The sequence below is a fragment of the Alnus glutinosa genome, chromosome 5 (genome assembly GCF_958979055.1).
Source record: "Alnus glutinosa chromosome 5, dhAlnGlut1.1, whole genome shotgun sequence".
Lineage (NCBI taxonomy): Eukaryota > Viridiplantae > Streptophyta > Magnoliopsida > Fagales > Betulaceae > Alnus > Alnus glutinosa.
Window position 1 is genome coordinate 20,031,224 of NC_084890.1, and position 288,358 is coordinate 20,319,581.

Here is a 288,358-nt window from a genome sequence, read left to right on the forward strand (position 1 = left end):
AGAAATTCAGAAGACTTATGAGAGATGACCGATTTAAAAAGAACTTTTTCTGAAAAGGTGAAGAAAGCTCCCAGAGAAGCTGAACCTGAGGAAGAAGAAAAGAAGGATCCCAGAGGGCCCAGATGTTTTGAATGCTCAGGTTTTGGGCATATCCGAGCCGATTGTGGGAATCTGAAGAAGGGCAAGGGGAAGGCGTATAATGTGACTCTCAGTGATGAGTCAGAAGAAGAAGCTCCAGAGTCTGAGAAATTTCTAGCCTTTGTAGCCCCACATGTTGAGGAGGAAGACTCTTATTATTTGGAGCATAGTGATGATGGGGAAGAGCTCAAGGAGGCTTACAAGACACTCTACATAGAGTATGAGAAGCTGAGGGAAGGTCGTAAGCAGTATCTTCATGATCTGAACAGCTTGCAAACTGAGAAGAGTACATTGCTGCATAGAATTCAAGAGCTCGAGGAAAAGCTACTAGAGACGCAGCTCCAGTTAGAAAGAGTCACTGATGAGAAGTTGACTCGTATGCTGTCTATCCAGAAGAGCTCAACTGACAAGACCGGTCTCGAGTATGTAGCTCCCTCTTCTGATGCTCCCTCTACTTCAAAGACTGTATTTGTGAAACGTACAGTCCTAGAGCCTCCTCACACTGCTGAAGATAAAGGGAAGGACAAGATCAATGATGATGTTCCAAGCATTCAGAAGCCTCATTCCATCAGAAGATCTCCCATATGCCATCATTGCGGTCTAAGTGGGCATGTTCCTCCTCAGTGCTACCTCCTGAAGGCTCAGAAAGCCAAGGCCAACAAAGAAGTGCCCCGACTGGCTAATCATGGCACTAGACCTGCGGCCCAGTTTCAGACTCCATGGTATCAGGCTCCCTATTATCAAGCACCAAGATATCAAGCTCATTGGTCTCATGCACCACGATACCAGGCATCTCAGCATCAGCGGCCTCAGCAGAGATTTGTACCAGCCAATCACAGTGGCAACTCCAAGAACAAATCCAAGCAGTTTAGAAGGCCTCAGAAGGTGAAAGAAGATCAATATCACAGTGAGCCACCTATCTGGATGCAAAGCATGATGGAGTGGATCATGTCCTGCCAGCAACCACCCTCAGGAAGGCAGGCTTGGGTCAAGAAGGATGGTCACCCCATGAGGGGGAACAGACGCACCTAGCAGGTTCAGGTGTTCATGCCTAGGATTGGTTCCTAATCCTATGGCATCATGTTTTATTGCGTATCTCACTTGCTATATTTTATATGCAATCTAGGAACCAGTTGTGCTTTTGCCCCTTATTTCTCTTGGGAGAATCTTGCAGGTACTTTTGGGGGAAGACAGAAAAAGCAGGTCGAGCATCATCAAGTTTGATCTTGCCTTGCATGTGACATCATTTCCATATTGCATTATTTTTATTATAAAAAAAAAATTGGGAGAATTTGTAAGATATTTTTTTCTCTTGGCATATCAGATATTGCATGTGTTTTCACATGATATCTCAATTATTTATGTATTAATCTACTTTGCTTAGATATAATTGAGATTTTATGACTATAATCTACCAAGTGTTTTCCTGTATATGCAAAAGTAGGATAGCTTTTTTTCTCATGCGATAAAAAATGTGCACTTTCCACGACTCCCCTAAAGGTACATATTTCCTTCTCTGACTTTTTGTTTCTAGAAATTTGGATAGGAGAAGAGGTCCTTGATAAGATGGCCAAATTGACCACATGCTAGTTGAACCTAGAACCTAAAAGCTCTGGCATTCTCTCTAGGTTGCAGCACCATAAGAATCAAGCAGTAAATCATTTGCATTATGCGCTTTAAATTGTATATTCACTGCTTATGTGCTGAATTTGTTATATGTCTTGCCCTCTACGTGCAAGTAAAATTATTTACTTTATCCTTCATGGTACAAGTAAAACAATTAGGTGCTGCATCTCAGGGTGAGTGTATCAGATGAGGGTGGCTAGGCCTTAGTAAGTTATAAGGTATGACTTTTGACTAATCTTTCACTAATTTTCTCTCTTGTCTAGAAAATTTAGTTTCCATTTGTCATGTCATTGAAAGTCATACCTTGTGGGTTAAGTCTTCACACACACACGCATTGCATAAGTTGAGTTATCTATTTAAATTTTCTATGTCCAAGAAAATATTTGTGCTAATTGTACTCTCAACTCTCTTTTATATCTCTGCCTAGTTTTGAGATGCTCTCTAATTGTGTTATCAGTAGATTATACATGCGTGTTCTGAAACTAACTTGAGAAAAATTGATTTATGTAAATTTTCCTCAGTTTTATGATGTTTCAGTGTGGAGCGTCCGGACGGTCACTCTTGGCGTCCGGACAGGTGGAGCTTAGTCGTCCGGACGGGATCAGGTTACTTCCGGACAGGCACGGCAACCAACGGCCGAACGGTAAGGATACTCATCCGGACGCTGGTGACCTGTCCGCATGGTTCCGAGGTAGTGCGCGCCCGGACGGCATTAATACACCGTCCGGAAGGGGACCCCATAGACCCTATAAATAGCTGGTCGTCACATATTCTCTCTACCCCACCACAAAGTTTCCTTTTGGCATCTTTCAGTTCCCAGCGCAGGGTCCGCCAGAGGACAGAGGAAGATAGGAGTGCACTACAAGACAAAATCATGGACCGCACAGTCATTGCCGAGTGTAATGTGATTCGCTCTAACATCATGGGCCTCCTCTGGATAGTATTTATGACACTATCCAGACTTATCATTGGGGATATCTTTACACCTGTGCCTATGTTGTCCTCACCAACCTTGTCAGACTCTTCTATGCCAACCTAGAGATGGCGCAGGATGATGACCGTGGGTTGGTACTTCAGTCCACTGTTGACGGGCATATCATCACTATTGATCCCTAGATCATTAGTCACTTCATCGGAGTACCAGTCCTTGAGTTGCTCAACAGTCCTTATAATGAGGTAGTGCTTCCTCCCTCTATGGACGATCTCCGAGAGTTCTTCCATGCAGTTCCATAGGGAGAAGAGCATGCTACCACCATCTGGATTGGCGCATTGTCTCCTTCTCATCGCTTGCTGGCCAAAATAGTTCAGCACAACCTATGGCCAGTTGTCAAGCGCAGTGACCTGATTCTGAAGAAGGCCCAGTTCGTTTATGCCATCCATCTCCGCTTGCCTTTCTACCTATGCAAGCATATTTTGGGCGTTATGTTGGAAGCCCGTGATGAGGGTAATAATGGTCTCCCCTTTGGCTGCCTACTCACTCAGATCATTCTTCAGTCGGGAATCAACATTACTGGAGAACCTAAGATGAAGATTCAACAGCCCATCAGCAAGCAGACTTTAATGAAGTCTAATGCGCAGCTACGGAGAGATGACTCCGATGATGAGGTGCCCATACCTGCTGCTATGCCAGTTGGCTTTCCAAACATGGCTTCATCCTCTTAGACAGTCCCAACCTCTGAGCCGGAAGTCAATTATTCTCAGATAATGGAGGCCTTAGCTGCCATTCAGGGAGGCATGAGCACCATGCAGCTCTCTTTGACCTCCATGCAGCAATCCATCACTTCTATGCAGCAGGAGGTGCACTCCATCAACAAGTATGTGGAGCAGAATCAGTTGGACCTCAAGGAGTGCCTCAAGTATCGTCATCCTGACAGTAGTGATGATGAGGATGATGCGCCTAGGACTGCACCCATGGCAGAGGATGCTTGAGTTTTCCTTTGTTTTGTTGTCTTTTTGTTGTTTGATACATTTGGTTTATATTTTGCTATGTTTTGTTAAACTTGTGGACTAATATTACTCTGTTTACCCTGGTCCTTCTGAGACCGTTAGGGGGAGTAATTTTTATTGCAATTTATTTTTTTTATTACTCTGTTTTACCCTTTGCCCCTTTGTGACAAAAAAGGGGAGTAATTTTTATTGGACCGGGAATGTATTTCCAAACCGGTCAAGTGATTTTTGTCCCAGAATTGCCAAATGGCGAGTTTGCTAGTTTGTAATTGGCCTCACTCTGATTGGACAAAATCACTTGTATGTAAAGATGCTTTTTAACAGGGATTCCGCTATTCAGAAGTGTTCCAGAGTTTCTGCAGTGTTTGCAAGTCAAGAAAAATCGGCTACAGTTCCAGCCGTCCGGACGACGTACCATACTGTCCGGACGCCCGACAGACCAAGCATCATTCGTCCAGACGATGTGGATTTCCGTCCGGACCCTCCACTGTAACGTGAAGCTTCGGTTCCAGCTTGCATCCATCCAGATGTCTCAGTAGCCCGTCCGGACAACGTCCAGTGATCGATTAGCTTCAGATTTTCTTTTCAAGTTCAAATAAGGGAAGATTGATGCAACCGTCCAGACGCGCTCATACATAAGGCAAGAATCGCAATTCAAATACAACCGTCCGAACGTCAGTCAGCTTGGTCCGGACGCGCGTTCAACAGATATGGAAATTGGGTATTCAACTTCAACCATCCGGACGCCTGCCTATCATGGTCGGACACGTGCTAAACAGATATGGAAATTGCGTGTTGAAGATCAATCGTCCGGACGGCCATCCCCCTTGGTCCGGACGCGCGAAGCCTTATATGGAAATTACTTGCAGCGGACGTGCGACTGTCCGGACGACAGTGCCTCACCATTCGGACGCGGCTCTCAAACATGAAAGATTTTCAGCGAAAATCTCAAAGTTTTCTGTCACACAGTTGTCCGTCAGGACGACTCAGGTTCACCGTCTAGACGGCGTCCGTACATATTACTGCAGTCACCCATTTGAACCCTCAGCCTATAAATAGAGGTCCCTGGGCATTGAGAACGACAAGAATTCGGTATTTAATTCCTTCAGACCTTTGAGAGTTATTTTGTGAAGTTATCGGAGCTGATTCGTTCACTCTCAAGCCATTGCAAGTGTGCTGTTGCTGTGCTACAACTGAAGTCTATCTTAGGGGACGACCTTAAGATAAAGGATTCCATTGAAGACCCCTTCAGGTAGGAGACTTGGTTGGAAAGCGTTCGTGTTGGGTTACACGTTAGAAAGGAAGGTACGACCATATCAGGGGTATGTGAGTGTTACTGCTGTGTATCTAGCTTTGTCTTCTGAATAGTGGATATCCTGGGTTTGGCTGCCCCGGAGTGGTTTTTCTCATCTTGAGTTTCCACTTCGTTAACAAAAATCCTTGTGTCATTTATTTTCCGCATTGTTATTTTTGTTGACACTTTGTGCACACACTTGCCTTTTACTTTTAGGAGTCAATTTTATTGTTCAAGTTAGAATAATGTTATACACTTAGTTAATACATTGTATAATTATAATTAATATACATTAATATATATATATATATATATATATATATATATATATATATATATATATATATATATATATATATATATATATATATATATATATATATTAACCAACTTTCTAACTTCTTATAACTTTTGTAACTTATGTTAATTAAATTACTCACTACAAAAAAAATAAGTATTTTGAGCCATTTTTTTGGAGCTGTTTTAACGCTTTAAAACTGCTCAAAACGGTTTGATACTTTTTTTTAGCCGTTTTGAAAACGGCTCCACATATCAAATATTTTAGTCTAGGTTTGAGCCGTTTTAGTCCAAAACGGCTCTAATTCTGTTGGACAAAATCACTTCTTTTGTAATGATGCTTTTTAATAGGGATTCTGCTATTCAAAGTACTTCTAGAAGATTCTATACTGTCTACAAGTTAGAAAAATCGGATCCCTTGTAGCCGTCCGGATAAGGTGATATACCTTCCAGACGCCCAACTGTTCAAAACATCATCCGTCCGGACAACGAGAACTTTCCATCCGGACCTTCCTTTGTGTCAAGAAGCTTCTAACTGCTCCAGCTTGCATCCGTCTGGACGTTTCAGCGGTACGTCTGGACGACACTCAGTGTTCGACCAGCTATGGGATTTCTTTCCAAAACATAGATATGGGAAGATCGCTGCAACCATCCGAACAATGTGGATTCCCGTTCGGACGTGCTCATCCATAAGGCAAGTCGCGCATTCAAAATCCAGACGTCTGGACGCCAGTCTTCATGGTCCGGACGCGCGAGCTACTTATGTTAGTTTGTAATTGGCCACATTCTGTTGAACAAAATCACTTCTTTGTAAAGATGCTTTTTAACAGGAATTCCGCTATTCAGAAGTGCTTCCAGAGAATTCTGCATAGTTTACAATTTAGAAAATTTCGTTCCTTGCCAGCCGTCCGAACAACGTGTCATACCGTCCGAACACCCATCTATCCAAAGCATCATCCGTTCGGACGAGGAGAACTTTCCGTTCGGACCTTCCTCTGTGTCGAGAAGATTCAAACTGCTCCAGCTTGCATCCGTCCGGACGTTTCAGCAGCATGTTCGGACGATTCTTAGTGTTCGACAAGCTTTAGAATTTCTTTCCAAAACACAGTTATGGGAAGATCGCTGCAACCGTTCGGACGACGTGGATTCCCGTTCGGACGCGCTTATCCATAAGACAAGTATCGCATTTCAAATCCAGATGTCTGGACGACGGTCCTTATAGTCCGAACACGCGTGCATTAGATATGGAAATTGTGTGCATTAGATCAACCGTCCGGGCGACCATCCCCTTGGTCTGGACGCGTGAAGCCTTAGTATGGAAATTACTTGCAGCGGAAGTGCGACCGTTCGAATGACTAGGAATCACCGTCCGGATGAGGCTCAAAACAGGAAAGAATTTCAGCGAAATTTTTGGAAAGTCAATCGTACAGTTATCCGTCCGGATGTCCTTTGACCACCGTCTGGACGACGCCTAGGTTTTATCAAGCCAGACGCTCATTTGAACCCTTGTAATGCCCGGAAATAATATATATATATATATATATATATATATATATATATATTAGTTAAATTGTCTTTGATTTTTAGCAAAAAAAAAAATCATCATTTTTCTATTAATGATTTTTTTTTAGTTATGTGGGGACTCATCATACGTAACTCCAAAATAAATGAGTTATTTTTGTTCAATTATTTGAGACACACGGACCTGGGCTAGTTAACATTATGACTTTTTTTCACACTTTTATTCCTGGCCCAGTCCACTCCAAATGCAGATCAAGCTATCAATAGCTTGATTTTCTCCCATGGTTCCGTACGTGCGAAAGCCCAATCCATTAGCAACCGAAGTAAGACAAAACAAAACTTAGTTAGTAAAAGAATTAGAGCTGCGTTAGATAGTAAAAAACTAGTTAGATAGTGATAAGGATTTGCCGATTCAGCAAGATTTTATTCCATTTTATGATACTTTGAACCAGGTCTTTGAACACCTGTGAACGCCTCAGCAATCGATCAGAAGACTTTTGGGTTAAATCCAACCCTTGATAATCCTTTAAATATGGAGCTCACACCAACGTTTGCTAAAAAAAAAAAAAACTGCAGTTTTCTTCCCCTATTAAGTTTTGTGAAATCCTTGTTTTCCCATTTCTGTTTCCAGCAATAGACTATACAAATTCTCACTCACATAGAACCGGAAATAGGAGAAGAAATTCCTTTCTTCTCTTTTTTTTTTTTTTTTTTTTTTTTTTTTTTTTTCTGCATCACCGAATTCTGCTGTGTTTAAAAAAAAAAAAAAAAAAAAAAAAAAAAAAAAAAAAAAAAAACAGAGCAGGAGTAAATCGGACTACATAATAATTAGTTTTAGAAAATACCTCATCTTGACTCACACATCATTCACGGTAGCAGCTTATCCTTCCCAGTAGCAGTGAACTTGTGTCCCTCACTTCTTTTGGTAAGTCTCTGTAGTAGTATCTCTTTCCTTTTCTTTGGGAGTAATCGGCTAATGTATAGAAGAGAGGGAGTTTTTGGGAAGAGGGATGGTAGCACCGGTTTTCCAAAGAGACAAAAGAGAATTCTAGAAGAAAAAAATCCACCTCTTTTGTCTCTAGGAATATTTGTTGCCTTTTATAGAAGAAAAGACAAAAAGTCTCACTTATCTCTTTATTGATTTCTTTTGGTCAACAGGTTGTTTCTTTTGGTTTTGACCTCTTCTAGACTACTTCAACTGGTGGAGGACAAAAATCCTCTAGGAGCTTCTAACCTTTACGGTAAAACAAAAGTAGAAGAAGAAAAAAATTGATTTATATTCTGTATTCTTAAATCATTAAAGTTAAAATATGTGCACAAAAGGTATAATTAGGAATATATATATATATATATATATATATATATATATATATATATATATATATATGTTGTTTGATAAGTAATCTGTACTTATAAACTGATACGTGTATGTGTGTGATGCAAACGGGTGTAGGTGTGTGTTAAAGACATGGGTTAAATGCTATATGCATGTGTGAATGAAATGAGAACATGTGTGTGTGTGCTGTGACGTGAGAGAGTGTGTGTTGGATAGTGGATCTGTGAGTGTTATACATATATATATATATGTGTGTGTGTGTGTGTGTGGTCGGGTTAATTTGTAATAAAGTGAAAATATTTTCAAAACGCCGTTATGCTGCCCAACTATTTTTATTAGGAATTTGATATAATAATGCCGTTACCCTGCTCATTTATTTATATAACTTAATGTTTGAAATAAAAGTAAAATAGTATAGTAAATTAAAGGATTAAAATGGAGATATCTGTAGTTTATATGTTGATCATTATGTAAATTTGACTATGCAGTTACCTTCTTGTGGAGTCTCTTTTTGGAAGCAAAAGTAGTAAGTATCTCTATACTTACTAAGGACGAAGCTGGTGGACTTTTCCATAATATTGTGTTTACTGCCTTATTTATTTGTTTGCGCATGTGATTTTACATATTCTTTATTTTTAATTAAATTGCTTAATAACAAAGCTGGTATGCACCCGGGGGGGGGGGGGGGGGGGGGGTTGATGGCTGCCAGTGGAACCTTTGGCTTCCGTGACACTTAATAAATAAACGGGTTATGACCTTTGGCTCATAGTCTGCTGGGACCTTTGGATTCCAGTAACAAACAAATAAGTTTTAAGTGAGAGTTGGCTAATACAGCGGGGAGGTGATGGTATTGCCAGCTGGGACCGTTGGCTCCCACAACACGCTAATTCCGGACCGTTGGTTCCATCACGATAGGAGTGTAAAAACAATGATAATAAAACTTTGCATTTAAATTTATCATATTACTGCTTCATAATTATGTTTATATTCAATCTATGTCTATGATTCGCGACCGTAGACTATATATTGCGTATACATGTGATTATGAAATTATATTTCATTATGTTGCATTTCATAAATAAATTAGCATTCATATTATATTATGGGAAACAGTGGACTCACTTAGGTATTTTGTATTGTTGTTTTCTCTCTGTGTTATTTATTAATACAGGTTATGAAGAGGAAGAATATCAGGATTATCCAGACCCTTAGATGGATCCTGATATTAGTAGCTGAGGCTAGACTGCCTCCTTTTGTGAACTATTACAACATAGTTCATTAACTTAGTTTCAGAGACAGTATTTATATTTCTGCTACTATGAGATAACTAAACTCTAGATATTTTGACCTGTATAATTATACGTACCCTGTGCGGCGCAACTACTATCTTATGTATAATTATGATGACCTACTTTATATATATATTTTGAGGTATTTCAGTTAGAAGCTCTGCTGTGTTATTTAAATTCAAGTTTGTTGGATAATTATATTTTCCGCTACCAATTTCACGTGAATAAAAAAAAAAAAAATTGACTTACGCCTTTTTGTAAAAGGCGGGGCGTTACAGTTTGGTATCAGAGCAGTTTGCTCTGAGGACCCTGGACTTGACCTTAGTATAGAAATAAAACACGAAAGAGCTATAGGAATACAAAGATATTTTTTAGTTGGTATATATGTATATACTAAGTAAAATATAGAATTCTATTAAAGTGAGAATAAAACTTCTAACATATTTCATTGGATGTATGCATTTATGCACTTTCAATGTATTGTGTATAATGATTATTTACTTGGGTAATTTTAACTGTTATAATAATTGTATTTGTCATTAGTATATATGTATATACTAAGTAAAATATAGAATTCTATTAAAGTGAGAATAAAACTTCTAACATATTTCATTGGATGTATGCATTTATGCACTTTCAATGTATTGTGTATAATGATTATTTACTTGGGTAATTTTAACTGTTATAATAATTGTATTTGTCATTAGTATTGATGGATTCTTGTTAATGATTGATTACAAAATGATTAGTTTCTGTTGATTTTTAAGTGTTACAAAGTCTTTTTAAAAGAGATTAATTTTTAGTCTACGAAATGTGGGATAACTTTTCCTTTAAATACAGAATCATGCCTCCTAGACGCTGTCCTCTCCGCATTGATATTATTTTGTTAACACTTTGTGCACACACACACTTGCTTTATATTAGAAGTCATTTTAATTTTTCATTTGGTATCAGAGCTTGGTACACTCTGTTTAGATTTAATTCTTGAGTGTTATTTTTTTTTTACTTCTATTCGAAATGTCTCAAAGTCTAAATATTGTTCCTGCCTTTGATGGTATGAACTATGGCTGTTGGAAAGCTCGTATGCGATTCTTTTTAAAATCCATTGACTGTTGGAGTATTGTTGAAACTAGTTGGACTAAGCCAGCCGATGCAACGCTCGAACTAGTCACTGAGAAAAATGCGCGACTTTCCAATGATAAAGCCCTCCATGATCTTTGTCAAGCACTCTCACCATCTAAATTCGCAAGAATTTCAAATAGTGAGTCCGCTAAAGAAGCGTCGCAAATTCTGGAAACAACATATGAAGGCACTAAACTTGTTAAATTTGCCAAACTTCGAATGTTGATTTCCAAATTTGAAGAAATTAAGATGTTGGGGGATGGGACGTTTGGAGAGTTTTACTCCAAGATAAGCGACCTAAGAAACCAAATGGTGAGTCTTTGGAAAACCGTCTCGGATGTAAAACTCGTCCGCAAAATTCTAAGATCTCTGCCAAAGCGTTTTAGGATCAAGGTAACCACAATTGAAGAGAGCAAAGATTTGGAAGAAATGAAGATTGGAGAGTTGGTGGGATCTCTTCAAACTTATGAGCTGTTCTTGCCCCTAGTTAAGAAGCTAAAAACCATTGCTCTGAAAGCTTCCAAGAAGAAGGTCGAAGTCTCATCTGGGGATGACTCTGAGGATGAAGAAAAAGCTGTGGCTATGCAGGCCAAGAACTTCAGAAGATTAATGAGAAATGAGCTGTTCAAAAAGAATTTTTTCGAAAAAATGAAGAAGGTCCACAGAGAAGCTGAACCTGAGGAAGCCAAGATGAAAGATCCCAAGGGCCCAAGATGTTATGAATGCTCAGGGTTTCGGCATATCCGGGCCGATTGTGGGAATCTCAAGCGAGGTAAGGGGAAGGCTTATAACGCGACTCTCAGTGATGAGTCCGAAGAAGAAAAAGCTCCTGAGCAAGAGAAATTTCTAGCCTTTGTGGCTCCACATGTCGAAGAAGAAGATTCTTACTCAGAGCATAGTGATGATGGGGAAGAACTCAAGGAGGCTTATAAAACTCTCTATGTGGAGTTCGAAAAGCTGAAGGAAGGGCGCAAGTAGTACATTCATGATCTGAATAGTTTACAAACTGAAAAGAGTTCATTACTGGGCAAAATACAGGAGCTAGAGGAGAAGCTACTAGACACACAGCTTCAATTAGAGAGTCACTGATGAAAAGCTGACTCACATGCAATCTATCCAGAAGAGCCCAACCGACAAGACTGGTCTCCGGTATGTAGCTCCTCCTTCTAATACTCCCTCTACTTCCAGGACTGTCTTTGTTAAGCCTGCAGTCCCAGAGCCTCCCCTTACTATTGAAGATAAAGGGAAGGACAAAATTAATGGAGATGTTCTGGGCACTCAGAAGCCTCATTCCATCAGAAAATCTCCTATATGCCATCATTGCGGTCTAAGTGGGAATGTCTGACTCCAGTGCTCCCCTCTTAAAGCACAAAAAGCAAAGGTCAAGAAAGAAGTGCCCAGACAAGCAAATTATGGCACAAGACCTCTGGCCCATCATCAGACTCCATGGTATCAGGCTCCTTATCATGCTCCATGGAATCAAGCACCAAGGCATCAGGCTTCTCAATATCAAGCCCCTTGGTCTCATACACCACGGCACCAGGCATCTCAACATCACCGGCCTTAGCAGTGATTTGTACCTACCAATCATAGTGGCAAATCTAAGACCAAATCCAAGCACTTTAAAAGGCCACAGAAGGTGGAAGATGATCAATATTGCAGGGAGCCACCTATTTGGATGCAAAACATGATGGAGTGGATGGGTCAACAGATGAAGTCCTGCCAGCAACCACCCACATGAAGGCAAGCTTGGGTCAGAAAGAAGGAAGACATTCACCCCATGAGAGGGAATAGACTCACCTAGGTGATGAAGGTACTCATGCCTAGGATTTGGTTCCTAATCCTAAGGCATCAGGTTTGATTGCTTGATTTTTACTTGATATATTCTGTGTTTTCTGTGCAATCTGGGAACCATCTTTTTGCCCCTTATTTCTCTTGAGAGAATATTGCAGGTACTATCTGGGGAAGACAGAAAAAGTAGGTCGAGTGACTGTTTTTCTGTATTGGCAACATCGAGCTTACACAGGTTTGATCATGCCTTGCATGTTATATGATGTCATTTCCATATAGCATTTTGTTTAATAAAAAAAAAAAAAAAAATTGGGGGAGAAATTGCAGGATGTTAGTATTTTGGCCTCATTCTGTGTTTGGACAAAATCACTTATGTGTAAAGATGCTGTAAACAGGGATTCCACTATTCAGAGTGATGTCAGACGATTCTGCCTGCAAGTCAGAAGAATTTAAAGTTCCCTGTCAGCTGTTCGGACGATCGAGCCATCCCGTCCGGACGACCATCTGTCACTATTCCATACGTCCGGACGACATGCCATACCGTCCGGACTCCAGACAGACCAAGCATCATCCTTTCGGACGACGTGTCTTTCCGTCCCGACCTTCCACTGTGTCGAGAAAGTTCTATCCAGCTTGCTTCCGTCTGGACGTTTCAGCAGCACGTCCAGACGCCTCTCAGTTTTTGATCAATTTCAGATTTCTTTCCAAGTTCCAAGAAAGGAAAGATCGATCAACCATCCGGACGATGTGGTATCCCGTCCAGACGCGCGTCTCCTTAAGGCAAGAATCGCAATTCAAATATCACCGTCCGGACGTCTGACAGCTGTGGTCCGGACGTGCGTTCATCAAAGAAGGAAATTGCCGATTCAACTTCAACCGTCCGGACGACTGCCTATCATGGTCCGGACGCGCGCATTGCAGATATGGAAATTGCGTGTTGAAGAATTGCCGTCCGGACGCTTCTCCCCCATGGTCCGGATGAGTGAAGCCTTTTAAGGAAATTACTTGCAGCAGACGTGCGACCGTCCGGACGATGTGCCATCCCGTCCGGACGAGGCTCTCAAACAGGAAAGATTTCCTCGCGAAATTTTCGAAAAATCTTGTCGCACAGTTGTCCGTCCGGACAGCGCCCAGGTATATTTTGCCTAATGCTCATTTGAGCCCCTAGCCTATAAATAGAGGCCCCTGGGCATTGAGAGCTAGAAGAATTCATATTTAGATATTTAGACAATAAATAAAAAGCCTAATGATGAGTGCCAAATATTACATATTTAGATTCCTTTATTTTTATTTGCTAAACCTTTAGCTTTGTTATTTTCTGAATTTTTTTTGTTAGTTTTAGTGTTTTAGTGTTTTGAAGGTCTTTAAGAGAAAATGGCGCCCTTTAAGTGGAATTGCAAAGAAGCAGGAGAAAGTGAAAATATGGATTGTGCGCTTGAGCCTATGCAAGCACGCTCGAGTGCACACCCGCATATGACTAAGCAAGCAGCGTGCATGCGCTACGCCGCAGATGCATTTTAGAAGTCCTGAGTACGCTCGAACGAACCTAGTGTGTGATCAAGCGCACTAGGTCTGACCTGGCTAAGCGAAAATCCTAGATTTTTATTATTTATATAAGTGTTTTCTCTTGTAAACACATGTTGGGAGGCGCAGTTAAGAGCACTTTTTTCGACCTAGAGCCGTTCTTGAGCTCTTTGAACATTTTCCTTTGTAAGTTAGTGATTTTTATGTTTTTAATTCAATTTAGTTTGTTGAATTTAGTCATGGGAGGCTAAAATCTTCAACTAAGATTGAAGATGAAACCTTGCCATTGATTAACACTCGCATTCGTGTTGTTTTATTTATACAATTTTGATGTTTCATCAAATTTTTGTTCAATTTCAATTCAATTAATTGATTTATTTCATTTAATTGAATATGATGATGATTATTTAAGAAAAGTTGGATATTCGATGTATTTCGACCAAAGGATACAACGAATTATTCGATTGAATCGGATATCCATTGTGATTTGTTTATCAAACGGATATATTGGATGATTTAATTTCAATTGGATATTCGTTGTAATGTGTTGAATGGTTGGATTCATTGAATGATTTAATATACATTTTTACGAAACTTGAACAATGTATAAGGCTTATTTGTTTATCGGTTTTATGAATAAAATACACGGATATGGTGTTTGATTTGGCAAGGTGAATTCTAAAAACCTTAGTGCTTTCTATTAATTGTTTTTAATAAGTTTTAATTTAGTTTATTATTTTCCATGACAAAAACCCTCAACAACTCGGAATTAGGTTAAAATAGGATTAGTTTAAATATAAATTAATTTTTACAATGCAATTCCCTGTGGATTCGACATCGCACTTGTACACACACTATATTGCATACGATTTGTGCACTTGCGAGTACTTTAAAACTCATAACACCTAACTTGTTTAAATTACATCAGCATGGTGAGGGACTAGAAAGAAAAAACTAAAAAACTAGCTTAATAGGCCTGTGACCCAGTTAACTACGTAATTGTCACAAGGCTCATATTTAATTACATTTAATTCATCTAAAGAAATGTAATTGACTCTAGTATTTATTTTTTATCAAATCAATTAATACCTTAAACTTACTTAATATTGAATTTCGATTCCTTCATGAAATCTTCCATTGCAAAATTAGAGCCAAGATACTACCGTTTAATTCTCTACCTCTTCATCCTTGAGTCACTGATTTTGTCCATTATTCTCGTAATCGTGAAAGACTTATCACATGTACATTATATTTTGGTATCTCATACCAAATTGCTCTGGCCAAAGACTGAGAATAATGCAATCCATAAAATTTATCTTAAAGAGAAATTTATTGGCTACATTCTGTTGACAAAATCACTACCATCTACTGAAATAGGGACACCGTAATTACTCAGAGTCTTACAAAATATTCAGGGCATAATTTCTCAACTATGGAAAGGCCTTAATATGACAAATATCAGTGTCACAAGCATAAAGAAGGTAATTTTTGGATTCCATAAAGATTTTGTGCAGTTTTCAACTCAGCAAAAGTCGGCTCATATTTAATTACATTTAATTCAACTAAAGAAATGTAATTGACTCTAGTATTTATTTTTTATCAAATCAATTAATACCTTAAACTTACTTAATATTGAATTTCGATTCCTTCATGAAATCTTCCATTGCAAAATTAGAGCCAAGATACTACCGTTTAATTCTCTACCTCTTTATCCTTGAGTCACTGATTTTATCCATTATTCTCATAATCGTGAAAAGACTTATCACATGTACATTATATTTTGGTATCTCATACCAAATTGCTCTGGCCAAAGACTGAGAATAATGCAATCCATAAAATTTATCTTAAAGAGAAATTTATTGGCTACATTCTATTGACAAAATCACTACCATCTACTGAAATAGGGACACCGTAATTACTCATAGTCTTACAAAATATTCAGGGTATATTTTCTCAACTATGGAAAGGCCTTAATATGACAAGTATCAGTGTCACAAGCATAAAGAAGGTAATTTTTGGATTCCATAAAGATTTTGTGTAGTTTTCAACTCAGCAAAAGTCGGTTCCCTAGTTGCCGTTCGGATGGCCCAGAGAAACGTCCGGACGCCCATCAGTGTTCGAGAGGATTTTGAAAAGCTCAGCAAACACGGTTGATGAAGACAGCATGTAACCATTCAGACGCTAGGGCAACATTGTCCAAACGCGGAGACTGAAGTTCAATGAAGAAACGCGTGAAGCGCGTTATAGAAGTCGGTTGCTGCTTGCCGTCCGGACGCCCACTGTCTAGGTTCGGACGCCTCCTAGAGAACTCTTAATCAGTTTTGTAATAGGTCTTCTAAAGCCTATAAATAGAAGTCTCTAGGCTTGTATTATTTATAGAATTCAATATTGAATTTCATTGTGCTTAGAGAGGGTGTTTAGGTAGAAATTGTGAGATTTGCTAGCTCTCTAAGAGTTTTTCTTTATGTGATTTGATCATTTGAAATCTAGCTTAGGGAGAAGTCCTAAGCTAAAGGAGTCCATTGAAGACCCCTTGAGGTAGGAGACCTGGTTGCGAGGTGTTCACGTATAGGTACGTGTCAGAGTTAGAGGTACGACTACTACATCGGGTTATGTGAGTATTACTTCCTTGTAACTAGCTTTGATTTATGAATAGTGAATTTCTTGGGTTTGGCTACCTCGGAGTGGTTTTTCTCTTAATTGTGTTTCCACTTTGTTAACAAAATATCTGTTTTCTTTTAAATTCTGCATTTAGATATTTTGTTACACACACTCTCTTAATTTTGTTCCTACCTTTGATGGCACTAATTATGGTTATTGGAAAGCCCGTATGCACTTCTTTTTATAATCTATTGATGTTTGGAAGATTGTAAAATCTGATTGGATTAAACTAGAGGATACAATTGACGAACTCACAATTGCTCAAACCAGCGCACAACTTTCCAATGATAAAGCCCTTCGTGCTCTATGTCAATCTCTTTCACCGTCTGAATTCGCAAGAATTTCAAACTAGGAATTTGCTCAAGAAGAGTGGCAAATTTTTGAAACAACATATGACGGCACAAAAATTGTTAAATCTACCAAGCGCCAAATGCTGATTTCAAAATTTGAAGAAATTAATATGTTGGAAGATGAGACATTCAATGAGTTTTACACCGAAATCGGCGACCTGAGAAACTCGATGGTGAGTCTCAGGAAGAATGTCTCTGATGTAAAACTCATCAAAAAGATTCTAAGGTCTTTGCTAGAGCATTTCAGGATCAAAGTTACCACCATTGAAGAAAGCAAGGACCTGGATTCTATGAAAATTGAAGAGTTGGTGGGATCTCTTTAAACTTATGAGTATTCCCTACCTCTAGTCAAAAAGGCGAAGGTGATCACTCTTAAGTAGGGTTGGCAATTTTTGACACGACCTGCGAACTTGGCACGAACAAGACACTAAAATACAGGGTTTGGGTATGGGCTAGTCGGGTTCGGGTCATAATCGGGTCAAACTCGATTAGAATCGTGTATGGTAGGTCAACCTGTGGGTTGACCGCCAACAAGATTGTGACCCGATTAAAAAAAATTCCCGACCTACCAACCCGTTAACGACACATTTAAGACCCGTTTTTTAATAAATTTTTTTTTTTTAAAAAAAAAAATTATAATCGGGTTTACATGCCAACCCGACGGGTTGACCCGTCCCAACCTGATTATTAATCGGGTTGTATTCAGGTTGCTAATTGGGTCGTACTCTAACCCACCAACCCGAATTACCAAACCTACTCTCAAGGCATCCAAAAAAAAGGCCAGAGTCTCCTCTGAGGAAGACTTTTGTTAGTTTGTGATTGGTTGTATTTTGTTGGACAAAATCACTTCTATGTAATTTTGCTTTTTTCAGGGATGCCGTTTATATTCAAAGTCTACATTTCAGTTATGTGCTTCAAGAAGATTATGTGCGAATTTCAAGATAGTGAAGATCAAGCTCCTTGCATCCGTCCGGACGATGAGATCTTTCCGTCCAGACTCCTATCTATGTCCAAAAGCTTCGAATTGTTCCAGGTTGCATCCGTTCAGACGTCTCAACAACACGTTTGGACGACTTTCAGTGTTCAACAAGTAAAAGGATTTCCTTTCCAAACACAGATATGGGAAAATAGCTGTAATCGTCCGGACGACGTGGTTATTCCGTCCAGACGTTACCCTTGATAAGGCAAGACGTGCAGATGAGTTGGAACCATCCGGACGTCAGTCTACATTGTCCTGACGCTCAGTCCTTATTATGGAAATTGCTGCAGCAGAAGTGCAACTGTCCGAACGCTAGGGCAACATTGTCCAGACGCAGCTCTATTCAGGAAAGAATTTTAGCAAATTTGGAAAGATGGTTGCGCAGTTGGCCGTCTGGACACTCTTAGCTATGGTTTAGACGCCGCCTAGAGAAAATCAATTCAAACTCGATTTAGGTCTTCTGTAGCCTATAAATAGAGGCATCTAGGCATGTAATTTGTAAGAATTTCGTATTGAATTCCTTAGTGCTTAGAGAGTATATTTTAGGAGTTGTTGTGCTGATCCGCTTACTCTCCAACCGTTGCCAAAGTGCTGTTGTTGTGTTCGTGTGAAGTCTATCTTAGGGAGGAGCCCTAAGGTAAAGGATTCAATTGAAGACCCCTTCAAGTAAGTGACTTGATTGGGAGGTGTTCGCATTGGGTTATGCATCAGAGTCCAAGGTACGACCAGTGCATCAGGGGTATGTGAGTGCTACTGCTTTGTAACTAGCTTTGTCTTCTAAATAGTGGATATCCTGGGTTTGGCTGCCCCGAAGTAATTTTTCTCTTAATTGAGTTTCCACTTCGTTAACAAAATATATGTCTCTTTTAAATTTTGCATTTTGATATTTTGTTACAAGTTGCACACACGCACGTTAAATTAGAAGTCACTTTATTTTTCAACTTTGATAATGAAGAAGAAGATGCAGTGGCAATGCTGGCCAAGAATTTTGGGAGACTAATGAAGAACAAGAAATTCAAAAAGAAGTTCACTGAAATATTGAAGAAGGGCCCTAGAGAAACTAAGCCAGAAGAAGCTGAGAAGAAGGATTCAAGAGGTCCTAGATGTTTTGAGTGCTCAGGCTTTGGGCATGTGTGGGTAGACTGTGGGAATCTCAAGCAGGCCAAGGGGAATGCCTACAACGCTACTCTCAGCGAATCTAAAGAAGAGGAGACTCCAGAAAAAGATCAGAAGTTTCATGCCTTTGTTGCTCCACACGAAGAATCAGAAGGGTCAAAATCCTACTACTCAGAGAGCAGCAATGAAGACGGGGAAGAACTTAAGGAAGCCTATAAAGTCCTCTATGTTAAGTTCTTGAAGTTGAAGGAGACGCACCAACAGTACATGCAGGAACTAAACAACTTGAAGACTGAAAGAAGCACGATGCTCATAAAGATCATAGATCTATAGGAGAAGCTGTTAGAGGTGCAGCTGCAGATAAAAAGGCTGACTGATGAGAAGTTGACCTATATGCTATCAGTCCAGAAAAGCCCAACAAACGAGACAAGAATCGGGTATGTAGCCTCTACCTCAGAGATTCCCTCTACTTCAAAGACTGTGTTCGTCAAGCCCATAGTCCCCTAGCCTCCTCACGCTTGCATAGATAAAGGAAAGGCTGTCATTGGAGGAGAAGATCCGGTTGTTGCATAACTCATTCAAAAGCCTCTTACCAAAAAAAGCCCTCCCATATGCCACCACTGTGGCGAAAGCGGTCACATCCGACCCAGGTGTCCTCAGCGTCAGGCTCATAAGGAGCAGTCAAGACAAGTTACATCCAGCACTAGACCTTCGGCAGGATATCAGGCTCTACAACATCTGTGGCAACAGTAGCGATTTGTTCCTGCCAATCATAGTGGCAAACTAAAGAAGAATAAATCAAGGCACTACAAGGAGAAGCTGCAAAAGCCCGAAAGCGACCAATCTTATGAGGGGCTACCTATTTTGATGTGAAACTTGCTGAGATGGATGGACAACTAGTTGAATGCCTCTCAACAACCACCAAAGGTAAGGCAGGTTTGGGTCATAAAGGATGAGGGCACTCAACCCTTAAGGGGAAGTGGACCCACCTAGTTGGTAAGGTCACACATGCCTAGGATTTTGGTTCATAATCCTAGAGCGTGTCAGGTTTGCTTACATTGCATTAGTTTCTCTCTATCATATCTTTACATATGCTTTACATTCTAGGAACCATATTTGTTTTATCCCCATATTTTCTTTTGATGCCTTGAGGAAGATTTTTGCAGGTCTTTGATGGGGATGATGGAAAAAACACGTCAGGTGGCTGCTTTTCTGTCTTGGTATTTTCAAACCACTCTATAAGGAATAGGTTTGCTCTTACCCTACATGCTAGGATTAGATTTTTATCTATTTTCGACATAGCATGTCTTTGTTGTTTTTCAATTTTACACATCAAAAAAAAAAAAAAAATGGGGGAGAAGATGCAGAATTTTTATAGCTTTTCAGATATTGCATGTATTTTTACCTGATATCTCAATCGTTGTGTTTCGATGACATATGCTTATATATGATTGAGAGTTTATGCTTGATATCTGCCAAAGTGTCTTTGTTGCAACTTGAAAATAAAATAGACTCCTAATTAACCGTATGTGTGTGATCAATTTGTAACAAAATATCTAAATGCGGAATTTAAAGAAGACATATATTTTCTTAACAAAGTGGAAACTCAACAAAAAAAAAAAACCACTTCGGGGTAGTTAAACCCAGGATATCCACTATTCAGAAGACAAAGCTAGTTACAAAGCAGTAGCACTCACATACCCCTGATGCAGTGGTCGTACCTTGAATTTTGACACGTAACCCATCGTGAACGCCTCCCAACCAAGTCTCTTATTTGAAGGGATCTTCAATGGAATCCTTTAGCTTAGGGCTCCTCCCTAAGCTAAACTTCACACGATCAAATCACAAAACGGACAACTCTTAGAAAGCTAGCATATCTTTATAGTTTCTACCTAAACACCCTCTCTAAGCTCAAAGGAATTCACTACCGAATTTTTTAAATAATGCAAGCCTAGAAACCTTTCTTTATAGGCTTTTGAAAACCTAATTCAACACTGATTTGGAGTTCTCTGAGCGGTGTCCAAACATTGGCATAGAGCGTCCAGATGGTAAGTTGCAACCGGCTTCCATAACGCGCTTCATGCATTGCCTTATTAAGGACCGCATCCAAACAGTGTTGCCCTAGCATCCAGACGGTTGCTAGCTGTCTTCACCAAACATGTCTGCTGCGTAGTTTGGAATCTTCTCGAACACTGAGTAGCATCTAGACGATGTAGCCCTATCGTCTGGATGGTTCGTACTGTCTATATTGAGCTGTTCAGAATCTTCTCGAACACTGATGGGCGTCCGGATGCTTCCACTAGGCTGTCCGAACAATCAACTGAGGATCTGACTTTTGCTGAGTTATAAACTGTGCAGAATCTTCCAAGAGTTTGGAAATTGCCTTCTTGATGCTTGTGACACTGATACCTGTCATATTAAGGCCTTTCCATAGTTGAGAATTAAACTCTGATTATTCTGGAAAACTCTGGATAAATACAGCATCCCTGTTTCAGCAGAACACTTACATGGCATTGATTTTGTCAACAAAATGTAGCCAATAAAACTAACAGACTTCCCCTTTGGCCATTCTAGGACAAAAATCACTTCACCAATTAAAAATACAATCCCAGTCTAAGATAACAAATACTCCCTCTTTTTGTCTCAAAAGGACAAAGGATAAACAGAGTATCTAAACCACAGACAAAAAGTTCTAAAATCCAAAAATAATAAGGATAATAGAGAAGTGTCTGCAAGTAGCCCAAAAAACCATAAGTTTGTAAAACAATTGATAGAGGAAGGAACAAAAATCCTCCATGTACCAAATCTTGCCGATCCACTGAAAGCAAGTGATGGAGAGAGATCCGTACAATAAGCTAGATTTGTGCTACTTTGGCTTCTAGCTCTTGAAGCCGGGTACCATAGAATGAAAACCTTCAGTCGCTTGAGTTTTAAAGATTGAAATCCTCTAGTCAAATGGTTTGCAAGATAAATGAGAAGATTCACCACTGAACCTCTAACTGGTACAGATTTGAAGAAAGATGTTACGAAAGGCTCTGCATGAGCTAGGGAAAAAAGGTCATCTAAATCCTGAGACATTTGGAATTTGACCATATAACTTCAACAACAGTGTGTTTTCCAAAGGATCCATCTGTCGGACGTTGTGCTGGGAGACATTGGCTGTCATATTCCTAAAAAGATTTAAACAGAAATATTTTCAAAAATACCACCACAAAGAAAGATTAGATCCTGTTAGTTCCAAAAAAAGAAATGTGGTATTATGATTGCTGTCAATTGGATGCCAAGATTACATAAGCAAATATAACAATCCAAATGGCACAGATATATCAATATCAACCAAACACATAGACAAAATAGGATTTTCATGCACAATATCTCAAGAAAATATTCCAATCAACAAATATTCCAATATTTTAAAAAGCACAAAAACTTAAAAGAATAAAGGAAGACAAAGAGAATACCACAGAATGAGAAGAGATGTAGAGAATGCCAAAATCTCAGGAGAAAACCGCGAGAAAAACACACACAACATGACATGATAAATCAATAAAAATGCAGTGGTGTGCAGCTGGCCGAGAAAGAAAGCGACAGATAAATACCTATAAGGATAGCATCCGGACGTGTTACAAACTCGATCAGACTGTCCACTGCCAGATTAACAATTGGTAGGAACGCTTGCGTCCGGACTATAAGCCAAGTCTGTCCGGACACTTCACACTAAAAAGCTGAAAATCAGAGAAAAATTGCAAAAAAAATAATTTTCCCTAAAGTTAGCTTCATAACACGTATGTATAAATAACTGATAAAACAATCAAATAGCAATTCAAAAACCTGCAAAGATATAGTTGAGAGTTAAGTATTCAATAAGCACAAATTTTCCTACAGATAGAAATTTTAAATAGATACTTAACTCATGCTATGCATGTGTGTGTGTGTGTGAAAGCTTTCTCAATAAGGTATGATATTCGCTAATATGATTTACAACAACTGAATTTTATAAAAATAGAGAAATTCAATGTTAGATCAGTTAAAAGTCAAACCTTATCTTACTAGGGCCTAGTCAGCCTCATATGATACACTCCCCCTAAGAAGCAGCACTTTTCTTTTACTTAATCCATTAGTGACCGTCTGTTTCTGCAATAAATTGGTCACTAACTGTTTCTATAAGGACATTTTTAAGCACATTCAGCAATGGATCTTTTGAATCCAAATTTTATGATTTTTTTTTAATGCTTTATTTATTGTTTGTGCTGCAACCGAGAGAATGTCAGAATTTATGAGTTCTTTGTTCAACTTGTGAGTTGGTCAATTTGAACATCTTAGCAAAAAAAAATAATAAAAAATCTCTCACTAGAATTTTTAGAAGCTAAAAATCAGAGAGTAAAAAAATGTACATTAGGGGAGCTTTGGATAGTGCACAATTTTTTCATTACATGGGAAAAGCAACTATCTAGCATTAAGATGCAACAGGAAAACTTAGCAGATATCAAGTATAAACTCTCAATTATATATAAGCATATTCAATCAATGCACAATGAACTGAGATATCAAGCAAAAATACATACAATATTTAAAAAAAATATCAAAAGAAAAAAATAAAATTCTGCATCTTCTCCCCCAATTTGTTCGGTAAGAGCAAACCTGACCTCAGGGAGAGAGGTTTGGAATTACCAAGACAGAAAAGCAGCCGTTCGACGTGCTTTTTCTGTCATCCCTATTAAATACCTGCATAAATTTTTCTCAAGGCTAACAAGAGAAAATATGGGGATTGAAAAATAAAGAGAATTCTAATTTACCGTGGGTGTATGCAACATGTAACAAAATATCAAAAGTGCGGAATTAAAAGAGACAGATATTTTGTTAACGAAGTGGAAACTCAATTAAGAGAAAAGCCACTCTGGGGCAGCCAAACCCAGGATATCCACTATTCAGAAGACAAAGCTAGTTACAAAGCAGTAGCACTCACAAACCCCTATGCAATGGTCGTACCTTGAACTCTGACGTGTAACCCAACATGAACGCTTCCCAACCAAGTCACCTACTTGAAAGGGTCTTCAATGAAATCCTTTACCTTAGGGCCAACCCCTGAGATAGACTTCACACGAACAAATTACCACACACCGGAAATAGCTAGAGAGCTAGCAGATCTTCAATATCTCCCTAAACACCATCTCTAAGCTACAAGGAATTCACTATCCAATTCTGCACATAATACATGCCTAGAGCCCTCTTTATATAAGCTTTACAAATCCTGTTTCAACTCAAATTTGGAGTCTCTGGCATGCGCGTCCAGACGGTCAACTGTTTCCGTGTCTGAAAAGCAATTCTGAAACTTCTCGAATTCTGGCAGGCCGTCCAGATGCTACTCTTTTTCCATCCGGAAGGTGGGCCTTCCAGACGTTTCTATTCACTTTTCGGACAGTAAAGTTGTACCATTTTTTGTTAGCTTTCCAATGACACCAATTTCGTCCCAATCCGATATTTGAGCAGAAAGTTATGATCCAAACACTAGAGGGTGTACGAACAGTGTTACCCTTGCGTTCGGACGGTTGCACTTCTGCTACACGCAATTTTCATAATAAGATCTGAGCATCCGAACCATGGAGTCTGACGTCCGGATGGTTGAACTTCTTCTGCACGACTTGCCTTATGAAGGATAGCGTCCGAATGAGAACAACACATCATTCGGGCAGTTGCAGCTGTCTTCCCATATCTGTGTCTGAGACGAAAACCTTATTACTTGTTGAACACTAAATGGCGTCCAGACGGTATTGTCACGTCATCCAAATGGATGCACTTGAATGCTGGACTATTCTTGAACTCTGAATAGCAGCAGGACAATTTACCATTATGTCCAGACGGATGCAATCTTGAACAGTTCGAAATTTCTAGACACTAATGGGTGTCCAGACGGTATTGCCACCTCGTCTGGACGTAAGTTGCTGACTGATGAGCATACGGACGCTTAGACTGGGTCGTCCGGATGAAATCATGGGATATGATTTCTCTAAATTGGAGTCTACAAAGAATCTTCCTTGGATACTCAAAATAGCCTTGAACACGGAAGTAGCCTTCTTGTAGCTTGTGACACTCAAACTTTGTCATAAAAGGCTCTTTCTATATCAGAGAAATAAACTCTGAATATCTGAAGACTCTGAAATGAACGGCATCCCTGTGAAAGCAGCAACATTACATAGAAGTGATTTTGTCCAACAGAATGCAGCCAACACAAAAATTAACAAACTCCCCCTTTGGCCATTCTGGGACAAAAATCACTTAACCGAGTTAAAAATACATTCCCGATCCAAAACTACCATATACTCTCCCTTTTTGTCTCAAAGGGATAAAGGGTAAACAGAGTATAAAAAGACCACAGTAATAAAATACTCCCCCTTCATGTCTCAACAGGACAAGGGTAAACAGAGTATATAAAATCCACAGACAAAAAACGTTCTAAAATCCTAAACAATAGGAAAATAGAGAAGAGTCTACAAGTGGCTCAAAAGAGAGGAACAAAAATCCTCCAAGTACCAAATCCTGCCGATCTACTAAAATCAAGTAACGAAGAGAAAACTGTATAAAAAGCTAGATTTGCACTACTTTGGCTTCTAGCTCTGGAAGATGAGAACCATGAACTAAAAAACCTTCAGTCGCTTGATTTTGCAAAGCCTGAACCTGGTTATCCATAGATTGACATCCTCTAAGCAACTAGTCTGCAAGATAAAATAGGAGATTCACCACTGAACCTCTAACTGATACAGATCTGAGGGAGATGCTACGAAAGGCTCTGCATGAGCTAGGGGAAAAAGCTCATCTTAATCCTGAGACCTTTGGAATTTGAACATCCGACTTCAACAACAGTCAGTTTTTCAAAGGATCCATCTATCAGATATTGTGCTGGGAGCTGCTAGACGACATATTCCTGAAAAGATTTAAACAGAAATATTTCCAAAAATAATATCACAAAGAAATATTAGATCTTGTTAGTCCCAAAAAGAAAGTGGTATTATGACATGTGTCAATTGGATGCCCAAGTATTACAAAAGCAAAGATCGCAGTCTAAATGACCCAGATATATCAATATGAACCCAACGCACAGACATAATAGGATTTTCATGCACAATATCTCAAAAAAATATTCCAATCACCAAATATTTCAATATTCTAAAAAACACAAAAACTTAAAAGAACAAAGGAAGATACAGCAAATACCATGGAATGAGAAGAAATGTGCAGAGAATACCAAAATCTCAGGAGAAATCCGCGAGAAAAACACACAACATGACATGATAAATCAATAAAATACAGATATGTGTGTATGGCAAAGAAAGATACGCAAGTCTTAAACTTGTAGAGATCCTGTCCGGACGTGTTATTTAACCGTCTGGATGGTTACTGCAAGGTCAACGTACGGCAAGACTGCACTCTTCTGAACGTAAGAATAGGTCCATCCGGACGCTTCACACTGAAAATTTGAAACTGGAGAAAAATTTGCAGGAAAATATTTTTCCCTAAAGTTAGCTTCAGAATACGTATATATAATCAACTGATAAAGCAGTCAACTTGCATTGCAAAAATAAAGCAATCAAATACGCATATATAAGAATAGGTCCGTCCGAATGCTACTCTCTTTCCGTCTGGACGGTGGGCTGTTCGGACGTTTCTATTGGCTGTCTAGAAGTCAAGTTGTATCATTTTTTGTTAGCTTTCCAATGACACCAATTTCGTCCCAATCCGATATTTGAGTAGAAATTATGGTCAAAATACTGAAGGGTATCCGGACGATGTTGCCCTAGCGTCCGGATAGTTGCACTTCTGCTGCACGCAATTTCCATAATAAGATCTGAGCATCCGGACCATAGAGTCTGACGTCCAGACAAATGAACTTCTTCTGCATGACTTGCCTTATCAAGGATTGCGTCCAAACGGGAACACCACATCGTCCAAACGGTTGCAGCTGTCTTCCCATATTTGTGTCTGAGACAGAAACCCTATTATTTGTCGAACACTGAATGGCGTCTGGATAGTATTGCCACATCATTCAGGCAGATGCAATTGAACAGTTCAAAGTTTCTAGACACTGATGGGCTTCCGGACGGTATTGCCACCTCGTCCAGACATAAGTTGCTGACTGATGAGCGTCCAGACGACTGGGTCATCGAGACATAATCATGGGATCTGATTTCTCTGAATTGGAATCTGCTCAAAATCTTCCTTGGATACTCAAAATAACCTTGAACACTGAAGTAGCCTTCTTGCAGCTTGTGACACTCAAACTTTGTCATAAAAGGCTCTTTCCATATCAGAGAAATAAACTCTGAATATCTGAAGACTCTAAAATAAACGGCTTCCCTGTAAAGGCAGCAACATTACATAGAAATGATTTTGTCCAACAGAATGCAGCCAACACAAAAACTAACAAGGATAGAAAATATATGGTTCTTTAAACAGAATGTAAAGCATGAATAAGATATGACATGATAAACAATGCAATGCAAACATATCTGACATGCACTAGGATTTAGGAACCAAAATCCTAGGCATGGTGTGACTTCACCTTTACTAGCTGAGTCCACTACCCCTTAAGGGGTGAATGATGTCATCATTCCTGTCCCATACCTGCTTGACCCGTGGAGGTGGTTTGCAGGTCTTGTCCATGTTGTCTATTCTTCTTAGCATACCTTGTATCAGGCTCAGCAACCCCTCGCCATGGTTGCTATTGGACTTCTGTGGCTTTCTTTCGTTTGCCACTCTGATTGGCAGGAACAAACTTATGCTGTTGCCGCTAATGCCGTGGAGCCTGATGTGTTGTCGGAGGTAGAGTGCCTGATGTAGCTTTTGTTGGCAGGTTCCTCTGAACCTTCGACTTATGAGCCTAGAGTTGTGGACATTTGGATCAGATGTGACCGATGATGCCACAGTGATGACAGATGGGCATGCTTCTTTTGTTTGAATGCTTTTTGACAGTCACTGCAGAGTTAAGGTTAGCATTCTTACAAATAACAAAGTCCTTACCTCTTTGAGATATATGTCTCCTATGGAGAGGGACATATTTATCTAAAGATGGTTTCTCACCACTGGCCTTTTTGGGAGCATCCTGCTTATTCCAAGGTTTCTGAGATTTTAACAAATAACAGTTTTGTTTAATGTGACCAATAATCCCACAGTGATGACAAGTAGGAACAAACTTACCTTGTGTTCTTGATTCCTTGGACTTAGGCTTCACACAGTCATTTAAGCAAGAATTTTCAAAATTATCTAAACAAGTTGGATCTACTATCATAGGCTTAGTAAAAAGAGAATTTAATTCAAAATCATATGCATGTGAAGTAGAAGCATCTAAATCAGCAACAATTATGCCAGGCTTGTTAGAATTATCTGTATGAATACAAAGCATGCTTTTTAAATTATCACTAGAGAATTTTTTCACGAGATCTTCAAATTCTTTTGATTTATTCGCAAGTGTATCAATAGTGTTAAACATCATGGTATTCTCAAATTTCAAAGAGTCAATCAAAGCATGTGATTCATACAATTTAATGATTAAAAACTCTTTTTCTTGCTTAACCTTTTTGAGCTCTTTATTGGAATGTTTAGATTATTTACTTAATTTAAGAGATAGCTGAGAATAATTCATGATAAAAGGAGTCAATAAAAATATGGATCACACTCAGGAAATTAATCCAAACACGAGTGTACCTGCTTTGATACCAATTAAAAATTAAATATACTCCTAATTAACCGTGTGTGTGTGGTCAATTTGTAACAAAATATCTAAATGCGGAATTTAAAGAAGACAGATATTTTGTTAACGAAGTGAAAACTCAATTAAGAGAAAAACCACTCTGGGGCAGCCAAACCCAGGATATCTACTATTCAAAAGACACAACTACTTACAAAGCAGTAGCACTCATATGCCCCTGATGCAATGGTCGTACACTGAACTCTAACACGTAACCCAACGTGAACGCCTCCCAACCAGGTCTCCTACATAAAGGGGTCTTCAATGGAATCCTTTAGCTTAGGGCTCCTCCATATGCTAGACTTCAGACCATCAAATCACAAAACGAACAACTCTTAGAGAGCTAGCAGATCTTCACAGTTTCTACCTAAACACCCTCTTTAAGCTCAAAGGAATTCACTACCGAATTCTGTAAATAATACAAGCCTAGAGACCTCTATTTATAGGCTTTTGAAAACCTAATTCAACACTGATTCGGAGTTCTCTTGGCGGCGTTTGGACGTAGGCATAGAGAGTCTGGACGGCAAGCTGCAACCGACTTCCATAACGCACTTCATGCGTTGCCTTATTAAGAACCGCGTCTGGACAATTGCTAGCTGTCTTCAGCAAACGTGTCTGCTACATAGTTTAGAATCTTCTCAAACACTGAGTAGCGTCCGGACGGTGTTGCACTATTGTCCGGACGGTTCATGCTGTCTATGCTGAGCTGTTCAGAATCTTCTCGATGACTGATGGGCGTCCAGACATTTCCACTAGGCCGTCCGAACGGTTAACTGAGGATTCAACTTTTGCTGAGTTGTAAACTGCACAGAATCTTTCAAGATTCTGGAAATTGCCTTCTTGATGCTTGTGACACTGATACTTGTCATATTAAGGCCTTTCCATAGTTGAGAATTAAACTTTAATTGTTCTGGAAAACTCTGGATAAATATGGCATCCTTGTTTCAGCAGCACACTCACATGGCAGTGATTTTGTCAATAGAATGTAACCAATAAAACTAACACATCTTAATGATAGATAGTTACTTTTCTCATGCGATGAAAAATTGTGCACTATCCATAGCTCCCCTGAGGTACATTTTTTTCTCTCTAATTTTTAGCTTCTGAAACTTCTAATGAGGGAGATTTTTTTTTTTTCTTTTGCAAACATGGTCAAGTTAACCAACTCGCTAGTTGAACTTAGAACCTATAAACTCTGGCATGCTCTCTAAGTTGCAGCACCAAGTAATAAAAAGCTTTTATCTTTCAATATATATGGATTAACAAAAAGATCCACTGTTTATTGTGTTGTTGAATCTATTCTTGAACTTGTCCTTATAGAAATAGTCAGTTACCAATTCATTGCGAAAATAGACGGATACTAATGGACTAAGTAAAAGAAAAGTGATGCATCTTAGGGGGAGTGCATTAGATGAGGGTGGCTGGGCCTTAGTAAGATAAGGTTTGACTTTTGACTGATCTAACATTAATTTTCTCTCTTGTTTAGAAAATTCAGTTGCTTTAAATCATATCAATAAACATCATACCTTAGTGAGAAGTCTTTTACACACACATGCATGGCATGAGTTGGGTAAATTCTTTAAAATTTCTATCTACAAAGAAATTTATGCTCATTAATTACTTGACTCTCCATTATATGTTTGCATATTTTTGAATTGCTATTTGACTGTTTTATCAGTTTTCAATACATGCGTGTTCTGAAGCTAATCTTAGGGAAAATTATTTTTCTGCAAATTTTTCTTTAATTTAAGCATTTCAGTGTGGAGCGTCCAAACGTACTTGGCCTAAAGTCCGAACACGTGCGGCTCTGCCGATTGCTGATCTGGCAGTGGACCGTCCGGACGGGTATAAAACGTCCGGATGCGATCCTTACATGTATATATCCGTCACTTTCTCCTCGCCGAGCCTCACCTTTTCTTTTCTTTTTTTCTCATATTTCTTGCGGTTTCTCTTGGATTTCTCCCAAGTTTTCGACCATTTTTGTTAGTTTCTGCATACTTTGTCTCATACCAAGTACTCTTATTGTTTCCTTTTGTTCTTTGAAGTATTTTTGCTTTTTAAGAATAATGTTAGGACATTTATTTTGGAATATTATTGAGATATTATGCATGAAATATTTTTTTGTCTGTGTGCTTGTATTGGTCTAATATATCTATGATATTTGGGCTACTGATTTTTGCATTGTGTACATTTTTGGGCATCCAAATTACAACTGTTATAATGCCAAAAAATTTCTAGAACTAACAAAATATAATTTTTTTTGGTATTATTTTTTTTGGAATATTTGTGTGTAAATTTTTTTCAAGACAATGTCTTCCAACAGCTCCCAACGCAGAGTCCACTAGAGGACTGAGGCAGGGCTTGAGGCTACCAAAGCCAGGGTGGAACACATACAAATGATTATTGAGAGAAACGTCGTTAGAGCCGACGTTATGGTACCTCCATTCTCCTTCACTGATCAAATGATCCAAGAGAATCACTGGCAGTTTCTCTACATCTGCTCCAGCATCGTCTATCCCAGATTGGTCCGAGGATTTTATGGATACATGGAGGTAGTCCAGGATGAGCAAAGCGGTCTCATGTTGTAGACCATAGTCAGAGGAGTGACTTTCAGAATAGATGCTGCTCTTATTGGCACTTTGATTGGGACTGATCCAATGCCACTTGAGGGTGGCCAAACCAAGGAAATAAACTATCAGAAGACATTCATACTCACAATACCTTTGCAATAGCCATACCTTGAACTCTAATAAGTACCTATACTTGAACGCCTCTCCCCTAAACCTGTCTGAAGAGTTCTTCAATTGATCCCTTAACTAGAGCTCCTCTTTAGTTAGACTTCAAACGGTTGAGCGGTTACAACTCAATAAACAGAGACTCTAAGAGAGTTACAAAAAACGTTTATGTCTAAAAAGCTTATCTTAGCACAATGAAATTTTACTATGGAATTCTTAAAGAAACAATGCCTAGAAGCTCCTTTAAATAGGCTTCAGAAATAAGCGTCCGAGCTGGCAAGAACAACTTCATGTTTTGCTGAAAGGCGTCTGGACGGCTTGACCTAGCATCTAGATGGTTGCAGAGAAAATATTCTCCGTCAGCAGTCTTCACTTTTGCGTCCGAATATCCTTGCAAACGGATGCTCTCTGTGGTTCGTGTCCACTAGGCCGTTCGGACAGGTTGTGAACAGGAGCTCTCTGTGGTTCACGTCCGCTGGGCCATCCGGACAGGTATCAAACACTGACTTTCTGTTACTGGTGTCCCAACGCTGCTTTTGGCCATTCGGACGGTCTGCAGGGAAACCAACTTTGCTGAACTGTAAAGTCTTCAGAATTTATTCTATCTTTCTCTAAAAGATACATTGTCTTATTCAACCCTTTCATTTCTTGATCAATTTCATTGTTAATCACTTTCCATTCTTGATTAAATATTCTACAATACGGTCTTCTGGAATTTATGGTGTCCCTTATAAGATAGTGTTTTTGTCGACAGAATGTAGCCAATAAAATAAACCAACAAATTACGATCACCCAACGCACCGAGAATGTTGACCATAATTTTGGTCTCACTCATAAATGCATCAAAGTGATCTACACATCACATCTGAGTACACAATCATCTCATGATTTAGAATCAATATCATAATAAGTCTTGGGAATATGAGTTTTTCTCATCGACAATATTTTAGTGGAAAAACAACTCTCATGGTCCGTTGAGTGCATAACACCTACGTACACATCAAACCAAAGCCTCCAACTTCGTCTTATCAAGATAAATCACAAAGATTCGATGTGTAATTGTCTTCCCAAATGGAATGCCTAATTTTATTGCCAACTGTGAACTATAGAAAGTTTAAGACTACAAGGACTATGGATTAAGACCTTGTGTGATAACCCTGTTACTCACACCATAGGCCATATTCAATGTAATCCAAGGGCCTTTCACATGCAAAATATACATAATCATTATCAAGCATGTAAAATATCATATGTCTTATGCTCAAAAATATATCAATGAATAACAACATTTATTCATAATAAACTTATATATCAATAGTACATTGGGATTTAGGGCATAAACCCCAACAAATGAGATGTCACAAATGCAGAAGATGCTCGAAGCTATTATGGCAAATACAGGAACAAGCAAGCCATTTGCTCCGCTAGACACGAAGTCTCTCGGTCTTACGAGGCCAAGATCATCAGTTGCCCGTCGACCAAGTAACGTTTGATGCTAGTTACATTCCTATAACCACAAAATATATTGTTACATTATCATGATTGAAAATGTTGCATAGACTTGTACTTTTTTCTAAAATAATGTATTACATTTGTAACGACATATATGTAGGTGATCATCTCATCACGTCCCAAGATGATGTTCCGATTGATGAAATATGCGATCTCAGGCGACAAGCTTGATGTAATTCTTATGGATCGCAATTTATGTATAGATCCTCCTCTTTATGGTACTAGCTTGTAGTTTAACATAATCCCATGTTCTCTAAGCTCGATCTTATTCACATATATTAAATTAAATTTATTTGGTTTTGTCTATAGTTTTACCCTTATTTAATTTAGGATACTATTTTTTCTCTTCTCATTTGCAGTTGTTCACCTCATTGAAGAGCATTAGGTTGGGTATTATTGAGAAGTCATGTTGGGGTTTGGAAGGCTAAATGGTTCTTTGATCTATGTATGTTATTGTTAATGAAACAAAGCAACATTTTCTTTTATTACTTCTCTAGTTTAAGTTATGTATATGTATGGACTTTAAAATTGTATTTAACATTATAATTGTGACTGTGTAAATATAGATATAGTGACGATGTATTTTATGAGTAATGCTGCATATCATCCCTTTGTCCTCCTTTTATCCTCCCAAAATTGATGTGACTCTTGAAATCACCATTGAATTTATGATAGATCATTATTGGATTTTATCCAATGGTGATTTTAAGAACCACATCAATTTTGGAGGGACAAAAAGATGATATGCAGCATTACTCGTCTTTTATTCTATTATTAGTGTGGATGCATGGTTATGCCGGTGACCATGATTGAAGTTTGTATTATGAACTTTGACTGTTCATATACACGGTAGAATTTGTTGGACTTGAGTTTGTATCATGTTTGGACTTGATTTTGAACTTTAGTTGGACTTGATTATGAGTTTTGGATTTGGTTTGCATTTGATTATGAGTTTTGGACTTGATTATGAGTTTTGGACTTATGTCTATCAGGTTTTGCAGAAAATAAAATAAAATAATTTTATTATTATTATTGTTATAATTATTTAGTGTCGTTTATCCCCCTAAACGACACTAAATATTTAGTATCTTTTGAATAGTAAAACGACACTAACAGTATAATATCATTTGAACAGTAAACGACGCTACCACAAATTCTCGACATGTTAAGTGTCGTTTAGCAAACGACACTATTCAAACATAATTAAACAGTTAGTGTCGTTTTTTGGGCACTAAACAGCACTTGTTACACGTCACTAAAAAGCCCTTTCTTTCCCTTTTTCTTTTTCTTTTTTTGTAGTGTGAGGATCCATTGCTGTTCCAAAGACAATGACTTGTTGAGAATTTAATGACTTTGAATCCAAAACCAGGAAAGAAGTTGGAACTTCATTGACAACTACATCCACTTGAAGGCCAGATGAGCTAGGAGTGGTGTATGACAATAAGAAGAGGATTAGAAGGTGAGAGTGCTACAAACGGTGTATAAATGGTCGGTTGGCGGACAATGACATGGGCTATGTATATGTATATACATATATATATATATGCATGCATTTGATCGATGAGAAGGACAAAAGATGGGACTATATATATATATATATATATATATATATATATATATATATATGAGACTCCATGAGTAAATGTGATCAACTTAATTAGTTAATGTGGAAAAATCCATGTTTCCTTTTATGAAGGAAGGCATATTATGTGATAAAATTATTCCTGTACGCTGACAATTCAACACCAGGGTATGAGTGATCATCTTTCGGTGCATGTACAGCTTGGTGTTTTTGCCCCACAGTAGGCATATATGCCCAAAGATAGTACCCCTTAAGATATAGATTGACTTGACGTTACTACACAGAAATTTTCGTTTTGACAGTCAGCTTTAGATATATTTGTTGAATTAGATTGTTTTTCTTCTGTCAATTAAACGACAGATATACATTTACATATTCTGACAAATTAATACAAACGAGCATGTTTGGCTAATGTCTATTAATTGATGCCAGAATTTTATTTATTTATTTATTTTCTCATTTTGTTTGTGTATATGAAAAAACACTATATAATTGGATTAAAGCATTCCTAACCCCACATTACAAGTATAAATCCGACAACGTCCCACGCCTTGTGTGGGGCAAGGACACCAAGCAACATCTTTTCCAAATGCTACTACTCTTGCTTCTCTTTATTCTTTCCCATTCACCAAATACAAAGAAAAATTTCGGTTAGCCAGAAAGAGAGATGGGTGCCAATTCTTTCACTCTTTCATTTTTTTTCTTTCAATATTTAAATTAGAAAAAATACAAAATCAGTCTATGTGGTTAACCTAAATTACAAATCGTTCCATATCGTATCAAAGTGAATTCAAAAGTCATTGAGATATGCCAAAAAAATAATTCAGTCCTTATAGTCAATTTCTGTTAAAACATTTGACATATTCTATTAGATGCTACGTCAACGCCAATAAAAATATGGCATATGTCCCTCTTAATAAAAAAATATAAATATATAAGATTTAAATGAAAAAAATGAAATGAGTGGTCGTCAGTTGGGCAGGCCACCCCAGCTTGATCTAGGGGTGGCCAAAGGCAACTTCCACATCTAGGGTGGCTAGCTGCACGCCACCCCCAAAAGGAGCTAGGTTTTTGGGGGTGGCGCCCAATTACCCCTTTAGGCTAGGGGTGGCATGCAGGCCACCCCCAAAGGGATAGCTGCCACCCCTTTCCTTTTTCTTTTAAAATAAATTAATTTTTTTAATTTTATATATTTATATTTTTTATTAAAAGTGACACGTGTCGTCCTTTTATTGACACTGCCATAGCACCTAACGAAATTTATCAAATGTTTTAACAGAATTTTATTCCAAGAAACTTTTTTTTTTTTTTTTTTGGCATACCCGACTCAAAAACCTTTAAATTTACTTTGATATGATAAGGAGAGATTTGTAATTTAGGCCATTTACATAGACCGATTTTACATTGCTAGTACTTAAAACAATCAAAACATAAACAAAACACTCAGAAAAAAAAAAAAAATAAATAAATAAATAAAAAATCAGCTCTTTTTACTCTATTGCTATATCAAAATACTTTTTTCAACCAAATCACAAAAATAAAAATAAAAACAACTCATAAAATGGGTCATCGTTTTGGCATTACTTGTGCACCAGGAACTTTTACAATCAGAATTCAGAGGCCAAGCTATCATTTAATGATAAAAAGAAAAATTATATTATTGAGTGTTGTCAGACGCTTCAATAAGGCTACATGTGTAAAGTTCGGAATTTTTTTAAATATTCAAAGTGTCAATAGGGATTAATTATTATGACTTGATGTGACCAATCATGGTACATTTATTGCTCCCACGTTTACATGTATATAATATATTACAGAGATCGAGCATATGGAAGATTAAAGTTCAACATCTATGATTATCACCAAAACTTTCAAGCTTATTCTTCTGCAAATTTAGAACTGAGCTGGCATATATGAAGTCTGCTTATATGAATTAAAATTACAAGTGTCATATTTATATATATACTTAAAACACAGTAGGAATGAATTTAATTATTTAATTTATATTCTAACATTCTTTTTCATATGTAGACTCAAATTTTTTCTTAATAAATAAAGTCTAACATATGAAATATTTAATTGAAATAAAGGTGAATGACGAGATAATTATTTAATTTATATTCTAACATTTTTTTTATCTATAAACTCAAACTTCTTATTAATAAATAAAGTTTAACACATGAAATATTTAATTTAAATAAAAGTGAATGACGAGACATATGAAATATCCCAGAATCTTATGTTTATAAGAAGGCCAGGATGACTAACAATATAAAATGTGCGTGGTAAATTAGTAAAGAATAGCATATATTACTCCATATATAATTATGAAACAAGGAATAATTTAATTGATGTGAATGGGAGAGCTCTATTCTCCACGATAGTTTGCTACAGTTGAATATATATTATGCCTACAGTGAGACCATGATTGTGGTAAGTTACCATTCTTTTTTGATTGAATAGGGGGAAGGGGAAATGGGATGAAGTCACACACATCGGAAATGAATTAAGAGAAAAAGGTAGACGCAGACAGTCTTACAAGCGGAATCCAACACATCTCTTCAAAATGGTATATCTCTTGAAGAGAGGAATGAGCTTATAAGGCCGCCTCACTCTACTTTCCTCACCGATGTGGGACAACACGTACACACACTTCTCTTTTTCTTTTTTTGATTGAATAAGAAAAAGGAGAAATAAGATGAAGTCACACACATCGAAAGTGAATTAAGTTACTTTTGAAATAAAAGTAGTTAGAATTAATATGTAATGTTGCTTACTTTGTTTGTGCTTCTGCTAATTAATTAATGAGAGGACTTGTGGTATTATTAATGATGTAAACATTAGACTTTAACTAATTATTGACCAAACATCAAATGATGTCTCATGCGCATATGATTTTAGGACTAATTTCAGATAAGAAAGCTCAATCAATGCACATAGAGGAGTGGGAATTATCACCAAACGTTTCAAAAAAGAGTAAAATGGTGATGGAGCTTTATGTATGTCATCAATTATAACTCCCATTCTTTCTTTTCAAAATCATTACAACAGTCACTCCCATAAACCCAATTGCACCCAAAATTCCTTCAAATACATAATGACTCATACGCCATGATCAATCAAGAATGAGGAAAGAAGAGAAAAGCTCCATTTGAGAAGAACTTTAATTTGGACTGTTATTTTCCTTCCCTGAAGTGACTTCAATTGAAAGGGTATGAAATTTTTTTATTAAAGTTGATGGATTTGACAGAACTTAGGGTCACTATTTCCCATTATTTTAAGTTAGGGCTGCTTGCGTTACCAAGAGGGCTACAGGATTCCAATGTTACAAGGGCAAAATTTTGACAAGTGTTCATATGCAAACCTACTGCTACTCCACTAGCTACTATTAATCATTTTTTCTTTTCTAAGTACTACTATTTTAATCAGTTAAAACTTCTTTGAAGATACTAATCCAAAAAAAATAAAAAAATAAAATAAAAATCATATATATATATAGAAGATCATAAAAAATGATTTATTTTTCCGCACATGCAGAATATGACTTCAAAGTCCAAATCGAACTCAAATGTGTTATGGTATTTCTTGAGCTTAATTCTAAAAAAGAAGATTTTGAAAATATGATGTTACCAAAAGATTAGACCAATGATATCTAAAGATTAATTTTTCATATATATATATATATATATATATATATATGATGTTACCAAAGGTTTGAACAGTGATATCTAAGGATTAGAACTCTTTCGAATATTATTTACATTGTCAATTAGCTAGAGTAGTGTACACTCTCCTTTGAAAAATAGCGTATAAAATATTAAAATTCAAACTATTAATACAAATTAATTAAAGGTGGGTGTTGAATTTTACTCACTCATGATCTTATCATGATATTACTGGCACTTTTCTCCTTTAATTTACAGAGTCTGAACATGAAAAATCGTTTACGAGTAGGGATATATTTATAGAATCAAAGGCTATTTTATTCCAATATAATTTCACTCAGTCCACGGGTTACGTATATTAGTGTATATATATATATATATATATATATGCCAGTAGAAGTAAAAATCAAAGGCTAGTTTACACTCTACCTCTTTTTTATTTTAAAAATGTTATCTTCATTTCTACACCTTTTTTTTTCCTTATTTAAAATTTTCATTGTATGACCAGTTTTTTAAAACATAGATCGATCTTTTTATAAAAAAAATACTTCACAAAGACATTAATAAATATAATCTTAAACTCTGACATATGTTTAAACAGTTAATAGGGTAAGTAGTCAATCTCCTGCAGCTTGCATATTGCTGTTCTAGGTCAAGTGAATTTCCCTTATTAACTGATTTTAGGCAGGGAATTGTAGTACATTTTTTAACGGTACTTACAGTTGTTGTAATGAAAAATCTTTTCCATAAATGTAGTTTTAATTTATTTAATTAATTCTTAGCTTTGCAGCTGATAGGAAACCAGAAGATATTTGTCTACGTACAATAGAATACATGCACAGGTAACCCATCCACATGCACGATTATTGAATGCCAACCTCGATTAGTGGAATATGTTATTTTAAAAAAATATATAGAAAATAAGTCTAATAGTAAAAATTAAAAACTACAAATACACTCGAAGTAAAAATAAAAAACAAACACAAGTTGGATTGGATAATATAAGAAACAGAAAGCTGAGGAACCCGAAGCATGTACTTTCTCTTTTATACATCCCTAGAGAAGATTGATAAGAAAAGTCAAGCTTTCCTAATAATTTTTTTTTTTTTTTCTATTCTTTTGTCATCTTTCGTTTATTTCCTCTCAGAAAGCAATTAAAAAGCATGGTTGTTTTTAAGACAGCCCACCCACATGAGAAGAGGGTGGGCTTGCATAATTTTTCCCACTCAAAAAGATGAAAGGCAAGTCCCATCTTTATGTCAATCTCCTCACTGAGCTTTCCAGTCATGTCTTTGATGGACGTACTTATTTTAACTGTAGAAACCTTCTGTTCCTCAGCTTTCTGTCCCATCCACCAATATTCCAAAAGGAATGTGGGACTCATGAGTTTGCTCCCAGTGAACCAGCACTGTCTTTTTACTCTTTTTTCCTAATCTCCTGACTGTTCTGGTAAATAACAAGAAAAACAAAAACAAAAGGTTGAAAGTAGAAATCTCCCTGACGTGAAATATTCAAACAGCAGGAGTAGGTTTATAGCAGGACCTTGTCAAATAGCTAGCATTACTATGGGGAATTGAATTTGCTTTGCTTTCAAGGTCTTGTTATAAACCCCTCTTAGCCTCTCCAAAAGAGTTGGTGGTGTTGCTGCTGTGATGATCACCTGACCAATCAAAGAGACTGAATGGATCCATTGCCTTGCTCTCTTTCTGCACGTGATCCCCTGAAAACCCTTGGGTGAACAAGAGATCTAAAGGGTCAGCCTCAATTTCTCCTAAATCAGCAAAGAAGTCCTGATCAGACTGGCTTGACGACCCTGGCATTGCTGGCCTGTAAGGATACCCTTCTGTAGTACTGAATTCTGCATCATCCATCTCCAGCTGCTTCTCAATGTCCTCAATCTCTTCCTTAACACATGCACTTGTTGTTACAGTCGGAGACACATTGCCCTCATTGCTGCTCTCCTTCTGTTCTTCCTTTGGGCTTGTTGGCTTCTTTGTAGCTGTGGCGTTGTTCTTTGATGGCTGGGAACGGGTTGAGCCAGCAAGAGCATTTCTCTGTGTTGGCCATGGATGGTTGTGCTCAGATGTGTAGGTAATTACCAACATGTTCGGATCAGCCCGGCTCCGCTCCACTTGTTTCCTTGCCGAGCATCCCTTTGAGCTGCTGCATCTATAGTAGCCCCTATATATATGACATTCAGTGTAATTCGTGAATCATGTTATGTTACAATATGTCGTAGAATTGGTACAGATATAAAGTTGATAATAAAAATAAGAATAATCCTATTTAGGAGACTATTATACAATTGTTATAAAATTGGAATGAGTGAAAAATTAGCCTTAAGATCAACTACAGCTTGTGAAAAAGAAAAATTAATCGTTGATATTCACTTTACATGAGTCCAATTTTATAATAATCGTATAACAATCTACTAAATAAAATTTTTCAAAAAATAATAATAACTCACTGTAGTGCAGATTACCGTTTCAGATTGTGTATATATATATAAACAAATATTCAATAAAAAAATGCTGCACACATTTTCATTCTCACACTTGGAAGTGCAGGTTATCTTTGATTAGTAAAATTCTTTCCATAATAATTCATCTTATATTTAATGCTGATTTTCAATGTCGTCACATCAGAAAATATGTGTTTAGAAGTGCGGAAGTGACAATTGGTCTATCATTTCTCTACTGGATATAGTTGAACATTGCTGCACCAATTAAATTGGTTTGCTTAAACTGTCGAACACCATTAGTAATAGTCAATATATTAGATGATCGAGGTCAGTTTCTAAGGAAACTTTTGTGGGCTCAGAAGGATCTTTCCAGTCTATTTGTGGCATCACTTTAATTATATAAATGCTGAGGATATGATTAAGAAAGAAGCAAAAGCAAACCTGTCTGTCAGTGAGAGATACAAATTGCAGCCTTGGCACAAGTTTTTATCTTAAATGACTTCCTCTAATCGAGGATGAATATCTGAAACTTGCTCACCTTGGATACGGCGAACCTTTAATGGGTTTCTGACCGTACTTTCTCCATGCCCACAGATCAGATGGAACTACTTCTCCGGTAGGCCTGCTGTTTGCAGCCGCCGGCGCTGGAATACACACCACCTTCTTTGCCTGGCTCTTCCTGCATATACATATACAATTTTCAACAAACTTAAATGATTAATTCTCTTTTCCGGGTGCAAAAAATTTGATGTTTTTCATTAATTCCTTATAGAGAGCTGAAAAGGGATTGATGCAAAAAAAACACTGCTATCGTTTCAGGTGTTGTAGGGAAGAAAAGTCGTTTGAGATAGGTAGATGAAAGTTAAGTCTGTGACTCCAGTTAGCTAGCTAGTCCAACTTTTCAGGTTGATTAGTACCCGTGAAAGATATCATGTAATTTAGTGGTAAGGTTGACACTGATCAGATATCTCATCTGAAAATCATAGTGATGCTATGATCGATCTGCCCAAATCATAGCTCCTCAAGCAAAACCATCTAATCAACCCAAAAAATGACCATATGGACAGTAAAAACATCTAATCCCTATTTCTTAGATTTTTGTCTTAGACTTTATGACGAGCCAAATTCTTATCAAAAAAAAAAAAAAAAAAAAAACTATCGGTCCTTGCATGTGAATTCATGTAGCTAGAGCTAGATAAAAAAATTTGAAATGTTTAAGACAAAATTAAATACTGACCTTCGCTTAATTCCCGGATTCCTTGGGGGCGAGATCTGCACGCCGGCGGTGTGGTCGACAAAGCAATCTTTGGAAGTGTTGTTAGCATTAATCATGTGAGAAATTGCCCTCGGCGAAGAAGCAGCCATCACCGGCGGCGAATGACGTGGGGAGACAGGCAACTTTGCATTAGGAGAGATCTGAAGCATGCGAGAAAATATATTGCAAGGCCTTTTCATTTCATGGTCAAGATAATTCTTTTGAGCAAGAACAGTAGTAGTAGTACTAGTAGCAGCACCACCACCACAAAAACCACCCTTGTCGTCCACGCTGGCAGTACCAGTACCCATCATTTCGGCAGAACTGGGGCTGCTAAAGAAGCCGGAACTGGATACATCAAGCTCGTGAAGAAGCGGATCTCGGATGTAGCCGAATGGATCGCCGAAATTGTCTCTGGGCTCTTCGATGGCGGGCGAGAAATTCATGGGATCGGAAGGGAACTGCCAATCGGGAATTGGTTCGGAAGCGCCAGGGCCGCTGCCGCAGCCGTATGCTCCTCCGCTGGCTCGGACTATGTCGGTTAAATCACCTTGGTAATTGTCCATCCTTGGCATAAACAAGCTACACATACTGTTAATGCAAAAGCAAGAGCATGTGTAAGAGGAAGAGTGTCATTTGGAGGGTTGTCAGGGATTTTTCTTCTTCTTGATCTTTTTGCACCCAACAGACGTAAAACACATGCAAGTTTTAGGTTTTCTTATTTGGGTGTTTGATTAAGCAATGAAAAAACAAAAACTAGGCGTTCTGGGAAGATGGGTTTTGGTTATTAGGAAGCAGAAAAGCAAAGGAACAAGTTTTTTGAAGATTGAAACTGATTGTTCTTCTCAAAAACAAAAGAGAGAATGGTTTTGAAGAGAGAGAGAGACAGAGAGAGTCGCTGACTTTTCACACAAAACAGCTCTTCTCCATACGCAACAGAGAGAGAGAGAGAGAGAGAGAGAGAGAAGAGAGTTAGTTTAAAACTAAAAATGATAGTAATAAACAAATGGGTCTTGAGCTGGGAGATTTATTATAAAGTATCAAAGAGTCAAATTTATGCAACTGGTTTTTTCGTTAATTTCAATTTATTTTTGTTCTCTTTCTCTCTCTCAGGAACTTTACAAAAAGTCGTTTTTCGAAAACCAGTAATGGGAAAGTAAAGAAGGCGGCAAGTAGCCGCATTTCTCGGAAACGTTTCGAGAACATATAATTCAAGCTCCCCCGTTTCGTTTCATTCCCCGTTTCGTTTTTCTGAAGCAAGAGGAGGATTTGAACAAGGAGGCACAACAGTCTCTGTCTCATCAATGAGCACCACCCTTCGTGATGCCCTTTGTCGTTTACTTAACTCTTTTTTTTTCTTTTTTTTTTTCTTTTTTTTCCTTTTTTTGTTCTGAGCATTGTCTTTTATTTGAGTAGCAGGAAATTAAATACATCCCGCTCTCCACTCCCAAAACCCTCAAACATTCTCACTTAAAAAAAATAAATAAATTATCTCATAGCTTCCCCAATAAATAGGCTTTCTAATTATTGCCTTCATATCCATTGTTTTGACACAAATATTTATTTTAATTTGAGAGAATTCGGACAGGTGATTAATTTGTGAGAGATCACTTATGAGATTTACATGTCCAACCACTTATTCGGTTAGCTAGCCGGGTCCTATAAATGATATTTCACAATCACATGTCGAAATTCTCTCACTTCTTTATAACTTTCATATCTACTATTTTGACACAAAATATTTCTCTTCACTCGCATCACTCATCTCTTTGCTTTTATTGGCCGGGGACAATGTTGAGATTTTGTAAAAATGTGAAGGTAGTAAGGAATTTATATTTTGCAAAGAAATGATATTTAAGTGGTATATCAAAAGATAGTGGAAGTTATTGTGAAGTGTATTTGAATAGAGAATAAAAAGTAGTTTGTTCTCCTAAATTTAGAGAAAATTAAAAGAAAAATGTTATGAGTGCTTTAAAAAAAAAATTAAAATAAAAAATCTAACATGAAGATCGAGTGCACAAACTTCCTTCTTCTTTTTCTAAAAAAAAAAAAGAATTTTCCTTGCTTTTTTTTTTTTTTTTTTTAAGGGAATTTTCCTTGTTAATTAAGAATCAAAGACATCGCATTCACGAAGTTAATAAAATTATCAATTACCAAATGTCAGATTCAGGCATATGTAAGCTAGAATTATATGTGGTCTATAACCACACGTAAACGAAAAGTTAGGCCAAATTGTTCCATTTCTTTCAAAGTTGGATAGGAAAATTATACGTCATAGATGGTTTCTAACAGCTTTCTATCTGAAATAAATGTATTTATTTAGGCCACTATCTATATCCCATATATATAACATCACCATATATATGATATTAATAAAAAATTATCAGAAATTTAGAAAACAAAAAATGCTTTAGAGAAATTAAACAGTAACAATTAATAATTCACTCGATCTATGGTAACTTTATATACATCCACGGGTGAAATTGTGTATTCAGGGTTTTATCCGATTGGGATGAATTCCAAAAAGACCCTGCATTGAAGGGGTTCTTTGTCACAAATATATATACCCACACTTTCCCTGCACGTACGATATTGCGTCAATTTGCCAACTCAAACCTAGAAAATTGCTAATGGACACCGTACTATCTTATGTACAATTGTTCTTCGATCCTTAAAGTTGTTTGTTTTAACAAGAGTCGAGATAAAAGCTTATCAGCACTGTCAGTCTGTCATATCAATTCAGTAAAACAAAATTTAATGCATAACATTACTCATCGAAATAACCTCCTTTCACAATAACCATCCTAAGTCATGCACGTAACTGCTGGGAGGCACACACCTTCTTGTCAATTAACCAATAGAATTAGTCTGTTAGTGTATATATATTACAGTCTCAGAAATATATATATATATATATAACTAAGATATTTTCGTCATTTTAATGGGATTGACCAAATCCAATTACAAATTAATGGGACCAACTTATATCCATCTTTTCCTACCCCTCCTAATAATTCCAAGTCTAGGCAAATCAGTTAATTAAGATGGATGTCACATTCAAATTGAAATTCAGTATGCTTGACTGGTCTTGGACCAAAAGAAAAGGACAGTGTGTAACTATTTTGGGGATTATTTTATCCCAAAAGCCTAGTTTAAACCATTCTAAAAATTCTTTGCTATAACAAAATTAAGCAATAGTACTACTGATCTCAATTAAAGTTTTATTTTCGATTATTGTTCACAAAATATTATTAGCAAGAAAATTAATGCTATTCACTTTCAACCTTTTGAAGCCATTTATATTAGGTATAATGATAATTAATCATATATATATATATATATATATAATTTGAGAAAACAACAACAATAGTTAAATAAATAATCATGAATGTAATTAACAATAATAAATTATTGTAGTTATTGTTATTCAATCACTAAAAGATGACCCAGCCTTTGCTTCAATAGAATATATAATTTTTTCTAGATAAATTGAAGGACAAATTTGAATCAGTCAATTACTTGCTAATATTTTATATGTTTATAAATTCCGAAAAACAAAGAGCGTGTCGGTAGAAACTTAATAACAAAAATATAAAATTATTAAAACTGATCATGGAACAAAATTAAGTAACTGTCGCGCGCTGCTGTTTGAAAGTTTGAAAAACCTAATTAATTAAAGATGAATATATAAATGAATACATTGTTCTTCATGAGGAAGACGATGATCAATATAAAACCCTAGAACTCGTAATATCTAGAGAGAGAATTAGTGCCTGATTTAGGACTTTTAGAATTTCGATTAAGGAAGATTAGATTTTGCACTAATAATTAAAAGAGAATTTATAACATCGTAATTTTATTTTTTATTGGTGAGGAATATTCAAAACTGGTAACTAATTAAATTCGAAAGAGAGGGGGTACAAATTGGGACAGATTTTTTGGTGGGTACGTTGGAGTACTGGGCATCCTTGTTCCCTTTCATGCCAAAGATATCTTTGCAGGTTTAACTAGGGTGCACTTAATAATTGTCTCAATTTAATGGACATGCACTTTGAAGTGGGGTCTTTATGGTTTGTGATATATATATAAATTAATGGACCCTTCTTCTTCGATGATCTTCTTCTTCTTCTTCTTTTTAGCAGGCTTGTAATGTTGTTGTTTACAATATGCATGATATATTCTTGGACATTGAGGGTACGTAGAGGTTGACTTATTGAATTGTAAATTGTTAGAAGAGCAAGTTGATGAGTGCCAAAAAGTGTATATTTGGACCTCTTAATTTACATTAGTTAAACCTTTAGCTTTGTTACTTTCTGATGTTTTGGTTAGTTTTAGTGTTTTTGCATTTTGCAGGGCAATAATAGAAAAATGACAATTTTCAAGGCAAAAAATACATAGAAAAGCTGGATTTTCGGAAGTGCTGAAAAATAGATCAATCGAATATTAAGTAGATTGATCGATTTTAAAATCGATCGATCGAATTTATGCGGAGCTGGAATTTCAGAAATCCTAGCTAACTCTATAAATACCATTCTTTTCTCTTTTGTTCGAGGAGGAGGCCGCTTAGGAGTGCCCTAGGGGCCGATTTCACTGTATCTTAGAGTTTTTGGGTCGATTTTGACCTAGAACTTCAATCTTTTGTAAGTTTATTCATTTTTAATGCATTCTTGTAGTTTATTTATGCTTTCTTTGTTCATGTCTAGCTAATACTTTCATCTAGGGTTGAGGATGAAACCTCACCAGTGAATAGAAACTGAGTTTCATGCTTGTTTATGCTATTTGAGTTTATGGGCTTGATTTCTCATTGTTCTATTTCGGTTTTTCAGATTATTTTTTGATATCTCTTGTGATTTCCCGATACAAGTGATGATTTGAAATAGTTTCATTAAATTGATGGCTTGGGTTATTTCTCAAAATGTTTGATATTCGGTGTGTTTCATTCTACGGATACATTTGATGATTTAGTAAAAACTAGATATCTTTTGTGATTTGTGCAAAAAATAGATTCATTGAATGATTTAAACAGTTTTTGAAGCAAAAGTAGAACAAACATAAGATTTGTATGATGAGAACTTCAAATGGTGTAGATGAGCATGAGATTAGGTTGCTATGATTTGGTGGGTGTGGATTCCAAAACCTTGAACCTTTTATTTTCATTAATTTTGTTTATGTTTTATTTTATCAAAAACCCCTAAATTTGGAACTAGGTTAAAATATGATTAGTTTGAATAGAGATTAATTTTCACAACACAATTTCTCGTGGGATCGACCTCGCACTTGCATAACGCTATATTGCAAACGATTCGTGCACTTGCGAGTACTCATTAAAACACACAACATAAGTCTAAATACTCGATCAATTTTTATTTTGCTCCTATCTTTTTAGACTATTGTGGCTGTGTTTATTTGTCTTCAAATTTTGTTCTGTTTTTAATAGAGGCTGATCCAATGGTTGATGGGTACTGTCACATCAGTCCAATACTGAAATAGGAGTTAAATATATAACATTACTTTTGTTAGAAACGTAAGACCTATATTATAAAAGAAGGCCACTTTAAATTGATTCATTTCGGTAATTTTGTTGAAAAACTAATTTTTGTATGGATTATGCATTCCCATAAAAATTGTTAAAGAAAAGGTAAGCCCTTACTGATGTTTGGATATTAGTCGTCATATGGTGTATATATATAAAGAAAATGAGATTTGATTCCTCCACTACATCATCACAACAAGTGCACAACAACCCCTCACATGAGAATGGACCCCAGTGTATGGGGTCCACCCTCATGTGAGGGGTTGTTGTCCAGTTGTTGTGTTTGTGTTATAAATCTAACATTTTTCAAAGAAAATTAGAGCGATATAATCATTCGGTTATACACGCATATGATTATCAATGATTATGTCAAGTAATGGTTTGTATCCGTTAGTTTTGTGCCCCACGTACCTTTATTTTATTTTTTTAAGTGATGATTTATTATAATAGAACAAAAATCTAATATAATGGATTGGGGCAAATCCCAAAAGACAAACAGATATATACGTACGTGATTGGACATATAGATATATCCTTCTCTAGTCCTTCTCTTATCCTTCTTTGTTGACATGACATCACTAAAATAAAAAAATAAAAAAAAATTACTATTTAGTGTCGCTTGAATAATGTCACTTTTGAAGCGTTTCTAAATATAGGGTTGAGACTCCAGATTATAGTCACTTTACTATTCAAGCGACACTAATTAGAGTCGCTTTTGTTCAAGTGACACTAAACAGTTAGTGTCACTTGAACAATGAAGCGACACTATTCAAGCGACACTAACTGTTTAGTGTCAGCGAAGAAGGATGTAAGAAGAAAATAAGAATACAAAGTAACATTTCTCAGTGAATAATAACATGAAATTGTCGTAAATTGTAACAATACATTCGGTCTTTCAATCCAGCAGCTGAGAGAAATATTTAGAGAGCTCGTCACTTTCTTCGTCGACCTCCGAATGTCATGACTTCCTCCGCTGAGTGCCAAATGGAAAGGAGAGAGAGGAGAGCATGCTCCTTCTTCCATCGTCCATGAACTTGAAAGATAGATTGATTTTTCGCACCTCCTTCTATTGCCCAAGAACCACCCTTTCACCTTCATTGGCCACCACTACAACCGTCATCCGTCACGCTAGCACACCATGTGTCTCCCTTCACCACCATCGGCGTTGCCCTTTTTTGGTTCATAAGACAAATCCATAGCTTTCCCTCTCCATCCCCATTGGATCTCCATAGATGGTACTCTTTTTTTTACTATAAAAACCCTCAAATCCAATTGCAAGATCTAAATGCAGTGTCCACTAAGCTTACTTCGCCATGTCCCTCCCTCATTAGAGATCTTGGTGAAGTTCCTCTTTGGCGGCTCTAGTCTAGCTACTTCTAATGCTCCCCTTGCTATGGTTTCTTGTTGCTGCAAAAGTGTTGTTTCAGTCAAATCCACCTTTTGACTACCCTTACAAATCGCCATTTCAAGCAACTCCTTTCTTGGCTAGTGAGCCAAAATTCAATAGGTCAGCCCATTCCCAGTAGAATTTAGGTTTTTCGCCTTTGTATTAGTTGTATTGGAGCCTTTGTTGGGCTGTCCCATCCATTTTTAATTTTTTATTTGATGTACTCTTCTCCTTTAACTTTTCCCTTGTACTTGCCTTTTTCTTTTTTCTTTTTTTTTTTTTTAAAAAAAAAAATGAAGAAACTTTACAAAACACCTAAACTTTCACGCGATTTCAATTAATCCTCCAAAGTTCAAAAAGTCTCAATTTAAGCTATTGAATTTCTAATTTTTTGCAATGTCTCTCATCTGTTAGTATTTGGCGTTAAATCCTAATAGAGGCCTTAGAAATTACCAAAATACCCTCAAATTTTTTTTTTTTTTCCTTAAAATAAAAATTTAATTTTTTTTGAAAATTTTGATTTGTAATTAAGGATATTTGGAATGTTATAAAATTTTTAAGGGTATAAAGGTTATTTCACCCATTTTACAGTCTTATTTAACGTCAAATCCTAATAGAGGTGGGACATTGCAAAAAATTGAAAGTTCAATAGCCTAAATTGATAGTTTTTTAACTTAGGTGGGGGTTGGGGGTTGGGGGGGGGGGGTGTAATTTCAAAACGCATGGAAGTTCAGGGAAGTTTTGTGAAGTTTCCAAAAACAAAAAACCAAAAAAGCCCAAGAATAATAACATGAGACTATAACTCTTTTGTAGTAAACTTATAAAACCCAAGTATTTCTCAATCAAATAAAGATTATTCGTAAAATTAAAAATAAACAACTACTTATTGATTTTTTATCACAGTTTATAATAATAATAATAAAACAAGCACTAAATAGTTCCCGATCAGCAAGTTTACAAAGAACGTCTAGTTTGATATAGAGCCTTATTATGTTCTACTATGGGTATTTATTAGAAAATCTATAATAGCACATACTTATAATGCCCGACTTAAATAATAAATCGATAAGCGGAATAATCACATATTCCACGTGGTGCTACAACAAACTTATGATTCATGCAATGAAAATTGTTTATGATCATTTCTTCTTCTTCTTCTTTTTGAAATCACAAACGTACTTATAAAAATTGAAGTGAGCACTAGAACTTAATTAACTAAACCGATAACTTTATATATATAATCAAGAGTCATAACTCATTACCCTAATAGTGTACACACTATTACAAAAGTACCATTTGATGGCAACCAACACACTCGTTAAAACTCTTCAAAAAAGTATACAACTTCAAATGGTGAGATCACCTGCGAATCTCTCGGAAAGTAGTCTAAGCTCAAATAAAGCTTCTCCTCGCTTGTTGTGCATATATCTGTAAAATCTCACAATTTTATAAGTAGAAACAATGAATCACAAATATTAACCAACTAGATACAATGTGTGACATGAGTCATTCTTTCCAAAATTTCTCTCTATTTATCTTTTTCAAGACAAATGTTTTCTTTAAATTGATGCAATTTTTTTTAAAAGATTGCTAAAATGTGTTTTTATCAATGTAAGTGCATTTTAACACTCAGAAAACTTTTCATACTATGTTCCAAATAATAGATATTCTAATTAGCTTTTTATTTCTAGAACAAATCACCAGTGTATATCTATACATTAGTTAAATTAAGTTGATACATATGATAATGATAAAAGTAGTTTAACCCCCCACTCAATTATGGGTCAAATTCGATAAGTATTTAACCCCCGTTCATAATTGGATCAGAATTAATAAGAATTTAACTCATACTTATTACTAGATTAACATCGATAAGTATTTAGCCCCCACTCATCACTAGATTAAAATTGATAAGTGTTTAAACCCCACTCCTCAGTGGATCAAAATTAATAAGCATTTAACCTCCATCCATCCATGTGTCAAAGTCAGACTAAAACATTTTTTTGAAATTCTTAAACCTTCTATTTTTTTTATGTAAAAATTCGGACTTCCTTTAAAAACCGATTTTTTTACAACTATTTTCTATGAAATTCTTCTTTCCATAGTGTAAAACTCAATCTAACATATAGTGCATATATAAACCTAATTTAAATCATAGGGTTCATAGTTAGTAAATATTCATAGCAGATCATGACATTTAAAACATTTCAGTATTGTTGGATAGTTGTACTTACAATTTTTGTTTAAATCCTAGCTATATCCTTTTGACAGGTGTTCAGATTTTTTTACAATCCATGTTATAACTGCATGTTAGAGTCTAAATTTATCTAATAATCCTAACAGACTTACAAACTCTTAATTAATGTCCACTCCCCTTGAAAAGCCTTAACTTTTCAACTTTGGATAGTCCCAATTAATGAACAGCATGCGACTGTAGTGCGACTATGGTTCCTTGGTTTTAATCTCTGTTCGACCAAACTTTGACTGAATATCTTGGATGCATCTCTAATTAATTCTTAGCTTCATCGATCGAAGTTCGACCAGACTTCAATCGTAGCTCTCGGATACTATCCCGGTTGTTAGGCGGTTTGAACATTGACGTGCAGAAATCACAAGTCGATGTGAAAATCACACCTACGACCGATTCTCAACATTCCAATACCTTTATTTACATCATACAGCCTTCCACAACTCAGCAGGTGTTAAAATCTTCCTTTTTGCATGAAAACTCTATTGTTCCTTAGTTTTCTCTAATAATCATGCATTTACAAGAATAACACTTCATAACTTCTATTTACTATCATAACAACTTCCCTATATCCCTCAATGCATTCATTATATTCCCTTTTTGGGCTTGAACAATAACTCTCACACCCATCATCTTTTTAGATTTGTCGATCGCTGTATTCCAATTCACTTTAAATACGCCATAAGGCGGAGCCATCCACTAAAAGACCCTATAGCTATTTAAAGAGTAATGATTCACTACCACCTAAACATACAACTTTTCACCACCTTGTCTATGTGGCAAGGTGGTCCCCCACCTTAATTTATTTTTAAAAAATAAAAAAAAAACTCAAAAAGTAGTAGGGGACCACCTTGCCACATAGGCAAGGTGGTGAAAAGTTGTATATTTGGGTGGCATTGAATCATTATTCCTATTTAAAACCCTAGTAACTAGTAAGAGAACTCATAACTGAACAACCTATTTTCACAGTCAAGCATAATTAATTTAATTTACACATGACTTGGATATATATAAGGAAAAAAAGGAAAGAAAAATATGCCTAAATACGTGGATTGAGTCTAAGGGTTTGTTTGGAAGCGTTATTATGAGTAGGTAGCCTAAGTTTATATTCGTTTTTTTATAAGGTAGCTGGCTGCCATATGTAATCCTTGGTTTGTTGTTGGGGGCCTCGAGAACGGCCCCTCTCCCACGGTATATTAATTTAAGTTATTTTTTTCACAAAATTCTTATTCATTAAAAAAAATAAAAATTACATTCATATATATATAAAGAAAGAGAGAGAAATAAAAAACTGGTCATTGGATTTTAACGCGTTTAATAATTAGTCTTTAGGTTTCTTATATATATATATATATAAGAAAAAAAGAAAACCCAAAAAGAATCACTCCACTTAATTTCTAGGTTTTTATCACTCTAAAAAATACTTGCTTAGCCAAATTCTTTTTATTGATGGAATTTCTGCTAGCTATATTAGTCAGTCGCCTGGTCAGCTGTAGCCATTAATAAATTGGACACGTCATACCATCACTCATATATATAATTATGTCTTTAAAATAATAAAGTTACAAAAGCAAAATTGTATACGACAGGTGTGGCCGGTGGAGGCTCGCCTCCAACTCCTATAGGAGGCTCCTTTTTTAAAAAATAAAAAAATAAAAGAAATAAATATATTTTATAGGGTATAATTATATTTTATTGAGGAATGAAAGGTACGTACGTATAACATGTCCATTTTATTACGTGGTTGCTGGTGATTTTTTTTTTTTTTTTTTTTTTTTTTTTTTTTTTTTATATATATATAGGTACGATTGAAATACAACAAAAGGAAAATTTACAACTAATTATTAGGAAACAGGAAAATTATGCCCAGGATCTAAAATAACACTGACAATCTGAGTAGTAGCGGAAGAGATGACTGATAAGGATGTGGGAATGCTGCTTGGTTGCTGGTGATTAATTTGGCAGACTTGCTAACCTCATACAAATTTCGTCAATAATTTGAACAGAAAAACTAACTGGATGAGTTTTTTTAAAAAAATAAAATAAAATCTAGGAACAGATTTTTAAACTCCTAAAAACACAGAAATATTTATTTTTTTCCCATTTAAAAAGCATTAAACAATGATAAGAAGATAAAATCAACCAGTTTAAGTACAACCGTCTCACTTTTTTTTGTAATTTTTTTAGTCAAACTTAGATGTAACGAGAATGTATTGCTCTTTTTTATGTAGTAAAATATTAATTAAGGAAGCAAGTAATTTTGTTATTAGTATTATATTTTATTATTCTTTACTATATTTAAAATTACAAATACTGAAAAATTTATTTTTTGAAATTATATTTAGATGGTTTAATTTAAAAAACATGAGACAATTTTTTTTTTTTTTTTTTTAAAAAAAAAAAAATAGAAAAAAACAATAAAAAAATAAAATGCTACTTAAACATACGTACCCTATTTTAAGTGGAGCCAAACCAATTCACAGGAAGAAATACAAAAGGAACATGTTAGCTAGCTAGCCAGCAGTTGGGCGCCAATCAAACTGTAATTATAATTACGGTGGGATAGATTAAGGCAAGAGTTTGTTTTGGTGTAAAATATTTATTATTGAAAAATGTTTTCAGTTTTTTTTTTTTTTGGAAAAAAGTAGTTATTTCTTGTTGTTCATTTACAATCTTAAAAATGATTCGAAAAATATTTTTTGTTGTTTGGCTCGTATAGGAAATCGTTAAATAATTCTTATATATTTTCATATAATATGAGGAGATACGAGAAAGAGAAAGACAACAAAGAGGATCTACGATAGAATAAAATTTGTGAGAATACAAGGCCTTCCAATGTGAGATTGACATCCAGTGCAATTATTTGTTCATATTGCTCACAATTTGGATAGGCAATTGTGAGAAGGCCCTAGCTTATTGAACCCACTTATCCAGGCAAGTGTTCGGGTATCCTGAGACCTGCTTTAACAAATAGGCCCTATAAAGGACCTTCTCACAATTGATTGCCTGAGAATGTGGGAGAGTGGCGTAAAATGATTTACAAAAATGAGAAGTATAAATCATTTTATGTCTAATGAAGATTATTTTCCTTAGTCAATTAAAAACATTTTCAGGTTGACTCATATTTTATATACGTCAAGTCAAATACTAAAAAATTAAAAACTTTTTTCAAAAAATATTTTAGGTCGAAAAAAATAGGACCAATTTAGATATGTTGGTAATTAGATAAGTAGCATGGGATATTTGTGTCCAATAAATATTTCGTCATTGTTGGTGTTTCTATATACAGTATACATTAATTATTAAAGAAAAAAAAATAAAAATAAAATAAAAATAAAATAAAGCCTAGTTTACATACAGATCAGATATTGGGTTCAACTTGCGTCGTGTACTGTATGCGCACAGGACACTGATCGGGTCGCCATCACCTCAGCATTTTAGGCTGCTGAAATTAACTTATATGCAGGCACAAAATATAAGATAAGACTTAGATATACCATATCAAAATCTTATAATTATATTTTTAGTATCATTTATTCATCACGATGATATAAGTTTTGGGTATAATTCATTTAAAAATCGGTTTGTAGAGAGAGAATTTTCAAGAGAGATTTTATATATATATATATATATATATATATATATATATATAAAAGAATGTATTTAAGCCATATAAGACATTTAAGATATCGTAGGATACCATCATGCATGCTCTATCTATATCCAACGTCTAGGGTGACCTACTCTATATATAAACACTAACTCGATGGTAAGCATTTTTTTTTTTATGGCCATACTCATCTATCAGTATTCAATGACTTAATACTATACCAATACAATATAGTACCGAAACAATTTAATCCGGTCTATAAGTTGTCCCTTCAGTGACTTGACTACAAAGCCGCAATCTTGCTATTCAATGAATTGTGTTCGATTCTATACTTGACGTGGTGCATGGATGACTTTGATACCAAATGATATAAACCTTATATATAATTCATCCTTAAAAAAACATGATTAAAAGTGTAGTTAAGCCAAGTAGAGCACTTACTATATATTGTAACAAATGACTTTCAAAATTTACCTACAAATAAAAGATTTGGTGACGCTTATTTTGAATGTTCAATATTGAGAGAGAGAGGGGATGTTTGCTAGTGCCACACGATGTATTCAAAGTCAACAGGGGTTGACTTCTTGGCAATGGGACTGATTTAATTGCTATTAAGTGTTTCAGAGTCTATTTCTGCATTTAACCCATGATGAGAGAAGCCACTTAATTTAATGGTAACCACTTTTCAGGATGCATAGAGGGTAGCTTTTATATAAAAGCTCCCCTGTTGTTGAATTGGCCGGCTTTTTTACAATATTTCCAACACATAAAGTGAGCCTGAATAGGACAAAGAAAAATATAAATTAAGCCAGCCCTCGAGGACAAAATAATTAGTTATAGCTAGGGCTAGCTTTAAGGATGATTAAGGTTTAAAAGTTGATTATAATGAGATTGATGCATAAACTCGGGTCTAAGAAAGTATAATGTCGGGATGATGACGGACAAAGAAGATGGATTAGAAGTCTAAACCTAAATCTATAAAAAAAAATAAAAAAGTTGAATTGTTTCTACTAGTGTAAAAGGTCAGATAAACATCTATATATATATATATATATATATATATATATATATATGCTTTGTTGGTTCGGTCCAACAGTTGGACCCTTGTGACCTGTTCAAACATGGTGCTGAAGAGTACTGCAAGATTTAATTGATCAATTTCACGTTTAACAATACTTTTTTGAGGTGGAGGGCTTTCATGATATTGTACGCGCGCGGTTTCTTCTTTCCAGAAAATTAGCTAGTTTCGAAACGTTTCTCTCTCTCTCTCTCTCTCTCTCTCTCTATATATATATATATATATATGTGCGTGTGAAATAATAATTATGTGGGAAAATGGCTTTTGTTAGTATTTAAAGGATTGAATGTTTCAATGGGCCAATGATCAGTGAAGGACTCACCGACCTTGTGGTTGATGAGACATTTTGGGAATCTACCATACCAAATTAACATCTCTCTTAATTACTGCACACACAACATGTTATTTACATTACTTTTTAACGTGATACTGAAATTTGCTTTTGAATTTAAAATTAAAGAGTGAACGATTCAGAATTTAATGGTGATGCACGTCAAAGGGTACGTGTACACTTGAAGTGCAAGACAAATAGTGATTTTTAATGGATAAATATTGAATTTGAAATTCAATGGTAATTTTTGTTAGGGATTTGATTCTTACACTACACCATCACAACAACTGCACAACAACTCCTCACATGAGGGTGGGCCTCAGTGTGTGGGGTCCACCCTCATGTAAGGGGTTGTTGTGCAGTTGTTGTATTGGTGTTGTAAATCTAACATTTTTCTTTTTGTTATCACGTCAGGGAGTGTATATACACTTTGAGAGTGAGAGTGTATTTACTCTGTATAAGTCTCTTCTTAGGAAGACCGTTGTTGCCGATATACCTTCGATTTTTAGTTCTTGCTACTTTCTTACAACTATATGTGCATCCCTTGCAATTACACAATTTGTTAATTCTGTTGGGGATAAAGTTTTTCTGTAAATTGGGTTTTTTAAATTATGTGATTTTTATTAATAAACCTGTTTAAAATAGTTTCCTTTAACTCTTCTTTTTTTTTTCTTTTTTTTCTTTTTTTTAATTTTTTTTTAAAAAAACTATATAATCCTTCTTTAGAAGTCCCCCTCTCTCCATATTTGTTTACGATTATAAATCTAGCAATTGTAAACTCTCTCAATTTCTTTGAAAGTCTCCCTCTTTTCCTATCCTCTCGTTTCATGTTGGCGATTTTATGGGAAATTATGAGTAGAAAAAAAAAAAAAGAACATTATGAATAATATATTTAAGGAGGATATTACATATATCATGTAATGAGTTACCGTTACACTTGCACTTACGGTTGTAAGCGAGTAGAGTTATTCGTGAATATGCTCGGGCTCGGCTCAAATTAGTTTTGCTTGAGATCGGTTCGTTTATTAAACGAATAGAGCTTGAACAAAAAATTCAAGCTCGTATAAATTTAGGCTCGGCTCGACTCGTATAAGCTCGTATAACTTTATTTAATTGTATTGTTTTTATAATATTATTTTTTAACTTTGTAATGAGAACATATTAAGTATTTAAAAAAAAAAAAAAATTGTTCTTCGTAATGTAATATATATATATATATATATATATATATAAGTTGAATTATTGTAATTGTGAGTATATATTGATATAGATATAAGTGCATTCGTGTGTATATGAATGTATAAATATACTAAAAGATAAACATATAAAATTAATATTAGATTATTTATATAAGATTTGAGTTAATTTCTTTAATTACTCAAATAATAAATATTAACCATAATTAAGAAACTAATAATTAGTATCAATTTTCTTTTAAAATATTAAACAATCGCGATATTTACTTTATATATAGAATGACTAAATAAATTGAGTAACTCGTGAACAAGTTCGAGTTCGTTAAAAAAAATAAATGAACAGAGTTTGAACAGATTATCTGGTTTGGTGATAAGTTCGAGCTCGGCTCGTGTTTAAAAAAATTAAACTAACCGAGCTTAAACATTCAATACTCAGCTCGGCTCGGTCCAGTTCAATTACAACCCTACTTCCACTATCATTCATGTGGTAAATCGATATTACAGGATTGAATAATATATACTCATTTGATGTATCTCATAAAAGATAATGTGTTTTCTTTTTGCCCTCTTCTTAAAATATATGAAATTATTATATATCTATATCCTATCAAATTTGAACCCGCTTTTTTTTTTTTTCCTCAAAATTTCTACTAACATTTTTTTTTTCCATAATTGAACACATGCATCTCTTCTTGTCCCATTTAAGATTTTTTTGTCTCTTTATTTTACAAAAATATGTGTTAATTAATTATAAATTTCCGTCTATTATAAGATGACGAGAAAATATATAGTCAATCCAGAGTTCTAAACTTCTAATGAATTCTTCTCCCAAATTTAAGTCGGAAATTTAACTGCCACTGGCCTAAGGATAGAGTTCAAACATGTTACGTTAATTGAAAAAAACAGTTAATTAAGTGCCCAGCTATCCTCACCTGTAATCCTTTCCCTTATTTAATTAGAAAAAAAAAAAAGAAAAGAAGAAAAAAAGGGCCTAGCTAGTATTAAAGGGGCTAGGGCTACAGGCCTAATTATGTACAAGTAATTATGCTCAAAAAAAAATTATGTACAAGTAATTGTAATTGATATAAGGGAAATGTGATTTGAGGTTTTGACAAATAGCTAGCTTTCTGAGTTTTAAAAAGTAATTAATCACATCATGTGGTAAGCTTAAAAGAACAAATTAGTTTATGTTGATAGAAAAGTTGACAGAATCGGTTAATATGTAGCATCAACAAAAATTAGGCCGGTCAAGAGAGGTGGCCAAACCACCAAATGGTCATTGTGGGTGGTTCAATCATCCCTCAATTTTATTTTATTTTTGCCATTTGTGGGTGGCCGAACTACCCTAATGTGGTGGTTCAGCGTGATATCAGTGCAATGGCTCCGCGTACATAATATCATATAGATAGCATATTAACGGATTCTGTCAACTTTTCTTACGGCATAGATTAATTTATTCTTTTTCGCTTACCCCAGGGAGTGAATAATCACTTTTTTTAAAATTCAAAGAGTTATTTGTCAAAATTCTAAACAACATGGACCAAAAAAGCATTCATCCTCGTTTGTTATTTATTTATTTATTTCTGTTTTTAAAACAAAAATCTTAACAAACATTCAAAGCCGTTGTTACCTTTACATGATATTAAAAGTTTTTAATTTTTTTTATCTTTAAAAAAAAAACACATTAACACAACAAAAAAATAAAAAAATAAAAAAAATTTACATGCATGATAGATGACAGCAGGAGAATATATATACATATATAAATATACATGTGGGATATTATTATATCGGCCTAATAAATTCTCCACATGAAGTTGGGAAGTTGGGAATGGTGCAAATGGCTAGTGGCCTAAATATATATCATCAGCCTAATATATATATATACGTTGATTAACATTGCAGCCGAGGACAAAAAAAACAAAAATCACCTAGTTGGTCACGATGGAGTTTTTTTTTTTTTTATCAGTCACTCTCATTAATAAAGAAAGACTCCCTGGGCTTCTCATAAATAAGAAACTTAGAAAGGACAGTGGGATTTTTGGTGGTCCTTGGATCGATCCCCTAAAAACCCTAGTTTTAATTAGTGATAATTGAATGGGGTTTGGATGAGACAGACAGTTGCCCCACGTTGGTGCATGACAAGCCTATGGCACTCCCCAGAAGAGAACAAAATTAAACTGGGATTCTCCCAGCAATATTTTGTCTTCCCAGTACAGAAGAATCCATATATGGATACCATCCATCCTGCCATGTGAAGCAGGAGTTATTTAATATATTAATTAACCTAATCATATTCATTCATATGCCGACCCTTTGTCCATGTCCGCCCATTAAACAAATTAAACAACACACAGGATGTTCATAGTCGTGTTTTGTTTTTATATTTGTCTTAGTCTTAATATATATATATGCCTAGCTCATGCCTGTTGAGGCCAGGTTGATCTGCACGCGGTGACACTTGCCCAACCATCTGACGCCTCTCAACGTCAGCCGTCCACCGGCAACTTCACCGGTTACGCTCAACTACATGGACGGCTATGATCACCATGCCACCTGTCTCTAGCTTGTACGTCCTAATTAAATTATCCCATAAACAAAGTCAAATTGGAGCTAGCTAGGGTCCCACACGAAAACGAGTAATTTATATATCTCGATCTCTGCCCTCGAGTTTCCCAATTTTTAAGGTTTGGCGCTAGATGTGGATGGAGAACTCTCTGATCATTGAAGAATTGCTGCAGAACTTCATATATATATATGCTAATTAAGGAACCAGTCAATGATCTCCATGGCCTAATTTCATTGGCTTAGACATCCATTTGCAAGCGACTTTAGTGTGCATATATATATATATATATATAGCTCCTCCACTAAGAGGAAATTTCAACATAAATTTGCATGCATGTGTGTGTGTATATATATATATATATATATATATATATAGTGTGTGTGTGTGTTTCAGAAAAGGGAAAATTTTGGAGGGAGATGTGAAAATGATGACCTTGAAAACACGATCGTCATAATATATATACTCTATTAATTTGATTATTTGATTATTGGAAACTGAGCAAATAAATTAAATTAATAAAGGATCTTGAAGGATTGGCTTAATATATTAAGCCCTTGAAATGTGTGTTACGTGGCCCTTTCCCATGTGACACATAAATGACTTTGCTTCAAATGAGAAGCTGTTGAAGAAGCATTTTTGCCTTATTTGCGGGATCGCTTAGAGATCCCAACGCTGGCCGGCCCCTTTATGTGTATTTCAAGTTCAACAAAACCACCTTAATTAATTTGTCTTTACACACGTACGGTACGTATAACGTATCTCTTTTGTGCTTGTAAATCTTTTCTGCTTAATTAATCCTAAACTTCTTCCCTTTTGATTATTTGAAGAACAAAAAATTAAAAATTGCCAGGATTTATCATACAGCATATATATATATATATATATATATATATATATATATAGCTGGGTATCAATTGACAAGATTCGATCTCTGTTGGAGTTTATGTAAGTTTGTTACGTTTTTTGGCCGTAAATTATATGAATCTCTTCAAGGTGTAGGAAGCTAGATGTTAAGAACCTACCTTTTATTTGAACAGAAATTACACTTATTTATTTATTTTATCATATATCAATCTGGTTCATAGCCATTACTATTTGAGAATATCTGGTTCATATATAGCAGAACAAAAATATAATGAGAAGATAATATTTTTTGTTATCTTCGTATACTATGTTTATTTTTTTCAAGTATATTATGATAATCACATGCAATTCAAAATAGAAATGAAGTGTTGTTGTTATCGCCTGATCTCCATGTCAAATGACTTCAAAGTAAAATAACCTACCTATTTATAAGAGCAATTCAATCATTTTTAGCCTTTTCTGTAGGGCTCAATAAAGTAAATCACGCGAAATATTATTAAAATGGCGATTAAATATCTAAAACGCCCCTTTAAATTAAGTACTTTAAGATGAAGTACGGAAATACCCGTGTAATATAGGATTGAACGGATCACGAAACAGGTCAACAAGAAGGACTTAGAGTTTTTGTGAACAGAGCTCGATTGACCAAGGGGTAAGCTCAATTGACCAAGATATTGGACACGTGGCAACAAAATTTTGAAACTTGGGGTTGGAGACTAGTGACACGTGGCAAAGTAAGATATTTTGGACCTAGGTCGATTAAGACACATGTCCATCGACCGAGATCAAGTTAGATCGAACTTATCCAAACTTTGATTTGACTAGGACACATGGCAAAAGAGATCAAGCTACATCATGAAGGCTCGGTTGAACGAGCTTAGAATCCCGATCGACCGAGCATTGTAGCTGCTTGAAATCTTTTGTAAATCGAGCCAAATTTTAGTTGAAAAATTCACTCATCTCTCTCTACCTAGAATCTCCAAAATACTTGTGTGAGCAGTGGGGAAAGTGTTCTCAAGGATTGAAATCCTGTAGAAGTGGATTCCCAATGTAAAAGTGCCAACATGCTTGGGAAAGCAGAGTTTTTGAGATATAAATTCTAAACTCTAGATTTGCTTTCGGTGTAAATTGTTAGGGCACCATTGTAATGCCCGTATAAAGTTATATGTGCTTGAACAACGTGGTTATAACGCAGTTGTAATGCATAGATAAATTAATGTAAGGATCACCATGCACCAAATATGTGTAGTACATAGTTCATTATACATAACTCTTTTTAGTTTATCCTATTTATTAGTGAACAAAGAAATATATTATCTAGATGGGTGAATAGATTAAACTTAAAACAACGAGTGTTCTTTTCAATAACTAAAGATGACCAAAAAGTGTGGGCTATTCAAGATAATGAAAACAAATTCTCTAGTGTGATGATGGTAAATACTGCAAGTTGTATTAATTGCAAGAAGTGAATATTACTCTCATAGGCTCCTCTATTTATAGAGTTTGGACTACTTGGAGATGTGGGAAAACTATTCCGACTACAACTCCTATGGTGCATGGTCAAAGGGGTTGGAGGCTAGGCTTAAAATCCTAGCCTCCTTACTCCAGTAGTGGCATGGGAGCTAGGGTTTTAACCATAGCCCATGCGCCCCATACATGCTCCTTGGGCTTGGGTTTTTATCCTAGCCAAGTCTCCTTTTTCTGCACTTAGATTGTGTCTCACACAAGCACTTACACTGTCTTATAGTGGTCCATATTTTTTAAAAGTAAAAGCATGTTACCATAGTCAAATTACATCAGCTTGAAGGCTGACCCCAAGGGAAAAATATTATTAGCTCCATTATGCATATTAAATCTCCTGCCTTGTCAAATGTTACTATTAATTACAATTAGTTCCACTAAATAATTGTAATTGAACTCTAGGTGATATTTTGAAATTAATCAATCAATCCTTTAGACAATTCTTATTGTAATAATTTGGCTCTTATCTCATAAAGACTTGCCGGGGGGGTGGGAACAAGCATACTTGGAGAGCGTAGTACAACAAAGAGTTGTATTCTGCATTCGGAAAGAATGAATCGCTCCAAAAAAAAAAAGGCATTCTAAATCCATCTATATAGTCATCAACACTTTCCATTTGATTCATTGAGGAGATTCATTCATTAAGAAAGACCAATGAGTTTGCGCAATAATTACATTTTTCCATTGGTTGATGTTGCATATCGCACACATGTTATATTTTTTTATATAGTTATAACACTAAGTGACTATCAATTAGTTCCAAGAAAGCATTCAATCAGTGACAGTGTGCCCTGTCTTTGTCAATGTCCGAAAATGTAGCCATTTGTAACCTTCACCATCATCACAGTTCCTACATTGAAACATTTTGTAGTCAAATTAATGTCAATCAGAATGTTATTTTAATTCACTACCTCTTGTTTTTGAGTACCCAATTTAATCACATAATTATGCCCTCACTTGTGAAATATTATTCCATTAAGTAAATAAATATTTTAGTAACTCTTACTAAAATGTTCTGGCCATAAACTGATAAGAATAATTATTCCATTAAGGGCTAGTTTGGTTTGCGGAATAGGTCCCAGAAATAAAATAATTATTTTTTTATTTTGTTACACATCATTCCCAGGAATAGCTATTCCCATGGGAATAACTAGCCATTCCCATGAGAATAATTATTCCCTTATGAAGGGGAATAACAATTCCTTGAAGAATGGAAAGAGTTTTCCAAGAAACCCATTTTTTTTTATGTAACCTAAAAAATAAATGAAAAAAAAAATGAAAATCACAAAATCATAAAATGGGTGGCCGACCACTCTAGCAGAACCCCTCTCAGTAACCCTCTATCCCATGTTATTTTTCTTGTTCTGCAATATGGTGGAATTTGTTCTTATTAATTTTTTTTTGTCTTCTTCTCAATGTTCTTTCTTTTTGGTTTTTTTTTTTTTTTTTTGTTTACTTGGTTCAGTATCTACGGATAAGAAAGATGAACTAGCATCTTCATAAAAAACCATGGAACCCCAATCCAAATCCGAGTAAACGAAAAGCAATAACCACAATAAAACTCACCCATCAAACAAGTTGCTCTCACTGTACCAACAGATGACCCGTCCCTTCTAATCCTTGCTTTTCGAATGTGGGTCTTGGGAACCCTCTCGTGTATCCTTTCCTATTCTTCATGAACTAGTTCTTTTGAATGTGGGTCAAGACCACCGATTCTGCCATGGTGGCCGCCACCAAAAATTTTGTCTAGTTTTTTTTTTTTTTTTTTTTTTTAATATATATATTTTAAATATTGGATATTTTAGAAATTCTATTTTACAATTTCAATAAGAGAAAATGTGTTGTCACAAAACTAAAGAATAGAAATAGCTATTTCATTCTACCTTCTTTCATTTCCTATAATAGATATTCATTTTTCTAATGGAATAATCATTCCACATACCAAACAGGACCTAAATCTATCTCAAAGGGAATTTCTTATCTTTCTAATCTAGTCAAAGGATTTGGATTCATTCTTGAGAATAGAGTTCCCATAATGCTACATATGATCACCCAATGCACCGAGAGTTTTTGTTGAGGTTTATGCCCTAAATCTCAATGCACTATTGACATATAAGTTTATTATGAATAAAGTTGTTATTCACTGAACTATCTTTGAGCATAAGATATATGTTATTTTACATGCTTAATATTGTTCTATGTATATGTTGCATGTGAAATGCCATCGGACTACATTGAATATGGTCTATGGTGTTAGTTAAGAGTTATCACACAAGATCTTAGTCCATAATCCTTGTAGTCTTAAACTTTGGATAGTTCGTAGTCGGTAACAGAATTGGGCATTCCATTTGCGAAGACTATTACACATCGAATCTTTCTGATTTATCTTGATCATGCGAAGTTGAAGGTTTTGGGTTGATGTGTAGATGTTATGCACTGAACGGACCTTGGAAGTGTTTTTCATGAAAATATTGTCAAAGGAAAAACTCATACTCCCAATATTAGTTATGATATTGATTCTAAATCCAGAGAGAATTCTGTACTCAGATGTGAAGTATATATCACTTTGATGCATTTATGGGTGAGATCAAATTGATGGTCAACATACTCGATGCGTTGGGTGATCGCAATTAACATTGTGAAATAGTTTTTCTCAAGAAGGAATTCACGTCGATCATTTATTAAAAAGATAAGAAATTTCCCTTTAGGATTGGTTTTATGGACTGGATAATTCTAAGTCTCTGGCTGGAGCATTTTGGTATGAGATACTGAAATACAAAGTACATGTGATAAGTTTTTCACGAATACGAAAATAATATATAAAATCAAGGGACTCAATGAAAAAGAGCTAGAGAATTAAATGGCAGTATATTGGCTTTAATTCTGTTACGAAAGATTTCATTGAGGATTCAAAAGTTAAAATTAAGTAAATTTAAAGGATTAAATGTTTTAATTAAAAAATATAAACTAGAATGCAATTACAATTGTTTGGTAGAATCAATTGTAATTGAATAGTGACTGAAAGAGTCGGAACTATTTTGGATAGATTTTATTTTTCCTTTAGGTCCCTTACCAAACAAATTTAATTTAATCAGGTTAGGCTTTTTATTTACTGGATTAGTTGTTTTTATTATTTAAAAACATGGGTTAGAGAGAAACTGTGCATCAGATGCAAGGGGTAGATTGGGCTTTGGGATAAAATCCAAGCCCACTAGCAATGCAGTTGACGCATGGGCCAGGGAATTTTTTCTAGCCCAATGCGTCAACTACAAGGGTGGAAGGCTAGGGTTTTTCCTAGCCCTAGCCGTTCACCAGAAGGGCAGTTCTAGTTAATCTAGAACTGCTTCTACAGCTTGTCCCACATTGCTTAATTAAATCTCACAGTCTCCTAGTATTATGAACCTATAAATAGACATGCATGTAGCTCTTCAAAACATATGTTATTTTGTTATAGTTCTTAAGTTTTTACTTAGACCTAATATTCTTAGTGAACTCTCAAGAATAAGTTTAAATTTTGAAGAACAAGTTGAAAGCCCACTCTCTTAGTTATCATCAGTCATTGGTGAGAAGATCTTAAGGTTCATCACACGTTCTTCGTCAATGAGCAATGAGCTTAATCTTGCCATAGAGCCAAGGAGTGGCCATTTATTTTTTAACACGTTCAAGTAAGTGTTTCTGATTTTTAGTTTATTTTTAAAATAGCATTGTTCTTCGCCTGTTCTTCATAAAGTTCATTCTTGGATTTGGAAATTTTATTTTTCGCTGTGCAATATCATTTTGGCAGATCAATTCTCAACAAGTTGTATCAGAGCCAACTTTAAAGAAAACATGATGAAGAAAATAGTTCATAGAAATCTGTTTGGTTGTTTTTCTTTTGTGAAATTCTGATTTTTTTTTTCCTGTGGATCTCCAAAGACTATAAAATTGTTCCAAGACCTGGAAGATGTTCTTTAACATGTTAGGATCTATATTGGAAAATTTCAAGTCGTTTGGAGGTAGTTTGCTATTTTAATTGTTTTTTGTATTTGAAACATTTGTTGTTGCATTTTACAACCAGCCTTTGTGGATTTTGATTTTTGATAGATTCTTATAGAAAAATGCTAAAAAAGTTTTGACACTTGTTTTTACATGTAAAAACCGTGGTTGACATTTTGGTCTGAACGGATTTGCGGTTTGATTTTTATCGAAATAATTATGATTCGTTCACCATTAGTTGACGGATCTGGAATTCAAAAATCTTGCATGTAACGATCCCGGCATTCTTTTAGGGAGATTTATGTAATTTCATTAGCCATGGACAATTATTTTATTTCTTAGAGAACAAAATTTTAAATTTCATTAATTCCTCAAAATATTAACCACTGATTAATTAAATGACAAAGGAAAATTTTAGAAGTTGCATTTAAAGAATTTTAATACGGTATTACAATTTAATATTTTTCTCAAAATCTATAAAAGAGACAATATTTGTTTTAAATAGAAATTCCGGACATTTATGAAATTTTACCCATTATTATTATTTTAGTTTGAGTATATTAAAATACCCCCTTTTTGCATCTAAACCCTAATTGTCAAAACCCTAACCTTATAAATATTCCCCATAGCCGTCGGCCTCTCTTATTCCCTCATAAATTTCTCAACCGTCTCTCTCTCTCGCAAGAAATTTTTGTAACCTTTGTCTCCCTCAAAAACACTGCAGGTATGTCAGCATCTCACCATGTATTAATGTCCTTTTGTTTCTTTTTTTTTTTTCTCTGTGTACCGTAGCCTTCACATCGTGATTAGCCTTGATTATTTTCTTCTTTTCTTTTGGTTATTTCCTTTGGACAGCATGGTTTCCACGTCTGTGCCTTACTTTCTCTTTTATTTTTGTTTGTTTTCCTTCAGTTTAGTACAATGTAGCAGATTTTTAGTACTACAGCCGAATGCCATCTTGAAGTTATGGGATGGTGTTTTGTTTTGTTTTGTTTTTTTTCTCCTGCCAGCCCTACAGTCGTCACAATTGTTTGTATTATTTTATATTTTTGGTTATCTTGTTCCTCCCCTGGAAACAGCCATATCACCATAGCAACTTGCTTTTATTTTTATTTTTTTTATTCTTTTCTTTTGTTCCTACTTTCTTGATAGCAAGTCAATGGATTGAATTTTTTCTTGATCCTTTCCTTTCTTTTCTAAGCCATAGTACCGTAGCAGGTATTGTAATTGCCTTATGTCATCAAGTCTTGTACCTTTTGGCTTCCATGCCCTGCCTCTGTGGCTAGCCGTATCAAGCTTACCAGGACCTATTTGTTTCCCTTTTGTTTCTGTCTCTGAGTAGCCGTAGTAACTCATAAGAGTTATTTGTTTTCCTTTCATTACTCTTCTAACCCCAAGCTCCATAGCAGATCTATGTAATTTGTTTTCCTTTCTTTTGGGTTCTTTTCTCTTATCTGTAGCCGGCATATGATATTTGTCCATTTTTCCCTTCCCTTGTAACTGCTACAGCCGAGAGACATACATAAATATTCCTTATTTATTTTTCAGCTTCTATATCCTAACCATAGCAAGTCAATGGATGGATAATTTTGTTATTTCTTTTCCTTTTTGTCTCTCTCCTTCCTTCCTCTTACATGTAATTGATAATTTCCTATTGTAATTTTATGGAGCTACTTTAAAGTATATTAATTTTAACATCTCTTCTCTTGATTTTAATTTGAACTAATAATATTTCTAAGAACATATTTTTTTAAAGTGAACAAATATCATGTTTTATGAATACAATATAAGAATTTGCATGAAACCTAAAACACACACTCAAATATCGTTTAATAAATTTCTAATAATAATAAAACGCCTATAATCATGATATAGGTAGAGACCAGGAAGCCGGGATGTGTTAGATCCAATTCTATTTAGGAGGTGTATTCTAGCCTAAGGCTGACATAGTTAAGTTTTATCAATTCAGGTAATTGTTATTTCAGAGCAGTCTTTTTAGTAGCAGTATCGAGGTAAGGGATCCTCTACCCTTTTTCAAATTGTTTTATGTCATATTACTTTATCTTTCTTTTTTAAACATATTTGCAATTAATTGTTCTTGTTCTATATTTCAAATTATATTGATGCATGAAGGACTGTTTTAAAAATAGTTTTGAGATAAAAATTGTCGGTATAAATGTTAATCTTGAAATCACTGTTTTAAAAGAAGCTTTGGTTATAAAGGATTTTCTAATTATTCGTAAATTGTGTAGTTGGTTCCCGAGACGGGAAGTTACAGCTTTTTGAAATTAATGAGAAAAAGATAGTAAAAACCCTCACACACGTTGCCTCAAGAGTTATCAAAGGAATAAGAATAATTTGTGAGAATGAGATTTTTATAAATGAGGCACGTTTGTGGAGGAGACTATTATTTTGGCCCCAGATATATTCACAGAGATTTGCAGAGTTTAAGCTCGGTACCGTTGCTTGGATGGAAGCGCAACCGCTCAAGGACTTTGAGAAAGCGGATCCATCCCTATGTCATGCTAAGTGCACTTCAATTAATTAGCTGACGGGGCAGGGCCTGTGGCCACAGTTTACCTGCCTGAGGTCGCAGTAGACCGCGCAACCCTAGTACACAGGGCGTAATAGTGTACATGGGCCCTACATATGAGAAATTTATTTATCAACCAGTAATTTTATGTGTTAAGTAAAATGCCGAATTTTTTATTTGTATTCTAAAAATTTAGATTTCAAGTATATTTTAATAATTGTTTTAAAGAAAATGAAGTTAACTCAACCGTTTTATGGTTGAGGGTTACCTTACTGAGCATTTCTCGCTCACCCCTTATTTTGTTTTGTTTTCAGGATATGAACAGAGAGACCTAGGCGGCCGGGATGGGATCTAGGCTAGCAGTAGGATATTATCTTTCTGTTACCTTAATAAGTGCACTTGTACAATAAATCCAATTCCTTTGCATTTCAATTATTGTATTAAACGTTATTACTCTTTTCGAAACAATCGTTTTCGCACTTATTGAAGCTCTCTGTTTTAAAATTATTTTCTAGTAATTTACTTAATTCAACATATTAGCTAGGTTACCTAGTAGACCTTATGAATCTTTACGGTTTGGTGTTTGAAAATGGACGAACCTAACCCTTAGCGGTTTGGGGGCGTTACATTGCAGCATGTTTAAAGTTGTACAATTTTGTTTTGTGTCATAATCAAAGATTTTAAAAGGTTTGATTATGGAATATGTTGTAAAGAAGTACAACATATTGATAAATACAAAAGAAAGATTTTACAAGATAAATTTCATGAAGTTTTGCTATTATTGAATACGGTTTTCAAGTTTAGGCATAAAAGCATGAAATTATGCCAAGTATTATTTTTTTTTCTTTTGTTAGTATAAATGACCTTAACATTTTATTTTGATCACTAATACAAAAGAAAGGTTAATTTTGTGTTGGACACATAATTAAGGTACTTTCGGCATATCAACCATGAATTTGATTCATGGATGGATTGTTGTCTTATTTGTTAGTTTATTGGCTACATTCTATTGACAAAATCACTATATTGTAAGTGTGCTGCTATAACAGGGATATCGGAATTAATTCTGAGTCTTCAAGATATTCAGAGATTATTTCTCCAACATGGAAAGCCTTAATATGACAAGTTTCAGTATCACCAGCTTGAGAAAGGCAATTTCTTGAAGTCAAAGAAAATGCTGCACGTAGTACAGCTTAGCAAAGGCAGTTCCCTTGTTACTGTTCGGATGGCCCAGAGGAAGCGTCCGAATGCCCACCAGTGTTCGAAGAAGTGTCTAAACACCTTAGCAAACACCAACCACAGGGAACCCATGTTTGCATAGATGTCCAGACAGCCCAGCAGACAGCAACTCTCGAGAGCACCTGTTTGCACAGGTGTCCGAACAGCAAACTGAAGGCTGGGAACAGTGAAGACAGCATGCAACCGTCCGAATGCTAGGGCGAAGCCGTCTAGACGTGATGACTAAAGATTGATGAAGAAACACGTGAGATCGCGTGAAAAGAAGTCAGTTGTTGCTTACCGTCCGGACGCCCACTGTCTTGGTCCAGAAGCCGCCCATAGAACTCCGAATCAGAGTTGTATTAGGTCTTCTAAAGAATATAGAAGTCTCTAGGCATGTATTCTTTAGTGAATTCGGTATTGAATTGCTGCGTACTAAGAGAGAGTATTTAGGCAGAAACAGAGATATTTGCTAGCTCTTTTAGGGTGTTTATTGTGTGATTTGATTAACCCATTGAATTCTAGTTTAGGGAGGAGCCCTAAGTTAAAGGAGTCCATTGAAGACCCCTTCAGGTAGTAGACCTGGTTAGGAGGCGTTCATGTATAGGTACGTGTCAAAGTTAAAGGTATGATTACTGCATCATAGGTATATGAGTACGAGTGCTTTGTAATTAGCTTTGTCTTCTGAATAATGGATTTCCTGGGTTTGGCTACCCCAGAGTGGTTTTTCTATTGATAAGAGTTCCCACTTCGTCAACGAAATATTTGTCTCTTTTAAATTCCACATTTAAATATTTTGTTACACAATTGATCACACACACACACATTAAATTAGAAGTCTTTATTTTTCAATTGGTATCAGAGTAGGTTCACTTTTTTTTTTTTATTACCACATTTTTTTTTTTGAGTCTTTTTTTTTTTTTTTTTTTCTGTCTTGGCAGCTCCTTCTTGACCTTCGATCTCTGAGCTTTGAGAAGTGGACACTTGGGTTGGATGTGACCACTCAAGCAATAGTGGTAGCATATGGGAGGCCCTTTCTTGGTAGGAGGCTTTTGAGTGGGCTCTGCAACAATCGAAACATCTCCACCAATGATAGCCTTCCTTTATCCACACAGGCAGGTGGAGGCTCGGGGACTGTGGGCTTGACAAACACGGTCTTGGAGGTAGAAGGGATATCAGAAGTAGAGGCTACGTACCCGAGTCCTGTCTTGTCTGTTAGGCTCTTCTGGGTTGATAGCATGTGGGTCAGCTTCTCATCAGTTAGCCTCTCTATCTGCAATTGTGCCTCTAACAACTTTTCTTCTAAATCTGTGATCTTGATAAGCATTGTGCTTCTCTCAGTCTTCAGCCTGTTCAGCTCCTGCACATGCTATTGGGGCGTCTCCCTCAGCTTCAAGAACTTTACATAGAGGACTTTGTAAGCCTCTTTTAGTTCTTCCCCGTCTTCATCACTACTCTCTGTGAAAAATGAAATTGACTTCTAAACAAATAACAAGTGTGTGCACAAAGTGTCAACAAAAATAATAATGCGGAAAATAAATGACACAGATATTTTGTTGACGAAGTGGAACTCAATTAAGAGAAAAACCACTCTGGGGCAGCCAAATCCAGGATATCCACTATTCAGAAGACAAATCTAGATACAAGATAGTAACACTCACATACACCCGAGGCAGTGGTCATACCTTGCTCTCTAACATGTAACCCAACACGAACGCTTCCCAACCAGGTCTCCTACCTGAATGGGTCTTCAATGGTATCCTTTACCTTAGGGATGACCCCTAAGATAGAACAACACACTTGCAAAGGCTTCAGAGAGGATGAATCAGCACCAATAATCTTCACAAAATACTCTTTGAGCTCTAGAGGAATTCAATACTGAATTCTTGCAGTTCTTAATGCCCAGGGGCCTCTATTTATAAGCTGAGGGTTCAAATGGGTGACTGCAGTAATATGTACGGACGCTGTCCGGACGGTGAACCTGAGCCGTCTGGACGGACAACTGTACGACCAGAATTTTTGAGATTTTCGCTGAAAATCTTTCCTGTTTGAGAGCTGCGTCCGGACGGTGAGGCACTGTCGTCCAGACGGTCGCATGTCCGTTGCAAGTAATTTCCATATAAGGCTTCGCTCGTCCGGACCAAGGGGGATGGCCGTCCGGACGGTTGATCTTCAACATGCAATTTCCATATTTACTGTGCGCGCATCTGGACCATGAAAGGCAGGCGTCCGGACGGTTGAAGTCGAATCCGCAATTTCCATATCTGTTAAACGCGCGTCCGGACCATGCTGACTGGCATTCGGACGGTTGAATTTGAATTACAATTCTTGCCTTAAACAGAAGCGCGTCCGGACGGGAATCCATGTCGTCCGGACGGTTGCATCAATCTTCCCATAAATGAACTTGGAAAGAATCTGAAGCTTGGTCGAATACTGAGAGGTGTCCAGACGGGCTGTTGAGACGTCCGGACAGATGCAAGCTGGAACAGAAGCTTCTCGATACAGTGGAGGGTCCGGACGGAAGTGCATGTCGTCTGGACAGATGATGCTTGGTCTGTCTGGTGTCCGGACGGTATGGCACGTCGTTCAGACGGCTGGAGCAGTGGACAGATGAGCGTTCGGACGGGATGACGCGTCATCCGGACGGCTGACAGGGAACCGACTTTTCTGACTGTAGAATCTTCTGAAACACTTCTGAACAGCGGAATCCCTTATAACACAGCATCTTTACATACAAGTGATTTTGTCCAAACAGAATGAGACCAATCACAACCTAACACTCTGAGTAGTATTACTGCGTCCCCTCAAATTCTTCATAAGGTGCTATAAAGGCCAGAAACTTCTGATCCTTGTCTAGGGTCTCCTCTTCTTCAGATTCGCTGAGAGTAGCGTTGTAGGCCTTCCCCTTGGCCTACTTGAGATTCCGTAATCTACCCGCAAGTGCCCAAAGCCAGAGCACTCAAAGCATTGGGGACCCCTAGGATCCTTCTTCTCAGCTTCCTCTGGCTCGGCTTCCTTGGGGACTTTCCTTAGTCTTTCGGTAAACTTCTTCTTGAATTTGCCATTCTTCATTAGTCTACTGAAGTTCTTGGCGAGCATAGCAACTGCATCCTCTTCTTCATTGTTGGAGACTTCATCAGAGGAGACTCTGCTTTTCTTCTTAAATGCCTTAAGGGCAATTGCCTTCACCTTTTTGACTGGGGGCAGGGAATACTCATGAGTTTGAAGAAATCCCACCAACTCTTCAATCTTCATCGACTCCAGGTCCTTAATTTCTTCAATAGTTGTTACCTTGATTCTAAAACGCTCAGGTAAAGACTTTAGAATCTTTTTGATGAGTTTTACATCAGAGACCTTCTTCCCAAGACTCACCATTGAGTTTCTCAGGTCGTTAATCCTAGTGTAAAACTCATTGAATGTCTCATCTTCCAACATCTTGATTTCTTTAAATTTTGAAATCAATATTTGAAGCCTAGCAGATTTAATAATTTTCGTGCCATCATATGTTGTTTCCAAAATTTGCCACGCTTCTTGAGCAGATTCACAGTTTGAAATTCTTGTGAATTCAGACGATGAAAGAGCTTGACATAGAGCATGGAGGGCTTTATTGTTGGAAAGTCGTGCGCTAGTTTGAACAACTATGAGTTCAATAGTTGTAGCCTCTGGTAGTCTAACCAGATTCTACTATCTGCCAAAACATCAATAGATTTTAAAAAGAAGTGCATATGGGCTTTCCAATAGCCATAATTCATGCCATCAAAGGTAGGAACAAAATTAAGATTTTGAGACATTATAAAAAAAAAAAAAAAAAAAAAAAAAAAAAAAAAAAAAAGAGTCAAAAAAATATGGATCAGGAAATTAATCCAAAAAAAGTGTACCTGCTCTGATACCAATTGAAAAATATAAAGACTCCTAATCAACGTGAGTGTGTGATCAATTGTGCAATAAAATATTAAATGTGGAATTTAAAAAAAGACAAATATTTTGTTGACGAAGTTGAAACTCTTATCAAGAGAAAAACTACTTAAGGGCAGCCAAACCCAGGAAATCTACTATTCAGAAGACAAAACTAGGTACAAGGCAGTAGTACTCACATACCTATATGTGAACGCTTCCCAACCAGACTCTGACACGTACCTATACGTGAACGCTTCAATGGACTCCTTTAACTTAGGGCTTCTTCCTAAACTAGACTTCAACTGATCAAATCACACAACATAAAAACACTTTAAGAGAGCTAGCAAATCTAACAATCTCTGCCTAAATACCATCTCTTAGCACAATGGAATTTAGTACTGAATTCTTAAAGAATACATGCCTAGAGACCTCTATATATAGGCTTTGTAAGACCTAATACAATTTTGATTCAGAGTTCTCTAGGTGGCATTCTGATTAAACTAGTGGGCGTCTGGACGGCAAGCAGCAATTGACTTCTTTTCAAGTGGTCTCACGCGTTGCTTCATTAATCTTTTGTCATCGCGTCCGGATGGCCTTAACCTAGCGTCCGGACGGTTGCATGCTGTCTTAACTATTTGCAGCCTTCAGTTTGTTGTTCGGACACCTGTGCGAATAGGTGCTCTCGGGAGTTGATGTCTGCTGGGCTGTTCGAACATCTGTGTGAACATGAGTTCCCTGTAGTTGGTGTCTGCTGAGGTGTTTGGACACTTCTTCGAACACTGGTGGGCGTCCAGACGCTTCCTCTGGCCTTCCGGATGGTCACAATAGAAACTACCTTTACTAAGCTGTAAGTGCGTCAAAAGCTTCCTTGACTTCCATAAATTGTCTTTCTTGATATTTGTGACACCGAACTTGTCATATTAAGCCCTTTCCATATTGGAGAAAATATTTTGAATATCTCTAGAAAATTCTCTAAATTACGGTGTTCCTGTTTCAGTAGTCCCCTAATATGGTAGTGATTTTGTCAACAAAATGTAGCCAATAAGCTAACATTGTTGTTCGATGCATTGTTTGCTTGTCCTTTCTGCTACTCATGTCACCATTTTTTTTCGCATTGAAGCATGAGATCACTGCTCTCTATGATACCTTCTTGTCGTCCATTGATGTTTCCAATGTTACAACCGATGAAGCGATTGTCAAGTCTTCTTCACTTTTGCTTCCATGGCTGGCACTCCAGAACGTTTAGGAACACCATATCCATGCAATCTTCATATTTTCTCCTCCAAATTTGTTCCAACAAGATGCATGCATGTGCATTGAAAAATTTAATTCTCACTTCAGACTACCTTAGTGCTTCCTGACGTCCCCACGATCCATCATGTGAACGACACGCGTTTAACAAAGCCTTCAAAATGATGAAGGCTGTGTTTTTTTTTTTTTTTTAATTACTAATTTTTACATTACATTCATTTTCTTTTACAAACAACGTAATATTTGTATGTCGTTTGCATAGTAACGAAGAAAATTAACTTCGTTTGTACAACAATAAACAAAGTTCAAAAAACAACCTTATGTATGACGTCGTTTATCAAATGACGTTAATCAATTATCGTTGCTTATTCCACTGTTCACATATTTTTATTTTATTTTTTTTCAAATGACGCTAAGCAACCAAATTTTTGTAGTAATTAAGTTATTAGGATTAGAATTACCAATTTGTTAATTACAATTATAAATTAAGTATTATAATTAGAATTTAGATCAAATGATTATACAACTATATGTATTATCATTAAAATTTAGATTACATGATCATGTGGTCTAACATTGTGTCATATAATCATTAATTCATATGATCATATGATTTAAGTATTATCATTAAATATATAGATCCATATGATTATAATAATCATTGTTAATGTTATTAACTTAATATATGTTAGTTAATATTTATATTGACTATTGTTACAATTTTCTACCAATAGATACTTATGAATCGTTAAATCACATTTTAAGATCCAAGATCAAATGATAATAATTTTTTATTCGAGATTATATGATAATACTTAGACTATATGATACGATCATTATATCTATATTAAGTATGTAAGTATATTTTTTATGTTAAATATTATTTATCCCACTGAACTTACAACATTTGTGATGTAGCACCATGAACTGACATCTCTCATGATATGATCCTCTAAACTTCCAATTTGATATGATTTAGCCCACTCCATCAGTCTTGACCATTATCTTAGATGGAAAATCACATTTGACCAAAATGTTTTGAAAATACCATTATTTTGACAATTGAAAAATGAAAATTATCCTTTGTAGAAAAGGACTTTTTTTAAAAATAAAAAAATAAAAAAATCTAAGGATAAATGCAAAATCTTTCTTTGTGGCTAGCTGAAATTACAAATCGCTCGTAGTGAAATAAAAAATGAGAAATCCTTGGGATATGCTAAAAAAACAATTTAGTCTCTGCAGTCAAATTCCGTTAAAACATTTGACGTATTCCATAAGTGTACCACGTGTCATCACTAATAGAATGAAGACACATGTCACTCTTTTTTAAAAATATATGAATAAATTAAATATATATAAAAAAATTAAAAACTTAAGAATTTAATTTTTGGGATAAATGAAAAATCAATATTTGTGGTTGGCCTAAATTGCAAATCACTTATTAATAAAAAATAATTCAAATGTCATCGGGGTGGACCAAAATAACAATTCAGTCCCTATAGTCAAATTTCGTCAAAACACTTGACGGATTCTGTTAGTGTTCCACGTTATTACCAATAGAATTATAACATGTGTCACGTTTAATAAAAAAAAATTAACAAATTAAAAATATAATATATAAAATCTACAAATTAAAAAAATTAAAAATTATTTTTTAAAAAAAGAAATCGAAAAAAAAATTGAAAAAGCAAATGCGTGAGGGGTGGCCTGCGAGCCACCCCCAGAGCTCGCCGCCAACCCAGTTGCATGAGGGTGGCTTGTGCGCCACCCTCGACCCCAATTGGCTGGTGGTAGCCACCCTGTAGCCTTTTTTATATATATTTTTTTTTAAAAAATAATAATATATTTTTGTTTATCGCCATAAGGGTAAAATGGGTCAAATTAGGTCAAATTGGTCACATGCCACACAAGTGACTAGTTTACCGTCCAAGAAGATGCAATCTCCTAACGAAGTATCTACATTATATTAAATTGGTAGTTTAAATGTAACGCCCAGCAAATTCAAGCTCATAAGAAATCATTGATGTTGTTGAGGAAACAATATCCATAAGTTTTTATAGGCAAACGTAAAGTTGTTTTGAAAACTTAAAGATCAAACCTTAAAACCTTAAAACCTAAAAGTAACATTTAAGCTTTAAACTTTGACTGAATCGAAAATAAGTCAAACGATCTCAAATTTAGTTGATTCAAAGACCGTTGTGCCTACAAAAGAAAGATCTATCATATAGAAAAAGTTTGTAAAAAGTCCACCGGTTGACTTTTGACTTTAAGAATTGACTATTTAGTGACTTTAAGAACTTAGATTTAGTTGTGTGTGTGTGTATATATATAGGCTTCATGTTTAAGTATTATGTCACCATGTTTTGGTGCTTAAACATGAATCATTATAGTACTTATATTCTTGTTATTTATATATAAATATCTATTAGGGTTCATGTTTAAGTGTCATGTCACCATGTTTCAGTGCTTAAACATGAATCGTAGTAGCATTTATATTCTCATATTATTCTCTTGTTTTATACTTATAATTCTTGTGGATAATCATAAAGCTTAAACTCAAAAGAATTATAAGTAATCATCTTTTAATATTGATGACTTAAATGGATGTAAAAATAAACAGATTTATTATTAGGAAGAGGATTGATGAATATATTATCTTTTTTGTATATATTTATTACAGAAAATGAGCTAAGAAATTGCACCAAAGAGAATAAGTATGGAAGTACTTACTGGGATGAATCTATGTTTCATTGTTAAATATTAAATGGCATATCTGTTTATTGTTTGGATGAATGTTCATAAAATACACGTTGAGTCCAAATAATAAAATGGCAGAAAAGATCACTAACAACAAAGCTGGTTAGTAGCAAGGGGAAGAAAGGCTAATCAGTGGACAAAAAGGGTGTCCAAAGTCCTAATTTATAATTAATGTTGGGACCAGTAGGATTCCGATAAAAACAGGAAAACTTCAAAGTGGGAGGTTCAAAGGGCGTTAACCAGGTTAAATTTGCAACCTAAGAACGAGAGGTCTGAAGTAAGATGGTTATAAAATACAAACTAAACGGTCACTACGATCCATATTCATACAATCATTGCATTTGTTATCTTTATAAACTATTTCTAATCTGATGGTAATTTATGTTATGAAAATGGATGACTCACTTGTTTGTGTCTATGTAAATATGATGACATCATATTTGCATAGTTAATAATGCAGATCAGGAGGTTGAAGGCATGGATCCCTATGCCAATTTTGATGGTTTTTAGAACCATTATCAGATTATTATGTGCTAGCTTTTAATAACTAGATGTATCTATTTATGTTTATTTCTTTTGTGGCATGTAAAATATTTAGAAGGATACTTTTACTGATGTAGTAATGTCACGTGGAAACCGGAGGTTTCTGCTTACAAATTTGTAGGCTTGAATTTGGGGCATTACATTAGAGGACCATATCATGTGAGTTGTTAGTTCATGGTGTTGTATCACAAACAGTTTTTAATTCAGGGGGCTAAATAACATTTAACCCATTTTTTTTTTTTCTGGGTCAATAAGTTAATTTTTTCTTGTTAAGTTAATAATTTAATTTCATATCTTAAGTATAATTTATAGCCAATTAATAATTTTTTTCCGGTTCAATAAGTTAATTATTTTAATAAGTTGCCCTCAATTTTTTTTTTTTCAAAGTGTGTTTTATGATTAAATGTATATTGGGTTAAAATTAAATGAACTAACGGTGGGTGATGGTTTGATTAAATGTGAACATATAGAACATTGAACCGTTCGATTTGTTTTATTAGATGTGGCAGATTTTCTTGTATATTTTAGATTGTCCGATTTGTTTGATTAAATGTGAATCGTTCGATGCGTGATGGTGGGTTACAGTTGTAAGGCATAAACTCACATGGAAATAATCTTGTGCTCTACACGTCCATTAGCGCACCAAGATCCAATGATTTTCATTTAATCATCAAATAAGATCTTTTATTCTACATTCTGGATCAATCATTTGGCGAAGTGGAGCCTAATTGCGCATGGAGAAACTCAAATAGTCACAGTTTTCTCCGAGCTTAATTTTTTGACGCTTACACTTACTGATGCCAAAAATTGCGCCTTTCATTTTTAGTCTAGGTCATTTGATTATTTGTTGTTGAATCCGAACTGTTCGTGAAGGGAAAATAGGATACAGCTATAATGCACTCCATGCTTCGAAAGTTATATGGTGTTTGACATGACCATAAGCTCACTCTTATAGATACGATCCAACGACGTAAGTTGAATCATGAAATTTATGATAATGATTAATGCTCAATATCACACATTGCATAGATTTCAACTATATACGACCATACTGATACAAGCATAGCCTAAGGAAAAGAATTACACAAATTTAATTTTTGAAACTGAAATTTGAAACTTGAAGTTGAAACATTGAAAGGCATGCCACAGGTAGGGAAAACAAATGCAAAAGAAAAAACTCATTTTTTGGTAATTTCTTCCTTAATTCTCACGCAATAATTTATGATCGATTAGCATGGTGGTTTAGAAAACTAAAGCTTGCATTTAATGTTGTTCCCTTCTCAACTACCCATCCCTCTTGTTGGAAATTCAGCCTTTGATTTCCATTCAACCATTTGTTCGAATGGCTTCTAACCTTCTACAAGGTATTTGATGTGGTGTTTTTAAGCAAAAATATATCAATAATAATTTACCACTTCCAATAGAATGAATCCTTGTAGAATAAGACAATAGAAAGGGTGTCAAACCTCAAAGACTGCAGGGTATTGTTATTAAGTTTTTGAAGATTAAAAATAACTAAAAAAAAGATTTCTTGATTTTGATTTTAACTAATGTGCATAAAATAAATGTAAAAGATAATTGAAATGTAAGAGAGAGAGAGAGAGAGAGAGAGAGAGAGAGAGAGAGAGAGAGAGAGAGAGAGAGAGAGAGAGAAATAGTAGAGTATTGACTTCACCGCTATCCACACATCAATGGTTAATCATATTTAATTAGAGAAATTCATTCTATGGATGTTATAAATAAACAAAAAATTACCTCTAAAGAATAAGTATAATCTATTTTCGGTTGGCACAGACCGTCCACCTAACCACTAAGATGCAGTACGGCCCGTCTTCCCTAGGTATGGATTAGCTTTGTCTCTAATAGGATACAGATAATTAATGGGATAGTTTAACTCATCTTCTGTTGACATGGATCGTCTACCTAAATTACACTAAACTAGAGTGTAGTACGATCCGTCTTCCCTAGGCATGGCCTATTTAATCCTCTCGATCACATGTCAATTAAACCTATTGTATGATCATCATTCTTATAATCACATAAAATAAGAATAATTTGAGTTCAATAAAGGTAAAAGGCTTTCTAAGACAATAGAAGAATTCTACCAATATTGATTATGAACTTGAAGAACAATTGCATTAAAAGATTAAGAGCAATATCAAATTGTAGCAATTCTCATAATTATACAACCAACATACATAAACTAAAATTCTCTAAATTAAATTACAATCAAACCATTGTACTTGGATAGGGCTACATCTAGGGCTGGCAAAACGGGTACTCGACACGACCTGTTTACGACCTGCGACCCGTTTAAACTAGACATAGACACGACACGGCTATTTCACGGGTCACCCGACAAGACCCGTTTAGCATAACTGGTCGACACGACCCGTTTAGCTTAAAAACGTGCTTTTTTCTTTTTCTTTTTTTTTTTTAAAAAAAATATATATATATATTTTAGGGGGGGTGTTTTGGGTATTTAAATGAAACAATAATAGTTTTAGCAATTCATCTCTAAACTCCTAGTAAGCTAGCACCAAATCACTTAATATGCTTAATTGTCTAAAAAAAAAAAAAAAACTACATAATTATTACAAATTTACAAATACAAAAAACTACATCATAATTGTCCACTCTTGAGTGTTGATCCCTTGAATGAATATGTTCATTGTCCATCAGATTAGGTCCAACGCAGTTTAGTTTGTCATTTCCATCTTTGTCATTCAACTCCAATACCTAAAGGAAAAAAACAAAATAATTACATTGGGATGTGAAAAAGTTTGACCATTCTACCTCAAATGCTAAAACACAAACAATAACATAAGAACAAAAGAAAGAACATGGGATCTCACAAGAACTGCTACTATCCAATGTCAACACATCCTCTTCTTCGTTATCCACATTCATTGAAGTTTGTTCTATATCAAAAGATAAAAGAAATTAATGTCATTAAAGTAAGATAAAAAAAATACAAGTAAATGAAGAAATTAAATATGCAAATAACTAATATTACCTTGCTCTCCATATAACCAATCTCTAGTGCAAACCAATGCCTCAACAATATCAGGCTTGAATGAACTCCTATACTGATCAATCACACGTCCACCAATACTAAAAGTGGATTCTGAAGCAACAATAGAAATAGGAATACTCAAAACATCACGAGCCATGGCAGCTACTTTAGAATAACGAAATTCATTTCCTTTCCAAAATGAAAGGATGTCAAATGTTGTATTCTTCTCCAAATACTTGGGTTCATCCAAATAAAGTTCCAATTGAGTCTTTTGTGTATCAGGATCAACTCCATCAAATGCTAGAAAATCCTACATAAAAAGAGAATATAAACATAAAATTAATAAGTGATTATGAGTATATATACTAAGTTACTACTTACTAACAAGCTAAGAAACTTGTAATATTATTTACCTTTTCCCAATCTGAGCCTTCTTGGGGTTGAACAACTATGGAGCTTGAAGTTGCAGGAGCACTAGCCGCACTATACTCCATAAAAAGTTTGGTTAACGTTTTGGTCACATTCTCATACTCTTGAGATTCAGCTCCATAAATCTTAGTATAGTAGTACTTTACAAGGCGCAGCTTGTAACGAGGATCTAAGACAACTGCAATGGCCAACACTAAACTGAATTCTGACCAATATTTCTCAAATTTAGAGATCATTTGACCTGCCATTAATCTCTTATATCCATCTTCACTCACAAGCTCTTGCTTCAAATTCACATAAATCAATGCTACCATGGGAAAATATAGATTGGCTGTGGGATATTTGGTATCAGAAAAAGCACATGTAGCACGATAAAAGCATCCTAAGAAACTACTAATATCAATCACCTTTTCCCACTCAAGTGCATTAGGACAAAATGTATAATTTTTATCATCTCCAAATAAGCAAAAGCACGCCTATAATGAATTGCACTCTCAAGCATAAGATATGTCGAATTCCATCTAGTTGGCACATCTTGTTTTAATCCCTTGTTACTATCCAATGACATTTGATTGACAGCTTAAAGAAAACTTTGTTTTCTCATTTGTGATCCTCTAAAATACTTAACACTATCTCGAATCTTTTGGATAGCACCAGTAATCTCTTTCAATCCATCTTGCACAATCAAATTAAGAATATGGGCACAACAACGCATATGAAACAACTCACCATCACAAGGAAGGGCTTTCTTCATGTTTAATTTTGGTTTGAGATTCACAACACACAAATCATTCGCAGAAGCATTATCTAATGTTATAGAGAAAACCTTTTAATCAATTCCCCACTCTTCTAGCAAACTACATATCTTTTCAGCCAAAGATACACCATTATGTGGTGGGGGCATAAATGAAAAGTTTAACACCATTTTAGATAATACCCAATTCTTGTCAATAAAATGTGTTGTAAGGCAAATATACCCATCGGTTGTCAAAGAAGTCCACAAATCTGATGTCAAACTAATCCTCCCATGACAAACATTTAACAAAGACTTAACCTTTTGTTTCTCCAACATATGCATCTAAATCAAATCAGCCTTAGCAGTATTCTCTATATCTTTTAGGACAAAATTTTGAGGCACTTACAGACAGAGTTCCTTGATCTCTAGATAGGAGCATCTGCTGAACATCATGATAAGTTTTCCCTCCACAAACCTTCATATGCTTCTGTAGATTTCCAGTTCCATGTGAACTGTTAGCTATATACTTATGGTCACAGAACTTGCATTTTGCCCATATCCTTGTGTCATTTGGATCTGTAGAAGGAACTTCATCAAAATGGGTCCAAACAGTTGAGGTCTTCCTATGCTTCTTCTGGACCTTTTTTGTCGTTATTGGATTTGTATGAATAGAAGGATCCTCCCTTGTATCTATTTCAACCACATCTTCATCGAATATAACCGAATCTTCGTTAATCACCTACACACATATCGTTAGTAAATTAGAATGAAAAAAAAAAAAAAAAAAAAAAAAAAAAAAAAAAAAAAAACCTTTTAACCAAACTGAGATTAAGATATAGGCAGTTAAAAATAAAAGGGGGGAAAAGTGGAAAACAAGATGAACTTAATTACAATTTACAAGACAATGGAAAAAAGAATCCCAAACTCAGTATAGCAATAGAAAGAAGATATTCAAATGTAGACACTCACTTCAACAGTGACAATCATTTCCAAAAAAAAAAAAAAGGTTCCTTTCAAATTGAAACAAAAATAACTTATAAAGAGCCTACTTTTTAAAATTTGTACTTGTCACAAACCAGCTTAAACTAGAGTGCTAATCCAAATTCAGATTTTTAGAATTGCTTATATGTGACTAGGGATGTAAACAAACCAGTCCGTTCGACAACCTGCTCGATACCCGCTCAGTTTAGCCCGATCCGAACTCGAGCTCGATACTGTAGGAACTCAATCGTTACTGTAGAAACCCGCTCGATTAATAAGTGATACATACCCAACTCGCTCGACAAAACTTGATAGGGGCTCGCGAGCTCAGCTTGTTTAAAGCTCGACCGGATCGCTCGCCCGGCTCGTTAGTCCGACTCGTTCATATCTTATATATATATTAGTAAAAATAGTAAATATAGTATAATATATATAGTATTACATATTAATTATAATACTTTGATAACAATATTTAGTATTTTAAATTAACATATTAAGTTATTAATAATTAATATATAACAATATTAAATAGTTAGCATATATATATATATATATAAACACATATATCACATCACACATGGTTAACAATAGTTATATATTATACTTATATTATAGTTACTTAGTTTTATAGAATATATTAGACTTACTATTTGTTCACATTATACATATACCATAGTTTATACTCTCTAGTTATATATAATAACATATTGTTAATTTGTTACTTATAAACTATAGTTATGTACTATATTTTATAATATGCCTTATATAATTACATATTATATATTTATGTTATTAATACATGCATAGAGGTTGTTCATAAACTTGGGCTTGAATTCTGTTTTGATCACTCATGGAAAAATTTAATAATCTACCTTGAGCTTTAGTTGAGCCGAGCTTGTCGAGTAACCCGACTCGGCTCGAATGTCATTTTCAACGAACTCGAGCTTGAGCTCGAGCTCGCCCGAATTTTAAATGATTCGAGCTTGAACATGCAATTTATAGCTCGGCTCGAATTCGAGCTAGACTATTTAGGCTCAACTCATAAACGAGTCAGTCTTGAAATCTTCAAACTCGACTCGGCTCGGCTCGATTACATCCCTATATGTGACAAGCACATTGATTGCAGAACTATGATCCCAAGTTCTTAGAATTCTTAGAAGTGTATCTCTTAGAACATGTCCTCCTCACGACATTCTACAAATAATCAAAACGGATAAAGCCACAAATCTAATCTAAAACTCATATTTAAACATGAAAATGCTAAAGACTGTTCAAATGGTAAGAACATATCTCAAGTATTTAACCATGCGTTAATTATTTAACTTCTGTCCAAACTATCAATCACAATTGAAACTAAAATAAAAATCATCACAGATTCACAAGCATTTAACTTTTGTCCAAACTATCAATCACAATTGAAACTAAAATAAACGTCATCACAATTTAACTTGTGTCCAAACTTCCAGCCATTGAGAGTTTTTCCTCATTCCTTCAGTTCATCCATTAATTACAAAGCATTTACACTAACAAGTAACAACACCACTGAGAATCTGAGATGACAATCCAAACAAATCAAAATGCTCTAAAAATGGAAATCAAATATTAACATACCGGCGGTACCGGATGCGACATCGGCGGAAGAGAGAGAGAGAGAGAGACGGGGAGAGCTTTGGCAGTCAGCAGTGAGCTTCGAGCGTTGGTCGTCGGCAGTCGGTAGTGAGCGGAGAGCCGGAGATCAGAGACTAGAGAGACTGAGAGAGAGAGCGTCGACGGTCCACAACCCCATAGCAAAGACTCAAAGAGTAAAAATCATGCTCCGAAGGACCGAAACCCATAACCCACAAAAGTCATGCTCTAAAACCACAAAGAAAATATTAGACTTGACGGTGATGGATTTGATGAAAATCTGAAAATTGTTTGAAATCTGAACAAATTTTGGACTCTTGCCATGATGGATTTTGTCGGCAGGTGGAGAGCGACGTTGCTTAACTTGCTTGGACTTGGAAATCTGTTGGAGTCTTGGAGAGAGTCAGAGAGGGGCAATATAGTGGAGAGACAGAGATGGCGTGAGAGGAGAAACTCGACACGGCAGGACTACGGGAGAAAGAAGGAGTGGCGGCACAATGCGAAGCTGAAGAAGAAGAGAAAGGGCTAAAGGGCGGTGGAAGTGGAAGACTGTGGAACTGTGGAACATTCAGCTGAAAGAAAAGGTTAGGGTTTTGAATTTGATAGCTTTAGTCGTCTTTTGAAATTTGATTTTTGAACTATTGTCTTTTCTCTGTTTTGTGATTTTTGAACATTTGTTTTCGTGTTAAAGCTTAAAAGTTAAAACATAAAATATTAAAATCAGCCAATCAGGATTCAGAAATAAGTTAAATAACTAAATTACTAATAAGCTATAAGCCCATTCTCGAATTTACCAGAAAAAAAAAAAAAAAAAAAAAAAAAAAAAAAAAAAAGAGGAGGGGGGGTTAATTGTGTCTGGCGGGTCACCCACGGGTGACTCGCCACCCGACCCGCCAGACTAAGTTAAACGGGTCGACCCATTTATGATCCAAACCCGTTTAAAGTAGACCAAACTGGCTAATTTCGTGTCTTGTTCGTGTCGAGTTGTCGGGTCGTGTCAAAATTGCCAGCCCTAGCCTACATCAATATCCTACAAAGGTTTTTAGCCGCTCATGACGCTGTTGCGATGGCCTCCTGCCATGATTACTTCTCTTCAACTCTTCAAGCTTTCAAGAAGTATTTCTCTGAATTTGCTCTAGGTAGCAGTGTGTCTTTCTTCAATGTCTAGAGGCCTATGTATAGAGATTAGGAGAGGCCTAAAAGCCCTAGAAATCCTAGGAAAATCAAAACTTAGTCTCTTATTCCAAGTAAGAGACTAAAAATTCAATCTAAGTAGGAATAAGATTTCAAATTCGTCCAGATTTGCCGTCTTTTATTGTGGAGCGATTGTGGCATAGTAAACATCCGAATTAGGAAAAACCTATTTCTAACATATTTTTTATTAGCTTTCCAATGCTACCAATTTCATTATAATCCGATACTTGAGCAGAACGTTATAATTAAAATACAGAGACATGCTCATTCTGGATTCTTTCCAATAATAACAGATTTTGCCAACTTATCTTTTCTTAAATTCAAAATTGATTTGGAGTTGAATATTTTCAAAAGTGAGTTTGCCGACTTCATTCTAATCTAGAAATTTGATGGATTTTCTTCCAAAACCTATACAACACCAGAAAACATAAAAACAATAAAAAGCATTAAACTAAAACAAAACTAAGAGATTAACATATGTGAATAAAGGGGCTTGAATGTGTAACATTCAACACTTATCACACCCTCAAACTTACATATTGCTTGTCCCTTAGCAATACAAAATAGAAAATAAACTGAAAAACAATAAGAGAAATCATTCTTTTGTGGGATGTACGATTGCATTTAATGTATGCAACAAGCCTTTTAAACCCCTAGGACTCCCTAGTGAACGAGTGAAGTCTCGTGAGGTTTGTCATATATGATACCCACAAATATTATGCAAGATCATGTTATTCATAAGATTGAAGTGTCACAAAAACAATGATTCTCATTCATTAGGAAGCTTAACAAAACAAACTCCATCTTCACAATTTCAGGGAATTAAAAATTAAGCTACTAACATGGCATTATGAGATATCACAAGATTCAATTAGTGTAAAGTAAACTTAACACATAGTCACGAGATTTCAAAAACTAATCTCAATTATGAATGGTTCAACACTTAAAATTTGCTGGACTCCCCATTAGATAAAACAACCAAGTCATATTTTCTTCTTTTTATTATTATTATTATATGTAGGTTGTGCAGTGCTTAGCTCCCTTAAGGTTTCTAATTGATTCATGTATCAAGTGTTAGATTAATAACTCCCAAACCACATGGTTTAAGAGCATTAGATGTAAAGACATCTCAAAGGGCTTACTAACTCGAGTCAAAAAGGGTACGAAGCTAAACTTAGTCATTTTATCAAGCAATCCAGATTCCACACCTTTTGACGTGAACACTCGATGCTTAATGAGGCAACAGGTCCAGTTACTCAGTGAAAAATTCAATTATTTAATTTTTTTATTATTATTAATTTTTTTTTTTATTTTTTATTTATATGCCAAGGTTATTTCTCCCATAAGTTGCCCAATTGCATCCAAGATATTTATAACAGACATACTTGATTTCAGATTTCATACCCTACATACTACGTCCTAGTGTGCTTGTGAGAATCAAACTGAAACAGGTAATATCTCATGCTGCCAAAGAAGATAACAAAACTCTAAATTCCATAGTCAAGTGATCATGTATTCATCATGTTATGCTCACCAATGAAATACAAATCAGAATTAAATTTCAACCCAATTCTTAGAAATACATGATCATCCAGTCATAATATCTCCAATAGGACAGCAAAATGTTTTTCCCACCCCCAAACTTAAATGATACATTGTCCCCATCGTATAGATAGAGATACAATACCGTGTGGAAGGAAAAAATGGGGCTGGTTGTACTCCCCCAAACTTCAACGCAAGAATGCCTGTCCTGAAAAACAAAGCACTACTCCAGCTATGTGTAATAAAAATAAGCATTATGAAAATCAACAGGAGAAGTGTCAGTAAGAAAAACTAAAAAGAAAAATAAACAAAAAGAAAAAGACAGAAATAAAGTGGGATACCTCCTATAAGCGCTAAGTTTAACGTGTTCAGCCAAACAAACCAAATCCATAAAGAAATAAAAAAACAACATAGAGGAAGGATGAGAAAGACTCTTGGGACCCGTCAAGTAGATGGAAGCAGCATCTCCATTTTGTGGAATGCCCTCTATGTAGGGCTATAATCATTTCCCTTGGTAACTCTGTTGTTTACTTTCTTGGACCACTGGAGGGAATGTTACCTAGAAGCAGTAATTGAGACGTTCTTGGTATGGCCAATGGATGAACGTCGAGTTTGGCAGTAGTAGGAAGCTAGGAATTTGCTTGGTCTATGGTTTGCCCTGTATCACCACTATCCTCCTGGATGTATGTCGTACCGGCCTTAAAGGAATATTTAGTAGAAGTGGAAGGAGGGGGCTCTGCAACCAAGTCCTTTACGGAGTCTAGAAAGAAGCACTCAGCTTTATCCGGTGGTTGCTGGAAGGTATGGAAGATGTTCAATTTTACCTTCAGATTCCCAAAATTGATCTTCATAATTTCGGTCCTACAGTTTACGTTTGCATTAGTCGTAGCTAAGAAAGTGCGATCGAGGATTACAGGGATCATCTTTGTGAGATTAGCCACCGGTTCAATATCAAGAACGATGAAGTCTACGAAGAAGTAAAAATTGTCGACTTGGATGATAACATCTTCAATGATTCCTCGCGGTTTCTTGGGGATTTATCAACCAATTGCAAGATAATTGGTGTGGGCTTTAATTCCCCTAAACCGAGTTGTAAATAGATTGAGTACGTCAATAGATTCACTCCAGCCCCTAAATCAAGGAGGGCTTTATCAATCTTGTAGTCTCCAATTATACAGGAGATGGTGGGAGCACCTGTAACGCCCTGCTTTTGCAAAAAGTGTAAGTGAAATTTTTTAAATTTTCACGTGACATTTCGATCTTATCAGAGTTAAATATTGGTAACAGAATATATATATATAACATACATGGGATTAATTAACACTTCAGAGTTTCTAATACCTCAAAATAGATAATTAAAGTATGTCAGCATAATTATACAAAAGGTAGTAGTTATGCCTCACAAGGCGCATATAATTATACAAGTCAAAATAACTAGAGTTTAATGATTACATAATAGCAGAAATATAAATATTGTCTCTGAAACTAAGTTAATGAATTACGTCATAGTAGTTCGCAAAAAGGAGGCAGTCTAGCCTCGAGTACTAGTATAAGGATCCATCTAAGGGTCTGGATAATCCTGATATTCTTCTTCTTCATAACCTGTATTATCACACAATACAGAGAGAAAAACAACAATACAAAATACCTAAGTGAGTCTGCTATTTCCCATAATAATATGAGTGTTGTTTTATTTAATAATGCACCATAATGTAACAGAGCTTTATAATCACATGTATATGCAATATATGATCTATGGTCGCGAATCATAATAGATTGAATATAAACATAATCATAAGGCAGAAATATGACAGTTTTAAATGAAAAGTTTTAGGTATTTCCATTTTTCCACTCCTCTGTTGGCCTAGGCACGGTAAGTGTCTTATTTGAAGCCTGTGCTTTCTCACTTCAAATTTTAATTATATTCTTTGGAAGCCTAGGCTCTTGGAAACCTAAGTCTTCCATGATGACCTAGGTACACCAGTTTTTGTATTTATTATTCTCTTTTTCGGTACTTCTACATTCATTGCACCTAGGCAACTAGTGAATCGTCATGTACCACTGTGAATCTAGATCCACAGCTTGTTGTTAAACAGATTATTAAAATAATAAAATATGCAAAGTCACATGCATAAACAAGTAAATAAAGCAATAGACACAATATTATAGGAAAAATCAACGAGTTTCGTCCTCAGTAAGTATAGAGATACTTACTATTTCTGCTCCAAAGGTTACTCTCAGGAACTGTATAATTGTAATCATGTAATAATACTAAATTAGTGAAAAGGCACTACGAAAATATTTACTATTATTACTATACTTATTTTCAAGAAATTATTTTCCATTACAACGACTACAGATTTAAATATAATAAATATGACCTTATATTCATTTTATTCCGATTTAGTTCTATTTTATGTAAATACATGGCATGATGGTATAAAATATCGATATCCTGTTCTTTTAATTAGTATCGTGAATGCTATTTACTAACTTAAAGTATTTGGGTAGTGTATTAACACCCTGTAACTAAAATTACTCTTTATACAATATATATATATATATAAAATAATTCACACATTTACATTTCATTTTCTTTGAAATCACCCACATACGTTCACCATACACACACTCACTATCTCTCCTTTTGAAGCACACATACACATATCTCTTTCTCCTTCACCCTACCTCTTCACGTACACACCCAACCTTTATTACCCGCATCATACATATGCACTTACTTGTTTTTACTCAAACACAACTCACTTACATCATGCAATAAACACACACACACACACACATATATATCACAAGTTAATAAACCCACAATCTCCTCAACACACTCATGACTTGAACAAGCTTCATCTTACTGTTTTGCTTTTAGTGTTGGCCAGAAGTCCTCCTCTGTTCACAAAGAAAAAAGAAGTTTATATTGTGTGTATTTGGTGTCTCTTTTTTAAGAGAGAAAAGTGAACAACATAAGAATTAAGAAGGAGAAGGGAAACTGATTTTAGAAGAGTAGAAGATGAGATTACCCTCTAAAGCTTGCTCCAAGGTAAATCAAATGAACAAAAGAGGTTGTTGTCCAGAAAAGAAACACCATTAAATTATGCTCTATTTTTGGATGTAAAACAGGGACAGTTTCTGTTCTAAATTCCCTACTGTTTTTGTGATGGAATGGGGGTAATTAAGGCTTTAGTTTTGTTCACTAGGTGCTGAAAATCATAGAGAAACAAAGAAGTTTCCCATGCTTAAGTTTCTGCTCTTGGAAGAAGGAAGGACAGCAGGTTTTGATGTGAGAAGGTAAGTTTGCTAAAATTTTGATCTTTGGTGGTGATTTTGATCGTTCATGCATGCTATATATAATAATCCTGAATGATTGAGATCAAGCTAGCAACCAAGTGCTCCAACGGCCAGATTTAAAACACATCAGTTGGAGAGAATAGTACCTAGATCACCAGTATCTTCTAAAATAGGATTTTCATATCTCATTGGTTTTGAACCAAACCAGCTAACTAAAATAACTAGATGAGTTTTTAATCTCCTAAGACCGATGACACGAAATGGGTTCAAGAATCAAAGGTAGAAAAATTGACACTTGTAGCTTACATGTAAATTGTATCGGACTGGATAAATAAGTCGCTCGATCGACTATGGTTAGTAATATCTTTACTTATCCGATTACTATATATATATATATATATATAACTAAATATAATTAAGTCTTATTCCTATGTACACACATGCAAATATTAATATCTATACCTGACTATCCTAAGCATGGTATTTTTCGAGTATTACAGCACCAAGGTCCTTCAACTTGGGAGGGAGACTATGCTGAAGGATAGAATTGACCTGCTCAGTGAGAAATACCTTCTTCAGAGTGATGGCCCTTGTTCGTCGCTTGTGAGTACACAGATCTTTGAGGAATTTGGCATAAGTAGGCACTTGCTTGATGGCATCAAGGTGTGGGAGGTTGATTTTTACCTGTTTGAAGACCTCCATCATATCTTGTAGTTTCTCCCCTTGTTTTCCAAAGTGAGAAGGTGCCTTGAGACGCTCTGGAAATGGGACCCGGGGTTCATATGGTATCTCAGGAGTAGGAGTAGATAAAGAAAAAGCCTCAGTGCTTACTTGCTTACCCTTTTCCTTCTGCAGATTCTGTGGGGTCTCTGTTTGCTTATCCTCCTTTTCTTGCACATGATTGTCGACCCTTCTTCCACTTCGCAATGTGGTGATGGCTAGCACTTACTGATGATATGAAGTACTTGCTTCTTCCATGTAGTGTCCCTTCGGGTTAGCCAGCAGCTGACTTGAAAGTTTCCCTTTGTTAGTTTTATTGGCTACATTACGTTGACAAAATCGCTGCCATGTAAGTGTGCTGCTATAACAGGGATGACGTAATATTTTAGAGTCTTCAGAATATTCAGAGATTATTCCTCTAATATGGAAAGAGCCTTATTGTAACGTCCAAGATATTTTGCAGTAATTAAAATACAAAATTTAGGTAAATAATTGGAAGTTAATTTAATGTTAGAAAAGAAAATAGAAATAGAAAAAGAAAAAGAAATGAATAAAAGGAAGAATAAAGGGCCACACGACCCTTCATTTGAAACAGGTGTGGGGCGCACACCTACGTCCCACATGCGCCCCAAAATGGAGAGCGTCAAAGAAAAAAAAAAGAAAAAGAAAGAAGGGCCATGCGGCCCTTCTCAAAATAAAAAAATAATAAAAATAAAAAAGAAGAAGAAGAAAGTGAGGCACATGCTAGCGCCTCACTTAAAGAAAAGAAGAGTGAAGGGTCGTACAACCATTCACTCTAAGAAAAGAAGAAGGGCCAAGAGCCCTTCTTAGAAGAAGAAAACCATAAGAAAAAAAAGAAAAGAAAGAGAAAAGAGAGAAGGAAAGTCTTTTAGGGTTTTCCAAATCTACGAAGATCTAAGCCCTTAATCTCAAATTTAACCTCGGAAACGTAATCTACGGGACCCGATCTACGTTTCTACTGATTAGTTTGATGTAAATTTGAAATCTCTACTCTTTCTATGTTTTAAGCAAATTCCTTAGGGTTTAAGTTTAATATCCAAAAAGTCCTTAGGGTTGGTGCCTTTTAGAGCTCTCTAATTACTTTCCAAGCATTGGATAGCATTCGGGTGAGATTTGGTAAGTCTCTTATAAACCCTAGCTTTTGGGTTTATACTTTATAGTGTGGTTTTAAGTATTTAATCGGTAGATTTCGTTTTGGGTTAGTAATTGTAGATAGTACAATGTTGAATGGAACCTTAAAATTTTATGGGCTCAACTTTTAAACATGTATTAAGGGAAGCATGAGTTTAGGAGTATGAGTGCTAATGTAAGGTGCAATTTAATGCAACTCTACATTGCGTAACCTTGGGTGAGGATAATCCCACAAAGCCACGGATCTTGCAAGGAAGTGAGTATTCTACTCATTGAAGAACCCTAGGAACTTTAGGTTTAAATATTGCTTTGTTTGGTTGCACTTATGCTCATGAAGAATATTGATGAAAATATATTTATGATTGAATTGTAAATTGTTGAAATGAGAATTAAGAACATGAAAATATACTTATGATTGAATTGTGAAATGTTGAATTGAGAATTAGGAACATGAAAATATATTTGTGATTGAATTGTGAATTGTTGAATTGAGAATTAGGAATATGAAAATACATTTATGATTGAATTGTGCAATGTTGAATCAAGAATTATGATGATAGGTTAATGCCGAGATGTATGTGGTGGAATTGCGGTATGAGTTGAATGGAGGATGATTGAGAATAATGTGATTAAGTTGTAGTTGTTGAAATTTGAATATGTGTCTTGTGATAATGATTGTTATGAACACTTACTATACAAGGCAAGTCTAGAGTTGTTGCTTCTAGCACTTATGTGTTATATGCCTTGCGGGTATGTGGCTTTACGGGAGCTGTTAAAGGTAAGTCTAAGGTATGTGGTTCTAGCACTTATGTATTTGTTTTCCCTGCAGGTATGTGGCTTTACGGGCAGTGTTAAAGGTAAGTCTAGGGTATGTGGCTCTAGCACTTGTGTATTTGTTTACCCTGCGGGTATGTGGCTTTACGGACGGTATTAAAGGTAAGTCTAGGGTATGTGGGTTTAGCACTTATGTATTTGATTGCCCTGTGGGTATGTGGCTTTACGGGTAGTGTTAAAGGTAAGCCTAGGGTATGTGGCTTTAACACTTGTGTGTTGTTTGCCCTGCGGGTATGTGGCTTTATGGGCGGTACATGTTGATGTTCTTGAGTTTTATGCGTAAGTCTAAGGTTGTTGCTCCTAACTAAGATGTTGGTAAGTTTGGGGTATTGCTTATGGTTTGTGTAGTATATTGCTAATGGAAATTGTGATAATATATAAGAGTGTAACGAATGGTTTAACTTATACTTGATGATGTGTTGTTGTGTGGACTTGAGGATTTGTGAATAACACTATTGAACCGTGCATGCATATATGTTTATGTACATTGTTTCCTTAGTAAGTTTTATACTACTGAGGCCTCGGCACTTCTATTGAGGCGGTGAACTCACACTTTCACCTATACGGATGTGGTTAACACCACAACCATATAGATAGAGTTTATTTGGATGCAGGTACTGGTGATGTGGAGGATGACTCTGTTACAAACTATTTGGAGTACTACGACTAAGCACATCGCTTGAGTCGTAGGGGTGTCGGACTTGGATGGTCCCTTTTGTATATTTTGTATATGGCTAGTGTGACTTGTAACACAAATATGATAGCCATTCTTTTGTATGTATGACTTATGTTTTAAGCCTTAAACAGATAAACATTAATTGGCTCTTTCGTATAATTGACAAGTTTATGATTATGATGTTGACTTCCACAGTTAGACTTGGTATTCCGCTGCTTGAATTCTATTACTCTGATATATCAGGTACATGTTAAGGAATGTGTACTATGGGTTGGCTCAGTGGCACGTAGTCATGCCACTGTGATGACTCAATTGTATGTTTCCCAAAAAAAAAAAAAGAGGTCGTCACACTTATTATGACAAGTATCAGTGTCACAAACATCAAGAAAGCAATTTTCAGATTCCAGGAAGATTCTGAGAAGTTTACAACTCAGCAAAAGTTGGTTACCTAGTTTCCGTCCGGATAGCCCAGTGACACGTTCAGATGCCCTTCAGTGTTCAGGAAGATTCTGCACATGTTTCAGTATTTTTATCATAAAATTTTTGCTCAAGTATTGGATTGAGATGAAATTAGTGTAATTGGAAATCTAATAAAAAATACTACAACTTGACCATCCGGACAGCCTAGAGAAACGTCTGGCTGGACAAGCAGACACATCCGAACGCCCATCAGTGTTCAAGAAGATTCTGAACAGCACAGCACACGCATGTTAGTGAAAATTGCTTGCAACCGTCCAGACACTAGGGCATTTCCATCTGGATGCGGAAGACTGATCCTTAATAAAGAAACACATGAAGTGCATTATGGAAGTCAGTTGCAATTTGTCGTCCGGACGCCCTATGTCTAGGTCCGACCTCCGCTTAGAGAACTCCGAATTGGACTTGTATTAGGTCTTCTAAACCTATAAATAGAGGTCTCTAAGCTTGTATCATTTACAAAATTCGATACTGAATTCCTTTGTACTAAGAGAGGGTGTTTAGGCAAATATTGTGAGATTAGCTAGCTTTCTAAGGGTGGTTTGTGTGTGATTTGATCAGCTTTGAAGTTTAGCTTAGGGAGGAGCCCTAAGCTAAAGGATTCCATTGAAGACCCCTTCAGGTAGGAGACTTGGTTGGGAAGCGTTCACGTATAAGTACGTGTTAGAGTGCAAGGTACAATCGCTGCATTGATGTATGTGAATGTTACTGCTTTGTTATTAGCTTTATTTTTTGAATAATGGATATCCTGGGTTTGGCTACCCTGGAGTGGTTTTTCTCTTAATTGAGTTTCTACTTCGTCAACAAAATATTTGAACCTTTTAAATTCGGCATTTAATATTTTGTTGCACAATTGATCACACACACATGTTAATTAGGAGTCTATTATTTTTCAATTGGTATCAAAGTGGGTACACTCGTGTTTGGATTAATTTTCTGAGTGTGATCCATATTTTTGTTGACTCATTTTATCATGAATTCTTCTCAGCTATCTGAAGAGAATTTTGATAATGAGCTCTTTGAGGATTTTCTTATATTGTGTAAAAACTCTAAAAATTCCAATAAAGAGCTCAAAAAGGTTAAGCAAGAAAAAGAGTCTGTGATCATTCAATTGTCTGAATCACATGCTTTGATTGACTCTTTGAAATCTGAGAATACCATACTGTTTAACATTGTTGATACACTTGAGTATAAATTAAAAGAATCTGAAGATCTCTTGAAAAAATTCTCTAGTGATAATTTAAAAAGCACGCTTTGTATTCATACAGATTATTCTAACAAGCCTATCATAATTGTTGATGATTTGGGTGCTTCTACTTCACATGCTTCTGATTCTGAATTAGATTATCTTTTTATTAAGCCTATGATGGTAGATACAGCTTGTTTAGATAACTCTGAAAATTCTTGCTTAAATAATTGTGTGAAGCCTAAGTCCAAGGAATCAAGAACACAAGGTAAGTTTGTTCCTACTTGTCATCACTGTGGGATTACTGGTCACGTTAGACCAAACTGCTATTTGTTAAAATCTCAGAAACCTTGGAATAAGTAGTATGCTTCCAAAAAAGGCAGTGTTGAGAAACCCTTTTCAGATAAATATGTCCCTCCCCACAAGAGACATATATCTCAAACAGGTAAGGAAGGACTTTGTTATCTGTAAGAATGCTAACCTTAATTCAGCAGAGATTGTTAAAAAGCATTCAAACAAAAGAAGCTTGCCCACATGTCATCATTGCGGCATCACCAGTCACATCCAACCCAAATGTCCATAGCTCCAGGCTCAGGAGTTGAAGGTTCAGAGGAAGCTGCCAACAAAAGCTATATCATGCCCTCTATCTCCGACAGCACATTAGGCTCCACGGCATCAGCGGTAACAACAGAAGTTTGTTCCTGCCAATCAGAGTTGCAAACCAAAGAAGAGCAAATCAAGGTGCTTCAAGAGAAAGCTGCAAAAGCTCAATAGTAACCATGGCTGTGAGGGGTTGCTGAGCCTAATGCAAAGTATGCTAAAGAGAATGGACAAGACCCGCAAACCACCTCCACGGGTCAAGCAGGTATGGGTCAGGAATGATGAGACCATTCACCCCTTGAGGGGGAGTGGACTCACCAAGTAAAGGTGAAGTCACACCATGCCTAGGATTTTTGTTCCTAAATCCTAGTGCATGTCAGGTATGTTTACATTATTTTAGTTTATGTTTGCTGCATTTTGTTTGACAAAATCACTATCTTGTAATGTTGCTGTCTTAATCAGGAATGTCGTATTTTTCAGAGTATTCATTACAAAAAAGTGTTTCAAGATGTTCAAAGAAGATTCTATGCAGATTCCAACGCAGAGAAGTCAAATCCTAAAGTTCCTTCCAGACGGCCAAGTCATGCATTCGGACGCCCATCAGAGTCAAGAAGCCGAACAGTTCAAGGTTGCATCCGTCCAGACGTTATGGCAACACGTCCATATGCACTTCAGGGTTCGAAAAGATTCCAACTTTCCTTCATAGACACGGAGTGGGAAGACAGCTTGCACTCGTTTGAACGCTAAGGCAACACCGTCCGGACGCTGTCCTGTTATGGCAATTACGTGTAGAAAAAGTGCAACCGTCTGGACTCTAGGCCAACACCGTCCGAACACGACCTTAATATGGAAACGCATGGAGTGCGTTATGGAAAGCCGATTGCACAGAAGACCGTCCGGATACTCAATGTTTTCGTCCAAATGCCACCTATAAAATTTAGAGACAGACTCATTTTAGGTCTTCTTAGCCTATAAATAGAGGCCTCTAGGCATGTATTCTTTACAGAATTTGGTATTGAATTTTTTATAGCTTAGAGAGGGTGTTTAGGGAGACATTGTGAAGATCCACTAGCTCTCAAGCTGTTGTCGGTGTGCTGTTGTTGTGCTCGTGTTTGAAGTCAATCTTAGGGAGGAGCCCTAAGATAAAAGAATCCATAGAAGACCCCTTCAAGTAGGTGGCTTGGTTGGGAGGCATTCACGTTGGGTTACGTGTCATAGTGCAAGTTACGATCGCTGTATCGGGTATGTGAGTGTTACTGTCTTTGTATTAGCTTTGTCTTCCAATAGTGGATTTCCTGGATTTGGCTGCCCCGGAGTGATTTTTCTCTTAATTGAGTTTCCACTTTGTTAACAAAATATTTGTCTCTTTTAATTCCACCCTTTTGATATTTTGTTACACGTTGTGCACATACACGATAAATTAGAAAATGCAGAATTTTATTCTTTTGATAGCTTTTCAGATATTGCATGCGTTTTTGCCTAATATTTTAGTTCATTGTGCATTGCTTGAATATGCTTATATATGATTGAGAGTTTATGTCTGATATCTACTAAGTTTTCATGTGCATCTTAATGATAGATAATTACTTTCCTCATGTGATGAAAAATTGTGCACTATCTAAAGCTCCCCTAGGATACATTTTTTTTCTCTCTCTGATTTTTAGCTTCTAGAACTTCTTATGAGAGTTTTTTTTTTGCTAAGATGGTCAAATTGACCAACTCGCTAATTGAACCTAGGACCTATAAATTCTGGCATTCTTTCTAGGTTGTAGCACCAAGTGATAAAAATCATTTAAATTTCAGTACATGGATATTTGAAAAGATCTATTACTTTTGTGCTATAAATCTGTTCTTAAACTTGTCCCTCAAGAAATAGTCAGTGACCAAATCATTAAGGAAATAGACAGTCACTAAAGGACTAAGTAAGAGAAAAGTGCTGCAGCTTAGGGAAGTGTATCAGATGAGGGTGGTTAGTGACACGTCCGGACGCGCGTGGTCCTACCGAGTGTTGATATGGCAGTGGCCATCCGGACGGATACTCTACAGGTTAAGACCCGTATTCTTTTCCCCTGCGTCGCACAAGCCTCTCATTTTACTATTATTCTCTTGAGTTTTCTTGCCTTTTTAGTGCATTTTCTCGTGCTTTCTCACAAGTTCTCATCCTCTTTTATTCTTTTATGCAATTTTCTCTCAATTCCAGGTATTATGCTCTATCTTTTATATTCTTCTTAGTTTATTTTTTAAACTGTTAGAATTTTAGGACTATTTTGGAATATTTTGTTGAGATAAATAATGCATGGATTTGCTTATATTTTCTGTTGTTGGGGTTAGTTTAATTTTATTTATATTGTTGGATTGTTATTCTTCCATTTGTAATTTTTTGGGCATCCAGTTCAAGGTTGCATTCGTCCAGACGTCATGGCAACACGTCTGGATGCACTTCAGGGTTCGAGAAGATTTCAGCTTTCCTTCACAGACACGGAGTGGGAAGACAGCTTGCACCCGTCTGAACGCTAGGGCAATAACATCTGGACGTGGTCCTGTTATCGTAATTATGTGCAGACAAAGTACAACCGTCCAGACTCTAGGGCAATGTTGTGAGTTTTAAAAGTACTCACAAGCGCATGAATCGTTTGCAATATGGTGTATGTGCAAGTGCGAGGTCGATCCCACTGGGAATTGTGTTGTGAAAATTAATCTCTATTTAAACTAATCCTATTTTAACCTAGTTCCGAATTTTTGGATTTTTTTTAGAATCAAAACACAAAAGAAAAGATGATTAACTAAACAAAAAGAAAAGCACTAAGGTTTTAGAATCCACCAAACCAAATTAAACACCACATTCTTGCATGCTAATTATAAATCTGATTGAAATGAGTTGGCTATTCAAGTTCTTTAATGAATCGTAAATCATTTGATGAATCCAACTTTAAGATAAATCACAACGATTATCCCTTTGAGATCAAATCATCCATTGTATCCGTTTGTCAGACAAATCACAATGGATATCCATTCTCAACGAAATCAATCGATGTATCCATCGGTTGAAACACATCAAATATCCACTAGAAAATAAAATATTCAATTCAAAGACAACAATTAATAAACTGAATTAGAACTTGAATTTTATAAAATATCGAATTTATAAATTTCATGACAAGAATGTTGGTGTTATCATTGATGAGGTTTCATCATCAACCTTAGTTGAGGATTTTAGCCTCTCATGACTAAAAACACCGAACAAACTTGTAATGAAACATGAAATAAAATGAAGACAAAAAATAAACGAAATGGAGAAGGTAGAATAACAAAAATTAAACTAAATTAAACATAAAATAAAAGAAACTAAAGATATGGAAAAGATAAAAGAAAGAAATTAAACTAAAGTACAAAAGAAAGAAAATAACTTGTAATGCAAACATAAAAATAAAAGAAAGGTAGAATAGAGAAGACAGAAATAAAGAATTAATCTAAATTAAAAAAGAGAAAAGAGCTAAAAACAATGCTCTAAAAAGAAAATGTGTATATACAATATTGATGAATAAGTGCTGCCTATCATGGGGTTTTTGTAGCAAAATATTAGGTTAAACCCCATATTTTCAAAATGGTACCTCTACCCCTCAAAACTCAAATAAGAGAAAAGAATGTTAGGGTTTGGAGCCATATTTTCAAAATGATATCTCTACCCCTCAAAACCCTAATAAGAGAAAAAAAATGTTAAGGTTTGGAGTTTCTGCAGCCCCCAGGAGTAAGGAAATTCACGTTTTTATATTGTAGGGGCACTTATAACATAGAAGATGTTCGAATTAGGAAAATCTTATTTCACAATGATTTGTATTATTTTGAATTAGCTTTTCACTGCCTCTAATTTAACCTTAATCCAATACATGAGCTGAAAGTTATGGTCAAAATTGTATGACTTGTGCAGAACATGAAATTCAATCCAATCCGATTTTGACTCTAATTAGAGAAATTTCAATTTATTCCTTTCATTGATTTGGTTAAACATAACCATATCATCTAGGTCTTCTCAAAGTGTGCTTTCTTCCAAACTTTGCATTTTTCATTTTAAAACTGTCATTTTCTCTCAATGATCTGCAAAATACCAAAATACAAGAACTAACCAAAAATATTAAAAAATAAAAAAGCTAAAGGTTTAACAAATGTGAATTAAGGGGTCTAAATATACAATATTTGGCACTCATCGGGCAACACCGTTCGAACACGGCCTTAATATAGAAACGCGTGGAGCGCGTTATAGAAAGCCAGTTGCACAGAAGATCGTCTGGACACTCAATACTTCCGTCCGGATGCCACCTAGAGAATTCAGAGACAGACTCACTTTATGTCTTCTTAGGTAATAAATAGAGGTCTCTAGGTATGTATTCTTTACAGAATTCGGTATTGAATTCTTTATAGCTTAGAGAGGGTGTTTAGGAAGATATTGTGAAGATCCGCTAGGGTCCATAACAATACCCCCTTTTGCAAATTCACTTTTGTAGGAATAATATTATGACAAGCCCTCCATAAAAACATTTTAACGGAATTTGGTACCTTCATGTTCCATAATATCTTCCAGAAATTGCTCATTGCTGAAGATGTAGATCCCACCCCTCTGTGCCTTTCAGTTCGATCTTTTTCCATGTGATTAACACTCATTACAGTGAAATGCCTATTGTGGTGCCCCTCCAAATCAAAACATCTTGTTGACGATACTTGCTCAATGGAATCTGGAGGATAATTTTTCAGCCTCTTCTGCCCAAAAATTATGTTTTAACATCGATGCATTCCACCCCTTGGCAATTGGGTCTTTGAGTTCTACCACTTTGGCATGTGCGGAAAAAACCTCTTCGACAATTGTATAGCAAACGTCGTAGGGGTTGGTAGCCATTTATCACCCAAAATGTTGACTGTTTCTACACTCCCGATTCTCCACAGAATCCCTTCGTTCAGTAGCTCCCTAGTTGGGGAAATGCTCCTCCACACAAACAATGGCCTTTTACATAGTGTTACCTCCCTAAGGGACCCATGTGGGTAGTATTTTGCCTTCGTGATTCGGGCCACCAAATTGTGGGGATTTTGTAGTAGTCGCCAACACTGTTTTGCTAAAAGAGATTTGTTGAAACACTGTAGCTCCCGAAACCCATGCCACCTTGTGCGTTGGAGTACTGATAAGAGTCGAATGTTGCACATTCAAACTCCTTAACTTGCATATGTTAATTCCTTAGCATTGTTATTTGTTTAATTTTATGTTGTTTTATTGTTTTCAGGTTTTAAATAAACATGCAATTAATTCCATTGATTTTGGGTTTAAAACACACTTTTAGAAGACCTAGAAGATATGGTTAAGCTTAACCAATCATAATAGAAGACCTAGAAGATGTGGTTAAGTTTAATCAAATCAAGGAAAGGATTAAATTGGAATTTCTCCAATTGGAGTCAAACTCAGATTGGATTTTGCATATGTATCAGTATTTTGATTATAACTTTCTGCTTAGATATCGGATTGTAATAAAATTAGTGGTGTTGGAAATCTAATACAAAATTCAACAAATATGTCAGAAATAGATTTTTCCTAATTCAGATGTTTACTATGCCAAAATCGCCCCTCAATAAAATATTGCAAATTTGGACGAATCCTATTCCGATTTGCACCAGGATTGCTTCATAATTGGACTAAGAGACTAAGTTTCGATTTTTCTTGGATTCCTAGAGCTTTTAGGGCTCTCCTAGTCTCTATAAATAGACTTCTAAGCTTCAAGAGAATGTGTGCTTAGCTTTAGACAGAAAATTCTTCTTGGAGGCTTGACAAGTTGAAAAGGAGAAGAACATGGGAGGAGACCATCCCAACACCACGATGAGCAGCTAAATTCGTAATAAGATATTAATGTAGCCCTTTCCAAGTAACAATGGTTTAATTGTATTTTAATTTGGGATTTTCTATATGCATGATGGTCGTATAACTGTAAGAATTGATCTTAATGTTTATACTTAATCATTATAAATTTCTTATCTTGTCTTAGAAAGTCTTTTATATTGATTGAACTCAATCCTTCATATTTTCTGTGATTATGTGAATGATTGTTATACAACGATTTTAATTGACATATGATCAAGAGGGTTAGATAGGTCATGCCTAGGAAAGACAGATCGTACTACACCCTACTTTAGTATAATTTAGGTAGATAGTTTGTACCAATCGAAGATGGGTTATACTATTCCATTGATTGTGTGTATCTTATTAAAGACGTAGTTAATCCATACCTAGGGAAGACGGGTCGTATCGCATCTTAGTAGTTTGGTGGACGGTCCATGCCAACCGAAAATTGATTATACTTATTCTTTAGAGGTAATTTCTTGACAAAGATGCGATACGACCATTATTATGCGGTGAGTGGTGAAATCAATCCCCTATTCTTTCTCTGATCACTACTCTTTTTACATTTATGTCTTTTACTTTTATGTATTTATTTTTAGAAAACAAAAATCAAATCAAACATATTTTTTATTAAGTTATATTTAATATTGAAAAACTTGATAGCAATTCCTACGCAGTCCTTGAGGTTCGACACCCTCAATATAGTCCTATCCTACACAGATTCATACTATTGCAAGTGGTAATTTTATTATTGATATTTTTATACACAAAACGACCACATCAAAAACAATGTGGGTAGTATTTACCTCTATGTCCATCTGCCCCGTTCTGAAAAAATTAGTCGCTGCTTTGCATACCTCATCGCCAATAAGTGCCCAATTTTCTTGATAAAAACACTTAGAAAAGCCATCTAGGCTTGGAGCTTTTAGCGGAGCCATATTACCAAGGGCGTTGCTTTCTTCCTCTGCACTAAAGGGCTACATTAACTGAATGTTCATCTCCCTTGTAATTGTGTGTGGCATATTGTAGAGGCATTCATCCATGCCCGTTGGTGATTCAGATGTAAACAAAGTCTGGAAATATGAAATGAAAGCCTTCTCAACTGCATCCGATGATGAGCAGACTACTCCCTCCACATCTCTGATCTTAGTAATCTAATTCATCCGCCTCCGTTGCTTCACACAAGCATGGAAATATTTGAAATTTTCATCCCCATGTTTGAGCTAGTTTTCCTTAGCCCATTGACTCCATTTTAGCTCGTCCACCTTCATCAACTCATTGACTTCCTGTTGAAGGCTATTAATTGTCTCCATATTGGTAGCGATCCAACCAATGATTAAAAATAAAGAATTTTGGTTTTGAAACTTAATCGGTTTTCACAACTACATAGATTTTAATATTTGTAACCACTCGCAATAGTACGAGACTTTGCAGCATAGGACTAAGGAGGGTATCGTACCACAAGGATTAGGGGTTGTTTGATTATGAAATACTTAAGACGTTCTCCAATTCAATTTGAGAAAAAAGATATTTTTTTTATTTTTTATTTTTATCACTAAGCTAACATGAACAAAAAACAACTCAAAGTTGAGAGATTTAAGAAAATGAAATGTATAGGGAATTGATTTCACTCAATCATCATACACATGGCATATTACATCTATCTCGGATTTCCTCAACAAGTATAATACGAGCGCGTAATGATTGTCAATCACACAACGACCTCAACATGAAATTACTTTAGTTAAAAGGTAATGATAATCCATCTACTTATACAATAGTCATCCAACTAATATTTATTCATGAATGATTAATGCTCCCTAGTATGGACTATAAGACCTCTCAATAAGCATACACATCTATGGAAAAAGCATAAACCATCTTAGTTTAGCACATAACCTCCACATAAAATTACACTATAATTGAAAAGCATCTAAACAATAACTAAACTAAAAGGATGTGGAGTAATACATGTTCCCTAGCATGATTCATCAAATTCACATAAATTATGTCACAAGCACCATTACATAACCATCATTCCCTTACTCAAAGAAAAAGGAAATGTTGAGTTCGATCAAGAATCAAAGGATTCTCATAGACAAGAGATCTTTCTTTTCAAGATTGATTTTGTTTTGAAGAATATTCACAAGAGTTTTGCAAACCTCTAGGCTATGTAATCATCACACATGTATAGAAATCCAAGAATAGCACAATCAAACCATGACAATTGGAAGGAGTTCCATCAATACCCTATAACTAATTTAGCTAATCATGGAGATATGAGATTCTCTTATAGAAGAAGAAGAACCCATTTCTTTAAGATGATTTAGAGACTATAAATCAAGCCAACAATATGTGAACAACTTATTTTAATAAAAGAAACTAAACTAACATCTAAGAACAATGAAGAACAAGAATTAAGGAAAGGAAAATATAAAGAAAAGCATTAAAGGATCTAGCTAATCTCTCTGGAATTTTTGGATTCCAGGGTAGTAATTAAACATAAAATGAAACAAACAAGAAAGGAAGAAGAGAGAAGTTGCTGGAAAATATAAAGGAAAATTGCATTAAACTAATTTCAAACTTTACTTGAATAAAAACGGATCTAAAGTGAATTACAGAACTAAGTTATACTATGTTAGTTTTTGTGTTGGCTGCATTCTGTTGGACAAAATCACTTCTATGTAATGTTGCTGCTTTCACAGGGATGCTGCTTTATCCAGAGTCTACTCTTCAGCTATGTTTTTCAAGAAGATTCTGTGAAGTTTTCAAGGATTTATTTTAGTTCCCTGTCAGCCGTCCGGACGACGAGATCTTTCCGTTCGGACGCCCATCAATGTCTAGAAGCTTTGAACAGTTCAAGGTTTCATCCGTCCGGACGTAATGGCAAATCGTTCGGACGCTCTTCAGAGTTCGAGAAGATCCAGTGTTCCAGTGCATCCGTCCGGACGACGTGGCTATACCGTCCAGACGCCATTCAGTGTTTGACAAGCATTAGGGTTTCTGCCTCAAGACACAGTTATGGGAAGACGGCTGCTACCGTCCGGACGATGTGTGATCCCGTCCGGACGATGTCCTCTATAAGAAAAGAACGTGCATACCAAGTTCAACCTTCCGGATGTCAGCCTTCATGGTCCGGACGATCAAGCTTCATATATGGAAATTGCGTTCACCAGCTCAACAGTCCGGACGTTAGCCTTAAAGGTTTGGACGCTCCAAGCCTTATTATGGTAATTTCTTGCAGCCGAAGTGCAACCGTCCGGACGCTAGGGCAACACCGTCCGGACGTGGCCTCAAAAAGCACCAAAATCAGTCACTCACAAAATGTTAAAAGAAAGGATTTGTGGGGTATGGGAGAGAGAGCAACAATCTGGGCTATTTATAGCCTCTGTGGGGTCCCCGTCCGGACGGTGTTTTGATGACATCTAGACAAGCGCTGCCTGGGAAAGGAGCAAAACGGTTATGCGCGTCCGGATGAATTAAATTACCCGTCCGCCCGAAGGTGACAGCACATGTTCGGACGTGGAACAGATTCCGTTCAGACTCTAAAAAAAATGCACCGTCCGAACTGCTGAACTCCACCCGTCCGGACGCTCCACATTGAAACACCAAAAAGAGAAAAAAAAAAAAAAAAAAAAAAAAAAAAAAAAAAAACAACAACAACAACAACAACAACAACTGAGGAAAATTTGACAGAGATCAAATTTTTTCAAGTCAATGTCAGAACATGCATGTATAATCAACTGATAACACAATCATATAGCATCTCAAAACTAAACAGAGATATAAAAGAGAGTTGAGATTTCAATTAGCACAAATATTTTTTCTGGTCATAGAAAATTCAAATAGACAACTCAACTCACTCAATGCATGTGTGTGTGTGTGAAGACTCTTTTCCCACAAGGTATGACTTTCGATGACATGACATAGAGCAACTAGATTTTCTAGACAAGAGAGAAAATCAGTGACAGAATAGCCAAAAGTCAAACCTTAAAACTTGCTAGGGCCTAGCCGCCCTCATCTGATATACTTCCCCTGAGATGCAGCACCTAAGTGATTTACTTGTACCATGAAGGACAACGTAAATGTTTTACTTGCACGTAGAGGGCAAGGCATAAAGCAAATGTAGCACATAAGCAGTGAATATATATTTTAAAAGCATAGATTTCATACGATTAACTGCTTGTTTCTTATGGTGCTGCAAACTGTAAGGAGTGCCAGAGTTTTTAGGCTCTAGGTTTAACTAGCATGAGGCCAATTTGGTCATCTTATCAAGGACTTCTTCTCTTATCCAAAATTTCTAAAAGCAAAAGGTCAGAGAAGGAAAGATGTACCTTTAGGGGAGCCCGGGATAGTGCACTTTTTCATCGCATGAGGAAAGAAGCTATCCTACTTTTGCAAAAACAGGAAAAACACTTGGCCAATATAGTCATAAACTCTCAATTATATCTAAGCAGAGTAGATTAATGCTTACAGAATTGAGATATCAGGCAAAAATACATGCAATATCTAATAAGCCAAGAGAAAAAATATCCTGCAAACACTCCCCATATATATATATATATATATATTTATTATTATTATTTAAACAAAAACAACAAGCAATATGGAAATGACATCATATGCAAACGCAAGATCAAACCTGTGTACGCTCAATGATGCCAATACAGAAAAAACAGTTGCTCGACCTATTTTTTTCTGTCTTCCCCAAAAGGTACCTGCAAAGTTCTCTCAAGAACCATAGGGGACAAACACAGCTGGTTCCTAGATTGCATATAATAATATGTCAAGTAAAATAAGCAATCAAACCTGATGCCATAGGATTAGGAACCAAATCCTAGGCATGAACACCCGAATCTGCTAGGTGCGTCTGTACCCCCTCATGGGGTAGCTGTCCTTCTCGACCCAAGCCTGCCTTTCAGTGGGTGGTTGCTGGCATGACTGCATCATCCACTCCATCATGTTCTGCATCCAGATAGGAGGCTCACTGGAGTATTGCTCTTCTTTCATCTTCTGAGGCCTTCTAAACTGCTTGGGTTTGCTCTTGTAGGTGCCACTGTGATTGGCTGGTACAAACTGCTGCTTAGGCCGCTGATGCTGAGAAGCATGAGACCAAGGGGCTTGATACTGATGCCTTGGTGCTTGTCCCCATGGTGCTTGGTAAGACGCCTGATGCCATGGAGTCTGATGCTGGACTATAGGTCTAGTGTCATAATGAGCTTGTCTGGGCACTTCTTTCTTGGCTTTAGCCTTTTGTGCTTTCAGGAGGGAGCACTGAGGGCAAACATGCCCACTGAGACCGCAGTGATGGAAAATGGGAGGTCTTCTGATGGAATGAGGCTCCTGAGTGCCTGGAACATCATCGTTGACCTTTTCTTTCTTTTTATCTTCAACAATGGGAGGAGGCTTTGGGACTGTAGGTTTCACAAACACAGTCTTTGAGGAAGAAGGAACATCAGAAGAGGGAGATACATACCCGAGGCTAGTCTTCTCATTTGGGCTCTTCTGGATAGACAGCATACGAGTCAACTTCTCATCAGTGACTCTCTCTAGCTGGAGCTACGTCTCTAGTAGCTTTTCCTCGAGCTCTTGTACTTTGAGCCGCAATGAACTCTTCTTGGTCTGCAAACTATTCAGATCATTAAGGTGCTGCTTTCGGCCTTCCCTCAGCTTCTCATACTCTATGTAGAGTGTCTTGTAGTCCTCTTTGAGCTCTTCCTCATTATCACTATGCTCAGAGTAATACGAGTCTTCTTCTTCAACATGTGGGGCTACAAAGGCCAAAAAATTTTCAGACTCTGGAGCTTCTTCTTCTGACTCATCACTGAGAGTCACATTGTATGCTTTCCTTTTGCCCTTTTTAAGATTCCCGCAATCAGCCCAAATATGCCCAAAGCCTGAGCATTCAAAACATCGGGGTCCTCTAGGATCTTTCTTATCTTCTTCCTCAGGTTCAGCTTCTCTGGGAGATTTCTTTACTCTTTCAGAAAACTTCTTCTTGAACCGATCATTATTCATTAGTCTTCTAAAATTTTTGGCTAACATAGCCACAGCGTTTTCTTCATCCTCAGAGTCATCTTCAGATGATGCTTCTACCTTTTTCTTGGAAGCCTTTAGAGCAATGGTCTTCAATTTCTTGACCGGGGGCAGAGACAGCTCATATGTTTGAAGAGATCCCACCAACTCTTCAATCTTCATCTCCTCAAGATCCGTGCTTTCTTCAATGGTGGTCACCTTGATTCTGAAACGCTCAGGCAAAGATCTTAGAATCTTTCGGATGAGTTTTACATCCGAGATAGGTTTCCCAAGACTCACCATGGAGTTCCTCAGGTCACTCATCTTGGAGTAAAACTCTCCAAAGGTCTCTTCTTCCAACATCTTAATTTCTTCAAATCTTGAAATCAACATTTGAAGTTTGGCAGATTTAACAAGTTTCGTGCCTTCATATGTTGTTTCCAAGATTTTCCATGCTTCTTTGGCTGATTCGCAGTTTGAAATTTTGGCGAATTCAGAAGGAGAAAGTGCTTGGCATAGAGCATGGAGGGCTTTACCATTGGAAAGTCGGGCGTTTTTCAGAGGGACTGTCTCGAGGGTTGTATCCTCTGGTTTAGTCCAACCAGTTTTAACAATACTCCAACAGTCAATAGATTTTAAAAAGAACCGCATCTGAGCTTTCCAATAGCCATAGTTCGTACCATCGAAGGTAGGAACAGAATTAAGAGTTTGAGACATAGTAGCAAATAGAAGTAAAAAAAAAATGACACTCAAGAATTTAAAATTGAAAATTGAAATTGACTTCTAAAAATAAAGTGTGTGCAACAAGTGTCAACAAAAATTAAACACAGCGGAACATAAAAGACACACAGTTTTTTGTTGACGAAGTGGAAACTCAATCAAGAGAAAAACCACTCCGGGGCAGCCAAACCCAGGAATTCCACTATTCAGAGGACAAAGCTAGATACAAGGTAGTAACACTCACATTCACCCGATGCAGTGGTCGTACCTTGCTCTCTGACGTGTAACCCAACACGAACGCTTCCCAACCAGGTCTCCTACCTGAAGGGGTCTTCAATGGAATTCTTTATCTTAGAGCCGACCTCTAAGATAGACTTCAGATGTAGCACAGCACACTTGTAACGGCTTCAGAGGGATCTTGAACTTCTCTGAGCTCTTGTGGAATTCAATACCGAATTCTTGCAGTTCTCAATGCCAAGGGCCTCTATTTATAGGCTGAGGTGCAGAATGGGCGACTGCTGCAATATGTACGGACGCCGTCCGGACGGTGAACTTGAGCCGTCCGGAAGGGACAACTGTGCGACAGGATTTTTCAAAAATTTTGCTGAAAATCTTTCCTATTTAAGAGCCCCTTCCGGACGGTGAGACACTGACGTCCAGACGGTCGCATGTCTGCTGCAAGTAATTTCCATATAAGGCTTCGCGCGTCCGGACCAAGGGGGAAGAACGTCCGGACGGCAATTCTTCAACACGCAATTTCCATATCTGCTATGCGTGCATCCGGACCATGATAGTTAGACGTCCGGACGGTTGACGTAGAATCGGCAATTTACTTAACTGATGAGCGCGTGTCCGGACCAATGCTGACTGACGTCCGGACGGTATTATTTGAATTGCGATTCTTGCCTTATTTATGAGTGCGTCCGGACGGGAAACCAAGTCGTTCGGACAGTGTATCAATCTTCCTATATCTGAACTTGGAAAGAATCTGAAGCTGATCGATCACTGATGGACGTTCGGACGGGCTGCTGAGATGTCCGGACGGATGTAAGCTGGAACAAAAGCTTCTCGATATAGTGGAGGGTCCAGACGGAAGGGCACGTCGTCCGGACGGAACAGTAGACAGATGGGCATCTGGACGAGATGACTCTTCGTCCGGACGGCTGACAGGGAATCTGAATTCTTCTATCTTCAGTGCAGAGTCTTCTGAACATGCTCTGACATGTGGAAACCCTATTTACAGCATCTTTACACATAAGTGATTTTGTCCAAACACAGAATGAGGCCAAAATACTAACACCTTTAATCCACTAAAACTTGACCCAACGCTTGGAAATTGCTTAGGATGCTCCTAAGTGCACAAAACCTAAAGGAAAATGGAAAGTTAAACTCAATCTCTCAAGGATCAACCCAAAATCTAGAGAGACATGGGTTTTTGAATTTACCTCAAATCGAACGGTGAAAACGTAGATCTTGCTTTGAGAATCATGTTTCTGAAGTCGGATTTGAGATTGAAGGCTTGAATCTACCGGGATCTAAGGTTTTGTGGGAAAAACCCTAAGTGAGAGAGAGTATTTGTGAGAGAAAGAGAGAAAATCGAAAAAATAAGCTGAAGGCTTGCTTCAGCGTTTTTAACACAAGCCCGTCCAGACACACCATTAGCCTATCCGGACACACGTTTTGTGAGTCGCAGACGGGAACTTTTTGTAAGTCCCGTCCGGACACATGTTTTTGCCTGTCTGGACACGATTCACAGAAAAGTCACTACTGACTTTCTGCCAAGTCCGTCAAGACACCAAAATGGGTCTGTCTGGACACACTACACAAAAACTCACTAATGAACATTTTCTAAGTGTCCTAATCATATTTTTTCTTAATTTATGATGCAGGGGGATCCGAATCAGATGATGCTGAGTTGTCAGATTGCACATTGATGGCGCTGAATTACCTGGAGCAGGCAGATCAGCGCAAGATTGGAAAGAAATCGTGATCTAGCCTAATTGGGGCAATTTTTAAGTGCGCTGCAGTATTTTGGTCATAACTTTGGCTACAAGTATCCAATTCGCGCATATGACCCCAATTCGGAAAGCTCTCTTCGGCACGCACGTCGTGGCTATCCATAGTTCCCAGCCGTTCGGACGACGTGTCATACCATCCGGACGTCCTTCAAACTAAAGCATCATCCGTTCGGACGATGTGGATTTCCGTCCGGACACTCCTCTGTATCGAGAAGCTTCTGCTCCAGCTTGCATCCATCTGGACAATTCAGCAGCCCATTCGGACGACTCTCAGTGTTCAACCAAGCTTCAGATTTTCTTTCCAAAATCAAATATAGCAAGATTGCTGCAACCGTCTGAACGACGTGGATTCCGGTCCGGACGCGCTACTCCTTAAGGCAAGTTCGCAATTCAAACTCAACCATCCGGACGCCGGTCTACTATGGTCCGGACGCGCGTACAACAGATATGGAAATTGCGTGTAGAAGATCAACCGTCTAGACGGTCATCCCCATGGTCCGGACGCACGAAGCCTTAGTAAGGAAATTACTTGCAGCGGACATGCGACCGTCCGGACGACAATGCCTCACAGTCTGGACGCGGCTCTCAAACAGGAAAGATTTTCAGCAAAAATATCAAAATTTTGGTCGCACAGTTGTTTGTCCGGACGGCTCATGACCACCGTCTGGACGGCGCCCAGCTTTATCAAGCCAGACGCTCATTTGAGTCCTCAGACTATAAATAGAGACCTCTGTGCTTGAGAACTGCAAGAATTCGGTACTGAATTCCATTAGAGCTTAGAGAGTTATTTTGTGAGGTTATTGAGCTGAATTGTTCTCTCTAGAGCCGTTGTTGTGTGTGTTGTTGCTGCGCTTAAACTGAAGTCTATCTTAGGGGTCGGCCCTAAGGTAAAGGATTCCATTGAAGACCCCTTCAGGTAGGAGACCTGGTTGGGAGGCGTTCATGTTGGGTTACACGTTAAAGAGCAAGGTACGACCACTGCATCAGAGCTATGTGAGTGTTACTATCTTGTTTCTAGTATTGTCTTCTGAATAGTAGATATCTTGGGTTTGGCTGCCCCGGAGTGGTTTTTCTCATCTTGAGTTTCCATTTCGTTAACAAAAATTCTTGTGTTATTTATTTTCCGCATTGTTAATACTTTGTGCACACACTTGCCTTTATTTTAGAAGTCAATTTCATTTTTCACACCCAAACATAATCATAAACTTAACACCACAGTAACCACCTTATAATCATCTTATCCACTCAATCGACCAAACATCAAATAGCCAAGAATCCTCCCACCATCTATTATCAAATATATCACATGGCCAAAACACTATCCAACAACTAGGAACACTAATATCCATTCAAGTATGTCTAAACCAAATCATCATTTACACACACACCTAAAATCATCAATAATTCTTAACTTTCAAAATCTAGCCAACAATAGGTGAATCAGTCCAACCACAAAACAGGGGAAATTCTTGCTAAACACAAGTAATAGGAATCCAAACTCAAAATCATCAATACACTCAAAACAGGAAACATCATGCTATACACAAATCCAGTTAGCACAGTAAACAGACCTGAAACATATCTCGACCAAAACATCCAAATTCCATCACAGATCCGAAACACCCAACAATATTATCTAAGCATCACAGCAACCACTACCATAGCCCAACAAGAACAGGGACTCCTAAACCATGCGGCCATAACAAGAACCCAAATCCAGAAAACACAAGCATCACCCACTGCCGATCAAGAACACAAAACAAGGAGATCAACAACCACAATAATTTTCCCAAATCAGCCAAAAATAGTGAACCCCTAAAAAATCAAACCATAAATCATTACCCAAAATAAATCATCATAGGTTATAAGAAATTACCCCAAAGGTTTTCTCCACAAATCCACCAGAAAACATCACTAGCAGTCACCGGAAATCACATCAGTAACCGTCGAAAAATGCCCATGGAGAACCGGGTCTCCTCTCGGGTTCGGCTCACGGGTCGCGGGTCCAAGCTCCTGGGTTTGGCGGTTGCTCGGGTCACCGGGTCTACTGGCTCCTCCATCGCCGAATTTCGCGTCTCAGGCCGCCGATTCGTCTCTGGTTCCCCAAAGTTCGTTAATGGAGGATCGGGTCCTCACGGGTTCACGAACCGCCCGGGTTCTCTCTCTCGGTCTCTGTCTCTCCTTCTCTCCCGATCTCTCGGTCTCATCTCTCTGTTTCATCTCTCACTCTCCCGATCTCATCTCTCTCTCTCTCATTCTCTCCCATCTCAACTCTCTCTCTTTGTCTCGCATCTCTCAATCTCTCTGTCGGTGGGTCTGGCGAGAAGAAGAACAGAGGAGGAAAGAAGAAAGAAGAAGAAAGAAGTGAAGAGAAGTAAGAAAGAAGAAGAGTAGTGCATCGGTTCTATAGGCAGGGGGGACAGTGAGTCATGCGGATGAGTCACCGAGCAATCATGACAGTGATGAGTCATGATGCTAAGTCATCAAATGAAATGATGACTTTATAAAATATTAGTAGATATTATGATTAACCTATGGTTAAGTTCTATCTTAGTTAATTTAACCTGAGTTAATCCATAGATATTTATTTAAAACTTACTAACTACATTTTTACCATAGATATTTATGGATATTTTTAGAACGGATCTTTACCATTTTAATCTAACTCATTAAATTACAATCTAAGCCCGTTTTGAATCTAGTTAGTTTCATTGTTAATATTATTATCTCAATAATATTATAACACCATATATATATATATATATATATATATATATATATATATATATATATATATATATATATATATATTACACAATAATATTACACACAGTGAATATTGCACATTAATATTATTCAATAATATAATCGTATCAATTAGTCCACTGAATAATTCAGTCTGCTATTAGATAGTCCTATAATATTATTAGAGTCTAATAATATTATTCTTTATTTATAAAATTACAGTTTATAAATAATAAGACCAAGGAATACTTATTTTCATAAATATTCGTGTATTCCTTATTATTTATCGGGGATTAAAATACCGTTTTAAAGCCACGTATTTTATTAACTACTAGATGTGAACATTGTTTCTTACAATATTAAGCCGTTCGAATGTCGAGTCTTGAGAATCGGTCGTCAATTCTAGACTTGTCTATTTTATTAAGTCTTAAATTCTAATTTAAGACATTTTATTTAATTACTTAAAATCTGGGGCGCTACACCCACATTGCCTAGTTATTAAATGAAACTGGGCTTTATAAGAAATTCAAGGGAAACTCCAAATTAACTAGTCCTTTTGGGGTGATAGCGCATATGTGGATAGTGCTTTTCTTTGGTGTTAGTATTTTATGTTGGCTACATTCTGGATAACAAAAAACACTTTTATGTAATGGTTGCAAATTAACAGGATGATCGGTTCTTATTCAGAGTCTTCATGTGTTCAGACAGTGTTCATTTCAAGCCATGTGACTGGCCACAAGTTTCTAGAAGATGTCCATAAAAATTCCCAGCAAATTCCAAGCCAAATCAACCGGTTCTTGTGCAACCGTCTGGACGAGCCTTTTAAGGCGTCCAGACGCCCCTTAGTGTCCAGTAGATTGAGTTGAAGACGTCCGGCCGATAGAGCAACACCGTCCGGACGCTAGGTCAATCATTATTCTACACTGAGTTGGATTTCAGAAGTCGACACTGTTAGGGAAGTCTCTGCAAGTCGTCCAGACGACGTGGCAACACGTCCGGACGCTATCCAGCATTTCAGAATATTCCAATGTTCCGTTCAAACGCAGAAATGAGTTATAGCGAAGACTGTCTGAACGCTCGACCAAGCAGTCCGGACGTGGACCTGATAAGGATAGAATTGCGCTGTTTTTGAAAGGCAATCGCAGAAGACCGTCCGGACGTAGCTATCTTCCGTCTGGACGCTCGACAGCCAGAATATGATTTTTAGCAGTTTTAGGTTTTCTTTAAGCCTATAAATAGAGGGCTCTAGGCTTGTAAATTGTATGAATTCTATATCGAATTCCATAGTGCTTTGAGAGGGTGTTTAGGGAGAATCGAAGATTCGCTAGCTCTCAAGTCGTTGCCGGTGTGTGCTCAACACTTCATATGAAGTCTGTCTTAGGGGTCAACCCTAAGGTAAAGGGATCCATTAAAGACCCCTTCAAGTATGAGACTTGGTTGGGAAGCGTTCACGATAGGCTTCGTGTTAGAGTTAAATGTATGACTACTGCATAAGAGTATGTGAGTACGAGTGTCTTGTAACTAGCTTTGTTTTCAGTATAGTAGATACCTTGGGTTTAGCTACCCCGGAGTGGTTTTTCTCTTCACAGAGTTTCCACTTCATAACAAATATCTTGTCTTCTTTATATTCCGCATTTAAGATATTTTGTTGCACACAAACACACACACTTGGTAGATAGAAGTCAATATTTATTTTTCACTTGGGTCGTTACAAAGGCAACCCAGACAGCTTTGCCCTTTAACTTCAAAACTCTGCCGCGGGAGAGGGGCTTAGATAGATCTAGTTTTATTTGCACTTGCAGAAATTCTCCCCAACTCACTCCTACCTCATCTGTATCCATCACCTCTACACGTCCCACCAAGGAGCCAATTTGATAACCTATGTCTTTGCCCATACAAGCTAGCGGTAAGTTGTACATGCGTACCCAAAACGCTAGGAGTGGGCTAAACCAACCCATACCCACACTACCTGACCCGTCCGCCCCGCCTCACAAAATCGGATTATCTGTGTAGGGCGGGTCATCGGTACAACATTTTTAAAATCTCAGGTACCCGCCCCGCCCCACACATCTAACACTAAGGCCTAAAAAACCCATAAAATACCCACTCTTAAAACAAACCCTAAACTTCCTCTACTTCGTCAGTCGTCTCATCTCTGCACTGTTCCCTTTTAGTATTGTGAAGCGTCTTATGTTTTCTTCCAGGATAAGGATATTACTTTAGACGGTGAATATGTAAGGGAAGGATTAACATATGTTGTCTCGGTCAAGGTTCCAAATCTAGAGTTCGAAGGACAAACAAAGGTACTGGCTATTTTATAATTATCTAATCTAAGTACTGGACAAGCTCAGGATACCCTTCCCAATTGTATTTGAGCGGCCCATCTTTCCCCACCAACCCCCACCAAGTGTCAACCATAACTCCTTCCAATCTGGCGCTCTTCAACGCCATCAAGCTGACATTCATGGCTCACGGCTTGTTTAGATTCCCTTTGTGCGTCAATGTGTCGAGCGGCAGCATCACAAACACAAGGACCCTTGAATCATTATTGGTGATGTGGCCGCCTACCTCGCTTTGCCCAACCCCGTTCAATTCGCCTCTCCACAACCCACCCCTTCCAACCTTAGACCTGACAGATACTGCTTACCGTAGTTGGGCCACGGGTTGGGTTTTTACAACTCGCAGTGTGCGGGTCCGGGTGCCAAAATGGCTAATACCCGGTCCGCCCTGACCCGTTCCCACCCTTACAAAATGTTGCTTTGTCAAATTCAATCTGGGTCGGTGGTGTTAAACCATCAAAATCCTCTACAGAAAATAGACTTCCCTCAAACACCCATGGTCTACCCTCCAATGCACGAGTTTTATCCCATACATATTCGAATTCAACATGAAACAGATTCTCCCCCAGCATTTTAAAAGAGGTTGTTCCTGTAGGTTGCCACCCCCGTATCAGGGTAGATTTAATGATTTCCTTGCTAACCATCCGATCTGCAAGCAATTTCCCCACCAAGCAAGCTTGGCCACGAACCACAATCTCTTCTAGTGCCTGATCTTGGACCTCCACTCCCAAACTTTCTTCCTCCGATAACAAGAAATTGCCCCATAATTTGGTGAGTTTTGTCGCCATGTTACACCACACAAAAAGTTCAGTGCTAGTTCTAGGTTCTTTCATGGTCTATGAATAGACCATAAAGCAGGTTCCTTCTCCTCTAGGGTTTCAATCCTAGAGAGAAAAATAAAGATTACAAGATTACCTTATTAGAGCACTAGTAGCAGTTACCCTATAATGGTTATCTTCCCCATATTTAGGGAAAATTTTAGAAAAAATCACAAAATAGCTCCCACAACAGATTCCCTAAATATACATAAAGGAATTGGGTAGCTACAGTAATTTCTTATGTATTGGGTAGCACTGTAGCTACCCCATACATTATTTTACTAAAAAAAACAAACATCTCTCTCCTCTCTCCTTCGGGTACAAACCTCTCTCACCCTTTCAGCCCCGCCGAACTCGTTCTCCCACCGTTCTCCGTCGAGTAAATGCCAGTGCCCGACCGATTCAAAAAGAACTCGTTCTCCCACCATTTGCATAGTAGCTTCAAGAAGAAGAGCTGCAGTTCTAGCAGGAATTTGTAGGAAAATGGCATTTGGGCTTCTGCAGGGGCTTTTAGTCGGAGACGAAAAATTGAAGAGTGGGGACTTTCAAGGTTTGGGGAGTCTTGGAAAGAGAAAAAGCAAGCATTTTTACATAAGTTTCCAGGAAAGCTTGGGGTTTCAGAGATGAGTTTTCGCTTTTTGACTTGTAAATGAGTCTTGAATGAAGGCCTTTTGAGAGAGACGGAGAAGACGCAGATGAGAGAGAGAGAGAGAGAGAGGACGGTTAAGAGGAGAAGACGGCAAGACGCAGAGACAAGTTGAGAGAAAGAAGAAAGACGGAGAAGAGAGAGTTGAGAGACGATCATTTTTTTGGAATTAAAAAAAAATTATTAAAAGTAAAAAAAATTATTTTAATGATATAGGGAAAATTAAGAGAATCTATTGTGGACTGTATTTAGATAGGGAACTAAAAAGTAGTTTTGTTCTCTAAATTTAAGAATAATGATTCGGTGTCTACTGCTAATGCTCTTAGCTTGTGGTTTCGTGTTGGGATAATTGTCTTCTTATAATAGTTGAATTATAAGACTCTTAACAATAATGCAAGAAACTATTTTTTTATTTCATAATGTTACGTAGTAGTTTAATCAATTTTTAGATTAGTTATTATTAAAAAAAATTAATTGAAATTGTTACGTTAACATTATAAAATAAATGTGGAATAAAAATGTGAAATATAATGATAAAAAAAAAAAAAACCATGAAAGAATTTCTTTATTCTCCCCGTCCTCTCTTCCCTCTTAGTGGAATTTGTTTCGTTTCCCTCCAACCTTCGAAGCTAAGGCCGCCGCTACAAACCACAGTCCACAGAATGGAGTTCGGAGGGTCAGATTCCAGTGGCCGCGAGTTCAAGAACGCCGACGAAATGTGGAGGGATCAGGCCGGTGATCCCAGCAAGAAGACTGAGTGGTACCGCCAAGGCGTCGGCTATTGGCAAGTATGTACACTTTTTTTTCTTCCTAATATATAAACCCTCTAATTCTCTGTTTTGCTTTTTTGCTTTTCGTGTTAAGTTATGGTTCTTGGAACATTTTGGGTGTGTTTCAAATGGGTTTGTATTTTTGTGTAAAAAAAAGGGCGTGGAGGCATCGGTGGATGGGGTCTTGGGAGGGTATGGGCATGTGAATGAGGCGGATATTCAGGGTAGCGAAGCTTTTCTCAATACCCTCTTGTCTGAAAGATTCCCCAATGCTGGCACAGACTCCCACCTCGTTGCTCTTGGTACATACTCCCTCTCTCTCTCTCTCTCCGTGTATGTGTGTGTTTCAAGTTTGATAATTTCGGTTCATTGCTAAGTTTGTTTAGTCAAATTTTATTGTGAACTCGAATGTTGGTATGTTATAATTTCAAGCAAGCAAGCCAAATGACAATACATAGAGATAAATGTTGGAAAATGTTTTGATAATTGGTAAATGAAACTTGTGCTTGCCGATTGTCATGGTTACTAATTGTTGAGATGGTAAAATTATTAAGCCACTTGTAAAAAGTTTACTTAGTACATCTGAATATAGCTGATTTTTCCTGCCATTTTCCAGAAAGATAGCATCCTGAACTTGTTCCGCTCTCTCTCTCTCTCTCTCAAGAAGTCAGTCTCACTTTTATGAAGAGGGGCAGAATTGTTGTAGGATTGTGTATCAATATCATTGTGGTGAGATGGAGAGCTATGGAGGGTTTCCAACATGTATTATGATATGCATTTACCAAATGTGTACTTAAGCTCAATTTCTTAGTCTAGATTCTTATTGCAGTGACAGTAAATAAATTATGTTTTGACTGAAGAGGCCTTGATATTAATATTGATAGGGACCTGGATTCTGGCAATCATATAAGGTGGATCTAGACTGATTTTTAGAAGAATCTTAAAATTATACGTGCAAAGATTTTCAAATGTCCTTCTTGATTTGACTGTGAGCGAGCTGATATGTGATTTATCTAAAGTTTTGGTAAAAATTCTTGCATTCATGTTGGTGGATCAAAGATTACTTTTGACGTCACTGAATGTTAGTGTCCATGGTTCTTGATCTCTAGACAAAAAAGATCTATTTTTGTTCGCAAAGGACCAAACAAAGGAAAAAAGTAACAAAAAAAGGAAAAAAGAAAAAGTAGTGTGGCCTACTAATCAAATTAGCTGAATGAAGAGCTGAGTGTCTTCCATTGAATTACTGACAAAGACAGACAAAACAGAGGATGCTGCCATGGGAGACGTGATAGGCTTGGCCTCCATCATGTTGGTTTTCTTTAATAAGTCCAGAATATACCTGCGTTGTGAGAGGAGAAGACCTGACTTGGCTGGCAACACTTCCACACCAAGAAAGTAATGAAGATCACCTAAGTCTTTAACTACAAAATCAACACTTAGAAGCTGATGTAGTTCGGCAATTGCAGCAGGGGCAGAGGCTGTGATAATGACGTCATCTACATATATGAGTAGATACATGGTGACAGATTTGTTGCGGTAGATAAAAAATGAAGAATCTGCCTTGGAGCTCGTGAATCCAAGTTGGATTAATTTTTCACTAAGACGCGAAAACCAGGTGGGAGGGGGGGGGGGTGTTTTAAACTGTATAATGCTTTATGCAGCTTGCAGACATGGTCGGGGTAGCTTGGGTGAACGAAACCCGGTGGTTGAGACATGTATACCTCTTCGGATAGGAAGCCATGAAGAAAGGCATTCTAAATGTCTATTTGCTTGAGATACCAACCTGTAGAGTAAGCAATAGATATGACAGTTCTTATAGTCGTGGGTTTAACAATTGGGCTATAGGTTTCACCATAGTTAATGCCAGCTTGATGAAATCCTTTTGCAACTAGACGAGCTTTGTGGCATTCAACAGAACCATCGGCCTTCTTTTTTATTTTAAAGACCCATTTGCAGCCCACAATATTCTTGGCTGCCATGGGAGGAACAAGTGACCAAGTCTGGTTTTGTAGTAAGGCATTGAACTCTATCTGCAATGGCATTTCTCCACTCAGTGATTGGTGCAGCATTCGAGAAACATGTAGGCTCTACCAGTGTTGATGTAGACATGGACAACAGGGCGTGAGACACAGGATATCTGATGGTACCATCCGTAAGTTTCCGAGTCTAAACAATGTTATTTTGAGCTCTTGTCCTCATAGGTTGAGTGTGAGGAGGAGGATCCATGGATTGAGAATTAGTCATACTTGGTTTTGTAGTAGGAGATGGAGGGATATTGGAGGTTGTTGATGTAGATGGAGGACTGGAGGGATGGACAAACGAAGGAGTTGGATATGCTGGTGTGTGGAGAAGTGGAATAAAAGGAGTAGGCGTGGATGCATGTGGAACTGAAAGTGGGGATGGAGTGGCAAAGGGAAACACAATTTCATGAAACACCACATCCCGTGATATATACATCCGACCTAACTCAGTATGATAGAACTTATAAACTTTGTGGTTTGGGCTGTAGCTTAGGAAGACACATTGTTTAGAACTAAGAGAAAATTTATGAGTTATATGGTCTAAGATTAGGAAAGCATGCACACCCAAATTTTTTAAGAAATTTGTAGTCAGGGTTGCGAGAAAAGAATTTTTCAAATGGTGATTTATTTTTAAGTAATGGAGTAGGCAACCGATTGATGAGGTAGCAAGAAGTGAGCCACGCCTCATCCCAAAAGGATGTGGGAAGATGATTGTCGGCGAGGAGAGCCAACGTGGTGTCTATGAGATGCCTATGTTTTTGTTCAGCACATCCTTGTTGTCGATGCGTATGAGGACATGAGACATGATGAAGGATGCCAATTGATTGAAAATAGGTATGGAGGTTGCGGTATTCGCCACCCCCAGTCAGGTTGTACCATTTTAATTTTAGAGTTTAGTAGGCGTTCAATCATTGTTTGATATTTTGATAATGACAGGTATAACATCAGATTTAGATTGAATGGGCAAGTAAAGCGACTAAAAGCATCTATAAATGAAACATAATATTGGTTTCCATTGATAGAAAGAGTTGAGGAGGGCCCCCATATATCTGAAAAAATTAAATCTAAAGGCTTACACGTTATTGAAGTAGAATATAAAAATAGCAATTGATGTCCTTTGGCCTGAGGGCAGGTAGCTTAAGGAATTGATGCCTCATGAGAGAAAACTGGAAGATGAAACTTGGATAGGATTCAATTGACAGTGTGAAGAGCGAGATGACCTAAGCGCTTGTGTTAGTGATCAGTGGATATCCGCTCACCTACAAGGGCTTGTTTTATTGAAGAGGAAGTAGCAGACAAAGGATTGAGTTGGTAGAGACCATCCTTAATTGGTCCTTGATGAAGAGGGATCCCGGTTTGACAATTCTTAATCACAAAATAAGATGAACGAAATTCAAAAAATACTGAGTTATAATGAGCAAATTTATGAATTGAAAGACGATTATTGCAAATTAAAGAGACATGAAGAAGTTCTTTAAGCAGATATTGACGACCGGTAAGAGGAAGAATAACAGAACCAATATGAGTAATAGGCAAACCTGTTTTGTTTCCTACACGAATTTGATCCTGACTGGTGTAGTCCTCAGAGGAGAGATTGAGGTTCTGGAGATCACTAGCGATGTGATGTGTTGCCCCAGTGTCGGAATACTAGTTGTCGTCAGTGGACAATCTTGGAGAGGAGTAGAGTGCATGTAGGCTGTGTTGAGTCTCAGATGAAGAGGCTGAGTCATGCCTCTGATAGCACTGTAGTGCAGTGTGGCCCAGTTTGCCAAAAATTTGATATGTAGGCTGAGACAAAGTAGAATTCTCAGTGGAGAAGTAAGAACCACGACCTTGGTTTGCTGATGAAGAGCCACGGCCACGATAAGAGTTCTGTCTAGCAGACGAGTATGACGAGCCACGGCCGTGGTAGCCTCGGCCTCTAGACATGGTAGACCGAGCAGAGAGATAAGCAAGGGGTTGAGACGGCTCACTGAGGGGAAGCTGCTGTTCAACATGCATCTCATGGGCAAGGAGATGACCATAAAGTTCATCGATAGAGAGGGGATCCACACGCCTTGTTACGGAGGTAACACACGGGTTATACTCGGATTCGAAACCTTTGAGAAGAAAGGAAACATTCTCAAGGTCGTTCAATGGCTGTCCTGCAGCAGCTAGAGTGTCGCCCAAAGTTTTGATAGTTTAAAAATACTCTGTAATGGAAGAGTTCCCTTTCTTGACCATGGCTAGCTGAAAGTAAATTTGCATGACACGGGATTGAGCTTCAGAGCCTAATGGTGACCAATGTGCTCAATAAATCTTGCGCAGTAGCACACCCTACGGAATGAACAACGTAGGGCTCAGTGAGCATGGAAATCAGCATGCTAAGGATCATTTGATTTCTTTGGCACCAGGCGAGATACGCTGGATTGACCATGGTGCTAGAAGCATCCGCTTCGGTGCTGGTATTGGGGATGATTTGGGCAGGAGGCAGAGATGAGCCATCCAAGAACCCAAACGCATCTTGTCCTTAGATGTAGGCATGAAGCTGTGTTCTCCAAGTTATGAAATTTCCTTTGGAGAGCTTGATATTTAGAGAGTGATTCATTTTGGGGACGGTGAAGACGACAGACACGGGATTGGTTGGGTGGTGCGGTGAAGCCATGTAAGACATGGTAGAGGCAGAATCAGCCATGAAGATGAAAGACGTTAGTCTATGGTAGGCTCTGATACCATATGAAGATACAATAATATTCAGCAATAATCTGAATTGCCTTGTTCATCTACGTGAGCTTTCATAGATTTATATACAGACTACAATATACAACATTAACTATAACTCTACCTCTTCCATATCTACACAAGGAACTATACTAGAACTATAACTCTTCCTCATCTATACATTGAGTTCAAGTTATATTAGGATTCAAAGTATTCCTATCTCTATCTCTAGTCTTACAGATTGAATGATTTTGTTCTTGACTAGATGAGTCCTGTGATGATAAGGTATGTGCGTTAATAAGCTGCTCCTTACCTTTTTCAAATTGGTCATTTGCAGCAATAATAATGGTGGAAAAACTATCTGAAAGCTTGGGTTAGAAGGTGTCAAACTGCTAGTCTGAAGCGTATTGTTTTATTCTTCTTTAAAACTTCTAAACAGATCAAAGGATATATCATACATATTCTCGATATTCAGTTTAAACATTACACATATTTGGCACATATGCTATTGCATATGCGTGCTGGATTAGCGTTTCTGTTGGTTATGCAAATTTTTACCAAAGCTCAAACTGCTGCAGATTGTGGTTCTGGCATTGGGAGAGTTACCAAAAATCTTCTCATAAGATATTTCAATGAGGTAAGGTCCGTTTTTCTCCCTTATGTAATTTTTTCAGTGTAACTTTTAAAATTGCTATATAAGCATTTCTCTGATAATCTGGTCTTAACAAAAGTTTTGACTAATAGTGCATGTTGTAATTGTATATGGTATGATCGGATTAGAATGGATGCAATACATTGCTGCAATGTGCTGTGCATCTCTACTTTTTTTTTTTATTAGTCCAAAAAAATCCTGTTATTTTTTAAATAATAAATCATTGATAAGTGAGAGCGACAACCTAATTACACGGGAGACTATACAAATAAAGCCCTTCGAAAAGAGAAAAGGAAAAAGAAAATAATGTAAGAGGAAGACAAATAGGATGGGTTGCTTGAGAAAATAGAAAGAAGATTGGCTACTCGGAAGAAGATTTACTTGTCTCGGGGTAGTCGTCTTACCCTAATCAAGAGCACGTTATCTAGCTTACCTACTTATTGTCTCTTTTTCCTTTACCAGCCGGTGTAGCTAGGTGGTTGGAATGCCTTCAAAGGGATTTTCTTTGGGATGGACTAGGCAATGAACTAGAAGATTATCTATTCCTCAATTCCCAGGGGAGCGTTGGGTATTAAAAAACTCATGTTATTCAATAAAGCTTTACTTGGTAAATGGTGGATATTTGTGCAAGAGGAGACTTCTCCATGGAGATAAGTGATTGTTGAGAAGTATGGGGTCCTGAGTGGGGGTTATTGTTCATAGGCAGCCCAAGGGCCCAATAGGATATGTCTTTGGAAGAATATTAGGATGGTTGGGGAATCTTCACCAAATTTGGCATTGTTTGTTTCAGTGTAAAATCTTTTCCCACTTTGGGGTGTTTGGAGTGGTTAAATTTTTTATTTTTTGTTTGACCAAGGAAAATAAAGCCAATTAGGCGTAAAATGATTTACGCTTCTCACCTTCATAAACCATTTTTCGCCCTCTCTCCCTCATTGCAAGCCATCTTATTCTTGCACTCTCTCTGATGTAGAATGAAGAAAGAATATTAGTTTAAGTTTTATTTAATTTTTAAGAGTTGGTATTATTTTGTAATGGTTAGTAGTATTTAATTTATGTTTTAAGAGTCAACATTTAATAATGAGCTTGGCCCAAAAGTCAGTCAATTTAGGGTTAGGGTTTCTGTTAGAGTCTATTTAAAGTCTTTTGTAACCCTATGATTTAGACTATGAGACATATTATGATTTATGAAAACATATGTTTTGTTTGAGATGTGATTTTCTTCTCTTTTAGTGAATGAGACTCTGCCAAGACCAGTGAGACTCTGGTTCAACCGCTTCTTATCGTTATTTTGGTGATACTCTAAATTAACGTAAGAATTATCTTTATTAATGTTGTTCTTGACCTCTTTTGTGAAAAATCCTTTCCGTCTTGCATCAATTTTGGTATCAGAGCAAACACAGTTGTTTTCCATAACAATCGTCTGATCCCCTGCCTTAATCCCCAACAAATTCCACACCCACAAGTCCAACACCATGACAAGAGTCATGACTGCCACTGTCCACCATCACAAACGTCCTTATTGCCGCCCACAGTACACCGTGAAACCCCGCCAACCGCTTCCATACTGCCCAAACCATGGCTGGTTCAAAAAAAAAAGAAAAAAGAAAAAAAGCGCTAGCGCTGCATCACCTAGTTCCCTTGTGTTGCCGTATAGGTGTCTTGGATGTTGAATCAGTGAAGGTAGCTTATTGAAATTGTTGATTTTGCTGTAATCGGTTGAAATCATGGGTGAGTTGGTGTGGGTTTTTGTTTGGTTGTCTTAGGGCAAATCTGGACGGTTGCGTGGAAGCCAATTGACATGGATTTGGGTTATGGGTGCTTTGATGTTGTACTGGTGCCGTAGATTGTCAATTGCTTGAGAAAGCAATCTAGTCTTAAGCTCTTGTACCAAAATTGACGCAGGATGGAAATGATTTTTCACAAAAGAGGTAAAGAACAACAAAAAATAAAGATAATTCTTATGTTAATTTACAGTCTCACCAAAATAACGATAAGGAGTTGAACTAAAGTCTCACTGGTCTTGGCAGAGTCTCACCACCAAAAGAGAAGATAAATCACATCTCAAACAAAACATATGTTTTTATAAATCATAATCTGTCTCATAGTCTGTCTCATAGGCTTACAAAAGACTGTTTAAATAGATTTTGACAGAAACTTTAACCCTAAATTGACTGACTTTTGGGCCAAGCCCATTATTAAATGCTAACTCTTATAAATTAAATGGTACTTAAACTAACATTCTTTCTTCATTCTGCATCACTCTCTCCCTCACGCACGCCCATCCTTGCACTCTCTCTCTCTCTGAGCCCCATCCCATTCAGACCTCTTTGCACGTACGAACTCCCCGATGCCCAACCCGTAAGTCTATTGCTGCTGCCGTGGTGGGGCCTCTTACTGCCAAAGTGCCAGCACTCGGTCCAACACTTGGTACAAATCCCGTCCTGATCCTTCACAAAGCAACAAGGAGAGCCACTCGAATGAGCGAGAAATGAACAATGGTCAGCTGAACAATGAAAATGGCAGCGGACCATTGCGCGTGACCAACCAAATTTTGATTTTATAAGTTTGTGTGGGGAGGGTGAGGTTGAAGAGGTTGTGGAGCATATGGGTTGAGGTGTTGGTGCTGATTATAGTGTTTTCTATGCGTTGTTGGATTCGTGTGGGAATTCTGGCCCCCTTGGAATCAATGTACTTACCATTTCTTACCATTGCGTCTTTAGGGACGACTCTGTTGACTATGACATTCATAATTAGAGAAACACAAAAAAGTCTTCTTTTGTGTACTTCTTGGTCCTGCCATCACTCTTTGTAGACGCAAAAGGTTGTGCTCAGCTAGTAAGGCTTCTAGTATTTTGGGGGTGCTGAATTAGGGGAGTTTGCAGATTTGCTCCTTTCCACCCAGGCCCACCGCACCCCTTCTCTCTTTTTCTTCTTGGAAGAAAATAAACTTCAGTGACTTGTTTCATCTTTTTTATTTATTGTTTTTCTGGCTTCACTTTCTATCTACTTCATACATTCACCTTAGGGCCTATTATTTATTCACAGTTACATCTACAAAGATTAACATAAAAAATCCTGGTTGACTGAAGCCATATAGATTCCTACATCTTGTGTCCTTTTGAGGGTTGTCTTTTGTTCGAGACAGGCCGTCATTACCTATTTAACATGGACACTCCTACATTTTCTATTTTCATGTTTGGATATTAAGATCTCTGCCCATGCTTGGTAACGGCTGCACCTTATTTCATGTTTATGGAGGTTTCAGCAGATGCCGAGGCTCCTGCTTGTGTCTCACTTACATGGTGCCTATCATTGTTATATAACATTAATAGGGATTATTACCTGAAGTAACCTGTTCATGATTTGAAACATGTGATTTAGCTCATTTATTATATTTGATTGTATATGTTTTTTTTCCCCTGAGATCCAGGTCGATCTTCTTGAACCTGTATCACATTTCTTACAGGCTGCCCGTGAAAGTTTGGCTCCTGAAAATCATATGTTCTCAGATATACACAAAGCCACTAATTTTTTTTGCATGCCTCTCCAGGTAATGAACTTGGATATCTAATATCCATATAAATGAGCATAAAGGATTATTATTATTATTATTATTATTATTTTTAATTTATAGATATATATATATATATATTTTTTTTTTTTTAAAAAAAACAAGTAATCAAAATATCATAAAAAGCGAATAGCGCTAACTCAGGTACACGAGGAGTATACAAGAGAAACACCTAGGTAGGAGAAAAAGAATAAGAAAATCATGAAAACTAAGCACAAAAAGAGTTGCAAACGCCGCAGTCCAAAGATAAAGAGTGAAAAAGAAAAGCGACTCAAGCTCTACCAACGTCCTCTTGCAGTCCAACGAAGACACCATATTTGATAATGAAGAAAAAATTGCCAGAAAACATAACCTAATATCTAGGCATGTAAACCCTTAAGTTACTTACGTTCTTGTTGTTGTTTCTTCTTCTTCCCCACTTCCCCCCCTTTCTCAAAGGTGTTATCAAATTTTTTAGTAGGCAAATTGTGGAGCATTTGGTTGTCACATGGAACTAAAATGATTCATTTTATTTGAATGAAAAACTTGGTCTTGTGTAATGGATCTTTTTCTTTCGATAAGTCAAATCATTAAACAGTGCCAAGGGGACACCACCTGAGTACATCAGCATTATACAAAAAGAAGATAACTAGAAGACAAAGAAAATACAAATTAGTCATGTAACAAATCAATGAATACTAGAAAATGTTCTAATTTAGAGGGAGATAAGTGCATCATTCAAGCATAAAGTGTTCAAAGAAAGAAGTTTTTGATGTCTTGGATGGATCTTTCAACACCATCAAAAGACGCCCACTCCTCTGTAACCAAAAACACCATAGTAAACATGAAAGAGCGACTTTCCAAACGACTTACCCAAAAAATGAAAAAAACGAAATTTTTCTAAATTGATCAAGTCTTTTTGTACAATGCATCTCTAAATTTACCATGATAATTATGACTTAAAATAGATTTCTTTTAATGTAAATAGTAAATACTAGACATAATTTTATGCCCCTTACTTTTTTGGGCGATTAACTTTTGTATGAGAAAATTAATGGAAGAAGTTTAGTAGAGATGCTATTGCTCCTATCTAAAAGAAGTTCTGTGAATAAATAATTGAACCATTGAAGTTCTACAATCAATGAAATGACATCATTTCGAAGATATGTGAAATACGTAAAATAGTTTTTTTTTTTTTATTTTTTTTTTATTTTTTTAAGCATCCGTTGGCTATCAATAGAAATTATAACAACTCATTCTTTTAATGTCATATTGAAAGTAAGTTACACAAAGTGGTGATAACTTTCATTTGATTTTCATAGCTTCCAGTAATTTTTCTGAACATGTACACCCTCTTATGGCATGAATCTTTTGCAAATTTGATGAAAGTTTCTTGCCTTGATCTTAGGAATTCACGCCCGATGAAGGAAGATATGATGTTATATGGGTGCAGTGGTGTATCGGGCATCTCACAGATGATGATTTTGTGACATTCTTTAACAGAGCTAAGGTAATTTCATTCTTTAAGATGGCACCTCCTTTCCCTGTGAGAAACAGTGGAGGGTAAAGTTGTGGGTTTTAGAGACAACGAGTGGCAAGTGCATATATAACTTATCAGTGAAAAAAGTGTAAACTGTGAACATGTTGAGTTATTTACTTATCAATTAAAAAAGAAGAGTGAACAATGAACATCTTAGTTATTTGTTCGGACTCATTAGAAGGCAAAACATTTACAAGTGTTTAGCTTGAGATGGTGGAAGGTTCAGTAATAAGAATGAAGTGTGAACTAAAAGATTGTTGGCTATTATCAATTGACTACTTCAATTCTCAGATTTATGCAATTCTGTGACTATGATACCCTGCAGTGTCCAACACCTTTGAATTTTCTTTTACATCCTTCAGCTTTTCGTTTTTCTTTGTCTCTAATCTTTCTCCTAATACTTGACTGGCCTTTTTTTTGGACACGATTGCCTTTGTGGCCATATTGCCACACAAGGGACTAAATGCTAAGTTATATATCTTTTTGTTACACTAACTTTCCTGCAATTGATACTAGTTTTTTTTTCGATAAGTAATCCAATCTCATTAAGAAGCACAGGTGTAACAAAAAGATATATAACTTAGCAAGAGAAACATTCAAAGGAAAAGAAGAACATAAAAACAAGAAATTCCAAGAAATTAGAAAAAGCGAACAGTTGCGAGCAACCATTCAAACATAAAGAGATTTGAACATAATGGCTTTCAACTTTATCACCGTCTTCTCACAATCTTCTTCGTTTTGTGCATTGCGTTCTCTCCAAATACGCCATATTAAGCACAAAGGAATCATTTTCCAAACTTCTCTACTATAGTGTCCTCCAAATTGACCTCTACAACAAGCCAACAACTCCACCACCCTCTGGGGCATGACCCACTCTATCCTAAAAATACAAGATCAATTCCCACAAATCCTTCAGTACATCATAGTGGAGTAAAAGATGATCAATGGTTTTCACGCTCTTCTTACACAAGCAACACCAATCTACCATTATGATGTGCCTCTTTCTCAAGTTATCCATAGTCAGAATCTTCCCTAAAGTTGTCTGTCCACACAAAGAGCGCCATTTTCGAAAAAGCCTTATTTATCTAAATGCTCTTCTAAGGAAAGGAAGAGCAATCAAGAGCGCACTATAATAAGATTTGATCTAAAAAACCCGCATTTTGAAAGGAATCCAACAAATCTTATCCTCACCACTTCGTCTCAACCTGAGAGAATACAAATGATTAAAGAACGAGGTAATCGACTCCACCTCCCAATCATGCACTGATCTTATAAAGGTGATGTTCCACTGAATGGCGTCGTCAGAAAATTGCAAAAAATCTACCATCGAAGCCTCTTTAAAGCGAGAAATACCAAACAAGTCTGGTAGGACAACCTTGGAAGTCTGATCCCCACACTACACACTATGCCAAAATATGATAATAGAACAATCACTCGCCTTAAATCCAATAAATTGAGAGATATCCCCCCACCCCCTCCTTATATTTTTCCACACCCCCACCTTGAACGACTCACTAATCGAATTAGAATGCCTCCCTCCCCACATGCTGTCATATTTAACTTGCACAACTGTTCTCCACAGAGCCTCTCTTTCTGTGGTGTAACGCCATAACTACTTCCTCATTGGCAATAAGGTTAGCGTCTAGAATTTGTCTCCCCTTGATGAAATTATTTTGGGTCTTGGAAATAACCTTCTCTAATACCATTTTCAACTTGTTAGCTAGGACTTTGGAAATAATTTTATCGACGCCGCCCACTAGGCTAATAGGATGTAAATCCTTAATATCCACCGCCCCTGCTTTCTTAGGAATGAGGGCAAAAAAGGTTGTATTCAGGCTTCTTTCAAACTTACCTTTAACATGGAACTCATGGAGAACATTCATGATATCTTATTTGAGAACCTCCCAACAAGTCTAAAAGAAAGCCAAAGAAAAACCGTCATGGCCCCAGTTATCATCGTTCATAGCTTCCACCACCGCAAAATTCTCACTCTTCTCAAAAGCTCTCTCCATCCAACTAGCCTCCTCATTACGAATAGAATCAAAATGAACACTGTGCAAATTAGGTTGCCAACTGAACTGTTCAGAATAAAAACGATTGTAAAACCACAAAATATGTTCTCTAATTTCTATAACATCAAAAGAAACCGTGCCATTAACATCTAAAGATTTAAAGGAATTGTTATGTCTGTTTGAATTAGCTAGTTGATGTAAAAGTTTTGTATTCTTATGACCCTCTCTCAACCAAAGTATCCTCAATTTCTGTTTCCAACTCACTTCTTCCGATGGAGTAGTCCTCTCCAAGTCACTAATAACTTCAGCCTTTCTCAAATTATTGTAATCAAATAAAGTTCTTCCTTCTACAATAGCATCAAGACCCTAGAGTTTGTCCAAGTGAGCCTTTTTTCCTTCTCAAGTACCTCCTCAACCCAATTTTTTTTTTTTGATAAGTAGATTTAGTCTTATTGAAAGCGTAAGGCGCCCCTGAGTACACTGGAAGTATACAAAAGGAAACACCTAACTAGGAAAAGAAAAATGGAGAAGAATAGGGAGTCTATTGATCATTTGTTGCTTCACTGCGAAGTCGCCTGTGATCTTTGGAGTTACATTCTCGTCCTATTTGGGGTAGAGTGGGTGATGCCACGGACAGTGTTGGAGTTGTTGACTAGTTGGTTGCGTCGATTGGGTATGGTCATGCTAAAGAAGCTTGGCGGTTAGCTCTATTGTGTTTATTGTGGTGTATTTGGCGGGAACGGAATGTGCGGTTCTTTGAAGATGTAGAGACATCAATGGTAGAGCTACAGAAGCATTTGCTTAATATGTTGTATATTTGGATAGCGCCCCATCATTGCTTGAATGCTTTTACTTTTGTAGACTTTTTAAATTTATTCTCTTCTCGTCTCATTTAGGAGCTCTCTTGTATACTTTCCGTGTATAGGGTTGCACTTCTTTACGCTTTTAATGAACTGAATTTCAATTACTTATCAAAAAAAAAAAAATGGACAAGGAAATCTACAAAACTAATCGATAGTGGGGGCAAAAAAGCCATCGTCCAAATATACAAAGTATGAAAAAACGAAGTTAAAATATCCTTAATCCATTTTTTCAAGTCAATTTTCAAAGCTTTCAATTTATGCGCCATGATAAAATTAGAGGAACCTTGAAAGTTTTAAGACATCCACCATTGTTTCACCTTTTCCACAAAGCCATATGATTTTTTTTTTTGATAAGTAATTGCAATTATATAAAAAAACGCAAAAGGGCGCAACCCTTATACACGGGAAGTATACAAGAGACCCCTAACAGGGACGAACAAAGAATAAATTTAAAAATTTTACATAAGTAAAAGCACTCAAACTAAGATAGGGCGCTATCCAAAAATATAAAGTATTGAGCAACTGCTTCCGTAGCTCCACCATGGATGTCTCTACATCTTCAAACAGCCGAGCATTCCGCTCCCTCCAAATACACCACAGCAAGCATAAAGGAGCTAACCGCCAAGCCTCTATAGCATGACCACCCCCAAGCGCCGCCCCCCAACAATTCAGCAACTCCAACACCGTACGTGGCATAACCCACTCAACCCCAAATAAAATAAGGACGTAGCTCCAAAGAGCCTGCGCGACCTCGCAGTGAAGCAACAAGTGATCAATAGACTCCCCACTCTTCTTACATAAACAACACCACTCAATTACTATCACCTTCCTCTTACGCAAGTTATCATGCATCAATATTTTGCCCAAAGCAGCTGACCAAACGAAGAAGGCCACCCTTGTTGGAGCCTTAACACGCCATATGATTTTAACCACATATTCTTAAACTTGAAATGCTGCATACTCCATTAAACTTCTCCATAATCAAGCAAAATAGAAAAATGATCCGATAATAATCTAGGGAGCCTCCTCTAAGAAACATTTGGAAATTGGGCTTCCCAATCAAGAGAGAAGAAACTTATCAATTTTGGACCACGAGGGAGGATCATAGTTATTAGACCATGTAAAATTTCTACCTACAAGAGGGATATCCATAAGACCCTGTTAAAAAATGAACTCAGAAAACACCATAGTTGGGGAAGAATTAGTATCACTTGATCTCGCACTCGGATAGTGGATGATGTTGAAATCACCCCAATAAATTCCACCAACTAAGCAACCCTGCCAGTTCATCCCATAACAACCTTCTATCAACGTTGACATTATGACCATAAACACCCATAAAAAGCCAAATAAAATTATCAACTACATTTCGAAAGGAACAAGTAATAGTAAATTCCCCCACACAATTTTTTCCATTACCCTCCTATCCAACACAAGCAAAATCCCACTAGAAGTTGCTCTAGGCCCCAAGTAACACCAATCCACATGTTGATAGCTCCCAAAAACTACGCATAACAACCCTTAACAGATGCTCCATTTTAGTTTCTTGTAAACAAACAATGTCAGTGTTCCATCCTTTGAGTTGATTCCTAATCCTTAGACGTTTATCTCTCTCATTCAACCCTCTAACATCCAAGACAAAATTTTTGGGCTTAAAGAGCAAGATGAAACCCTCCCTTACCTTTGCCCTGACTAGAGTAACCTCTTGTAAGGTCCTAATTGATAGAATATGATAATCTTTTTAATTCACAGTTTCTTCTATTCATTGACTTAGAAAAAGAAATGGGGGATCTAATCGGATTTTTCTAGTTGCGACTCTCCTCGATGGCAGTGAGCAAAGCCACTTTAATAATTCTGTTTCGAAAACCCTTGAATTTTTGTAATACCCACTGGCAATTCTGGTGCGGAGGAACCTAGCACTTCATTTACATTTAGGAAATAGATTCAAAGGCTGACAAACGCCTGAACTGTTTGTTATGCCCACCCATAGAAGGAACCTCAACCAAGCCTGCATTATTATTCCAACTGCCACCATACCAAATAAGAAGAAACTGGTTAGGAACAACGTGAGTATTGCCCCCGAGCAACACTTTCCTCCACCTGAAATGACCCCACTTGCTCCTCCTCCTAACCCCCACTTCTCTGTTTGCTTATTTGGGGCAATGAGTTTTCTCTTCCCAAATTGTTATTTTCTCTTTTTGAATTCCCTTTTCTATCTTCAATTCATAGTTTTTGTTGCCATCATACGCTGTCAGAACAATCTTAGTTCTGTCCCACGTCAGTTTCCCAGTTGACCTAACTCTAGCCCCATTGTCTTGTAAATAGTGGAACAATTCTAGAACGCAACTCGAAGGCAAAAGCTCTACAACCCTTTCCATCTCTTCCTTCCGGTATGACAATATATCCTCTCCGACTGTCCCCACGATACTCCGCCATAGCTAGGGAACACCCAATGCTTATTAGAACAACGCTGGGCGAGGGAGGCTTGTGTTTCCAACCCTGGAAGATTTCACAAATTCCTTCATCCCCAACAGTTGAAACAGAACCTCCATGGTGGCTAGCATCCATGATAGACTGACTTTATGCAAAAAGATTGAAGGGTAAAAAAGTTTGACCAAAGGTTACCCTTCTTTCATAAATCCGTAAAATTGAAGTCCCCTCCTCCACCGCGAACTCGAAGGACTAGGATTCAATGAAGCACCATCTCAAGTTCCCCCATCACACGATATCTCTGTTTTGAATGTATAGTTGATTTCAAGTAGTATATCCTAGTTCCATAGAATTTCGATCTTCAGAACCATGCATTAAAGCACCCTTCTCTTCTCAGCATATCTATATGCTGTAACATAAAATCACATATAACCCTTTCCTGCAATTGTTACTAGTTGCATAGAATTTCCATCTTCAGAACCATGCATTAAAGCATCCCTCTCAGCATATCTATGCTGTAATATAAAATAACAAATAACCCTTCCCTGCAATTGTTACTAGTATTGCAACTTATCAAAAAAAAATTGTTACTAGTATTGCAACTAGAACACTCTCTTCTTCAAACTGTCAAGGTAACCAAGAACTTTGATTTGCTATACCAATGACCTGATTACTTAAGCAATGTTCTCATGCTTTCCATGTTTTAAACTTTCTTCTGAAACTTCTATTTTCACTAACATAATGTACTGCATAGGATGCAATACAATATACTATTGGGGGTTTCTTTTGGGGGTTTCTTTTGTTTTGTGAAGGTTTCTATTATGCTTTTTAGGGGTTTTCTTGTGGGTTCCTTGTGGTTTTATTGGGTTTTTTATGTGGGCTAGCTGAGTTGCTTATGTGTATACATCCTGTGTACTTAGGGGCGCCTTACGCTTTTTTAATGAAATTCTCTTACTTATCAAAAAAAAAAATTCCCCCCCCCATGTATATATGCTGCAACCTATACCTTTATAGTTTATACAATTTGTTTTTCACATAGTTGGACTTCAATATTCATTAAAAAAAAAACATAGTTTGGCTTCATAAATATTCTAATGAACATCAGTAACTGCTGCACTTTAGTGGCACTAACTTATAAGTTACTTCTAGGCTGGCCTTAAACCTGGTGGCTTTATCGTCCTGAAAGAGAATATAGCAAGAACTGGTATGCTTCCTATTTGTTTTCTATTACTCTATTTATGCTGAAATTTTCGTTAAGGGTACTTTATGATGCAGTAACTTACGTTTGCACCCTACAAGCTCTAAGTGGATGCCATTTTCTTTCATCTGTATAGCTTCTGTGGTTCTTAAAAGCTGAGTGTCTTATGGTATTCAAGTGATTCATAGAGGGTTCATTTATTACATTTCTAACTAAATTCTCAAATATGTGTCCAGGATATAATACTTTAAGAGAGAAAAAAATGTAATATATCATTGCCAAAATATAGCTTCAACTCATGCACTTTCAAGCAAGTCTAAGAAGGTACAAACTTAACTATTAAAAGTACATAACCAAACTTAGTAACAATTCTCTAGTCTGATTCAATAGTTTTCATTCATATTTCTAGCATTTTCAAAACTTTAATATACATCCAGAGTGTAGGATGGAGTTTGAGATTTCAAAGGCCAAGTATATTTACTGAGATATTAGGATTGAATGTGAGTATTATGCAACTTTTTTTGATATATTTTATTCTTATATGCTATCAAAATAATTTAATGTTAGAAAAACCCTAGAAGATTGATTGATGCATATAGAAGAAAGGTGCACTGAATTGCATGGAATTATGAAGTGGGATTTGTAAAGTCTTTGAAAGGATATAAGGCGGTGAGGGCATCTGATTATGGTGTTTTTTTTTTTTTTTTTTTTTTTTTTTAATAACTAAAGTATATTACAAAAAAAGCATAGAGGTGCGCAACCCAAAGTACATAGGATGTAGACGTGATACCCCTAATCCAAAGAGAAAGAACACAAAAACTCTTCTATTTGACGAAATGAACTGGAGACGGAAATCACAAGCTTTGTGGTTGAAGGAGGGGGACAAGAACACAAAATTTTTTCACAGGGTGGCCAACTCACATTGTAAATTCAATCATGTTGACTCTTTGAATATATATGGTGCAACGTCCAAGAATCCTGTGGAGATCCAAGAGCATATAGTCCAGTATTACAACAAACTGTATTTTGAGCGATGTTCTTGGAGGCCAAGGGTGAATGGTCTATCTTTCCTATCCATTAATGCGGATGAAAGTATTAGGTTAGAAAGATAGTTTGAGGAGAAGGAGGTGTGGGATGTAGTCAAGGATTTGAATGGAGATAAGGCTTCGGAACCAGACGGCTTCACAATGGCTTTCTTTCAGAAGTGTTGGGAAATTGTAAAAGATGATCTTATGGCTGTTTTTGCAGAATTTCATAATCGAGGTCAGTTTGAAAAGAGTCTAAATGCTACTTTTGTTTCTCTAATTCCAAAGAAGACTTGTGCTATGGATGTGAAAGATTTTCACCCTATTAGTTTGGTGAGGGGGATGTATAAGATTATTTCCAAAGTTCTATCGAACAGGGTTAAGTTAGTATTGGGAAAAATTATCTCAAACACACAGAATGCATTTATTGGCGGTCGACAAATTTTGGATTTAGTGCTTATTGCTAATGAATGCTTGGATAGTCAAATTTGTTCGGGGGAATTTGGGCTGCTGTGTAAGCTGGATTTGGAAAAGGCATATGATCATGTGAATTGGGGACTTCTTGCTCTATTTGCTGCATCGGTGTGGTTTTGGGAAGAAATGGAGGGCTTGGATGCGATTTTGTATTTCTACGGTGAGATTTTCTATTCTTAAGAATGGAACCCCGTCGGGTTTTTTTAATAGCACTCGTGGGTTGCGACAAGGGGATCCACTTTCACCTTTATTGTTTGTTGTGGTTATGGAGGCTTTGAGCCGGATGTTGATTGCTGCAATGGATCAGGGTCATTTGACAGGGTTTTCAATGGGACATAGGGATTCTGAAGCTTTAATTTTGAATCATTTACTGTTTGCCAATGACACGTTAATTTTTTGTGGTGCGCAAGAACAAATTTGACATCTGCGGTGTATCTTCTTATGTTGTAAGGCAGCTTCAAGATTGAGGATTAATTTAGAAAAATCAGAAATTGTTCCTATTGGAGAGGTAGAGGATGTCGAAGGGTTGGCACAACTCCTTGGATGTCGGGTCGCATCTTTGCCTATGAAGTACTTGGGTTTGCCGTTGGGTGCTTCTTATAAAGCTGTGTCTATTTGGAATGGTGTCATTGAGAAAATGGAACGAAAGTTGGTTGGATGGAAGCGAATGTATTTGTTGAAGGGTGGTCGGTTGACTCTTCTTAAAAGTACTCTTTCCAACCTTCCAATGTATTACTTGTCGTTTCCTATTCCAATGGGTGTGCCTAATCGTCTTAATAAACTTCAAAGGGATTTTCTTTGGGGTGGCATTGGAGATGAGGCCAAATTTCATTTAGTGAATTGGAACAAGATATGTACTTCATTGCATTCAAGTGGGTTGGGAGTTCACAATTTCGTCCAGTTTAATCAAGCTCTTCTTGGGAAATGGTTGTGGCGGTATGGTAGGGAGAGAGAAGCATTATGGCGTTTGGTGATTGACGTCAAATTTGAGTGTCTAAAGGGTGGGTGGTGTTCAAAAGAGGTGTTGGGTACTTTTGGAGTGGGTGTGTGGAAACATATTAGGAGGGGATGAGATAAGTTTAGCAATTTTGTTTGTTTTGAGGTTGGGGATGGGTCTCATGTAAGTTTTTGGCATGATTGGTGGTGTGGGGAGAGATCTTTGAAGCAATGTTTTCCAGATTTGTTTAGTATTGTGAGGAATAAAGATGTGATGGTGGCAGAAAACTTGGTTGCTCAAAATGGATTTATTTAGTGGAATGTTATTTTTACGTGTCTAGTTTAGGATTGGGAGATGGAGATGGTACTTTCTTTCTTCGCTTGGCTTTATTCTATTTCGGTTCGACATAGAGAGGATGACAGGTTAATTTGGAACCTCTCCAAAAGGGGTTTATTTGAAGTGAAGTCCTATTATCAAGTGTTAAATATAGGAAAGATGGCCCTTCATATCCGTGGAAGAGTATATGGCGTGTTAAGGCTCTGGCAAGGATGGCTTTCTTTGTATGAACAACAGCTTTAGGTAAAATTTTGACACATGACAATTTGCGAAAGCGGAATGTCGTGGTGATAAAGTGGTGCTGTATGTGTAAAAACAATGGGGAGTCAATAGAACATTTGTTACTTTATTGCGAAGTTGCTTGAGATCTATGGAGTTACATTTTTACTTTATTTGGGGTAGAGTGGGTTATGCCACGAATAGTGTTGGAATTGTTGATTAGTTGGGGTGCGTCGTTTGGGTAATGGTCCAACAAAGGAAGTTTGGCTATTAGTTCCTTTGTGTTTAATGTGGTGTATTTGGCAGGAGCGGAATGCGTGACGTTTTGAAGAAGTAGAGACATCGATGGTGGAACTAAGGAAGCATTTGCTCAACACGTTGTATATTTGGATAGCATCTCAGCATAGCTTGAATGTTTTTACTTATGCAGATTTTTTACATTTATTTTCTGTTCGTTCCTATTGTTAAAGTATTGATTAAGTGATTAAATTTACCTCTTCCTATCAGCTTAAGCTTTTGGGATAAGTGGTGATTTAATATGGTATCAGAGCTAAAGGTCCTGAGTTCGAATCTTGACTCCGTTATTTACCTTCCATTTTAATTAAAATATTCCACGTGTTGGGCCTCACCTATTAAAAGGAAGTCTAAGCCCACACGTGAGGGGGAGTGTTAAAGTATTGATTAAGTGATTAAATTTACCTCTTCCTATCAATTTAAGCTTTTGGGATAAGTGGTGATTTAACACCTATTAGGGGCACTCTTGTATACTTCTTGTGTATTACAGTTGGGCCCCTCTGCGCTTTATTAATGAATTGACATTACTTATCAAAAAACAAAAATAATCTAAAAAATCAGAATAACAATCAGACATAGACTATATCATTACTCTACGCATGAACAATGTTTGTATTACCAACTTCTTCAAATTAAGTGAACCAGTCTTATAATCTTCAAAATTGCATGCAGCATGCATTCCATTCCTTCCATAAACACCACATCAAACACTACAGAGCCATTCTCCAAATCGGCACCAACAACCTGTTGCGCCTTTGCCCTCTCCAACTCCCCAACATCCCTATCACCGATCTAGGCATAACCCACACAACACCAAGTAGCTACATTATCGTACTCCACAATTCTGGAGCAACCATACAGTTATGAACAAATGATCAATGGACTATCCACAAGTCTTACACATAGAACCACTCCATCACAATAATATTCCTCTTGCGTAAATTATCTAAAGTTAAAATTTCTTTAAAGTCGCCGTTCATACAAAGAAAGCCACTCTCGGAGGAACCATAACTTTCCAAATACTATTCCAAGGAAAAGAAGAATGTATAGGAATAGATATTACCTTATAGTAAGACTTCACTTCAAATGATTTCTTTCTCGAAGGAATCCAACAAATTTTATCCTCTCCTTCATACCTTCCTTTAAGAGAATACATCATCTCAAAAAATCTAGAGACCACTTCCACATCCCAATCATGTACACAGGTTGAGTAAACAAAATATTCCACAGAATGTTACCATTTTGTCTCTGCATATTCTCCGCCACCCATGTATTCTTACCACACACAATAGTAAATAGTTCTGGAAAAAGAATCTTCAAAGGTAAATCCCCACACCACACATCATGCCAAAACAAGACTCTAGAACCATCTCCAATCTCATATCTCACAAGCTGCAAAAGCATCCCAACCCCTCCGAATACATTTCCACACTCTCACTCCAAAAGGACCCCCAACCTTAGAACACCAACCACCCCTCATACTACCATATTTAATATCCACCACCTTTCTCCAAATAGCATCCATTTCCATAGCAAACCGCAATAGCCACTTACCCAGCAAAACTCTATTAAACTGAATCATATTTGTCACTCCTAACCCCTCCGAAACCTTCGGTGAACAAATCGTAGACCAATTAACCAGATGGAATTTAAACTCATCTCCAATACCTCCCAAAGGAAATTCTTCTGAAGTTTTACCAAACAATTAGCCACTCCCACTGGAATAGGGAAGTGGGACAAAAAATATGTTAGCAAACTCGAAAGAGTACTATTGATCAATGTTAACCTCCCATCATTTGATAAAAACAACCTCTTCCACCCCGCCAATCTATTTTCCATCTTCTCAATAATGAATCCTTATACTTAGCTTCCAAAGGAAGACCCAAATACTTTATACGAATTGAAGCCACACCGCATCCAAGAATGCTAGCCAACCACTCCGCATCCCCTACTTCACCTACAGGAACAATCTCGGACTTAGACAAGTTGATTTTCAGCCTCGAAACTGCTTCAAAACATAGCAGCAAGGATCTCAAATGTCGGAATTGTTCAATGAGGCTCACAAAAGATCAAGATATCATCTGCAAATAACAAATGGGACATAATCATAGCTTCCTGATATCTCGAGCCTACGGAGAACCCACAGAGTCGCTCGCTTTCCACCATTTTAGACAACATCCGGCTTAAAGCCTCTTGTGGTAGTCCTTGTTAACTACTAAAAACCCTGAAGGCGACCCATTAATGATGATAGAGAAACGGACAGTTGAGATACAATAAGCAATCCAACCTCGCCATCTCTCCCCAAAATCACATCTCTTGAACAAATAAAGCAAAAACTCCCAATTTACATGGTCATAGGCCTTCTCCAAATCCAATTTACAAATAATACCTGGTGCTCTAGAGCGAAGCCAGCTATCCAAGCATTCATTAGCCACCAATGCAGAGTCTAGGATTTGTCTCCCCTTGATAAATGCAATCTGAGAGTGAGAAACAATCTTCACCAACGTTGGACTTCAACCTGTTTGTCAGTACCTTCAAAATGATTTTGTACATTCCACCTATTAAATTCATTGGTAGAAAATCCTTGATTTCCATTACTTCGGCTTTCTTCGGAATAAGTGAAATAAAAGTAGCGTTTAGACTTTTCTCGAATTTTCCACTGTTATGAAATTCCTTAAGAACCACAATAATATCAACCTTTAAAACCTACCAATACTTTTGAAAAAATTCCATTGTAAATCCATCAGGACCCGGGGCCTTATCGCCTATGAAATTCCTCACTACCTCCCAAACTTCACATTCCTCGAACTCTTGTTCCATTCATAGTCTTTCCCTATCATCAATGGAAAGAAAAGATAAATCATTTTCCCTTGGTCTACATTGATATTGCTCACACTACAACTTTTTGTAGAAATCCACAATGTGATCCTAAATAACTGTTAACTCATCAGTCAGATGCCCATCAACCACTAGTGACTCAATCGAATTGTGTCTCGTGTGCGAATTTGCCAAACGATGGAAGAACTTCATATTATTATCACCCTCTTTTAACCACAAGGCCCTTGATTTTTGTCGCCAACTAACTTCTTCAAGATAAATACTCCACTCTAAACTTCTAGAGTATTCTTCTCTCTTAATATTTTCATCTTCGGATAATAGTCTCTCCTTTGCAATCATATCCAGCTCTTTGCAGATGATACCTTGATCTTTTGTGACCTTAATGTTGAACAATTTCGAGATCTAAGATGTTTGCTGCTATGTTTTGAAGTGGTTTCGGGGCTGAAAATCAACTTGTCTAAATCCGAGATAGTTCCTGTAGGTGAGGTAGGGGATGTGGAGGAGTTGGCTAGCATTCTTGGGTACGGTGTGGCTTTGCTTCCTATAAAGTATTTGGGTCTTCCTTTGTGTGCTAAGTATAAGGATTCTAATATTTGAAATAGCATTATTGAGAAGATGGAAAATAGATTAGCGGGGTGGAAGAGATTGTATTTATCTAAGGGTGGGAGGTGAACATTAATTAATAGTACTCTTTCAAATTTACCAACATTTTGTCTCTCTTTCCTATTCCAGTGGGAGTGGCTAATTGTTTGGAAAAACTTCAGAGGGACTTCCTTCGAGAGGTATTGGAGATGAGTTTAAATTCCACTTGGTTAATTGGTCTACGATTTGTTCATCAAAGTTTTTTTTTTTTTTTTAGGGGGGGGGGGGGTTAGGAGTGAAAAATATGATTCGGTTTAACAAAGCTTTGCTGGGTAAGTGGCTATGGTGGTTTGCTATGGAAAGGGATGCTCTTTGGAGAAAGGTGGCGGATATTAAATATGAGAGTATGAGGGGTGGTTGGTGCTCAAAGGAGGTTGGAGTTTCTTTTGGAGTAGGAGTATGGAAATGTATTCGGAGGGGATGGGATGCTTTTGCAGCTCATGTGAGATATGAGGTCGGAGATGGTTCTAAATCTTGTTTTGGCATGATGTGTGGTGTGGGGATTACCTTTGAGACTCTTTTTCCAGAGCTATTTATTATTGCATGTGGTAAGGATGCATGGGTGGAGGAGAATATGTAGATACAAAATGATACAATTATGTGGAATATTTTGTTTATGTGACCTGTACATGATTGGGAGGTGGAAGTGGTTTCTAGATTTTTTGAGATGTATTCTCTTAAAGTAAGGTGTGAAGGGGAGGATAAATTTGTTGGATTCTAGCAAAAAGAAAATCATTTGAAGTGAAGTCTTACTATAAGGTATTATCTAGTCCTATACAGTCTTCTTTTCCGTGGAAGAGTATTTGGAAAGTTAAGGTTCCCCCGAGAGTGGCTTTCTTTGTGTGGACGGTGACTTTAGGAAAAATTTGAACTTTGGATAATTTACGCAAGAGGAATATTATTTTGATGGAGTGGTGCTATATGTGTAACACTTGTGGAGAGTCCATTGATCATTTGTTCCTGCATTGTATAGTTGCAACAGAATTGTGTAGTGCAATCTTGTAGTTGTTTGGTGTTGTGTGGGTAATGTCGCGATCGGTAAAAGAGATGTTGCGGAGTTGGAGGGGGCAAAAGGGCAACCGGTTGTTCATACTAATTTGGCGAATGGCTCCATTGTGTTTGATGTGGTGTCTATTGAAGGAATGGAATGCACACAGTTTTGAAGATTGTGAGATTGGTTTGATTAATTTGAAGAAGTTGGTGATACAAACCTTGTTTATGTGGAGAGTGAAGATACAACCTATGTCTGAGTGTTCTTATTCTGATTTTCTAGATGTGCTCTCATTTATCTTTGAATTAGGGGTATCATGTATACATCATGTGTACTTTGGGTTGCGTCAATCTGTGCTTTTTTATAATATAATTCACTTATATAAAAAAAAAAATTAATTAGAGGATTTGAATTGTAACCTCTTAGTGGGGAAGAAGACATCAAAGCCAAAAAAAAAAAAATTAAGAATTAATAGTAGGATTCCATTACTCTTCCTTCTTCACTAGAATCAAATGGCATTTTGTAGATTGCCACAAGTTAAGTCCATACAAAGCATCCAGCAGCAACTTTGCCCTTTATCACATGCCACCTCCATGCAGGCAGCAATAGTAGCATCTTGCAACAACAACTCTGATGAGTTACTGCTACACCCAAGAAGCCCTCTTGCACGCCCAATTCCTGTAGAAGGCTTGCATCTCCATGATCACGGCAGGTCCATGACAGTAACTTGCATGCTTCCACGATGATCTCATAGCATGCTGACAGGCCAGTGTTGCCAATTGTACACTGCTTGCTAGTTCACTAAATCTTGCTTTCCAGCAAGCCGAGCCTTCTATGTGGTCCAAGATTGTCGAGGTAGTACATGACCAACCTATTCTTAGATTTACTGTTGCTCTTGGCTTGAACAGGTGTGGGGGAGCTTATCGCATGCCATGCCGTCACCAAAATTTCTTTGATTTAGCTCACAGGGTCATCACACCCGCACAACTAAGCCCCAGCCTAGTTCTCGTGTTCATGGTTAGCTAGCCAACATTGAGCTCCATTCGTAGACCTTCTCTTGCACAATTGTACCTGCAACTTGCTAAGGCTTCGCTCTAGCAACCTGTGAGTGGAAGAGTTATAACCATTCAATAAGAGGTAGTAGCATCACTTGCCGCTTGATTCGAGCACCAACTTGTAGTGACTATTGGGCCCACGGTGTGCCTCCCTCATGTCCAAGGCCTTGTGACTAGAAGTGCCACCTATGCTGCAACCAAGGCAGTCAACTCATGGTTGCGACAAACCGCCCCTACCAAAAGGATTTGGCGTTCTTGTCGGAAGAGTGGCTAGGCAGATGGTCACTTGTTCTTCGAGCTGCTAGAGGGTCATATCTCTCTCTCACATTGCCTTGACTTCGAGAGATCCTTTAACTTTTATTGGAGATGAGGCCAAATTTCATTTAGCGAAATGGAACAGGATTTGTACTCCTTTGCATTCGGGTGGGTTGGGAGTTCACAACTTCCCAGTTTAATCAAGCTCTTCTGGATAAATGGTTGTGGAGATATGGTAGGGAGAGAGGTTTTATGGCGATTGGTGATTGACGCAAAATTTGAGAGTCTAAAGGGTGGGTGGTGTTCGAAAGAGGTGTCGGGTTCCTTTGGAATGGGTGTGTAGAAACATATTTTTTTTGATAAGTAATAAACTGACTTTATTAAAAGCGTCAGGTGCCCCTTAGTACACCGGTAGTATACAAGAGAAAACGCAAAGCTGGAAATCGAAAAAAAACAGCCCAAAAAAAGAAAGAAAGAAGCCCACCAAACAAACCCACGAGAACCTAAACCTACAAGAACAAAGAACCCCAACCCAACCCTCAAGGAACACACAAGAAACCCACCCAAAAACCCACAGGAACCAACACCCTAAAACACAACACCCGTAGTCCACAAACAACCCACAAACTACAGAACCTGAGCCTTTCCTCTTCTACTCCTAGAAGGCACACTCGGAGCTCTTCAGATTCTGCAGTTCTCTCTTTCCTTTGATCTTATCCCGCTTCCCCTTACTACCCCGATGAAAATCTTCCTCAATGGCATCCAACAAAGTCAGGGCCAAATCTTCATCCTCAGCACCATCCAACTCCCACTCCAAATGTAAGTCGGGAGGAATAACGCCCAATGGGTGAGGAAAGTCACCTTCCTCTCCCTGATCCCACAAAACAATCTCCCCAGATGGGCTAAACCCTACCGGCCACTCCTGAGATTGGATCAAGCCATTCGAGTTGGGAGTCTCACCCTTGTCAATGGTCATCGATTTGCAGCCGCTCAAGGGGGAGGGAACTCTCGAGAGAAGGAACCCACGCCGTAGCCCCACTCCCCCACTTGGCATCGGCAGATTCTGAACCACAGACCAGTCCGAAGCCTGAGAAGAAGTACCCAAACACTGCGTCATCGGCGAACTCAAAGCTGTCACTGCCTCATCAATCAGGGAAATATCCAACTTAATCGCTTTGGCCTTCGATTTCCGCTGATACCTCATGACTGATTTTGTTTCGGACGGGTAAATGGGAGCCCCACTGTCCGCCATCACCGGAAGAGACAAATGAATCCTCTCTCCCAACGCATCCGCCTCCAAAGAGGGAAACTCAAATCCTTTAGAGTCCGAATCCAGCCCCCCAAGCAGACACAGGGTTAAGTCACAAACAGACACTTCCGATCGCAGGTTGGGCTTCGCTGCACACACTGAGGCAAAAGGATCTTCAACCACCGCCGTGCACAAGCTAGGACTTGCGCTGGAGAACTCGCCAGTATCCGACAGCCCTCCACCCATGCCAGTTGTCGTCTTCACCTCCGACCTAGACCCATCTTGCCGGGCCAAAACAGGTTGAGCGGAGAAAGCCGGATTCTCCACCGGAGAAGAACCCCCCATCCACGACGAGCCTAACTTGAACATCGGAAGAGTAGAAGTCAACCTGTCCAAGGCTTCCGGCGCCGAAGAGCCCAAACCCGACATTCCAGAGTCCAACCTCGCTTCGTCGAGACCAAAAACCTGATTCGGGAAAAACCTCTTAGCCTTCTTGGGGTTGGGCTTAAAGCCCAACTTCCTAGAACCATCCCTACAACGTGGCCTTCTAAGCACAGCTGAAGAGATCCTGCATCGGCCCAGTTTCAGCCCAACAGAAGAAATCCTGCTCCAGCCCACGTTAGACCCACTCACCCAATCCAGCCAAACTCCAACCTGTTTGAGGATCTTTCTGTAGACTGAGACATTGCAGTCCCTTGTACTGCACTCTCTGCCTTTTCGAACATTAGAGCCATCGCCACAGAGGTCTTTACCCACCGGATCCAAAAGGCTTTTCTCCCAGGCGGAACAGTCCACCGACTGCCGGACAATCGCGCAAGACCACTCCTTTATCGGGAACTGCTCCTCCTCGCACCAGGCCACCTCCTCCTGCGAAACCAGATTCTGGCCACCAAAAGCAGGAACATATTAGGAGGGGATGGGAGAAGTTTTGTAATTTTGTTCGTTTTGAGGTGGGGGATGGGTCACATATTAGTTTCTGGCATGATTGGTGGTGTGGTGATAGATCTTTGAAGCAGTGCTTTCTAGTTCTGTTTATGCAATGGTGGTGGATAACTTGGTCGTTCATAACAGAGTTATTCAATGGAATGTTCTTTTTACGAGGCAAATCTAGGATTGGGAGATAGAGATGGCTCTTTCTTTCTTCGAGCGGCTTTACTCCACTTCGATTCGACATGGAGAGGGCGACAAGTTAGTTTGGAACCCCTCTAAAAGGGGTTTTTTTGAAGTGAAATCCAATTATGGAGTGCTTATTAGGAAAAATGGCCCATCATTTCCGTAGAAGAGTATTTGGCGTATTAAGGCTTTGACTAGGGTGGCTTTTTCTGTATGGTTAGCAGTTTTGGTTAAAATTTTGACGCATAATAACTTGCGGAAGAGGAATGTCGTAGTGATTGAGTGGTATTGTATGTGTAAGAAGAATGGAGAGTCTATTGATCATCTGTTGCTTCACTGTGAAGTCGCTCGTGATCTTTGGAGTTACATCCTTATCTTATTTGGGGTAGAGTGGGTTATGCCACGAACGGTGTTGGAGTTGTTGACTAGTTGGGGTGCGTCGGTTGGGTATGGTCATGCTAAAGAAGTTTGGCGGTTAGCTCCATTATGTTTATTGTGGTGTATTTGGCGGGAACGGAATGCGCGGCTCTTTGAAGATGTAGAGATATCAATGGTGGAGTTACGGAAGTGTTTGCTTAATATGTTATATATTTGGATAGCGTCGCTTGAATGATTTTACTTATGTAGACTTTTTAAATTTATTCTTTTCTCATCCCATTTAGGGGTTCTCTTGTATATTTCCTGTATATAAGAGTTGCGCCTCTCTGCGCTTTTAATGAATTGAATTGCAATTACTTATAAAAAAAAAAGTATACTCCCCAATTATTCTTTTGGCGACACTCATTTATGGGCCAAAATTCTTTCTACTTCTTATGGTGCACGTTTTGGTTTATTCCAAGCAGGATCAACCATATCCCCATGATAAGGGCTTGAGGATGTTTACATGAAAAATGTGGGTTGCACCTTCAACTTTTCGGGCAGCTTAAGCCGATAAGTTATCTTTTGCCATGCGTTTCACCATTTCGAAAGGTCTCTCAGAATTTTGTGAGGAAGTTTCAGCATAAATTTATCTCTCACATTAAACACTAAGGGTCTTTTGTCTCGATCAATAGGGATTCCTTCGAGAAACTTCGACAAATAGGGTCTATGAGAGAATGAAACAATTTAACTCCTTGATGCTTGACATAGAGGACATGTTGGAGGCAGACAAACTCTACAAGTTTATGTCGAGCTTGCAAATTTAGGCTCAACTGGGCTGCAAAGGCAAGGGTTTGAGATCTTCCATCTACCATGGCTACAGTAGATAGCTTGGTCAACTTCAGACAAGCTAATTCCACGAAAGGAGAATCCAAGGGTAAGGGCTAGCAAAAACCGGACGATGATAAGAAAATCCAAAGGCCAGAGCAAAATGGATACAAACAAGGAAAATGCTAAAGATGTGGAAAAACAAGTCAAGTCCAACCTTGGCTGCTTTATTCAAAATGGTTCTCATCCGGCAATAGAATGCCCAAAACAAGAGAGGCGTAATGCTCTTGTTACTGAAGAAGGACAAGATCATTTGGATGCTGAAATTCTAACAAGGGTAAATGCTCTTCAACTTAGGTTGAATTGTTCAAGTTGAGTTATTAATGGACGTGCTCATGAAATCAAATTCTATGAAGTCCTTAATCATGTCAGATACTGTTAGTGACTCTAGGACTCTCGGCTGCTCAACTAAAGATAAAGATAGATCTTGTGCATCTAATCTTTAAGTCATATACTTAGACTCAAACACCAAGAGATAAGTCTTATCTTAGTCAACTATCTCTTGTTAGATAGATAGGTTTAAATAGTTTGAATTTTAAACGGTATACTGATCATCTATCTTCTGCTACATGATGCAGAAGTTGTATTGCATTATACTTGTAATTCCTTTATTATAAATACACAAGCCTATGCTCTATTCAAGCAAGGAAAACAACCTGCAAATCAGTCTCTTTTTATGGTATCAGAGCCAATACCGACTAAGGTCATTTTTTTTCTTCCGCTACTCCCACTCAAATGGCTGTCAACCAAACTGGAGTTCCTCCCCTAGTTCCTAACCCACAACCGGTTGCCAACCCACTCCTAGCTGCAAACCCACCTACTCTCCCAACCCTTATCACCTTCAACCATTTCAATCCTCTCAAACTCACACCTGGCAACTACAATCATTGGCTTCCGCAGATTGTTCCCCATCTCAAAGGGGGTAATTTATTCGGATATGTGGATGGAACTCATCGTTCTCCACCTCTAACCCTGGTCACTACGACAGATGGTGTTGTCTCTGTCAGTCCCAACTTGGAATTCCTCCACTGGCAGATGCAAGACCAGCTGATCCTCGGTGCCATCAATTCTTCTCTCTCTGAGAAGATGCTCTCTTATGTCACTCGTTGTTCCACCTCCCAAGAGGCTTGGCTGACTCTAGAGACGTTATTGGCTTCCCAATCACATGCACGAACCATGAACATGCATTTCCAACTTGCCACTCTCAAGAAGGGCAGCTCCTCTATCACGGATTATTATCAACACTTCCAGCAACTTGCTGATGCGTTGGCTGCCGTGAACAAACTACTCAGTAATTTTGAGATGGTTTCTTTTCTCCATGCTGGACTCGGATCTGAATACGATCCGTTTGTCACCTCGGTTCAAACACGAGTTGAACCTCTCCCTGTTGAGGAACTTTATGGTCATCTACTAGCACATGAACTGCGCTTGGAATCCCACAATAAGACCATCGACCTTGCTGTTTCAGGTGCCAATGTTGCATCTCAGGGATCATCTTCCTTCCGAAGCTACCGTGGTGGACGTAGCCAATCCCACAACTCCTCTGGTCGTGGCTCTCCTCCTCGCCACTCGCCCAGGTTCAATCGTGGCAGGGGACGTGGTTTTCCCTATACTGGCCGTGGCTCATCCGGTCCCAGACACTCCAGCAATCGCCCACTGTGCCAGATATGCAATAAACTTGGTCATCTAGCCATCACCTGCTACTCCTGCTTTGATAACTCCTATTCCAATGATACTTCATCTCCAATGCAGGCCTATCTCTCCACACCAGGATCCACTTCTGATTCAGCTTGGTATCCTGACTCGGGTGCCACTCATCATCTCACCTCAGACTTAGCCAACCTCAACATCTCAGCTGCTGACTAGTCCGGATCTGATCGTATCCAAATTGGCAATGGTAAGGGCTTGCCTATACATCACATTGGCAAAGGCTGTCTTTTTTCCCCTCCTCTTCATTTTGATCTCTCCAATATTTTGCATGTTCCTATGATTACAAAGAATTTGTTATCAGTCCATCAATTTACAAAAGATACTAATACTTTCTTTGAGTTCCATCCTCACTATTTTTTCTTGAAGGATCGTCGATCGGGGAAGGTGTTGCTTCGCGGCCCGAATAACCATGGTCTCTACCAGATTCCTCCAACATTGAATAAACCGTGCTCCTCTGCTCTCATTGGTGAGCGCGTATCTCCCTCAATGGCACCTTAGGCTAGGCCATCCGGCCTTTAAGCTAGTTCGCCAAGTCATTTCGTCCTTTAATCTACCAGTCAGTTCCACAAAGCATTTTGAGCTGTGTCCTGCTTGTCTCGGCTCCAAAAGCAAGCAATTATCCTTCTCTTTGTCTCAGTCTCAAGCTCCGTGTCCCTTGGAACTCATTTACACGGATGTATGGGGTCCCTCTCCAGCTTGCTCCACAAATGGTTCTAAGTACTATGTTTCATTTCTAAATGCTTTTAGTTGCTACATGTGGTTATATCCACTTTCTTGTAAAGCTGATGTAACTACAGTTTTTATCAAATTTCAATCTTATGTTGAACGCTTCTTTGAATCCAAAATTAAATCTGTTCAGTCTAATTGGGGGGGGGGGGGGGGGGGGGGGGAGGGGGCGAATATCGTCCTCTCAACAAATTATTAATTTCTCTTGGCATTTCTCATCGTATCTCTTGTCCTCACACGCACCAACAAAATGGTGCGGTTGAGCGCAAGCATCGCCATATTGTAGAAACAGGTCTTGCTATTCTCTCCCATGCACACGTTCCTACTCAATATTGGAATGATGCTTTTTCCACTGCATGCTATTTAATAAATCATATGCCCACTCCGTTACTCAAAAATCGATCCCCATTTTAACTTCTCTTCAACTGCAAACCTGATTACCTGTTTTTACGTACTTTTGGATGCGCTTGTTGGCCAAATTTGCGCCCCTACAACTCTAATAAACTTCAACCACGGTCCTTACAGTGCTTATTCTTAGGGTACAGCACTAATCATAAAGGGTATAAATGTTTTCATCTCCCCACTAAACTTCTATACATCTCACGGGATGTTGTCTTTGATGAAAATGTTTTTCCACTAAAACTCATGTCTCCCAATCCCTCGGATCAATCTCATAATCCTCTGCAGGTACACGGTCAATCTCCTCTCCAGGTGCATGGTATTTCTCCTCCTGCAACATTACAACCGATTGTGATCTCTTCTACTCATCAAGCTGCTCCTAGCCCACAGCCTTCAAGTCCCAGTTCTGCTCCTGCACCTTCCATTCAGGTATATTCTCCAATTTCCTCACCAATTAATTCCACCTCACCGGTTTCACCTCCTATTTCTACTTCACACCCGGAACCCCCTGTTTCTACTCACCCCATGGTATCCCGAGCCAAGAACAATATTATCAAAGTGAGACAACGCACTGATGGCACTGTTCGCTATCCTGTTCCCCATGCTCTTCTTGCTGAAACTAATAAACAGGATATGGAGCCAACCTGTTACACTTCGGCTATGAAGGATCCAAATTGGAGACGTGCCATGAATGTAGAATTTAATGCACTTCTACAAAATCAGACCTGGACTCTTGTACCACCATCATCAAATCAGAATATTATTGGCTGCAAGTGGGTATTCCGGTTGAAGAGGAAGGCTGATGGTACGATTGATCGCTACAAGGCACGCCTTGTCGCAAAGGGATTTCACCAACAGCCAGGTATTGATTATGGTGAGACCTACAGCCCAGTTGTCAAACCTACAACGGTACGATTAATTCTATCTCTTGCAATTTCAAGTGGCTGGCCTATCCATCAAATAGACATCCAAAATGCATTCCTGCATGGCAATCTCTCCAAAGATGTCTACATGATCCAACCACCCGGGTTTGCTCATCCACAATACCCAACTCACACTTGCAATTTGAAAAAGGCCTTGTACGGTTTGAAACAGGCTCCAAGGGCGTGGTATTCCCGCCTAAGCACTGCTTTGATCCAGCTTGGTTTTAGCATCTCTCGATCAGATACTTCTCTCTTTATTCTTCGAAGGGACAACTATACCATGCTAGTACTCATTTATGTTGATGATATACTTATTACATGCTTTAACCATGCTGCTATTCGTGATCTTCTTGCTGCTCTTCACTGTGACTTTGCAGTAAAAGACTTGGGGTCTTTTCATTTCTTCTTGGGGATAGAGGTGCTGCCCTACTCTCGTGGGGTATTATTATCTCAACAGCGATATATCTTGGACATTCTCAAACGTACCAAGATGCTTGAGGCCAAATCGGTCAACTCACCCATGGCTTCTTCCACACATCTCTCTGCCTTTGAAGGAGGCTTATTTAATGATCCTACATTATACAGAAGCACAATAGGAGCCCTCCAATACTTATGCATCACTCAACCAGACATATCCTATTGTGTTAATAAACTCTCACAGTTTATGCAGAAACCTACTGATCTCCATTGGCAATCGGTCAAAAGGCTTCTAAGATATCTCAAGCAAACCATTTAGCATGGTCTTTGTTTCCGAAAATCCACTGTCAACTCCATTCAAGCCTACTCCGATGCTGACTGGGCTGGAAGTCGCGATGATCGACGCTCGACTGGTGGTTATTGTATTTTTTTTTGTGATAATCTTATGTCTTGGAGTTGCAGGAAACAACAAACTGTTGCTAGGTCAAGCACCGAAGCCGAATACAAGGCCCTAGCCAATACAACTGCAGAATTATCATGGATACTCTCCCTTTGTTCAGAAATTGGTATTCAGTTCTCTCAACCTCCAACATTGTGGTGTGATAATATTGGAGCGACTTACCTTACTTCAAATCCGGTATTCCATGCTCGAACAAAACATGTTGAAATCGATTTTCACTTTGTTCGGGACATGGTTGCTAGGAAATCTCTCTTCATCAAGTTTATTTCCAGCAAAGACCAGCTTGCCGACATTTTTACCAAACTGCTCTCATCCTCATGATTCAGTCTACTTCGAAGCAAGCTCAACGTTACTACTGTACCGTTTAGCTTGAGGGGGCGTGTTAGTGACTCTAGGACACTCGGCTGCTCAACTAAAGATAAAGATAGATCTTGTGCTTCTGATCTTTAAGTCATATACTTAGACTCAAACACTAAGAGATAAGTCTTATCTTAGTTGACTATCTCTTGTTAGCTAGATAGGTTTAAATAGTTTGAATTTTAAACTGTATACTGATCATCTATCTTCTGCTACATGATGCAGAAGTTGTATTGCATTATACTTGTAATTCCTTTATTATAAATACAAGCCTATGCTCTATTCAAGCAAGGAAAACAACCTGCAAATCAATCTCTTTTTAGAAACGGTTGCCACTCAATTTTGTGGCAGCACTGATGGTGGAAGCACTAGGCTCAAGATGAGCATCTGAGTCGAATCAAAGTATTGATTCTGAAAGCTTAGCATGTACTATGTGTTGCAAATTCTGTCCTTGTTAAGGTTGGGGAGGGGGCTAGGAGGGTTGACTTCCTTGTTATGCTTTTGGACGATTTTGACCTAATCCTTGGCAACTATTATTTTGTGTCAGCAAAAGTAGCTTTCTGCTATTTTTGGGTGGGATCCTGATTATGGATGACAAGCAAACCTGTTTTATACATGCAGTGACAAGCATATCAAGTAGAATGGGGAAAGAAGTCCTTTCAATCATCTGAGTATAGAATGAGCTGAAGAAAGGTGCGTACCTTGCGGCTTTGTGGAAAATTCAGATAGATCGACTTGAAGAAATCTCTCCCGAGGTGGTGGAAGTTTTGTTAGAGTATGGGGATGTCACGCCGCCCGAACTATTGAAGACACTTCCTCTGAGGCTGGCAGTTGACTACAAAACCAAACTGCTTCCCGATTCCACACTTCTTGCTCATGCTCCAAATCGTATGTCAACAAAAAAATTGGTTGAATTGTGGAAACTAGTCATTGAGCTGTTGGAAGCAAGCATCATCCAGATCTCCAAAGCCCTATATGGTGCCTCCATTTGGTTCCAGAAGAAGGATGGCTTGATATGCATCTATATTGATTATATGGCCCTGAATAAGGTCATGGTTTAAAAAAATATCCCATGCCTTTGATTTTTGACATTTTCAATCAATTAAGTAAAGTGGTGTACTTCACGAAATTTAACTTATGGTTAGGCTATTGGCAAGCCCAAATGGTTGAGGGCGACGAATCAAAATCTACGTGTGTGACATGGTATGGTTATTAAGAATTTCTAGTGATAACTTTTGGGCTCACTTGTATGTAGCAATGGTCTCTTGCCTCTCTCGTTTTCCCATCTCACTCGCCCTAGTGGTGATGCGTGTAGGTGCGTCTCACTAGGGTTCAATTCTCTCTCGCAACTTAGAAGCTTGGATGGCGTTGGGTTTTTGCATAGTTCGCATGGATGGATCATGCCCTAGGTGCCCATGCAGTCATGCGAAAGGGAGCCATCTATGGTCAAGATTGAAAGAAGAGATTGGTGGGGTTGTGATTGGCACTGCTGTAGATGGTTACGGTGGTCATCAACAACTTTGAATTCGGATGATTTGATGGAATTGATGTAGAAGAGATGGCATTGGCTTGGCAGAGTTGTGATATGGTGTAGACAATGTGTCTGTGCAGTTCTTCTGGCAGAGTTGGGGAGTGATGGTCTATAGTAAGTTTCTAAAATACCCAGTTAGAATATGCTGCTAGCCTCAGTTCATTCTAGTTTGTATGGATTTTACCTACCAACTCAAAACCCGATTAGTTTTGCAACGTCCCAGGATGAAACTGATTGAAAAATATCCCAAAAATAAAACTAGACCCACCAAATCATTAGGGTTAGGTCGGTTTCGTTGGGCATAAGGTGTTGGTAAAAGCCCCTATGAGTTTTTCAAAGCCTTGAGTTAAAACAAGTTTGATAGGAGGTTTCCAACTCAAATTCCTCAGCATTTTTTTAAGAGAATAAGTTCTCTTAAATATTTAAAAGAAAGAGGACAAGTTATATAGGTGGAACTTTCTATTAGAGAAAGGTGATGCTATAGGTCATGTTCATATGAGAACGAGTCATACAAACTTAGTCCTGATAAAGGCAATAAACAGCCATGAGTACTCCTCCTGCTCCTCCCACTCCCCCTCCCCTTCTCCTTTTGTTCTTTCTTCTTCGTTCTTTGAGGGTACCCAAAGGGGAGATCTCAAGCGGCCCAACTTAAGTGAAAATAAAGAGATATAAAGAAGGTGAATTGAATTATTTACAAAAGCTGTCTCATCTGTGACACTGAAGAAGAAATGGAATTTTAGAGAAGCTAAAGGAAGCTCTAATTGATGCGGGACAAACAATAATCAACAAATACACGGTAAAATTAGGGCAAAGAAAGGCTTCGCGTTTCTTCGGGGGCGGCCGCTTTGGGTGAAAGGCTCCACTTTTCTCTTCCGGGTATGTTGGAGTGTGGGGCTTCTATCTACTCGTCAGAGTCCAAATCGGTGCTGAGATACTACTGAAGATCAAAGGTAGGCAGAGGAGTTCAGTTGGACACTTCTCTGATTGATGAGGCTTTGACCGCGATTAGTGCTACGATGGTACCGCCTTTTGGTGCCTTCGATTAGCCTTCTTCGGCGTGGCTTCCTTCTCTAGAGTGGTGTGGCCCTTCCTTCGACTGGAGTGCGTGGGTCTCCTCCCTCTTCGGCCCAGTTTATGGGTGTGAAGATGATGGCCGTTGGTGTCCCACCGAGGCTTGTGGTCTCTCCAGTGGTTGGGTGCCCTCCTTTGTTGTCGTCTTCCTTAGAGGTGGGTGAATCTTCGAGGGAAGATGTTTTTGAAGGGGTTGGTGGTTCTCTCGGGGCTGCGATAGATGTTAGGTTATGTTTCCATACTCTGGGGGTCTCTCATGATGGGAATGTGAAGGGCTTTTTGGAATTATTGGCTCATGTTGACGAGGAGCAGCGTCAAGAGGTTTCAATCTCCACTCCTAAGTTTAAAGGGAGTAAAGAGGTAAAAAACTTAGATTGCTCGATTAATTATGATGCTAGGGGTTTTGGTTCTAGTTGGGCCAAACGCAAGAGTGCCATTGCTGTGATGTAATGGTCTCTGGGTTTTGTGGGTTGGTTCCTGTTGGGGTGTTCAGGTTTCCTTCTTTTCTTTTCTTTTTTTTCCCTGTTTTGGTGTTCTTTTTGTATACTTACTGTATTCTTATGGGTGCCTTTACGCTTTTTATAAATTTTTCTACTTACCTATCAAAAACAAATTATGGCAAAGAAAGGAGAAAGAAACTGAAGAGGAGAGAGAAAGAAGCTAGAAAGAGAGAGGCCGGGGTAAGAGAAAGGGGAAGAAGAGAGAAAGAGGGAAGATGCTAGGGGAAAGAGAGAGAAAGAAGAGGGGGAAGAAATAGAGAGAAGAGAATCAATTTCTCTTAATTTTATTTCATCAAAGTTTGCCTCCAAATGGAGTAGAAATTACACTTAAATAGACTCACTTACTAAACCCTAGGACAAGGCCCATTTATTGACTTACCTAACGTAACCTAGGGCAATGCTCATTTATTGAATTCCCTAAAATAATTTAGGGTAACGATCATTTATTGAATTACAAAATACCATTGCCTCTTGAAATTAAATATTAATAACCCCATACATATATATATGCCTAGACGTGTAGTCGACCTGTATAGCAAGGAGGACAAAGCTTGTTTTCTCTTTGATACAATGGCTGGGCTCTCACTTTTTTTGGGAAGTAACTATCTCCCTGCTATGACTACTCGCTACAAGACCAGCCAAGAAAGAGCCACCTTACACCAAGGTGGAGCAGGCGAAAATGGAGAAGAAAGTATTTCGTGCAGTGGGTAAAGTGTGCCCTTTACTTTTTTGTGCTTAGCAAGTTTGCAAGTTTGCTCATTACTTGAAAATGACATAAATGAGCTGAGTACAGTGGGTCACGTATTTGGGGTAACAGGATCGATTGGCGCCTCTTGAAATATTGATGTTTGGACTGCTAAGGGACTTATTTGCAAATTTTAATTTTCAGACCTTGTGGAAAAGAGGAGTTTGTTATGAGCCTCATGTTTGGAGGCCTTGAGTTTTATTGGCTTGGGTTCGTGAGTATCAGCCACATGGACGGGTCAATTACTTGACTGCAGGCTATTGTGCTATTCAAGGCTTTTGCGTGGATCAAAGAGTAGCGTGTGAATTGTGATAATGTCTTGCACTAGTCAAGGAGCAGTGAAAGTGTCTTTTAGTTCACTTAAAGGTTTGTTGTGTCAGCGTGGATCCTGGAACCATTTAGAATGGTTTTGGGTCATGGTTGGATTGTGTCATGTCCTAGTTAGTGGAGCCAGTTGTGTCGCCTAGTAGTAGTGGGGCTGGGTCAGTAGTTATTCTTAGTGTTAGTGGGTCTAGCAGTTAAGTCATTTAGTTTATATTTAAGTTCAAGTACTTTCATGAATAGAGTATCGAAGTTTCTACATCAAACAACTGTGAGCTAGAGGAGGGATTGGCCCCTTGAAGTGCCAAAGTGTTTTTTTTATTGTTTTTTATTTACAAATTATTATTCTCAAATATCCAGGCTCATAACAAACAATGGGGACATGGGATGGAAACTGAAGATGGCTTAAAAGGTGTTAGTGGTGGAAGGGTGCAACTGGCTTAGGGCGTAGAGGATCATGCGATTGTTGATAGAAAACAATCACACTTTTGCTCTGATAACAATTTGATGCGGGACAAACAATAATCACAAAAATACACGGTAAATTTAGGACAAAAAAGGAGAAAGAAACTAGAAAGAGAGAAGCCAGAGGAAGAGAAAGGGGAAGAAGGGAGAAAGAGTGAAGAAGCTAGGGGAAAGGGAGAGAGAAGAGAATCAATTTCTCATAATTTTGTTTCGTCAAAGTTTCTCCAAATGGAGTACAAATTACACATAAATAGTCACTAAACTCTAGGGCAACGCCCATTGATTGACTTACCTAACATAATCTAAGGTGACACCCATTTATTGAATTGCCTAAAATAATTGAAGTTTCAATGTTGATTTACTGAATTTAAAAATACCCCTGACTCTTGAAAATTAAATATTAATAACCCCATAAACCAATATTTTATGCTTCACCTTTTGCATCACTAATTTCCTCAGCTTCCATCGAATTTTTCCTTTAGGTCATGTTTGGTACGCAGGAATAGACCTAGGAATGGGATAACTATTCCTTAGGAAATAGAGATCCCCCTAAAATGAGGAATGGCTATTCATTTTGAAAATGTAAGTAATAGGTATTCCCCTAAGAATGAAATAACTCTAAAAATAATATCCCCAAAAAATACTAACCCACATTTGAATTCGTCGTCTTTTCCATGGGTGGCAGACACATTACCTGATTCTGTCAATTTTTCTAACGGCAGTGACAAATTTGTTCTTTTTTGCTTACCCCTGGCAGTGATTGATCACTTGTTAAAACTTAGGAAGCTATTTATCAAAACTTCAAACCACAAGGACCAGGAATGCATTTATCTCTTTTTATTCACCAAAACTTGTTACCTCTGTGACATCACTATTTGATCCTCTATGTGGGTTTATTTCTAGCCATAAGCACCCTTAAAGGACCCAAATCGATACGCCCATATTGGTAGGACATATTATAGCCTCTAAAGACCTAATTTTTAATTTTGAGAATTTGAATCTAACCTGAATGGGAAACTTAAAAAGTGAAATTTCCACGAGAAATTGTTCCCATAAAATAAAAAATGATTTAACTTTTTAAAAGATCCTGAAATAAAATATCCTTCGAATGTGATAAGATTAGTAAATCTTCTGCATCTTCTTCCTTTCTATTCCAGAAAGTGATTGGTGTAGCATCGGAGTGCCATAAATAATGACCAAAATTGAACTGCCCTGTAAAGTCCAGCACTCCTAACTAGTATGATAGTGCTACTTCGTGAACTGCACAATTTACAGATGTGTATGAGCCTTCTACACAATTGATTAAGCCTTCATCTGATTGAAGAACCTTCTTAACTAAATCTTAACATGTGTGAGACAGATGACAAATTAAATTCCATTTTTGCACCAATTAACTATGTTATAGTTCATTTGTTCATCTTTCAATTTGAAATATACCTGGCTGTTGGCTTGGGCCTATGAGGTAGAAATTTGTTGCAGTGGCAAAATGGATACCTCTAAACTAATTGTACCTGGTTTGTAGGATTTGTGCTGGACAATGAAGATCGAAGCATAACCAGGTCTGATTTATACTACAAGGAGCTCTTTAGTCATTGTGGACTGCATATTTACAAATCAAAGGTAGTCTTCAATTGTTGCAAAAGCAAGCTTAAATGGAATGTCGAAACTTGTTTGAAGTAGAACTACTCACTAATTTGTTTTTTCTACTTTTTGAAAATAGTTTAAAAGCAAGAGACGTATATGACATGCTTTTTTTCCACAACTTTTCAACATCATCTCTCTCTCTCTCTCTCTGTCTGTCTCTGTAACGACTCATCCCCAATGACACAATATTGCCCGTTTTTGGCTCCTCCGAACCAAGCTTCCCAGGAGATCACCCATCCCAGTACTACTCTAGCAGAAGTACGCTTAATTGTGAAGTTTTGATAGATTTATAGCCATCACGGCTTTAAAACGCGTTGTGTCATGAAGGATGGGTCGTTACAAATGGTATTAGAGCCATTTTCCAGCCTGAGATGGGGGGACCGTGCACAAGCCCATGAGAGTCGCCAGCGGAGACGCTGGGTTCCAAGAGGGGATAATTGTGACGTCCCACATCGCCTGGGAATGAGGATGTGCTTACATGTATAAACACTCAATTATTGACACAACGCGTTTTAAAGCCGTGATAGCCATGAACCTATTAGAACTCCGCGGTTAAGCCTGCTTCTGCGAGAGTAGTACCGGGATGGATGACCTTCTGGGAAGCCTGGTTCAGGAGAGCCAAAAGCGGACAATATTGTGTTATTGGGGTTGGGTCGTTACACTCTCTCTCTCTCCCTCCAATGAGTTAATGTCTTTATAATCTTTGATTTGTAGAAGTGCCTAATTCTGTTTTATATTATTTTTGCTTTGGTCACGTTTGAACTTATACCTATTCTGACCTCATCCCACCCCTTTGCCACTTGAGTCAAGACCCAAGGGTAGACTGTCTAATATGATACACGACGTGTTATACTTTTGGCTGTAGAGCCCTCAGATTAGTTCTTTTGTTCTCTCTGATTAGGGACACTTTTGTATACTTCCTGTGTACTAGTATTGCGACCCTCTGCACTTTTTAATGAGATTTTATTACTTATAAAAAGAAAATAAGATAAATGAATAGTATAAAAAAAGTTATGCAGCTAGTACCATATTTAAGGGTTTTTCTTTGAAGCATGCCTTGCCCGAATTTTGAAAGAATGATTTATATAGGGTGTTCAAGAATATTGTCAATTGGTACCATAACCACTCAAGAACAGCTGAATTGAAACTCAGTGACTGAGAAGTCAGTTTTGTACCTAAATGGGAGAAAAATGATAGAAATGTTAAGGAGGATATAATAGTCAACTCACATCACATACCAGCAGCCGCATCTACTATCTCAAGCTCACTCATGGACAGCACACAAACCCTAGCAGCCGCCACACAAACCCTAGATCAATTAGCCGTGAATCAAGGCAAACTTCCCCAACAATCACACACTCGGATACTCTCTCCATATAAAACCTACAGCTAGCATTATTCTCTCGCAACTTTCTTCTTGTACCTCAACAGCTATATTGCCATATTTACCTTCCTAGAATAGAATAATTCTTACCTTATGTAATCTATGACAGTGTACACGGCATATTATACTCTTGTAAATCCTTATAAATACAGATCAATACTAAACCCTAAGCATCAAGTGCTTAAGGCCTTTTACCCTAGTTTTGTATGAAGTTTACATGGTATCAAAGCCTACCAACAGCCAACGCTCTTCCATGGCCACTGTCACTCCTCCTACCGCTGCCTCTACTACTTCAGATCTCATGCCCAATGTCACCCAACTTGGAAGCATAAAATTGGAAGGTCCTAACTATCTCGGATGGGTTGCTCAATTTCAACCTATTTTGTGTGGTTATGACCTCCAAGGCCTACTGGATGGATCAGACCCATGCCCTCCTAATCTCATTGCCAATGTAGCTGGTAATGGTGAAATTCCGAATCCATCTATGTTTCATGGCTGCGAAGAGATCAGCAATTGCTGAATCTTATTATCTGCTCTCTTGCTCCCTCATTGGTGCCTTCGATGTACGGTTTAAAAACATCGCAGCTTGCCTGGAGCAGTTTGGCAACACGGTTTGCAGCACAATCAAAGTCCAGAATTTCCCATCTCAAGCGACAGTTACAACGCTTGCAGGAAGGGAACAAAACTTGCACTGAATACCTCAGCCAAGCCAAAACTTGGGCTGATGAACTCTCAGCCGTGGGAAAACCTGTTGAAGATGATGATCTCATCTCCTATGCTATTAATGGTATTAATCCTATCTACAACTCTTTTGTTACTGCTTTCACTTTGCGTGACCATGAAACCACCTTTCATGACTTCCAATCTGAATTGTTGAGCCATGAAATTCTCCTTCAAAATCAGCAGCAAACCCTTAACCCTGAAGCAGGATCCTTTGCCCTTCATATCAACCGTTTTAAACCACCTCATCAACCCAACAACAACAATTTCCATAGTCCTACCAACTTTCGTCCAAACCCTAACAACTTCAGGAAACCAAAACCCTTCCCACGTCCCCCTGGTCAATTCCGCCAGTCAGCCCCTCATAATTCCTACTCCCCAAGACATCCAACTCCACCCTCACCAAATACTTCCTTTGGCACTCACCCCACCAATGGTGCTGCTCTGCCCCCTCGTCAGTACTCTCCTTGCCAAATCTGTGGCAAAACCAGTCACCGTGCCCTAGACTGTTATCATCGCATGGACTATGCCTACCAAGGCCGTCACCCACCAATGCAACTTGCTGCCATGACTGCTCAAACCAATGAAGAATTCACTCATCAAGAATGGCTTGTTGACTCCGGTGCCAACACACGTCACAGCCGACTCATCTATCCTCACCGAATCTCAACCGTTTGATGGCTCAGAAACTGTTGGTGTCGGTAATGGAACAGGTTTGCTTATTCACAACACCGGTTCTTCCATTGTTCAATCCCCTCATTCTGCATCCTGTAAACTTCTCCTCTCACAAATTTTACATTGCCCGGATGCTTCTGCAAACTTACTTTCTATTAATAAATTCTGTAAAGACAACAAATGTTGGTTTGCTCTAATTGATATTGATTTCACTGTGAAGGACAATCTGACAGGGAAAATTCTGCTCCACGGACCCAGTGAAAATGGGTTGTACCCCATCCGGTTGCATCCTCACTCCTTGAATAAGACACCCGGGCTCACTGCTCTCCTTGGTGTCAAAACCACTGACATGGTTTGGCATCAGCGATTGGGACACCTTTCTATCTCTATTTTACAGCATCTGTTTCGTCATCAGCACCTTCCCCTTCTCGGTTCAGTCAGTCAGTCCACTGTGTGTGAATGTTGTCAACTTGGCAAGTCCAAACAACTTCCGTTTTCAGAGTCCATTAGAAGTTCCTTGAGTCCTTTAGAATTAATCCACTCCGATGTATGGACCTCTCTGGTTCCATCACTGAGTGGATGCAAATTTTATGTTTTGTTTATGATGAATACAGCCGGTTTACTTGGTTGTACCCTATTATGAATAAAAGTGAAGTTTTTCAGTGCTTTATTAAGTTTAAATTACTTGTTGAAAATCTATTCTCCACTACTATTAAATACTTTCAAACTGATAATGGTGGAGAATACACCTCCACCACCTTCAAACAATTTTTGAACCAAAATGGCATTTTTCACAGACTTACATGCTCACACACCTCTCAGCAAAATGGTATTACTGAGAGAAAACATAGACACATAGTTGAAACCAGCTTGACCCTCCTTGCTCAATCCGGTTTACCCCCTAAATACTGGGTAGACTCCTTCCTTACCTCCATTTTTCTTATCAATCGCCTGCCCTCACCAGTCACAAACAACACTTCCCCTTTCTTCAAACTTTTCAAGAAAGAACCTGACTACACACTGCTCCGTGCCTTTGATTGCCTCTGTTACCCCCTTTTTTGTCCCTATGTTGCTCATAAGCTCTCCTTCCGAAGTAAGCCCTGCATATTTATCGGCTATGGTGCCAACCAACGTGGCTACTGATGTCTTGATCCTCACTCTCACAAAATATACCTTTCCCGCAATGTTGTCTTCGATGAAACCAAATTTCCAGCCAAAACACCATCTCTCTCCCAAAGATCGTGTAAAATCACTACAGCCCCCAATACTCTCGTCTTCTTCCAACTTGCCACTCTTCTCCCCCTACCCTCTCCCCAACTTTCGTCCCCTGTCTCCTCCTCTCCAAATTCCTCCTCATTTCCACCTCTCTCCCTCATCCTACATCCTCACCTCCTGACCCTACCGACTCCACTTCCACTCCACTGCCTCCCTTTGCCTCTCCATCCCCAGTACCCACTGTATCCCCTACATCTCTGCCGATACCTTCTTCCCCCACCCCTTCCTCTCTCCCCTCCCCTACCTTTCCTCCTCCCCTCCCTACCCACCTAGTAGCCCCTAGCAACCGTCCTATCACACGATCCCAAACCGGGTCCTCCAAACCTAGAACTTATCCTAACTTCACCACCTTTCATGCTTCCAAACATCCCCTAGTCACCTAAAACTCTGTAGTTATTCCACCTGAACCTTCCACATACTGTCAGGTTGCATCCCAACCCGAATGGGTTGCTTCTATGACTGCTGAATTCCAAGCACTACTCTCCAACAACACTTGGTCTCTTTGTCCCCGCCCTTCCCACCAACATGTCCGCAACAAATGGGTCTACAAGCTCAAACAGAAACCAGATGGCAGCATTGACCGTTACAAAGCCCGTCTAGTCGCCAAAGGCTTTGATCAATTCTCTGGAATTGACTACCATGACACCTTTAGCCCAGTCATTAAACCTCCCACCATTCGGTTGCTCATTGCCTTAGCCATTCAATTTGATTGGAACTTCAAACAACTGGATGTCTCCAATGCTTTCCTTCACTGTTTCCTTGATGAAGATGTTTATATGGAACAGCCTTAAGGGTTTTTAGACCCTCAGTTCCCCACTTATGTATGCAAATTGCATAAAGCTCTCTGTGGGCTCAAACAAGCTCCCCGGACTTGGTTCACCCGGCTCTCTACTTCCCTATTAGAACTTCGATTTTCTAGTTCTCAAGTTGATCCTTCTCTTTTTACTTTTCACACTAACGGATCTCACATCTTTCTCTTAGTGTATGTCGATGACATTATTGTCACAGGTAAATATGACGCCTCCATGCAATCGGTTATTGGCAAACTCCAACTTGACTTTGCCATGAAGGACCTTGGCTCCCTTTCCTACTTCCTTGGCATTCAAACCACCCGGGACTCTACTGGCATTCACCTCCGGCAATCCAAATACATTCAAGATCTTCTCAACCGTGCTGGCATGATTGACTCCAAGCCATACCGCAGCCCCTGCATTTCTGGTTCCAAGATGTCCAAGCATGATGGTGACCTCCTTCCCAACCCTTTTGATTTTCGACAACTCGTTGGGGCCCTCCAATATGCCACTCTCACGCACCCGGACATTGCCTATTCAGTGAATCAACTCTACCAGCACATGCAAGCTCCCACCTCAGTGCATTGGACAGCAGCTAAAAGGGTTCTTCGTTACCTCAAAGGCACCCTCGATTTTGGCCTTCATTATACCAAAGGCTCCTTCACCCTCCACGGCTTCTGGGACTCCGATTGGGCCGGCAACCCTGACGATCGCCGCTCCACCACTAGATATGGTATCTTTTTCGGTTCCAACCTCATCTCTTGGTCAGCTAAGAAACAAACTGTCGTCTCCAGATCCAGCACCAAAGCCGAGTATCGTGCCATGGCTATCACTACTGCTGACCTCTACTGGCTCTGCATGCTCTTCAAAGAATTACAGCTTCCCTTGCCCTCTCCTCCTACAATTTGGTGTGATAACTCCGGCGCTCTTGCCATTGCCTCCAATCCGTTCTCTCATGCCCGCACCAAGCACATCGAAGTTGATGTCCACTTTATCCGGGAAAAGGTTCTCAACAAAGATATTCAGCTTCGCTACCTCTCCACCATCGACCAACTTGCCGACATCTTCACCAAAGGCCTCGCTGCCGATCGCTTCTCCTTCTTGCGTGACAAACTTCCGGTCGTCCCTCCCCTCAGTTTGCGGGGGGGTGTTAAGGATATAATAGTCAACTCACACACATACCAGCAGCCGCATCTACTATCTCAAGCTCACTCATGGACAGCACACAAACCCTAGATCAATCAGCCGTGAATCAAGGCAAACTTCCCCAACAATCACACACTCGGATACTCTCTCCATATAAAACCTACAGCTAGCATTATTCTCTCGCAACTTTCCTCTTGTACCTCAACGGCTATATTGCCATATTTACCTTCCTAGAATAGAATAATTCTTACCTTATGTAATCTATGACAGTGTACACGGCATATTATACTCTTGTAAATCCTTATAAATAGAGATCAATACTAAACCCTAAGCATCAAGTGCTTAAGGCCTTTTACCCTAGTTTTGTATTAAGTTACAAGAAAGTGATGCCTCGGTGAGAAACACCCTCAACCAAATAGTAACAAGTCAATATCTTCTGTTTTTTAATAGTTTGAAGTTTTTCTGTGCAATGTTTTGAATCTCAAAATACTCCATAATTTGGCTTATCAAAAAAAAAAAAAAAAACTTCATAATTTGGAAAACTGAATTTAAGTTTATTGAGTGGCCAAGCTAGGACCATAGAGTATAAGAATAGGTGGAAAAAGTAAATATTATTTTAACCTCAAGGGGTTGGCTCAAATAGTAAGGGCCTTGGTTTTTGTGGTAGTATCATGTGGTCTAGGGTTCAAATCTCCTTGGGTGCAAACAATTTATTGGGGCTAGCCCGCCGGTGAAGCCGGATTATTACCCGATCTGTGTGGAGGGGGCGCTTTACATAGATTCGACGTTTACCTAATAGGGGTAGGAAACAAAGTGGTCCTACTTTGGAGGGGTTCCTCTGTAAAAGTTCATGGGCCTTACTTACCCTCAAAAGATGCCTTGAGAGAGGAGGAGACACCATGGCTTATAAAGTGCCCAGGTGAAGGAAATCTTAGCGATGTGGGACACTTTAACACGCGCCCTCACGTGTGGCAACTAATGGCTAAACACGTGAATAATAACAGGAGGGAAAGACCCATCATCGCAAGAAACCCGTGGCTCTGATACCATGTAAAAGTCCATGAGCCTTACTCACCCTCAAAAGACGCCTTGAGAGAGGAGGAGACACCATGGCTTATAAAGTGCCCAGGTGAAGGAAATCTTAGCGATGTGGGACACTTTAACATCCTCGTCATAAAAAAAAAAAAAAAAAAATTGTAAATATTATTTTATGGATGCAGGATCTGGAATATCTTAACTAGAAGACTATGTTTTCAAGTTGAGGATGAGTCTGATAGTTCACAATCTTGAAACAGTCCTTGATAGCCAGTCTGTCCAACATACCAAAATTCAGAGATGTTTATACAAATCCTGAAGTCCTGGTCACAGTTTAGAGATATGCATAATTTTTTTTTTTTTTTTTTTTTTTTTTGAGACATGCATAAATATTGGTTCATATTTTGGTAATCCCTTTCTATCTTTAATGGATTTATTCTTTTTCCTCCATGTTGACAGCAAGCTCAATCTAAGGGATATGTATTGTTTAGTAATAGAAGAAATATTTACTTCTAATGACAATTGGAAATGTAAATTTGATTATTTTAAAATGGATAGATAGCCTACTTAAGAGATGTTAATTAAGAGAGGAATGGACGTTGATTTGGAGTATGTAGTAGTAAGGAAGACCCAAATCACATATTTATGCATTGTATTTTGGCTAATGTCAATGTTGTGAATTGATCGAGTCTTGTTAGGAAAGAACCTGAGAGCCAAGAATAAAAATCATTCTATTGGGAAAAGATAGTTGATATCTTACAGCAGTTCTGGTCTAACCGATTTGATTGTATTATAATAAGGCTTTGTCTGACTCTTATAGTATTATTGAAAATGCAGCGAAGGTTGTGGTTCAACATATAACAAAATCAAAATAGAGTTGTCTTAAGAAAGAAGGTAGGTAAATTCATTAGATTTTAAAATTGCGAAAACTAGGCGGCAAATTCTTAAAGATTACATGTAAGTTTATCTTTTAAGGACTTTTGGCTCCAAGAGAGCGCTTGGATTCAGCTGTTTGTAAGCAAATTAAGTATTGCAGATAGAGTTATTTATGTCCTGCTTATAGGTATGTGTAATGTTCATTGGCAAGTAGATGGAGCTATACCGGATTTTAGGAATTCTTCAACTTGGGAAAATATGCTGTGCCAGATTTTTATACGTGGGGAGGGTATGGTTAAGCTGTTTACAGTATTGACTACTTCAGGGCATTTGCAGACTCAAGCCATTGGCTGCAAGAAATGGCCCATCTTGACTTAGTAAGAGGTATGATGGAATCATACCGAGTTACTCAAACGTGACTTTATCCAAAGTTTATGAACAAAATAGGGATGTGTGTAATGTGCAGAAGACGAGTTCTGCGGACAATAATGTTGCTTGATACCATAGACCTCAAATATGCATCATCCATATCAAAATGGATGATATACACCTACTCTGACCTTTTACCCAACAGTAGGTGTTTCTGCTTTTATTTTAATTACAAATTTGGCAGTTATACAATTTCAATACCCAATGCTTATTACCTAGAAGCCAAGTACATTTTGATACCATTGTTCCTTGAAGTTTATTCCATATACCAACTAATACATTTTGACAACTGGGCTTCTCTCTCTCATGAAAATTGAAAGCTTGTTGTTCAACAACAAAGCTTAAAATGATTTGCAGTGGAGTGCAATAAGTCAATCTTGTTTTCTAACACATAATTGGCTTTAATCAGGATCAAAGCGGATTGCCCGAGGAATTATTTGCTGTGAAGATGTATGCGTTGACTACTGATTCACCAAAGCGGGTTCATAGGACCAGATCTAAAGTGCAAGGCAATAGACCTAGAATCATTAAGTGAGGAATTGTGTCTTGAACTTCTGAGATATCTACAGAAAGAGCTGTGCTTTCCCAACCAGATTTTATGTGATGCGACTTATAGAATTTGAAGACTAGTCCAGGTCTGCAATTTTCCATTGTTCATTGTTTATTGCCCTTCCATTCTTGTAAGATGCCATCTTTTCTACCTGTTTCATGTACTCTTACTTTTGCACATTTCACCAGCTTGCATTCACCTGCAAATGTTATTGAAACTACATATTGGTTTTTGTTGTAAATCTAGATACCATAACCATTGCTTATAAAACATAGCCATTAAGGCTATGTTTACATTAATTGTTTCCCCTCTGGAGATCTTCCCTATGATTTGTATTCTTGGTTAAGTGGTGAAATTTATGTAAATGTTAGTATCTTCACATAATTTGACCTTTGTGTTATAAATTCTATGAACCCATAAAAGTTGTTGCATGCATAAGTGTGTTACTCCAGTTATTTTTCTTGAATTACAATTAAGCGGCTTGAATGGGCTACAATTTCAATGGAACCAAAGACATCTTACCATAAATGTTTTGAATATCACCAATAGATTAAACGAGGAATATGAGCATGATCCACATTATGTGGCGATTTCTTTGGTCCCATCTTTTGACTACAAAAAAGCTCTCTAAAAATTCTTATCAAGTCAAATATCTCAAAACCTTGTCTTTCAAGTTTGAAGGCACATCAGTTGCGTTCTGGTCATGGCTTCATTGCCATCATAAGCTCATCTCGGACTTGAAAATGAAGGGGAAACTACACTTACCCCCAAAATTACACTCCAATTGTAATGTCCTCCAACTTTAAAAAGTGATAATTAACCATTAATCCATTTTTGTCGACGCTTTGCATTTTTTAATGATATTTCTTTATCTTTTTCTTTTTTATTAAAAAAAAAAAAAAAACAAAATTTGCCCCTTTCACTTAGCCTCATGCTGTTGGGGTTTTTGGTTAAATTAGATTCAAAATGAGGATAATAGCAGATATTTTTTTTTAGAAAAGAAAAAAAAAACCTTGTCCAAGACCGACCGTGGGTCTCTATGAATGGAGAGAAGACCCACAATCACGTCTCCTGACCTATAGGGTCATGGGTCTCCATTGAGTTGATCTCGTCTTAGGTTTCCTCCACGGAGAGATTTTTTAAAAGAGGGCATATTGGTATTTTCACATATTTCGTTGAGGGTATAATGGATATTTCAAGCATTAGCCATCTAAGTCAATAGAAAATCCTAATGCGCGGTTGGGGGCCAAGTGAAATGACCTAATAGTTTTGGGGCATAATTGAAATTTTTTAAAGTTTAGGAGGACATTGCAATTGAGGTGTGACTTGGGGAAGTGAGTATATATAGTGTCTATGAAAATGAACTTTCTATGTCAGTTACATATATATATATATATATATATATATATATATATATATATATATATATATATTTTGGAGATGTTTTCATTTTTCTTATTTTGAGAGCTCAAGTAGGAGTTGAAGTTGAGTTTGCCTCACTGATTCATCCAAACAAACAGTGCTATTTATTTTTTTGCCCCACCAAAGTGCAAGTTAGTAAAACTCCTTAGTAGTTTCTGGTTCGCGGACTACTACCGCAAGCGGGTTCGAACCTATGACCACTAGGAAAAAAGGAGGGGGAGAGAAACAAACAGTGCTCTTAATTATCACTAGCTTATAACCCGCTCTATGAGCGGGCTTTTTTTATTATAATTTATTCGAAAAGTCTTTTAAAGATTATTAGAAATTAATTTTTTTTTCTCACTCATTTAATTAATTGCTACCAAATATATATATATATATATATATATATATATATATATATATATATATATATATATATATATATATATATATATAATGTTTTTAAGATCATCTTGAACAATTCGTCACATACCTTCTCTTCGACCTGTTTTTTTTTCGATACTTTTTATCAAAATATTTCAAGATGTTCTTCTGAGAGTGAATAATTTGGGTAAGTAAATTTAAAAAGAAAGATATTTGGCATTTAGAGAGGCCAATTCCCTACACTTAGCACACATATTTTAAATTAACAAAGAAACTTCTCAACAACCTTAACATTACCTCTTATCAAAAAAACAACCTTAACATTACCCATTTCGCAAAATCCTAAATGAAAGTGTGAATCTTTGTAGAGTGCTTCAAAATCAGAGTTTATGCATAATTAAAGGCACAATTTGAAATTACCTGGCAAATCAAAACAGCCATTGAGAGAGCCTAGTTTAATGGCGAGCAGTTTAGACGATGTTGAACCTCACCCGCTAATAATCAAAATATTGTGTTGGATTAAAAAGAAATATTGGATTATACATTCAAAATATTGTATTGGATTAAAAAGAAATATTGGATTATACATAAAGTACTTTCAAGTTTTTTTTTTTTTTGGGTCAACGACATATTGTACAAAATCAAAATCAAATACAAAATTAATTTAATATTTCAATAAAAAAATAAATTACAATTCAGACAAATTTTACCTATTAACCAAACTTAATTCTTGGATGCATGCAATATTCCAAAATAAAAAGAGAAAAGCTAGCTAGTCAGTCACTCTCTTTCTCTTTCTCTTTTTTTTTTTTTTTTTTTTTTTTGTCAGATATGCCGATTGGTCTAAACAACCTAAAGAACAAATATCGAGGCCATAGCTAGGCTAGAAGAGCTAAACAAAATAAATAGAGTGAAAAAATAAAGAAAAAAAAATGTAGTAGTTGAAATAAGTAAAACATAATGCGGAATGATTAACCTCAAATATAAAACAAACAAAACAAAATATTTTTTATGAAGACAATAAAACAAAATGTTATAGTAAACATTTAACGCAATCAAATAAATCATCACATCAAGTTCAATGCTTAATGTCTCTTTATGTTTCGAATGTATTTATATTCATTTTATGCAATCAAATGAATTTTTGACTTTCAAAAAGCATAAAAACACTTTAAAAAAATGGCTAAAATTGAAGTAAAACACATGGTTTAATATAAATATTAAAGTATTAATACAAAATTAGTAGCAATTTCTTAGTGTGATAACTATTATATTTCAATACAAATAAAATACAAATAATTCTGAATGTTTGAAGAAAATACAAACTTCTTTTTTTTTTTTTTTTTAATTTTTAATTTTTTATGAAAATTTATTCCCATAGCTATACATGGTTGAAAGCGAAAGTATAAAGAAAAAAAAAATAGCAAAAAGATTAACTGGATTCTAATTATAAAAATGTATAGCACACAAAGATACAAAAAAACAACAAAATTTTTGTTTAAATAGAAAACCTAGACTGAATGAATGTCAAATTTAACCTCCACAAAATAAAAAATAAAAAAATAAAAAATTAATTGTACAAAATAATTTAAAAACAGAAACAGTTTATGGTCGGTTAAAAAGATTGAAATATTATATGTTATAATCAAAATTTATAATTATCTATGCAGGAGAAAGCATATAATTATTTAGTTTTGTTTTATTTAGTAGACAATAAAGTTGAAGGAATGATATATTTTTAAGAATAAACTTTGTAAATAGTATCATTTGACTTCATATTTCAACTAAAAAGTATAATTATATAACAATTCAATTTATAAATTTAAATATTTCTAAAATGGTATTTATTAAATAATAATATCACATGCTATCCATAAGGAGAGAATCAAAATATTGTATTGGATTAAAAAGAAATATTGGATTATACATAAAGTACTTTCAAGTTTATTTTTTTATTTGTTGCTCAATGACATATTGTACAAAATCAAAATCAAATACAAAATCAATATAATATTTCAATAAAAAAATCAATTACAATTCAGACAAATTTTACTTTGTAACCAAACTCAATTCTTCGATATGTATGCACGCAAACCAAAATAAAAAGAGAGAAGCTAGGCAATCGATATATATATATTTTCCGATAACCTAAAGAACAAATATCAAGGCCATAACTAGGCTAGAAGAACTAAACAAAATAAATAGAGTGAAAAAATAAAGAACAAAAAAATAATGTATTAGTTGGAATAAGTAAAACATGATGCGGAATGCCTAATTAACCTCTAGGAAGTACATGGAACGATCTCCTACTTCAACAAAATATAAAAATATATAAGTGACGTTTGGTTATATTTTTTTGCTTGATTTTACAAATGAAACGAAATTCAAAACAAAAACAATACGAATTAATATTGGGCATGAAATTCCGTTTTACCCATGCATATCATATGTTGGTTAAGTATTAGAAAAGGGCCCAATATTTAGATCTGGGCAGTTGGGTTAACACTTAGCACGTGAATAGTAATACAACATCCTTACTTAGCACATCTATAAAAAACAATTATACGAACAATATTAGGAAACACAAGAGAGAACTATATATATATATATATATATATATATATATATATATATATATATATAATGGGCACCAAATTTAACCTCCACAAAACAAAAAAGAAAAAAGAAAGTAATAGTACAAAAGAATTTAAAAACAGAAACAGTTTCTCGCCTGTTAAAAAAATTGAGACATTGTATGTTATAATGAAAATTTAAGATTATCTATACAAGAGAAAACATATAATTATATAGTTTTGTTCTAACCGACAATAAAGTTGAAGGAATAATGTATTTTTAACAATAAATTTATAAACAATATCATTTGACCTCATATTTCAATTATAAATTAAAATATTTATGTAGCGAGAAAATCCATTGCGAAAATAGTACACTTAAAGAACATATAATTTTATTTGTAACAAACAATAAAATTAAAAAATTGATATATTTTTAAGTATTAGAAAAAAATAAACTTTTCGAGAATCATATATGGGATGCACGCATAATATGATTTTTATAGACTCATAGCTTCCCATAAACCTATCTACGTACTATCACACCTTCTGACTCTTGTCTTCTGAAGAAATTTTTTTTGTCTTCCCGAGATTTTCGTCAACCAGACGATCCAAATAAATTTGACCTCCTGCAGGTGTGATCTACGGTGAACTCTTTCTATTGCTGGTCGCAACATTTATCTCAACTGTTTTGGTTGATTTTGCACCTTCTTCCGATGGTGCACAGAAAACAAAAGGCTGCCAAAGTATCGCATATAATGCTGCCCCTTATCTCGAGTGCTGAAAAAGTAAGGAATCAAGTCTCAAGATGTGTCTGAGCTGGGCATGCAGCCATTTCACACGGCAATGCATTTATAGCAAGCAATTCAACTTGAATTATTCAAGTCTCAAGACGTGCTGTGATCGATCTCCACAACCGAAACCCAACCTCTACACTAGAGAAACAAATAAACTCCTTAGTCTTTTATAAACTAAACATAGGTTACACAACAGCCTTGATCCTCGTCCTCAAGTGTCCCCTTAGTCCTCAATGGTGTCGCCTGTTCTTTAGCTCTTCGTAAACTAAACTCAGGTTACACAGCAAGCCTCTTCTTTATAAACTGAACGGAGTAGATAAAACGACTGTGACAATGTTGTTTCCTAGTAAGTTTCTCATCTCTAAATCTTGCAAAGTTTAGCATAAGATTTGTTTGTTTTCTCTTAAAATTTTAGTGTGTTGTTTTTGTAAGTGAAAACTCAGAGTTACAAATCAACCACACATTCATAACAAAAGACATAATTTTAAAGATATAATCATCAGATAAACAACATAAAACTCACAAATGAATATAAAAGAAATCTAACTTATCAAAAAAGAATATAAAAGAAATCTATAAAAGAGAACTTATTGAGAGAGCATGGGCGATGGCGTAGAAGAGTAAACAGAGACAAAGAGACTTTAGAGTTAATTTACTGAGGAAAGTAGAGAGACAATGTAAACGAAGAAAGAGAGTGAAGGTGGAGAGTTTTAGAGGATAACTGGTTTTAATGAAAACGTGAGTGAGAGTTAGAGAGAAGGGTGAGATGGGTAGAGAAAGAAAAGGAAATAGAAGAAACGCACGTTAAATTGTTGTTTAAGTCAGCATTAAAACACAAATTTCAGCTTAAAACGTATAGTTTAACTAAATGGTACAGTTCAATTTTAACAACAATGGGTTTAGTAAAAAGACACACGGTTCAGCATTTCAAAATAACAAGTTCATGCCATGTGCTAGGACGAGAACATTCCGGTCGTGTACATGGTTTGGGGCTAGGGCTGACTCTCGGGAAATCCATCTCTTACACCTCCGGACAATGATCGATCTCTAGTGCGCCTACTCCCAAAGAACTAGAGATGGCTGCTGAGATGGAACGTTTGAAGACTTTGTACGAAGCGACAAACATCAAACTGCAAGAGCAAAACAACAAGTATGAAGCGCAACAAGAATAACTGGCAGCCGTCAAACGTATGGTAGCCATGGAAACAACCATCAATGAAAAACAACCAAGAAGGTGATGTTTTGTGTTACTTTCAAATTCATTGGACTTGATTTATTTTTACACTATTTATGGTCATGAGTCATTTTTCATGTTGTGGTTGACTAGTATGATATGACAAAAAATCTCTCAAAAGTAAATAGAAATGTATGAAGTGTTATTTGTTTAAATTTACTATGACATCCAATCGTCCCCATCACCCCTTTTTTCTTTTTTAAAGCAAAAGAGGGTGATGGGGGACAGTTGTTTGTCCCCCATAACTATCCACAAATTTCTGCTCACATACACACACAAAAAACCGATTTTGTCAAGGGATCAGAACCTCCTTACCAACAGTACTGGAACTAGTATCTAATCGTCACATAAGTTTAGGTTACTTAGTACTATGAATTGAAATAGCAGATTTAAGGAAAACATTTATTGGTTGCAGGCAGGCATACACAGTTGAACTAAATTAGTTTATTTGTGTATTTTCTTCATTCTCTTGTTCTTGTTTGTCTCAATCATCTAGAAACTCTTTTTAGATTGCAAAAATTGTTTTCTAATTAGTTTCATATTATAAGTTGTATTATGGTTATGCCATTATGATAATTTCTAGTTGAAGAAGAATGTTAATCTAGGCAGTTATATTATAATCATTACTTGTGTAATTTTAGCTTCATAAAGATGATTCTTACCTAACAATTTGGGATTTGTATACTTATTGCAGGGAACACATAAAAGTATAAATGAACAAGATGGTTGAAGCAAGCAATGCACACAATGTCGTAAATCGGATTTCTCCTCTGGGTCGGCTTGCATACATTGATGATTATAATGGTGTATGGAATTTAGGTTTTATGTTTTTTGGATTTTAAGTATGTATTTATTTTGGAATTCTGTAATAGGTATGCACGAATTTTTGAGATATGTAAGCTATTAATTAGACTGTTGTTGTGAATAGTTCGAATTTGGAAATAGATTTGGATTTGAATTCGTATTCACTTTGGATTTGAATTTAGGATTTTGGAAATGGATTTGTTACTTTGTTGTATTAGGGATTTTTTTTTCGGAATTTAATTATATATATTTAAAAAAAAAAAAATTCTAGACAATTTGAGCCCAAACCGTCCAGAATTATTCTGGTTTATACAAAAGGAATTCCAGACGATTTAAAACCGTCCAAAAATCCCCTTTTTTAATTTAGTAGTGAATTTTAGGCTCTCTCCAAGAAAGAACTCTGCTTTTATATATATATATATATATATAAAAGATATGATTAGGGCTCTTTGCTTCGGAAATATGACTAGATGACTCTAAGCATGTTCTCTTTATGTAACATCATAGAGAAGCTATGGCACTTAATGAATCACTTCTGCTACTCTGTAATAACAATTGACCTGATCAAGACATTAAAGATTGAAAACACTTGGCCACATTTAGAATTTAGATACTATACTGGAACAAGATAACTTAACCCCCATGTCTTGAACTCGTTTGAAGAGCAAAATTCCGGACGAAGAAAAATGAAAAAAGACGAAAAAAGAAACGAACCATTTAATTGTGATGAGCGAACATATGTAATATATTATGGTTGAAGGGTCTGACCCATTTAACTAAATAAGTTGGATTAGAGTTGACAATTTTTGAAACAATTAGCCTGCCAATTTAACCCAAACCGATTCACCGACTACGAAATTAGCGTATTAAGGTTGAAGGGTCTGACCCATTTAACTAAATAGATTGGATTAGAGTTGACATGTATAGTCTTATACTCATGCCTAGACATAATTCGAAACCGACAAGCAAAGGTTCCAAAAAAGGCCGTTCGGCTGGTCTATGCTGTTTGTGATGGAAGATCTTTTGGTGGCGTGCTAAATAATTGAAAAGGTTCATTATAAAAAGGTTTGAGAAAAACTCTAACAGTGCCTCAATCGGTTGGAAATCACGCCTCATAAAAGCGGAGGTCACTAGTTTGAATTTCGTATTTCTTTTTTCCTTTTTCTTGAGGTCAATTACTTAATAAATAAATAAAAAGGCTTAAGAAATATTTCTTGTGAATGTTCTTTATGAAAAAGTAATGCTATTTAGTAAACTTCTAAATATAATGGTTTTCTTATACTCACCCGTAGGTGCAACCTTGAGACCGTTCGGTTTATGAAGGATTTGTACTTCTCCCCATTGTCGAGTGTTTTTTTTTTTTAAAAAAAATAAAACTATTTCCCAAATTTATGAAAAGAAAGAAAAGAAAACAAGCATGCTTCCCCAAATGGTATGATTAGTCAACTAAATTTATGTGTAACACTCATAATTAATCAAAAAGATCATGTTATTGTTTGAATTGCTGTCAGTTACTTCTTAACTTAGAATGATTGTTATGGTCTACTAATTTATAGCAAGTTTGAGAATCCACTTAATTTGCCTCTTAAAGATTGCACCAGCTCCTGCAGAAGAACATTGCTTATTATATTTGCACCAGCTCCTGCTCCGGTAGAACGTTTGGACCAAATATATATATATATATATATATATATATATATATATTCTATTAAAAAAAATGATTATAATTAAAAAAAAAAAATAATAATAATAATAAATTCTGGACAGTTTTAATTGGGCAAAACCATCCAAAATTTTCTAGATGGTTTTGCCCAAACTGTCTAGAACTGCTTATGGACGGTTTGGGCAAAACCGTCTGGAATCGCGGACGGTTTGGCCCAAACCGTCCATAACCTAGATTAGTGACACATTTTCATGAACGGTTTGAAACTGTCAAGAAAAAACCGTTTAACCTTTTTCTAGATGATTTTTTGTAATTTCTGAACGATTTAAATTCTTGAAATTTTTGTAGTGCTCACAAGTTTGTCAGCAGGTTTTACATCAAATTAAACATTAAGCTTAATTGGAAGCTATCTCAGAATGTACTCTAAAATAACATAGGAGTACTACTAAACATCAGAATTTACAAGAAAAAAGAAAAAGAAAAGGAAGGAACTTTTGTAATGAAAGTCACCTAGTTTAAACTTGTGTGTCTTTCAGATGCATAGGTCTAAATCTACACACAAAATTCGTATATGGGGAAGGTTTATCTTGATTGTATGCGCTTGTGCCCCTTGCCTCTGTCTCCATGTGATCTTTTATGAGTAGGAGACTCCAAAACATTCCAAGATTCATAGGCTCTAATTATCATATCAGAAATCTGACCCATGTGTAGCTGATGACTATTTGACTGATCTGTGCACATTAAACCTATGCCTACTACCTCTTTAACTTGATCAATACTATTGTCTGTCATTTTCATTCTTTCATCAATCAGCTTCCTTAAATTTTCAGGATAATGCATTCTGATATGATCAATAAACCCCAGCTCGCCACTGTCGAATCCATCGCCTGACATCCTGTTCACTACTAACTCCAGTAGGAATACTCCAAAATTGTAAATCTCTGAAGTCAAATTAGATATCCGGTTAACATGAAAAATAAAATAAAATGATAAAATCTGATAATGAGACTTAGAGTGCGCGTGTTTGGCTTTACGATTTTACAAGTTAAAAAAGTGTGATTTCAAACAAAATCTCGAAAAGTGTATCTTTTGAGAGTACATTTTTCTTAAATTGCGGGTTTGAAAATATAAAAACAATCTTTATTTTCAATCGCACGTAAAATGTATGATTTTAAATGCTAAACTGTGATTTTAAGGGACAAATACTTAACTATGTTTTAAAAAAACGAGTTTATAAATTGTACATTTTGAAACTACAAATCCAAGTGGACCTTTAATAATCCTAGTTTTGCGGGATTAAGTTTACTTACTCCTTGTACTGCTGCTTTGATCTCTAACCTTAAACCTTGAAATCAGTGGCTCTAGGTCATCAGACAACAAAACACTGCCTGTGCTGAGATCATACCCAACTTCAGGCCATTCCTCTTGTAGATAACACACGCCTTTCACTACTCCCATCAATATTTTCAACCTTTGCTTCCATGAGGGAGAAGACCCTGATGATAGCCATATCTCAACACTCTTGCCCTCCATCCATTCTGTGACAATAGCCCTCACTTTTCTGCTATTACACCATCCCAACACACGAACTATGTTCTTGTGGCGTAATTGAGCAACAACCTTGCATTCTTCAACAAATCTTTGTCGGATTTCCCTCGAAATATCATCATCCCAGTAGATTTCAATCCTTACTTCAGTACCATCCCTCAGAACTCCTCTGTAAATATCAACTCCCTCGCTCTTTCCCACCAAATTCTTCCTTGAAAACCCACCAGTCGCCGCCTTAAGCATCGGCAGCGTGAACTTATTCTTTCTACGAAACACTCTCGGCAGAAAATCGGGTCGCCAGAAACAAAGCCACCCGAAACAACCCACCATCAGAATCACAGAGATAGGAAAACAAACCAAAAAGATTAAAGCCTTGATAGTAAACTTGTTCCGGTCCGGAAGGAGGCCGGAATGAAGAAAACATGAGGCATTAAACCGCTTGAAGAACTCTGTTTCAGAGATTTGACCTTCAGAAAAGTGATTGTAGGACAGATTAAGAAGTGTGAGGTTGGTGAGAGGAGAGAAGAGGTGTATTGGAACATCACCAGAAAGGTCATTGTGGCTCAAATCAAGAGCTTGGATTTGTGTGCATTGGAGGATGTCAACTGGAAAGCTACCCTTTATAGAATTGTTGGACAAATCGATAGATAAGATGGTTAATGGGCAGAACTTCCAAAAGAAAGTGAATGACAAGTAGAGTGGTGTAATCTTTGGGCGGCTTCGAAGGTCTATTTTGGGGAATGATTCGACACAGTTGGGGTTGTTTGACTCGTTGCAGAGATGGGCAGCGACAATGGTGGATTTGAAGATTTCATGGAGGCCGGTAGGGGAGGAATAATTGCAGTATCTTAAGGAAGGGTTTTTGATGCAGTTGGTGATAATTGTTGAGTTGAAATCTGGAGGTGGTTGTAACTTGGCGAGGTCTTCCACCACTGATGCTGAGAGTATAGCAGGCCAAAAGGTTGATGTTATGGAGAAGAAGACAAGGATAGTTGCAGAGATGGAAGGAGCCATGGCTGTTTGTATATATATAGTTGGTGTAATTAAAAGACGTTTCTGATTGTTAAAGATTGATCAGTAGAAACGGTTATATATTAAGATCAGATGATCATCAATGGATTGGTGGCAGTTGGCGGGGTGGTTAATTTACTCACATTATATATCAGCCGTTTTTTTATTTTATTTTATTATTTAATAAATGATTTGAGTAATCTCTAGTTAATTCCACAAATCTCACATCCGCACTACAAAAAAAATGGGAATTATTGACGGTTTTTTTATAGACGGTTTTAAAAACCGTCTATAAAAAAAAAATTCTGGACGTTTTTTGGTAAAACCGTCGGGAAAAAAAATTCACAGATGGTTTACTAAAACCGTCATTAAAAATACGGACGGTTTTATTAAAACCGTCCGAAATTAAAGAATTCCCGACGGTTTTCCCCAAACCGTCCCTAAACTTAATCAGCGACGCATTCTCCTAGACGGTTTTAAACCGTCTGGAAAAAACCGTCTGGAATTGATTCCAGACGGTTTTTCTGCATTTCTGGACGGTTTAAAACCGTCTAGAATTCCCCTTTTTTTTGTAGTGGGCCGTATTAACAAGTGAAAATTAGAGCGATCCATTTCGTGGAAAAGATAGGTTAATTAATTACAAGAAAGTAATTACATTTGCACCTACGTACGTACTAAAAGCGGTGCACCTAGAAGGTAATTAATTACATTTGCATCTTGAAACAAATGAAAATTACATTTGTACCTAGCTAGTAATTACATTTCCTGGAAAAGAAAAAAGCACAAAAAAAATAAAAATAAAAATAAAAAAACCGATTAAAGCTAGGGAAAATACAAATTAATTAAGCAAAACCAAAGTTTCTGTCAATGGCTTTCAATTCATTGGACGTCATGATGGTTATTGGGTAGGGTTTGAAGAAATTCCTTTGGTACCAAGCACTTCTCCTTTGAGTACAACTTCTCTTGAATAATTGGTGATCCAACAAGAATTTGGAGTTCTTTTGTTTCCTGCATGTACAAACCACGTTAAGTTGGATTAAAGCTTAACTTATCTTTTACTAGTCTGATTATATTTGATATTTCAAAACTTGCTGTTTAAAATAATATATTAACTCCTAATTAAAAAATATATATTTTAACGTTAAATTACCTGAATCGGTCCGATGGTTTCAAGTATTGCAACTTGAGCCTGCAAGTACTTGACATACTTGAAAGCAGCTTGAAACATCTCAGCAGTGTTCATCTTGTTGCCACCAGGAATCCGCTTCCCAAGCTCCCGGGTCTTCTCTGTTATCTTCCTTCTCCTCTCACGGGCAGCAATGCTCTGAGCAGACAATTGGAAGCTCTCTGTAATGGGTTTTTTCACAATACTCGGAGGAGGACTAATTCCACAAGCATAAGCTGTTTCCCGCGAAGGAGCCACAACTTCCGGCAAGGTCGACTCGGGGACCAGGCCAGGATTTGGAGCATACCCATCAAAGAAGCCAGGCGTAAAATTTGAGAAATAGTTATTTCCACAACTCTTGTGGTAGTACTGGAGTTCATCCAGAGGAAAGATTTGTTGTGAGAGGTAATCTGATGGGGTATTTGAGAAGTATGGCAGCAGCTGATTGGTGTAGTTGTCTGCATAGAAGAAGTCGTCGGGCTGGAGGACTGGATCAACGCAAGTGTTGGCAAGAGCTGAATTGCAGTCAAAAACTAGCTCTGGTTGCGTTTCTTGGAAGCATGAGCTTGTGTCTGGGTTGAAATGGTGCTCAAGGGACCCCCAGTTGGAGCAAAAGCTTAAAGCCATGGAAATAGAATCTATATATATAAGGAGAGAAAAAAACAAATCCCATTAGAATGTGAAGCAAACAAAGCATTAATGACCTCGAATAATGTAATAATTAGTCTTTAAATACTGTAATATTTGATGGTCAAAAGAATAAAACCCCCTTTCTAAAATGAAAAATCTTTCAAGCCAGGACAGGGGGCGAGAACAAGTCTTGCATTTGAAATTAAGCATAGAAAAAGATGCAGTGAAGTCAAAAATATCAATCTGAAAAACCCATGAGAGAGAGAGAGAGAGAGTGCAATAAAAGAGAATCTTTCAAACGATATCTAAAACTAAAGAAAACCATAAGACATGAGAGAGAGAGAGAGAGAGAGAGAGAGAGAGAGAGAGAGAGACCTGTCTTTGTGGTGTTGTTTGTTGAATTGCAGTAGACCTAAAGACAGTGAGACACTAACAAACCTTATCAAACAAACTGTAACACACTCCTGACTGCTTGTAATGTTGCCAACAGCTTGCTGTGTAATATATGCATGTGCGTGAGAGAGAGAGAGAGAGAGAGAGAGAGAGAGAGACGTGGGGAAAGTGGGGGAGAGAATTATAGGGTTTTTGCGGAGATAAAATAGGGGGAGATAGAGTAACGACCTCCTAATAATAAGCTTTTGGTACACGTGGAGCGATCGCGCTGCTTTTGTTTCTAGGGTTTCCATTATTTCCTGAAACCGTTACGGGCCTCCTCGCATGCCAATTGGCGGCTGCTTAATTTGCCTTTCTTAACCTGCCGTTACTACGCACGTTTTTCTTTTGGGAATATATATTATTAAACAAGCAGTTTTAGAGTTTTTTCTTTTTTCTTTTTTCTTTTTTCTTTTTTCCTTTCCCGTAGAAAAAGAAAAAGAAAAGAGATAATAAGAGATAGTTTGTTTCCTCGGCCAATATTTACTTGTCTTTTTTTTCCTGAGATATATATATAAATATTGGAAAGATAATTTTGTTTACTACGTGGGTTTTCCTCCTTTCTTTTTTAACAGAAATTATCATAATCTTCATTCAAAACAGAAAAATTGAAACACTTGACCCTCAGAAAAGCAAGGATTTAGGGACGTACGGCTTCCCTAAAAAATTACTAGAAATATTAGTAGGAGTATCCTCCAGCCAATTCAAATTAATCGTACAAGCAGCCTCTTTAGCAAGACAATGGGTTGTTACGTTGGATTCTCAATAAGCAAAAGTAAAAGAGGAATGCTATAGCTCATTCTAGTGTTCTTATGGTCACATGCATTTTTCCTATTGGCATATATATTGGTAAAAAAATTAAATGCAACTATTATATGGAATGATATAAATGTAATAAAAAAAAAATTAAAAAATTGAATCTATTTCATCCAGAATAACATAAATATAATTTTTTTTATTACATTTATGTCCTTTCAAATTGACACTAAAAGAACACTAGAAGAGCTTTAGCTTTCTTCAAAGTAAAATTACAAGGACATAAACTTTCCTTTTTAATCCTAATTGTTAGCAAGATGTTTAATTATTCTGTTTTCTCTGCGATGCCTAATCAGGTTTCTAATTTCCTGATCTTTCATATTAGATTCTTATAACTTTATATATAAATATGTGTATATTAAAAAGGACCAATATGCCAATAGGACAAATGCATTTGACTAACCGTCTTAATTATGTACTTTCAAGATTAGAGAAACTTCCTTCAACCCAATCTATACATCATCCTTCAGAGGAGATTGTATATAGACGTAATCCTCATGTACGCCTATAAATCATTCAGCCCATGCCACAATGTGGGCACCCCTCTTTTTACATCATGAGCATCCGGAATGTCTCCCCGAAGCCAAGGTGGGTGCAAAATCTTGGTAGGATGCGTTTGGATGCTGCTTCTTCAATGTAGGCCATTCTTGCCCATCCGGATTATTAGCAATTTTTTTGTCCATATTGCTAGCAATCTAAATAGCAAATGTGAGAGAACTATTACAAAAAATTCTGCAACTAGTGGCGTGTCAACAGTAACATACTTTTTGACACGTCACTAATTAGTGACGTGTTAAAAAGTAACACCTCACTAAAATAATTAGTGGCGTGTTAAATCTCACACGCCACAAAAATTGTGACGTGTCTGATTGACACGCTACAATTTAGCGGCATGTCAGTTTAGCACGTCATAAAATTTAATTTTGGTTTTTTTTTTTAAAAAAAAAATTATTAAGTAACAAATTTTAATTACTTTAAATAATGATTATTTATACTGACTATTTTTATTAGGATTAAATAACTTAATGTAGAGATTGAAATTAAATTAAACTTTTTAGTCTTTAAATGTTGTCATATATTTTGGTTTAAGTATTAATATATAATTAATATACTTGCAACTATAATATACATTATATAATATGTTAAATAACTATAAGTAACCATGTGTTATTAATTTATAAATATAAATATAGAATACTTAATATTGTATTACAAAATTATATATTGTAAGTAACCATGCACATGCAATGTTGTAAGTAACCATGCACAAGTAATAATAAGTAAAGCATGCATGAACATTGTATAATAATAATTAGTAAGCATGCATACACATTGTATAATAAGGATGTATGCACAAGTAATATTGTAAGTAAGCATGCATGCACAATGTATAATAAGTAAGCAATTACCACACATGTTATATAATATGTATATAAGGTATAACTAGTTATTATGTAAGTATATATATATATATATATAAAAAAAAAAATTTATATTTTAGTGGCGTGTCACACTGACACGCCACTGACATTTCCTAGGGCCATCCGAACATCACTTTCGCGCTGCAAGATGCGCCCCTTGGCCTGATTTTTATTTATGAAAATCTCTCTCTCTCTCAGCTACGCCGGCCGCCGCCCTCTCCGTCAACGGTGTACGGTCTCACTCTACTCTCTCTCTCTCTATAGCCTCTCTCTCTCTCTCTCTCTCTCTCTCTCTCTCTCTCTCTCTTCCGGCCCCAAGTCCTCCCAGCTTCGACGACCACCGACACCATCCACCCACGACCGCCAAAGATCACCGCCACCCATCTCTGGTCCTAGCTAGCCTTATACGGTTATTTTTTTTTTTTTTTCTTTTCAGTTATATAATATCTTTTCACTTTTCATTTATTATTATTATTATTTTTATTGCAATCAACGGCCCCATTTATATCTTTAATTTATATCAGAATACCTGTGATCATATATATATATGTCGTTTAGATATTTTTTTTCAAATATCTACCATGATTGTTGAAAGATGTAAAGGGAAAGCTAGAGAATCTATTGCATATTTGAAGAGTTCTTACTTCAATTTATGTTTTAGGCTCTCTGTTCTGTTTCAGTTGGAGCTGATAATAGATATGTCAAATATTTGAGAACCAAGGAAGCACTTTGATTATTGCAGATATTTGGGCAGATATTTCACTCTTCAAGTTTTTTTTTTTTTTTAGTGCAATATGTTTCTCCATTCATATCTGATATGTATATCTAATAGAATATGCTGTCCATTTGAGCTTTTTTGTGTCCTATTATAATTATGCTCTGCTGCGTGGCTTATAGTTATATGTCCTGGACTAATTAAGCAAAAAAACAAGGCTAATTAATTAATAATATTGGTTACCTTGTTCTAATTTTTTTTTTTTTTTTTTAACAAATTTTAACTCATTTAGCCATTTCATTTACATTTGGATCTAATTTAATGATTAATTCAAAAGGAGAAGACAAATTACACCAAATATTCAAAATAAAATCCATATTACACCAAATATTTAAAAGTGTAGTGCAGTATATACCCTAAAGAGAAAGGTTGCCTGTTCACAACATTTGTGCACATAATTTACTTGGTTTTATAGATCATTGCATTAATAATCATTAAATAAAAGGATAAACAAAAAAAAAAAAATCAATTAAATTAAATGCTAAAATATTAATCCAAGTATATATATATATATTAGAAGTAATTTAGATTTTGTTAACATTACGAAGAAAATTAAATTACTATTTCTTTTTTATCTTTCCTTTCAACGATTGTTATTGGTGTGCCCTCAAATATATTCTGAGTTGAATGTTCGGTACTCACCAAACATCTTTCTAGTCTGTTATTTTAAAATCTTGAAGGTTTATGATCGCAGTGACCTCCCTATAAGCAGTATATATAGTTTCGTCATGGTCGACTTTTAGATATTTTGGGGATGTGCTAAATAGCAAAACTCCGACCACTTTTATTGCCATGGCAATATTAGTTAGTGTTGAAATTTTATATTATGGTCATGAATGCTTGAGTTTCACACCCTCTGAATTTCTCCAAATTGTAGGTGTAACAATTGTTGTCCTTATGTAGTATAATATATATAGCTAGTTTCTTAGAATTGTGGAGTCACATCTGTTATATTTTGTATATATATATATATATATATATGGCTATTGTGTGTACATGTATTCTGAAATAGAAAGTCTCTATTACATTAAACCTTTTTATGGTACCAAAATAAAGGTCTTGAGTTTGAGTTGTCTTTACAATTTATTTCACATTTCAATTAAATATTTTACGTGTCGGGCCTCACATGTGGAATAATTTTAAACACACACATAAGGAAGTGATAAAATATTTATTAAATTATTACTTTCATCATTTTCTATTAGCTTGAGCTTATGTGATAATTAATAATTGGGATAAGTAAGTGCAAAATCGGTCCTTATGATGGACTAAACTACTACTCGCTTCCTATCGTATCAAAGTGAATTCAGAAGTTCTTCGAGTCCAATTTTGTTAAAACATTTTACGGATTCTATTAGGTGTCACATCATTACCAACAAAATGACCACACGTGTCACTCTTAATAAAAAAATAAAAAAAAAAAAAGTATAAATATATAAGACTAAAAATTATTTTTGAAAAAACAAAAAAACAAAAGAATTGAAAGAGGTGCATGGCCGGGGGTGGCCACGCGCCACCTCTTTCCTTTTTTTTTTCTTCTTTTTTTTTTTATTAAAAAAATAATAATTTTTTAAAAAGTTTTACTTGCTCAAAGATGTACATTAGACAGCTGAAGTTATGTTGTTGATCAACGTTGAATGATGGTTTCATGTAAGCGTTTTATTTTATTGGGATAAATGCAAAATTAGTCCATATAGGTAGCCTAAATTATAAATCACTCCATGTCATATCAAAGTGAACTGAGTAGTCCCTAAGTATGCCAAAAAAACGATTTAGTCCCTAGAGTCAAATTACTTTAAAACATTAAACAGATTCTGTTAGGTGCCACGTTAACACAAACAAAATGACGACTCCTGTCACTCTTAATAAAAAATATAAATATATTAATAGTATATATTATAAAACTAAAAAAAAAAAAATGATTTTTTTAAGCGAATAAAAAAAAAAAAAAAAAAAAGCAAAAGGGATAAGTGTGGCCAACGAGCAACCCTCGACCACCCTTGGGGTGGCTCATTGGCCACCCCTAGATGTGGCTAGAGGTGGCTTGCCATGGGGGTGGCCTTTAAGCCACCCCTACGTTTTGAGTTTGAACTGTCTTTGCAATTTTATATCACATTTCAATTAAGTATTTCATGTGTTGAGTCTTACATGTGAAATAAGTTTGAACACATACGTAAGGAAGCGTTAGAATATTTATTAAATTATTACTTTCATCATTTTCTATTAGCTTAAGCTTATGTGATAATTAATAATTGGGATAAGTACAAAATAAGTTTATGCGGTTGGCTTAAATTACTAATCTCTCGCAATTGTATCAAAGTAAATTCAGAATTCCTTCGAAAATGCCAAAAAAATAATTTAGTCTCGAGTCAAATTCTCTTAAAACATTTTACAGATTTCGTTAGGTGTCACATTAGCGCCAACAAAATGAAGACACATGTCACTCTTAATAACAAAACTATAAAAATATTAAAAATCTTAATATATAAATCTAACAAAAAAAAAGAAGAAGAAAAGAAAAGAAAAGAAAGAAGAAAAAAAGGGTTGGCTGCAATGTTGAATGATGGTTTTCATGTAAGTGTTTTATTTTATCGGGATAAATGCAAAACCAATCCATGGGATTGGCTTAAATTATAAATCACTCCTTGTCAAATCGAAGTGAATTCAGAGGTCCTTGAGTATGCCAAAAAAATAATTTAATCTCTGGAGTCAAATTACATTAAAACATTTGACAGATTCTATTAGGTATCACATTAACGCCAATAAAATGATGATACGTGTCACTCGGATACCTTTAGGGTGGCTCATAGGCCACCCTAAATGTACGTGGTTGGAGGTGGCTTGCCATAGGGGTGACCTGAGAGCCACCCCTAGCCAGATCAGGGGTGGTCGAAGGTGGCGACAAGCCACCACTCGCAACAATCTGGGGTGGCTGCCTAACTGACAGCCAACCCTATCTTCTTTAAGAGTGATACGTATTGTCATTTTATTAGCTATAATGTGACACTTAACAGAATCCGTTAAATGTTTTAATGAAATTTGACTCTAAGGACTAAATTATTTTTTTGGCATATCCCAATGAGCTCTAAATTCACTTTGATACGACATGAAGCAATTTGTAATTTAAGCCAACCATAATAATTGTTTTTGCATTTACCCTTATTTTACATCTCATCCCTTACTGATGGTTTCATGTTGCTTCTAAGTCTAATATGAAGAGGAGGACATGGCCATAAGAAGAAGATAGCAGTGATAGTTATAGCTTCCATTGTAGTTGTTTCCATAATTCTCTTAGTTTGCCATTTCATTTGCAGATCGAAGCAGAAAAAACTTGAAAGGTAAAACTACTTTGACCACCTATATTGCAAAGTATGTAGCCTTAATGTCTAGTAAAAAGAATGACATTTACTATGACCATGATAGAACTATTTCACAATTACAAAAATTACATGGTCATGATAGGACTATTTCACAATCACAAAAATCACATGATCATAATAGAAAGACTTTCATAATCACAAAAATTACATGACGTGACCATGGTAGAAGTACAAAGATAAAAACTTCAGGAATATTTAGAGAGAGAGAGAGAGAGCTCCAGCAGTTTTGTGAATGATGGAGGAACGGGAGAGAGAAAAGAGGAATGAGAGAGAATACTACAGCTGTAAATTTTCTATTTCTACTTTTTTTTTTCGAACAACTTGTTGTCGAGAAGGACCAATAATTTTTTACAAACAAAATTAGTGCCAACTTGGCACAAAAGGACCCGAGAAAAACCACAGTAGATGCTCCACCATTTCTCTTTTATAAATCCTAACCCTAAAATATAGAGGATTCTAATCCAGACTTCAAGCGCTGAGTATTGGCAAAATAGGGAGAGCCTTTATTGAGAATAATAACTAGAAAAGACAAATGGCAATCAGATTTATACTAGGATTCTATATGAAATCAGTTCCTTAACTCTATGAAAAAAGTACTTGGACAGCTTAAGTGTAGATGAAAACGACTGTTTGAAAGAAGAAACAGGATCTCAAAAGGTTCGTGGAGCATGTGACGGCTCTGGGTTTTGTACCTCGTGGAAAGGTTTTAATTTAGAACTTCATTTGAAGAGAAAAACATAACCATCTATCCTTGTTGTATGGGTATGGGGTTTCTACCAAATGGAAAGGTTTCAAGAAGAGGAATTCAGGGAACCTTCTGTAACTGTAAAGCATACTCCATCTAATGGACTTCATAAATAGATCGAATGCAAGATGTGTTGTGTCTTATTGCAGATAAGCAGAATTAAGAATACTTACAGAGTTTGGAGTTTGATTAATAATCAAATTAGAGAAATGAATCACTGCACAAAAACTAAGTTCCTCTGCTGATTAGCTAAATAGATAGCTTTTACCCTCTTTTACACTGTTCTTCATCATGTCAAACACAAATGAAGCCCATATTCAGCTGTCATGAAAACATTCCACATTTGCTTCCAAAAGTTGCAAATAATATAACTTTACAGCCTTATCATACAATTTACACAGTGAAGAAGCCTGTATTCCATTTGTTTATACTTTGAAATACGTACTAGATATTACATAGTTCGCAATTGTGGATGATATAACTCTGCATCTTCAATTACCTTCTTCAGAGCAGCTGGTCCCATACACATGAGAACCTATTGCCATAAACAAAACATCATGATCACTTCTGCCTTACATGGTTTTATAGAATGACAAAACGAACATTACAGGCAATGAAAGCTAATCAATAAGCAATATTACACTGTTAGAGCACTCACATTGGATCGTGTCTATTTCAATCTAAAATAGCTAATCAAAACTCACTTTGTCTAGTTTAGTTAATGAGTTTTAAAAGGCACACTCCATCCGATTATCTATTCTTAACTTTATAATCTTTTTTTACTCTTATTTTAATCTTTTTATCTCTTTTCTACTTTTTGTCAATTTACTTTTTTCACTTTTTGTATGTACAAAACAATAAAATAATGGATAGATTGGTGAATAGTGCAACTCCACATGTAGAGTTGCACTATTCACAAATCTACCAAAACTCTATTTTAGATTTAGGATAGATAATCCAATGGAGAGGTGTTTTTGTGAGTTTGTTATCTATTATAGATTTAGAGGGGCTTTTACATTATCCAATGTGAGTGCTCTTATGGACCTTAAACACACTTTCTTTTATGCTCCGTTTGTTTTGGTATAAAATGATTTCTGGAAAATGATTTCGACATTTTACGGTGTTTGGTAGGGGCGAAAATAATGGTCAACGAAAATCATTTTCGGTTTGACTGTAAAACCTTCTTTAATTTTTGGATAACGATTTACGGTATTAAAAACTGTAAATCGTTTTCCGAAATTAAACTCTTCGTCCTTGCACGCACGTTTGATATCCGATTGCTGGTATCCAACAATGGTTAGTCGTCGGAATCCAGGCGGCACCGGAATCCGGCAACATCCAACCACTGAAATATTGCCAGCGCCGGAATCCGGCAACATCCGACCACCGTCCCCTGCTGGATCTGGCCAAAATGGCTGGGATCCAACCGGATCCAGCCAAACATGCTCGCCGGAATTTGGCAACGGCAACCGGACGTTGCCGAGTTCCGGCGACAGTTGCATTTTCACCTTTTGTAATTTTTTGTGCGAGCAAAACGCCGAAAAAAAAATTTTGAGAAAATTTTTTTTTTGAAAATAATTTCGTCGAAAACATTTTACAACGGAAACCATTTTACGTCGAAACAAACGGAGCATTAGACAATATATTTTTTCTATAAATATGTAGTTGGGTAATAAGTTTTAAGAGAAACTTCACTTAATTCCTATAAACTTTCTTCGTTTTTGCAATCCCCCCTCAAGTTCAAAAACTCTCAATTTACTGTCTCCAACTTTTAATTTTTTTGCAATCGCACTCCTCCGTTAGGATTTAACAAAAAAATCCTAACAGAGGACGTGAAATTTATCAAAATACCCCCCTTTTTAAAAAATAAAAATAAAAATTGTAATTTAAGGGTATTTTTGTAGTTTCATAAAGTTTACAGGGGTATAAGGGTTATTTTACCCTTTGATCGTCTAATTTAACCCCAAACCCTAACGGGAATGGTGAGATTGCAAACAATTGAAAGTTTGTTACATTAATTTTAGAGTTTTGAAACTTTGGAAGGAGATTGCAAACACAGTGAAAATTTAGGGAGGTTAAGTAAAGTTTTTCCTAAGCTTTATTAAAGGCAAAACACAAAAGTGGGAAAGAACTTAATTTCCAGAGGGCAAACAAGAGAAGCACCAAACAAAAGAACATAACACAAATTCCAAAAGTTAAATAATGCAAAATAACACTAATACCAAAAGAACACTAGTCCTTGTGATCTACATAATCCTTTATGTCACAAGTCAGAGATGGAGCTGGGGCAAAGTTGGGATTTTTGAGGATAGAAGAGTTGAGAAGATAGAAGATAGAGTGGAAGTGAGTTGTGCGGGAAGAGTACGTGGCAGTTAGAGAAGTGCAGAGTGAAGGGTTGCGTGCCAACTGGTTCTTAAGCTGTGCGTTTTGGTACTCCTGGGCTAACCGGGCTAAGTAAATAAAGGCCGGATATATGGGCCGTGCTAGTGGGTGTAGTTGGGCTGCTATCCTTTTTATGTTATGGGTTAATGAGTTGTTTTGTAAGGGGTTATATATATATACATACGCTAGGGTTGATAGAGGGATATATGCTGGCATTGATTGCTTTTGTACTGGAGGTTGGCTTCCTCGAATCAGCCATCACTGTTATCCTCTTATTTCATCTTCCCCATTAATGATATTATCCTTGATTCACCGCCATTACTGAAATTGTCAGACTACTCCATTTAATTCACTCAATACCCCTACATTATAAATTGCCTTGTTCCAATTTGGTATCAGAGCCTCCAATCCTGTCTATGAAAACTCGTTATGCTGCTATGGTCGAAGATGCACATAATTTGGCTACTCTACAAAGTTAGGTGACCACCCTTCAACAAACAGAAATGGCTACTCGGGCGAAAGTGCAGAGCACCCAAGAAGCTATTGACGGTTAACCCAGATGGTCCAATTCTTGATGGACGACCGTTCACGAAACCCCGAGAAACAACCTATCACTAATACCCAACCTCCCTTAACACCCCCCCCCCCTCTCATAATCCCCCTCCTCAGACCCCTCCTCAGACCCCGCCTCACCCACCTCCCAATTCTTTTGGTGGGGAAACATCCTCCATTCCAGGAAGCTCCAGCTCCGGGGATGGCATGAAACCCAAAACGGTCCGGTTGGAATTTCCCTGTTTTGATGGGGAAGACCCGGAGACATGGTGTTGCCACGCTGAACAATTCTTTGAGATGTATGGTACTCCGGACACCCAGCGCCTCTCCATCTCAGCCTTCCACATGGATGAAAAAGCCTTGGTATGGTTCCAAGAACTCAAGGCCAGCAATGAGGTCACCACCTGAGTTGAATTTGTACGTGCAATTCAGATCTGGTTTGGCCGGGGCCCCTATGACGACCCCATGGAGACACTGTCTAAGCTGAAACAGGAGGGATCCTTGGATGACTTTAAAAACCAATTCAACATTCTGGCACTCAAGGTTCATCGCCTACCAGATGAGCATAATTTTTGAGTGGGCTCAAGAATGAAATCTGGTTGCCAGTCCGGATGTTCAATCCCAAGACCTTAGTGGAGGCTTATTCCCTCGCTCGAATCCAAGAGGAATGCTTGTCTAACCTCGCTAAGGGCCTTAGACCCCCGTGGCGCTCAACGCCATTCTCTTCGTCCAACCACAACATGAGTACTGAGTTAACTATTGGCGAGGGGAAGGGACCTCCCATCCGAGCTAACCCACTAAGTCCAAACCGGTCGAATACCAATTTCTTGGGGAGACAAGGAATCAATCAAAACAAGGCCCCTAATCAGAACCAAGCTCTGGTTCCGGTCCAAAGAATCACCCAAGCTCAAATGGAGGACCGTTGCAAAAGAGGCCTCTGCTACTCCTGCGACGCTAAGTGGACCCACGGCCATGTCTGTGCTATATCCAAGTTGTTCCTAATCGAAGCTGTCCAGAAGGAAAATAAAGGTGACGACACTCAGGCTGTTCCAGTCGAGGAAGATCCCGGAGAATTCTTCTTGGAAGAGTTTCCGGAAATCTCGTTCAATGCTATTACGGGGACACCGAACCCGAAGACCATGAGGATTGTCGGCGTTATTCGATTCCACCAAGTCGTTGTCCTCATCGACTCAGGGAGTACTCACAATTTTGTGGACTCCAGATTAGCAGTCTCCTTGGGTATTCATCCCCGGCTGCACGATGGAGTTAGGGTTCAAATTGCCAACGGCCAGGAGGTGGCCAGCCTCGGATGTAGCAGAGAGGTGGAGGTGAAGCTCCAGGGCATTGTTTTCAGGACGGATCTCTTCATCTTGCCCCTGGCGGGTTGTGACGCAGTACTGGGTATCCAGTGGCTCCGGACCTTGGGGCCCATTCTCTGGGACTTCTTAGCTCTCACTATGCAGTTTACGTGGAACGGATCTCCCTGTGTGTTACAAGGCTTGACGCAAGGGCCCGGTGTGATTTTGGAGGGTGAAGAGTCCTTTAGGCTTCCAAAAACCGAAAAAAAAAAAAAAAAAAAAAAAAAAAAAAAAAAAAAAAAAGAAAAAAAAAAAAGAAAGGGGGCTGCTTCTCCAAATATTGGGTCAATCTCCTTCTGAAGCCCAGTTGAGCTTGAGTAACCCGGCCCAAACTCCAGGCCCTATGGCAGAAATTCTGAAAGAATTTGAGACCGTTTTCAGCAAACCCAAGGGCCTACCCCCTTCTCGGGCCCACGATCATGCTATTCCCTTGCAAGATGGGGCTCAGCCCGTCTCACTACGGCCCTTCAGATACCCATATTTCGAGAAAGAAGAAATTGAAAGGATAGTCCAAGAGCTGCTCGATTCCGAGGTGATCCGACCCAGTCACAGCCCCTTCTCCTCTCCGGTCTTACTTGTTAGGAAGACCAACGGCACCTTGAGAATGTGCATGGACTACCGGGCTCTTAACAAGGTGACGGTAAAAGATAAGTTTCCAATTCCCTTAGTTGATGAATTACTAGACAAATTATGGGGATCACGGGTTTTCTCTAAGTTGGATCTAAGGTCCGGGTATCACCAAATAACGGTAGTAGAAGCTGACATTCCAAAAACCGTATTTCGTACCCATTCCGGGCACTACGAATTTTTGGTTATGCCATTCGGCCTCACCAATGCACCATCCACATTCCAAAGCTTGATGAACCACATATTTAAACTATACTTGCGGAAATTCGTCCTAGTCTTTTTTGATATTCTCATCTATAGTAAGGACATGGAATCCCCCTTAGACCACCTCTCAAAAGCTTTAACCCTTCTAAAACGACACCATTTTTTTGTCAAGATGTCTAAATGTAAATTCGGCAGCCATGAGGTGGAGTACTTGGGCCATATCATCTCAGCCCAAGGAGTTCGTGTGGATCCCGAGAAAGTTCAAGCTATGATAGACTGGCGTCTTCCCAAAAATCCCAAAGCACTTAGAGGGTTCCTAGGACTTACCGGTTATTACCAGAAGTTCATTAAGGGCTACGGGTCAATTGCTGCATCCCTAACAGCGATGTTGAGACACAATTCCTTCACATTGACTGATTCAGCCCGTGAAGCCTTTCAAGTTCTTAAGAGGGCCGTGTCCCAAACTCCTGTCTTGGCCCTTCCAAATTTCTCACAGCCCTTCCTAATCGAATGTGATGCCAGTGGAATTGGCATCGGAGCAGTCCTAATGCAGAGCAAGCCTTCTTGAGTAAATCATTAAAGGGGAAGGCACTGCACATGTCAGTTTATGAAAATGAACTATTTGCCTTGGTAACAGCAATACAAAAATGGAGATCCTACTTGTTGGGAAGGCCCTTTGTCGTTAGAACAGACCTGCAGAGCTTAAAATTTTTGCTGGAACAGAAGATCGGGACCCTATTCCAGCAAAAATGGATAACTAAACTACTGGGGTACGACTTTGTCGTAGAATACAAGAAGGGGGCAGAGAATCGGGTGGTTGATGCCCTATCCCGGAAAGAAGGGTGGGAGGAAGATGGATCACTAGCTCTCTTATCCATTTCTATAGCAGATTGGGTGGAAGAACTTAAACAGCAATTGATGTAGAACTCCAACAGCTTTGGGAGAAGTGGCAAAAAAAGAGCTCCATGCCCAGAAGTTCTCAGTTCGAGATGGGATCTTATTATACAAATAGAGGATTGTGCTAGGGTAATCCCCTCGGATCAAGGCTCAGGTCCTCCAGTTTGTCCATAATGATCCTATGGCAGGGCACTCCGGGTACGATAAAACCCTCCAGCGGGCAAGGCGAGACTTTTATTGGAAAGGTATGAGGAAGGAGATAAAGAAATTCATCCGAGTGCGCGATGTGTGCCAGCAGAACAAACACGAAAATACTCGGCCAACAGGGCTTCTACAGCCACTACCAGTGCCCAACAGAATATGAACCGACATAACTATGGACTTCATAGAAGGTCTACCCCTCTCACAAGGTCAATCTGTAATCCTTGTAGTAGTGGATAGGCTGTCCAAGTACAGTCATTTCATAGCCCTATCACATCCCTATACGACGGCAAAAGTAGCCCAGCTGTTTATACAGCATGTTTTCAAGCTACATAGGATGCCCCAGTCGATTGTCTCAGACCGGGACCCCACATTTACCAGCCAATTTTGGGGTGAACTATTCAGGCTGCAAGGAACTTCACTGAAGCTTAGCACTAGTTACCACCCACAGACCGACGGGCAGTCTGAGGTGGTTAACAAGTGTTTCGAAACTACCTACGATGCTTCACACAAGACACTCCTAAGGACTGGACCCACTAGTTGCCATGGGCCGAGTACTGGTATTACACCTCCTGGCACTCGGCCATTCGGATGACACCCTATGAGGCGGTCTACAGCGTTCGGTACTACTCGGGTGGAAGCCGTGGACGAAGTGCTTTGAAACAGAGATCAAATCATCCACCTACTCCAGCACAACATCAAACAGGCTCAACAAAGAATGGAAAAGTATGCAGATTTACGTAGAATGAAACGAGAATTTGAAGTCGGTCAAGATGTTTACCTGAGACTTCAGCCCTACCGACAGACCACCGTGGCTCACTGCCGCGCCTTAAAGCTCGCTCCAAGGTTTTATGGACCGTTCCGAGTGCTGCGCCAGGTGGGAAACTCCATTTAATTCACTCAATACCCCTGCATTATAAATTGCCTTGTTCCTCTTTCCCTGTTAGACTTATAGAGCAAACTACGACGCAATCCCAGATAAGAGATAGTCATGTTGCCCACTAGTATTAAGGGTTGGTAAATGGAGTCAGTTGTATCTGGTCCACCTGAAATACAGGAGTGCCAGCTCTCTGCAGAGAACCTCGTAAACATGACTCTCCCTCTTTCAGAAGCTTGTACACAAACCTTAGGTCGAAAGGAAAAATTATACCGATGAATACAATCCCTTTAGTGTTGAGACGTTCATATCGTGTTTGGATATGATCTCTCTTCCCAAGAATTAAAAATAACCAGAGTTCTTCTAAGGTAAAGTTCAAATGACGTTTGGAATTCATTTTTTCCAAAAGATGAGAACAAGTGAATGCATCTGATTTGGGAGTGAAGGGAAGAAAATTACTTGACCACATGCCGTGAACATCGTAAGTGTAGGTGCAAATGCAGCTAGAGTGGACAATAGTATGCTATGGCATTTTGCTAGGGGCCATAAGATTACGTGTCTATGGCTTGTTTCTTGATAAGTTTACATTTTTATTGCCTTCCTAGATAACATCTGTTAGTGCTTTGGACTAAATTTGGCGAATCACAAGAAATACCCCAAGGGTAGAGAGAGCTAGGGAGCTGAAAAGTGAGAAAACATCTTGCTGGAATTTTCAGCCAGCAACTCAAATGGTCATTCAAGGCTGATTAGTTGAGTTGTCCGATGGATTAAGATTGCTGGAAGAGAGAAGTTTGGGGCTTTGAACAATAAGTTGGAACAATGGTAGTGAAGGTATAGAACAGAGAAAACTCCAGGCTTGCATGCCTCTAATAACTAAATACTCAACATTCCATTATTAACAAAAAAAAACACTGAATTATCTCGGTGCATCACGCACGCCTTATCTACCAAAGCCTAAGAAGCTCCCAAAAGAAAGAGAGAGAAAAAATAAATAAAAAGAAAAAGAAAAGAAAAAACGATCAACAGGAAAGAGTTGGAAAAAGGCATCAAACCTCATTAGCATCTTTAAAACAACTGGACTCATCTTTTTTCGGCCAATGTACTTGCCAACATCTGCACCCACAAAAATAAAAAGAAATAAGCAGATAATTCCTAAGTACAATATCTACACAAACTTTATTTTGAAGGAAACAATAAAGGAAGCACATATAAGTCTCAAGTAAAATGGTCATCAAAACGAGACACTAGGCATAAATCAAATTATGTACAACCCACGTAAAAGCCATGAATAGATAAGCCCACTAACATTTATGTAATAATTCATCAAGGTTATAACATGTTGCTCTCTACTATAACTGTATAACACTTTGCTTGCCCTAGCAAAATTTTCCAAGATTTAGACTACAAGGCAAGAGTCAAGACTGGCTCAAGTGATCCAATCTCCATAATTTCCAACACATTTTGGGTAAGTTTCTTAAGTTTTTTATCGCAATTATTAATTTGCAAGTTGAACTTGCAAGCCATGCATGGACCATATAGCAGGGATAAAGAATTATGGGTTCTCAAGCAAACTGTTGAACTTCTTAAAGAGAAACATTGCTTCACATCATGTAACCTGTCTTTTCCAAGGCGGCGTGCTAGCTCTTCAGCCAAAGCTTGCCCTGATGTGTCACTGTCTGTTGCCAGGATAATGCGAGAAACCTAATAGGTGAAAAAAAAAACCCCTCAAAAACTTCACATCCAAACAAAATTCTATTCAAAAGACAGGCACCAAATCCACATACCTTATTAAGGCTTTCTTTGCAGTTCCATAGAAACTGATATGCAGTGTCCTAACTTCACATGCACATACATGCAAATAAAGAATACATATATTAACAAATGAACGATAAATTTCAGATACAGAATTTTCACATGAAAGAGCATATATATAATTAAATAGACTGGAAGAAATGACTCTCAACCACAATTCAAAAGAATAGAAAAACTTAACATATATTTGCAATTTCCCAAGAGGAGAAAACTCTTTACGCACTACAGTTCATTTTGCATTTTCTTCGGTAATAATACCAAATTTTCAGATGAAATAGATGTCAAAACTATAAAATAAAAAGGGCAAAAATTGAATTAGACAATATCTATTACTTGAAGAGTGATTGCCAATCACAATTCGAAATAAACAGGACATCTGAGCAACATAGATTTACAAAATCCCCGGAAGGAAACAGTTTTAACGTACTTCAGTCATTTTGCAGTTTGTTGGTTATCTATAGTGATGATTCCTGCCATTTATGACCAACAGATATAAGGGGCCCAGTCACCCTTGTGGACCACGTGGCCAAGAGAGCAGCAAAACCGCTCTTCATATGAAAATCAAGTGGTTGCATAATGCAAAATGGGAAGGCCCTACTTTGGTAAAGAAAGAAAAAATATCAACTTCCTTTCTGTTCGAGAGCCAAGAGAAGAATGCACACTGCCTGGCCTAGTTCAGTTGCTTAAAGATTGAGAGATTAGCGTCACAGAATAAGTATTTTGTGAAAATTAATTTTACATCTTCACATTATCCATTTTCTTAAATAAAATAATCAACAAAATACAGTAATTTGACAGAGGAAATTACAGATACCATTGTTTCTCCATTCTTTAAAAGCAACAAACAATTATTTTCTTTCCATAACAATATTGTAGAAATAAAATTTCTCACATTTCAGCGAGCATTCTGTCTTTTGGACAAAATTTCCTTTTTTCTTTTTTTATGAATTCTTTTGGACAATTTACCTGGTATTTTAACCCAAAAAAAAAAAATCTGTAACTGTCCCTTAGAACAGTCGAGTCCAGGGTGCACGTGCCTTTTAAAAGCCAACAGAGTATTTATGCATATTAAGATGTTTATGGGAACAGAGAATGTAAAGCTCTTATAAACTTTTATTTAGAGGTGAGACTAGGCCCACTGCTAGAAATTAATATCAGTGAAGTGTGATTACATAATTTTTACTAGTAAGGGAATTTTCTTATTCCAAACCTCTAAAGTGTATACAAGCACTTCAACATTCTTGGAGAACCACTGCTGAGGAGACAATAATCACAAGGGTTTCAAATGATGCATGTGCTGGTGGTGATTATGCTCTTCCTGCTGATTATAATCTAGGCCTATGAAATAAAAATCCTAATAGATCAAAAGTAACAAATATGGGGATTAAGATGTCTATCCAGACGACATGCACCTATATCCATATCATGCAGTTGGGAGTGAGATTCTAAATTCTTGCTAGCCTCCTCTGCAGCATTTTAGTATTAGCACAACAAACTGTATTTTTAAAAATTCATTTTTTTACATGGACAAAGATGAAATTAATTCATATTTTTGGATCCTTTTTTCTTTTTCTTTTTCTTTTTCTTTTTGGGTAATTTACAAACACAACCACCTGCAACTTCACCCTCCATCCCATTCTTATGGGTGGAGGAACTACCATTTGAGCAAGAACTCATTGGCATTATGTTGAGGAACCAAATCTACATCTAGTCCAGTAATTTAATCCAATTAGAAATAATCACAATAAATGCTTGTGAATGCTAAGCAAACATTGTGAACAATGTTAGTCCATACCAACTCTACATGGATGTTTATTTATATATATATACACACAGTTTCTTTTGTCATTGATAAGTAAGAACAATTTCTTTATAGAAGAAAAGAATGCATACACAGGATGTATACACTACATCCTCCCAAGATATTACAATCTACAATCCAAAAGAGCAATAAAATCACAAGAGTCACAATGGAACTACCTAGAGCACAGCCAATAGTACAATAAACGTAGTAAAATGGTATTACACGAGTTTCGATTAAGCTCTATGGCATCAAAGGTATGGTTATTTCTTTCCCCACAAATTGTCTACATGATACAAAGACAAATATCCCTGCAAGTCAAATCACTATCCTGAAGATCATACATAAAATATGCCAAACACCTTAGGGCCCAAAGTACACAGCCAATCATACAATAAACATAGTAAAATGGTATTAAACAAGTTTCCATTAAGCTCAATGCCATCAAAAATATATTTATTTACCGACTGACAAATTGTCTACATGATACAAAGACGAATTGCCCAGAAAATCAAATCACTCTCTTGATTATCATACATAAAATATACCAAACTCCTTAAAAAAAAAATAAATAAATAAATTGCATAACTTTTTTCTCTTGGACATAGATGCGTACCATATTATTGCTCCCTGTTAAATTAGAGATTGTTTACTTAACAAAAGACACAATGTCATCTGCTATTTACCTATAGGGGAGACATTTTTTCATGCTCCTATAAGACATCAGCAGTTTTGCGTTTAATATACCATATTATATTTATACCTATTTTTTGGTGAGTATTTACATACCTATTACACACCAAAAAAAAAAAAAAATTATATATATATATATATATATATTAAATTACACAGGAAAAGAAAAACCCAGGATAGTTGTTTGCATAAAAAGGTTTCAGCGGGCTCCAAAGAATTTTTGAATCAGTGCACACCTTTTCAAAGGATGGTAATTCTTTAGTGGAAACCTTTCCCGGGGCACCACCAGGAACACTCACACAATTGCGGAAGCCAGCTTCCTCCAGTGAAAGCTTATCCATTTCACCTTCGACCTGTACTCAACATCAAAAATAATAAAATCAGGAGCCAGAGTATGAGAGATTTGAATTGCTGTAGAAAAGCAGCCCAAAGAGGTGACAAAGGAATTACAATAATGGTTTCAGACACATCATTTATATCATCAAGACCGTATAATATCTTTTCTGTACCCTTCTCCTGCAAATCAGTAGAAAAATAGTGAAGTAGAATTCAGATCAGAATGCATCTAAATATCATTTCATAAATATGTGCATAATGGCAGACAAATAGAACTGGAACATTTACATTCAAGGAGTTTATTGTCCCATTTCAACAAAGAAAAAAAAAAGGGTATAGTAAATACATAGTGAACCAACAAGAATCAACTGATTAATCAAGATATCCTTTGCTTGAAGCCGCTATATGTTCACCTCGGTCATACTAATGCAATGTTGTCCATATATGGCAGACCAACTTCAGTACAATGCTTTGACAAATGGAACACAAAATCTAGTATTTAACGGAATATGAGCTCTCCAAGAGCCCATTTGGCATCAAATTAAAAGCTTTGATGATCCAAATCATGAGGAACTTCAGCATATGCAATCTCTATAATGCAACAGAGGCATTTGATATTATCAAAAGATACTACAAACTAATGATTTGGATGTCAGTATTTCATCATATTTGCAGATGTAAAACTCCAAGCTAAGTCTTAGCATCTTACCTGCCAAAACCTCTTTCCTATAGTTCGGTACTTGCAACCAACAAGCTGTCCATTTCGTCTGTAAGTAAAAGCAATGACATTCTGCGCATGAAAACTTCAATAGAAATTATTCATCCAAAAAGAAAAACTTCAGTACAAATTAGAAATTATCAACTTCTCACAGTTGAAGTGCTTGAGAATTAAAGCACCAAACTATAGAGGGGGGGGGGGGGGGGGGGGGGGGGGAGAGAGAGATTGAGAAGTTGTGGAGAATTTAAGACGGATTATTCATTGATGATAAAATGATATAATATATAATAGTTGTCCTAGAAGAGACGGAGGAAAAAATGCTCTACGCCATTTTTGTATGATTGAGAATACAAATAGATTGGTTCCTACTATACTAATTAATCAAATTCTGGTTGAATTAAGTTGAGATTTGTAACTAAGCTAAAAGCTCATATTGAACAATTAATATATTATGCGTGTTTTTATATACATATGTACACACCTATATGCTTACTCTTAAATCATCAATTGTTCCAAAAGATTAAGCTGATAGGAAAAGGTGAATTTAATCAATTAATTAATATTCTAATACAAATATACACACGTATATATTAGTGGGCAGTTAGGATCCACACACACACACACACATATATATATATATTAGTTGGCAGTTAGGATCCTCCTAAGATAAATGGATTAGGTTGGATGTGTTCTAAAACTTTAATTAGATGGATCATAAATGGGTAGAGGGTGATTATGAATCCCAGCCAATTATGAACTATCCAAACCTGCTCTAATCAACCCATATGCCACCCATAAATACAACTCATACTCCATCTGTCCGTATATAATAGTCTTCACTCGAAAATGCACTAGTTTTAAATGTTAGTAAAGGAAAAGCCCCCACATACCTCGATGTTTTAACTTACGAACATCACCCTTTACTATTACACTGAGAGGTGAAAAACGAGTCATATCTTATTTAATGAATATTATAGATAAAGACTATTGTGGAAACTGTAAAAAGATATTCTTACCTTTTCTGGCAATGAAAAAACATTTTGGGACAACCACAAAATGAAATAGACTAATATCTAGGGACGCTACTAGCTTAAGTATCCAATGTAACATAGTTTTGAACCTATGATCATCCATTCAAATATAAATGTTAAGTTTTAATATTTATATAATTCAGGTACCTTATCATTAGACATTTGCATAACAGCATTTCTTCGCAATGTTTCTTCTGATATCATCCGCTCACCAAAATATGCAATCAGCTGAAACAGAATAAGAGCATAAGTTAAACATCAGCAGTTGCACATAAACAGCAATATGGGAGGCAGAGAGAGAGAGAAAGAGAGAGACTAATCATGGATAAAATACCAGGAAAACACTAAGAGAACTCCTAATACAAGCTCTCAAAGCCCTTCATATATCCATGACTTGTATTTCAATGCACACAGCAAATCATGTAACATGTGTGTCCTATACACAACCTTTACCTAAGTTCTTTACAAGCAATTACACACTTCCCTTTTGTTGTTCTTCTTGGTCATTGGAGGCCTGCTAGTCTGAGTGCCAGCACAGGAGAAGACAGTTACTAGCCTTTTGATTCCAAGTTAAATGGCAAAAAAGCAGGCCAGGCATCTCCAATCATGCCAGCAAAGAGGTAAGCAGAAGCTAGTCTAAAGCCTTGGATGGAAAGTGCCAGGGAAGACAGGATATCAGGTCCAGATGAGGGACTGAATCATCAATGTCAGGGATATAAGCTAATGCACTCTTTGTCCTTCGATAGTCTAGATCCCCTAGAAGTGGAACAAGCGAGAAAAATAAAATGCTAGCACTCTGGCAAGTAAAGGACAATAGAGATTCCACTTCTAAGATATAATAGACCGCTTTCTAATGAGGAGAAATTGAGGAAGGATGCAGTTACAGTTGAGCTGGAGAAGACTAATCTTTTGGAGGAGGTGAGCCGGAGGCAAAAGTTGAGGGCATTATGGTGAAGAGAGGGAGATAAAAATACCTAGTTTTTCCATCGGGTCGTGAACTATAAATAGAAACTGTAACAAGATAGAGAACTTGGTTATTAATGGTGTTTTTGTCTTATATACGTCCTGTGTACATGGGTTGCCTCTTGCGCTTTTTAGTAAATTTGCTTTACTTTGTAAAAAAAAAAATTAAAGATATTATTTATGGTGAATAGGAGTAAACCATTTCTCCAGGTATATGTAAAATAAAAACAGAGGTGACTATCCTTAGCATTCATAGGCCAGTTACCTCACTTGTGAATGGTAATAGCAAAGCACAAAGTTTGAAACCAAGCTATGTGAAAGGGAGGAGCTGGTAAACCTAATGACATTGAATGTATAATTAAATGAAGTACGGCAAATGGTATTTATGATCAATACAAACGAGTGCTTGCCTAAATATCTAACCATCTCATTGCTTGATCTCATTGAGATGGTCCATAATTATAAGGTGGAGCTTCTGGCATGAGCAGAGATAACTTGCTTGATGCCAACAGTCATCGAAACCATATGATACATCATACATGATAATGTCATTCAACTCATATCAAACCAGTTTATAATTAACGTATTATTACAATAAACATAGTGGCTTGAATGATGCAGTATAATATACAGCAAGTCAACCCAGTCAATTTCTAGGAGACTGATTTGCTTATAACCCGAAATTTTCCCCAAATTTATGCTTATTAAATGAAAAGGGAGACATGTAAAATACTTATCAAACCTTTCAAAGTCAAACTATTCTATAAGGGTTTCCCTTGTGCATTGATCGGCATTTGCCAGGCTCTCTTCTTTATTGAAATAATCTTAGATTGTTATACTCACTACCGATGTTTGAGAAAATCTAAATAGTTCGAGTAATTGGCCATTAAATGTCACTTTTACTGCTTATGTGTAGTGTTCTTTTGGGGAAGTGGCTTTGGCGCTATGCTTATGAGAGAGACGCCTTATGAAGGATGATTGTGGATTTTATATATGGCAGTACATGAGGTGGGTGGTGTTCAAATGAGGTTCACTGCACATTGTAAGGATGCGTGGGTGGCAAATCATGTGTAGTTCCAAAATGGAAATACTCATTGGAATATATTCTTTATCAGACCAGTGCATATGATTGGGGGAAGAGGTAGTGGTCTCTTCTTTCTTTGACATGTTGTACTCTCACATAGGAAGGCAACGAGGTAAGGAGAGAATTTGTTGGATCCCTTCCACAAGGAAAAAGCTTGAAGTTAAGTCTTACTATCATGTGTTATCTGTTCATGTAAGTTCTCATTTTCCTTAGAAGAGTATTTAGAAAGTTAAGGCTCCTTCAAGAGTTGCGTTCTTTAAGTGGACGGCGGCCTTGGGAAAAATCTTGACTTTGGATAACTTAAGGAAAAGGAATGTTATTGTGGTGGATTAGTGCTACATGTGCAAGAAAAGTGGAAAATCTATTGATGACCTCCTTCATTGTGAGATTGCAAGAGAATTCCTTTTTTTTTTTAATAAGTAATCGACACAAATCATTAAAAGCGTAAGGCCCCCCTAAGGAAACACCTAACTAGAACAAACGAGGAAAAAAAAAAAAAAAAAAAATCACTATAACTAATCGTCAAATGAGATACATAAGTTGTTGTCCACATATACAAAGTCTTGAAGAATAATGACTTAATCTCTTCCAATGTCCTCTCCCGACCCTCAAAACTTCTGTCATTCATTTCCCTTCATAAACACCATAAAAGGCACGTGTTCTCTTTAGCCTTTCAGAGCGTTTGGGGTGGGGTTATGGAATAATATTAAGAAGGGTTAGCGGATATTTTTGTATCATACTAGATTTGAGGTAAGAGATGGCTCCAAGATTAGATTTTGGCATGATCAATGATATGGGATATGGCCCTTAAGAAGGCATTTTCCAAATTTATTTAGTATTGCCTGCAAAAAGGATGCCTCTGTTGCAACTCACTTGGAGTTTTTTGGTGGTTCCAAATAGTGGAATGTAAGCTTTGTTAGAACAATTCGTGATTGGGAGATAGATATATTTGCCTCTTTCTTCAAGGTGTTGTATTCAGCTAGAGTGAGACGAGAAAATGAAGATAAGATGTGGTGGGTCCCCTCCAAAAGAGGGTTGTTCAAGGTTAGGGATATAAATAAACTAGTCCGTTCGCTAACCCGCTCGATACCTGCTCGGTTTAGCCCGATCCGAACTCGAGCTCAATACTGTAGAAACTTGATCGTTACTGTAGAAACCCGCTCGATTAGTAAGTGATACATACCCGACTCGCCCGACAAAACTCAATAGGGGCTCGCGAGCTCAACTCGTTTAAAGCTCGACCGGATCGCTCGTCCGACTTGTTAGCTCGTTCATATCTTACATATATATTAGTGAAAATAGTAAATATAGTATAATATATATAGTATTACATATTAATTATAATACTTTGATAACATTATTTAGTATGTTAAATTAACATGTTAAGTTATTAATAGTTAGTATATAACAATATATAGTTAGCATATAAGTGCATATATATATAAACACATATATCACATCACACATGGTTAACAATAGTTATATATTATACTTATATTATAGTTACTTAGTTATATAGAATATATTAGACTTACTATTTGTTCACATTATACATATATCATAGTTTATACTCTCTAGTTATATATAATAATATATTGTTAATTTGTTACTTATAAACTATAGTTATATACTATATTTTATAATATACCTTATATAGTTACATATTATATATTTATGTTATTAATAAATGCATGCAGGTTGTTCATAAACTTGGGCTTGAATTCTGCTTTGATCACTCATTAAAAAATTTAATAGTCTACATCAAGCTCTAGTTGAGCCGAGCTTGTCGAGTAACCCGGCTCGGCTCGAATGTCATTTTCAACGAACTCGAGCTTGAGCTCGAGCTCGCCCGAGTTTTAAACGAGCCGAGCTCGAGCTCGCCCGAGTTTTAAACGAGCCGAGCTTGAACATGCAATTTATAGCTCGGCTCGAATTCGAGCTCGACTATTTAGGCTCGACTCATAAACGAGTCAATCTTGAAATCTTCAAACTCGACTCAGCTCGGCTCGATTACATCCCTATTCAAGGTTAAAAGTTTCTATTGCTCCTTGGTTTGTAGTGAAGGATGCCACTTCCCTTCGAAAAGTGTGTGGTAGATTAAGGCTCCTTTGAGGGCAGCACACCCTTGCCAACTTGCCTATGCATTGCATGTCCCTCTTTCCTTTCCCGGCAAGTGTTGCAAACGGTATTGAGAATCTCTAGCGTGATTTCTTATGGGTGGACCAGGTGAAGAGTTCAAACATTATCTAGTTAGCTAGCCCAAGGTTTGCTCGCAGCTCTCTAAGGGAGGGTTCGGAATTTGGAACTTGCTGGTGTTCAATCGTGCTACCTTAGGTAAATGGCTTTATCGCTATGTGATTGTTGGAAGTCCATCAACAAGCATACAAATTGACTACATGCCTAGGCATAACCCTATCACCCTTGGATAAGTACATCATTTTCCAACGAGCCAACCGATGCTCTATCTTCTCAATAAAATCATCCCAAATATGCTTGGCCTTATAGGGGTAGGCCGAGGTACTTCACCGGCAAAGAGGAAACCCACAACCTATAATTCCAGTTAGCCTTTCCACATGTTCAACATTTCCCACAAGAATCGGTTCTAAGTTAGCCAAGTTAATCTTTAAGCCCGAAGCAACTTCAAAGCAAATGAATAAGCAAAGCAAACGACGAAGATGAACTAGATTAGCACCACAAAGAATCAAAGTATCATCAACAAACAGAAGGTGAGAGAAAACAAACCCACCAATGTTACCCACTGTGAAACCAAACAACAACCCCCCACTCATGGCTGTAGAAATCATTCAATGCCTCCATCACAAGGACAAACAACAAGGGGGGACAAGGGATCTCCTTGTCACAAACCACGGGAAGTACTGAAAAAATATGTTGAAGTGCCGTTCACCAAAACCAAGAAGCATATCGAAGAAATGCAATGAGCTATCCAAGAGCACAATTTCCCCCAAAAACCACACCTCCTCAGAATATACAATGGCAAGTTTCAAATTTTATTTTTTATAAGTAAAGTTGCAACTTTATTGAAAAAGCATAAGGCGCCCCTACGTACACAGGCTGTATACAATAGAACTCTTACAAACCTAGAACCAAAAAAACAACAAAACGACCCATCAAACCGTCCCAGCCAGAAAGCACCCACAACAGCCAAAACCCACGTGAGACCCAAATCCCAAAAGACAATTGAAGCCCCCGTCAAAACCGTCCTTGAAAACACCTAAACCTGCCCCCAAAAGCACCCCAACCCAACAAACCCCCAAAACCCACTAGAAACCCCGAACAACCTTCCCAAAAAACACATACACATACCCAAAACCATGTGAGAGACCCAAAACCCAAGCCAACAGAAGCCGAAATACAAAGCAAACCCAAAAGAATGCAACGGCGGTGGTGCGTGGCGACCACATGCACCGGAGCGGCGCATGCGTCCACGCTTTGTAGCAGTGCAAAATCTACAAGAGAAGCCACTAGAGAGGCGCGTCAGAAGCCCCCTAGGCCACTCGCGCCAAAACGGAGCTTGACGGCTACCCGCAGCTACACCAACGACGGGGTAGAGCCAGAACACGACGAAGAGTCCCCCAGTGAAGCATGTGCATGGAGAGGAGGTCCCAAACACCGTAGATCTACAACACAAGACGCGAAAGAACCAATCAACCACCACATTGGCGCGGCGGCCATCCACAGAACCAACGTCAACTGTTAAGATCAGAACAAGCCGGCAAGGCCTCGAGGGCGCGTGCACGCGAAAAACGACCCAACCACCGTAGATCTACTCCAAAGAAGTAGAGAAACCCAAAACTAAAAGACCAAATAGAAGAAAAAACACTAGAGCACCTAGACTATATGAGGACCAGATGAGGAGGGAGGGAGGAGGGAGCCTCTCCTCCATCCTCACTCCACGTTATTAGAGAAGAGACCTAAGGGTTTTTTGTTGAGAGGGAGACGAGAGGGAGGAAGTCTCAATTAACATGATCATAAGCTTTTTCTCAATCCATTTTGCATATAACACCCAGTTCACCAAATCTTAATCCACTATCAAGGCATTCATTGGCAATAAGAACAAGATCTAGGATTTGCCTACCTCTTATGAATGCATTCTTCGACTTGGAGATGATCTTCTCCAAAACCAATCTTAAGCCTGTTGCTAAAATCTAAGCAATAATTTTGTAAATCCACACCCCCCCCCTGCGGGCGAAACTCCTTCAGATCGACAACCCCTAGAATCTTAGGAATAAGAGCAATAAAAAAAGCATTAAGGCTCCTCTCAAACTTACTTTTAGCATGGAAGTCACGGAAAAGCAAGAGAATTATTATTTTTTTATAAGTAATGTCATTTCATTAATAAAACACACAGGGGCACAACCCTAGCACACAGGGAATATACAAGAGAACCTCTAATAGGAAAGAACATAAAATAAATTAAAAAAATCTGCATAAGTAAAAACACTCAAGCTATGATGTGCCGCTATCCATGTATATAACGTGTTAAGCAAACGTTTTCATATCGTTGTCTCTACATCTTCAAAGTACTGAGCATTCCGCTCCCGCCAAAGACACAACATTAAACACAGCGGAGCTAACTGCCAAACTTCCCTAACTGGACCAAAACCAAATGAATCGCCCCAACTAGGCAACAATTCCAGCACCCTTCGTGGATCACCCACTCCACCCCAAACAAAGTAAGACTGTAACTCCCATAGATAGTGAGCAACTTCATAATGAAGTAACAGATTTTCAATGGACTCCCCACTCTTCTTCTTTTTCTTTTCTTTTCTTTTTTGATACAGGGTGTCCCACGATTTTTAAGCCGTGGAGTAATCCCTAGCTCAATGTCCAACGCCACTACAGGCATTAGGACTCCCCACTCTTCTAACACGTACAACACTACTAAACCACCACAACATTCCTCTTTTGCAAATTACCATGTCAAAATTTTTCCTAATGTTGTTGTCCATACAAAGAATGCTACCCTCGTCGGAGCCTTTACATGCCAAATACTATTCCAAGGAAATAAAGGGCAATCTTGTCTAATTAACACTTCATAAAAGGACTTCACTTCAAATTGCCCCTTTTGGAGAGGCTCCAAACTAACCTATCATCCTCTCCGTGTTGAACCAAAATAGAATATAGCCACTCGAAGAAGGAGAGTACCATCTCCACCTCCCAATCATGGATTGATCGCGTAAAGATGACATTCCACTGGGTAACTTCATCTTGAGAAGACAAATTATCTGCCACCCTCGCATTTTTATGCCTAGCAATACTAAACAGAACTGGATAGCATAGCTTCAATGATCTATCCCCATACCAAAGGTCATGCCAGAAAGTTACTTGAGACCCAACCCCCACCTCAAATCGAACAAATTTGTGAAACTTATCCCACCCCCTTCTAAATATTTCCACACCCCCACTCCAAAAGTACCCAAAATCTCTTTAGAACACCAACCAACCCTTAAACTCTCAAATTTATCTTCAATCACCAATCTCCATAGTACGCTTTTCCATTTGTTTGGTGTTGTTTGTGTTATGCCTAGAAGAATGAGAGAGATGTTGGTGAATAAGAGAGGAAAAATGGGAAGCCGTAATGCCATGCAAGTTTGGAGGTTGGCCCCTTTGTATTTAGAGCATATTTGGGATTGTGTGGAAAATAAAGCTTTTGTCTATAGAAAAAGTCTAAAAGAACTTTTTAGAAAAAGCATCATTTTCAAGCTTCCTCCAAAATGTGTTTTGTGCTTTTTCAGAACAAAAAATTCAAAAAATAGTTTTTTAAGTTTTTTACCAAACGAACATATTTTTGCTTGGCACATTTTTTTAAGTACTAAAAGTATTTTTTATGCTCCTGAAGGCAATCCCAAACAGGCTCTTAATGTGGTGTATTTGGCAAGAGCGGAATACAAAGAGCTTTGAAGATCAAAAGACTTCGACGATAAAGCTGAAAAATATGTTGTTCTAATCCCTCTACGCATGGATAGCAGCGTTCCATTGCTTGCATGTTTTCAATTTTTCTAAGTTTTTGCATTTTTGTTCCTCATTTTATATATATATATATATATATATATATATATATAATTTGATGAGGGCCATGGCTTCAAAATTAGATTCTGGCATGACGTACATTGTGACGATCAAGACCTCATGATAGCTTTTCTGGACTTGTTCAGTATTGCTCGTTTTAAGGAAGCTGTTGTGACAGACCATTTGGAGCTTTCTAATGCCTCTTATTAGAAAAATGTTAACTTTCTTAGAGCAGCTCACAAATAGGAGGTGGATCCTCAAGATAGCTTTTCTGGACTTGTTCAGTATTGCTTGTTTCAAGGAAGCTACCGTTACAAACCATTTGGAGCTTTCTATTAGCCTCTTATCAGTAAAATGTTAACTTTCTTGCGCACGAATGGAAGGTGGATCTTTTTACCTCATTCTTCAATTTTTTGTATTCTTTCAAATTGAGACGAGGTGATGAAGATAAGCTTTGTTAGGTACCTTCCAAGCGAGGGTTGTTCGATGCCAGATCATATTACAATGCTCTTGTTGCCCATAATAGTACTTATTTCCCTTGGAAGAGTATTTGGCGGAATAAGGTTTCTTTGAGAGTAATGATCTTTGTTTGGTTAGCCACATTAGGGAAGATCATCACCATGGACAATCTAAGAAAGTGGCATGTCATTGTGCTTGATTGGTACTGCATGTGCAAGAAAAGTGGGGAATCAATGGATCATCTACTCTATTGTGAGATTGCTGGTACTCTTTGGAAAACTATTCTTAGCAGTGTAGGGCTAGCTTGAGTTATACCTAGTTGGATGGTAGGCTTCAATTTAATGCAATTTGGAAGATGATATTGTCTTTAGAGGAAAAGAAATGATCGGGGCTTTAAGAACCGTGAGGCGAAATTGGTGGACCTAAAGACTTTATTCTTTAAGACACTTTACCATTGAGTTGTTGCCTTTGATTTTAATATTTCTAACTTTCATGTTTTTCTACATCTCCTTTCTTCTTCTAATTAGGTGTCTCTCTTGTATACATCATGTGTACTTGAGTTGAGCATTTGCTCTTTTTAATGAATTTGCAATTACTTATTCAAAAAAGTATTCTTTTTCTTCTTCCTAAAATGCAAGAGAAGTGGTAAGAGAAAGAAAGAAGTTAATTCTAAGTCAGATCTTGTACGTGTATTAACGATAAAAGAGTAAAATGTTGAGGTTGAAGGGAAGTTATTCCAACGTGTAAATGATTCCATTAATACGGATAAAATATAATTTCCTGTGGGTGCTGGAAATAGCCATGGCAAGGAAATGTTCATGCTTTAAGATATAATTTTTGCAGAATACCAGTTGAAATAGATTGAATAGTCCAGAAACTAGTTTTGTCAATTTTGGATGACATAATGCAATGAAATGTTATATTTGTTAAGAACTAGTTCAGCAATTACCCAATAATTCTAAGCCTGATCTCCCTTGTACTTTAACAGCAACCCTAGTCACTAAAAACGGAACTCTACCTTTACCAACATTTCAAACCACATGCCCTGAAAAGATCTCTACTTTGATTCTTGATAATAATACATTCAAAGAAACACGTAATTGGATGAAGAGTTCTTATAAATGAAGCATATGTAAAATAATAATCAAAGTACCTTGGCACCTAATGGTTCTAAACCTAGACTTTCCTCTGACATTTGTTCAACGGACTTTACTTTTTTGGTGACTCCATTATATGCTGCCATGCTGTCTGCAAAAGACTAAAACCAAACCAAGAAAAAAAAAAAAAACAATTTGCTTAGTTTTTCTCGTTTTGCATAGGAAATACGTAAGTTGATGCCTATAATATTTTTACCTGGCCTGCCCATCCACATTCAGTGTGAAAACACCTCCACATCGCCAAACTCCTACAAGATTCAACCACAGACGCATCAAGGCCTAATTCCACAACCCACTACCATATACGTATGCATATCAGCAAGTAGGAGAAGCAGCTCACCCATCTTGGATGATATGAAGGGATAAACTCCTCACCATTGACTGTCCACCTTTGCACTATGTTACCGAAGAACAGAATATTCAAAAACATTGAATAGATTTATTATATACCAAAGTAGCAAAGACTATATATGGATAACCAAAAGTTATATACAATAAAGGAACATACAGTGTGCCAGCAAAATGATTTAGATGTGCAAAAACGTATTAACAGAGCTGTAAACGAGAGGAGAAACCTTGGGGCAAAACAATTGATGGTACCGTCCAGGCGTAACAAAATCGCCGCATTTGATACCAAGAACCTCCATTTTCTCCTTTACCACTCTCACTTTAGCCAAATCATCAGTTTTCACTCCTATTTTCTCCACATTCGCTTCATGAAAGGATCAATTAAAATTGTAATTTGCTCCACATTAGCTCCAAGACAACCCAAATTTTCAATTAAAATAATTGAAAAAATAAACAACAGGAAGACATTAAAGGGAGAGTTTTTGCCTTCAAGTTGGATTCAACATCTTAGGTAATTTAGAAAATGATAAGTGCAAAAATAGCAACAGCTAATATATCCTTTCATGTAACTCTGTTATTTCTCACTGCCCTTTCTGGTTGTCTAGAAAATGCGGGTAAAGAATGCAACGTCTAACTTCTGAAATAACATCAAATTGCAATATACGGAAACCCCAAAGACAAACATGGTTACTTCACCAGGCAAATCATAAATAATCCAAGCTTAGTTCAGCCAACGTCTTACTAACTGGAAACATATATGAAAACAAAAACAAAAGCAGCATAAAAAAATAAAAAATAAAAAAATAAAAAAAAAAAGGCGGTAAAATCAGTGTAAGGGATAAGTGGATGGTTAAAAAGGTTGATTAAAGTTTAAAGCAACCAAACAGGGGTATAGTATAGTATAGTCTAAAAAGTGTTTGGTGAGGCAAGGCAGTACCTGGTGGAGTGGTATGAGAGAGAAAGCGAGCCCAAACACGGCCTAATCTGGTGGGAGAGGCAGAGGGGGAGGAACCAAGCAGGTGCTTGGAAGAGAAGAAAATGTCGGGAGGACGAAAAAGACAACGGTGAATGAGTGCCATTTTTCCTAAACTCTTAACTTCGGCAGACACTTGGAGAGAAGAGCCAGACACGGTCTTATCTCTCCCTCCTCATTCTCTTCTGAAGCCAAGGCCCAAGGGGGTGATTTTTATTGTTTTTTATTTATTTTTTTCTTTTTTAAGAATAAGGCGATGGGCTTTAAAGGTCAGAATATCGTATAGTCACCTATTCACCGTCTACCGACGTCCCTTATCAAACCGCCGTCAACTTTCGGAGTTCGGTAGTTAATTTTTTTTTTTTTGGGAAAAGTACACATAACCCCTTCAAACTACCACTCAATTGTCAATGTACCCCCTAAACTACCAATTGTGTCAATCTTCCCCCTTAAACTACTAAAAAATGTCAATGTCCCCCTAAGACCAACAAAAAGACAAAAATGACTTTAATTTTTTTTGAATAAGACAAAAATGTCCTCATAAATTCAAAAAAATTAAAACTAAAACTAAAAAACTTTAAAAAAAAAAAATTTAAAAAAATTAAATAAAAAACGAAAAAAAAAAATTAAAAAAAAGAACAAATTTTTTAATTTTTTTTTTTAAAAGTAAACAAAAAATAACTGAATTATTTTTTAAAAAAAAAAACAAATGAAAAAATAAAAAAGAAAAGCCAGTTTTTATTAAATTAAAAAACGAAAAATAAAAAATAAATTTAAAGAAAAAAAAAACGAAAAAACAAAAAATAACTGAAATTTATTTATTTTTTAAAAAAAATAAAACAAATGAAAAAAAAAACCAGTTTTTATTAAATTAAAAAACGAAAAAAAATATTTTTTTAAAGGAAAAAAAAATAACTGAAATTTATTTATTTATTTTTTAAAAAAAATAAAACAAATGAAAAAAGAAACAGTTTTTATTAAATTAAAAAAACGAAAAAGAATATTTTTTTTAAAAAAAAAAATGAAAATTATTATTTAAAAAAAATAATAAAAAACAGTTTTAATTTTTATTTTTTTTGGAATAATTTTTTGTTATTTTATATTTTTTTAATAATTTATTTTAGTTTTTATTTTATTTTAATAATTTTATGAAGGGCATTTTTGTCATTAGGGGGACATTGACATTTTCTGGTAGTTTAAGGGGGGAGATTGACACAATTGGTAGTTTGGGGGGTACATTGACAATGATGTGGTAGTTTGAGGGGGTTATGTGTACTTTTCCCTTTTTTTTTTAAAAAAAAAAAAAAAAAAAAAAAAAAAAAAAAAAACTGTTTCAATGTCAGCTCGGTTTGGTGAGTGGTATAATTTTAATTCCATCACTTAATCTAACTGAATCAAATTGTGATTACTTGTTTAGTCCAAAAAAAAAAATGTTCAATATACACTTGTTTAGTCCAAAAACAACACATTTTAGACCGTAAAAATAGGATTGGCCTAAATATACAAAGCCTACAATTAACGACGTTATCAAGTTCACTTAACCGAAATAATTGAAATTTATTCTTGTCAGTATGAAGTCGATTAATTAAATAACTTAACCGGCTTTTTCAATTCGATCGGCATGCAAAAATACATATACCGTCACCAAATTAACCATACCCAGCTCTATTCCACACTTTGTTTGCCATTTTAAAATACTCTTGTGTACAATTTTCTTTTGAAGGGTACAATTTTTAAAATTAACAAAGAATTATGTGTTCTATTAAAAATCTATCCAAATTTAAACATAAAAGACAAAATTTAAAACGCACATGTAGTTTACCTTCTATTTAAAAATTTATTTACATGTACATAAAATAATTATTAATTTAATAAATTATATTGAATGAATTTTCTTGGATTTTGCTCTTTTGTTATGCTAGAAAATTAAAGAAAAGGTTTGTCTAATAGTGTATATATTAGGAGGACAGAAATTTCTCATGAACCAACTTTTAATAGTGACATGTATCCCTTACATGTAAGAAGCACATATTTTTTTAATTGCATATGCTTCTCACATGCATTTTTAATAGCTTAAAAGACATTTGTCGTTTTTAGAGACCAATTTATATAAGCTTCATACAAACCAATTTGTAAAAAAAATTGTCCGAGGATGATAGTAGTAGGTGTGAGTAATGTTAAAAGTCATCCTTTTAAACTCTTGTATCCCTCTAAAAATAACGTACATTTTAAAATTACTATTTGCTTTGTAATAGATTATTATTGAATTTTTATTTAATGATAATTTTAAAAATCATGTAATTTTTTGACAGACACAGAAAGAAAATACTTCTAAAATTACTCTTGTTCAATTTCAACAACTGTTTAATTTTAAAATCAAACATTGAATACGTAGAACCTACATGTAGGAAAAGAGATCCAATAGTCATTTTAAAAAAATAATTGTTAAAATTATATAGAAGTTATAAACGTAACATATACCAATAAAAAATGGGGATTTGATTCTTGTACTACACCATCACAACAACTGTACAACAACCCCTCACATGAGGGTGGGTCCGAGTATGTGGGACCCACCTTTATGTGTTGTATTGGTGTTGTAAATCTAACATTTTCCTAAAAAATGACCTCGAGGGTCGTCCAATTCTAAAAAAATAACCTATAGTAAAGATTTGCTTGGGTCTAAAGCAAATTCTAAACCCAAAATACAAGGGAAACGTACAGCACCCAACAAGCTAGGAAAGGTAGACCGACATCTAAACCTTATAAAATGCTTGACTAGTAGAAGTACCGTGTAATTTGTAAACCCTACGTACGAAGAAAAAATATTCAAAAACCTGCGGCCTTTCTTTCTGGTCTCTCTTGTTCCTCGGTTTAGTTTGTATGTGGTAATGGAGAAGATTCTGGGAGTTAACGTTGTTGGGGCCGATCAAGAGGAGGCCAAAGACTAGGATAGCGTGCACGTTGGGACCGTCGTCTCGGTCGATGGACATGTTAGAGAAGCTTCTTTGGGCAGGGATCGATGAACGTGGCTGGCTTCAACGCAGGCATTCTCTATGCTGCATGTTGGATACACAGGTATTTTTATTTTCTCTTCTCGATCTTTGCTTCAAACCGATCAAAAATCCCCTATTTTTGCTCCAAAAACTGAGCTTCACCTAGGCACGTTCCATCTTTTCAATCTTTTGTCTTCTTAATTGTACGTTAATTTCAATTCTTTTTTTTTTCTTGGTACTTTTTCTTCTTAAATTTTTGTGGATATTAATTGCATGTTATATATATACATGTACGTTTCTTCTTCAAATTGGGTTATGGCCTTGTTGGGTTTTCTCTTGTTTGCTCCTCTCTCTCTGTGATGAGATTATAATTACCGACGGAGTCGGTACGGTCGCTTCTAGAGTCGGTTCATAAAGAATGTGTATGGGTTGGCTTTTGGTTGCCCTACCGTTGGATCTTCCATATATATACATATTTATACCTCAAAAATTACAGTTTATAAAATATGTTGAAAGCGAATCAAGATCCTACGTGCATGTGGTAAGAAACAGCTTTTGACTGTTGTTGAATCCAAATCAAGTTTGCAATTTCAAAATTATTCTCAAATCTTAATGTTTTGGTTGCAAGAACTGATAAGCATTGAATATTGCACATTCAAGCCCCTTAACTTATATATGTCAATTTTTTAGTATTGTTATTTGTTTGATTTTATGTTGTTTTATTGATTTTTGGTTTTAAATAAACATGTAATTAATTCTATTGATTTTCGGCTTAAAGCATATTTTGAGAAGACCTAGAAGATATGGTTAAGCTTAACCAATCATAATAGAAGACCTATATGATGTGATTAAGTTTAATCAAATCAAGGAAATGATTAAATCAAAATTTCGTCAATAAAAGTCAAAATCGGATTGGATTCAAATTTGAATTCTGCACACGTCTCAGTATTTTAATCATAACTTTCTGCTCAAGTATCGGATTATGTTGAAATTGGTGGCGTTAGAAAGATAATAAAAAATGAAACAAATATGTCTAAAATAGGTTTTTCCTATTTCGAATGTTTGCTATGCCAAAATCGTCCCGCAATAAATGAATGCAAATCTGGACGAATCCTATTTCGATTTGTACTAGGATTGGTTCCTAATTTGACTAGAAGACTCAAATACGATTTTTCTGAAATTTCTAGGGCTTCTAAGACTTGTTTGCTTTCTATAAATAGACTCGTAAGCTTCAAGAGAATATGTGCTTAGCTTTAGACAGAAAATTCTTCTTGAAGGCATGACAAGTTGAAAATGAGAAGAACATGGCAGAAGGTCATCTTAGCACTACAATGAGCGGCTAAATTCGTAATAGGATATTGATGTAGCCCTTTCTAAGTAACAATAGTCTAATTGTATTTTAATTTGAGAATTTCTATATGCATGATGATTGTATAACTGTGAAAATTGATCTTAATGTTTATATTTAATTATTATGAATTTCTAATCTTGTCTTAGAAAGTCTTTTATATTGGTTAAACTCAATTCTTTATATTTTCTGTGATTATGTAAATGACTGTTATACAACAGTTTTAATTGACATATAATCAAGAGGGTTAGATAGACTATACTTAGGGAAGACGAATTGCACTACGAGTTTATAGTGTAATTTAGGTAGACAGTCCGCACTAACCGAAGATGAATTATACTATTTCATTGATTATGTATCCTATTAAAGACATAGCTAATACATATCTAGGGAAGACGGGTCGTACCACATCTTAGTGGTTAGGTGAATGGTTCGTGTCAACTGAAGATGGATTATACTTATTTTTTAGAGATAATTTTTTGACTACTCGAGTGAGACGAGCCCTACATCATGCATAGACAGTTCGTACTAATTTGAAAAATTGATACTGTGCATGATATATGTCTCATCCCACTCGAGTAGTAAAAAAATTACCTCTAAAGAATAAGTATAATCCATCTTCGGTTGGCACAGACCGTCCACCTAATCACTAAGATGCGATACGACTCATTTTCCCTAAGCATGGATTAGCTACGTTTTTAATAGGATATATACAATCAATGAATAGTATAACCCATCTTTGATTGGTACGAAATGTCTACCTAAATTACACTATAAATTAGATTGTAGTACAATCTGTCTTCCCTAGGCATGGTATATCTAACCCTCTTCATCATATGTCAATTAAAACCGTTATATAACAATCATTCAATAATCACAAAAAATATGAAGGATTGAGTTCAATCAATAAAAAAGACTTTCTAAGATAACATAATAGATTCACAATGATTGAAATATAAACATTAAGATCAATTCTCATAGCTATACAACTATCATGCATATAGAAAATTTCAAATTAAACTATTATTACTTAAAAAGGGTTACATCAATACCCTATTACGAATTTAGCCGCTCATTGTGCTGCTGTGATAGCCTCCTACCATGTTATTCTCCTCTTCAACTTGACATGCCTCCAAGAAAAATTTTCTGTCTAAAACTAAGCACAACTTCTCTTAAAGCTTAGGGGTCTATTTATAGGAAGTAAACAAGCCTTAGAAACGTTAAGAATTCCAGAAAAATCGTACTTGAGTCTTCTAGTCAAATTAGGAAGCAATCCTAGTACAAGTCGGAATAGGATTCGTCCAGATTTGCGATTATTTATTGCGGTGTGATTTTGGCATAGCAAATATCCAAAATAGGAAAAAGCTATTTTAGACATATTTGTTTCATTTTTTATTATCTTTCCAACGCCACAAATTTCATTGCAATCCAAGACTTGAGCAAAAGGTTATGATAACAATACTGAGACATGTGCAGAATCCAAATTTGAATCCAATCCGATTTTGACTCTTATTGGAGAAATTCCAATTTAATCATTTCTTTGATTTGATTAAACTTAACTAAATCATATAGGTCTTCTATTATGATTGGTTAAACTTAAGCATATCATCTAAGTTTTCTCAAAGTGTGTTTTAAGCCTAAAATCAATGGAATTAATTGCATGTTTATTTAAAACTTGAAAATAATAAAACAACACAAAATTAAACAAATAACAATGCTAAGGAATTGACATGTGTAAGTTAAGGGGCTTGAATGTGCAACATATGTAAGTTAAGGGGCTTGAAATTTACTGAAACTTTTATACACAAGCTAAGATCGAATCTCATAGGGTACAATTGTATTTTTTTTCTTTAGGTCCTTCTTTGAGTTAATGTAAATTGACTATTTGGTTTTGGGCCTTAGTTATTTATTAAGACTTGTTTTATTTTATAAAACATAGGCTAAGTAATTCAATTCTTATGTGGCTTATTATTTGGAGTTGATTGAGCTCAGGAATTTAATTCCTAAAAGCTTAAGTGGAGTTAAAAGAGTATTTAGGATAAAACACAAGTTCAAGCATTAGGCTTCTAAGAAAGGTGCTAGGGTCAAACTTATTCTGGATGTTCGCCTTTAAACCTACAAGGATTCTATAGCCTAGTTATACAAGGAGCATGAATCATAGTTCTACAAGGATTTTATATCCTAGTTCTTCAAGGACCATGAATCCTAGTTCTACAATGATAAGCACTTTTCCTACTTTTCCAAGTGTTTTGAATTTTTTTCTCAACACATTTTCTTAAGTTTTCTAATGTGTACTAAGCTTGAAATTTTAAATTCCTATTACATGTTTGAATTTGTGAGATTTCTTTTTTATGCATAATCAATGAAAGAAATTTCTTTTACTATAGAATATGTTATATATGGTATATAACATGTTAATGATCAAAAGAAAATAAGGTTATAAGTGTTTTTCCAAACTCTAACCCTAATCCATAAACCCTAAAAGTATGGATCGAAAAATCCTTAACCTAATATTTTTGGGTTGTGATAATTTCCTAAAGAATTGATTGTGAATTTTTCAAAAGACTTAGACACGAGGAATTCAAAGAAAGTTGGAATGTGATGTTTAAGACTCAAAATTTTTTGAAAGTTATGAATAAGAATTGGTTTAGGAGTTGAAACTCCATAAAACACCTAGGACACGATTCCAATGTGATTGGACTGAGGTACTCTAACTCTGTTAGGATAACCATGTCTAGTTTGGGTGAAAGGTTTTAAAGTTGACAATGTTTTCCTTAATGGGAGTTGGAGATGGAACTCCAAGAACCTAATATGTGACAAAGTTCCTAATGGAAGAAAGTTTCCTTATTTATTTAGGTCAACCATGTCATGTTAAATAGGACTCCTATTTTAAGAAAGTAATTTGATTAATAATTATATTGAATTAGAATGCCTAGAACCTAATAACATAAGTAACCTAATGAAGTTGGGGTCGCTTATATGATTGGGAATGTAATCCAATTAGAAAGGCAAGTTACAATTGTAAAGTGATTATGATTGTTGAAAATAAAACTCAGGTTTATAAAATCAACTAGGAGAGAGATTCAATATTCGAATCTCATGGTACCCATCATAGGTCTATATTAATAATGAAGTATATTCCGTGCTCCCTACAAAGGATGTCTTTACTTTGCGGATTACAAGATTGGACTTCCTTAAAAGATAGAGGAGATGTAATTATGTATCAAGAGCCACCACGCTGCCATGGAGTTACTTGACAATCACATCAAATGTATTTGATGGTATACACTTGACTAATTTAGAAAGTTAATCTCCTTGCGAAGCTCTGTTATTTTAAAGTTAGAGACTAAAGATAAAGCGGCAAGATGATTTTAGGTAAAAGTTCATTCATTCAAGTAAAATTTCCAATGTTCATTCTCTTTGCAATATAAGCATATCACTTTGGCTTTGCCTTTCGACTTGTTTCCCAACTTTATTGACACCTATGGCAAAGGCTTTGTCATTTTCCTTAGTCTCCTTATTCTCTTCTTTACCTTTCGGTTCTTAAAAAGAAGTATCAACAACCAACTTATCAGGCTTAGGTTCCATCATGCTATCCACTACATCATTCACCAATTCAAACGAAGAGCAAACTTCTTTGCCTTTAAGCTTACTTTTGAATTCTTCAAAAGAGTGTATCATGAATTAGTCACGTGTATATCTTCAAGTAAATTTGATGTGATTGTCAAGTAACTCATGGCGTAGTCACTCGATCTTGATACAAAATCACATATCCTTCAAATGTAAGAAAATCTCCTATATGGTATGACCTATATGCCACATGTGTAAATAATTTCTAATCTTTATTAATAAAGATTAGAGTGTACAGTAATTTATTTCACAACAAATTACCTAATATTATGGAATTAGCAATAATTTCAATTGATTTGAATTTATATTATTTCATTTTATTCCTTAATGGGAGGAATAATTACAGCCTACAATTAATTGAGGGACCCTGACCTAGCCTAAAAATACAAAGTATGTGTATTCCATTTCTAAGGGAAATTAGTCATACGTTAGAAAACGCCTTAGTAACTTTTTGTTTATTTTCTATTTAATTGCTGCTCTCCTTGCGTAGTTGTTCTTGTTGAGGTGTTGTTACATTAGAGATTCAGTTTGAGCATAATGGCTAGAGGTAATCCTAAAGCTGTTTAATTTTTCCGTTGTGTATATTTTGCATAATTTTGTGTTTATGTTTACATGTGGTATTAGAGCCTCCTTCATGCTATTTTGTTCAGCATTAATTTTTTATGGGTTCACGGTTATTACTGTTATTCTCATAGTACTTGTTACGTATGCTTTTGTTAAATCGACAACAACATGGAAATTTTATATTTTCATCTTTGGGGTGTTCATATAATTTTGTTTGCTACTATTACTATTGAGAATGGACACCACCGTGAAACTCATTGTGCTCCTCCCTCCCCATTGCTGGTACTGTCTGCAACAACCTATCGCATAAGGAGAGGCCACTTCCCATAGCCTCTCCCTATTACTGTGACTAGCAGCTCGCATTGATAGTGGCGGTTGCCCTTCGCGGGCCGCCTGAGGATTGGGTGAATAGTGACCCCTATAGGTTGTCGTGGCTTGCTGAGCAATGGATTTTTGTGGCCATTGCATGAAGTGATTGGAAGGGAAATGGCGGTGGTGACGATGCATAGGTTAGGGTTAGGGTTTCACTTTTTATAAATGATGGGTCAACTCATTTTGGGTAGGGTTTTAAACCCATAAAGAAATTGAGTTAAAGTTTTTGTGCCACCCAATCGATTTGATTCAAAAAAAAGAAAGAAAGGGGTGGTCGTTTTCCATATTGCAAAGGATTTGGCATATGAGCTAATCCAATTGGACTAGCCCAATAAAATTAGCTCTAATAACCCAGTACTGAAACCCATTCGGTTTTGGATAAAAATGAGGACTTGTGGGGTTTTGAACCTTGGTCACTGAAGCCCACTAGTAACTCTTAAACCATCAAGCTATGCTTTTTTTTTTTTCTTTTTCTTTTTTTTTTTTAGTGTTAAAATTTTATTCCTCTTGTAATTCATATTGTTCAATATTAATTATTTTCTAATGCATGAACTTAAGAATATTGTTTTGTGATTTATATTTTTTAGTATAATTATTGCTTGATGTCTAGACCTAAGAGTAATTAACTGAGCCACATATGTTGTGCATGTTTACGGTACTATCCAAGAATACAATGTCTAGGAAAGTTCTCTCTAGGTAAAGTCTTGAGATTTAAGAGTGTTAGATGTGACCCCCTCACTTTCTTGAGAATTTATCGAGTTATACATTGGAGAATATTGTTCACCCCATTTTCATATTGGTTTTTTTTTTAAATATATATATATATATATATTTGGGAGCTTTATTTTGGCATCTATACACTTATTAGATGTTAATGAAGTGATTATCATAATAATTTTAGGAGAGCCACAGCTTCCAGATTTTATAATGATAATTGCATCAAGATTATATACATGAACTTCATAAAGAAAATTAACAGTCATGTTGTAGTTAATTCATAAATTTACTTACTTATCCCCGCATGAAGGTTTTTATTTTTTATGACTTAATTAGAATAAGATAGCAAGTTTAGCAGTAAATGTAAAGTTTCTCTTAGGCATATGGGTACGGAAAATTTTATTTATTAATACTTAAATTTATTAGTCTTATTAATAAAAAGTAGATTTCATGCGTGATATAACTTTGCCCACAGGTAGGTTAAAATTTACTATTAAATTAGTACTAATTAATTTAAATATAGTTACTACATAGCAATTAAGTAGTTTTTTGTGTGTGTGTGTGTGTGTGTGTATGTGTGTTTATTCCAGCTATTCCTTTGGGCTTATTTGATGGTACTTTCCATGTTCCAAATCTTAATGGTAACAACTTTACTGAATTGAAAGAAAACATGCTTTTAATATTGGGGTGTTTGCAATTAGACTTGGCATTTCGTATGGACGAACCATCCGTCCCACTAGAATCTAGTTCGCCACAAGAGATTGCTAAACATGAATCATGCGAGCGATCTAATTGCCTCAGCTTAATGTACATGCAATCTCATATTGCCAAAGGCATTAAGGGTTCCATCCCTGCATGTTCTAAGGCTAAGGAATCTATGAAGGCCGTTGAAGTACAATTTGTGAGTTCTGATAAGGCCTTAGCTAGCACCCTGATGAAAAGGCTATCAAGCAAAACCTTTGAGAGTTCCAAAAATGTGTGTGAGCACATTATGAGAATGAGGGACATAGCAGTTCAACTCAAGTCCCTAGAAGTTGAGATTTACGAGTCATTCTTTGTTCATTTAATATTGAAATCTCTCGCTTCTCAGTACGGTCCTTTCAAAATATCATACAATACATATAAGGATAAATGATCAGCCAATGAACTCTTGACCATGTGTGTTCAAGAGTAAGAGAGATTGAAACATGAAAAACTCGAAAGTGTACAATTGGTTAATTGTGCTAAGGGAAAGACGAAGAAAGGCAAGTTTGCCCAAAACAACAAGAAAGAAAACAAGGTGTCAATCAAGCATAATAACAATAACGAAACTTGTGTCTTTTGCAAGAATAAGGGGCACATGAAAAAAGATTGCCTGAAATATCTTAAGTGGCTCGAAAAGAAAGGTAAACTCATTTATCTAGTATGTCATGAATCTTTTTTTCGTTGAGACTCCTTGCAATACATGGTGGATTGATTCTGGTTTTACAATCCATATGGTGCGAGGTTTTCTCAAAACAAGGAAGCCGATAAGCAGTGAGCAACGAGTTTACTTGGGGAATAAATTGTTCTCGTGTGTGGAAGCAGTTGAAACCTATAGACTTGTTTTGAAAAATCTGTTGCTTCCACACATAAGAACAATCTATTCTTCGAGTAAACTTGTTGCTCACTTCTTATCGGCTTCCTTGTTTTGAGAAAACCTTGCAATGTATTCACTATATGAATTATAGAACTAGAATCAATCCACCATGTATTGCAAGGAGCCTTAACAAAAAAAAAAAAGATTCATGACATACTAGAGATATGAGTTTACCTTTCTTTTCGAGCCACTTAAGATATTTCAGGCAATCTTTCTTCATATGCCTATTCTTGCAGAAGAAACAAGTTTTCTTATTGCCATTATGCTTGATTGGCACCTTGTTTTATGTCTTGAAGTTTTGGGCAAACTTGCCTTTCTTAGTCTTTCCCTTAGCACGAGTAACCAGGTGTACACTTTCTGGTTTCTCATGTTTCAATCTCCTCCTATTGAACACACATGGTGAAGAGTTCATTGACTGAGCATTTATCCTTATATGTTGTATGATATTTTGAACGGAACATACTGAGAAGGGAGAGAGTTCAATATTAATTGAACCAACAATGACTCGAAAATCTCAACCTCTAGGGACTTGAGTTGAGCTGCTATGTCCCACATTTCCATAATGTGCTCATGCACATTTTTGGAACTGTCAAAAGTTTTGCTTGATACCCTTTTCCTCAGGGTGCTGGCTAAGGCCTTACTAGAACTCACAAATTGTACTTCAATGGCCTTCATAAATTCCTTAGCTTTAGAACATGCAAGGATGGAAACCCTAATGCCTTTGGCAATATGAGATTGCATGTACATTAAGCTAAGGCGATTAGATGGATCCCACCGTTCATGTTTAGCAATCTCTTATGGCGAACTAGATTCCATGGCGACGAGTGGTTCGTTTGTACGGAATGCCGAGTCTAATTCCAAACACCCCAATGTAGAAAGCAATTTTCTTTTCATTCAGTAAAGTTGTTACTATTAAGATTTGGAACATGAAAAGTACCATCAAATAAGCCTGAAGGAATAGTTGCAATAACCATAGGAAAAAAAAAAAAAAAAAACTTGATTGCTACGTAGTAACTATATTTAAATTAACCAATGCTAATTTAATAGAAAATTTTAACCTACATGTGGGCAAAAGTTACATTACGCATGAAATTTACTCTTTACTACTAAGCCAAATAAATTAAATTTAAGCATTAATAAATAAAATTTTCCGTACCTATGGGTCTAAGGTTATCTTTACTTTTAACACTAAATTTGCTATCTTATTCTAATTAACTCATAAAAAATAAAAACCTCCCTATGGGAATAAGTAATTAAATTTATGAATTAATCAAAACATAGATGTTAATTTTCTTTATGAAGTTTACGTGTATAATCGTATTTGCCAAAGGTAAATGCCAAGACTTAGGGTACTACTGAGATGATCATGCGTTCATATTTTTAAGCTTGCCAATAAATTGCAAATCAAGTTTGAACCTCAACTTTGTTCTCAGAAATAACATATAACAATTTTTTATTTTTATTTTTATTTTTAGCAACAGAAAATAGAAAAAAACACAGTCAAAAACAATCATGGTGCGCTCAAGCCCTTTCAGGAAAAAAAAAAAAAAAAACAAAAAACAATAATTAAATAAAAATAAAAACAATCAAACATTGCAATCCATCCCCCAAACTTAAATCACACATTGTCCCCAATGTGTGGATAGGAAAGTATACCTGGAGGTGTTGGAGCCAAAAACACCTCTGGGATCATGGTCCTGGAGGCAGTGGAGCAAAGGGGCTCAAAAACACCCCTGGGATCATGGTCCTGGAGGCGGTGGAGCAAAGGGGCTTGGGGCAGGTGGACATCTATCCAAGATGGACTACATCAGGTCTGAGTTTGCCTGTAAGCCTATTGATTTTGCAGTTGATCCTCTCGGTACTCCCGACGATGATCAGCTATCTCGAAATGTGCCTGAGAATTCCAAGATCTCAAGCAAAGGGAACACGTCAGTCGAGCAGCATTCGACACAATTTCTGAAGCTATCGAGGTATGCTATACACCTCATCCCTAATGAGCGAACCAAGGCTGAAAGGTTTCTCGACGGCTTGTCGCCGATGATCAAAGAGAGGATTGCTTTCCTCGAAATTACCAGCAACACCAAAATGGTGCACACTGTTACCATTGTTAAGAAGGGAATCAGAGAAGTGGCTGCTGACTATGTGAATAGGAAGCAATTAATGTCAACTGGGGCTCCTCTTCCTCCACCTCTGTCAAAGAGACAATCTTCAAGTAGCAGTTCTGGATCCTTTGGGAAAAGAATTGCTCTTGTGAGTCAGGGCAGCTTCAATATTACACTGAGTAGTAGGTGTGGGAACCCACACTCTGGCGAGTGTTGCATGTGATCTAGAGCATGTTTCCAGTGTGGGCAAATGGGCCATTAAGCCAAAGATTGTCGCCAAGTTGCTACTGGACGTTAGGAGTCTCAAGCGAGCAACTATCAGCCCAGGCAACCCACACAAACCAGAGTCTACTCACTCACACTGGGTAATGTCAAAGCTGAAGAAAATGCTACTGATGTGGTCACAGATACTATTCCTTTGTTCAATAGTGTTACTTGCATCTTGTTTGATTCGAGTGCTACCCATTCTTTTATTTCTTCAATGTATGTGAAGCTATGAAATTTGAGCACCGAACCACTAGAACAAAACATATGTGTGGCTACTCCTGTTGGTGACGTAGTGACTTGTAGGAAATGTGTGGAAAACCGTCCCATTGTTGTAGAAGGGAAGACTCTGCCAGCGACGTTAACAATGTTTAGCATGATGGGCTTTGATGTCATTCTGGGAATGGATTTGCTATCAAAGTATAGAGCGAATATAGATTGCCACAAAAACAAAGTGATATTCTGACTTTAAGGCATTGAAGAGTTCAAGTTATGCGGCTCTTCTGTACGAGCTACTCTGCCACTCCTCTTTGCCGTTCATGCGATAAAAAGTGTTAGAGAGGATGCACAAGCACATTTAGCCTATTTTCTAGCCAAGCTTGAACTCAAGTCGAAGTTGGAAGACATTCTGATAGTACGCCACTATCCGGATGTTTTTGCAAAATTGACAGGATTGTCTTCGGATCTGGAAATTGAGTTCACCATTGATTTGGTACCAAGGACACAACTTATTCACAAGGCTCCGTACCGTATTGCTTCTATAGAATTAAGAGAATTGAATGAGTAACTTCAAGAGTTGTTTAATTGAGGTTTCATCTACCTAAGTGTGTCACCGAGGGGAGTGCCAGTGTTGTTTGTGATGAAGAAAGATGGATCTATGCGTCTGTGCATAGATTACTTTGAATTGAACCCGATAACCATCAAGAACAAATATCCCTAACCAAGAATTAATGACTTGTTCGATCAACTCAAGGGAGCTTCGATATTCTCGAAGATTGATCTTCTTTCAGGATACTATCAACTCAAGGTGCAAGAAGAAGATGTGCCAAAGATAGCAATCCAAACACGGTGTTGATAACTTAAGTGTGCGAACCCAAGTGCAAGTTGTCGCGAAATACTAATTCTCGAAAGTCCAAGTGTCGAACCACTGGGATTTGGGAAACAAAGAACACTAAAAATATAAAATTAAGAAAAATCTATGACAGATGATTTAGTTGAGTGATGCAAATAAACTATATAATGGAAATAACAATTAAAAGAAATCGCTAAGGCATTTGGGTTTTACTTTTAATAAAATTATAATATTTATTTCGCAACTCATGTGATAATCGAAAAATAGATCAGTGAATACCAAGAGAAAATATCATCAAAAGATTAATCTTAAAATTGATTGATTTTATTACGCAAAATTAGTTATTTGATTCGAAGGGAATTCAAAGCATTCACTATACCCATAGTTAACAATGAATCAAGGAATTTTGCAGAATAAAAACCTTTTTCTAAGAATAAATTATGCAATCAATTAAAAAGATTATACATTAAAAACCATAAAAGAGTTAGAAAATAAATACTACAATCTTATTAAAAGTTTCACCCATAGCTTCAACTAGAGATTTAGCTAGACATGATTACGTAAATAAATTTCATCGTTAAAATCCTAAACATCATGCTAGCAAAATAAAATAACTTAGAAGAAAATAAAAACAAATCTTGAACCGTTGCCACTGTTTTCTTCGATTTGGAGCTAAACGTTTTCTTCTCTTTTTCTGCAATTTTAGGATCCCTTGTTTGTTGCTGTGTTGCTTCTCTTATAGAGATAAGAGTCATTCTTCTTTTGAGATTCATAAAACTATAAGAATCTCAGTCTTCTCTTTATTTCATGTCTCTCTCTTACACTTGAAATAAAACTTTGCTTCTTATTTTTATAAGAGCCAAAGACACCTTTTTCTTTTTGGTTTTGTCATGTAATAGTATTAGAATATTTCTCCAATTCATGGATTCAGCAGTTTGGTTTCACCTATTCTTGTATTACATATTGGACTCTATCTTGGGCATAGGATAGACTTCTTATTTTGTAATTCCTACATAACACAATTTCTTGCATTAATAAATCATTTAATATTAATATTAATATTTGAACAATATTCCACAATTAAATATAAAATTCAAGAATTAAATTATAATAAAGTATGATAAGACTTATTTTAATATAGAAAACAGGTACTTTTAAGCTATTATCACACGATATAGCTATTATGAATTTTTTGTGATGCCATCTGGATTTACTAATGCACCATCGGTATTCATGGATTTGATGAACCAGGTATTCCATGAGTACTTACATTCTTTTGTGGTAGTGTTCATCGATGACATATTGGTTTTCTTAGCTAATTATGCTGAACATGAAGAACACTTGAAGACGGTATTAAATGTGTTGAGGGAAAGGAAGCTGTTGGCCAAACTCAAGAAATGTGAGTTTTGATTAGAAGAAGTGTCCTTTTTGGGTCATGTAATTAACAAGAATGGACTTGTAGTTGATCCAACAAAGGTGAGGGCTGTTGTTTAGTGGGAATGACCGACGAATGTTCGGGAGATCCGTAGTTTATTGGGTTTAGCAAGTTACTACTAGAGCTTCATTAAGGGATTCTCTGCATTGTCAGAGCCACTAACTGCTCTCACAAGGAAAAATGCCCAATATGAATGGGGACAAGAGTGTGAAGCTAGTTTCCAAAAGCTCAAGTGAAGGCTTGTGGTTTATATGGATGCATCATGAAAGAGGTTAGGATGCGTGCTCATGTAACAAGGCAAGGTTGTGGCCTATGCCTTAAGACAACTAAAGGATCATAAGGGGAATTATCCTATTCATGAATTGGAGCTAGCAGTTGTAGTGTATGCCTCGAAGATATGGAGGCACTACCTTTATGGTGAAGAGTGCGAAATCTACACTGAACACCAAAGTTTCAAGTACATTTCCACTTAGAGAGACTTAAACATGAGGTAGTATAGATGGCTTGAAGTGCTGAAAGATTATTATAGCAAGATATTCTAACATCTTGCTAAAGCCAATGTAGTGGTTGATGCACTAAGCATAAAGTCACGTGATGGCGAGACCACCTCTGAAGTGCGCATGGGGCAACTAGCACAATAGTTTGCGATTGTGTAGATAGATGAAGTGCTAACTGGTGGGCTACCAATCATTGCATCCCTTGTTGTGCAACCACTAAATTTGGGTAGAGTCGGACAAACACAAGAGGATGATCTAGAGTTGCAAGACCTTATTCAGGAAACCATTTGGGGCAAAGCAATAGGTTTCCATTTCTCCCTTAACAGAGTGTTGAAGACAAGATATGGGAGAACAATTGTTCCCAATGATGCTGAGTTGAGAAGGGAAGTTCTTCATAAGCTCATCAAACACAGTACACTGTTCATCTCGGCAATAACAAAATGTGCTAGGATCTAAAAAAAGAAGTTTTGGTGGTGTGGCATGAAACGAAATGTAGCTGAGTACGTTGCACATTGCCCTTCGTATCTACTTGTAAAAGCTGAACACCAAAGGCCAACTGGGCAACTTCAGCCTCTCGAAGTGCCAATGTGGAAATGAGATCAAATTGATATGGATTTTGTCGTTGGTCTACCAAAAGCACCAAGCTGACAATTGCCATATGAGTAATTGTAGACAGACTCACGAAGAGTACCCACTTCCTCCCCATTAAGATTACAGATTCACTGGGTAAGTTGACAGAAACCTATGTGCGGGAGATAGTAAGGCTACATGGAGAGTCCGTTTCCATTGTGTCAAACTGTGATCTATGGTTCACTATGCAGTCTTGGGAGAGATTACATGAAGCAATGGGAACAAAGTTGAACTTTAGCACGACATACCATCTATAAACCGATGGCCAATCCGAGAGAATTATTCAAACCCTCGAGGATATGCTTAGGTTGTGTATGCTAGACTTTAAGGGTAGTTGGATACGGTACCTACCTTTAGTTGAATTTGTTTATAACAACAGTTTTCAAGCAACAATTAGCATGGCACCGTACGAAGCTTTGTATGGGTGCAAGTATAGATCACCATTGTTTTGGGAAAGACAACTGATTGGCCTATAAATGATCCAAGACATGAAAGAGAAGGTTGCACTCATCCGGAAGCGGATGCTCATAGCTTAAAGTAGATAGAAAAGTTATGTGGATAAGCATCACTGCAAGCTCGAGTTTACTGTTGGTGACCTAGTGCACCTCAAGGTCTCACCAATTAGAGGAGTAGTCTGTTTTGGCAAGAAATGCAAGCTCAATCCAAGGTATGTTGGACCCTTCCGAGTGTTGAAGCGTGTGAGCCCCCTAGCGTACAAGGTTGAGGACCAAAACCATACCCCTAGTGAAGATCTTATGGCGAAACCATTGCGTTGAAGAAGCCTCGTGGAAGCTTGAGCAAGAGATGCGAGATTGATATCCCCATTTGTTTGAGTAAACCCAGGTATGAACACTATATCATACCATTTTCATGTTCTCCCTTAGATAAAATGCATGTGTGTGAACTTGTTTAGCAATTTAAAACTTAAATTTCGTGGACGAAATTCTTATAAGAAGAGAGGGATGTAACGTCTAAGATATTAATTAGCTGTTAAAAACATAATTAGACTAATTGAGTAATTAGGTAGAATGAAGAAAAAGAACACTTAGAAAACGTTTAGAATTGAAATTCTAGGTTGGGTGTCCGGACAGGCAGTCGGGCACTTGCTGTGTCCGGACGGCTTTGGCAGTAGGGTTCTATTTACTGACGTGTCTGAATGGCTAGCGGACAAATCTTCCCAAGAGTTTTATTTCCATAAGCGTGCAGACGATATTACCTAAAAGCTCTGATACGTAACTACTCACTCGCGTGTTCGGACAGCTTACTTACCTGTCCTAACAGGCTAGGACTTAAGTTGCTAGACAAGTTCCTTGTGATGACCCTTTTATTTTTCTTTTTTATTTTTATTTTTATTTTTATTTTTATTTTTTTTTATACGAATCATCTAATAGACAATAATCTCTTACAAACATAAATGGATCTTCAGAGTAGCACGACTACTTGTCACTCAGCCAACATAACATACACGTTCTATAACATGTACTTGATGTTCAGAGTTACATCTAACACAGCAGAATATAAATATCAATGTGCAGCAGAACACATATCAATAGCAGACATACATCTAATACATAACTGTTATCAACAACAAGAGCCATTTACTAGTCTATTTGGTTAAGTCTTACAAAGCATTAAACTCTAATTTACATACCCAAATACAGGCTCACAAAATACAAGTACCAAGTAGGACACAAGCCAATAAACCAAATACCTAAAATGCGAACTACCCATGAGTCTGTGACTTATGACTATCGCGATGTGCTCCAATCATAACATCTCGTACGCTAGGTGGATGAGTCAATATCTATATCCAAAAAACCTACAACTAAAGCATCAATGTCTGCACAGTTACGGGGGTTGCCACATCCGCACAGGTGAAAGATTGAGTTCACCGTCTCAATACATAATACCGAGACCTCAGTGATATTAAACTGACTGAGTTTTTGCAAAGAACCAACTTTTCCTTTTTAGTCTTGCGATTGAAAACCTCCATAACTGATACAACAAACACCGACTATTAGAAAACATTTAAAGCATACTAGGCAGCTAAGATTATACATAAAAGTTCTGTTGTAGAAACAACTACGTACAACCTCACCTACATTAATACTTTGTGGTTTGTTTGCTCAGGTTTACATACACGCAAGGACATTCACATGCACATAACCCTTAAGCTAGAAATAACAGCATTTAGTCTGCTGCACCGAAACACAAGCATCCCATGCCTAAGAAGTACTAATACATTGTACATTGCTACTCAAGGCATATCTATATAGAACACTAGCATCCTTAAGTTAATGAAATACCTGCCTTCCAATACATTGAGGCTTAATGCATTTTGGAAATACTAAAACAAGACAATGAAAATAGAAATATACATATCATAAAAACAGCGCACACAAACACACCATGATATATGTATGAATATGTCGATCGAACAGAGACACATATCTCAATAGAATAGGGACCGTATCTGTAACACCCCGTATTTTAAGATATTAAATAAAATATCTTAAAATATGTTTTAAAACCTAATAATAAAGTAAAAGAATAAATATGAATATTTATAAAAATAAATATTCATTTAGAAGTCTTTATAGTTTTAATTTGATAAAAACTCAAACGGACCTTAAACTTTGGAATAACGAAAATAGGGTCAAACGAACTCCGTTTTCGTCGATTCAAAATCCAGAACGCTCGTCTCGAAGTTCTCTAACTACCCTCCAAATTTCATAATTTTTAGACTTCGTGAAGAGTATAAAAACATCCACGAAAAATTATACCTCTGAATAAGACGAAAATTCAGTTATGTTATTAGTGGACCCATTTCTATTTCTATAAAAACCCAGCCAAGCCCATTTTAGCCCAGCCCAGCCTCCATATACATTGATACTGCCCAGTTACTGCCCAGTTTAATTAGAAAGAGAATCAAAGCAATTAGTTAGAACTAAACTACCTGTCCCTTAGAGATAGAAACTAATCATGATATTCTGAGAATCTGGATGACTTTGAGACTCCCTGTTCATCTTGCTCAGCACGTCTACCACCTGTAGACTTTCCCAACCGTCGATCAAATGCAACTAAGAGAGATCCTAACCAATGAATCTACTATAAAAGAGGTGCAGCCCCATTCGGATTCATGCCCAACCTCCTCTTCTTCCTCTGTCCTACACTCTATTTCTCTATTTTTCTCCCATGGCAGAAGCAGGAACTCTCCTATCATTTTTCTGTCTTGGCCTGAAACTCAAAGAAAGGCAGTAGCAAACTCAGAAAAGAAGAAGAAGCAGAAACTCTCCATATTCTACGTTTCCCTTCCAACCCGCAGCAACTCTCTCCTTCCTTCTTCTTTCTTCTCTGTTCTCCTTCTTTCCCGTTCTTCCCTTTACCCTCTCTTCCTGAGGGACACAGGGATTCTGAACGAGAGAGTGAGAGACCATGAGATGGAGAGAAGAAATTGAGTAGGAGACCCATAAACCGATTCTCCTCTTCCCTCTGTCGTTTTACCCTTAAACCAGCAGACCTTACTCTTCCTCCAGACCTAACAGGAGTAAACTCCAGCTCTTGAAAAGCCTTTAATTTCCTTCAAATCAAAACCATCACCTCCTTTACTCTAGGTAAGCTCTCTCTGTCTCTCTGCCTCTCTCTCGGGTACCTGCTGTGTTTGTGTGTGTCTTGGACTCTTGGTGAATAAAAGAATAGAAGAAGAAAGAAACAGGAAAGAAAGAAAAGAGTAGGAGAGGAAAAGATATAGATAAAGATAAAGTTAAGGAAACAAAAAGAAATAAAAGACAAAAGGATAAGGACCCACTTTTCTCTCTCCCTCTCTCCCGGAAGTCTCTTTTCTCCTTTTGTTTGGTTTTAAGTATTTCCTTATAGTCTATAGAAGTAAGGGACTTAGCTAATGTATATATTTATACATATATTTCTCTTTGTGTGTGTTGGTGGGTATAATAAAAGGAACAAAGAAACGAAAAAAGAAAAAAGAAGGGAGAAAAGATACAAAAAAAAAAAAGAAAAAAGGGATATTTAGTTTTATATAAAATGTTATTTTAATATTGGAAATTTCATGAGCTTTATTTATCTAATATTTTGTGTTGTATTTTTTAAATAGGGCTTTTTAAGTGGTGCGAACAATTTATAAAATACATCGTTGTAATGCCGAATAAAAAGTAACATTTTACAAAAGCACTATTATGCTGCCTAAAATTTTAAAAGTACTTTTAGGCATTAGTAACACTAATGCCGTTATTCCACCCAAATTTTATAATAAGATTAAAATAAGGATTATTTATATTGTATCGCTTGTGTACTTTTAAAATATAAAGCTCATTAATTATATTAATGGAGTCACTATGTTGATTTGGTACAAAAATAGATAAGCTTTTATAATACCATTTTACTTAAAAGGATATTGTGGATATTAATTAATAAATGCCGTAATAATGTCCGAATAAAATATGTGGTAAAATAAATAACCTATTTTATGCCATTATAATATTTAAGCGACATTAGAAATCGGGTTAAGTGGTTTAAAAGTCGAAAATAATAAAAGTGTCAAAATAAGTTCTTAGTATTTTATACTAATTTATTATTGCATGTATATAATTATGCAGTTATCATTCCTGTAAATACTTTCTGAAGCAGGAAAGAACTGTGAGTATTCTTACTCACTGAGGATCATACGTGGTTGTTTTCTATAATGTTGTGATTTCTGCTTTATTTAATTATATGTATAGGAATAGTATATTGCATACTGTTAATAATTTTGATGCAGGGTTAATAACAAGTTGGTTGTTGGGATGACCAATGGACAGGCATACCGCCTGTGCGAAAAACAATAATAAGTACAAGTTGGCTGTTGGGATGGTCAATGTGCTAGGCAAGTTATGGCTACTTAATTGACTGTCGGGATGGTCAATGTACTTGGTTGTCGGGATGACCAATGTACTAAGTATGCTACTTTGACTACTAGTGCGGAAAAGTTAAGAAAACATGGTAAGGGAGTTTGTGCTCCAATAACTAGCCGCTTAAACGAACAGGGATTTAATGGCCCTGGTATGAGAGGAGTGCAAGAAGAAAATAAATAAGACTGTGCATATAAAACTGTCATTACATCATATCATTGCATCGTATATTGTTAATTAAATCAGTAATCATCATATTATTGAAAACAGTAGACTCACTAGGTATTTTTGTATTATTGTTTCTCTCTGTATTATATATTATTACAGGTTATGAAGAAGAGGAGTATCAGGATGGTCCAAACCTTTAGGTGATCTTGGTAGCAGTGTTTGAGGCTGGGATGCCTCCATTTTGTGGACTGCAGTGTTCTAGTCCTTTATTATATTATCTTGAGAACGATATTTATATTTCTGTTGGTATGTAATAATATTATTATGAATATAATATTTGTAAATTATCCGTGCCATATGTGGCACAAATACTATTTTAACGTGTAAATATTTAATTATACTCTTTATATCTATTTTGAGGTATTTCAGTTAGAAGCTCTGATGTGTTATTTCTTTCCAAGTCTGTTGGATAAAAAAAATATATATTTCGCTGCCAATTTATAACTCTGGTGAGTTAGTAACGTTACGTGGAAAAATTCAAAAAAAATTTCGCTTACGCCTTTTTGTAAAAGGCAGGGCGTTACAGTATCCCAAGTTAACATAGAGTCCGTAACTCAAAGAGAACAGGAACTGTATCCCATATTAACATTGAGTCTGTAACTCCAGATAACAGGGACCGTATCCCAAGGTTTGTGCCGTTAAGCACGCAATGCATCATGTCCTAATTTTATAACTCACACTAAAAATTTCAATTGTTTACAATGCAACCATAGTCTACAAAATTCCTAACTACCACATACAATCACACAATTCATTCAAACTCCACATATCATATTCATATTTTCAAACATCATTATAATTTCAAGATACTCAAAAGTACTCAAATCATTCGAAACAGATATATTCAACATACAGTTGGTTCAAGTTTGTAAAACAATATATATTTTGCAATTCATCATATATGAAAATAGTAGTTTCTCAGTGAGTAGAATACTCACCTTGACTGCCCAGATTTAAGCACTAGGTCTCATAAACACCACCTTGCAATGTATCATTGTTGAATAATACATTGCACTATTTAATACTTTAAATAATTAACACCCTAATTAGCACTTGAATCGCTCAAGGCTAAACCGTTGGAAAATCCATAATATTTTTAAGGGTCCCAATTACCCGTAAACCTTATTTACTAATTTTAATCATAACACCTCTAACCCAAAACACTTGTTTAGGGTTGAATACTAAAATTACATCATATTCTCTTACCCATATTAACAAACACTAATTAAACCTAAATAACATTAACCCCAAAATATTTATTAAGGGTTAGATATTAAAATTACTATTTAACTATTTACTCATAATATTAATTACTAACTCACAATTATTTTCACTAACACTTTTATACTAACATTAATTCTAAAATTATATTCACTAATCTTTTTACAATAATTACTAACTTATTAATTTAAATCATTAACCTATAAGAAAATCTTAGGGTTAACTTCGCAAATACTATTTAAACTAAATACTAATAATTATTTATCTTTACTAACATTAGAAAATAACCCATAAATACTTATTTTTTAACAAAACTCATAGCTAATTTGGGATTAATCATCACTGATAAGCGTTGAATGTTGCACATTCAAGGCCCTTAACTTGCATATGTTAATTCCTTAGCATTGTTATTTGTTTGACTTTGTGTTGTTTTATTGTTTTCATGTTTAAATAAAGATGCAAATAATTCCATTAATTTTGGGTTTAAAGCACACTTTGAGAAGACCTAGAAGATATGTTTAAGCTTAACCAATCATAATAGAAGACCTATATGATATGGTTAAGTTTAATCAAATCAAGGGAATGATTAAATCGGAATTTCTCCAATAAGAGTCAAAATCGGATTGGATTCTGCACATGTCTCAGTGTTTTGATCATAACTTACTGCTCAGATCTCGGATTGCGATGAAATTTGAGATGTTAAAAAGCTAATAAAAAATGAAACAAATATGTTTGAAATAGATTTTCTCCAATTCGGACTTTTACTATGCCACAATTGCCTTGCAATAAAAGATCGTAAATCTGGACGAATTTGGAATCCTTTTCCTATTTGAATTGAATTTTCAGTCTCCTACTTGGACTAAGGACTAAGTTTTGATTTTTCTTGGATTTCTAGGGCTTCTAGGCCTCTTCTAACCTCTATAAATAGGCTTCTAAACATTAAAGAAAGACACACTGCTACCTAGAGTAAATTCAAAGAAAAACTTCTTGGAGGCTTGAAGAGTTGAAGAGAAGTAATTATGGCAGGAGACCATTGCAGCAATGTCATGAGCGGCTAAAAACCTTTGTAGGGTATTGATGTAGCCCTACCCAACAACAATGGTTTGATTGTATTTTAATTTAGAGAATTTTTGTTTATGCATGTTGGTTGTATAATTATGAGAATTGCTACAATTTGATATTGTTCTTCATCTTTTAATATAATTGTTCTTCAATTCATAATTAATATTGGTAGAATTCTTCTCTCGTCTTAGAAAGCTTTTTACCTTTATTGAACTCAAATCATTCTTATTTTCTATGATTATGAGAATGATGATTATACAACGGGTTTAATTGACATATGATCAAGAGAATTAGATAGGCCATGCCTAGGGAAGACAAAACGTACTACACCCTAGTTTAGTGTAATTTAGGTAGACGATTCGTACTAACTGAAGATGGGTTATACTTTTCCATTGATTGTATGTATCTAATTAAATACGTAGCTAATTCATGCCTAGGGAAGACGGGTCATACCGTATCTTAGTGGTTAGGTGGACGATCCGTAACAACCGAAGATGGATTATACTTATGCTTTAACAAGGTAATTTATTGTTTATTTATAACATGCATAGAATGAATTTCTCTAATTAAATATGACTAACCATTGATAACCGTTATCCGCACATCAATGGTTAATCATATTTAATTAGAGAAATTCATTTTATGTATGTTATAAATAAACAAGAAATTACCTTATTAAAGTATAAGTATAATCCATCTTTAGTTGGCACGGATCGTTCACCTAACAACTAAGATGCGGTACGACCTGTCTTCCCTAAGCATGGATTAGCTACGTCTTTAATATGATACATACAATCAATGGAAAAGTATAACCCATCTTTGGTTGGTACGAATTGTCTACATAAATTATACTAAATTAGGGTGTAGTACGATTCGTTTTCCTTGGCATGGCCTATCTAATCCTCTTGATCATATGTCAATTAAACCCGTTTTATAATTACCATTCTCATAATCACAGAAAATAAAAATGATTTGAGTTCAATAAAGGTAAAAAACTTTCTAAGACAAGAGAAGAATTATACCAATATTGATTATGAATTGAACCACAATTGCATTAAAAGATGAAGAACAATAACAAATTGTAGCAATTCTCATAATTATACAATTAACATGCATAAACTAAAATTTTCCAAATTAAAATAAAATCAAACTATTGATAGGGCTACATCAATACCTTCAAAGGTTTTTAGCCGCTCATGGCGTTGCTGTAATGGCCTCCTTCCATGATTACTTCTCTTCAACTCTTCAAGAAGTTTTTCTCTAAATTTGCCCTAGGTAGTAGTGTGTCTTTCTTCAATGTTTAGAGGCATATTTATAGAGGTTAGAAGAGGCATAGAAATCCTAAAAATCTAAGAAAAATCAAAACTTAGTCCCTTAGTCCAAGTAGGAAATTGAAAATTCAATTCAAGCAGGAAAATGATTCCAAATTCGTCCAGATTTATGATCTTTTATTGTGGCGGTAATTTTGGCATAGTAAAAGTCCAAATTAGGGAAAATATATTTCAAACATATTTATTGAATTTTTTATTAACTTTCCAACGCCACAAATTTCATTGCAATCTGAGATTTGACCAGTAAGTTATGATCAAAACACTGAGACATGTGCAGAATCCAAATTTGAATCCAATCCGATTTTGATTCTTATTGAAAATTCTGATTTAATCATTCCCTTGATCTGATTAAACTTAACCACATCATATAGGTCTTCTATTATGATTGATTAAGCTTAAACATATCTTCTAGGTCTTCTCAAAGTATACTTTAAGCCCAAAATCAATGGAATTAATTGCATATTTATTTAAAACCTGAAAACAATACAAAATCAAACAAAGAACAATACAAAGGAATTAACATATGCAAGTTAAGGGCCTTGAATGTGCAACATTCAATGCTTATCAATCACTATAACCACAATTAATTCACAAATTAACAATATAGGTTTTAAAACACTTAAAAACTCCAAATTAATTTAACCCATCTGTAGCAGTTATTGGCGCACAAAGTGGGCAGCCAAAACTGTTTTCTCTCATTTCCCCAACAGACATCTTGATATACCAAAGGAGGTGATGCTCGGCATTACTCCAAATGTGGTTGAACGGTTATATACAAAAAGGATTGTATATAAACAATATGCATTAGTTGCTTAAAAGAGATAACCAACATATGAGACAGAAAAATGTCTCTGGGATATACAATTGGCATCATATATTTCTATTACTTTCTGAATATGTGGAAGACACTTAGACTGTGGAATACATGGGTATTACTCAAATAGTATGCTCTATCACCAAGAAAAGAATTCAAGAATAAAGCACATGGAACAACTACGTAAGATCAAATTCTTTTCGGTACAACAAAGGTATTGAATTATTTATTCCGCAATGTATGATTATATTTCTAACAGTGGTATCAGAGCCAGTGTTAGTTGTTTCTGTCTATTTTTTCTTGAGTTTGAAAAATGTGGAAACTGCAACAAAGAGTGTTGTACAGGCAACGGCACCACCACCAAAGATGTGGTAGTGCCGCCACACAGTGGCAAAGCCGCTAGTGCTCAGCAGTAGAGGGCCCACATGCAGTGACTATCGGGCCAAGCAGCAAAGCAGCGGCGCTCCACTCACCGTCGGGTGGCGGCCGCGCTTAGTGCGGCGCACGGCCAGATCAGCCGCTGCGCGAGGTCAGCACGCCGCCAGCCCAGGCCACAGCGAACGGCCAGGCCATGACCAGGCCGTAGCGTGCGGCCAGGCCATGACCAGACCGTAGCGTGCGGCCAGGCCACTGCTCGTGAAGCACGGCCAAGGCAGGCACGCGGTCAGTCAAGGCCGCAGCGGCCTTGCAAGGCCAGATCCGGCCATCGCGCCGCCAGGCCAGGTCGCAGCACTCGGCCAGGCCAGATCAGGCCATCGCTCGGCCAGATCAGGCCATCGTGCAGCCAGACCCGGCCAGCACGATGCCAAATCCGGCCGGCCAGCGCGCGGCCAGATCTGGCAGCCGCTCGGGGTGGAGATGGCGTCATGGCCGATGGGGTGCCTGGCAACGGGCTGCCGTTCCTCCGACGAGGGGCAGCGGTGGTGACGGCTATAGCTGTGTGTGAAAGTTTTTTTTTTTTGTGTGTGTGACGACTGTGATGATTGAAAAACAGGTCACTAAGATGGATCTCGAGTAGGGTTTCCTAACCCGAATGGACCTGCTGGCCTTGCCCAATGGGTCGACCTAGCCCGGACAAAAAAACTCAGTTGGTTTCGCAGGTTGACCAGATCCGAAAGAAAAAAAAAAAAAGAGAGTTGATGGATGAGGTGCCTGTGTGGTGACTCGATCTATTCCACTTTAGTTCACAATATCATTCTTGCACCATTGAGTTACTACACTTGCTATGTTAGTTTTTGTCAGTAGTTTAATTTATTATGAATAAATTACTTTTGTTGGCAATGTAAATTTTGAATAGAATTTTCTGCATGATTATTCTATTAAAATTACTTTTGTGATTATTTCACATGATTTTATAAATGGAATTTTTTATTCCATGTATAACATGCATAAATTGATGGCATATTTAAGATTGTTGGATTTTTTATTTGTTAAATCCAATGTGTTTTAAAATAATATTTTTCGAGAAATATTGCAGTATGTCGTTATTTGTATTTTTGGAATGCATGTCATAATCTATGTAATCCATATGAGATATGTGGCATGACTTCTGTGAGATTATTCATAATTTATTCAAGGATTTTAGGGAATAAATTAGTATGCCTAGAATTACATATTGATTGTTAACCTTAGTGGGAGTATGGTTGAGTAAAGTTTATATTTTTAAACTTCTCCCATACACAATTTGCGCATTAAATGAATTAGAGATGGTAACGTACTACCTGCGGCGCGAGTAGGGCTGAGCATGGGGCGGGGGGGGGGGGGGGGGGGGGGGGGCGGGGATTGGGTTTTTTCGCCCCCGCACCCCGCATATTTCCCCCTGCACCCGCATGGGGCGGGTGGGGATGGGGCGGGGTTGTGGGGCGGGGATCCCCGCGGGTTATGATAGGTTATGAAATATAAAAAAATTGGGAAAAAAAATAAAATTGTAATTTCTAGCCTTACCATAATTGAACCCCTAAAAGATTTTCCTTGGCTATGTTCTCTATCAAATCTATAAAGGGCTTAGATATGCACATCAGGAACCAATACTCTGCTATTCTATCATCATATGGGTATTATGAATATAGACAATCCATGGCCTGAATGCACATCAGAGATATGATTAAACTCAATGTAATCATGCACAAAGAAAATCCTCAAAACCGAAAAAAAAAAAAAAAAAAAAAAAGGGGGGGGGGGGGGGGGGGGGGGTGGGAAATAACAGGAAGGGAAACCAGCAAAACCTATGAAACAACAAAGAATTTAATAAGACATTGCAGAGATATATCACTAGAAAAATACCTGCCGAGTGCCGACTAGTCGACTACAGGGGCCTTCCTTCCCCTTCCTCTGCTGCGGCCTGTCGGTGTGTGACGTGTGTCCGTGCGTGCGGGGAGGGCCGGTGACTGGCGACGACTAGCGAGGTGGCTAGTGGCATGGCTGCGGCGCTCAGGGCAGGGCTGGAGTGCACTGAGTGGTGGGCCTGGTGGCTGGTGATGCGGGCTGGCTAGTGGCACTGTGGCAGGGCTGCTGCGGCGCTCAAGGAGTTACAAACCTAAAGAAGATAAGTGTAAGGTTAGGTTAGAAACATTGCCTGCTGCTTTTGTTTTTTACGTTTTTCACCCCCCCCCCCCCCTTCTTCTTTCTTTCTTTTTTATTTTTTTTATTTTTTTTTATTTTTATTTAAACCTGCGGGGCGGGGCGGGGCGGGGACCCGCAAAAATTCAAGGGTCCCCCCCGCAACCCGCCCCGCCCCGCGCGGGGGGGGCCAAAAAAAGCCCCTAGACCCGCACCATGGGTGCGGGTTTTGGGCTCTGCGGGGCGGGTTGGGGCGGTTTCTGCAGGGCGGGGCGGGTTTTGCGGGGATTTGCTCACTCCTAGGCGCGAGAGATGATTATGAGCTTAGCAAAATTTTCGATCTCGTGACTTGTAGGAAATTATCATTGTCCAATTTAAGTTAATGCTGCAAATTAAAAGTGTGTGCTAAATATTTCATTGCGCATAGTTATTACAGTGATGTTGAGATAACATAGAAGAACTAAAAACCCTAGAGATTTGTTATGTGACTTAAATGATGCATTAATCTCCTCCTTGAGCCATTGTTGGGAACATAGGATAATGGTATTTGTTAGTGTAAGACTGCCTTAGATCATCGTCATTCTGAAAACCTCTAGAATTTTCTGAGTGAAATTGTTAGTGCGACAAGGTTGTATGCACTACAATTTTTCATAGAAACTAAGAGGATTAATTGACATGTGAAATTAAACCATTATTTTTTGCCTTAAAAGAATTCTATGGATAGTAAGTTAAGTTGCGAATTTTTCGTAACTCAGATATTAATTGCTTCCATAATTTTGGGTTGAGCATTATTATTTTAAAGCAACTTAGACAAGATTCATCCATAGATAGTTGTATACTCTCTAAGAGTCGCTGTTGAATTTGGTTCGACTCGCTAGTATTATTGGTTAGTGGGAGTTTTAAATCTTAATGTGCACGAAGAATATTTTAATATTCTAAGGCAACACATTGATTTAAAATATTAACAGTACCCTTTTGAGGTTAAATTTAATAGCACTACTAATATTGCTTAAATTTGTATTTTTTGGCAAGACATTTGGGTCCAAGCAAAAATGCGAGAATTTGAGCGCTCCATAAGATATGAGTTGAGAGTATTGTAATGCCAAACGCCTTAGAGGCGTGGATGAAAGTTATGGCAAAATCTAAGACAACTAGGTACGACTTACTCAGTTTAAACATATTGCTCGTGGTTGCACTGATGCAATAAAAGGTTAAGATTGAGATAATGTTCTCGCTATGATTTTTTCCTTAATCTCTCCTAAGTGGATTGTAGAAGGGAAAATAATTGGTTGAGCGAGAAATATCGCTAGTTATTAGATAGCGGTTGAAAAGTAACAAGGGAGTGTATATGTTACACACCGTAGAGATGTTACATTTTCAAAACGCTTTACATATAGTGATATTAATGAAGTCGGTACCCAAGTTGGTTAAAGACTTATTAAAAGTAATGGTGTCAATAAGTCTCTCAAGAGGTTTAGAATTTAGATGGTCATTAGTACCCAAGTTGCTAATGATGCCTCGAGGCATATGATGATGGGTTAGAAAGTTTGAGAAATTAAAAGTGTTCTCGCTCATAAGAACTCTCTCTTTTATTTAGCAAAGTCAGAAGGTAGCAAGAGCATCTTCTACAATTAATCTATTCCTATGTTTGCACCTTAATAAAGCTAAGGACATGATATTAGAAATTGTCTCATCATCTTAATGCGAGAAGGTTAAAATTAATTTTCTCACAGATTCTTAATATTTTTTTTGGAATATGTTGGAGAAAATCAAAAGAAAAATATTTTTTCGGAAAAAAAAATATATTTTAAATTACTTTATTTTTGAATCGCATTAATGAAAAAGTATAAGTTTTCTAACAACTTATACGATGAGAACAATGAACTCGCAGTATTGTGACTTGCTAAGAACATGATGTTAGGTTAACAATGGCGCAAAATATCAGTTACATCACATTTGGGTAGATGAAATATGAGTTTGCTCCCTCAGTCCTAACAAGTTGTCCTTAGAATGATTTTCATTCGCCTATCTATTAAGGATGAATACACATGAAATTAGTTGACGCAATGTAAATTCAATATCAGTGATTTTCAAACTGGATAAATTAAGGATCTAATTATTCTATTTTTTGGTTGAGTCAAGATTATTATTCCTATTCTCGACGAGGGTGGGGATTGTGGGTTTTTACATTTTTAATGTAAAATGTTTTATATTAAATTGTGTTAAAAACGTTTTACCTCACCCAAATACTATTTTTTTAAAATATTGTTATTTATCTTAAATGTCGCCAAGAATAGTGGGAGTAAACCACTAGATGACTATTTTGCCTAGTGGGAGTGTACCATTGAGTGGAAGTATGCCACTAGTGGAATGACTATCAGAATTGTTTTTTGCTAAAATACAAGATCCTTAATAAGTAGTGTGGTAGCAATATAGAATTTGTTCTTTCGTTACTTAGTGATAGGAAGAAAATTTTTATACGTGCTCCGCTAGATGTATTGAATTCACAAGATAAGAGTGTCTAGTATAGAATATAAGATTTATTTCACTTAAGTGATCCGACCTGGAGTTGTTGATCTAATGCTGGTAAAGTGGAATTGAAAAAGTGTATAGATCCATCTCACGGCATTGAATGAGTTACCTTGGTATAACCATCGGTCGCACTTATTGAAACTTTTATGTAAGGAATTGATTCTTAAGTGAGAATTAGATGGTCGGTATTTGTAATGTTTGAGGCGCAAAGTACGAAGAGCGCAGAGATTGCAGTTCGTAAGTTTTCACGCGGCCTATAACAACCATCTATCTTTGAGTGCAATCAACCACACTTGAAAAGTATCCTCTTAAGTGAGTGAATGTTGCAGACGATCTGATTATTTTGGATTGATAATTGTCACCTAAGGAATAGTTGTCCTTATTATAAGATAATGGCCCATGGGTGTATGAAATATAGCTCGGACTATGAGTTTTATGAAACCGTTTTTTTCAGAGAAATGGTTTCTAGTACGTAGCTTATATTCAAAACCCACTGACAATTAATGAGATGGAGAATACCAAAGTATCTATATTCTATACTTGATAATTGAGATAGCTCATACCATTTTGTGTTACATGTTTCCATTGTGTTTTTTTGCTCATAGGAGTCAATAGTTCGAATTTCATTAGAGGGTAATTTTTCCTTTCGCTTTAGTGGAGCGAATTTGTGATGCGATCTGGACAAACTTTCAAAGGTAATGGTTAGACTATTGTGATTGTTCTTATGGAACACAGTCCTGATCACTTACCCTCAATGAATCGTAAAGTTGGTTATCTCACATGCCGCTACTATATACAAGTGATTCCTTTAATGCCTTGAAGTCACAATAGGGAATGCTGATTGGAATTTAAAGTCACATTGAGAATGTCTTAAAGTCGCAATAAGATTTGCTGATTGAAACCTAAGGACATTTTATGAGTTTGACTGGAAATGATAAGTTACGATAGAGTCGTTGACTTAATGGTGATTTGTTAAGATATAAAAGGTATTTTATGAATGAAAGTAGAATCTCTTGAATTCTAGTAGCGTATATTTTTTTTTTTTTAAAATCACTAAATAGTTGCGCATCGAAATAAATGGTCCTAAAACACTATTGGGTTGTTTTGTTGTTTGTAGTTGACCATATGGGATGATTTCTCTCCTAAATGATGGAATTGCTCGTCGTGCACATGAATTGTTCTATAATCATTGTGGCATGAATATGAGCATTCGGAGAGCACACACTTATTCATTATGTGTTCGGTGTCATGGTGAAAATGTATGTCAATAGGCTTAAGGTTGGCTCACTCACACGAGCAATCGCCTCTAACACTGTGGTAGTGGGTAGAGATGAGACATTGTGTCCTTTGGCGCTTCTATAGCGAGCAAAGTTAATATTTAAAACCTTCAGTACTTTATTTAAAGAGAAGGTATGGCACATTTATAGATATGTCGCCTTAGTTGGTACTAAGATGAGGTCCATAATAAGTTAGGACCGCGCATGGATATCCCACAATCCATGTAGCCTGAGAATTGCCAGATGCGAAACCTTAATTTGGCGCTTGAGGTGGCGAGCAAATGGAGCATTCGGGTTAGGCGCTTGGATAGCGACTAGACTAAATTCTGTACGATGTATTTGAGTTTAGACATACGCTATTTTTTTGGAAAGATAACTCCATCGTAGCATGTATTTCATACTACATGTGCTTATGTGACAGATGACTGAGGTGAGTGAATCGATCCCTGTTTCCTCACCGTGTGAGTCACATAGGTCATTGTTAATTACCTTATTTATGCCCTATGAGACCTTTTGACTATATCAGAATGTTGAGGTTTTCGTGTTTGCTACTTTGGTATGTTGCCTATGACCATGAATGATGCGGTCTAAAGGGGCATTGCTAGGAAAGCGGCTGGACTGAAATTGACTGACATGACGGCAAAGGGAAGACTATTTGATAACACATCTGTATTATGTTTGTGTATTCACTGCTAGCAAGTTATGTTGTTTCTTGGAGGTTGTGACATAACTGTGGGTACATAATATTTTGTGGAGGTTAAGCATTGTTCTGAGGTATTGGCATTGAGAGGGATTAGAGATGCTTAATCTGATGTGATCAATTGAGTCGGGGTATAATGAGACACTAATAGGGATGTTCCATGCTGGTCCTTACAAGATTTGGTATAGTGCTCCCAACCTTTCTTGCAGGTGTGCTCAGTGGTCGCACAGTCTATTTGCCAGTATGAACACGATTGAAAACAGATAGAGAGATACATGCATAGTTGTATTGTTGTGCCCATTGTGTGCGAGTGGGAGATGTAGCAGTTATTGGCGCACAAAGTGGGCAGCCAAAACTGTTTTCTCTCATTTCCCCAACAGACATCTTGATATACCAAAGGAGTGATGCTTGGCATTACTCCAAATGTGGTTGAACGGTTATATACAAAAAGGATTGTATATAAACAATATGCATCAGTTGCTTAAAAGAGATAACCAACATATGAGACAGAAAAATGTCTCTGGGATATACAATTGGCATCATGTATTTCTATTACTTTCTGAATATGTGAAAGACACTTAGACTGTGGAATACATGGGTATTACTCTAGTAGTATGCTCTATCACCAAGAAAAGAATTCAAGAACAAAGCACGTGGAACAACTACGTAAGATCAAATTCTTTTCGGTACAACAAAGGTATCGAATTATTTATTCCGCAATGTATGATTATATTTCTAACAAAATTATGGTTTTCATATTTTTTCCCAATTCACAAAACACTACTCCAAATCACAATATTACTAACCCATAAGTATTTACTAAGGGTTAATCACATAAAAAATCACTAAAATTAAATACCCACAAGTTAGGGTTTGAAGAAAACTTACCAAAATTTCATCAAACCAAAACCTAAGGTTTGGGTAGCTTCAAATAAATGCCAAGTAACCCAATACCTAAAGAAAACACTAGATTAAACTCACATTTCAAGATTTTAAGCCAAATCACAAAATCATGAATTTAGTGTTTTACCTCAAAACGATCGATGAAAACGTAGATCCTTACACGTAGATCACGTTTCCGAAGTCGGATTTGAGTTTAGACAGTTAGATCCTCATAGATCAATATTTTTCTGTGAAGAAAATGAGAAACCCACTTCTTTTTTTTTCTTCTTCTCTTGGGTCTGAGGTGCATCCTCCCCCCCCCCCCCCCCCCCCCCCCCCCCTCCCCCCTCCTTTTTTTGATGTCCACATATGTGCGCCTCTTTCTTATATTATTTATTTATTTTTAGTTTTTTTTTTCTTTGGGAAGGGTCATCTTGCCCTTCCTTTTTCTTAATGGTCGATTGGCCGTTTTCCTAAAAGGTCGTGCATGCCTTTTTTTTTTTTTTTTTTTTTTTTTTCTTTTTATTATTATTATTATTATTTATTTTATTTTCTAATTTTTTTTTTTTTATTATATTTTATTTTAGGTAAATGTCTAATAAATCTTTGAGTCGGAGCGCCATTTGAATTCGATCCCTCACTTTTTGAAAGTAAGTATTCAATGCTTAACTTTTTTGCGAATTTGAAACAGGTCTTTCCGTCATTTTTCCATCCATTTTTCTAACCACCGTTAGTGCCACGTTAACACTTTTGCCACATCATCTTAAAATAATATTATTTTATTTAATTATTAATTTAATAACTTAAAATGTTATTTTTTTTTTTAAAAAAAAAGACAAAAAAGACAAAAGAAAAAAAAGGGGGTTTGGGGGTGGCTGCCGGTAGCAACCACCCCCTTGGGGAGGGGGTGGCCACCCCCAGAGGTGGCCGACGCCATCTCTGGGGTGGCTTGTGGCCACCCCCAAGGGCCGGGGGTGGCTGCATGGCTACCCCTAGCCACTGAGCAATTTTTTATTTTGTTCTTGACTCTGCCCTGTATATCTTGAAGTGTGTATCAATCAAAATTCGTTCTTGTTGCTTGTCATCCCTGGGATTTTATCTTATTTTGGCGTTTTAGTCAGAGATGGCATCCAAAGCAATTACAGGTCTTGGAAGTGAAACAACAGAAGCTGAAAGGTCTACTGGGAATGTTGCAATTGATGGCATAGCAACAAGGAGATGGCAAGCAGAGGCCTTTGGCCCCACCACAGCAAGTGCACAGTGCACATATCTGGAAGCTCCCCAGCCACCTCCTGCTCTCATTCATCACCATCATCGTCTTCTCCATCTTCCCTTCCTCCATCAAAGGCACCATCTCAACCTCCGTCCCATTTGCCTCCACATCAAGAAACAAAGATTCAATCCACAAAATACCTACACCTAGATAATTATGGGAGCCAGTCATCCAAAAGTTTGAAGGCAGAGATCAAGACATTAGCAAAGATCAGACATAGGAACATCGTTAAAATTCTTGGTTTTTGCCATTCTGATGACTCAATCTTTCTAATTTCTGAGTTCCTACAGAAGGGAACCTTAGGGGAATCAAAATCTGTTTGTTGACAACAATTCTCTTGCTTCTACATGCCATTATGAATATGGGGCTACTCAGCCAACCATACCGAGATTAATTTTCAAGCTTATCAAATTGTTTTCTATGGGTTTTTGTTGTTGAAATACAATTTTGATTGATGTTGTTGTAAAAAGGAAATTGTTTGAATTGAAAATAATTTCTCCAAATCTGGTAGGAGACACCCCATACAAGTTGTTTGTAGAAATGTCTCAATGACTTGATGAGTTGCAGGAATGTTGTTTCTTGGAAACCTTGATCTGGGGTTTAGGCACGTAAGGAAATTGTTTTGAAATTTTGGCTTGTAATTCGTTAGTCTGATGGTACTGCTTGAGCTATTAGACGTCCCTGTAATTTTCTGGCTTTTATGCTGGAAATGGGGTAGGCCACTCCAAAGGGAGCAGCACCACCATTGGGGGTGGCAGCCCTCCAAATCCCTTACCTTTTTTGTTTCTTTTTTTAAAAAAAAAAAAAAAAATTATTAAGTTTTTAAATTAATAATTAAATAAAATAATATTATTTTAAGATGATGTGGTTAGTGTGCTGACGTGGCACTAACTGTGATTAGGAAAATGGATGGAAAAATGACGGAATGACCTATTTCAAATTCGCGAAAAAGTTAAACACTGAATACTTACTTTCAAAAAGTGAGGGATCGAATTCAAATGGCGCTCCGACTTAGGGATTTATTAGACATTTACCCTTTTATTTTCTTTGGACCTAAAAATATCCACTAGTATTTTTAAAGCCAGTAACTTTAATCATTTATTTACTCAAATTAAAAAAAAAAAAAAAAAAATGAAATGTTGGGCACATCAATATTGTTGTGTTATTGTTATGTAGCTAACATATCTCTAATTGTTATGTCAAAAACAAAAACTATTTTTTTTTCTCATCTATTGTTTTCTTTAATTAGCAAGCCATTTGTTTTGTATATCACTTATTTCCTTAAATTTTGGATGGACTACTCTTTTCATCTCTCTTTGCTATCTCAGTTACTGGTATTCGAATACACTTGGTATATTTATAAAAAAAAATAAAATTATTTTTAATTTTTTCAAGTTTCCTTTTTTTTTTTTTTTTCTTGTTTTGGGTGGGGTTATTGTAATTGGAAGATTGTTTTTTTATGTTATCTGAATGAGTAATACTATATATACGTAAGACTTTAAATTCTCCTTTATTCTTTAGAAGTGTTGTAACTTTTAGAGTTACTATTGGATTTGTTGTACGTAACTTTTATGAGATAAATTACAATTGAATTTTGATCAAATGATAATTTTAAAAGTTACAGGAGTGTAGAATACCTGTAAGTGAGTGTGATGTTCTTGTTGTAAGTGAGCGTGCTGCTCTTGTTCTAATTAATGATCGACTACATTCAACTATATACAAATTAATTGGAAAAATTTGTTAGTATTTTATTATGATGTTAAAATATTAGTGGCTGTGTCCGACCTCTAGTATTAAACTACTTGCACCTTAAACACATATTTGCTTAGAATCCATAATATTACTCGAGAAAAATGCTTCTTTATATTTTAGCTTCCTCTTCACTAAATTGACATGTTCCATTTATTAATTTAAATCATATTTTTTGAAATTTCAAATTCAAATGGGGTCTTTAAAATCCTTAATTTTCAAGAGAAATGCTTGTTTGATATTATTGCGTCTATTTCATATACATCTTTGTTGAGTTGACATACTTCATTTATTTACCTTTTTTATTTTTTAATTAAAGGTGAATAGAGTGTACAAATTCAACAAAAATGTACATGATATGAATGCCAGAATGCCCAAAAAATAGAAAAAAAAGAAGAAAAAAAAGAAAAAAAAGAAGAAGAAGGTTCTCCATATTCCAACCTTTAGACAAATCTTTCACATGCAGCTGTGACTTAGCCAGCTAGTTACGTGGGTTTTATATATAGGACCAAGTCAAAGAAGGTGCTCAGAAACAGCTGCCAATCATGCAGTGGCAAGTGGCAGGTATCGAATGGCAGCAGACGTGTAAACAGATAATTGTGCCGCCAATGGGTGAACGAATTAGTGGGACCCAATCAAACTGTCAAACTACAAAGCGCAAAGATGATGACAAGATGCTTTCCCACTAACAAATATTTTCACTTAAAAATAAAAAAATAAAAATTAAACAAATAAATATAAATAAATACATGATCGTGAACTAGAAAGAAAAAGGTGAAATTTCGATCAATGGTGAAAATGGCCAATTAAGCCCCCGCTAAAGCCCCTAATTTGTAAAAAGTCCATTTAAAAAAGTTTTTTAAAATTAAATTTGTCAAAAAAAAAATGTTGAAGGTTAATTAAAATCTTAAAATTTTTCAAAATAAAGTATAAGTCACTTTCTTTTTATATTTCTTTTTTCTCTTATTTTATTTATATGTTATACTTACTATTAAACGTTGTTGATCGATTTTAGTAAGTTGATGTTATGAATATCGATCGTGTATCATTGATTTTAGTGTAAAACTAATTAAATCTTATTTAAAATTTCTTATCTTACAAGAAAGATAAAATATATTAGTTATATTATCTATTAAGAATAATTTATTAACAAAATTTGAACATAAAAAATTGATTAGTAATTTTACATCTCAAAAACTAGAATAATGATTTTTAAATTAAATTTCCCATATTTGATATAAAAAATGTATAATATAAATATTTTTAAATTTTAAAAAGAAAGTCCCCAATTTAACTTTTTTGACCTTGTGTTTCAAATCTTATTGAGCCCCATGTACTTTTATTCGCAACATAACAAACAAATAAACATAATTTGTGTTGAGAAGCAAAATTATTAAAATAAAAAAATATAAAAAAAAAAGAAAAAAAAAAGTGTTTTTTTCACTAAATTTTAGTTAAATATTTATTCTCAGCTAATTAAATTTAGAGATTTTATTTTATTTTTTCAAAAAAAAAAGAAAAGGTAATTCAGAGAGAGTTGTTCGAGGCCAATTTGGACAGAATGTAGCCGCGCGTGGGCCCAAAATGATTCTCCCAAGTCCCAAGCCATAATTTGCTGGCCTCCAGCCTAGCAAAACCCTTGGGAAAAAGAATCCCCCAACGGCTCCCAAGTCTTATGCGGTGGCTCCAGGTAAGTGACCGTTAGTGGGGTCCTCTCTCTGAAACTTTTGAAAATATATAAACGTTACGATGCCCTCCCCTCTCTCTCACCAAACAAGGCAAAACACCCAACGGATAGAAAGTGAGAGCAAATTCAGGAGCAAAAACAGCTTCAGTTCAGGAGGGTTTTAGGTCGGTTTCCTTTAATTTCCTCAATATATTCTTTCTTTTTCGCAGTACTTTTGGGTTTGTCTTACATTTTTCTTTGTTGTTAATTTGCTTTTGTTTCCAGTCCGGTATTGTTAATTAGCAACCATGACTGTTGAGTTTAAGGCCGAAGAAACCCAAATGGCTGAGGTTGTTGTTGCTGCTGCTCCTGGAGAAGAGACCAAGAAGTTCACCGATGAGACGGAAAAAGCTTTCCAAGGAGATGATGATGAAGTGAGAGATGCGGATGAATGCAAGCCCAAAACAGTTGCGAAGAGCTCTTCTTATAAGGAAGAGAGTAACTTCCTCACTGATCTGAAGGAGTTTGAGAGAAAGGCGTTGAATGAGCTGAAAGCGAAACTCGAAGAAGCCATCCTCGGAAACAATCTCTACAAGAAAGAGCACCCAAAAAAGACCGAGGAAAAACCGGTGGCAGAAGAGAAAGATGCGAAAGAAGGCGAGGAAAGCGAGAAACCTGTGGAAGAAGCGGCTGAAAATAAGGAGGAAGTGAAAGATGAAGAAGGTGATAAAAAGGAAAAAGAGGCACTAGAATGCGAGGAAGAGAAGAAAGGCGTCGACACGGATATCTCCCTTTGGGGAGTACCCCTTTTGCCTAGTAAAGGCGCCGAGGGTACTGATGTAATCCTCCTGAAGTTCTTGAGGGCTAGGGAGTTCAGGGTAAATGATGCCTTTGAGATGCTCAAGAAGACACTTCAATGGAGGAAGGAGGCCGAGATCGATTCGATCTTGGACGATGAGCTATGCGCAGATCTAAGCTCGGCCGCCTACATGAGTGGCGTTGATCGCGAAGGTCACCCGGTTTGCTACAACATTTTTGGGGTGTTTGACAGCGTGGAGCTTTATCAGAAGACGTTTGGAACCGATGAGAAGCGTCGGCAGTTCCTGAGATGGAGGTGCCAGTTCATGGAGAAGGGTATCCAGAAGCTTGATCTGAAGCCCGGCGGTGCCTCCTCCTTGATCCAAATCAATGATCTGAAGAAGTCCCCCGGACCCGCCAAGAAGGAGCTTCGGATTGCCACAAAGCAAGCTATTGGGATTTTTCAGGACAATTACCCAGAACTTGTTGCGAAAAATGTAAGCCTCCTTAATTCTTTATAGCAATAACCATGTTTAGGAATGCCATTTTCTCGGTTTCGATTTGATTTACAAGATGAAGTAATTAATTGATGGGTTCTTGATAATTTTGGATGCAGATCTTCATAAACGTTCCTTTCTGGTACTATGCTCTCAACGCCCTTATATCTCCTTTCTTAACCCAGAGAACCAAGAGCAAATTCGTCGTTGCTCGTCCAGCCAGGGTCACAGAGACCCTGCTCAAGTAAGCGATCTTGTTTAATTATCTCCCACAAGTGATTGTTGAAAGCCTCAGTCAGTGGCTGACAAAATTAACTCGATTCTTCATTGCACAGGTACATCCCTGTGGAGGAGATCCCCGTTAACTACGGTGGCTTCAAGAGGGAGAACGATTTTGAGTTCTCTGGCAAAGATGGCAAAGTTTCAGAGCTCATACTCAAGGCTGGATCAACCGAAATCATTGAGATACCGGCATTGGAGGTACCAAATAGTTCTTTAATCTTATTGTTGATTCATTTACATGTTAGTTACGATTTGTTAATTAATATTGATTAAATGACACAGCTGTTAGGATATCGATGATTTAATATGATATTAAGGCAAAGAAGAATTCGAATATTTTCTTAATCAATCACTCCACTGCATCTCTAATGAATAAGCTTCACATCATTTTGTCTTAATAAAAGATTTGATACCCCTAATATGACTGATGCAAATGGTGCATGTGTGTTATTGTAGGAGGTTGGAAGCACATTGGTGTGGGACTTGACTGTTCTGGGTTGGGAAGTGAAGTACAGGGAGGAATTTGTTCCAATTGATGAGGGGTCCTATACCATCATTGTGCAGAAGGGAAAAAAGATGGGATCTCAGGAAGGACCTATTCGCAACACTTTCAGAACCAATGAGCCTGGAAAACTTGTCCTCACGATCGAGAACATGTCCAGCAAGAAGAAGAGGGTTCTGCATCGGTACAAGGCTAATGCTAATAAGAGCTGCTAGATTATATTGTCTTGGAATTCATGTCCATTTACTTAATTACCATATTTTTACGTAAATGGGAGGAGATATATATATAGTCATTCATTATTGGATTTGTTAATTGGTTACATTCTTTTGCAGAATTAATGTTGATCCTGTAATTTTATTTGTTCGGTTTTAATTCTTTTTGCCGTGGGGGGTTTCATTGTAAGATTTTATTTTTTATTTTTATTTACTGGGTTGATATTTTACCGTGGGGCCTTTTCTTTTCTTTTTTTCAATTGTCTCTCTTATTTTTTCATGCTCTTTCTGAGGTTGGGTCGGATATATATATATATATATATATATATATATATATATATATATATATATATATATATATATATATATATATATGCAAATGAAATGGAGAAAAATTATGTCCGGCCATGTGAAGATAGGGAGTAATTCTATTAGTATATTAAGTGTTTATCAAGTGTTCATAAAAAAAATGAGAGGTGGCTTTTAAAATCACCATTGAGCTGTGATTGATCAAATGATGATTTTGATCAAATAGTAATTTTAAAAGTCACCTCATTTTTTTATGGATACTTAACTAATAGAATCATTCGAAGATAGGTCGGTGGTGTAGAGTTTCAAAATTGGATCGGGATTCCCTGTTACCTTAGCATGGTTCCATCCGCCTGAGCAAGTTGCTAAAAGGGGAGCTCTTATTCATAGGGCCTTCTTACAAACTTCTCAAACCAATTCATAGGGCCTTCTTACAAACTTCTCAAACCAATTGGATTCTTTTTCTAATGAGAAATGATAGGAGTACCAAATTCTTTTACCAAAAGATGGGTACCAAATGATGTGGAGTTTATTCATTGGTACTTGTAGCATTTCTTTTTATTAAGAGAAATGCTAGGGGTACTAACACTTCTACAAAGGGACCTTTACAAACTGATGTGGCATTTGGCATAAGACGAAAATGCCCTTTCAAACCACCAAAAGCTGCACCAAAGAAAAAAGTCGATCCAGATCTCTTTCCCATCGCTGGAAAAATCCATCTCGCCGGACAGCCGGTCCTCTAGCCACGTCGGAAAAACCCCCGGCCCTGATCATCGGCAGCCAGCACGCCCGAGGATCCGGCCGAGCGTGGGACACGGCCAGATCTCTGAGTTTCGGCCGGATCTGGTGAGATCCGGCCGAGCGTGGGATTCCGAATCTCTCAAACCCACCCCGGCCGAGAGTGGGTTTCGGCCGGAACTCTCAAACCCACGCCGGCCGAGCGTGGGTTTTCGGCCAGCGTGGGATACGACCAGATCTCTGAGTTTCGGTCGGATCTGATGAGATCCAGCCGAGCGTGGGATTCCGAATCTCTCAAACCTATGCTGATCGACAGTGGGTTTCGACCGAATCGGGTCAAAATCTGATGGCCGAACCTGTGAGAGGGGGGAGAGAGGGATTGCTGGAGATGGGGCGACAAGGACTGGGTTCAACTGGGGAAGGGTATTTTTGTCTATTTGTTTTAAATAATTTTACCATTAAACTGACGTGGACCCTCATATGAGGCTACACGTCAGTTTGTAAGCTTTCTTTTGTAAAAATTTTGGTACATATAGCATTTCTCTTTTATTAATTGTTTTGATCATCTTCAATGAATAAGCTCCACATCATTTGGTACTCATCTTTTGGTAAAAGAATTTGGTACACCTAGCATCCCTCTTTTCTAATGCTTGCAACAGATGTGGTGAGGGAATAATATTCTCTCAATTTTATTTTACAGATTTAATAGTGTACACATATTGAACCATTTTGAGAACAGGTATTTAAAGCCATTTTTTTTTCGAGCCGTTTTAAGCCCTTAAAATGGCTCTAAACAATTTGCACTGTTTTTTTTTTTTTTTTGGAACTATTTTGAGAACAGGTCAACACATGAAATATTAAAGACCCGAATTGAGCCGGTTTTACCTAAAACGGCTCTAAATTGAGCCGCTTTTATAAAAACGGCTCTAACTGGTTAGAGTCGCTTTTTTAGAAATGCTCAAAACGGTTAGAGCCAAAAAAGTGGCTCAAAACGGTTAGAGCCGCTTTAAAAAAGCAGCTCAAAACTGTTAGAGCCACTTTAGAAAAACGGTTCAAAAATTACAGTCGTTTTAAGGACCCTAAAATGGCTCTAAATAAATAAAAAAATGTAAAAAAAAATAAATTAAAAAAAAAGGGACTTGCAGAGTAGTGTTTGGTTACCTAGAAAACTAAAATCCACCATTTGTTCTTTTCTTCTTTTTTTTTTCCCCATTTTCTAAGCAACCAAACAGATTATAACCTCTGATTTCTCAAACACAATTCATGGCCTAAAGAAAACAGAAAGAAATTATTATTATTATTATTATTATTTTTTAATGAATGAACAAATGGTCTCTGATCTTCCTCTTTTTCTTTTTCTAGGCGTTCTTTGCCGCATCTTGTCGAGCACCTTTGCTGCAACCATGGCTAGATGAATCACAATCAGGAGAAAAAATATTCTATCACATTACTGCAACAACAAAGCAGTAGACAACACAAAACACCAAAACCTTTACAACAGAAACACCTAATACCACAACAACAAATTAGCAAAAATAGAAAACTAAACAAAATAGCAAATACCTCCTTCATGCTTTCAACAGGCTTCCCATCAAATTCAATCACAATATCACCTGGACAGATCCAGCACGAGACCGAGGAGTTACCTAGTCAAATAAATGGAAAAACCATCAGAAATGAGCAATATGCATTTTTTTCACAAATTAAAATATCAAAACTCAAGAGACCCACGGCTGGGTCTCGATCTTGAGACCCACGTCGACGGTGGTTGTAGTGGGAGAGAGAGAGAGAGGAAGAAGGGAGAAGAAGAACAAAAAAGAAGAAAGAAAAGGAGAAAGGAAGATGATGGAGAGTTATGGAGAGATGAGAGTGACGGATTAGAGAGAGAGAGTAAAGAAAGAGAGATCTAGATATTTTATGGTTGTGTGAAAGGAAAAAAAAAATTAAAATTCAAAAAGTTTATTTTTTTTTTGGCTGTGCACGCGCGGGACACGAAAATTTCGTGTTCCGTGTGCAAAAAATTTAGAGCTTTTTTCTAAAACGGCTCCAATCACTTATTTTTATTTTTTATTAATTTTTTTATAACAAAGCATATAATATACTAGCTAATTAAATATAGTTTTACATATTAATTATAGGGAAAAGTACACATAAAAAATATTTTTTTAAAAAAAAATTAAAAAAATTATAGAAAAAAGGAAAACAAATAAAAAACAAATTTTTGTTTTAAAAAAAAACTAAAAATTATAATGTATATATGGGGTAATTACCTTTTCCCCCCATGAACTACCAAAAAATGCGCGATGCCCCCATGAACTACCAAGTCGACCAAAATAGAGTATTCAACTACCAAAGATAACCATTTTCCCCCCTTCCGTCAGTCACACGCCGTTTTACCCTCATTTTCGTCCTCTTTTCCCCCTATGAACTACCACCATCTTCCTCTTTTCCCCCCATGAACTACCATCATCTTCCAACATGCCCCCATATAAAACGGCATATGACCCGTTGACTGTTTGTTTTAACCCCTTTGACTGACGGAAGGGGGGAAAATGGTTGTCTTTGGTAGTTGAATGCTCTATTTTGGTCGAGTTGGTAGTTTATGGGGGAAAAAGGTAATTAACCCTATATATATATATATAATTAAATAAACAAACGAAAAAAAAATTTAAATGTGATCAATCATAGTACGATCATGTGTGATCGATCGTGGTACGATCTATGTGATCAATCGTGGTGGGACCTAAGTGTGATCGATCAAGGTACGATCTAAGTGTGATGGATCGTGGTACAATCAGTGTAATATATGATCTATGTGATGGATCGTGGTATGATCATGTGTGATCGATCGTGGTACGATCTATGTGATCGATCCTGGTACGAAATATGTGATCGATCGTGGTACGATCACTGTGATTGATCGTGGTACGATCAATGTGATCAGTCGTGGTACGATCATGTGATTGATCGTGGTATGATCAATGTGATCGATTGTGGTACGATCTATGTAATCGATCATGGTACGATCTATGTGAATGATCGTGGTAGGATCTAAATGATGGAACGTGGTACAATCATGTGATCGATCATGGTACGATCTATGTGATCGATCGTGGTACGATCAATGTGAGACCTTTTTTTTTTTGTTTAAACTACTCTAATTTGAGACCTTTTTTGTTTTGTTTAAATGGCTGGAATTAGAGTCGTTTTGATCAAAACGACTCCATTTCGAACCGTTTTGTTAAAACGGCTCTAATTAGAGCTGTTTTGTTAAAATGGCTCTAATTAGAGCCGTTTTGTTAAAACAACTCTCACAAAAACGGCTCAAAAGGCCTCTCTTTTTTTTGTGTGTGTTTTTACATTTCTTTATTATTTACAATCACCCTTCTCGCTTTTTGGGATACAAAATTATTAACTAAGTTTTTATATTCAAGTTTTCTAACATCTCTTTTCAAATTGATAATATTGTTAATCTACTTAATCAATTTTAATTTTGACAACTTCTTTATGTAGAAGCAACTGTAATAGATATGGAATGACTAAGGGTGCGATGTAATAAGGAAGATTTGGAGCTAATGGTAGTCACGGCTCGAAGGATCTGGTTTCGTAGGAATTCTGTGATGCATGGTGGTGAATCTACACATCCTAGGCAGGTATTCCAGGAGGCATCAGACCAGAGTAGTGTACTGGAAATGGAGGTTTTTGGGCATGTTCCAGTGTCACCCCTAACGCTTTGGCCGGTGCCACCCCCAAGTATGATTAAAGTCAATTGGGAAGTCATTGTGGATAAAAAGCATGGACGAATAGGCATTGGTATTATTGCTCATGATTGCAAATGGCAAGTTCTAGTAGCTCGTAGTACTACCCAAAATTTCGTCGTGGAACCTATAGTTGCTGAAGCTTTGGCAGCTCTTCATACGATCATTTTTTGTAAGGAGACGTGTTTTGTCGAGATTATACTAAAAGGAGATTCTTTGCAAATTGTTAAGGAGATCAACATGGAGTTACCTCAGTTGAATAGATTTGGGCATATTGTGGATGATATCAGGAAAGTGTTGTATTCCTCACGGTCTTTTAGGGTGGTACACATTAAGAGGGATGCAAATACAGTAGTTCACGGCCTAGCTAAAGAGGTTGTTACCCATGTCATAGATTTAATTTACATGGAAGACATTCCTCTCTATAGTATTGTTTGTAGGGAATGTCATGTCCTTATGTGTTGATTTTTTTTTTTGGCTCGATAAAGTTATCAATAAGAAGTGAATTTAAGATATTTCTAATGCTGCATCTCTCTCTCTGAAGTCGGCCCTAAACTTCAACTCTCAGAAAACAGATCTGAGAGGAGGATGGAGCAGATCTACTCCCTCCTCCTCTTCCTTTCCCTTTCTATTCCTTACTCTTACCCTCCCCCTCCTATTCTGGTTTTTTCTTTTGTTTATAGGTGTTCTTCGACCAGATCAGCAATTTTGACAATTTTGACATCTCTGCTATGCATCCGTCCATCTAGATATGTGCTTTGCCATTCATCTCCTCCCTGGCCACTGTTGCTGTTTGCTGGTTGTATTTTTGCTTTGAATAAGAGTTTTATTCTCTTTTGATCTGCCCTCATGGGAGACCTATGGGATGGAGGTTAGTTAGCTGTAAGGGGATATCTCTCACAACTTGGATAGTTCGGTGTAAGGGGTTATCTTTCATTGCCTTTTAGAAAATTATTTTTAGGATATTTGGCTACTCTTATCTTAGATTTAGTCTGCTCGGAGTAGATCTGATCTTGAACTATTTTTATACATGGGTTAGTAGAAGATGAAAGTCATAGATAACACTTTATTGTAAGAATTTTGTTTGTATCTATGACGATGTAATCTCATAGCATGTGGCTATGATTTTACAGAATTTTATGCTTTGTGATGTAAGAGCTTTATGCTCATGATCTTTGATCAATGAAATACTCAGATCTTTTGTTTTTTTTTTGTTTTTTTTTTAAAAAAAAAAGAAAAAGAAAAAAAAAGAGTGAATTTGTTTAAAAAAAGAAAAAAGCCTCTTTAAGACTTGCTTTCCATCTTTCTCTAACTCTATTTTTTTTTTTCCTTCTCAAAGACTTAATATTTTAGGCATTGAGTTTTTTTTTTTTTTTTTCATGTCTCTATTGGTAATCATGTCTTTTTTTTTTTTTTTTTTACCATAATTAGAGCTTTAATTAGAAAGCATTGAGTAACTGTTTATTATAATTGAGATCTTAATTATTATTATTATTTTAATAGAAGGGATCTTAATTACGATTACTGTTTGATGGCCTTATTTTATTGGAGGCCTTAAGCGAATGCCTAATTGGCATAATGGAAGAGTCGGCATTGTGTCACGTGGTGAGTATTTTGTCATATCATTTAAAAATTAAGAAATGATATTCTTACACCTCCTACACATCTACACATCATGCAACTAAAATAAATAAAATAGCCTCATGCAACTAAAATAAAATTTAGACCATGAAATGACTCATCTCCATTTCACTATCCTTGTCTTGTAATTTTTAATATAAGATTTGAAATAGAGAGAAGTCATTTCATGATCAAGATTGAGTGTTGTTGTATCTAACGATGTAAATGATGTCTAGTGATAAAAAAATGTTGGCACGTCATCCAAAAAATTTAAATGATGTGACATTATTTATCCCGTTAAGTACAATAACAGAAAATACTATAATGAAATAGCTCCTCTCCATTTCTAGTGATTGGAGTGAGGATACTAAATGCGATCATATTAGGGATAGTGCCCTAAAACTCAATTTTGTTTGTGTTACATTCTCGGTTTAATAATAAAGTTGTTTTATTTCTGAGATAAATTAGAATATTAGGCATATCTTTATTTTCATGGGTATGACATTTATGTATATGTAGTCTTTAAGTTACATTGAATATGGTTTTAGGCGTGTCATAATACCTTGCGACTTATAAACCCTAGTTCATTGTGAGTGATGAGATTGTGCATCATTCTAATAAAACAATAATATATCAATTATGATGATTTGCCTAAGCCTTTTTCATGGAAGTTGAGACTTCTAATCGATATATTGATGTGGTTAAAATTCATTGAACTAGACCACGTGAATTATTATTTTATAAACTACTATCAATTGAAAAAGTTAAATTCTCAATTGCTTATAGCATTGACTACCAATCTTAAAAGTAACGAGAAATCAAATGTGAAATTCCTCTCAATCCTGAGAGGAATGGCATTTACGGCTCATTGCATTAACTTCTAACCATAATCATTGATGCATTGACTTTTACGGATCATTAATTGCATTAGCTTAATCTTTTCACTGATGCAATTCAGAGGTTTGTTGTTGTGTGTGTATATATATATATATATATATATATATACTCATAATAGGCGTGCAACAAAAGAATAACATAGGGAATGAAACCTTTAGGGAAGGAGAAAAGTGAAAACCAAAATAGGTTTGGTAAATTTTGCTAAATAATCTCCCGAGCACTCCAATCGCCACAAAAGAGATGGGGGCCTGAGGTCTTCTGTGTTCATATGGCGATCTCCATATCCTTTCAACCTAAGATATTTGTTTAAGCTGGGGCACGTCCAAACATGTGCCATGGATTTTACATATTAATGGGATCAATCTTAGTGCATTGGAACAGACGAAGAGTTTCTTGAATGCTTGAAAATATGTTAGAGCATTTGTATTGAACTTGGCATTTCAAACATTTTACCAAATTTTGGTGAAACTTCTCAAAACCACCTCTGCATCAAGCTCTCCATCCTTTCACCAAAATACTTCTTATCAGAATCCTTCTCTAGATTTAATGCCCAAAATCTTCATGCTATTCTATTTTTTTATTATTTTTTCTCATTCTCGCGCCTTTCTTCACATTCTTCCTGCAAGATCTCTGTCCCTTTCCTCCGCATCAAGCCATCAACGAAAGGAAGTAAGCCACTGATTTTCTAGGCACTGGGCCAGCTCTTACAGGCTACAAGGTGGGCTTTGGACGGATGAGGACAAGATCGAGCACAACGCCAACAACACAACCAACGAGGACCGACACTGACAACGCAACCAATGACAGAGCCGTCGACGACGAAGATCCCAACCTCAAAAACCCTAACTTCACCGATGAAATAGGTGAGAAGCAACCGAATTTTACCCCGAATTTCCCTTTCCAAAGTTGATTTAGGGTCTACACTCGCCGCAAGCTCGAATCCGTTAATGGGTTCACAAAGAATATGTCTTTTGGCGATTTGGGTTTCACGGTTTGTGGCCTTGATGATTTGGGTACTCACCATCTTTCACATGCTCTGTTTTCATCGTTTGGTTGCTGAGAAAAAAAGAAGGAAAATTCGGGTGGTTATTGGTAGCAGTGTTCGAGTGGGAAATGTGGGATCTAGGTTCTAGGTTTTTTTTTTTTTTTTTTTGATTGCTGCTTGTCTTGATCGGTGGGTTGTAGGGAGATTCTTGGGAGAGATCTTTTCTTGCTTTGATTTTTTTGTTGATCTGAGTTCGAAGTTGGTGTTTGAAATTGTGGGTTTTGAAATTGAAATGGTGTAATTTTGAGATTTTGGTTCTGTGCGTAGCTAATTGTAATTGGGAATGTTTTTGGTAGGAAAATTTGATGTTCATACAGTTAAATTGGTTGGTGTCAAAACTAATAAAAAAAAATATAGAATTAAAATAGGAAAATATTTAGAGAGTTTGATGTATGGAGTTTTTCAAAAGTAAGAGATAAAATCAAAAAAGTAGACTGTTTGGGTTAAATTTGGAGAAAATTTTAGAGAGCTTGATACTGATGCTTTTATATGCTTGGCAATGCATAATACCATTAATGACAACATGGATGTAAAACATTCTCACATTTAAGGATTGTCGTAATTAATGTAGTGATTCATAGAAAATGCTCATGTTGTAATAATAATTAATGTTGATAGAATAATAGAAGAGAATACCTTCTTGGCTGTAAAGCCATCATTTTATGGCTACTAATTATAAGTAGACAAGTTATTAAAAATCACAAAATACAAATAAACATGAAAACACCTGATTATTTTAAACAAATTAATCTCACTTGCTTTGTCTTACGAAACATATTGGCCTTGCTCGACGGAGTCATTTGGCTGTTTCCAGCAACATCCCTTCCAGTTCTAGATAAAGAGAAAGATCGGGATCGAGAAGCAAAGAACGCTTCCAAGTAGTAAACAGATCGAAGCATAGGTGGCCGGAGCAGTTCCATATGTAAACCCATTTTCAATCTCTCCCTCTACGACTCATTTGGTAGAGCAAATTTTGTTTATTGGTTTAAGAATTTCTGGGTCTTAACCATGATTTTCAATCTCTCCCTCTATGACCCACTGCACGTTTTCATGAAAATTCGTAGCCTTCGGCTGTTTCAAGAAGTCTGCAATCAACGAGAAATTGGGTATATTTTGATGTTTGTTTGTTGTGGTTGATTTGTAATTTGTTTGGGTGGGTCGTTTTGGCTGTTTCTCTTTGGTTGTTTTTGTTTTGTTTCCTTGTCTGCAGGATGTTTGTAAATTTGTCTCAGCGGGGTGGGCTTCCCTTAGTCTTAGGCAACCGTGTTCGGGTTTAGCCTGATTTGTGTGTTTTCGGTTTGTTGGTTTTTAATGAATTAAATTAAACAGAAGATGTGGTATCAAAACATGAAAATAAAGTTTGTGGTTCTTGGATTCTTATTACTTCTGGTGTGTATCTTTAAGTAAAATATAATTGGGAAACCTGAGTTTGACTGTTTTAGTTGGTTTCTCCTGGCTAATTCAGATTATATTGGCAGAATAGCTGGCATCTTCAAATGAAACTGGCTTCCCTTAAGATTTTATGTGCAATCATTTCCCTTTTATGATGTGGGAAAGGCAATTTAACGACTACATGCCTCAATCAGTATAAGGTTCTCTAACTCTAGGGGCAAGATAGGTAGGAAAAGGAAGAACCAATTGCATGAGAGTTAATAGCACAGGTTAGATAAGTGCAACATGTTGAAAACCTGGTGAGAGGTTAGTTTTATGTCATAGATCTTGAAGGATGTCAATATTATTTTGGGAATTACAGGTGATGATATACACATTAATTGAAGAGTGCTTTGCAATTGTTGTTTCTCAAATGTAGTGCTTTTCACTTGTATGTAATTAGTTGTTATTTGATTTCAAAACAAATATTTTTCGCATTAGTAGATACTGAAATCCAATTACTACCTTAAATAGTTTGGCTGGTATTTTGTTGGGCAATGGAGGTTCATCCTCCTTTTGACACTGGAATATTGCTTTATATCATTATTTTGCAATAAAACTGGATATCAGAAGAGATGCTAGTTATGTGAACTCTTTGTATATGTTGTGTATATTCTTTTTCTTTTCCTGTCATTACATAGAAAGTGGAGAAAAAAAATTACAAAAAATATTGGAGAAACTTTTCCATTTAGCAATAAATTGTCATAATTTGTTAGTGATAACATGATGGGTTTTTTTTCCAAGGTGATAAGTTGGATGTTTTTTTGGCAGGTTGAAGATCAACCTACATTGGATGCCCACGGTGATTCCCACCCTAGGCGTGTGTTATACATTGTCGAAGGATAGTCCATAAATTCTTTGCTAGTTGGAATAAATTGCCCACTCTATAATTGTTTTTGTTTTGTATCAGGCCCTTTTCCTGATGATATAAATGAGTGAATCAAATATTGGAAGACTAGAAGCATCTATTGTAGCTTATAAATACCCATGTAATTTAGTCAGTGTTTCCAAGTGAGTGGAATAAAAATTATTTTGATGTATTTATCCTCTTCTTCACATATCTTCCTTCGAGTATTGAGTGTGTTTTAGCCCTCTTGATTTCTAACAAAGTGGGTATTAGAGCCATTTGTGGTGAAGACAAAAAATGGCAAATGGAATGACTTCATTTCAAAAATGGCTAAAGCCATCACGACCTTGTAAATTCAAAAATTTGTTTCTAACATCTGATTCAGGTCTCATTTCAAAAATGGTTGAAGCCATCATAACCTTTTACACAACAACTTCAGAGAGTTCCATAGTCATTCATCCTATCTACACCAATATTAACTGTAGCCGATGAAGATACAGGATCTTGAGACATGACAAATGTCGTTGTAGAGGGATACACCATAATTGACAAGGAGCACTGTAAATTATTCACAAATAAACATAAGTTAAATAATAGATATCTTCACTATTAATCAAATAATCACATATTACCTTGGTAGAGAATATGTTGTAATGAAAATTTACTTTTACTAAACTTTGTTGGTCTATCGACCCCAAGTTAGCTGGCCTCAAATTTGTGTTCACAATATTCCTACTGAAAAATAGCATTTTGAAAAAAAATCAAGTCAAAATACATTTAATGTAAAGTATTGCAAATAAAAAAAAAATTATAAGAATACCTTGCTTGTTTATGTGACAGACAATAGCTTCTCACATGCCATTTTTTGGGCAAATGCTACAAATCCTTGTGGAGGCTTCATCTTTTTTTTTTTCTTTTCTTTTGGATGCGTTTGTCTCAAAGATTTGGGTTGTCCTCTACAAGGAACATGTACATGATCTTGCAACGTGAATGTAATGTTTGACAATACTTGGCTGTTTAATACAAGACCATCGGCACTTCCTACATCACAATTCTCTATATCTTTATCACAATCGTCATCCATTGTCAAAAGCTCATGACGAAGCTTTTGTAAACCAATGCCAAGATATTCGCACTTTTTATTTAAATGGGACCCCAATTCTACAACATCATCGAATTGCAACTTTAAGCTATTTCTCATCAAGGAGGAAGAATTTTGCATCTCATCTTGTATTTCATCACTAGATATGCCATGTATAACACGACTCTTGGCATTGATCGTCTCTTTCTCTAAAACATAGTGTTGAGGAAGAATGTCCACCAAAGATTTCTTCAAAAAAACTTGAAGAATGTGCCTACATAGTATTCCAACAAATTCAAACATATGACATGTATAAGTAGCTTTCTTTTCAAGAACTTCGAGTGCAACTTCATAAAATGGACTTTGTCTCTCATGATGGGTCACTTTATATATCTTCTTCCCTCCTTCCCGATGTTTAGATGAATTGTATTTTTGACTTTTAAATAGTTCTTCTTGAAACATCAAAAATGACTTTCTTGTGTAAACCTTTGCTGCCTCAGCTTCCATCTTGTAACATGTTTTTAAAATTGGTCTAGAAGTTTTTGTTTTGACATTTTTTTCTTTCTCTTTAAAATAACGTGCATTCAAGGCTTTCTCATACTGATGGACAGAGTCATGCACCATTGTGTTCGAATGAACACAATTTTTTTAAAATTTATTCATACCCTCACTTCGTTGAGTTGGACATGCCAGCACAAAATGAGTTTCGTACGTAAGTTGGCACCCACTTTTCACTACGCATATATTGTTTATTCAACCAATCATTCTCTCCCAACTCATACTTGCTTACAAGAAGACTCCATTCTGACTCAAACTCTTCAATTGTGAGTGTGTCATGAATACAATGTTGAAAATCTACTTGGAAAGATGTATATTTATTATATATATGAGCAAAGTGTTTTGGAACTTTTTGTAAAATATGCCATAAACACAATCTATTAGTAGTATTTGGTCGTACTTCTGCAATTGCCTTACCCATAGCCTTGTCATGATCTGTGATAATTGTATAAAGAGCACGCCCGAGCATTGCCTTAAGCCATGTTTTCAACAACTATGTATAAGATTCAGCTGTCTCATTTACTAGCAAAGCACATCCAAACATTTGAGATTGATGATGATGCTCAACTCCAGTAAATACTAAAAAGAACAAAAGGCATCTTATAACGATTTGTCAATTAGGTAACATCAAAAGTAACAATGTCTCCAAAATACTGGTATGCAGCTCGTGATCTAGCATCTGCCCAAAAGCAATTTCCTATGCATCCATTTTCATCTACTTCAATTGAGAAAAAAAAAAAAAAAAACTTGGGTTTTTGCATTGGCTCTCAAGAAAATAATTATACATTCTTTGTGCATCTCCCTTTCCAGTAAGAACTCTTCTTCTATTGCCCAAATAATTTTCAACATCTTTAGCAATACACCTAACATTGTAGTCACCGCCGGATTCTTTATTCAACACCAACATTATCTTCCTTGGAGGTACACCGGACTTATTGTTCGTATCTATAAGATTTTTTTGGGCACGTGTTACCACTCTATGTCCACGAAGAAAATGTGTACTTTTAGGAGTAAGGAGCTCATGATTATGTTCAATTACAAACTTACTTACTGTCCATCTTAAAACTACTTTCTTTATACCCATCATTGCTTTACATCCTACCCTTATTTCTGCAGGCTCCGAATTTATATGGATTTTCCACTACAAAAAAACTCGCGTTTATTGACGATTTTTTTTTAGACGGTTTTAAAAACCGACTAGAAAAATAAAATTTACTGACGGTTTTTTGAAAACCGTCCGTAAAATCAAAAATTACGACGGTTTTAATTAAACTGTATGTAAATTTTCAGACGGTTTGGAAAAACCGTCTAGAAATTTAAATTTCCAGACGGTTTAAAAAAAACTGTCTGAATTTTTTTTCTTTTTTTTCTTTTTTTTTTTTTCAGACGGTTTTAGAAAAACCGTCTGGAAATTTCTAGACGGTTTAAAAAAAACCGTCTGAATTTTTTTTCTTTTATTTTTTCCAGACGGTTTTCCTAAAACTGTCTGGAAATTTCTAGACGGTTTTCCTAAAACCGTCTCTAAATTTAATCAAATTCTTATGTTTGAACTTCTTTTTTTTCTTTTTTCTTTCTTTTAAAAGAAAGACCCAGATTCCTTCATTAAAAAAAAAATCTCTCTCTTGAGTCGTCCGACCTCATCTCTCCCTCTCCCTCTCGTTCTTCTTCTTCTCTCTTCGGCCGGTGACTGAGACGAGTGATGGGAACAGGACGACGGGATCTGGGCACGGCCGGGGTCGGTGACGTTGCTGAGGTCGGATCTGAAGCGGAAGGCCAGATATCCGGCTGGATTAGGCCGAAACCCACTCCCGGCCGGATCTTCCAGATACAGAGACAGATCCAGCCGGAATATGTGGATTTCCGGCCAATTCTCCCTTCCTCTCTCTTTCTCTCCCCCCCTCCGGCCTCCTCGACACCACTTTCTTCCAAACCACCGGATGGATGTTTGATTTTTTTTTTTTTTGGTAAGTGAAATTCTTAGTTTAGATTTACATTTTGTGTTTGTATTGGGTTTGGATTGTGATTCTTGGGTTTGGATTGTGAAGGATTGTTTGATTTGTGAAGGATTTTTCCTTTGTTTTGGGTTTGGATTGTGATTCTTGGGTTTGATTTGTGAAAGATTTTTTGAATTTCGGTGACCGAATCTACCGTTGATTTCCGGTGGAACCCGAAGGAGACCGGCAGTGACCGAAGAAGCCTGTCTCTCCGATGGATTTCCGGTAGAACCGGATTTGATTTACGCCGGTAGACGAAGCTCCACCGGACATAAAAATAAGAATAATAATTATATTAAAATTATAATTATAATTATAATTTAAAAAAGAAAAAAAGAAAAAAAAGAAATTCTGTACGGTTTTTCCCAAAACCGTCCAGAACCAGTTCTAGACGGTTTGGGCCAAACCGTCTGGAATTGCGGACGGTTTGACCCAAACCGTCCCGAACCCTAATTAGCGACTCATTTTCCTAGACGGTTTTAAACCATCCAAAAAAAACCGTTTGGAATTGATTCCAGACCGTTTTTTTGCATTTCTGGACGGTTTTAAACTGTCCAGAATTTGCTTCTTTTTTTTTTCTTTTTTTTTTTTTTTGTTTGTAGTGTTCTTTTGATAGCTCTTATGACGAAATCCTTCCCTTGAACAAGAATAATCTACCCCAATCAATAACTTGTCTCCCTTCGATAGTTGAGTATGACTTTTTCTAATGCTAAAACCCTTCTTCCTTGCATAAGCATTATAACATATACAAGCATCTTCTACCTCATCGAATTCCAAACAAAGTCATGGTTTCAAAGGACCATTATATGAAAAAGAATTGGCAGTTGGTTGCTTGAAATCATTCCCAAGCAAGCTTATATCATTTCATCATCAGGATGTAAATCTTCAATAAATTCATCACCACATGAGTTTATTTGCTCACAAAGTGGTTGACTTTGCTGCTCCTGAATTTCATCCATTCTTCACCTAAAATGAAGTAATGTACCATTACTTTTTGGAATTGAGCCTTGCTAAATTGTACAGTGATAATGTTGTCAATTGAGACTATGTGTCAATTATGGAGTGATATTCCAATTCCATGAACTTTTTTACCTCATAGAAGAAGCATTAAAGAAAAAGTAATAAAGATGGTAACGGTAAGAGAGAAAGAAAGTTTAAAAAAAAATTAAATAAATGTATGTTTGTTCACAAGAAGAGGACAAAATGAAAGAAACAAAAGCAATAGGTTATTCTGATTATGTCATTTAATCAGACATTAGAAAACCTTGTTCATCAAGAATTAAGATTTGTTATATTTTATAATTAAAAGAATTCTTCAAACATTTATCCAATCTCTCTGTTTAAATCTCCAAAACTTTTAGTCCACGTGAAAACAAATGAAAGTGAGAAAGAGTTTATTTAAAAAGCGTACCTATTTGACACAAAGCTCCATCCAGACCTTCAAAAAGCCAAGATATTATTATTATTTTTATTTTTAATTTTTTTTTTAATGTCTGTCACTTTGAAACCTTCTAAGCTCCACCCACTCCCCAGACCAACCTTCACAGACTCAACAGGTTTTGGCGCAGAGAAAGAGACGTAAGATCCGGTGGGGTCTTCTTTGTAAAATAGAAAATTCAAAAAGTGCTATTTTTTGCTTGGCTTTTTTTTGCCCGGTATAGAATTCAGTGTTTTCATGTTTAATATTTATTGTGTGTTTATATGATGTGTCCATATCTTATTGGAGGTTGCAAAAGTTGAGTTTTACGGCCTATCCTTATCAAAGGGGCTCTCATAATAGAAAAGTTATATATTTTTCGTTTTTTTATTTTTTGAAAAAGATAATAACCTTTATTGAACGAACTTGAATCACTTAGGGGTAAAAGCTCCTTATATATAATACCATAGATACAATTTGAAATTTTTTCAACCTAAACTCCTTCTATGACACACAAAATAGCCTCCCACTTCACATGTTCGATTCTCCAAGATCACAATAATTGACACAATCCCATTTTGATACCTTCTAGGTACAATATGTCCATAGTTGCTCCCATTTGACCTGTTGTTTTAACCTCCTTGACAATTTGTAAGGCATTTCCCTCCAAAATTATATCACCAAATCTCATCTCTTTACTGAAGTCCATTGCATGTGAAGCTTCCAAAGCTTCGGCCACCACAGGCTCAACTAGAAAATTTTTGGTGGTACTTCATGCAACCAAAACAACCCCCTCATAATCCCGAACAACGATACCCTTACCAATCCGCTCGTGCTTCTTATCCACAGAGACATCCTAATTAATTTTATACGTACCGGTGGAGGTTGACTACAATAATATTGATGGAGGATCTTCATGGATAGGGCTCTTTGCAACCAAATCAATCGTGGTGACCCGTCTAAACTCATCAATAGAATTACTTGCTTCCCATATAATTTGTTGAGGATCTCCATGTACCACCCGGTTTCTCTGGAACTCAAGTTCCACCGCATCACATTGTCCCATGAGATCCTAAAAAATATGAACAAGAGTGGGGCCCCCATCCGTAAATTTTTGGAACTTTTTTGGGCCACATCTCCAAACATCTTGTGTTGAAGGGCAACTCCATAGAATTAGCTTCACAATTTCTACCTCTTGCATACAAATTAGTAATAAAGAATCAAGGACCACACCACGCCGGAGTAAGTTCATTTAGGAAGGAAGAAGATCATTGCACGCTTTCTACGTACATGAACAATTTTACTGCATTTGGGATTTTAAAATTTCATATCATCTTCCAAACTGTATTCCAAGCACCTTGTCTAGAGTTCCCATTACGCCGAAAAGCTTGTAACTCATTTTTTATATGATACGCACTCTTAACTGAAAAAACTCCATTTGTTGTGCCTCGCCAAATGAGAGACTCCTTAGCTTGCATCGGACTTAAGGCCATTTGGCAAATAATGCGAGCTTCCTCTGCATGAAAGATTTCTTTGATGAGATAGGAGTTCCACTACTTAGTGTCTTGATCTATAAGCTCCTTCACCTTTGCATCCACCGCCAAGATTCTATGTTGAGATTGAATTGAGAACGAAGTTGGAGTCAGTAGCGATTTTGTAGAGTAGAGGTATCCATTTGGGCTTATTTACTTGGTAAATAAGTTTGCAGAGGCGCACCAAATTAATTATCAATTAATTAACTTTTAGAGCTTTATACTAAATAAGCTTTCAGAACATTTTTATACTATAGAGAACTTATTGCAAATCAGTATAATCACATTGATTAATTTTGTATTTGTCAAAAAAAAAAAAAAAGAACAAAAATCTTCTTTGAGTGATAATTTTATCATTTTATATTTCCCAAATGCACGCGCAATGAACGTGAAACATTTTCAACTGTCGATTTGGACAGAGATATAACATTGCAGCATAAACTTCAAATTAGGAGGTGGATTGTATCATTTTGAAGTTTAGTAGTAACATTGAGAATGTGGTGGTACATAGTTGAGGAAGGACATAGTGTGATTTGGACAAAAATTTCCTACAAATTGGTTTGTAGGAAATTTTCTACAACCCACATATAAAAATGACACGTTTCCTTTAAGTATCACTACAAAAATCAATACAAATTGCCACGTGCATTTTGACACGTGTACGACACTATACACGTGTCAAACGGTTTGACACGTGCATTTTGACACGCGTGAGACGCGTGTCAGATGTGGAAGTCATTAACTGCACAGTTTGACACGTGTATTGGCATACACGTGTCAGATTTGACACGTGTATTTGCAATATTCGTGTCAAAACGGTTTGACACGTGTATCTAATACTCGTGTCAAACCGTTTTGACACGTGTATAATCATACACGTGTCAAACTGACAGACACGTGTATCTCAATACACGTGTCAAACCGATTTTTTTTTAAAAAAAAAAAATTTCAAATTGAATTTTTTATTTAAATAAATTTTTATTTAAATTATTTAATTGTATTTTTAAATTAAATTAAAAATACAATTAAATAATTAATTAAAAAATTTAATTAAATAAAAAATTCAATTTGGAATTTTTTTTCAATTTAATTTTGTTATTGTATTTTTAAATTTATTTGGGTTAATTAATTTTTTTTTTCAAGTTTTATTATTTCCAACCACAAATAACGCAATATTTATTTTACCCAAAAACAGCACAAAATCATATTACACAAACCAATAGTTAATAACGTATTCGTTAACTACGCAAATATTTACGAACAAAAAATAATTACACAAAATATCTACAAATCTGAAGGGCGTCCCTGCGAATCACGAGGTACTGTCCCAGGCGTGTTCTCGCCAACCGGCGATTGCTGCGCAAGGAATGGTGTAGCGGGCGAAGGTATAGCGACAGTGGAGTGCTGGCTCAGCCGTCGTCCAACAGGCGACAACGTACCAACCGTTGTCGAATCACCTGCAAATAATATAGACAATTAAAGTATATAATATTACTTGCAAAATTAAAGGGGTAATGAAAACAAATTGAAATTAATTTTGTCCTATACACAATATAAATCATACCTGCAGATGCACTACTAACAGACGACGTACTACCTACGTGTGCAGGTGAAGACTGAGTACCAAGACATGGTGCTGATACTCCCATGGAGGACATGAAGACCTCAAACTGTCGCATGCGCTGCTCCATGGCGTCGAACTGTTGCATGCGCTACTCCAACCGGTCATTCCTCACTCGCTCAGCCCGTAGCTCCGCTTGGATCTCTTCCATCTTCCGAGCGTGTTCGGCCCAATCCCGAGACGTGCCCTGAGATGGTCCCCCCTGTGACCGAGGCCTATATGAGAAACATGTCGAACCCTCCCCGCATACTCAGGCCTCCCAACCGCCCATTCGTAAGCGTCGTTCGGTGCCTAACGCACCGTGTCTGCTGAGACGCTTTGCGTGGCGGCTGGATCACTGGATAAACTCTGCGTCATCCTCTCCTGTACGTCGTCAATATGAAAAACTTATATATTGAATAATGACATATCACACATAATTTAAAAATATTAGTAAATTAGTAAGTGCCGTCCTTCCTTGTGTGGGTCTTCACGAACGACACGGCACGAGTGGGGGGCGTGCCAGATGTACATGTATGTCGTCATGCAGTTGAAATATATAACAAACAGATAGTGATAAAAATAGTATAAAGAAAAAGAAAAACAATTAGCAATATAGCATATAGCTTTCAAACATAATTTTATGTGTATAAGCTATGTACACCGTATTTTCACAGATTTATATGGTTAATAAGGATTTCGTCTATACGTGCGTCAAGAGTCCGGCTGGAGTCCGGCTCTTGACCCACGTGGCACCTTTTTTTTTTTCTTTTTTTCTTTTTTATTTAAAAAAAAAAATCCAAAAATCAACGTTGAAAGGGCTGGAGTCCGGTTCAGTTGTCTCACTCCAAAATTTTCCCCCCATTCCCAAATCTCCCAAATCTCACCGTCTCCCGCCACCGTCCCCTCCCCCACCGACTGGCTCCCTCTAACCCGCACCGTCCCTCGGCTAGCTCTGTCTCTCTCTCTCTCTCTCTCTCTCTCTCTCTCTCTCTCTCTCTCTCTCTCTCTCTCTCTCTCTCTCTTTCTCACCCAGTAGACCGGCGCCCACCGATCGACCGGCGGCCAACGACCGACCGACCCTCGCCCAGATCTCTCTCTCTCCGACCCAGCAAACCCGAGCGCCGCCCACGAGCACTGCGAATCTTCGACCAGAGCCGACCACTCTCGACGGTTACTCTCTCTCTCTCTCTCTCTCTCTCTCTCTCTCTCTCTCTCTCTCTCTCTCTCTCTCTCTCTCGTTTCTGTTTCAGCTTCCTTTCTATGTCGTTGCAGACCCAAATCCATGAGCTCGTTGTTCTCTCATTCTCTCTCTGTAAATCACGCGCAAGCAGCCTAACTGCAGGGGGAAAATTTTTTCAGGTAAACTCTTTCTCCCCCTTTCCTCTCGCTTGAGTGAGTTCTGACACGTGCACTTCACTTCCTCACTTTGATGTTGGTAGATGCTGGGTTGATGGGTTGGGCTGGGTTAGCCTCTGGATTATCAATTCATAATTTTAGTCTAAGAAAGTCTGCTTTTTTTGTTGGATACTCTAATGCTGTAGATTTCCTTGTAATGTTGGTTTATTTAGTTTGAAAAGATAATGTATTTCTCAAATTCCTGCATTCCTCTGCATCTTTTGGCTTCACCCCTCTGGAGTTTTGCTATATTCCTTTGTTCAAATACAGTTTATAGCAAAATGTCAGAATCACATCTAGATGAGTGGGCTTATGTGTTTCGGTCAAGTTGGATTGATTTTGTTCCTTAATTTGTGATAAGTATAAGAAAATAAGATAGAAAAACACCTGAGAGTGAATTTTGGTTGTGAAAGAAAATATGCATGTTCAGGAAATAAAAATGTTTTATAAGTTAGCATATTTTGTATTGATACAGAACTTTGAATAATGATTTTGTACCTATTTGCTACTTAATGGATGTTTGGCAGTTGTAATATTTTGGTTCGTAGTAATGTTGATTATTCTTTGGTAGTAATGCTACATGTATTCTTGAAGGGGAGCAGCTACATGAAATGGTGGGAAGAGTACAAGAAAATTATCCGAAAAGGCATCATGGGAACTTCTTTTACTTCTCCACTCACTGATTTCATGTTAAATGAACAGTTCCAGAAGTATGCTACTGGCTGCCTATAGATTGGCTGAAGTTCTCTATGTTATAGATTCGGCATTTCAATATCTATGTCTGCACTTGCCTTCAAACTTGACAAGTACTCCGAAGTCTTTCTCCAGCCAATAAATTGTAAAGGACATCGTCTTTTCAATAGATTGTTACAGTTATCATTGTCAAAGGAACAGCTTTTTGTCTTTGTTTCTTTTGCCCTCTTTCAATGGCAAAGAAAGACTGGCAAATATATGCATGCAACTATACCATTGAACTAAAATGACCAATACTCTATTTTCAATAGGACCATTCACGATTTGGTATTATTTCTGATTTGTGAGACTAATACGCCTGAATTGATGAACCCGTGAGGGGTTGGGAATTTTTGGAACAAGGGCTACGTTTGTATGGTTCATTTCCTTAAGAAGGAAACGTTCACAAAAGAAAGACTGGACAAATTTGATAACATCTTTCTTGACCACAGACCAGAAATTTTTGTAGAAAAGGCCAGACATTCGGCTTTGTTGGACCCTAAATTAGAGACAGCTTGAAAAATTTCAGGTTCATCAGGGATGGAACAGAGCAAATCATTTTCAGAATCGGTGAGCACAGGCACAATTAAATCTCTCAACTCCAAATCAATAAAAAAATGTTAGAGAAATAAATGACTAAGTGCCCCCCAATGTCAGCTCCAGTAATAAGAGAGGAACCATTATCCAATTTCAAAAAGCATATAGAGTTAATTGACAAATCAAATAAGAAAGAGCGACCAAAACTACCAAGTCATGGGAATGATTTGAGTCAAATGCTACAAGTTTAGGAATTAAAATTCTAAGAAGAAATACACGTGATGCCCCAAAAGAAACTGTATTTCTCTTCAAAAAATTACACCTGAAACCACTAAACTAAAACCAAATCCAAAATTTACAAGACATGCAATTATTTCTCTTTCACTTCTTTCTCTGAACCTCCATCACCCTGAACAAGAAAAAAGATGTACATTTTCAGAACTCAAAATAGGAAGTAAAAGAAACATCATTCACAATATCTAAAAATGATGCATTACAGGACTCCCTAGATTTTTTATTTTTATTTTTTTTTAAGAAAAAAAATATATATTGCAAAGTCTGCTATGGATGCCGGAAATATATATACCAAGATAAAAATACAAGCTTTCTAATTTGTGATGCAATGAAATGATAATAATAATACTGCCTCACAAGCATATGATTAGATTAAAGTCCAGCAGTGGTTTTCTTGCATATGGGCATTGGTATGACATCTAAAAGAGGGGTAAGAGGTAAAGGTACATTTTTACCACAAATCTAAAAAATGGATATAACCCCAAAAACAAAATTCAATTAGACCATCCACGAAGTTAAAATGCATCTTACCCATCACAACCTGATCTATGCTATACATATCAAACTCAACTCCTTTTCCCAATCAAACAAGGAAAGTGAAAAACTCTAATCAGACAAGGATAAAAGGGAAAAATATTAGGGTAAATTTGTTGCACTTCCCACCCTAAAAGAATAAGAAATGAAAAATAAAATATAACTATGAAGAGGAAAACACACAAACTCACCCCAAAAGAACATAAGATTCAACATAGATAGACATGCTTCTAGTCTCTGGGTGCAATATATTGGTTAACTGATTTTCTTATAATCGTAGAGCTTATAGTAAAGCAATTGCCTAAGAAAGCTCAAACATGTTTAAACCAATTATCCCTATTGTATCACTTACTTCAATTCCAACACAGCAACACCAAATTCGAGCAAGAATATCACCTGAAATAACATATAAGTACACCTTAGGCAATAGCAACAAAAGTGGCCAACTTTGTAGGAAATGCTAAAAAATCAAATACTTACGACAAGTATATAAAATCTTCTTGAATAGGAAATGATGACTGTGAATTTTCGAAGGTCTGAAACAAATTCTTCGTATGCTTAACATATATGAAATAAAATTATACGTCAACATGTATGAATCAAATACACATCTATGAACATATTTTTTTTTCTTCCTTTCAATACCTGTGTAACTACGCTATTTTGAGTTCCAATTACTTGGTCATGCTGAACATTAGTTACTAAAGCCAACGGATCTTCACTTGTGTCCAATTCATCTACGAGCGATCTTTGGCATGTCTTCAATAAATAAAATCATGGAATAACATGTCAGATATAATATTAAAATTACACATCAAATGCGTGCACATAATTAGCATCAACTTACTTTAACACATACAACGACTTTAAAAACTATGAATACCTGTTTTTTTTTCCTCTGCCGTTTGGGATTTGTGTCACTCTGTTTCTTGTTTCCTCCTTTTGATTTTTTCACCACCGCTTGATTTATGTCACTTTCTTTCTTGTTTCCTCCTTTTGATTTTTTCACCACCGCCTTTTCAACTTCAGACACTTTTCTATTTGATGGTTGCTTCCCTTTTGTCCGAGCCACCAAAGGACTACACACCTCCACTCCCATACAATCAATAGTTCTATTACCGGTCATAGATGCACTTGGAAGTGATTGGGAAGGTGGATTTTGTTCATAGCTTTGACCACCTAATTTCTTAGTTAGCATATCAACATAACTTTGTACTTCCGTGCAATGGTCCACATTTGGTACTGCGATTGCGGCTAACTTCAGCATATTTTTGCTCAGTTCAGCATATCGCTCTGCAGTAGGGTTGCCACTTAAAGGATCATAACTACTTTTGATTAACTTATATGGCCGCTTCAAATCCTTCCTCCATCGGTTTAGAAAATATTTTTCAGGCAACAATTCCACATCTTCAAGTGTAGTCAGTACAGATATGACATGTTTACACAAAATTCCCCTTGATTCAAATAAACAACAACTGCAGTTCAGTTCACATGAAGGGTCATTATAGTAAACAATAAAGCGTACTTTTTTCGTGTAGGCATCACTGACTTCTACTCGTTCCATCACTTGATAGGTACTAATTCCACCTTCACTTTTTAGAAGAGAGCAACTACAATTCAGAACCTCTGTAATCTCCTTCTGAACTTCTTCGAACTTTTCATGGGTGTAAATTTTTTGAAATTGCTTCTCAAAGGGAAGCTTGCTTACACATGAAATCGTGGAATTAAAAGAATTGAAATCAGCAACATTCTCAATCTCAACCTTCCTACGCAAAGCGTTGTCGTATTAATCTACAAATTCCTTCAATGAGGTGGACGAGTGCACATAACCATCAAAGAATGCATTCATACTCTCACTGCGTTGTGTGGTAGTCATGCCGGTCCAAAATACATCTTTTAAATATGCCGGTACCCAGAAAGTCCGTTCATTGTATAAACCATGTAGCCATGCATTATCCTCCAGATTATAACACTCAAGTAGGGTCTGCCAACTTGCATCAAACTCGTCACATGTCTGAGAATTATACACACAATTTCGTATGGCACTCTTAATGGCCTTGTACTGTAAATGTGATCCAAATTTTTCTGGAAGTTTTTTCAGTAACAGCCATAAACAAAATCTATGTCGGGTATTCGGAAAAACCTTCTTAATTGCACTTTTCATAGCCCGATCTTGATCTGTAATAATTGCCCCTGGCGCTCGGCCCTTCATGCATTTCAACCATGCCTTAAACAACCAAACAAATGTTGCTGTATCCTCACTTGAAATTAATGCCGCCCCTAAAAGCATTGATTGACCATGATGATTAACTCCTACAAAAGGGGCAAATGGCATTTCGTATTTGTTGGTCAAATATGTTGTGTCAAATGTAACCACATCACCGAAATCTTCATATGATGACCTACTTCGTGCATCAGCCCAAAACACATTTTTCAACCGACACTCATCATCCACGTCCATATCAAAATAGAAATCATCATTCACTTTCCGCATTCTATCAAAATAGTCACGAAGTGCTGCAGCACCTCCTGTGCCAAGGCGAAGACGTCTTGATTTCGCAATATAATTGCGACACTCTTTCTCTCCAAAAGTAAGATTTTCATACCCCCCCACTTCAACAGCTAGCGAGTTATAGATCTTGTTCGTACGGATTCCAGCTCTATCATCTATATCAAGGTTCCTCTTCGTAGCAGGATCCAACTTCTTGTGGCATCTAAAATATCTCGCTTTTCCTGGGCTTAAATCATGATTATGGCATAGATTTGCATTAGTCACATACCACGTTGTGCCTACTAACTTCGCATTCAAAGTAGCCTTACACCCCGTTCTGATTGTTTTACTAGGCTTGCAAACTTTATTACTTGAGCTGGATTGTCTGTTGCCTTAACGAGCACATGCTAGAGTGATGTAATGTACATCTCCATTTTCATCCTTTTTTTTCTTCTTCTGTACCACACCAAAACCCTCTTGCTTAGCATAATTTCTATAATATTCATGAAGTTCCTCTATAGAGCCAAACAACATCCCATTCTTAGGTTCCTTAACATTTTTATCTTTATCTATGAGCTTGAGCTTGGAACGACAACTGTCCACACCATCATTCAACTGTTCATCCGCAATAGTTTCATTTTCATCTATATCAAAACGAATAAAACATAGTGTAAAGAATCCAACTATGAATAATAACATTTACTCTAAGATATGTTACAAAAATTAAAAGTGAAAATGCCTATCATACCATTTTGAGGGTCCATTTCGATGGGAACAACATCATCAAGTTGTTCATGTCTCAACAAACAATCATCTTCGCATTGTTTGTTGAGCTTGGAACAACAACTGTCCACACCATCATTCAACTGTTCATCCCCAATAATTTCATTTTCATCTACATCAAAACAAATAAAATATAGTGTAAAGAACCCAACTATAAATAATAACATTTAGTCTAAGATATGTTACCAAAATTAAAAGTAAAAATGCCCATCATACCATTTTGAGGGTCCATTTCGATGGGAACAACATCATCAAGTTGTTCATGTGTCAACAAACAATCATCTTCACATAGTGAATTCAAGGTCAAGGCTGGTTGTGACAAGTCCATCTAAAAGTTATTCTACAAAAAAAAAATGGTTTAATTAAACAATTGTATGAGACAACAAAAACCTAAACCAAGCAAAATCCAACAGTGCATAATAAATCATAATTCACTTCCTAATTTCCCCAAAATTGCTTCTTCAAATCAATACCAATACAGTGCATAATGTTGTAGATAGATCTTCTCTCTTCAAAAACATGTACATATTAAAATCAAAAGCATGATATATTCTTTTGACAGCTCTCCAATTTTAACTTCACTATGAATTGAATTCAAAGAAATTACTTAATGTCATCAAACCATCAATTTGTCTGCAATAAATCCATCTTTATCAACGGTTCAAAAAGTCTATCATGCTCTTTGTTCACAATTACAATTTATCATGCATGATAAATCCATCTTTATCAACGGTACAAAAAGTCTATGGAAATCAACGGTACAAAAAGGCCCAAACCACACTAGTTTTTGTTAACACAGGAAGATTACTTTACAATGAAAAAAATAAAATTCAGAAACCTCCTCTGTTGGAGTCCCTTCTGCTCGTGGGCGGCGCTCGGGCTACTGGGTCCGAGAGAGCGAGAGACCAGCTGCTGGGTTAGAGAGAGAGAAAGAGTGAGGGTTAGACTTAGAAGTCACCAAAGGAGAGAGAGAGAGAGAGAGAGAGAGAGAGTAAAGGGAGAGAGACTAACCGTAGAGAGTGGTCGATGGCGCTCCGGTCTGCTAGGTCTGAGAGAGAGAGATCCGCCGGTCGATCGGTGGGCGCTGGTCTGCTGGGTGAGAGAGACAGCGAGCTGGGAGGGTGATGGGCCCCATGGTAGGCCGAATCTTAAAGATCCCTTACAAGTTCCAGATGGGCCAATCACAAAGTCAAGGGCGAAGAAGATCAAGGAGGCAATGCAAGGATTGGTGCAATCCACTTGGGCCGAGTTTGCAAATTTATCGAGCAAGACTCCATCATTCAAGATAGGCTTGAAAGAAAAAGAACCAACTTTAATTCATGTGATACATGCAACAGATGGGGGCAACATAGCCTAGTGGTTTCTTGCAAACTCTTTATTTCACTAAGTATAAGCATGTGGGCCTATTTTTATGTTTCTATGGTTGTAGGCCTTTAGGCCTATTTATTTTATTAAGTGGACTTCTTTTATTAGCTATAGAAGTGTAGTTTAGGATATTTTGGGCTTGAAGATGTTCAGCCCATGCCTTTTAATTGATATAGGCCTTAGTAGGGTTAGGGTTTCATGGAGAGGTTTTAAAAAGACTTGTAGCCGCATATGCTAAGAAAGTTGATTGTGAATGAAGTTTTGTTCTTCATAGCAAACTTTTTAGTTTTCTCTACTTGTTCTTGATTGAACTAAGAACTTATCAAAGGCAAACCCTTTGTGGCGTTCTCACCAAATCTAGGTTCTTGAAACAAGATTTCAACGGGTCTAGATTTTTTGGACTTGATTCTTGGCTTTCTTGGGTAGATTTCAATTTGTTTGTGGGTTCAAAAGGGGATTTCATCCTGCGGGTTCACATCATTTGGTATCGGAGCTCAGGCTCCAAATCAGGTCTTATTTATCCTTTTCCTTTTCCTTTTCTTTTTCTTCTTTTCCTTTTTTTTTTTAGTTCTTGCATTTGGATCTACAACTCCTTTCTTCATTCTTATTAATTTCGTGTGTTCTGTTCGAAAAAAAAAAAAAAAAAAAAATCGTGTGTTAGAATTCAGATCTGTGATTTTCACAATTGGTTACTCGTGTACTTGATTCAGGAATTCAGATTTGTGAATTCTTTAATTAATTACACCAGTCTATGCTTTAATTTTTCAGATCTGAAATTGTCAGATTTGAATTCCATTCTCGATTGCTTTTGCGAATCTTTGCTTAAATTTTTCAGATTTGAATCCTTGCTTTAACTTCCATATTTGTAATTTTTCAAATTTAAAAAAAAAAAAAAGAAAAAAAAAAGAAAAAAAAAAAGAAAAAGAAAGAAAGAAGCTATTTGATATACTTTGCAATCCGAAAATTGAAGTGATTTGGTGTTGATTGATCTTTATCTTCAAAGGGATCAAGTGTATCATCTTTAGTATCTTGTGTCATAATTGTTCTTTCCTCGTACAAATTCTTTTAGATTCGTGTCATTTTATTCCTTTCTTGTTTCTGGAATCTGTTGCTAGTTGGAATAATACAAGGTGATGTCTTGATTTAGTTCAACTAGTTCTTAAAGAACTTGAAAGGGAAAACAGGTGAGGTGAAAGACTAAAAGAGTGGAAACACGAGTGGAGTGACAATATTTGAGTGTAAACACGCAAGGGAGTGTGTGAGGTTTTTACCACTAACATATTTTTTGTTTTGTAGTGCATTGAAAATGTCTCATAAGAGTGACTCAACACCTAAGGAGGAGGTGGATAATTCATTCTTTGTATTGCGGGCCATGCAACAACAGTTTGAACAGTTGAATTTGGTGTTGGAGGAGGTGAAGAATAGGATGGATCAGCAAGAGGTAGTCATTAGAAATCTGCAAGGTGGGCGAGATAGGAGGAGACGTGCGCCTAGCATTGAAAATGAGTTTGAAAACGAAGGAGATGATGATTAGGAGGAAGACATAGCATCTGAAGTTGGAAGGGGCGGAGTTGACAGACCTAGAGGAGGTAGGCGTGAAAGAGGACATGGGAGAAATCCAAGGGGTCGAGATGAGGTAGATAGGAACCTTGGGAGCATCAAAATGAAAATACCATCTTTCCAAGGTAGGACTGACCCTGAAGCCTATTTAAAGTGGGAGAAGAAAATAGAGTTGATTTTTGATTGTCACAATTATTCAGAAGAGAAGAAGGTGAAGTTGGCAGTAATTGAGTTCACTGATTATGCAATTATTTGGTGGGATCAATTAATGACCAATAGGAGAAGGAATCATGAGAGACCTATAGAAACATGGGGTGAGTTGAAAGCTCTCATGAGGCGAAGATTTGTACCTAGCCACTACTATAGAGACCTCTACCAAAAATTACAAAACCTTACACAAGGGTCAAGGAGTGTAGAAGATTACCATAAGGAGATGGAGGTGTCTATGACTCGGGCCAATGTAGAGGAGGATCGGGAGGCCACAATGGCCAGATTTTTAAGTGGTTTGAATAGGGACATAGCCAATGTAGTTGAGTTGCAACATTATGTGGAGGTAGAAGATATGGTGCACATGGCTATGAAGGTGGAGAGGCAATTAAAGAGAAAGGGGGTAGCAAGGTATACTTCAATTTCTAGCACTCCTTGGAAACCAAAGTGGGATAGAAATGATCAAGCTATAGTAAAGGGGAAGGCCGAACCACTTAAGGGAAAAGATGAGGGAACTAGCAAGAACAAACCCAAGGTTGATTTCCAACCTTCAAAGAATAGAGATATTAAATGTTTTAAGTGTTTGGGTTCAGGGCACATTGCGTCTCAATGTCCAAACAAGCGAGTGATGGTTCTGCGAGACAATGGGGAGGTGATGACTGATAGTGAAGATGATAGTGATGAGATGCCCGAGTTGGTTAATGCTAGTGATGATGATGGAGTGGAATACCCCATAGAAGGTGAGTCTCTTGTTGCCAGGCGTGCTCTTAATACGCAAATTAAGATAGACGATATGGAGCAACAGAGAGAGAACATATTTCATACCAGATGTTATGTAAACATCAAGGTGTGTAGTATGATTATAGACGGGGGAAGTTGCACCAATGTAGCTAGTACCACCCTAGTTGAAAAGTTGAGCTTACCTTTATTGAAGCACCCTAGACCTTATAAGTTGCAATGGTTGAATGAATGTGGGGATGTCAAGGTTAATAAGCAATTTTTGGTAGCTTTTACCATTGGGAGGTATAGTGATGAGGTGCTTTGTGATGTAGTTCTTATGCATGCTGGCCATATTTTGTTGGGGAGGCCATGGCAGTATGATAGGAGGGTGATTCATGATGGGTTTATAAACAGGTACAACTTTGTGAAGGATGGAAAAACATTCAAGCTTGCTCCTTTAACCCCAAAACAGGTCTATGAGGACCAACTGAAGCTGAAAAGTGAGATTGAGCAAAAAAGAAAGAGTGAAAAAGAAAATAGAGAGGTGCTTGAGAATAAAGAAAAGAGAGTGGAGCCACGAGAGAAAAAAGAAAGAGGACTTGCAGAGAGAAAAGGGAAGGCAAAGATGAGTTTTTATGCAAAGGAGAGTGAGGTTAAGAGGGCCTTCTTAGCAGATCAGCCTATGATTTTTATTGTTTACAAAGAATCTTATTTTAATCTTGATGAAACTAACCAATCTCTTCCTAGTTTGGCTCTTTCTTTGTTGCAGGAGTTTGATGATGTATTTCCGGAGGAGATGCCGAGTGGGTTGCCACCCATTAGAGGCATTGAGCACCAAATTGATTTCATACCCGGAGCAGTTATTCCAAACTGACCAGCCTATAGAAGTAATCCAGAGGAGACCAAGGAGCTTCAAAGGCAAGTTGAAGATTTGTTGAGCAAGGGGTACGTGAGGGAGAGCATGAGCCCATGTGCAGTACCAGTGCTACTAGTGCCAAAGAAGGATGGGACTTGGAGGATGTGCATTGATTGCAGAGCAGTCAACAATATTACGGTAAAGTACCGTCATCCCATTCCTAGATTAGATGATATGCTTGATGAATTGCATGGCTCATGTATTTTCAGTAAAATAGATCTTAAAAGTGGATATCATCAAATTAGAATAAAAGAGGGAGATGAATGGAAAACTACTTTTAAGACTAAACATGGACTTTATGAATGGTTGGTTATGCCATTTGGACTTACAAATGCGCCTAGTACTTTCATGAGATTAATGAACCATGTATTACGTGCGTTCATAGGCAAATTTGTAGTCGTGTACTTTGATGATATCTTAGGGTATAGCATGAACTTAGATGAACATATTGAGCATTTAAGATGTGTGTTAGATGTGTTGAGATGTGAAAAGTTGTATGCTAATTTTAAGAAATGTATCTTTTGCATGGAAAAAGTTGTTTTTCTTGGTTATGTTGTTAGTACAAAAGGTATTGAGGTGGATGAAGAAAAAGTAAAGGCTATCAAGGAGTGGCCAACGCCTAAAAGCATCACTGAGGTAAGAAGCTTTCATGGTTTAGCTAGCTTTTATAGGCGTTTTGTTAAGGATTTTAGCACCATTGCTGCACCACTCACTGAAATAATTAAAAAGAATGTTGGATTTCATTGGGGGAGTGATCAAGCAAATGCATTTGCTACTATCAAAGAAAGGTTATGTTCTACACCTGTGTTAGCATTACCTGACTTTAACAAAACTTTTGAGATTGAATGTGATGCCTCAGGAATAGGAATTGGAGCCATTTTAATGCAGGATAGGTGGCCCATAGCCTTCTTCAGTGAGAAGCTAAGTGGGGCGGCCTTGAATTACCCCACTTATGACAAAGAACTTTATGCTCTTGTTCGCGCTCTAGAGACGTGGCAGCACTACCTTTGGCCTAAGGAATTTGTGATCCACACCGATCATGAATCATTAAAGCATCTCAAGAGTCAAGGTAAATTAAATAAGCGACATGCTAGATGGATTGAATACATTGAGACCTTTCCCTATGTCATCCGTTACAAGCAAAGTAAGGAGAACATTGTTGCTGATGCTTTATCACGAAGGAGTAGTTTGGATGAACACAGGAAGGCCGAATTGGTGAAGTCAATTCATGATAGGGTATGACTTCAAATTGCGCAGAAGAATGAAAAGTTTGCTTCCCAAGTCATTAAAGGGCGAAGGCGTGTCATCTTTGAACCAAGCGATTGGGTTTGGGTTCACATGCGCAAAGAACGATTCCCAGCCCATAGAAGGACTAAATTGCATCCTCGCGGCGATGGACTTTTCCAAATCCTTGAGAAAATTAATGATAATGCTTATAAAGTGGATCTTCCCGGTGAGTATAATGTCTCTGCTACTTTCAATGTTTCTAATCTTTCTCCCTATGATGCAGGTGACGATTCGAGGTCGAATCCTTTTGAGGAGAGGGGGAATGATGGGAAAAAATAACAGTTTGACACGTGTATTGGACACGCGTATTAAATACACGTGTCCAATTGGACGCGTGTAATGGACGTACACGAGTATTAAATACACGTGTGCAATTGGACGCGTGTATTTAATACGCGTGTCCAATTGGACAAGTGTATTAAATACACGCGTCCAATTGTGAAGATGGTACAATTAGACACGTTTTTCATAAGACACGTGTCTAATTGGACGCGTGTCTACAGTAACTGGTACTGTAGACACGCGTCCAATTGTAGAAATTTTTGTAGTGTATGTGAAAATCACATTTTTTTTTTATTTTTTATTAATGCTATTAAAAAAAGTATGCACATTCTATTAAAACAATATATGTTTCTCATATGCTAAGAAACACGTGTCAATCTTAGATATGGTTTGTATGAAATTTTCTACAAATTGATTTGTAGGAAATTTCTGTCATTTTTTTAGATGCATTTGATATGATTAATACATAGTATATATATATATTTGAAATATTAATGCCTGTCGGGGTTACCATTTCATATTTTTTCTTGAGAATCCAAGTATCTACGCCCATGCCTGTTGTGCTTATTATCATTTTGGTTCAAGGGATGCAAATTAAATGTCTGTCGCCTATGTTGTCCACTTTTGTTGCTGTTAACCATATTCCATTCTTCCATTGGGGTGGGGCTACCAAAGCAATGCCAATGGACAGTACAAATTAAAGCATAAAATATGGATCCAATTAAGAGGCAGGGGTCAT

At 36.9% G+C, this 288,358-nt stretch overlaps 6 protein-coding genes, 1 long non-coding RNA gene and 1 pseudogene across 10 annotated transcripts; 2 read left to right on the forward strand and 6 right to left on the reverse strand.

Annotated features, from left to right (window-relative positions):
• Positions 1-39,139: 39,139 nt before the first annotated feature.
• LOC133869590 (probable WRKY transcription factor 14) lies at positions 39,140-42,888 on the reverse strand. Its single transcript, XM_062306624.1, has 3 exons — positions 41,926-42,888; positions 41,227-41,367; positions 39,140-40,408 (listed from the first exon to the last, which is right to left on the reverse strand). Exons 1-3 carry the CDS (start codon positions 42,531-42,533, stop codon positions 39,829-39,831), a joined length of 1,329 nt encoding a protein of 442 aa, XP_062162608.1. The 5' UTR covers positions 42,534-42,888; the 3' UTR covers positions 39,140-39,828.
• A 75,762-nt stretch (positions 42,889-118,650) lies between these two features.
• Positions 118,651-169,048, forward strand: LOC133868675 (alpha N-terminal protein methyltransferase 1). Of its 4 annotated transcripts, none has more exons than XM_062305640.1 (8): positions 118,651-118,893; positions 119,033-119,177; positions 124,175-124,233; positions 127,679-127,798; positions 129,207-129,308; positions 135,793-135,847; positions 159,662-159,759; positions 168,524-169,048. In XM_062305640.1, exons 1-8 carry the CDS (start codon positions 118,657-118,659, stop codon positions 168,647-168,649), a joined length of 942 nt encoding a protein of 313 aa, XP_062161624.1. In that variant the 5' UTR covers positions 118,651-118,656; the 3' UTR covers positions 168,650-169,048. The 4 variants fall into 4 exon arrangements, with proteins under 4 accessions (XP_062161624.1, XP_062161625.1, XP_062161626.1 ...); XM_062305641.1 differs by having other exon boundaries at positions 127,715-127,798; XM_062305642.1 differs by lacking the exon at positions 159,662-159,759.
• A 9,057-nt stretch (positions 169,049-178,105) lies between these two features.
• Positions 178,106-180,085, reverse strand: LOC133869060 (protein NSP-INTERACTING KINASE 2). Its single transcript, XM_062306035.1, has 2 exons — positions 178,834-180,085; positions 178,106-178,464 (listed from the first exon to the last, which is right to left on the reverse strand). The coding sequence occupies exons 1-2, from the start codon at positions 180,083-180,085 to the stop codon at positions 178,106-178,108; spliced, it is 1,611 nt and encodes a 536-aa protein (XP_062162019.1).
• Positions 180,086-180,961: 876 nt separating this feature from the next.
• LOC133869061 (transcription factor bHLH53-like) lies at positions 180,962-181,874 on the reverse strand (annotated as a pseudogene).
• Positions 181,875-189,664: 7,790 nt separating this feature from the next.
• Positions 189,665-214,154, reverse strand: LOC133868546 (primase homolog protein). The gene is made up of 13 exons (XM_062305470.1): positions 213,914-214,154; positions 213,204-213,340; positions 212,969-213,024; positions 212,825-212,876; positions 212,625-212,729; positions 203,083-203,163; positions 201,896-201,976; positions 201,301-201,366; positions 201,087-201,203; positions 198,329-198,376; positions 198,160-198,245; positions 197,597-197,657; positions 189,665-189,981 (listed from the first exon to the last, which is right to left on the reverse strand). The coding sequence occupies exons 1-13, from the start codon at positions 214,053-214,055 to the stop codon at positions 189,898-189,900; spliced, it is 1,116 nt and encodes a 371-aa protein (XP_062161454.1). The 5' UTR covers positions 214,056-214,154; the 3' UTR covers positions 189,665-189,897.
• Positions 214,155-253,488: 39,334 nt separating this feature from the next.
• LOC133869616 (patellin-4) lies at positions 253,489-255,916 on the forward strand. The gene is made up of 5 exons (XM_062306658.1): positions 253,489-253,577; positions 253,678-254,687; positions 254,807-254,931; positions 255,023-255,167; positions 255,426-255,916. The coding sequence occupies exons 2-5, from the start codon at positions 253,701-253,703 to the stop codon at positions 255,684-255,686; spliced, it is 1,518 nt and encodes a 505-aa protein (XP_062162642.1). The 5' UTR covers positions 253,489-253,577; positions 253,678-253,700; the 3' UTR covers positions 255,687-255,916.
• A 22,606-nt stretch (positions 255,917-278,522) lies between these two features.
• On the reverse strand, positions 278,523-278,978 carry LOC133868354 (uncharacterized). Its single transcript, XR_009900326.1, has 3 exons — positions 278,892-278,978; positions 278,654-278,767; positions 278,523-278,544 (listed from the first exon to the last, which is right to left on the reverse strand). It is a non-coding gene; the product is annotated as an uncharacterized LOC133868354 (long non-coding RNA).
• Positions 278,979-279,794: 816 nt separating this feature from the next.
• LOC133869062 (protein FAR-RED IMPAIRED RESPONSE 1-like) lies at positions 279,795-281,610 on the reverse strand. Its single transcript, XM_062306036.1, has 4 exons — positions 281,499-281,610; positions 281,248-281,394; positions 280,898-281,143; positions 279,795-280,741 (listed from the first exon to the last, which is right to left on the reverse strand). The coding sequence occupies exons 1-4, from the start codon at positions 281,608-281,610 to the stop codon at positions 279,795-279,797; spliced, it is 1,452 nt and encodes a 483-aa protein (XP_062162020.1).
• Between the last annotated feature and the right edge of the window lie 6,748 nt (positions 281,611-288,358).

Excerpts from the sequence above, each read along its gene's own strand:
- LOC133869616 (XM_062306658.1), top strand. The coding sequence starts at position 253,701 with ATGACTGTTGAGTTTAAGGCCGAAGAAACCCAAATGGCTGAGGTTGTT. Across the intron at positions 254,932-255,022 it reads GTCACAGAGACCCTGCTCAA|GTACATCCCTGTGGAGGAGA; the intron begins GTAAGCGATCTT and ends TTCATTGCACAG. Across the intron at positions 255,168-255,425 it reads TTGAGATACCGGCATTGGAG|GAGGTTGGAAGCACATTGGT; the intron begins GTACCAAATAGT and ends GTGTTATTGTAG.
- LOC133869590 (XM_062306624.1), bottom strand. The coding sequence starts at position 42,533 with ATGTGTAGCTTGTTTATGCCAAGGATGGACAATTACCAAGGTGATTTA. Across the intron at positions 41,368-41,925 it reads AATCCGGGAATTAAGCGAAG|GAAGAGCCAGGCAAAGAAGG; the intron begins GTCAGTATTTAA and ends ATGTATATGCAG. Across the intron at positions 40,409-41,226 it reads AAAGGTTCGCCGTATCCAAG|GGGCTACTATAGATGCAGCA; the intron begins GTGAGCAAGTTT and ends TCATATATATAG.
- LOC133868675 (XM_062305640.1), top strand. The coding sequence starts at position 118,657 with ATGAAAGAATTTCTTTATTCTCCCCGTCCTCTCTTCCCTCTTAGTGGA. Across the intron at positions 118,894-119,032 it reads AAGGCGTCGGCTATTGGCAA|GGCGTGGAGGCATCGGTGGA; the intron begins GTATGTACACTT and ends TGTAAAAAAAAG. Across the intron at positions 129,309-135,792 it reads CATTCTTTAACAGAGCTAAG|GCTGGCCTTAAACCTGGTGG; the intron begins GTAATTTCATTC and ends AGTTACTTCTAG.
- LOC133869060 (XM_062306035.1), bottom strand. The coding sequence starts at position 180,085 with ATGGCTCCTTCCATCTCTGCAACTATCCTTGTCTTCTTCTCCATAACA. Across the intron at positions 178,465-178,833 it reads TCAAAGCAGCAGTACAAGGA|AGATTTACAATTTTGGAGTA; the intron begins GTAAGTAAACTT and ends ATTTGACTTCAG.
- LOC133869062 (XM_062306036.1), bottom strand. The coding sequence starts at position 281,610 with ATGGACTTGTCACAACCAGCCTTGACCTTGAATTCACTATGTGAAGAT. Across the intron at positions 281,395-281,498 it reads CGAAATGGACCCTCAAAATG|ATGAAAATGAAATTATTGGG; the intron begins GTATGATGGGCA and ends GTTTTGATGTAG. Across the intron at positions 280,742-280,897 it reads CATCACTCTAGCATGTGCTC|GAAAAGCGAGATATTTTAGA; the intron begins GTTAAGGCAACA and ends ATTTAAGCCCAG.
- LOC133868546 (XM_062305470.1), bottom strand. The coding sequence starts at position 214,055 with ATGGCACTCATTCACCGTTGTCTTTTTCGTCCTCCCGACATTTTCTTC. Across the intron at positions 203,164-212,624 it reads TAGAACCATTAGGTGCCAAG|CTGATTGCATATTTTGGTGA; the intron begins GTACTTTGATTA and ends ATTCTGTTTCAG. Across the intron at positions 197,658-198,159 it reads CGCCGCCTTGGAAAAGACAG|ATGTTGGCAAGTACATTGGC; the intron begins GTTACATGATGT and ends TTGTGGGTGCAG.